Source organism: Notamacropus eugenii, chromosome 1 (genome assembly GCF_028372415.1).
Source record: "Notamacropus eugenii isolate mMacEug1 chromosome 1, mMacEug1.pri_v2, whole genome shotgun sequence".
NCBI classification, from domain to species: domain Eukaryota; kingdom Metazoa; phylum Chordata; class Mammalia; order Diprotodontia; family Macropodidae; genus Notamacropus; species Notamacropus eugenii.
In genome coordinates, this window is record NC_092872.1 from 674,511,333 (window position 1) to 674,799,690 (window position 288,358).

Here is a 288,358-nt window from a genome sequence, read left to right on the forward strand (position 1 = left end):
AAATTCTGTGACATTTCTTTCCACTTATCTTATAAAAACATAATATTCATCTATACATCTTCAAAAGCAAACTTGTTTTTATAAAACCTATGTAAATCTAATTACTCTAAAATAGTCACTATTTAAAGACTGTAAGCACATTTTACTTTACCTGAAAATTGTATTTCTCTAAATGTAGAGGGTTAATCAAGGGAATTCTCAGACCATCTGAATGAGTTTACAAGTAAGTGGGCCTTAATTTTGGGACTTTAGAGAACATCTTCCTTTGGAAGGTAGGAATGTGTCCATTGGTACCTGATTGACAGGACCAAGGACATCTCCTGCTTCATTTTCACTAACCCACCCAGTCTACCTTTAAAAGGAACTATTTGGTTTGAAGTCTCATATGATGGACTCTGATAGAAGGAAGAATTCCTTTGTGCTGACCCATAAAAGAGAGCCACCAGACCTCTTGGACTCTTTTTGTTCATTAATCTTGTTTGTATAATCCTGAAACTGGAGCAGAGCAAAAACCAAAAATGCATCTTGGGAGCTGGTGCTGTCTTGAGGAAGAAGAAGGACCTAGAAGTTCCATGTGTTCTCACCTGCATAGCATGAGAGTTCCTAGACCCAAGATTCCACAACCCAGCCTTTGAGAAGCAACGATATAACTTCTCTGTCAAGAGGCATCTGTGAAGAGCTAAAACATGTTGCCTAAGTGGGTAAAAGTGCCTGAATTCATACAAAGGAATGGAGAGCTCTATACAATGTGCAGCTCCTGAATCCCAGCCTCCAGATGTAGGAAGTGAGAACTCCTGGACAGCATCATCCCAGAACATAGACTTCCACAGAAGAAGGAAATTCCCTGTACAGTTCTTGCTTCAGGGCTTGCCTTTCTAAGCAATCCCAAGTTCAAGAATTCTTGAATACACCTTTCTATCAGACAAGTATTGGCCCTAAGAAATGCTAGTCTCTGGCGGGGAAGGATATACACAACCCCTGAAACATGGAGTGGCAAAAGACTGGATGAAAGAGGAAAAAGCATGGATTTTCCCTCTGACATTACTATGAGTTATTCAAATGACTTTGGTCCTATGGAAAAGGGATCACCTTTCTAGAATCTCCAAGTATGTTACCTCATGGTAATACCATAATGCTAAGTGTCTTCTATCCATATCTTCTATGAAAGGCAATTCACTGAATGTTGGGGTTTTACCTCTCAACCAACCCAACTTTTGTTTCCCTTCCAAGGGGAGTCCAATACAACACAGGGTGATGTTAAGTCTAGGGGACTTCATGTATTACTGTCACTTGCTAGAATATTATGAGGCTATCCCATTAGCAATCCCAAATTTGTTTCCCTTCAAAAGAAAGACCAAGCTACTATGATACTATGAATATGGTGATACTATGAATATGGAGAATTTTAGGATGCTGGGAAAAGGTTAAACTCACCAGAGAGGAAGGAGAATTGTATTCATTGTGTTGAGACTACAGGGATATAACTTATAACTTATGTGTTTGCATGATAAGATATATAATATGTGATAACTTGAATTTTAATGCATTTTATGTGGTTTGGGGGGAAAAAAGTCAATCTTACAACCAACATATGTATTATTATACCTTGAGAGATTATAATGACCTGGGAACTCTTTTATTCACATCTGTGGAGATTTACACATAAGCTATATTTTAATTATATTTAGAGATTTCCTAAGTAGGAGCAAGAAAAGCCAAAATGATATGTTGATAATCACTCTCCCAACTGGTCCATGTAAATATAAGGTTTGGGCAATATTGGGTCATCACTTTACATGAACAAATTAACTTTTATAATTTCCCTCTGAATCAGTTCCTTGACAGTTTAGAGGTGTATTCCTGAAAGTCCTACCTTTCAGTAAAAACAGCACCTGAAGTACAAAAAGCTCTTCAGGACATGGGCTGTCTGTCCAATGACTTTCACTTTCCTGATCTGATGTCTATTGACAGCATAGGGACAAAGGACATTCGGTGTAAGGAGAGTGAGAAAAAGAAGACTTCAGAAGAGAAACAGGTAGCTCGAAATCTCTGTCTCTCTTCTGACTGAGAGGCATCTTGGTTCAGAGGGAATATGACTGAAAGAGGAACTAAAATACCTTAGTTCAAATCTTCTCTCTGCCACTTATAACCTGGGAAGCCTGGGCATGTCATTACCTCTCTCTGTTTTTTCATATGATCCAATGATGTTCCTACCCAGCAGCATTAATGAAATTAGCATTTATTAGGGGACCACTCTCAATGGCAAGAACATAGCTCAGGGTAATGGTGGGGCTCCAGGATTCTCTGACAGTAGTTTTGAAGCTGCCCACATGGCAAGATTTCAGGGACTACAAAATGAATCAATTGCATAATTTAACATTTTAATCAGTTTGTATTTCTAAGTAAGTTTCTGGTAGACAGATGCATCTGTCTATATGTGTTACAGCTGAGCACAGAAAATTTGTACTTCTATGAATTCCCTTTTAAAAACTTTTGCTTTTATATATTGCAGTTTGGCAGGATGGGAACTGAGCCTAGATGGCAGAGTAGAGGGACGGACCTGCCCTATCTCTCCCCACATAGCCCATAAAATACCTGTAAAAAATGACCCTAAACAAATTCTAGAGCAGCAGAAGCCACAAAACAACAGAGTGAAAGACATTTCCAGCCCAAGAGAGCCTAGAAGGCCAACAGGAAAGGGCTATCACACTGGGCTAGAAGTGGAAAGCAGCCCAGCCTGGACCACACAGCACAAACACGACTGGGGCAGGCTCCAGGGTGCAGAATTGTGGGTATCAGCTGTGGTTCCCAGATTTCTCAACCCACAAACTCCAAAAAGGCAGCTTGAAAAACAAGTAAGAAATCTCTTTCACCTGGGTGAGAGGGGAGCTCTGTCAAGCCCCAGCCTCAACCCCAGGGCAGCAGCCACTGCTGTAGCATCTTCCACTTTTGGAGCTCTGGCCTAAAGACCCTGGGAGAATCGAGCAACTAATCTGGGTCTCAGTCCTGAGTAGTGGCCCTGGGGTGAAGAGGAGTGCTGTCATGGTGAAGCTAGTGGTAGCTGTGGAGAGGAAATCCTACCTGCACTTTCAGGGCAGAAAAGAGTGCTTGTAGTTGCTCACAGACCAGAGCACAGGCCAGGAGAGTATTAAACTCCTCTCCCTTGACTGTGCCACTTTGGAGGAACTAAGAACTTACAGGTCCCTAGAGTGTAACCCCCACTTGACAAAGGACTCAAAAGTCAAGTAACTGGCTGGGAAAATGCCCCCAAAAAGGGGAAAAATAAAGACTATAGAAGGTTACTTTCTTGGTGAAGAAAGGTGAGGAAGAACAAAGCATACCATCAGAGGAAGACTTAAAATTCAAGGCTTCTACATCCAAAACCCACCCCCAAAATATGCAGTGGTCTCAGGCCATGGAAAAGCTCAAAGGGGATTTTGAAAATCAAGTAAGAGAGGTGGAGGAAAAATTGGGAAGAGAAATGAGAGTGATGCAAGAAAATCAATAAAAGTGAGTCAATAGCTTGCTTAAGGAGATCCCAAAAAACGCTGAATAACACCTTTAAAAATAAAAGACTAAACTAAATGGCAAAAGAGGTCCAAAAAGCCAATGAGGAGAAAAATGTTTTAAAAAGCAGAATAATCAAAAGGAAAAGGAGGTTCAAAAGCTCACTGAAGAAAATAGTTCTTTAAAAATTAGAATGGAGCAGATGGAAGCTAATGACTTTATGAGAAACTAAGAAATTATATAATAAAACCAAAAGAATGAAAAAATAGAACACAATGTGAAATATCTCATTGGAAAAACAACTGACCTGGAAAATAGATCCAGGAGAGATAATTTAAAAATTATTGTTCTACCTGAAAACCATAATCAAAAAAGAGCCTAGACATCATCTTCCAAGAAATTATCAAGGAAAATTGCCCTGATATTCTAGACCCAGAGGATAAAATAGAAATGGAAAGAATTCATCAATCACCTCCTGAAAGAGGTCCCAAAAGGAAAACTCCTAGGAATATTGCAGTCAAATTTCAGAGCTCCCAAGTTAAGGAGAAAATATTGTGTGTTTGTCCTTCGTTCACAAAGAAGATCATGCCATCAGAGAAATGATGACACAACTTGCACTTGACTTTGTTTTGAGTGAGAAAGGGCTGTGCAGGTCACCAGCCTCACTTCTCCTCCAGAGTCATCTGAATCCAGTGACCAGATATTCATCAAGATGACTGGAGATGACCCAGGATGAGGCAATTGGGGTTAAGTGACTTGCCCAAGGTCACACAGCTAGTGAGTGTCAAGTGTCTGAGGTGAGATTTGAACTCAGGTCCTCTTGACTCCTGCACTGGTGCTCTATCCACTGCACCACCTAGCTGCCCCTGGAGAAAATATTACAAGCAGCCAGGAAGAAACAATTCAAGTATTGTGGAAATAAATCAGGATAACATAGGATTTAGCAGCTTCTGTACTAAGGATCGAAGGGCTTGGAATATGATATTCCAGAGGTCAAAAGAGATAGGATTAAAATCAAGAATCACCTACCCAGCAAAACTGAGTATAATACTTCAGGGAAAAATATAGAATTTCAATGAAATAAAGGACTTCTAAGCATTCTTGTTGAAAAAAACAGAGCTGAATAGAAAATTTGACTTTCAAATACAAGAATCTAGGTAAACAGTAAAGAGAAGTCTTAAGAAACTCATTAAAGTTGAACTGTTCACATTCCTGCATAGAAAGATGTTATTTGAAACTCATGAGACCATTTTCCAGTATTAGGGTAGTTAGAGGGAATATATATATGTAGGTGTGTATGGGTATGTATGTATGTATATATTATACATGTGTAGGTGTGTATACGTTCATTGGTGTATGTGTGTGTATGTACATATGTGTGTGTGTATATGTATATGTGTGTGTTTATATACATAGAAAGAGGGCACAGTGTGAGTTGAATATGAAGGGAGAATACCTAAAAAAATAAAATTTACTGTTGAATGGAAGGTACTAGGAGTAAGAGAAAGGGAGAGGTAGAATGTAGCAAATCATCTCATATAAAAGAGGAAAGAAAGAGCTTTTACAATGGAGGGAAAGGGGGGGAAGATGAAAGGAAATAATTGAGCCTTACTCTCACGGGATTTGGCTTAAACAGGGAATAACCCACACTCAGTTGGATATGGAAATCTATTTCACTCTGCAGGAAAGCAAGGGGGAAAGGGATAGGAGAGGGAAGATAACAGAAGGTATAGCAAATTGGGGAAATGGATAATCAGAAGCAAATTGTGGGAGGACAGGTCAAGGGAGAGAATGGAATAGAGGGCAGGATAGGACAGAGGGAAATGTGGTTAGTCTTTTACAAAATAACTATTATGGAAGTGCTTTGCATTGTTACACATGTGTGACCTATACAAAATTGCTTGTTTTCTCAATGAGGGTGGGTGGGGAGGGAGGGAAAGAATATGGAACTCAAAGCTTTAAGAATGCATGTTAAAAATTGTTTTAGCATGCAACTGGCAATTAAGATATACAGGCAATGGCGTACAGGAATCTATTTTGCCCTACAGGAAAATAGAGGGGAAGGGGGATGGAAGAAGACTGGATAATAAAAGAGAGAACAGAGTGGAGGAAGGGGTGCATGGGGTGCATGCTGTCCTGGGGTAGGGGGTAGAGAGATGGGGAGAAAATTTTGAATTTAAATTCTTGTGGAAGTGAACATTGAGAATTGAAAAATAAAGTATATATTAAAAAATTATTCCAGTTTGGATATATTTTACAGTGACTATAAAAACTTTACTTGAGAGGCAGCATGCAGTAGGGGCAAGGACTCACTAGGCCTGTGTGACTTTGGGCAAGTCATTTCCCTTCCTAGGACTTCAGTTTCCTTATCTGGAAAGTAATGGATTAGATAATCTTTTCCAACTCTAAATACTATGATCAACCAGAAAAAAAATAATAATTCAAAACTACCTAATATTGCAGAATATAATTCCTCAGTTTAAAAAAATTCACAGCACGGGATTTAATTCTGATTTTAATTTGCACACACACACATGCACACACACACATACTAAAAACAAAATCCCACAATGATTTCTGAAAGAGAATTTGAGTTCTCTCAACTGCATCTCTACTTTGTCTTAAATGAAATAAATTTTAAGGTATGAAAAATCACAAAACTAACTCTACAAATTGCACATAACACCATCATTAAGTATTGTTTTGGAGACCTTGGAACTGAATATGTGCACCTAATTTGTTCCAGTTGTTGGGTATCTGGGGAGGTTTAAGGCTATTCTCTCGAATGGTTTATGCCTTTGCCTCTAAGAGGAAATTAAAGAATAAGGCTGTTTTAGAACCAGAAAGAATGTAGATTTTAAGAACTACACGTTCAAGACCATCATAGAATAAGTCTCTATAGGAATTGCACATGCAGAACTATCTTGGGGTAAGAATTTAAAACTGGACACAAATGTCTGACACTATGTTCAAAGTAATTAATCCTCCTTCCCCGTAATGTGCATATTACAAATGAAGATACTCGGACACAAAGACTTGTAGGATTTTGTTGAGATTGCTGATACTTGGCTTATCCAGATTTTCTTCATTGTCATCCATAGTGTGCCAGACATCAGGAAAAGGGAAGGGTATCAGATGTAAAATTGGAACACCTAAAAGAAAAAGAATTTGTCTGTAAACAAGTGAGCATTTCATGCAATAAGAAAACCAAAGAACTGTCCCACTACAAGTAGACTTTTAAATGGGGGTACCAAAGTACATAAGGGCAGCAATTAAAATAGCTTGTACCTCCTTGTTCCTTCTTCTTGTACTCCATATTCATTCATTAATTCATTCGTTCACTCATTATTCACTCACTCACATGCCCAAGACCATGTCTTACTCATTCTTGTATCCCTTGTGATATCTACCGTGATGCCAGTTCCTCACCTGATTGTGTGTGCGTTGACCTCTAGTAGGTATATCTGCCTTGACTTGTACTTATCTGTGTTATTGCTGCCCTGTAACTTGCTCTAACCAAAGAAACAGAGACCATCAAAGCTGAAAGGGACCTTAAAGATTAACTAGTTCGCACTCCTGTTGAGGTTAACCCCATCATGCCAGTCACTCATCTTGAAACCTAGGTGTTATCCTCAACTTCTCACCCATTCTCAGCCTTTCCCCACCCCATATCCAGTAAGCTATCAAGTCCTCTCATTTCTACTTTTCAAACCTCTCTTGTAAATGCCCCTTTCTTTCCTCTGACACTACCATCCCTCAGGTGCATGCCCTCATCACCTCACACCTGAACTACAAAAGAGCTGCTGATGGGTCTCTGTTTCAAATCTCTTCACACTCTAGTCCAGGGGTGGGGAACCTGCCACCTCGAGGTCACGTGTGGCCTTCTAGATCCTCAAGTGTGGCCTTTTGACGGATTCCAAGTTTTACAGAACAAATCCTTTTATTAAGGAAATTTGTTCTGTGAAGTTTGGATTCAGTCAAGGGGCCACACTTGAGGACATTAGAGGGGCACATGTGACCTCAAGGCTGCAGGTTCCCCACCCCTGGTCTAGTCCATCTATTCCTGAGCTGCCAAATTGTTCTACCTAAAGTACAAGTCTAATTATAACACTCCTCTAGGTAATCAATTCCAGTGGTTCCCTATCACCTACAGTAGACACAGGGCCAGGCTGCATGAAGCCCACAACACTCAGGAGCTAGATTAAAATTTAATAAATAAATCAAAATACAAAAAAAGTATAGATAGCATCATAGTTTAAAACTAAGTCAATATGTGGTCCCCAGGGATTTATATTATATTACATTACATTACCTTATATTATATTACATAACATATTATTACATCATATATTATTATATTATATATGCATTACATGTTACTGTTGAATTGTTTTTCAGTTGACTCTTGACCCCATTTGGGGTTTTCTTGGCAAAGATACTAGAGTGGTTTGCCATTTCCTTCTCCAGCTTATTTTACAGATGAGGAAACAGACAAAAATGGGTTAAGTGACTTGTCCAAGGTCACACACTTAGTAAGTGTCTCAGGCCAGATTTGAACTCAGAAAGATGAGTCTTCCTGACTCCAGGTCCAGGGCTCTATTCGCTGTAACACTTAATTGCCCCATTCCAGAACTATGCCTGGCACTTAAAAAACCTTAGAGATAGCCCCTGACTGACCAAGCAGGTCATGAGAAGGACCAAGCAACTTCAGTTCCTTCCTTTCATGACACTGAATCCCTAGCATCCTCTCTCTGTAGAAAGTGTTCCTATGTCTTGCCATTTCTAACAGAGCTATGGGCTGACTTTTGTCATCTAAACATGTGGCATCTCTCTCAACACTCTCCAGAAGCTTTCCATTAACCCATAAGTTTTATTGGAAAACAACATATTGTAAATTCTCTCTTTGAAGACACCGTGTATGGGTAGAAATTGTGGTGTTTGAAAGTTATTGCTGGGACAGCTGGAAATCTTCATGAGAATCCCAGGCAGCTGAGAGGCTTTTGAGAAGTCTGTGTGAATCGCAGGGAAAAATAACTGTCCACCTTTTAGGGAAGTCCCCATTGACTAGAACTGGGCAAGTTCCAGGACTTGATGATCGTGGATTTGTATTTATACGTTGGCCCGTCTTTCCACTCACTCTTACAGAGCAGATAAGGATTGGGCTGAGGTGAAGCCCTCACTATTTAAATGACGCCCTCATTTAGAGCTCACTTTGTCTTGCCTGACCCCCGCTGTGCCTTTTCAACAGCTAACCTCCTAGTACATAGACAAACTATGAACCACCACATGGCAACTGAAGAGGAATCAAAAATATCTATTAACATCTGTGTTCTCTACTGTTGTTTTGCCACGTAGTCTTTCAAATCCTGTTAGCTTGCTTTGTACAGTTAAAATGCTTACATATTATTATTCATCAACTTCTGATATTGATTTGAATTTTGAATATATTATAATCAGTAAGAAATATTCATTCGGCTACTCCAGAATGGACTGTATTCTTTCCTTTAAACTTAATAAACTTTCTAATACCATCTAAAAACTATTAGATCTGGTTACACCAACTTTATTTTGGTTGTATTTGATAAGGAAAGCTTATGTACAAATCACAAATCATAATTCTTTATTCTGAATCCTAGAATAAAATGAAAATTTGTAATGTTCTAAAAAAAATCTGTTACCTCTTCTTAAAAATGGAATATGGTCATCCTGGATTTGTTCTCGATACATATGGCCCTGGAAATACTGTGTCTCCGAATAATGATTCTGAAGTAAACCCAATTCATGTAGCTTTTTTTCTGCAATTCACAAATGAAACACCAAGTAAGCAGCTGCAGGAATATCTAATCAGAGCTTAAAGTGAATTCATAGGTACAGAGGTTTGAATCTCTTCGACAATTCTGGCATCGTTCTGAAAGCCAACTAGATAGCACAATCCGACTCACCACAATAGCCACATGAGGGCCTTTATTTAGGCCAGAGATTCTTAACATTTTTTTGTGTCTTGGACCTCCATTGGAGATCTAGTGAAGCCTATGGGTACCTTCTTAGAGTAATGCTTTCAAATGCATAAAATAAATACATAGAATTACAAAGGAACCCAATTATATTGGGAGAAAAAATATGTAATTGTGTTTCCTACCCATGTCCATGGATGTTCTTAAATCTATCCACACATCCCTCATGAATGTCAGGTTAAGGCCTCTGAGTTAAAAGAATGGCTGTGGGAACAGAGAGAACTCAAAAGATATTGGCTTAATTAAGAAAATACATGGGAAAAACCAAATGAAGAAAAAATAATATATACAGCATAACTATAACTAGTATGTAGTACTATGCATAGCGTAACTATATATACATATACACACATACATATATACATGTACATATGTGTGTGTACACATGTATATATGTATGTGTGTGTGTATACATGTATATATGTATGTGTGTGTATATACATGTATATATATGTGTGTATATACATGTATATATATGTGTGTGTGTATATACATGTATATATGTGTGTGTATATACATGTATATATATATGTGTGTGTGTGTATATACATGTATATATGTATGTGTGTGTATATACATGTATATATATATGTGTGTGTATATACATGTATATATATATGTGTGTGTATATACATGTATATATATATGTGTGTGTATATACATGTATATATATGTGTGTGTGTATATACATGTATATATGTGTGTGTATATACATGTATATATATGTGTGTGTGTATATACATGTATATATATGTGTGTGTGTGTATATACATGTATATATATGTGTGTGTGTATATACATGTATATATATGTGTGTGTGTATATACATGTATATATATGTGTGTGTGTATATACATGTATATATATGTGTGTGTGTATATACATGTATATATATGTGTGTGTGTATATACATGTATATATGTATGTGTGTGTGTATATACATGTATATATATGTGTGTGTATATACATGTATATATATGTGTGTGTATATACATGTATATATATGTGTGTGTATATACATGTATATATATATGTGTGTGTGTATATACATGTATATATATGCATATATAGCTACAACAGGCTATTAAGTTATCAGAGGCAGTACAGATATGTGAAGAACAACAGAAAAGGCAGCCACCTCAGAAGAGAAAGTGATGAAAAGAATGACTGGTTTTCATTTGGGGAATTTCATAGTAGTCTTTTTTTTTCTCCAAGACTGGGTCTCCCTATCAGTTCAGGCTGGTAATGTAGCTGCCATTCTTAGCTCTAATTCCATTAATGATCAGTACAAAAGATTTGACCATTTGACCATTTCCAATCTGGACCATTTCATTCTTTTTTGGCAGACTAATATCTGCCTATTAGAGCTGAGCTCTCTGCAGTAGAATCTGAATGCTTGACAGTTCAACTCGAGAGAGGACCTCAGCGTCTGGTACCTTATGTTGCCAGGTGATCTTCCTAAGGCAATTCAAATGGAAGCTCTTCCATTCTCTGGCATGGCACGGGTAGACTCTCCAGGTTTCACAGGCATACAATGATGAAGATGGATTTTAGTTGTAGCTTAAAGGAAGTCAGTAGATGAAGATAAGGAGAGAGATCATTGCAACCATGGGGCACAGCCAGAGAAAATGTTCAGAGCCAAGAAATGGAGTGTTTCATTTGTGGAACAGATAGGAGGCTAGTATCATTAGATTACAGAGAATACAGCAGGGAGTAAGGTGTAAAAAGATGACCAAAAAAAGGAGAGAAAAGTCAAAAAAGTCATAAAAGAAGAATGGATAGCCTGTGTGCTCCATTGATATCCTTCGGATGTCAGAAAAACTCTAGGAAGGTCCTTCTCATATTGGGCAGGACTCCTGTGGCAAACTTAAGGGAGCAAAGGACAAATGTCCTACAAAAAGGACAGACATCGATACTTTGTGATCTGTATCATTAAAAAGAACACCAATGACAGTAAAATCACATATTCATTTGAATAACAATTTGTTTAGTAGGAATCTGTCCCTTTTTAATATATAATACTACTAGTATCTTACCAATCGCTTGAAGTCTTCCAAACCATCGAAGAGAATTTTGAAGATAACTAGGAAAGGTTGGATTTGGAGCACCTATTAAATCCAGTAATACAAGCAAATCCTATGAGATAAAAAAAAAATGTACCATTGTTTTACCATTGTTGTAGACTATTCTCACATATGAATACAATATTTTAATCATTGGTGATCTTACGGGGGAAGAGGTATAAATGAATAAATGTATTACATATATTTTATCATCAGCTTGCATAGGTGATATATCTCACTTCAATATTTGACTATTTGGAGAATTAGGATGCCATTGATCCCCACATAAACGCAAACTGCAACCTGTCTATACTTCAATAGGGCACCTTCATGAGTACTGGTAGCCTAAAGAATTGGCCAACCTTCTGATGACAAGCTTTTACATACTCAGACCCTCAGATGACAGACATAGGTAGCTCCCTCATGCTCTAGGTTACTCCAGAAAGAACAGCTATTCAAGTTTGTGCTCTGCTGACATAGCCAGCCTTTGAGAATTCAGGGTCCCCCCCCCAGAATTTAGCTGAGAAGAAATGCCTCTTATTTTAATTTGATCTGGAATAGCAAAATAAAATCTCATTTTGAGGTTAACACAGAAATAATTGCCTACTACAGCCAGGCCAGACACCTTCCCCTCCAGCTCCTCCTGCCTGATTCCAGATGTCCTGGACTCCATATAGTGTCACTGCTAGACTATCTTGTCCATAAGAGAAATAATAAAAAACTAGAGTGACAAGGCATGTGTCAGGTTACAGCACATTCCACAAATGCTACATATACATGCTTCCCATTGCCTTCCACATAGATCTAGACTGACAGTAAAGAGAATTCACTTACCCCAGTCTTAAAGAAGGTCTTAGGAGAAATGAGAACATGTTCTTTCTACATTCATATGTAAGGTAAGAGTAGAGTGGAACAAGACTACATTTTCCCTTTGTAGGCCAGGGCTTACACTAGATAACCTTTGCATATCTGCCATGTGCATACACACATTTTCACATATGCATGTACATGTGTGTTCATATACACCTGTGTGTATACCCACATCATATTACGCATGCCTGTGTGTATATTCATCTCCCCACTCACAATGCCATGTAGTTGGTTTGTATTTGTTGCTCCAGGAGGATGTGGAGTAAATTCCATTTTCGCCGCTAAGTGTCGAGAGCCGTAGAGGGAATCCTGAGGAGACCAGTGAAGAAAAGCCTCTTCACCATCAAAGAAAATAAGCTGGAGAGATAGATCTGGCCTGGAGGCTGAAGAGTTCTGATTTAAAAAATAAATAAATAAATAAAATGAAGGCTATTTACAAAAATAACTTTACTACCTAAAGCTTTCTTTTTAATTTGAAAATAAAACTATAAAAAAAGGAAAATATAATCTTATACACACATTTATATTTTATGATTCAGCAAGTATAGATCCTTCCTCCACCATTCCAGATCCCAACTTCTCTTCACCCTCTCATCCTATGCAATTACTGTCCTTGTTTTGCCATAAATTCTCCATACAGGATCTGTCCAACAGGCTAGAGGTATTCCTCTGGTTCCTCAGAGTGCCATTAATATACTTGGGCTCCACCTCTGTTAGCACTCATTCTAATGATGTTAGCAGCTGACCTCCTTTCCCAGGCACATGTGTTGGATATTGTTATATACACAAAGTCTTGCAGATGTTATCCTTGCTGCAAAAGTCAGCTTTGACTTTCGGTTTCTTGTCATTTTGATTCCTCTGGGAAGCTAGTATTCCATGATTCTCAGCCATATAGTATCACTGAAATGATATTAGTGCTAAAACAAGGGGCTTTTGCAATTGCAAGTAGTTTGGACATTATTGTCCTTTGGAATATTTTTCCTTAGATTGCTGTCCCTTAGGAACATGGGATCTTTTCATTCTGCAAGGTTCTGTCTATCTGCTATTCCTTTTGTCCTATGGCTAATAAATCACATCCTCTAAGCCAGGAATTTTAACCTTTTTTATATCATGGACACATTGGGCAGTCTGGTAAAGACTGTGGACACTTTCTCAGAATATTTTTTTAATTTTGAAATGATAAATTTCAATTAGTTTAGTGAAAGTAAAGATGCAATTTTTTTCCCCTTCTGAGTTCACAGACCATGGATTTGTAATTCACAGACCATGGATTCTAGGTTCTAAAATTCAATCAGGACCAATTCCTGCCTAGGTAAAAATCCCTCTCCCTTGCAACACATTTCTCAGTGACTTCAGCACCTGAATAGTTGTCCTCTACAACTCAACCCTTCCCAACAGCTTTGATGACATTAGTATTAATATTGATGATGACCCAAACACCTGAGCCTTTCAGTTCACCAACTTCCAAGAGTTTCATCTCCACCCATAAAGGTAGACAAATTTCCTTAAACTGTCACTTGAAACTGCTCCCCCTCCAAGACGCAGAAGTCTGAAACTTCCCTCTTTTATCACAAACTCTTGTCTTTCCACCTCTCTCACTACTTCATTCATCCTTCATTCTCAATATTCTGTCCAATCCTTTAATCACCCCTCTTCTCCATGTCCATTATTCCTATACTATGGCAGTTAGGAGGTGCAGTGGACAGAATACCAGTGCAGGAGTCAGGAAGATCTGAGTTCAAATCTCACCTCAGACACTTGACACTCACTAGCTGTGTGACCTTGGGCAAGCCACAACCCCAATTGCCTCATCCTGGATCATCTCCAGTCATCCTGATGACTTTCTGATAACTGGATTCAGATATCTCTGGAGGAGAAGTGAGGCTGGTGACCTGCACAGCCCTCCCTCACTCAAAACAAAGTCAAGTGCAAGTCATGTCATTTCTCTGATGGCATGGTCTTCTTCGGCAACGAAGGACAAACACACACATTCCTATACTAGCTTCATTTCTCTGTCTTCATAGTTTTGACTCTATAACAAGTCATTTAGAAAAGGCACTGAATACTCTTTCTTTTATTTTTATTAAGTTTTTATTGATGTCTTACATTAGAATACATTTGGGGAGGCAGCAAAGTACATTGGAAAGTCTCAGGTCTAGAATCAGAAAACCTAAATTAGAATTTCAGCTCTGCCAGGTACTGTCTGACCTTTGGCAAGTCACCTAGTTTGAAAGTCAATTACAGTTGGATTAGATGACCTCTTCTCGGTCTTGATATAGTCAGTACACTATCCTATACTAGCAAGAGCATTTGGAAGACTTCATCATCCATAGGGAATCTCTCATTTGGACTCTCATCAGGACTTCCTACATGACAACAACACATACATTTGGCAAGCATATGACTCTCTTTTTCATGCCTCTCTTGATGTTAATAATCAGAGGGTTATCAAACCAGACTATCTCTCCTGGTGTATTTACAAACTGGCCTTGGATGATCCCAATACATCCATCAAAGACCTTTCATTGAAAGAGAACCTTTAAGACTATATTTTGCTCTACTTGCTTTATTTTCTTTTAAATTAACAAGCAATAATCACAGAGAGATTTTATATTTCCTGTACCTTTTATTCAATTTTGTGACTTTAAATATGTAGTCTGTTGTAGAAAATCATTCAAGAAAGGCTGCTGCTTCACTTTCATGCTTTCATAAAAAGAAACCTATAAAGGTTATATAAAGTCAAGTCAAGTCAAGTGATCAACCAACCATTAAGTGTCTATCATGTGTGTCAGGCACTGTGCTGTATCATGTAATGATAAGAAAGGAGGCATGTAGGTCAGTAATTGTTGATATCTTCTCTATCACCTTTTAAAAAATAAGAATATAGACTGTGATCCTTTTCTTCACTGGTATCTATCCCTCCCTAAGCTGTCTTGTAAAAACATTCCCTTAACATCTTCAAAATTATGCTGCTTCCAGCACATAGTCTTTAATATGTTCTTAGTCTGATCCAGCAAGTCTTATGAACTTGTTATATGCTATCTCCATTTCTTCATATAGCACATCAAAGATATAGATATTAGAGTCCAAATTGATTTCACAATTGGTTGTCATAGAAATGCTAGCAAACTAGCTTCATTTTATATTCACGTTCTGTTCCCATCAGTCCATCTATAAGTGTTCTTAGATGGGTTTCATGCCAATTTTGCCATAAAGCTGTTTGTTGTTCTACTGCTTTTTGATGTTTTATGAGACAATACTACTTGGAGTCTTCATTTATCTTCTTACACAATGAAGATGAATACACATGAGTTTGTATTCTAAATTGGTGTTCCCCATGGCTGTTTCTTTCCTTCCCCTCCCCTCCCCTCTCTTCTTTATTCTTTCTTTCCATTCTCTCTCTCTCTCTCTCTGTCTCTCTCTGTCTCTCTGTCTCTCTCTCTCTCTCTGTCTCTGTCTCTCTCTGTCTCTCTCTCTGTCTCTGTCTGTCTGTCTGTCTCTCTCTCTCTCTTTTTCTCTCTCTCCCTTCCTTTCTCTCTCTCCATCCCTCCCTCCCTGTTTCTGTTTCTGTTTCTGTTTCTGTCTCTACCCTTGTCTCTCCTCTTGACAAGGAGATCAATTATTGGCTAGGCAGAGTGGCTTCTATTATGCTCTGTTGACCTCCTCATTATGATAGTTTCTTTATGTGGTTTAAGTTTTGATAGGAAAGAGTGATAATCTGAGTCAATATCTTTTTTTTTCATTTCCCTTCTTTTGTCACTGATGGCTTGTTTGACTAGGTATGGTTGAAACTATTGCAATTGCACATCGTGTCTTCTTATCGTTAACCTTTCTTTTCATTTGATATTCTTTTGACCTTTATCTAACTAGTCAATGGTTTGACTGTCTGCCAACATCTGATTCTAACATGCCTCTCACATTAGTAACTACTCATTTCCTATCTGTTGAGGCATAGCCAATTCATTATTTTATGATGTTGCTTAGTGCTCATCATGTCCATGACCTTCCATTCTTCTTTTTGAGTGCAGTATTCCAGACATGGAGGCATGAATCTTCTGAAGCTTTTAGTCTATTACATCTCCTAACCTTGAGTCATATTTTCCAACATGATTTCATCATCCTCCCCTGTACCCACCTCCGCAATAAAATCACTGGTAAAAGCATATATTGATTTAGTTTGAATAATCTTTCCAAGTTCTTCAAAGAATTTCTCTATATCTTCATCTTCTACAGAAAATGTTGGTATAAACACTACAATTATCTTCGTGGTGGCCTTTTTGCTTTGGCTCATCATAAGTGTGACAAGATAAGAGGTTTTATTGTCCCAACTATCTTTGGACACAGAATGAAATCAAATCTACCAACACCCTGGAATGCTTCCCCAAGAAGAACCTACAAACTATCTTTTATTTTCATTCGACAACTTTTTGTTGTCTGGTTTCCATTATTATAAGATTTGTCAATATTAATGTAATAATATTAAGTAATAAAACAATGAGCATTTATTGATCGCTTACTAAGTGTAAAGCACTAAGATAGAACTAAAAACAATCCTAGCCCTTATGAAGTATATAATCTAGTTAGGAAAGACATGTAGATCTATAGTTTTGTACATAATTGATCCCCTAAATAGATAAAATGGAATGGGAAGGGGCACTAACAAGCAGCAGGAGGTAAGGGTAGGTAGAATCAAGAAAAGTCTCATATAGAAGATAGCACTTGAGTTAAGCCTAGAAGGAAGTTAGGGATTGCAAGAAGGAGACGACAGTTAAGGGCATTCTAGGCATGGGGAATATCCAATGCAAAGGCATGGAAATAGGAGGTAGAATTCCATTATAAGGGGCAGCAAGGACAGTTTATCTGAATCACAGCGTATATGGAGGGAAGTCATGTATAATATCCATAAAGGCCAGATGGGGACAAATGGTGAAAGTCTTTCATAGATTCTTTACCATATAAAGACTAGTTTATATTGACCCTAGAGGTAATAAGGAATCACTGGTGTTTATTAAGCAAGGGAGTGACATGATCAATTTTGCATTTTTGTAAAATCAATCTGGCACTTGTGTGATGGATGAATTGGAGAGGGGAGAGATTTGAGAGAGGCAGACAAATTAGAAAACTATTTCAATAGTCTAAGCAAGAAATGAGGATCTGATCTTGGGTAGTAGCTGTGTGAGTGGAGAAAGAGGAAGGAAATGAGAGATTTGTGGCAGTAGCAACAAGACATGGTCACTGATTTTCTGGAGTTTTGTAGAGTGTCAAATAAAGAAGCATATATTAAATCTTTATCATGTACCAGCTACTTTGCTAAGCCTATGAAAGTAAGGAGTTGATGATGACCCCAAGATAAACCTCATCGCCAGAAACTCATCATTTCACAAGAGGAAATTAACTCAGAAACTCATACCTCCTCAGTCCTCCCTGACGCTGAGCTTTCTCCATCCCTCTGATTGGAGGGAGGTAGACATCTGGGAGCTTTTCCCTGATTCTCCTTCACTTAAGGATGGCACCCAAGGAGTTCTCCTCATCATTTCCTACCCGGCTACTTTGAAGGACTTCATAACTCCAAAAACTCATTTTTCTGCAAGATGAAAACAATTCTGAAACTATACCTCCTCAGATCATTTCCCACTCCAACTTCATGACTTCATCATGTCCCACTCCTTGCTTTTCTGCTTTTTTATGTGCTATCTCCCTGATTAGATTGTGAATTCCTTGAGGTCAGAGACTGTTTTAAGCCTTTTTTTTATATCCCTCAGTAATTAGCACAGTGCCTGACAGATAGTAAGTAGTTAATTAATGTTTATTGACTCTGACTCTGGCAGAGAGAATTATGGTGCCTTTGATAGGAATAGAGAAGTTCAAAAGAGAGGTAAGTTTTGGGGAAAAGACATCAAGTTCAATTTTGGACTTGTTGAGTTTGAGGTGTCCTTGAGATATTCAATAGTATGCTGACTGGACAAAGATCAATAGATTGATCTTTGGACAAAGACCTCAGATTTGGTGTATCTTTAAGAGTTAAGTTAGCAGTAACAGTCTAAATACTGGATGACTCTTAACATTCATTATTCCTCTGTTTTCCATCACCTCTGCCTAAAAAGGATGGGGTTACAATAGACTGATCATTTAAATGTTTTAATTTAGTTCCACAGATTGACATGGCCAAAGAATCTATCACCTAGTGGCCATCCTTCTAGTAATGAGCTACTCCACAACCAATTCATTTGTTCCTCAGAAAGAAGATTCAATCTATTTCTAGGACTATATCCCGAGTCTTTCCAGTAGGGTCAAATATGCCACGGTTGACACTCTGGCTTGCATAGCTTCCAGTAACTGCATAGTAGATCTAGAACCAGAAGACACTTCAGGAGATCTCTACTGCAAAACTCTTACTTTACAAATGAGGAACTGAGACCCTGAGACGTTAAATGATTTATTTAAAGCCTCATGCTCAAAGAGTAGTATAGACAGAATTGAAATCTCCTTTTTCTGACTCAGTATCTAGCATTCTTTCTATTGGCTCACACAGGCTTTACCTTGGTGATATTATGACTCTGTGGATGAGATTCGAAAAGTTTTTGAACCTTTTGAATCCTCCCATGTTTGGTCATCAGAAAATAGATTTGTTCCAATTCCATGATGAATCAGATTATAGTACCAGGCAAAACCCTGCCCCTTTCAAGACATACGCATAATTCAATGTGAATGAGTTTTCAAGTTCCTCTTTCAGGTCCCTATTGTCAAAATGTAATGATAAAGATGAAAATACACTACACAGCCCCAAAGCTACTCACTTAGGTCTTACTAAAGTGAAAAAATAATCATGCTATTAATTTGGGCAAACAAGAGAATGAGACTACAACTTGACTAAAGGAAAAGTGAAAAACAACTCAAAAAGAAATGAATAAAAGTTCACAATCTACAAACGTTTTGTATTTTCTTCAAGTATAGTGTATCCAATAAAAGAGAGCTAAATTTGTCTTTAATACTTCTATTACATGATAAGTTTTTAACCTCCTTTCTCCATTAAACTAAAAGCAGCATTCTCCCTTGAGTTTCAAGAAAACAGACCATTTATTACCTGTGAACAAAGTTGGACTTTTTTTACTTTGTTTTGTTTACTTTGGTTATAAGTGATATTGGAACAAAATACCTTCATTCACTCCAGCACATGTTATTTTTTCAATATGCTCTTAAGAACACAGAGACAGAAATCACATCTGAGAGTCCCCCTGGTACTTTGAGCTGAGAGCATAACAAAAGCTCTACTATACTACCCAAAATTGAGCTGAGATTTCACAGATAATAACAATGCCATACTTTTGCTTCATGCTTTCCATCTAGATTAAGTCTGAGAAAGTGTTTTACCAATAATGTATTAGGAGCTGCACTCGAAAGCTTCCACTTCTCAGATCAAAAGTTTGTGATAAATAAAATGGCTTTGTAAACAGCATGAAATGAACATATTTTCTGAGTTATACCCATTTCAACCCACCTCATTTATTGTGTTCCCTTCAAAAAAATGTTTACATCTAATCCATCTAGCAAATAAAACTGAACAATGTAAAAGTGATTAACGCCTACCTGTTCTGATAATTAGGTGAATCTATTCACAGTGGAAAGTGCCTCAAAGGACACAATTTTCAAATTAATATTTTTCCGACAATACTTCATGTTATGGAATCATGTTTTAAAAGCACAAAATGTACCTGGAGACCAAGTTTCTGAATGCCCTTTTTAGTCTCCCAGGACCCTAGAATTCACTCTCAGCAGCTGGTAAGATAACTGTTCACTTAAACCAACAAGAAGAAAATAGATACCTTCAGGGAAAGGAGTTGATTGTCTAAGACTCGGGCTACCTCCAGCAACATTGCACAGGGTACCGCTGAATCAGTGGCTCCCACAAATATTCCGCTGTCCCACTGTGGAAAGTACTTGGAGTCATAGTGGCAAGCGAGTACCAAGTGGCGTTTGGCAGTGGGGTCAAGGGTGCTTATGATATTTGAAAAAGTCCGGTATCCATAGGGTGTGTAACTCAAGAATGTATCCACTTCTAAGTTCCAGTTGGCTTGGAGTTTGTGAATTCTCTGCATGATGTGCTAGAAAAAAAGAGGGAGAGAGAGAGAAATTAATGCCTCTGGTCTAGATAGGCGTAGTTTTCAGGTGCTAAGAGTTTTAATGTTCACATTTAACATCTTAGGAAGCCAAGAAGAAACTTGAGAAGTTATGGATACCCTGACTTTCTAATGCCTCTCTATAACGTGTGCTTTCTGTATGGAGACAAATTGTGACAGCAGGGACTCTCTCTAATACCTCTTGTATCTCCAATACTGAGCACAGTGCCCTGCATACAACAATTATTAAATGAATGTTTGTTGACAATGATTCTCATTAACGTGGGAACTGTTTCTCTTACTTTTTCAAGTCATTCTCTTACTTTATAGCAAATGAGAGGAATGGGAAATTTTTCAGGGAAGAAAAAATGACAGGGGTTGGGGGGGAAGGGAAGGCAAGGCACTATGTGTTAAATGAAGTGAGCACTGAACCAGAGTCAAGGGACTGTGGTCTGGTGTCAGTCTGGCCAGTCACCTGCAGTATAACGAGGCAAATCACTGAATTTCTTTGGGCCTTGATTTCCTCATCTGTAAATGAAGGGGCTGATTTAATTTTCAAATAAATTATCAAATTAGATACTTTCTAAGGCTCTTCACACGTTAACACTCTATGGGTCTGTGTTTCTAGGTCCATGACTTATACATTTGAGATCTGTGTAGCTCACTAATGTGTTAGGTCATGTGACAGGTATGGTCCATCTAGACACTTGTGTATGCAGGAATCAGATCCAAGACTATGGGAAAGGTGAAGTCAGCTGCTGTCTAAGGCAAAACATGTAGAGGAGCACAATCAAAAGGAAACCCTTCATAAAATTATTTTTATAAAAAGTAGTAGATAGGGATAGGGAATGGACCTGTCATTTCTTAGTACGAGGAACTCAGGGGGTAAAGAAACAACTCCCTTTACCAGTTCAGGTCAGCACCTACTCTCCATTTTAGAATCTTAGACAGTTGCCTTGAGTTCTAAGAGGTTGTGACTCTGCCTGTGATCACATAGAAAGTTAGCCACCCACAAAGCACTTATTAAGCACCTACTCTGTGCTGGAACTATGCTGAGCCTTAGGCATACCAAGAAAGGTAAAAACACAGTGCTCAAGAAGCTCATATTTTAAGGGTGAGACAATATGCAAATAAATATGTATATAACGGATGTAGCCACTATGTGTGCAGGCAAGACTCAAACTCAGGTCTTCCTGACTTTGAGGGTAGCTGTCCATTTGCTATATCATGATGCTTCTCCTAAAAAAAAAAAAGGCATGCCTTAATGTCAGAAAAATTTCATTCTCGATTGTATGTATTAAAGTTTTTAACAAGTCATCACCTGTATCGCCAGGAAAGTTTCCCATGGACAATAAGACATAGGAGGAACAATTTTGAGCCTTAACCATAGGACACAAATGCCTTGACCCACTTCAGGCTTTAGCCTAACCCCTATAAACCTTTGCCTAGTCCCGTATTTTAAAAATGTTGACAAGGTTCCTGAGAGCAGAGATCCTGACTTATGCTTTCTTGTATCCCTCTCAGTTCTCCATGTAAATGGTTGTCTTTACTTAAAAGAAAATTTATATCATGAAGAACATCTGGCAGACAGATGGTGTATGCTCTAGAAATTGTCTTCATTAACAATGGAGGTCTAAAGTCTTTCACAAAGCACACTAGAATGGAAAACAAGATTTCTGACAGCATGGCTCAATGGTAGTCATAATGTTGCAAATTCACTCCTTAGCTGGGAAACAAGTTTTCAGTAAAGACTTTTAAAAGCTACAAAGATACTAAAGTCTCAGGGCTAATCAGGATTCATACTGAATTGATCTTTTTTTGTCACTTTTTAAAACTATCTAAATAACTAATTTCTGTAGAAAGAATCAAAGTGTCCACCAAATCTATTAGTTGAAGGGTTTGTTTGTTTTGTTTTTTCCTGATCTGATGTTTTTCTCATAAAGATTCACCTTGTGAGTTTCAGGTGCCGTTCTATGAAGTAGGATAGAGAAGTTGATCACCTGTCACTACAATCCCTTGAATAGGGAAACAGCTGCCACTATACCCTTACCATGTAGATAGATAAGGTAAAACCCAAAGCATTTTTACTGTTCTAGATTCCTAGTAGTATAAAGGATTGCTCTTTGGGCAGCAGAAACTACAGAGTCTTTTAGAATCACTCTAAATCTATAGAAAAGAAAACAATGAAGGGTTGCTGTATGGTGTTATAACTTGTCTTTTCAAAATTTGGACTCAGATATTTAAGTTTATTAATATGATTCCATATTATTTATACAATCGATAAGGTCATAGTACTTGTTAAGCATCAGTGATATGCCAGGCACTGTGCTAAGCAGTGGAGATACAAAAACAATCCATTATTCTCTAGGATATCATAGTATAATAGGGGAGGAAACATGCAAACAATAATGTATATTCAAGATGCATGGAGGATGAGTTGGAAATAATCTCAGAGGGAAGACATTATTAGCATTAAGAGGACTTGAGAAAATCATCCTGTCACAGATGGGATTTTAGCTGAGATTTGAAGAAAGCTAAGGTAGCCAAGGGGCAGCAAGTGACAAAGTAGGTACAATACTAATCCTAGTGTCAGAAAGATTCATCTTTCTGAGTTCAAATTCAGTCTTGGATACTTAACTAGCTATGGAACCTTGGAAAAGTCACTTAATCCTGTTTGCCTCAGTTTCCTAACCTGTAAAAATGAGCTGGAGAAGAAAATGGCAAACTGCTCGAGTATCTTTGCCAAAGAAACCTCATATGGGGTCACAGAGTTGGAAACAAATCAAAAAGTGAACAACAACAAAAAAGAGAGTAAAGAGGGAGAGAAAAGGGGAAGAATATTCTAGGAATGGAGGACAAGTCAATGAAAATGTATGGAGTAAGGAGATGGATCGCCTTCTGTGAGGAACAGCAGGGAGGTCAGTGTCACTGGATCAAAAAGTATGTAGGTATAAGTAAGGTATAAGAAAACTAGAAAGGTAGGAAGAGGCCAGGCCATGAAGATGTCTATGGAACATCCAAGTTGATATGTGGTTAGGGATGGATGAAGAGATCTGAAAATCACCTGCTTAGAAATGATCATTTAATCCATGTGAGTTTATGAGATCACAAAGTAAAATAGCACAGGGGGAAAAGAAGGGGAATCTGGACAGAGCCTTAGGGGATATCCATGGTCTGTGGGCATGACCTAGACCAGGGATCACCATGGTAATGTAGAGCCATTGGGTCAATCTAGCCCATCACCTATTTTTTGTATGGTCTATGAATTTAAAATGTTTTTTTTTTAATATTTTTAAATGGAGGTTTTTTGGGGGTTATTTTAAAACATAAATATTATCCTAAGCTCGCAGGTCATACAAAAAATAGGCATCAGGAGTTGACCCTCGGGCTATAGTTTGCCTACCCCTGACGTAGATGAAGATCCTTCAGAGAAACTAAGGAATAATCAGATAGACAGAAGGAATGAAAAGTGTCACAAAAAGCTATAAGAGAAGAGAGCACTATGGAGAAGGTGGTGATCAACAATGTCAAAGTTTGCCGAGTGAAAAAGAAGGAAGAGTATTGAGAAAAGGCCATTCAATTTAGCAAATAAAAAAAAAATCACTGGTAACTTTGTAGAAAACAACTTTAGTTAAATGACTTCCAGATTTTGCAAAATCACTGAAATTTAAGTAAAAAGTAAGAAAAGAGTGTAGAAAAGTAATTGAATTTCAAAATCCTTACCATTTTAGAATTTAATCTTTATATATATATATGCTATAATACATTAATATGTTTGTGATGCCATCAGTGTGAGAACTTTGTCTAGAAGTATAGATTATATACAATCCGCAAGGAGAAATCGTGATCCTATATGATTCTTAGTTAAGTCCTCTTATAAATCTTCTACAGGAAATTCAATTAAAATAGGGCCTTCCCATAGCAGTCTTGGCATTTTTATTAATGTAAGTGAATAGTCCATGTATCAGACAAAGGCTAAAATTAAGATTAGCTGGCTAATTCAGTTGCTAATGTTGAACATGATTTCACTAATTTAGCAATTCCAAATTTATCATTATGGCTTTTGTTGACAAATAAAGCTGTAGTGCTAAATGATCTCCTTGCACAAAACAAATTTTCAGAATAGATCACTGCATGTTTTGGCACTGAACTGAATCATTCTGGTGTTTGTTGAGGAAATCTAGATAATACAAACATTAGACAATTTGGACATTAGCCCAAATATCCCTTACTCTCAGAACAAGATCCCAAATTGGCTTTAATAATCTGTATCATTTATTCAGTATAAAATATTCCCAGAAACTCTTACCCGACGAGCAGCATAACTTCCTGGTGATCCTGGATATCTCTCTATAAGTAGTGGTTTTAAGTCATTCTGCCACATTTCAGAAATATTTGTACTTTTTGCAATTTTCTGGATATCAGTTGTATTCAAAATAGCTGGTTGGTGTTGGTTCTGAATATTAAGGGGAAAAAATGGTTAACTGTCATACCAAAATGTGCTTATGAATTCCACTTAAACATAAAATTGCAAAATTATTCCCTTCTATACTAAAAACAAAAAAGGTCATTTACAAGTAAATTTTACCACTAAGCAATAACATCTAAAATTCTAAAACCAGAACCTGGAATTGATTATTTTAGCAGTTTGTTTTAATTTTAAAATATATGATCTAATAATCTCACGATTATTAGTTAACATTTATAGTCAGCCATTATCTTAAGTTAGCATACTAAAAATTCTACTCCTTTGTAGGAAGAAGAGTATGTATATGTATGAACTTACATATCTCCAAATGCATGATTTTTTTTAAATTAAAGGATGATTAATTACATAATGGGAAGTTAGGTGGTGCAATGGAGAGAGTGTCAACCTGGAGTCAAGAAGACTCATCTTTCTGAGTTCAAATCTGGCCTTAGACACTAGCTGTGTGGCCCTGGGCAAGTCATTTAACCCTGTTTTCCTCAGTTCCTAATCTGTAAAACTGAGTTGGAGAAGGAAATGGCAAACCACTCCTGTATCTCTGCCAAGAAAACCCCAAATGGGGTCATGAAGAATCAAACACAACTGAAAAAAAATGACTGAATAACAACATAACCACATAACATAAATGATCCTTCACTTTACAGACATTTATAATAGCATCCCTTTGATTGGTGATCTATCCAGTAGTATATAAAATATGATTCAATTATAAAAGTTCAATTAACATTCAGTCTTTTTGGGGACACATGAACTGAGGCACACCTTTATTTAAAATACTATGTATACACAACATTCAAAGATGTGATTTTTAACATTACATTGCATCCATGAATCACATTTTATAATGAAACTAGAGATAATAATGAAATAATTGTCAATACCTTTTAATGACATGTATACATTGCCCATTTATGTATACATGTCATGTGAAAATCTAGAAACTATATAAAGAAATACAGAAAAGATATAGATTCCTTTTTTTTTCTAAATGTTTAGTAGAAAATCTACCTTTTTCCCAGAATATTTTTGGTGCTACATGTTAACACATTAGACTTAACTCCAGTATATAAAATAATTTCTCCATTTAAATCCTATTCAATGCAGCATGAAGGTCACATTAGTTTCTCAAAGGCTGTGCCCACAAAACAAGTGCTAGAAAACTGCTCCAACAGAGTCATAAAGAATTTGAGTATGAGTTCCCCAGAGAGGCTCTAAACCAGAACTTTGGCCACTGGTAATGAATGCATTTGCTCGCAGTCAGTGTGTGATTATTGTCCACTAAGGTGAGGAGGGGTTATGATTTGTATTGGAGAAAGGAATATACCAGTGATATCAAAGACCTTTCATAACTGAAATCGTATAACTTTCTAGTTTTACTTTATTCTCTGTTTATGACAATTTAGCCTTTCTTGAAAACTTTACCTATTCATTTCTTTAATGTTGTTAGTCCACATCACGGCTTCCTATTTTAGATTGTGAGTTGAATTTTCCTGTTTGCATGTGGGAGGATATAATGAGAAGATCTTCTCATCACTCAGGTTTATCCCTGACTAGAGTAAAGAATACCCTAGAGATGAATGATAATCAGTCACAGACTAGTCATGAAGCATTCCCTATTGAAACAGTGTTGTTATAAATGGTGATTAGGGTCTCAGGTCAATCCACAGAAGCCACAAAACTCACTACTAATAATACTTTACTGAATTCTGTTCACTGGAACCAAAAGTCATGGGGATCTAAGGAAAAGAGAAAGAAGTTTGCAAAGAGAAAGATAAAATGGAAGAAAATTGTTCCCTCCCTTTCTCAGGAACAAATGCCAGATTGGATGCCTCATTCTTGAAGAGATATAAAAGAAGTAGAAGTTGTGATGAGACTTCTAAAAATTAATCATCAAGAGATAAAAGAAGAAATATGAAGTTAAACTTGGAGGGATGGGAGACATGCAAATTCAAATCTGAAAGTGAGAAAAGAAAAAAAAATCCAATTAATAAAAAAGAGATACTTGTAGAAGAAAGTGAATGCATAGGAGACTATTCGAAAAACCTGAATTTTTTTTAAAAGACTTATACCTTTAGGCAGTGGCAACAAGAACTGATAACTTTGGCTGAATATCCAAGTGTGGCAGGGTCCAATAAGAAAAATGTATGGAGTGTTAAAAGCTCAAAATGAGCTAAGGCTGAATGAATAATGAAGACCACAAAAGAGGCATTGTTATTTTTCAAAGTTACATTGGGGAATGTCCATAAGACTGCATTCTTTGTTCCCAGGATGATGACCACAGATAGCAAAGGAAGAGGATAAAGCAACTGTACTTATTTTCTCTGAGAAAGAGAAAAATCTCTGGACTGCTGATGGCAGAATTAATGTGGATAAAAGTGAATACTTTATTTACCCCAAGAGAAACTGTTGTTTTTCCTTCATTCTTGAAGAGGAATATGACATCAGGTTGGTGATGCCATGACATGCAGGTGAATTGGATTTAAGTGAGGAAGGGCTGTGCATAGTCACCAGCCTTACTTTCTCCTCTGGAGTCGTCTGAGCCTAGTGGCAATATATAGATCAGAACGACTGGAGACGGCCCTGACTGCAGTGGAGAGACCTTGGGCCTTTTTAAACTAAGGTCTTTAACAGGTATCAGTTTGACTGAGGCAATGCCCATGCAATGATTAAGGCTGGGTAAGAAGTGAGGCAGAGAATGGTCTCTTTTACCTAGTCAAAAAATATCTTTCTGGGAGGGGAAGACCCTTGGGTTTCTGGCCAAAACAGAAATGATTGCTATTTACATTCACTCTGAGCCAATCAGGGCCCAAACAATGCCCAAGGAGGGCTTGGCCTGGGACCTATTGCTGGTCAATCAATGAGAGCCAGAGTGATTTGGAGAAGGAAGGAAGGAAGGAAGGAAGGAAGGAAGGAAGGAAGGAAGGAAGGAAGGAAGGAAGGAAGGAAGGAAGGAAGGAAGGAAAGAGAAAATGAATTGTCAATACCTTTTAATGACATTTCTGCCCATTTGTGTGTGTGTGTGTGTGTGTGTGTGTGTGTGTGTGTGTGTGTCAATATGAGAGCTGGAAACTGTATAAATAAATGCAGAAAAGATATAGATCCCTTCTTCCTAAATGCTTAGTAGAGAACCTACTTTCTTCCCAGAACATTTTTGGTGCTACATTTCAGCACATTAGATTGAACTCTAGTATATACAATAATTTCTCCTTTTGACTCCTACTCAATGCACTATGAAGGCCACATTAGCTTCTCAAAGTCTGTGCCCACAGAAGCAAGCTCTGAAAAATAGCTCTTATGGGGTTGTAAAGGATGTAAGTATGAGTCCCCTAGAGAAGCTCATGACTAGAACTTTGGCCACTGGTATTATTTGTATAAGGTTCCTATCTCCCCTACTAGATTTAAGTTCCTCAAGAGCAGGATCTGTCTTCTCTTTTCTAATTTTTGTACCATCAAGTGCCTTGCACATAAAAAAAATATTTAATAAATGTTAGTGGAATGGAAGGAATTAAATTAAATGGAATCAAGTTGAACAGAGACTAGGCTAAATATCAAAATTAGTGAAGTGTATCTTGAGCTCAAGAGCTCCCAATGTTCCTCTACCACAGTACCCTGCTGCTAGCCTAAGCCCCTTGACATGCTTCATGTCCCCAAATTAGTTACTCAGATACCCTTGGGAAAGGAGAAGAAGAGGGAGAGGGAAAGAGAGGGAAAGGAAGGTAAATTTTGATGGTCAGAAGCTGCCCAGTTGACTTGGGGTTTACTGGCTAGAGCTTCCTTGCTTCCTTCCTTCTTTCCTTCTTTTCTTCCTTCCTTCCTTCCTTCCTTCCTTCCTTCCTTCCTTCCTTCCTTCCTTCCTTCCTTCCTTCCTTCCTTCCTTCCTTCCTTTTTCTTTCTTTCTTCCTTCCTTCTTCCACAAAACCTTAAACCCAGTTCACTCTGAAGTTCATAGATTGGACCATAATGGGTCCCAAGCTTCACTTAATGGCTGTATTTTGGACCCTCCTGGTTTAGAGTGAATATGAGTGGTAACTGTTTCTCTTTTGGCCAGGAACCCTGAGAGTCTTCCCCTCTCAGCTTCTTTTTTTTCTAATTAAAGGGGCCATCCCTTGACTCACCTCTTAAAGAGACCTATTCACTGAATGAGCATTACCTCACTTTAAGTGAGTACCTGAAAATGTCTTAGCCTAAAAGGTCTCCCATTGCATCCTGGGCCATCTCTAGTTGTCCTGATGAATATCTGGTCACTGGACCCAGATGACTCTGGAGGAGAAAGTGAGGCTGGTGACCTTGTACAGCCCTCCCTCACTCAAATCAAAGTCAACTGCTACTCATGGCATCATTTCCCTGACGGAATGGTCCTCTTCGAAAACAAAGGACAAACACAGCAACCCAGACATAACCACTTCTCTCCAAATCCATATTCCCCATCTTTCAATGCATCTCAGCAAGACAGAAAAAAAAATATGATTAAATTATTGTGTGCTTAGGGATGAATGGGCAGAAACTGTATAGATCAGCTAGAGCAGGGGTGAGTAGCCTTGAGGCCCCAAGGCTGAACTAGAGGCATCTACCTTTAAAAATAAGGATACTTATTAAGAGAAATAAAGTTTTCCTTAAGAAAATATCATGCAAATCAAGGGAAATGAAACATTTTATGCAATGTGAGGAAATATATTGAGAGTAAAATGGGGCTGACTTATAGTATGAAGGTATGTGGATACAATGTAAGCATGCCTGAAGAGGTATCCTTAGGTAGATAGCTCTCCTCTCAGGCTTTGGTCCCAGATATAAACAACTATGCTAACATTGTCTCCTATCCCAGTATCAATGTGAAAAGGCTTATGTTCCAAGTTTTCTCAACCTTCCTATTATTCATAAAGTCTTATCCACATATTGCAGTAAAAAGAGCACCAAATTTGGAATGAGAACACTTCAATTTAACTTTTCGGCTATGCTGATATTGGGCAAGCTATTACCTATTTCTGCCCCTTTCCTCATCTTTTAATTCCCAACTAAAAATCCTACCATCCCTCTGCTCCAGACATTTCCACAGAATGTGTCCCACCCCTCCACCCCATCCCCACCCCAGGGAATACTCCTCACCTCCACCTCCTGGCTTCCTTGACTTCAAGTCTCATCGAAAATCCCACCTTCCACAAGAAGCCTTTCCCAGTCCTACTTAATACTAGTTCCTTTCCTCTGTTAATTATTTACAGTGTATCCTATATATATATTATATATAACTTTGTATATATTTCTTTGCCTTCCCCATTAGACTGTAATTTCCTTGAGGACATGGACTGTCTTTTGTCTCTTTTTATATTTCCAGGGCTTAGTTAGCATAGTGCCTGGCACTCTGTGCCACATACTGATAAAGGTTTATTGGCTGATTGATATTTAAAATGAGGAAGTAGGACCAGCATTTTGAAAGTTGAGTTAAAGATAAAAAAATTTTAAAGATTGATGTGAGAAGAAAAATGAGGAAAATCTTGGGGATTGTTGGTGCATTTAAATATTGCTATCCCCACCACATTCATTCCTGTAAAGACTTTCTTTATATAACTAAATAACAGGACACTATTATTTTTAATGTTTAACTTCTTGGCCATCATAATAACCAAATTAAATAGTTTCACAGTTGATATGTGTACACTCAGTTATTAGAATTAGTCAATCTTCTGTCTGTTTAATAGAGGTGAGTAGAGTGTCTAAATCTATTCAGAGCAATTTACCTCAAAATTCTATCACCATTAACTAGCTGTGTGTAGCTGTAGACAACTTATAGGATCATTTATTGAAAAATGAAAGGGACCTTGGCTGGTTATCTAGTTCAATGGCCTGATTTTATGGATGATGAAATATTTTCAGTACAAGAATAATAAACTTGCCTGCCAAAATGTTGACAGATTAGGATGAAGATAAATTAAAGATAGAGAAACAACTGCCAAAATGTCTGGAGTGTTGAGGATGAGGAGATGGTCAGTCAGTCAGTCAGTCAGTCAGCTCAGCAGGCAAGTCCTAATGGGTAAATGTAGTTGATTCATTGTATTCTCCAATGCTTTGCTATTCCCTGGGATGGGACTTGTTGGGTAGGGGTGGAGATTCACTAATCCTAGTAATTGATGACTATTTTCATAAAGCTTTCCAAAGCCACTAGCACTAAAACATGGAGGCAGAGGCTAATTCAGTTCAATTCAATTCAATTCAACAAGCATTTATTAATCACCTACTATACACCAGTGCTGGGGATAGAAAGACAAAAAAGATTTCCTTGCCCTCAAGAAGCTTATATTCTTGAAGGGAAATGTTATGTAATCATAAAATGTACATGTAAAACCTGTTGGATGTCGCTGTGGATGGTATGGTTGATTGGTCGGCACTCAATCTTTTCTGTTCCCTATTCCATTCTAGAAAGGCACAAAGCTGAATTCGTCCCAGACGTTACGTGTTGAGAGGAAGAGGTTTAGGGTGATCTTTCCTCCAATTCCTCTCTTTCTCTAGCAATTTTATCAAGGGTACCCTATTAACAACAATTATATCAGTTTTAACCTAGGGCCAACAACCCTGAGTTTCATGTGATTTCTTTTTGAATTATTTCATAGAGTTTATCTCAGATGAACATTGTAGTACAATCACAACAGCTAAAAGCTCCCATTTGAGAATATTCTAACTATATTTGAGGTAAAATCAGAATGGAGAAAACATGTGGGGACAGGAATAAGGAAAGAGGATAAGCATTTATATGGCTCCTACTATGTGTCTGGCACTGTGAAGCACTTTTTATAATTATTTTCTCATTTGTGCCTCACTACCTGAGAGGTAGGTATTATTATTATCCCTATTTTATAGATGAGGGAACTGAGGCAGAAAGAGGTTAAGCGTCTTGCCCAGGACCACACAACTGGTAAGTGTCTGAAGCCAGGTTTAAATTCAGATCTTCCTGACTCCAGGCCAGTGGCTCTGTCAAGCATCCTAGTAAGCAGAGTATACTATAATAACTGTAACTGAACAGGCCTAGGGAAGGGAAGTTGGGGAAAGAGCAGAACTTTCTTTAGATCTTGCATTAGTCCTTGAAGAGTTAGGTACAACCAGGAGCTTCAAGTCCTAGTCTTCTACTTTGAGATGCCCATAGAGGCCTAATAACCCTCCTCAATCTCTCTCTTCTCCCCCCAAAGCTCAGTCTTTATTTCATTTTCTTTTTTCATTTCTCCTTTCAGTTTCTCCTTTAGATTTCTCATCTCAATTTCTTCTTTCTCCTATGTTTTCAGTTCTCTCCCAGTTTGGTTTCTTCAGTTCTGGGTTGGCGTAGGCTAGGCTGGGGATACCATCTCCCTGCTTCTTCCTCTCAGTCTCTTTGGCAGACTATGTGTGTCTCTTTAAGAACTCTCAGGCATGACTCAAGTCAGCCCTCTGACTCAAAGATGAAAATAGTCCTCAACCAGATCTCAGGGCTTAGACAGAATCATTGTCCCTCTGAGCTACAAAATTATAGACTTCCACTCAGTTTTCCAACCCCTATTACATTCATAAAAAATATACACAGGAGTTTCTCTGCTAGGGGTAGGGCTGTGGAACTTGAGGAAATTAGGATAAGATTCTTCTAAGAGACAGCACTTTTGCTTAGCCTTGAATGAAGAAAAAAGTTCCTAAAGGAAAGAAGAGATAAGGAGAAAGGGCATTTTAGTCTTGGGCAACAGCAGAAGAGAGGTGGAATGCTGTGTACAGTGATCCTGGCTGGATCGTACAAGGCATGAGAGTCATGTCTAATCCAGCTAGAAAGATAGTGTGAGGCCTGTTTAAATGCCAAATGGAGGGGTTTGTATTATTATCCTAGAAGCTTTAGGGAACCGCTGAAGATTCATGAGCAACATGAACAGACCTGTGCTTTAGAATATCAATTTACTAGCTGTGAGTAGAATGAATTGGAGAGGGGAGAGGTCAATTAGGAGGTTACTGCAATCTCCAGAGAGTTCAGTTAAAACGTAACTGCAATTATCCAGGAGAGAAGTGATGAGGACCTAAACTTTGATAAAAGTTATGTGAATGAAGATACATGAAATATTCCTGAGATCGAATAAGAAACATCTGGGATCTGACTGCAGTGAGGGTTGAGGTGGAGATGAGAGAGACTGACTAGTAGAAGATGGACCCTTGTTTCTAAACCCGAGTGAATGAAAGAGTAGTGGTGCCCTTGACAACAGAGAACTTCATGAAAAGTAACCCAGACTCTTGAGGACAGGGATTGTGTTATACATGTCACTGTCCCTAACACATAGCAAAGTCATCTACACATCATAGATGCTTGAAAGGTGGCTCAGAGGACTTGAGCCCAAATGCTGTGTGACCCTGGACAAGTCACTTCACTTCAATCTGCCTAAGTTGCCTCCTTTGTAAAGTGGGGATAATAATAGCAGCTACCTTCTAAAGTTGTGAAGATCAAATGAGATAAAATTTGTAAAGTACTTTCCATTACAAAGCACCATGTAAATGCTAGCTATTAATAAGTATCTGTCAGATTGAATTGAAAAGAGAATAAATACACTCATTTAACTAGTTCAAACTCATTCCTAACACTATAAAGAATATTTTGACTTGTCTAATTATTTTGAATTTTTAAATTTGCCTTTTCCCAGAAGAATTCAAAAAATAAGAAAATTTCAAACCATCATTATTCTTTTTAAGAAAATAAAAGTCTTCCTGGAAGGAAGGGGAATAGGCAGGAATAAGAATAAAGGGAAGGAGTAAGAAGAGAAAACCAAAAAGGGGGAGCTGATATGTAAAGGAAGTTATTGAGAGAACTAAAGAATTGTAGCAGATGGCAACCGAAATCTGCAAGTAATCTTTGCTCCTCATCCAGGAGACACATTTTTCAGACAGTCTTATGTAAAGGTTCAAGTAATCAATCAAGTAATCAACAAATATTTTATCAAACACCTACTGTGTGCGAGGCACTATGCTAAGATTTGGAATGAAGCTTCGCTGGAGTGTCTCTCTTGAAGGGGACAAAGTATGTGGAGTTTGACTGGGGCAAAAACTAATCTTGTAGTAGGTCAAACATGTAGTACATTAATTACATAATTTGTGGAGTCAGCCCAGTTTGTGAAAGGATTTGTGGTTCCAGATCATGAACTCATAGGGAAATTATTACAGTAATGCAGCCAATTAGGTCTCAGCGATCCTCCAGTCTGAGAAACTCCTAAACAGCTCACACATTGATCTCCTATTTAACTCCAGACTGGAGTTACTACCACAGGCTCTACAGAGGTCAAACAATTCACCCTGCAATGAGTACCAAAAATGTTGCTGCAGAAGAGCAAGGAATGAAGAAATTAAAATCCTTCCTTTTTCTTCTCTTTTCCTGTCTCTTGATGTACAAACAAACCACACCAACAGCCCCACCCTGCTCTTTCTCACCAATGCTGTTGACATAAGTACCATTCAGGGGGGATGAACAACCTTAAGCTTTTTAAAACAATCTGAAGGATCAGAAATGGAGATGGGAATGATGCTGTGGAAAGCAAGAAGCCTGAGGTTCTGACTCTGGGGAACTTATTCATAGAACTGTAGAATCTCTGAGTTGAAAAGTACCTTAGGAGTTAAATAGTTTAACCCCTATCCCCAACCCTGCTACTTAAAGAATGAATTCCCTTAACAACATCTACCATAAGGGGTTATCCAGCTTTTGCTTGGACATGCCCAATGATGTGGCAGTCCATTTTATTTTCAGACAGCAATATTGCGAAACAGTTCTTTTATTGCTAGCTTCCCTCAAAGTTCAGATCAACATTTAACTCTTACATGAGGTTTTTCCTGATTCATATATATATATGTATGTATATATATATGTAATACGTGTGTATATGTGTAGTGTTTATATGTGTATGCATACACACACATACACACACACACACACACACACACACACACGTGCGCGCGCGTGCGCGTGCATACATACCATATACACCCTCTATGCTACTTAATCAACCAACATTTAAAGCGGCTAGTATGTGCTAAGCATCTCCAATTAGGCACTCAAAATAGAAGGCCCTTTCCCCAAAGTAGGAGTTGACTATTCCTTTCAGAGTTCCAGGGCAAATCATAAGGGGCTACAGTTTCTAGTATTATATTGTTCATAAACCCCAACCAATGACCTCCCAAGCAATTATCAGTCAGAATGTATTTGCTTTTATAAAGGGGAAACAGATAGAGCAAACTCAGACTTTCCAAAATAATCCCCTTCAAGGAGAGTATACTCTTCCCTTGTACACAAGGTCCTTGGAAAGAATGAGCTTAAAATTAAAAGTAGGTTTCTAGAGCTCCAAGTCCCTAGTTACTGGGAGTCCTTTTCTCCCTTTGTGGAGTCCTCATGAGGTTCCCCTTAGGTGTAGCTTTTTGTTGGGTTTGAAGGGCCAGTCCCTTTAAAGAATCCTGAGGTAGAGAGTACTTTCTCTCAGTGAATCTACACGTTGTCTTCAGCGTATCTCATACTTCTCAGTGCAGATCCTGACATAACCCACCAATGCTCTAGGGACTCTGCTACAGGCTCTGATGGAACTCCAGGTCTTTCAACCTTTCCAGTTCTGAAAGATTCCTATCCAGTCACTGGTTGAGGGAGGTCAAGTTTGTGCTCAGGATCCCTTCATCAGTAGATTTAACCACTACCTGACTGAACTACTGGGGAAATGACCCACTTTGAATTGGCCTTGAATTGAATTGTTATATATAAACCTAGAGGTGTGTTTCAGTCAATTCTAATTCACTTCTTGTTTGGAATTTTTCTGTCTTTCTCCAATGATCAGAGTACTTCACTCCTCCCAAGATGAGTTATAGACATTCACATTTAATTTACACCTTTGAGTGACTGATTCAATTGAGAATTCTAAGCAAATTAGATTAATCAGACTGTTTTTCCTCAGTGACATGCAGAGGACAGCTACGTGACATGATAAAGAGAGTACCTGGTCTGGGGTCAAGAGGACTCATCTTCTTGAGTTCAAATCTGGCCTCAGATACTTACTACCTGTGTAGTAAGTCACTTAACCCTGTCTGCCTCAGTTTTCTCATCTGTAAAATGAGTTGGAGAAGGAAATGGCAAACCACTCCAGTATCTCTGCCAAGAAAACCCCAAATGGGGTCATAAAGAGTTGGACATGACTGAAATGACTCCAACAACAATACTAAAGGAATGAGAGTTTTGATGGAGTGGCAAACATGTTTGGAATCTAGATCTCCTCAAAGCAGAAATGCCACAGGGGGTGGCTGAAAGCACCATGAGATCATTAGGGAGAGGGACAATGGGATGTGTGAGAGAAGTCCAGAAAGGGAGATGAGAGTATGCCAAAGATAAATTTCACCTATTTCAAAATATGATCCTTGAACTCAGGATGAAGAAGAAAATTGTCTTCTTTCCTGTATCACATGATCACTATTTTCAGGATTCAGAATTATTCTCCTAGTACCATATTATTATTGTGTTCATCCTTCATTTTCAAAGAAGACCATGACATCAGAGAAATGATGACATGATTTGCACTTGACTTTGTTTTAAGCGAGGAAAGTCTATGGAGGTCACATGTCTCACTTTCTCCTCCTGAGTCATCTGGATCCAGTGACTAGATATTCATCAGGATGATGGTTCAGCTGTAGAAACTAAAAGACTTTTATGACTGACTTTGAACTTATTCATCATCTATAATGTTCTATCTATGCGGGAATGCCTTTTTGTTGTAATTATTCAATTGTTTTCAGTCATGTCCTACTCTTCATGACCCCATTTGGGGTTTTCTTGGCAGAGAGGCTAGGATGGTTTGCCATTTCCTTCTCCAGCTCATTTTACAGATGAGGAAATTGAGACAAAGGGGTTAAGTGACTTGCTCAGGGTCATACAACTAGTAGGTATTTGAGGCTGGATTGGAACTCAGAAAGAAGAGTCTCCCTGACTCTGGGCTGGTGCTCTATCCACAGTTGCCCCTACCAGGTTCTGAATAACTAACTCATTAGCAAACTTTTGAAACAAAATTTCATTCACAAGAAGGAGACTTCCAATATTTTCATATTAGAGGCCATCCTAAATAAGACACACCTTAATTTCAAAGACACTGAAGCACATTTTCAAAATCTGCTTTCTTTATCACACCTTACCAAAAAATGCACACATCAATGCACCAGACATTACATATGTTATTAAAATAATATGCTTGGCACAACTCGTTTGACCACTCACCAGACAGAGATAAACAAGAGACATTTTAAAAGCCAATAAGAGAAAATGAAGTAAAACGGAAATTTCAGAAGTTTGTTTTGGCCTTTGGGTTATACTGTTTGAAAATGATTTTCAGCTTACATTGATCTGAAGTACATATTTAGGTGGTCACATTGACATACTATTTTAAAATTCCCTACATGTGTTAATCTCATCTAATCTTTAAGAAACTGAGGCTCAGTTAATTAACTTGCAGCTCAGGTAAGTAACTTGTCTGTGGTCACACAACTAACAAAAGTTAGCCTTGGGATGAGAACTCAGGCCCCTGGTCAGCGCTCTGTCCACAACATTTTTAAAAGTTATTTCAACTATAATTATAGGTAACAATGTCTTGAATTTTGATTGTGCTTTAATACTTAGAAAGCATTTTCCTTATAAAACCACCATGAAGTAGATTATACGAATAGCATTATTTCTATTTTGTACATAAGGGATCTAAGAAAGTATGGTATAATAGAAAGAATGTCAGAATTGGGATCAGGAGACCTGCCTTGGAATCTTGACCCTTAGAATGTATGGATCCATTAATAATTAACTTATCTATCACATACTCTCCTTATCTGAAAAGGGGGAATAATGATGCCCTTTAATTTATACTCCTTATTTTACACTCTTTCTTTTATACTCTTTAATTTATGGGATTATTTTAGGGAAATTGATTTGCAAACCTTAAACAGTATAGGCATGTGAGTTATTAGAGAGCATAGTAATGGTGATGGTATCACAGCTTGGATTTACATGCAAATCATAGTTTAGTTAATATATTACAAATCACAGCACCTTCTCTCAGAATACAAGATTGTTTTGTGTACACACACCTGCAAATGACGCTTACAGGGAAAAATAAACTTGGTGAAAACTATTTATAAGTACTCTTTACTGGTCAACATTAAAGACACTTTGTGTGTAGTTGGTGTGTCTCCAAGTTCTGGCTTTCATAATTCCCTTTTGTCAATTTTTTCCCAGAAGGGTGAAGACAATAGTAAGCATAGTGAAGAGATATTGGAGGGTGTCTTAGAGATATATTCATGCATTTATGAGCTAAGATGATAATATATAAGGATACTACCGAAACAGTGGTAATGGCTTTTGATTGTTTCTACCCACGCGCTTGCCAGAGTCCTTTTAGTCAATAAGCTAAAATTACAATAAGGTAAAATTGCCAGTAAGGTAAGATTGTAAACTATGACTATCAAACAAAGCAAAACTAAATTCAAACTCAGGAACTAGATGTCCTTAACAATTTTCACAGAGCACATGTGAATCATAGTGCTAGAGTCCAGCATTCACTAGTGTAGGCGAACATGAGGTTCTGCGAGTTACAGTAAATTTTTCCCTATCCCTTGTACTTTTAAAAAGTTAAAAGACACATTGGGCTTAATGCATAGATTTTTTTTAATGGCTTGGCTTCTATCCAAAACATTTTTTTTTAAATTTCCCATAAATATAAAGGTCTCTCAAAGAGACCTTTTACTTTTCAATTTACCTTAGTATCTTTGGATGTCTTGCCACAGCAGCGGGATGTTTACCACAATGAAATACCACCTCAAGTTTCACAAGCGTTTATAAATGTAATGCAATTTCAAAATCCAATTACATAAATAATGAAATGAGCATGAAACTGCTTGCTTCACAAGCAAAGCCTTCTAATGGCTTTCATCCTAGCTTTCTTAAGTTTTCCATCTTTCAGTAATAGAGATCTCTCTGAGATCTGCACTTTTTAGCTCTACTTCTGTTAAAAAAAGAAAAGTATTTCCTCCCCATGTCCCAAATGCTTGTAAGCACCATAAATTACTTTTAAAATACTATCTCTCTAGTTGATATATTTGGTCTTTCTCCAACAAAACAAAAAGAAGAAAAGGAAGGGAGGAAGAAGGGAAGGAGAGGAAGGGAAGGGGAGGGAAGGAGAGAAGGAAAGAAGGAAAGAAGGAAAGAAGAAAGGAAGGAAGGAAGGAAGGAAGGAAGGAAGGAAGGAAGGAAGGAAGGAAGGAAGGAAGGAAGGAAGGAAGGAAGGAATCTTATTATCTAAAGATTAATCTAAGGGAAAGTTCAGCAATCAAAGGGCAGGTTTTCATTCATCAATGAAAGAGCACAAGAGAGTGCCTCCAGGAGTACCTAGCTTTTGCTTAGAGCTGTATGCGTAATGAACCCTGTCATCCATCACCCAGAGTGGGTGGCAGAGCCCAAAGACGAGCTCTTATCTCCCTATCTTTCACTGCCCGTCAAGGCAGACTTCCTGTGCCTGCCTTCAACACCCCCAATCGAACCACAATAGGGACCAGACCCATGACATCATCTAACCACTCTTTCTGGGTCGGAGACAGCCAAATCACCCGCCTGAGAAATCGGGCCCAGTACCCCCCAGTTGCTGATGTCGGATAAATGGTGTGGGGGCGTCTTTCCCATGACTGGGAGGGGGGCACCCATGAAAGCCTAATATCGCTTAGGCTCCCATCCCTACTCACAGACAGAGCCCGTCATCCTCACCACTTCCCCGACCCCCTGCCCCTAAATCTTCATACAGCTGGGCACGCGGGCGTGCCCTGCGCGCGCACACACTCATTCTCACTCACTAGCCCCCTCACCTTCTCCTGCGTCCAGGTGGTGGAACCCCTTTTGAACCCAGACGCATCGGGGAGAAAGGAGGCTGTTGCCACCAGCAGGTAGACGATCCTTGCTGGACGCCAAGGCTTTGCTGCCCCATTCCTGCGCTCACAGCCTAGCATCTCGGACGCTGCCTGCCCAAGGCTGGGCTATTCCTCAAGCAGCTGCTGACGGTCACGAGCCAGAGAACCCAGAGAACGCGCCTCCTTCCCCTCCCCTCGGCCCTCTTCTCAGCACCCCGCCCTTAGGTCCGCGGGCTGCTCCCGCCTCTCTATCTCTTCCTTCCCACTCCCTCTTTGGCTCCCGCCCCGCACGAATGCTTTCTGCGGACAGCCTTAGTTGCTGACTTGCCCCGTCTTCTCCCAATTTTAGGAAATCCAGAGGACTGGGCTGCTGGGGGAGCCGGCAGCTTCAAGGGAGACAAAAGCGATCCCGGTCCATGTTGAGAAGTTTGGAGAAAAGCTAGGGTGGGGGTAGATGCGTAAGAGAGTACTTAGATGCCACGTCTCCTTAGCCGATCCCAGAGGGGATGTTCAGAAAGAACTCGCCCAGGCTGCAGGGGTCATGCAGTCTTCTGACAGCTAAGAGCTAAAGGAGCACAATTTTTTCATTCTCCTTCACATGTTTTCATCAGGACCTTTAAGTCCTTTTGATCAATGCTAACTTACACGCAGCAAACCCAACTCGCAACTTCAGAATAGGTATAGACAGCTTGAGGCCATCTAGTCCAACCCAGGACTAAGCAGGAATCCCTTAACTTTTCCCCAACAAGTGACTACCAGGGAATTTTAGACCTTTAGCAAGTCAAGTCAACAAGTATTTATTGAGTCCTGACTCTGCCAGTAGCTGTGCTAAGTGCTGGGGATACAAATAAAAACAGAAAATAATCCCTACTCTCCATGTGTTCGCAGTTGAATGGGGGAAAAAAACTAGGCAAATAAAAAAAGTACAAAAAAGATAAAGGCAGGATAAATTGAAGATGATCCCTGAAGAAAGGGACTAGTATTAGGAGAATAATTCCCCTACCTCCCAAGATACACCATTCTACTTTTGGATGACTCCAAAATTTAAGAAGTTTTTATTCATATGCATCCTAAATCTTCTCCTTTTGCTCCTAGCTCTACCCTCTGGGACCAAACCAAAAAGTATAGCCCCTCTGTTATATGGCAGCCCTTCAAATGCTTCAAGAGAGCAGTCATGTGGTTCCTTGATATCTTCTACAGGCTAAATACTGCCATGTCTTTCAACCATGCCATGGTCTCTAGTACTTTTACCATTCTGGTCCCCCTACCCCTAAAACTCCAATTTATCAATATCATTCCTAAAAGTGATGCCTAAAAATGGAACACAGTATTCCAGAAAATTGTCTGATTACAGGGACTATCACTGCTTGTGTTATGGACTCATCAATACATTTCTATTTATGAGAATCAATGAAAAGAAGGAGTCTCTGGATTTTCCTGCCATGCCTGCCACCACTGAAACCCACCACTGACCAACTGCCTGGTTGGATTAGCAAGGCGTGCTCAGAGAGTGACAGTGGGTGGCATATGTGGGATGGGTTAATGCACTGCCACCTGACAGTGGATGAACAATCAATCATTTCTGCTAATTCTTTCAGTACAGCAGGGTGTTGTTCATCTTGGTCTAGTGACTTGCACCTAGATTCATCTCCTTACTTATCTTAGGAAACACCTCTTTATTAGCCATTTTGGCTCTGTTCTTTTCAATCCAAATATTTTTCTCCTTGCAAGAAAAGAAAGAGAAGCAAAATTAAAATGAAGTAACTCTGCCTTTTCTCTGTTGTCTGGCATTGCCATATCCATGATGAGAAATCCTATCAACCAACCAATTAATTGATCATTTATTAAGCACCTACTATATCCTATATACAATTCATTTGTACTATATTTCTTTGCATGCTGTCACCTCTATTAGATTGCAAGCTCCTCAAGGGCAGGAACTATCTTTTGCCTCTTTTTGTATCCCCAACACTTAGCATAGTATCTGGTGCATAGTAAGTGCTTAATAAATGTTTATTAATTGATTGACAAATGAAACCCAATGTAACTTGGACTTCATTAAGGGAGGCATTACAAGAAATATTGTATTCTAGACATTAATATCATAGACCTTAAAATCTCAGTTCTTATTGTTCTATAGAAAGAAGAGATAATGGCACTAAAGAAGGACAACCAGGTGCCAAGCATTGTGATTGGCACTGTGGATATGAACACACACACACACAAAACAAGCAGTTCCTTGTTCTCAAGAAGGTTACATTCTGTCAGAGAGACAACATAATCATATGTAGGTATATTCAAAACAGGTAATAGGTAAAAGGTGATGAGTGGGGAGGATAATAGCAGAAGGGAAAAGCTGGGAAGGCTTTATGTCATTTGAGCTGAGACCTGAAATAAATCAGGGATTCTAAGATGTAAAGGAGGAAGAACTGCATTCCAGGTATAAGGGATGGCTGGTACAAAGACATGGAGATGAGAAACAGAATCTCATAGGAGGAAAAGTCATATTGACTAAACTGTGGAAACCACCAGGGGAGTAATATATAATTAGGTTGGAAAGGTAGGTTGGAGCCTTTTTGTGAAAAGCTTCAAATGCCCAACAGAAGACCTTTTATTTGTTCCTAGAGATAATAAGGAACTTTTGGAGTTTATTAGGAAGGGGAGTGACATGGTCACACCTTTGTTGGCTGTGTGGAGGAGGGTGGACTGGATTGGGGTTGGACCTGAGTCAGGGAGATCAATTAGAAGACCATTTCAATAGTGCATGAGAGAGGTAATAATGGTATTAACTAGAGTGGTAGTTGTATGAGCAGAGAATAGAGGATGGATGAGAGAAAAGTTGTAGAAATAACAAATTTTGGCATGACTGGAAATTCAAAATAAGGAAGAGTGGGGAGTCAAGGGTGACACTTCAGTTGTGAACTTAGATGACTACAAAGATAGTGATGTCTTCAAAACCAGTAGGGAAGTTCAGAAGAAGGAGGAGTTTAGGGAAGTATTCTGAGCTTGGGGTACCTACAAGACATCTGATACAAAATGTTTGATGGGCAGTTGGTGATGTGGAGGTACTGACGAGAGAGAGAGAGAGAGAGAGAGAGAGAGTAGGACTAGATATGTAGATAAAATACTCAACTACAAAGACTAATTAAACCCAAGAAAACTGATGAGATTATTAAGTGAGAAAGGGTTAGAGATAAAAGAGAAGAAGGTTTAGAACAGAACCTTATGAGGCAAACATAGTTAATGGGAATGACATTAATGAAGATGCAGAAAAGGAGACTAAGAAGGATTAGTCAGATGGGTAGGAGGAAAACCAAGAAATTGCAGTCATTAAAACCCAGAAAGAAGTTAGTATCCAGGAGGAAAATGTGACCAACAGTGTCAAATACTGTAGAGAAGTCAAGAAGAATGAGGACTGAGAAAAAGTCATAGAAAATAGCCTGAGAAGAAGGCTTCTTTATTTCTTTTCTTTCTTTCTTTCATTCATTCATTCTTTCTTTCTGTCTTCCTTCTTTCCTTCCTTCCTTCTTTATTTCTTTCTTCCTTCCTTCTTTTCTTTCTTTTTCTTCCTTCCTTCCTTCCTTCTTTCTTTCTTCCTTTCTTTCTTCCTTTCCTTCTTTCTTTCTTATTTGTATTTTGTATTTCTAGACACCCCCCCCCCCAACCTAGAAAGTGTTTGGTACATATTTGTTGCTGCTTCTGCTGTTTGTCCTTTGTTCTCAAAGAGGACCATGACACCAGGGAGGTGATACCATGACATGCAAGTGGATTGCATTTAAGTGAGAGAGGGTTGTGCAAAGTCACCAGCCTCACTTTCTCCTCCAGAACCATCTGGGTCCAGTGGCCAGATATTGATCAGGACAACTGGAGATGACCCAGGATGCAGCACACAGTAGGTGCTGAATAAATGCTTGAATGATCTTGTTAGAATAAATCTCTCAAAATACTCAAGTTCATGCTCCCTCCAGCATCAATTTCCTCTGTAATTATTCAGTTTGATCCCAGTTTTCATCCCATTTTGGTCTTCTTTAGTGCCATTTCCTCTTCTTCCTATAAAACATGGAGAACTGAGATTTTAAGGTCTATGATATTAATGTCTAGGACACAAAGTCTCTCTTAATACCTCTCTTAATGAAGTCTAAGTCACATTAGGTCTCATTTGGCTACCACATTGCATTGACACCTGTTGAGTTTGCACTCCCTCAAAACCCCCAGATTTCCTTCCCATATTCATTTAGTGATGTCCATTTTCTTCAAAATGTATTGTGAATTGAGTAAAGAAACAATTTCAGAAAAGGTTAAGAATCATTTTCCAATATATTGATTTCACAGTTTTCCATCATAATCCTTGCCAACTCCAGGACTTTAATATATTTCAAAAGATCCATAATTTCATGTGTATGGGGGTTCCACCAATGCAGATCACAGCCCCTTCTCATCTTGCTAAAACATTCTTCCTGAGTTGCTGTGGTCCCCATTAAATTCTTTATTTAGTGGCCAATTTCTTGATGATGACCGTCTCCAAGCATTGGCCCATCCTGGGAGATCAGACACATAATCCATCTCTGGGTCTGCCTTCTAAAGTTTTCTAGGTTGCTATGCTGTACTGCCATAGGCTTTGAGAACTGAAGGGTCACTTCTATGACAAGACAAGGCATCAGAAGGAACTTTGGTGGAGGAATCTGTAAAAACAAAACAAAACAAAACAAAACAAAAAAAATCAACCTTCCTTTGTTCTGAAACATCAGGGCAATTATCTCTGCTCCTTGCCTTTTTGGTCAGTGTTTTGTTAAGTACACAAAAACTAGAATATGGTTGTGTTAGCAGATTTTCCTCCCAGATTCACACTTGAAGTGTGCAGTCAGTAGAGTCATTCCTGCCCTAGCTTACCCTTATCTGTGCCTTTCTCTGCTTGCTTCAATTAAGCAATCAATAAATATTTGCTAATACCAACTATGTGCCAGGCAATGTGCAGGATCTGGAAAGACAAAGATAAAAATGAAACAGTCCCTGCCTTCATGGAGCTGCTATTCTACCTGAGAAGGCAACCCAAATACACACACACACACACACACACACACACACACAGAGTAAACTTTTGGGGGCTGGAACTAGCAGCTTGGAGTTGCAGGAAAGGTTTTATGTAGAAGGTGGCACTTGAACAGAACTTTGAAGCAAAAATAAAGGATTCTATTATAAAAAGCAAAGATAAGGAAAGAATATACTCCCACAAAACTAGGTTTGGTTATTGGTGGGAGTTAGAAATGGGAAGTAGTGGATAGATTGTAGGAACATAGAATTAGAAGGGACCTCAAAGGTCTTACAGGTTAACCTATTTTACAAATGAGGAAATGAAGTTCAAGAATGAACATTAGAGGCAGAATTAAAACCCACCTCCTCTGACTCCAGACCCCAGAACCAGGGATTATTCCATTCTTCCACATGTTGCCCCGTTTCCTACTAGAGTTAAATGGAAGATATGTTCTTGCTCAGAAACTATAATCGTGGTGCTGTGTTTCTGAAAACTCTGAGATGCAGTTTAACCATGATTGTGAGTTCTTTGGGATGGTGAATAGGATTAACTAGTTTCTTTATGTTGTTCAAGGGCAGCTCCTCAAAATCTGTTATTTACTAAGAGTTCACTTACATTTTAAATCTTAAAACACTCTTCTGTTGGAACAACATATAGTACAAAGCCAGTATTTCAAGCCCTGTCCTATTTCCTCCCTGGCTGCTCACTGCCAGCTGTGAAGGAGCGGATTTCCTGAGTAGCTGAGTAATAGACTATTTATGCTCCTTACTCTCTTGCCACCTTTTTATCTTTCCACAGATTGGCCCTTGTTTTGAGGGTGGTGGGTGAGTGGGTGGCAGAGAAGATGGTGAATCTTTATAAAATTAAACATCAGAAGTGATTCTAATTCCATGCTAAGTAGAAGCTGTTGAAAAGCCAAAAAAGTCAGGAAATGTTTGAGTAAAAGCTTTAACACATAAAACTTCACATTTTTAATCTCATTCAGGTTTCTTTGCTTTCTGCTTATCATTTTTAAGTGAATCAGATATACACTTATGAAGATATTACATTTAGTGAAAATAATTCAAATTCATTTTCAATTAAGGACCCTATTACGTGCAAGGTACTGTGCCAAACATTCAGAATACAACAAAAACCAAACAGAAATAAACTTTGGGAAGACCTGTATGAGTTGATGCAGAGTGAAGTGAGCAGAACCCAGAGAACAAGAGAACCATTTGCACAATAACTTTGCAAAGAAAAAACCGCTCTGAAAGACTTTAAAATTCTTAGCAAAGGGATGATGGACTACTATTTCAGAGCAGACTGCTCAACTTTGATTTGAGATTTGGACCTAGGACATAAAATAATATTGAATTTTGGATGCAGCCAATGCGGGAATTTGTTTTGCTTGGCTATTCATATTTGATATGAGGTTTTGTTTTCTTTTTTTCCAGGAAGTGGGAGGGAGAAGTAGGGGTGAGGGATAAGGCAGACAAAAATAAAAAGGAAGAAAAGAGGTTCATTGATGAGGTTTTCAGTGCACAGAAAAAACCAAAATGGAGGTCAGACAAAATAACAATCAAGCAGGACAGCTTTGACTGTTGAACATTGATTATGTTAGAAAACATGTATTATATATAGGATATGTTAGAAAAAATAAAAGAAAAACAAGTTGTACATAATAGAGACGCACACTTCTATGTATAACCCCCTTTATTCTAGCAAGTGCATGAAAATATCCATTTGACTTGGTGTTTAACTTCAGAATACAAAAATTAAAACTGCAAAAATTGCTTCTCCAGTTGAATTCTAAGACCAAATGCCTCTTCAGGTTCCTTGCATGTTATTATTTTTAGCTCTCCTTCCACTTACTCCCAATCAGAACAGGGTCATAAAGCATTTATTTGATTTTTATAACTTAGTGTGAATGTTTTCTCTCCTGGGAGTATTTGTCTTTTAAAACTAACCTCTAATTGTGGAAAATAAAGCTTCTATTCCCTATTAAAAGGCTTTTAAGGTTCAACCAAAAAAGTAGGATAGCTAATTGGGGGAAAAGGATATTGATGTCACCGATTACACCACATTGGGGTTACTACACATTGGTGTAAAGTTAGTACTGCCAGTAAAGTCCCTGAAGAGAAGTCCTAGGCAAAAATCTGCTTCAGGTGAAATTTTCTTTGGCACCTTACCTTCCCTCCTTAACTCTTTAACCACTTTTTCGCCCTTAAGCACTCTTAAATATCTACCCTGAGTACCATTTCTTAAAGACAATCAATGTCAGTAAAACTTTTTAGTAAAAACTAATAAGATTTAAAGTATCTCGGAGCAGTTATTTGCATTTTCATAGAATCATGGAATCAGAGTCAGACAATCTTAAGGTTAAAATAAACTTTAGAGATAGACTTTTTAATTCAACTTTTTCATTTTACAGATGAGGAAGTGAAGGAAAGAGTGACAGAAACTTTCTAAGGTTACAGAGTTAATTAGTGACTAGAACCCAGGTCTGGATTTTTAATGTGATGCTCTTTCCAAAACTCCTTGGTAATCTCAGACTTGGAAAGGAACTTCAAAAGATCATGTGGCAATACATTATCATATTCATTTTATTTTTATTTTTAGATAATATTCTTCTACTAAAAGACCTATTCCAAGGTCTCATGGTGTTGCAAATAGTCTTTTGGCCATAGCTACTGATGACCCATAAAAGAAAGTTTCTTACCACTGAAGTCCTTGTCGTTGTCAAATGGTCCAGTGGATATAGTTTTTATCACCCAGTCAATTTCAATAAATATTAAGTACCTACTATATACCAGGCACTGAAGGGAAAAAAAGGCAAAAGACAGTCCTTGTTCTCAAGGAGCTCAGAGTCTAATGGGGAAAGACAACAATAAAAAGAAGCTGGAAAGAGGGTGGTGGCTGGAGTTTAGGGGGATAAGTGGGGACAATGAAGTCCTGAGGCTGGGTAGAAAATGATGACATGGCTGCCCTGGATCCCCTCCTTAAACAGTAGGAACTCTCCAAGGTCATCCCATACCAAGGGTGGGGAATCTGGCGCCTCAAGGCCACATGTGACCCTCTAGGTCCTCAAGTACAGTTCTTTGACTGAATCCAAACTTCTCAAGTTCCCCACCCGATGTCCTACACTATCCATCTCCAGTCACAGGAAAAGAGGGGTTTCAGGGGCAAGGAGCACTGAGGAGCTGTGAGTTTCAGAGTTGAAGTTACCTTTCAGGGTGATCCTGTAGTAGTGTGTGAAATGGAAATGACATTAAAGAAGGTTCATTAAATCAGTGCCATACATATCAAACTACCAAAGACATTTTATAGAGTTAGTGAAAACAATAACAAAATTCATCTGGAAGAAGAAAAATTCAAGAAATATCAAGGGACTCAAGGGGAATAAATGTGAAGGAAGGAGGCTTAGCAGTATTAGATTTCAAATTATATTACAAAGTGCTAATCATCAAAAAAATTTCCATTAGTTAAGAAATAAAGAAGTGGATCAGTAGAATAGATTAGGTGCACAATATAAGGAAGCAAATGACCACAGTAATCTAATGTTTGATGAACCCAAAGATCCAAGATATTGGGGCAAGAACTCATTATTCAACAAAAATTGCTGGGAAAACTAGAAAGTAGTCTGTCAAAATCTAGGCATAGGTCAACATTTCACATCATATACCAAAATAAGGTCAAAATGAGTACATTATTTAGGCATAAAGGGTAATATCATAAGCAAATCAGGGGAGCACAGAATAATTTGCCTGTCAGATCTTTGGGTAAGGGAAGAATTTATGACCAAACAAGAGATAGAAAGGATCATGGGAGGTAAAATGAATAATTTTAGTTATATTAAATTCAAAAGCTTTAGCACAAACAAAATGAGTGCAGTCAAAATTAGAAGTAAAGCAGGAAACTGGAAAGGAAATTGTATAAGTTTCTCTGACAGAAGCCTCATTTCTTAAATATGTAGCAAACTGATACAAATTTGTAAAAATAAGAGTCATTCCTCAATTGATAAATGGTCAAAGGAAATGAATAGGCAGTTTTCAGAAGAAGAAATCAAAATTAGCAATAGCAATAGGAAAAAATGCTCTAAATCACTAATAAAGAAATGAAAATAAAAACAATTATGAAGTACTACCTCATATATCAGATTGGCTAACATGACAGAAAAGGAAAATCAGAAATGGTGGAGATGTGGAAAAATAAGTACTCTAATATACTGTTGGTGTGGTTGTAGAATGGTTCATTCTGAAGAACAATTTGAAATTATGTTCAAAGGATATATACCCGCAATACCATTACTAGATCTGTATCCTAAAGAGATTTTTTCAAAAGAGGACCCACTAAAATATTTATAGCTAATCTTTTTGTTGTGGCAAAGAATTAGAAACTGAGGGGACGTCCATAAATTGGACAAGTTGTGGTACATAATTGTGATGGAATACTCATGTGATATAAGAAATGATGAAGGGGATGTTTCAGAAAAAAAATTTGGGAAAACTTGTATGAACTTATGCAAAGTGAATTGAGCAGGATCAGGAGAACATTGAACACAGTAATATGGTAACAATAATCAGCTACCACTACTAAACAACAGTGACTCTGGTCAATACAATGATCCATGATAATTCCAAAGGATTTATGATGAAAAATTACTTCCAGAAAGAGAACTGATGAACTTTGCAAATTGAAGCATATTTGTTTTCACTTCCTTTATTTTTCTTGCTTTTTTTGCAACACAGTTAATATAGAAATATGTTTTAGATGACTTTACATGTATGATGGGTATTGTAATGTTTGCCTTCTCCCTCCCTTCTCAATGTATGGGGAGGGTTTGGAGGAAGGGAGAGAAATTGGAACTCAAAATTTTAAAAAATGAATGTTAATAAAAAGGGGGAAAAAGGAAAATTTAATAACATCTATTTTTGTCACTTTACCCTAATGACCATGGAACCTTTCTGTTTAATTTGTTGCTGAAACTTCCTATGTGTGAGTTATTAGAATGTGAGCTCCTGAAGAGTAGATATTTGTTTTCAATGTGTGTCTCCAGGGCTTTCCTTATAATAAGTGCTTAATAAATTAAAATTCACAAATTTGTTCATTCATTCATTCATTTACTCTTTCATTCTCTAAGGCTAGTCTAGGAGAGAACAAGCTCTGCTAAGTCCTACAAAGGTTTTAAGTATAGGTCCAATGATGACTTGTCTGCCTTTCACCCAAGGGCCAACTTTACTTTAAAGACAGCCATTCCCAGAGATCTGACTACTTAATGACGCTTGGCCAGCTCTTTGTTTCTCTGGGTTACCAAACTGTAAGAAGAGGCAGATGGGAAATGTGAAAGGCAGATTTTGCCATTTAAAGTTTTGCATCAACATGGGCAATATAATGCCAAGTGATTGGTTATAAGGTGAAAACTTGAATAAACAAACTTAAATGTTTATTCTCCATGATACAAAAACACTGGGTAACAAATACCCAGAATTGAACAAGAGACAGTCCCAAAGGCAGCATTGCCTTTGGAAAAGTTGGTACTGCTTTTGGCCATCTCTGAGAATGGGAAACCCAAGAGACAGAGTTTCTGGGTAATTAATTATCAATTTATTAAAAAGGCTAGCTAATAATCTATAAATTGATGGCCAGTGACTTCTTTTGGTAACCAAAGACCCCTAATACAGACACTGAAGGTCTTAAATATTTTTTTTGAAGGGGAATGCTCTTGATAGGAGAAATCAACCCTGATTGGTGGATATTTAAATGAGGAGGAGGGCTAAAAGTCTTCAGCTCCTCTTGCTGAGAACCATGGCTAGATAATGAGACTCAGCCACATCTAGCAATCTGGAGAAAGGGATCCTTCTCCACCCAGACCACCCTGATTGGTTTTCTCCTTCATGAGTTGTTTTACCAGTGGAGGGGTGCAAGGACTAGGGCTTACTCCCTAAGGGCAAGAATTCACCTAGATTAGATTCTGTTGACAGGAAAAGAAGTAAATTTTCCTAGATGGGCAGGGTCCTACCCAAGATCAGAGGATTAGGACAATCTCATTTATGAGTTATGTCCTTCAGAGTTCTACAAGGACTAGGGCATCAAGGAGGAAATAAAAGCCTGGATCCTAATGAATAATTGATTATTAATAAAATAGACAATAATAATTTCTTTCAGATCCCAAGCTTCTTTCTGCAACAAAATTCCATCCTTTTTGCACCAGAATTCTAGGTTTGCTACATGATGTCACATTCTTTGAAAGATTACAGCAGGTCATCCATAAAGGATTAGAGAAATGCAAATAAGTGGCATCTTTTAGTTTCAATCCAGCCTCAAACACCTCCTAGCTGTGTGATGCTGGGCAAGTCACTTCCCCTCAGCCTTAGTTTTCTCAACTGTAAAATGAAGATATTAATAGCACTTAACTCCTGGTAGTGTGAGGAGGATCCAATGAATTCAAGTTTGTAAACTGCTTAGCACAGGGCCTGGTAAGCACTACACAAAAATGTTGTTATTATTATTACTGATAAACATAACTGTACCTCAGAAGTGGTATAAAATATTTCATCAAAGAAATAGATGACTGAAAAAGGTGACTCCATTCTTGGAAGGGATAAGTCAAGTCACAAAGTATTTATCGACTGCTTCCTATGTTATGCTGGGGATACCAAGAATAACAAAAACACAGTCCTTGACCTCAAGGAGTACCCGGGAGAAGAGAGTGGATAGCCTCAGAGGCTGTAGAGAGGTCAAGAAAGATGAGGATTGAGAAGAGGCCTTTTTATTAGATTTGGCAAATTAGGAGGTAATTACTAATTCTGGAGAGAGAATTTCCTCTTGAATGATGAAGTTGGAAGCGATACTGTAAAGGGTTAAGACTTGAGTGAGAAGGCATTGATCATAGGTGGCCTTTTCAAGGAATTTAGGCATGGGGGTGGGGGAACTAAGAGCTGGGATGGTGTTTCAAGGGAAGGTTTTTGGTTGTTGGGGTTTTTTTTTGGAAATTTTTTATTCATTTTAAACTTATACAAAATGAGAAAAGAAAAAAAAAACATTTCCATGTAGATAGCAGAACATGAGAGGATTCAATATAAAACAATAAATATCCATTTCAAGAAACATATAAAAAATACTACCTTTTGTTTTCAAAGCTACCTAGCTTTTCTTGACTTCCTTGTAGGTTTTCTTTTGTTCTCTGCTGTGTACTTTTTAACTTTATTTTTTCCTTCCCCCCACTCCCCTGAAGAAGGCTACATTTAAATGCAGATTACATATATATATGCACATACATATATATACATAGGTATCTATAAGCATACACATATATACACGTATGTAACACCGTACTATGCAAGTTTCCATTTGTCATTTCTTTCTCTGGAAGTGGTTAGCATCTTCCTTCATAGGTCCAAGTCTTTCCATATTTTTCTAAATCAACCAGCTCATCATTTCCTACATCACAGCAGTATTCCAACACATTCATATACTATCTGAGAGATCATGAAAGGTTTCACCAAATTTTCTACATTCCTTGTATTCTTGGTTACACTGGCTTTACTTATACAAGTAATTTTGAATATAAAATAACTGAAATTATCCATTTTACACTTCAACAATGTTCTTGTCCTATAATTTAAGGTCTGATAGTAGTGAATCCCCTGACCTTTTGTTTTTCCATTGTTTTATTATTTTTTCTTACTCAATAATTTTTTTAGTAATTTAATTGGGATGGCATTGGATAAATTAGATTAGCTAGGTAAAACTGTCATTTAAAAATTATATTGGCTTTACTTATCCATGAACAATAAATATTACTCCAATTATTTAAATTTGACTTAATTTGTATAAAAAGTGTTTTATGCTTATGTTCATATAGTTCCTGTGTCTGTTTTGGCAAGAATACTCTCAGATATTTTATACTGTCTACTTATTTTAAATACGGTAAAACAACATTGATTACAAGAGGGTTTTTAAAAGATGAGGCCAAGAGGTATGTTTGAAAGTATTAACGAAAAGTCAGTGGCTAGGGGAGTGCCCGAACGTTAGCGAAAGAGTGGTGATAATAGAAAGACAAAATGGTTAGCACTTATGTTCCCTTGGCATCCAGAAAATGTCATCTAAGGGAAGGCCCCTAGCACACCAAGTGGACCCTCAGTGTGGGATTTTATATTTTTCTGAATATGTGCTATTATACCCTCATTGTTATTTCTTTATATTACAAGCTCTGGCCTCCCTATAGTTTCAACTGCTTTGGAAAGATCTGTCTACTAGGTGTTCTATGACTGATAATATGAGATTTCTGCAATAAATTTTCCCTCAAAAGACTTCTTATTTTTTCAAAAATTATTACAAAAGCATGGAGGATTCCAGATAAAATGGCTTATTGAACCAAAGATAGGTTATAAAAATAAGGAAGATAGCAGATATACAGATGCTATGAGGAAAATGATCAAACATGGAGGCAATTGTAAGAGCTAATAAAACAAATGAGCTTCTCCTGGGGTTTAATTCATTTAGAATTTAAAAAAAAATTATTGGACACTCAATATGCACAAAATGTTACATGACAGTTATTGTTAGGACTATAAAGAAATACAACACACAATCCTTGATCTGAAGGAATTTATAATCTAGTTTAGGACGCAAGAGATAGCAAAATAAAATGGTGATAAATGCCAAATGAGCAGTCCATTTGGAGGAAGAAGATATCACCATAAACTGGGTGATCAAGAAAGATTTCATAAAGTAGGGCTTGATTTGTACTTTTGAGGAGAGTAAAGATTTGATTAAAAAGTGTACAGATATTTCAGAATGAGGTGTGGATTTCTATTCAAAATGATGCCAAATTAGGAAACACTAGATATATGCAATTATTAGATGGATCTGTGCAGCAGGCAGTTTCAGGATAGATTACGGAGGTCTGTACCTTAATAGATTACCCTGGGGAAGTTCTTTAGGTATGCAGAAGTTAGGGATCTTGCCCAGGGCCACAAGACAGGTAAGTATCTGTGGCAGGCTATAAAATGAGAACTAAAGGACTTCAAACCTAGAACTCCATATTCAATATGCCACCATTACAATTAAGGGGGTAAAATATGTGAAAATAATCAAACAGAACATGCTAACAATATAGAAGTTCTTAGACGGTGAGTCATGGGGCCTCAAGAAAATTAAAAGTAACCAGAACATGAGGCAAAAATACCCACATCATAATAACTAGTATTTAGTAACTACCCATATAATAATAGCTAGCATTTAGCATTTAATAACTAGGGAAGGAATAACAGGGAATACAGGACGACTAAGGGAGGATGGTTGTTTCAAGGGAGGTTTTGTGTTTTGTTTTTTTTTTTTAATATGGGGTCTTTAAGTTCTATAAAATGTTATTTCACTTGATCCTCACAACAACTCTGGGAGGTGGGTGCTATTTTAATAATAATAACTAACATTTTTATTGCACTTATTATGTGCCAGGCACTGTGGTAAGTGCCTTTGAGGTAGGTGTTATTATTATCCCCATTTTACAGATGAGGAAACTAAGGCAGAATTTAAGTGACTTGCCCAGGGTCCCACAACTAGTAAGTGTCTGAGGTGGATCTGAACTCAAGTCCTCCTGACTCTAGGCACAACACTTTATCTACTGTACCATCTAGTTGTAAGTAAACCTCCTTTCGTTAACTGTTCAATAATTTACAAGCGTCTCATTTTATCCCCAGCTCACACCTGAACTAACAGAGTACTGGTGTCAGGTCTGTCCCTAAAACTGGGGAAACCACTCACTACCTGACAAAAACTGTTTGGAAATCTATAGACAGTAGTCTGGCAGAAATTAAATTTAGACCAATCCCTTATACCATGCAAGATAAGCTCCAAATAGATACAAGACCTAGATAGAAACAAATTACCTTTCAAGTATATAGATAGGGAAAGAGTTCGTTATATCTTAATTGATAGAGAGGATCACAGAAGATGAAACATATAATTTTGGTTACATAAAATTATATACAGTTTAAAAGATTTTACAGAAACTAATCTAATGTAGTTAAAATTAGAAGGGCAACAGGTAAGTGGGAAAATCTTTACCATACATTTCTCTGATAAATACATATAAATATACACATATGTATGTGTATATATAATATGCAAATAAAAGATACATAAGGAGATGATTAAAATTTATAACTAAGAGTCTTATTCCCTAAGTAGGTAAATTGCCAAAGGATATGGACAAGCAGTTTTCAAAGGAGATAATCAAAATTATCAACAACAATATGAAAAAATGCTCTAAATCATTAATAACTGGAGAAATACAACTTTGAAGTTCCGCTCATGCCTATCAGACTGGCAAGCATGACAAAAGAAGAAAATGATAAACGTTGGAGGTGATAACAGGCACAATTGTGCATTGTCATAGAGCTGGGAGAGCTGGGAATTGGCATAGCCATTCTGAAAAGCAATTTGGAACAATGCCCAAAAGGTTACTAAACAGGTTACACCATTTGATCCAGCTATACCACTATTTGGCTTATATCCCAAAGAGATCAAAGAAAAAGAAAAGGACTTAGGTTCATAATTTTGTGTGTGTGTGTGTGTGCGTGCATGTATGTGTAGCATGTATGTGTATATATACATACAATATATGTATTTATAGCACTGCTTTCTGTAGCAGCCAAACATTATAAACTAAAGTGGTGTCCTCCAACTGGGGAATGGTTAGTAATGTGTTATTGTTGTGCCTTAAGAAATAATGAAATGGACAGTTTCAGAAGAAATTGGGAAGACTTCTATGAATGGATGCAGAAGGAAGTGAGCAGAATTAGGAGAAATTTATAAGATGACGTTATAGAGAAAAACAATTTTGAAAGACATTAGAACTGAAATCAATGCAGTGATGAACCCAAGTCCAGGAGAACGAAGGTGAAATTGACACTTGCAGCCTGTCAGAGACAATTCACTTAAAATGGAAAGAGACACTTATTTTTGGACATGACCAATGAGGGAATTTGTTTTGCTGGACTATGCATGTTTATAATGAAGTTTTTATTATTAGTAGTATTTTTTGTTGTTCAAAGGGGTGGAGCAGTGGAAAGGCCAGATTATAAGGGCATGTAAAACTAAATTTATTTAAAATAAAAAGAGTATATTCATTTGAAAGCTATAGCTAATAATATAACCTAAACTTTGCATTACACATGCACACACACAGAGGCTTATGTGTAGGCTGAATTTATGTCTTTTTATTTATAAATCTGAAAACATCAATGTGGTATTTTGGGTGTTTTGGTGATGCTAGGAAAGAACAGAATATATTCATACAAATTCTTTCACCACTGCTGTTAGCTATTGATGCTCAGACTTTGTCAACTGTTACAAATTAAATGAACTAATCCATCTGCAATTTCAATTTATGAAAAAGCCATTGTGATTGCACCAATCCTACAAGACAATATGCAGCTGAACTTCCTTACAAAGAAGCTTAATTGTCCAGCAGATGATTGTGAAAATACTAATACCCGTCTGTTGCTGTTCAAACCTGGTAATATTAAAATTAATGTTTAGCATGTCACATGCCTATTACAATAAAAGACAAGTTTGAGTTTAGATATTTGGAGGAAGTTAAAATAGATGAATCAGATACCTAGCACATAGTACCTTATACATATGTGTAGCCCTCCAAAAAGAAATCTCTTCTACTATAACAATTAAAATAAAAAAAAATAGACATTTGTAATTAACATTTGATTCAGATGAAAATGTAAATTTATTTATTTTGATGGGCAAAATTACTGTAAAGTGTTTCAGTAATTAGAACAGTGGGACCTTGGATACTTTGTGTCTTCATTATATAGATACTGAGGTAGGAAAAAGGAAAGAGGGGATTGGATCAGGAGGGACTAAGACCAGAAATGGATGCCTAGAAGCAAAGTTGAAGAGTGGAATTTGTAGCCATACTCTTAATTATAGCTGTTGGAAGAAACACAGCAATTATAGGGAGGGAAATTCAGTGAGTGATGAGTCCTATCAGAAAAGGCCAGAATGCATAAGCTTCTAGAGAAAAGAATAGCTAAAGATAACCTGTAATGAGCACAGATAAAAATTGGTAAAAATTTCTAGGATTGGGGGAGAGAGGCTAATGGGCACCCAGCATTTGATAAATATTTTTTGTTGTATTGATGGATAGAAAAATATTGCCAAGAGATAGGGTAAGCTATCAATAGGGATGACTGCAGATATTTTATTAGGACTTGAGGAAGAATGTCAGATTAGACTAATTTAAAGATACCACAAAAGACCCTTCACCTAAGACCAGGACCATTATTTACGGAAATTCAAGAAAAAATTTTAAAAAGCCCAAGGACATGAAGTCATCATTCTTGCCAGAGAAATGGCAAATCGCAGGAATTTAGAGTAAAAATGACCAGGAATCAAAACTTAGTTTAAAATTGCAGAGCCACAAACTGGCTATAAGAACAAATAACTGGTTCACTCTTTCCAGTCTAGGGCAACACATCAATCAAGATGCTAACGTAGATGATGTTGCAGTGACACCTTCTGGTCACCCGAGGGCCCTCTCGAGAAAGTCTGTAATCACTTCCTCTTGAAGACTTAAAGGCCTTGGGCCTAGGACCTCTTGGACTAAGCCCTTTGTCACTCTTCCTGACACTGGCTTTTGAAGGAGCAACCGGCAATTTTGCCCCTCTGCTTCCACAGGCCAGCAGTGAAGATGAAGACATCCTGAATGTGAGCAGGTAGACCTTCAACCCAGTATCTTCCTTAAACATGGTTCACTGGTCAGGTATGCTGTATTTCTAGTGACTTATTAAAATTCAGCTATGATTAATAATTTTATTAAATTTTAAATTTAGTCTTCTATTCAGTTCTGTGGTTCCCTTTTTGTTTTTTCTAGTTGAATGTCTTCATATTAAATCCTAATTTGGGTCTAGAATATTTAACAAGATGACTTTAGATTAAAAACTATTTAAAGTAACCATAAAAAAGGACAGGATTAAAAAAAAGATTCCACAATAACCCATACAAACTTAATTTAATTTTGGATTATCTCCTTTACCTTCCCAAAGGACCTTCTGAGGTCTGCAGCTAAAATAGCAAGTAAGAATGATTTATTTCCTTTTCTTTAAAAAAAAAAGTTATTCTCTGTGCCCTTAAACTACACTATTCAGATATAAGCTGAGGCCCAGGGAGGTTAAGTTCTGATTTGTCACAGTAAGAGTTGAAATTTGCACTCAGGTTTTTTTAATTCCACATCCAATAATCTTTCTATTATACTGGGCTTTAAAAAACAAAACATTATGTAAGTATTTATATGTGATGTGCTTACAACACTAGGCTAAGCCATTGTGAGGAAAACCAAAGAAATTAAACAATATATATATGGTCTTAGCTCTCAAACTATCTTGTTGGGCAAAAGAGATGAATACACAGGAAACAAGGACAATAATTCAGGTCCCAAACTGTTTTCAATTACTTACTAAATTGTGCTACAGGATATTACCAACATTGGTTTATACACAAAAAGTAGCATAAACAAGATCTGTTGATATATATGGATATTTAAGAGAAGTATAAGTTAAAATATAACCTACTGAACTGAGAGAAAGGAGAATTGTAGAGACTGGGATAGTTGGGGAAGACTTCTTGAAGAGGGTGGAACTTGAGGTGGTCCTTGAAGAAAATCTATTTTTTGAATGGGAAGACATGGGAGAAGGGGATTTGAAGGAGAAGGAACAAAGGATGGAACTAGGTTACAAATGGTCCTTGAGTTTGGATTTAGTATGCTAGGCAACAGAGGGCAGTTATGTATTCATTAATTGGGAAATGATTTGATAAAATAGTTATTTGAAGAAGATTAGTCTGGCAGATGTTTGCTGGATGAATTGGAAAAGATGAGTCTAGGAAATCAGCTAGAAAGCTGTTGTAGTAGATGTGAGGTAAGGAGAGTCTGGACTGGGTTATGGCAACGAGAAAAGGGATTTCAGAAATATAATGAGGATAAAGATGCTGGCAATTTGTTGACCAGTACTGCCTCATCTGGCAAGGGGTACCCTCCTTTCCCAATAATCCTTTCTATAACCATCAGTTGTGTCTCCCACACCCACTGTGTGAGCACCCAGATGATTTCTGAATAGTCTTACTCTATCTCAGGTAATGGATGAGAGCACATGGCAATGCCAGTTTTTCAGAAATGTGCAGATCCTATTTGAAGTTTTCTGGACATGTTTCTAAATCTTAGTAGGTTAAGTCATTAGACAGTCTACATTAACAATTTTATAGCTCTTGCTCTCTCACCAGCAATAAATTAGCCAATGTTCTTCTGCATGTATATGGGCCTATTATGTAACACATGAATATGGTTATTAGGTGTTGTGTCATTCAGTAACCCACTGCGTGTGTCATTTGGGAACCCTAGTAGGCGAGCAGTGGTGAGTAGGTGGTGTTAAGAATGTGTGAGTAGGCACAGAAGTGATAGGACTGCAACAACAGAAGAGGAAGCTGGTAAGCTGGATTTGCATTAGTACAATGAGGAAAGATAACATTAAAAAAATTCGCCGTTCACTAGAAGATATTGAGAAAATCACCTGTTTCCCTCTAATATCAATGACTCTTATGCCGATAGGTGTTTTTACGATGAATTTTCTCTTCCTTGAGTGAATGTCATCTAGTATTAAAATGGATAGTCCTGAAGAAACTGAATTTCATAGGGCATAAAAAAACCTTTGCTTAAAAATTAATTATTAAAGTGTTCATTTTCAATTGAACAGAGAAGACTGGATGAAGAAAAGGAGTTAGGGAGGGAATCTATAAACATTAACTTAACTGTTGGTACTTAAACTTGAGATCCTTGCCCAAAAGAGGTGTCTGAAAAGAGGGAAAGCCTCCTCACACATGGAGGTCTATGCAGTGCATCATCTTGGCCAGTCCATCTTCCAGAGAAGTAATTTCATGGAAAAGTTACTTCTGTCCCTTTAAAGATCACAAGAGAAACTGGAAGTCAGTTGGTCTTTTCTGACTGGCTGCAGACTGTTCCAATGAGGTCCTGGGAATCTTGTTGAGAGATGCCATTTGGGGCTGGGCTCAGAGCTGTGTTAGGCAACTGCAAGACAGAAACACAAACTTGGGTAAGAGAAACTTTTATATGTCTCTTCAGTGAAGGGATTAAGATTCAGTCAGAATTATTTGTTTTTACTCACTTGTTTTTACTTCTCTTGAATAATGAGCTAAACAGTTTAAAATGCCTCATTCTCCAAGATGAGAGTCATCTAGGATGCCTGGGTAAAAAAGGGTGTGTGTATGGACAAGTTAACTTGTTTCTTCTCCTTTCTCTATGTCCCCTCCTTTCCCCCCCGCAGCTACCTCCTTTCGTTTTGTACCAGAGGACATTCTAGGAGGGTTTTTCCAGCATCTCAAGAGCATCTTCTGGGAGGGATGGATTATAGACTGAAGACAATCGGATCGTTTTCTTATAGCTTATGTGCATACCAAATAAGTATCTGATATTTTTAAACTGTAAGTGGAAAATATACCACTTCCAGAGACAGAGCCGGCCGTCTCCCAGGACACCAGTTGCATGCAGGACAGTGGTGATGTTTTAAAAGTAGGTACTATTTAGAAGAGCCTTACCCACACCTTTCTTTGGAGGTGCCCTACCTGCCAAGTAAGCTAATAGATGAGAGGGCTCACCGGGCGCCCGGTCCAAGCTGCTCAGCTTGCTGTGCCACCGCCTCTTGGCACGCTGGGCTGCCATACAAAGTGTGCTCGTGCCATGGAGGAGGGATGGCATGGCCCACCCTGGGGAGGTGCTCTCGGAGAGTTTTCTGGGTTCGGGCTCATCCCGCAGCCCCCAATTCCAAGGCCGTCACCTTGTCCCACCCACCACCACCCCTGACCGCAGCTAGGGAAGCGGAGCGTGGCACTGAAACCCGTAACCAAGCAGGCGGGCGCTCGGGGATACCAGTCGGTTCCACCTACAGAAAGGGCCCCGCGACTCCCCCCTCCCTCCGCCTCCCCTTCTCCCCTCCCCCCACTTCCCTCTTCCATCGGAGCAGCCTTAGGAGCCTCCCCTCTGCCCACCCAGGGCTCCGAGCGAACCGATAAGCGGCTCTCCCAGTGGGGGGGCGGCCCCCTCCCCGCCCCTCCGAAGGGGGGCTCGGAGGGAAGAACTACAATTCCCAGCAGACCCCGCGCCCGGGTTCCCCCCGCCCCCGCGCATCCCCTCGCGCCCCCCCCCGCCCCCGCCCTCGGGCGGTAGGACCGGACGGGGAGGGAGCCGGGGAGGAGGGGAGGAGAGGAAGGGGCGCTCGCGGCGGGCGGGATGAGGCGATGAGCGTGAGGCGGCACGGGCTGCTCGGGGCCAGCACTGTGGCGGCGGTGGCGGCGGAGCTCCGCGCGCTCGGACCCAGCCCGCCTCGGCCAAGTGAGTAGCCGCCGTCGGCGCCGGGAGCGCGGCCCCGGGCACGGAAAAAAGTTGGGGCGGCCGCTAGCGCGGGGCCGCCGCTTTGTTCTCCCGGCCCGGGGACGGGCGGGCGGCGCGCGGGACCCCAGCCTGGGAGCGCGGGCCGGGGGCCGGGGCGGGCCGCGGAACTTTTCTGTCTCGCCTTGTTTGTGGCTGGTGCGGTCCCGGCGCGTGGCTCCCGCGCGGGCCCGGCAGCCTCGCACTTGGACTCGGTCTGCGCCGCCCCGGCCGGCGGGGCTCCGGGGCTGAGCAGGGCTCCGCCGGGGTCGCTCCTCGGGGTGCCCGCGGAGCGGGGGAGGGGGGGTCTGCTGCGTGCTGTACGCAGTGCCGGCCCGCGCTGCCCGCGGTGCCGACGCTGGGAAAGTTACCGGACTGGAGCCCGGCTCGGAGGCGCCTTCGAGTGCAGCTTTTCTCAACTAACAGTTGTTAGGGAACAAATGTATCTTTTCTCTCCCTCCTGTTGGCTAGGGAGAGACTCGCCGAGAGAGGGAGAGAGACAGAGACCGAGAGAATATATGGGGGGGGGAAGAAGGGGAGAGAGGGGGGAGAAAGGGAGGGGGAGAGAGAGAGGGAGGGAGAGAGAGACAGAATATATGGGGGGGGAAGAAGGGGAGAGAGGTGGGGAGAAAGGGAGGGGGAGAGAGAGAAGGAGGGAGAGAGAGACAGAATATATGGGGGGGGAAGAAGGGGAGAGAGGTGGGGAGAAAGGGAGGGGGAGAGAGAGAGGGAGGGAGAGAGAGACGGAAGGAGAGAGAGAGAAATAGAGGAGAGAGAGAGAAGGGAGGGAGAGAGAGGGAGAGACAGACAGAATATATGGGGGGGGAAGAAGGGGAGAGAGGTGGGGAGAAAGGGAGGGGAAGAGAGAGGGAGGGAGAGAGAGACTGAGAGAATATATGGGGGGGGGAAGAAGGGGAGAGAGGGGGGAGAAAGGGAGAGAGGTGGGGAGAAAGGGAGGGAGAGAGAGACGGAGGAGAGAGAGAGACAATATATGGGGGGGAGAGAGGGAGGGGGAGAGAGAGTAGGGAGGGAGAGAGAGGGAGAGACAGAGAGAAGGAGGAGAGAGAGAGACAGAGACTGAGAGAATATATGGGGGGGGGAAGAAGGGGAGAGAGGGGGGAGAAAGGGAGGGAGAGAGAGACGGAGGAGAGAGAGAGACAGAGACTGAGAGAATATATGGGGGGGGAAGAAGGGGAGAGGTGGGGAGAAAGGGAGAGAAGGGGGAGAAAGGGAGGGGGAGAGAGAGAAGGGAGGGAGAGAGAAGGAGGAGAGAGAGAGACAATATATGGGGCGGAGAAAGAGAAGGGAGGGAGAGAGAGGGAGAGACAGAGAGGAGGAGGAGAGAGAGACAGAAGGAGAGAGACAGACAAATAGAGGAGAGAGAGAGAAGGGAGGGAGAGAAAGGAAAAGAAGAGGAGATAACCTTTGTACCGTATGTGCAGTCCGGCAATACAGATTCCCACATTGGCCATGTCCAAAATGTGTGTGTCTCCTCCTGCATCTGGCTCCGTGACTTTTCTGTCAGACAGTGTGTGTTTTGAAAATCATAGGTGTCTGTTACTCTTGCCCCCACCCCCTACCCCATTTCCTGATTGTTTAGATGTTTGTTTTTTGTTTTTTTTGCAGATTGCTGCCTTGATCCATGTTGTTTTGAGCTGCTGTGTGTAGGGCAGCTCTCAAAGATTAGAGTGCCTCACTGTGCCCCTGTTTATTTCATATTACACATAAGTAACTGCATAATAACTGTTTGAGTGTCTCTGGGCCTCCTTACTGAAATACCCAGACTTAGGCCTTGCATTCAGCAGCTCCTGATATAAATCAAATTTACTGACTTAATGTGACCTGCAGACCTTTCTGGTGATAGATGGTATGACATGTATTTAACTCTGTAGTCAGCCACACCCATACACACAGGAAATGAGACTTATCAGTGTCATCTTTGATTCTGTAGGATAAATTACACATTGAACCACTGACTCTATGGGTTTAGGTTAGGTAGTAGAGGAGGAGAAGTTATGCAGATACCAAAAACTTAGTTTTTAAAAGTTTGATAGAATTTTGTAGAAAAAACCATAACTGATATTATAAAGGGGTATTGGATGGAATACCGTACTTGGGGTCAGTAAGACCTCACTTCATAGCCTTGCTTGTGATGGTTAGTAGCAGAGTAATGTTGGAGAAGTCAAATCACACAACTTCTGAACTTAGCGGCAACTCTCTGAGCCATTACATGATGGAAGGGCTGTTAAAACTGCTTTTATTCTCTGCTTAATATAGCAGTTATTCCTTGATGTATTGACTGTCATTATTATTATTGTTAAAACTGCATTTTCTTTTCATGTAATTTAGCACATGATCGTTGCTGATACCTAAACATTCAGAGCTAACAGTTTTGCTTATATTGTGTTTATTTTAAAAAAATCCTGTGGCAGAAGATGGGGAGAGTCAAAGCTTTGTCTTTTAGAGGCTTCATTAAAGTGGACGTTTTATAGGGGTTTACTCCAATTTTACTTTTTAAAGGTTTCTTGATAGCATTATTTTGGTGGAGTTTTCAATAAAGTCTGGGCTGAAATCAGTCATTGGGAATTCATGTAAAAGATTCTTGATAAATTAATTTTGGTTAAAGTAATATCTGGGTAGCTAGGTGACAGAGTGGATAGAGCCCCCAGCCTGGAGTCAGGAAGACCTGAATTCAGATGGGGCCTCAGACACTAATTAGCTGTGTGACCCAGGGCAAATCACTTAATCCTTGTTTGCCTCAGTTTCCTCTTCTGTTAAAAGAGCTGGAGAAGGAAATGGTAAACCACTTCAGTATCTTTGCCAAGAAAACCCCAAATAGTGTTATAAAGAGTCAGAAATTACTGAACAAAAACAAAAGTAATATTTATAATGTAAATATTAATCACAATTTTCAGTCAAATAAAAAATAGTGTATAAATAGTGGCATGGTTGATGAGAAGACCTTGTACTCACTCTCTGTAACAAATTAATTTCCCTGATATTCTTTGTAATTTTAAGTATTTTTTACATTTCACATCAGCATGGCTTAGATTCAAGTATGTTCTCCACTTACTTTTTAAAACTTTATTTAAAAAAATGCCAGTGAACCTTTTGAATGTATAAAAACCATAAACTTTCAGTTTCATCAGGTGATCTTTTTAAAATAGAAGTTAGTTCCTGTTCAGTGGATTAGATTTAATGGAACCATTGACCTAAGTAAAACATTTGGTTATCATAGAAAGAATTTTCCATGTAAAATTAATAGCAGTTACTTATATGAAGAATTGAAGGTATATTTAAGTCAATTTCTCTGTGTTGGTTAGGAAAGAAACATTTAGCCTTTATTTTAAAAGACAGAAATCCACAATTATTTGGAACATTTTCAGTTGTCCATTTTTAAAGAAAACTAACTGATGGAGAACTTGCCGTGTTGGGAAACTATTTGAGAATTTGGTCATTTTTATTGTTAAATTATGTCAGAATTGTATTGTAGAACAGGAGTCCATGTCTTTCAGTTCTGGTAGTTTTTGTGCCCTATTAAAAGTTATATATAGCTCAGATAGGAGAGCTATTTGTATTATATTAAGATTCTCCCCAATTACTTAATTCAAGTTGATCTTCTTAATGTACACATCTATTTAGAATTGTATCATAAAGCTTATGTGGTATTTTATTTAGGACATAGTAGCATTTAATTTCACTGTCATTTGCAAGAACTACTTTGGGGAAAAAACTGTTTCCTCCTTTTGAAGTATTGCTATTAAAGCAATATTTGAGAAATTGCTTCTTTGAATATTGATGAGTCATATTTTTCAATAAGTATTGGTGCAGAATGGTGATAGATGTATCAAGCATGGATCATTCCTGTCTTGAGAGCTTCTAGACTTGAACTTGTCCTATTTATGGTCCATTAGCTAAATTAGCTTCTAGATAGAGAGGCAGGATACATGCCTTCTAACTTTCTTTATTCTACCTGAGAGTTAACAGATACTCATTCCACTGGAAAACATAGGACTTTGGCCACATACAGCAGGATGGGGACATCAAGTATATAGGTAATAGGCAGAAATTCATTGTCACTAGTAGTGACTTGGTGACTGGTGCCTTTTAAAAATCCTGAACATTGATTTTTGTCTTGTTAAGAAAAAAAAAAAATTCAGGCAAAAATGGTTTTTCCTGGGTCACTTTTAAATCACTACAATGATTATGAACTGATATTAGATATTTGCCATGAAAGTTTACAATCTGAGGAAAATGGAAATAACCACATGGTCAATATCCATTGAAATAGGACATGTTTTATTCTAATCAGTACACATCTGTCAACAAAAAACAAAAGAACCTTTGGTTCATCCACATCTCAAACATAAATGAGACTGAATTTAAATGAACAAGTTAGTTTCTAGTGAGGATAATCGTAAGGATTGTAAGGATTACTCTATTCTTTATGTTTTAAATATAAAAAAAGTTTTTTCTCATTTTCTTCAGTACAAATAATTTTATGCTAAAATATCAAGCTTCCTTTTAACATATTTTACAACTGTGTAACAGATTCAGAGGAAGAAAAGGAAGAGTTGAAATAAATAAATTGGAAGTATGCTTTCCCTCTATAAGGGTTTTTGAACAAGTACAGGCCATTCATTTTTCCTTTGCATCCTGTGAAAGATTATTTGAAAGGATTGTGATACCTTTGAAACAACGCCAGAGAAGTTCTTAATAAATAAAATAGAAGTACTTGCCAACTTGATGATAATATCAGTGGTTTGGGCTTTCCATTCTAGGTGTTAAAAATATGTGGATTTTATCTAGTTGATTGATCTAATTGGTTTGATAGAGAACAGGTTGTATTTTTTTCATTTTGTAATTGAAGGATAAAGGCATACGTAGATGTTCCATGATATGTCTGTATAGCTTGAGAACATGATTGCATTCTGAACAGTTAACATAGACCTCAGGTTTTCTGAATTCTAGTCTAATATTTTGACCTCTACATATTAACTGCCTTTGGAACAGCAAATCAGAGTTCCAATTAAGTTTATCACATAAACAAAGCAAGGAGAGGGAAAACAGATGGATTGAGTGGGTAGAAGCTAATGTGACAGTTCACTTAGTTTCTTCTATGTGTGTGCCTGTTGAAATGTATTACAGTAGCTAATTAAAATGTTTTCTATAAAAATTGCCTTGATTGTTTGGATGCAGCTTAATATAGAAATAATGTATATTTTAGTACTGAATTTAGTCATCTTATTAAATGTTCGTGAAATTTTACTGTTATTTAGCTGTCAAGCACTAATGGGAAAATAGAAATGAAATTTGATGAAAAGAGCCCAATAAATAAGAAATACACCATTACTTAATTTGAGAATTTGCGTATTTTTTACTTGTATGTGAAATCATATAACTATCAAATAACCTTTATGAGTAGCATTATTCTTTTAACATTTACAGTATAGTATCCACAGTATGATAGATACTATTTGTGATGTTATTATACCCCACTATTATATTTTGTTTTGCCTTGCTATATAATATATATAATCTTAATATTTAAGAATATTTTAATTCTGTGCTTTGTCAAAGTAAAAAAAAAGCTGTTTTGTTATTTATTGCTAAGGAAAGTGAAGTAGCATCACATAATGTACATTTTCTAGCTGCCAGTTACATATACATACACACACACATATACGCATATATGTATACATATTTACATGAATTTCAAAGAACCTCTTCATAGTCATGGCAGAAACATTTTGTCTCTTAGAAAAGTATCTAGAGTTTATTAAAGTGTACAAATAGGGATGATGACAGTTCCAGTTGTGATAAATAGGTAAATTTATCTGTTGCTCTGCCTTCCTTTTTTTGATCCCTTTTTTCCACTTACATCCATCAGTATTGTTATTCCTGTCTAGGGAAAGTATTTTATGTTGGTCATTTCTACTTCAGTTTGAATGTGTTTTCTCATCTAGGAATATTTACATTTTAAATTTAGTGATAGATCTTAGAATTAATAGAGAAGTTGGTATATCCAACCTTTGCTTGAACACCTGTGGTAGAGACTTGTTTTCTGAAAAGGCAGCTTATTCCAGTTTTCAAATAAATAATTATTACTGTGGTCTTTATACTGAGATAAAATCTGCTTTCCCATGACTTTCACTCATTGATCCTGCTTATATGTATCACCTACAGAAATACAAATAAACCTATACCCTCATTCATATGACAGCTTCTTAAATATTTAAAGATAGCTTTTGTGCCTCCCTGTCTTAGTCCCCCCATGCAACTCATTGCCAGCTTCTTCACCTGTTCCATATACGACATGGTTTCTAGAGTCTTCATCATTATGATGGCCCTTCTCTGGACCTCCTACTTTGAAAATGATCTCTTATGTAGCATTCTGAAGTACAATATTCTAGATAGTGTCCAATCAACACAAAATTTAACGAAACTTGTCTCTTTTTTGGATATGAAAACTATGTTTTTGTTATTGTGGTTTAGATTGTTTTAACTCTATCCCACCCCATTTGGCACCCACAAAATAGCTTATGTTAAAAGGCTTAAAACTGCACTAAGAGTTTTGGGACATTAACCTTAATGACTCAACCGTTAACCTTTAACAACTAAAATCTACAAGTCTTTCTTACATGAACTATATTGGTTCCTTGCCATCTTAAATTTGTGGAGTTAATTAAGAAAAATCTAACTGCAGGAGTACTTCATGTTTCAATTAAATTTCATCTTGTTTTTTGACTTGATATTTTAGACTGTCAAGACCATATCCAATCTTGATTACATCTTTATCATGTTATTTATTCCTCCCAGCTTTGTATCATTTCCATATTTCATAAATATGATTTTATTGTCTGTATTTAATTGCAAATCTAACTGGTAAAATCTAACAATTTTCCATTTTATCCACAAAAAATGTAATGACTTTGCCAAATATTTTGTGAAAATCAAGATCTGCCAATCTAGCAATTTTATTTGAAATATAGGAATTAAGTTATTTTGTTCTAAATAGTCCTTCATGAATCTGTGTTGTCTCCTAGTGATTATTGTATTTTGTCCTAAATACTCTCTGTTATTGTTTGATAATCCTACATTCTAGAATTTTACTGCATATTGTTGTCAAGTTTCTTAGTTTATTGTTTTTGTACTCTCATTTTCAATGACTACACAAAAAATTACCAACGTCACTCAGCAAAATCCTTCCAGGGGTGGAGAACCTGTGGCCTGAGGTTCTCCAGCCCCGCTTTAGCCTATGACTGTGAAATTTTCTGAATCTGGAGACCAATTTAGATCAAATTGCTGTTTTGTTAGTTCTCTGGCCATCATGGAGTTTTGTTATTGGATAACTTTGGCCTACCTTTCCATTTTGTATTTCATTTTCTTTAATGGAGGAGATGGAAGCAAAAGAAAAAAATGAGCGGTTTTGATTTCTGCCTATCATTAAGTAGCATTAGATGAGGATGATGAGGATGATTGATGATTGATGCTGGTGACAGAGGAGTAAAACACAGAAATCAACTTGCCTTTTTCTTAGGGCACATGGCGCCATCTTTCTTAAGCATTGGGCCTGTCTTCCTTGTTGAAAGGCAGCATACAATGAGAAGAGAAAGCACCAGCCTAGGAATTGGATGATCTGTATTCTAGTTTTAGCTTTTACTTTTGGGACCTTAGAGAATTCCCTTAACTTTGCTGAGCCTCCACACCCTTATTTATAAAGGGGTTGGACAGAGAGATCTCAATGATAATTACCCGCTTATTGTATGGAATGTTTCTGAGAGTTAAGTGAAATATGTAAAATGTTACAAGTGAAAATGTTTTGTAAACTGCGCAAACCTCTTTTACTGTCTTTGTGTTTTTGCCAATCTCGTTATTGGTTTCCATGAAACTATTGTCTTACAAGTTGTATTCATCCATGTTTATGAGTTGTACTTGTATCTTTTGTATATGGCCTTTAAAAATTTTCCCTCAACAAAGAGTTCCCTCTGTAGCTACTAATTTCTTTAGATTATTCACTTATCTGTTTGACCTTCGGCAAGTCATTTGATTTCTGGGTGCCTCGGTTTCTTCACATGTCAAATGAGGAGGTTGGTTTAGATGATTCTGAAGTCCTTTTCCTAGCTTTGGATCTATGATTCTGTAATTCCTTGTTTTTCTTATTGGGAGCATTTATAATTATATAGTCACAAAATTTTTAAAAATCTCAAATCACTCATGAGACGTTTCCTTTTAAGATTTCTGCTTCATATTCTTCCCAGTTTATTAATGAATTTTTTACGATCTGCTTTCCCGAAGTGGAGGACACATGATAAACTATGCTCAGTACTCTGTTGCAGCATTATTGCAAACTCTAAGATGATGCCATTTTCTCTCAAGATTCCTGTCACTTCCATATAAGCAACTAGTTCCTCCCTGTTGATTAGCATTAATTCCATGATACCAGTTGCCTTGTTCCTTATCTGATTTTCTAAGATGAAATAATATTCAAGACAGGTTAAGAATTTAACAGAATGGAATTTCTAGCAAATTTCAGACCCCTATCATCATTATATTTTTGTCTGTGTGTAAACTTTCAGAACTTAAGGAACCATTATCCATATCCTTCATATGAGTGGAAAGTATGCTCCCACAATAATATTGGTTTTGTTTCTCTTTAACTCAAGTATTTTTTAATAGAATGAAAAGCTTTTTTTTTTCTTGGATTTTAGGGCACATTGCTAGATGATCCTTTGTGATTTTCTTGAAATGCCCTCTATCTGGCTGGCCCTTTCTTTGAGGACAGTTTTATAATAATTATAATGATAATTAGGTAGTTATGGGGAAAGCTATTAGTCATCAGGTGCACTCAGCCAATAAAAAATTAGATTAATCATAAACATATTTATAAGCAAAAAAGTCATTGTGCTCAAGCTATTAAATGTTTTTAACCTACATTTTTACTTTATGTCAATTTGAGTCTAAAATGGTAAAATTTCTTTTCTTTTTTCCTCCTACCAGGCAGACTACATTTCAAAATGCTTCAGTTTTTCTGGATGAACCCTGTGATCAACTATAATATGCATGTACCCTTTTAAAAAGCTCTACATATCATCAGAGAGTATTTGCAGAAATGAAAATGAGGATATTTTTGAAGATCATTTAAAAGTTCCCAATCATGTCTGTGAACTAAAGGATAGTTTTTTAATAGATTAATCTTAAACATTGATTTTTTAAAAAAAACATTAGTAATAATAGTGTTAAGAGGCTGTTACCTTTCTTTAAAAAAAGCACCTAAGGACATTTATGGAAGGAAACATTCAATATGCATTTTCTGAAACTAAGAACAAGAGACAAGAACAGATTTAAAAGAAAGCAAATGAAGATGTATGGTAAATAAGGAAATTAGATTTTGCTGTGATAAGGACAAGTTATGTTAAATACTTATCCATCACTTGGTTGTTTTTCCAAAGATACTTTTTTTTTTTGATAAAGGGGCTGATATTTAGGGGGAAAGGACTAGTTACTAATAAAGCTCCTAGCTGAAAAACTTGTAATCATTGGCATGTGTGGCTTGAAAGAGAAAATAAGCAAAAAGCTTTTAAATAAGTCAAAGAGTGAAAGAATTTTTTTTAACTGCTATAATTTTTAAGAGCTTCAATATAATATTTGAAATAAATTGATAGTCATTTCAAAAGATTTAAAGAAAGGCAGATGTCCGCAAACAACTCCCCTCCATCGTCACAGAAGTCTCCCTCCCCTGCATCTCTCTCTGCTGTGCTTGCAACACCTTCTCCATGTTCAAGTCCTAAGACAGGACTCTCTGCCCGACTATCCAATGGAAGCTTCAGCACACCATCGCTTACCAATTCTAGGGGCTCAGTACATGCAGTATCATTTCTGTTGCAAATTGGTCTTACGAGGGAGAATGTTACCATTGAGGCCCAGGAACTGTCCTTGTCTGCTGTAAAGGATCTAGTCTGCTCAATAGTTTATCAAAAGGTATGTCACAAGATCTTAAATATTATCAGTTGTTTTGATTAATGTTGTTTTCTTTAACTTGCGAGTAATACACCTAACAAGAAATTAGTACATCGATAGGTCTCAGTATAGAAAGAAATGAATATGATTTGTAAATATTTCAGAAAGAACTAATATTTTTTCTGTAAATTAATTAATTTAATTTTAGTTTTCAGCATTCACTTCCACAAGTTTTTGAGTTTAAATTTTCTCCATCTCCCTTCTTTCCCCCTTCCCCAAGATGGTGTGCAATCTGATAAATACTCTACATATACATTCTTATTAAACATATTTTCACATTAGTCATGTTGTAAAGAAGAATTAGAATGAAAAGGAGAAACCATGAGAAAGGAAAAACAAACAAAAAGAGCAAATAGTATGCTTTGATCTTCATTCAGACTCCATAGTTTTTCTCCGGATGTGGATAGCATTTTCCAACATGAGTCTTTTGGAGTTGTCTTAGATCCTTGCATTGCTGAGAAGAGCTAAGTCTATCAAAGTTAGTCATCGTACAATGTGGTTGTTTTCTGTGTACAGTGTTCTCTTGTTTCTGCTCACTTCACTCAGCATCAGTTCATATAAGTCTTTCCAGATTTTTCTGAAGTCTGCCCAGTCTTCATTTCTTATAAGCGTGATAGAATTCCATTACATTCGTACACTACAACTTATTCAGCCATTTCCCAATGAAGGCCATCCCCTCAATTTCCTATTTTTTGCCACCACGGAAAGAGCTGCTATAAATATTTTTGTACATGCGGGTCCTTTTCCCATTTGTGTGATCTCTTTGGGATATAGACCTAGAAGTGCTATTGCTGGGTCAAAGGGTATGCATATTTTTATAGCCCTTTGGGCATAGTTCCAAATTGCTCTCCAGAATGGTTGAATGAGTTCACAGCTCCATCAACAATGCATTAGTAAGAACTCTAATATTTTTCATCTTGGGATATCAACCTGAATTTAAATGGTAATTGAAATAATATATGTTGGGGCTTTTCATTTATGTGATATTATAGTTTTCATATTTTTGAAAGCTGAATATTTTTGCTGTGCAGTATTAATCTTTTACTTCTCTTGTCATTATTCTGGTGATCTATACCCTATTTGCTTTGAATCATCAACGATTTTTCACTTTGGATAATCTGCAGATTAGAACACTTCTATGTCTTCTCCTATCTAGATAATGCTATCAACAAATTTCTAAGCTTTTTACTGCTTGTTTAAGAAATAGATGCCATGATATGGTAACAGGCTAAAATGATGCACCAGTCTTTTCCGTTCCTTGAATTTTGTTGTGCAATTTCTTGTACTTCTAATGGTTTGTCATTTTACTATGGAATTACTTCCATATTAATGTCACCCTCATAGACCAAATGTAAAGGAGTGAAGTCAGATCCAACCTTATCACTTTGCATGACTGATGTTGTAAGTAAAAGAGAGAAAACTATGCGTAAGGTTGGATTAAAAGCTGCTTCTCATATAAAAAATAATAACAAAAACACAAACTACCCTTGTCGCTGAATAAGATTAAAACAGTCAAACAATAAAAATCATAATTTTCTGACTAAATGATTTCTTTATAACTGGGCGTAAATGAAAAGGCTTCTGAACATCTGCCCTTTGTATATTAGGCTTCATTCTGAGCTGGGATCAGGAATAGAAATTTGCATAGGATAAGCTGAATGTTTCCAAACACAGGCTACCATTTCTCTTAAAGGATAGGGAAGATGGAAACTTGGAGATTTCCACTCAGGGAGGAGTCATGGTCTGAGTGAATTGTGGACAGGTACTGAGCCATGAGGCCAGAGGCAAAAAGTATTGTTTGATTTAGAAGCAGGAGCTTTCTGTCTGGATCATCAAGATCCAGAAAAAGATGAAAAGCCCAAATGAAGAGATATTTAGGATAAGACTGTTGCATTCCATCTTAGAATCATGAGGATATCAGTTCCACAGAGTTCCCTACATTCTGTTTTCTGTGGGTGGGTACGTTTGTGTACCCTGCTCTTAAGCTTCCTCTAATTTCACTGTAGCTGGACAGCTCCAACCAGGGCCTGCATTACTTGCCATGGAAACTGCAGCTAAGTGGAAGTGGACAGGCACATTGGCACTATGGAATATGTCTAGAACTAGATGACTAGCATGGTGAGGGTGATGAAAACCATGCCATGTGAGAAACTGTTAAAAATTAGTGGTATTTTACCTGGGGAAGAAAAGACTTATGGGGAATATGCTGTCTTCATGTGCTATCACATGGAAGAAGGAATCAGATTTTATACTGTGTGATTCCAAAGGGCAGGACCATTGCCAATAGTAGAATTAACAGGGAAGCAGATTTCAGTACAGCATAAGGAAGAACTTCTAAATGATTGCAGCTGTCTGAAAATGAAATTGCCTTCTAGAAAAGGAACAATGAATCAGTGTCAATTTTTAAATAAATTAGGGATGTTGTGGGAGTTGAAGTAGAAAACATCTAGCTAGGATTCCCTTCAGTTCTGATGCCAGTCACCACATCATTGCATATTTTAGAATTTTTTAAAGTTTCTCATTTCTATCTATTCTCTATAATCTTTCAGATAGTGGTATAGAAATGTGCTTATATGATGTTCAAGTGTTCTTTGACTTTTTCTTAAGCAATTTTGAAATTTGAGTTTTCAGATTTCATTTTCTTATTCAAAAAGATTACTATATTAGTAAATTTAATTTTATCACCATTAACTTTTATGTTCTTTAGTCATTAATGGATTGTTCTTCAGTCTCTTTCCCTTTCTGTGCATTGTCTATTTCTCTTAACATTGTTTATGTTGCTCTTATACCTTTCCCATAAACATGTTATTTGGTTCTGTCTTCCTCATCTTTACTTCAAGTCCACAGTTTTCCTTCAACAAAGGTTATTGAGTAGTTGTTTGAAGAATTTGATGTGGAATAGGAGGAGAAAGCCTTTATTCTGATTACCTCTGAGTTGTGTTTTGGTCACTTTTTGATCTGATGAATCACAACCTGATATTAAAACAATATTGGAGGAATTTGAATCCATATCTTTGGCAAGTTTTTCATGATTTAGTGGTTTGTTTGTTTGTTTGTTTTGGTGTATCTATAATTTGTTTATAATCAAGTAAGAACCAAGCTTCCAGACTTTGAAAAATGTTGACCTCATGGATTAAACTCTGGATTGTAGGAGAGAAAGACCTATTAATTGTATTATCCATTTTGTGGCTTGTCACTGCATTGTCCTTAAAGTATTTTGAGAGGGTCTTATTTTAAACATCACAGAAGATGAACCTTTCATCCCTTCTCATGTAATACAGTTTTATTCAGCAGACATTTATTAAATGCCTACTTTGTGCAAGGCATTTTTCTGAGGCCTGATAGAAATACAGTAAAGGAATAGTCAGGCCCAGACCTTAAGGAGATTTCAGATATTGAGCCTAATTAGCTCCCTGTTAGTGGGATTTTCCTGATGATGAATCTTTAAGAAAAAAATGTTTAGCATATAAATGAATAGTTGCAAGGAAAAACAATTAACATAATAATGCTTAAGTTTGTGGTGATTGTACTCTGTCATATTTTTGAAGTGCAGCTTGGTGGCAGAGTAATTAGAGTACCAGGCCTGGAGTCAGCAGACTGTTCTTCAAATTCAGCCTCAGACACTTACTAGCTGTGTGACTTTGGACAAGTCACTTCACCCAGTTTGCCTCAGTTTTCTCATCTGTAAAATGATCTGGAGAAGGAAATGGCAAACCATTCCAGTGTCTTTGCCAAGAAAACCTCACATGGGATCACAAAGAGTTGGATACAGCTAAACACTACCACTTTCAAAAAACCAGCTTAGTTTAAAAAATACTTAACTTTTTGCTATTGCCCTAAATTCTTAAATATTCTCACACTCTGCTAAAATTACCACTCAGTCATACAGAATTAAAATCTGTCTTGGTCTAAGAGCCAAATAATCTGAAATGTTTCAGTATAATACATAAACATGTAAACCTGTTTTGATGTATGAACTTGTATGTTTTGGAATGGTACTGTACTGCTTTTTAAATGGGTGTCATCCTGAGCAATGAAGGGAAGCTTGATTCTGCTCATCATTACAGGTGTTTAGATAAAAACTAGTTGCTAGTGTCAGCAACTTGCTAGTGTCCTTTCTTTTCCTTTAAAGTCTCTAGTCAGGTAGTCAGTCGACATACAGTTATTAAACATTTACTTTGTGCCAGACATTGCGCTACACCTGGGGAATATAAAAAGAAAGGCCAGAAATGACTGCTGACCCTGAATACTTCACCCTGCAGTTGGGTAACATAATGTACAGGCAGCTATTTACATGAAAGTTCGAGACCTTGTAAATGGGAGGTAGCCTCCAGAGAGAGAGCTTAGGATGTTAGAGCCCAGCAGTCCATTTCCCGATGTTCCCTCCACTTCGGGAGGATGTGTCAGGGTAGAACTGAAGTAGGAAGATCTGGGAACTCCTCCCCCAGGAGAGAAGGAAATGGCAGTATCTGCAAAGAAAATCCTGAAAAGGGGCCACAGAGAGTCAACATGACTGAAATGACTGAATAACAACAAGGTACACGGTATACTTCCAGTGGAGCTGTGGGTTGGTCTAACTTGAAAACATTTCATTTATGTCCTAAATGCTTCATATGCTTTGAACCAATCCTGGTTATATTCCCTCAAGAGATCAGTGATAGAAAGGTCCTATATCTATCTGTCTGTCTGTCTATCTCTGTCTTTTCTGTCTGTCTGTTTGTCTATCTGTCTGTCTAGCTGTCTAGCTGCTTGTCTGTCTACCTATCTGTCTGTCGGTATTCATAAAAATACTAGTAGCAAAAAAAAAACAACTGGAAACACAGTGGATGCTTATTGTTTGAGAAATGGCCACAGAAATGATAGTATGTGAATGTAATGGAGTATGTGTTATTATGCTGTAAGAAAGAGTAAATGGTAGGAATTCAGAGAAACATTAGAAGATATGTACAAAGTGATGCAAAGCCAGTATACAAAGTGACCATAGCAGTATAAATGTGAGCAAGATAGAAATACTATCAAATTAATTACATTTGACTTACCTTGGTCCAGGAGGTGAAACATATTTTCTTCCACTCAGAAGTGGGGGATTATGGATGCAGACTCTTGGTATGGACCTTTGTTTTCTGATATGGTCACTTCATTGTTTGGGTTTTTCTCTAAAAAATGTTGGTTTTCGATTTGGTAACAAGGGAGGACTCAATGGGAGAGTGTTATATTAAGAAATAGTGTTATGTAAAAGACAAAAGATATAAATTAAACTTTTATAAAAATGAAAACAAAGAAAAAGCTGTGATTCTTAGTACCTTCTGTTTTCTTTTCCACTGCTTTGCCTCTGCAAAAGCTATAGGGGCTTCACAAGATTGAGGACTATTTTGTAATTTTCTTTGTTTTGTGATTTGCCATGGCCAAAAAACTCGTTTATCAGGTGGTCAGGCAACTGATATTGAACCTTTTTATATACACTATATTGGTCTGCAAAAAACTTAATAGTTTGTTTTTAGGACTATACTTGAAGCTCTTGGTAGCTTGGTAGAACCTTGGTAGAACCTATCAGAGTTTACACTCTACTGGCATCTCCTTTAAGACCCCTTATGAGTAGGAATTAGTGAATGTATGTATGTGTGTGTATGTATTTGTCCAGACCTGTGATCTTATCAGTATCCTGATATTAACAGCTCTCTCCTAATGTAGATCAGTAACTCATCTGTTACTTAAAATCTTGGAATATTTCCTGGGGTAGTGAGATGTTAAGTTTATTGCCTATGAACATCAGTTACTGTATCTTAGAGGTATTAAACATGTTGCCTATTCCAATTTTAGTGTGCACAAAGAATTTTAAGGATTTTATCAGAGCGTATGAACATTTTAGGTAGTCACCTCAGTTAGCAAATATTTTAGGAACAAAGCTCCACTTAAAAGGATTGGAGCATGACTAAACAAATTATGTTATGTGATGTAATTGTGTGAGATGATGAATAAGAAAAATTCAGAGAAGCACAGGAAAAGTTTTATGAATTGATACAGAGTTAAATAATTAGGACTAGGAAAACTAGTTAGAAGGACTCCAACCATATAAAGGGAAAGAACAAAAAAATGAAACACTTTTCAAACTGGATTAAAATGTAATTGGGAAATATTTAACAAAATAGATAAAAATGTAGTACAATATAGATAATATTAATATGTGGTTTTATAAGTCAATAGGTCACCTTCAGGGATTAGTGGCTTTGTTTCTATTTTAGTTTTACCCTGTTGTAAAGGATAGTTTGCTGAGTAGAGAAGAAGAATGTATTTAAAAATTAATATAAAACAAAAGATATCAATAAAATTTAAAAATTCAAACACTTAGATACTGAGGTAATTATCAGAAATTTGGTTTCCTTGGTTGGCTCATGAGGAAGAGACAGTGTTCTCTCAGCCCAGGTTTTTCCTAGGGTAAGGAGAATCCAGGCCTAGGTAAGAGGATATCTAAATTCCCTTGGTTCAAATGACCCAATCTCATGAAATTGGTCAGATATCATTCTGGCCTTCAAGTTCCTGGGTGGGGGATTATCCTGAGAGATTTAGGGGGCTCCTTTGTGCTTGGGGTGAGAACAGTGGGGTTCATAGTCCTCTTCTCTTTCAGGGAACTAAAGTATGGCAGGTCGGAAACAAGTAATCAGTAAATTCCTAGTAGGCAATTCCTAGTGAGAAGTATTAATGGGAAGGAATAAGCGTCCTCTGTCTTCTACATTATTTTTGATGATAGCAGTTCACATTTATGTAGCTCTTCTAAGTTTTATAAAACTTTCTTCACAACAATATACGTTGAAGTAGGTAATATATTATCTTCATTTTTAAGAGACTATGAAATATTATTCTTGTTTGTAGGTTACAGGGAAAAACATTAATTCATTAGAATAAACTATATCCTAAAATCTCTTTTCCAGCAACCTGACTCTCATTCAAACTTCAGTCATTTAGGATTCCTTGAAAGATATAACAAAAGAAATAACTATGTGCCATGACCCTGAGATTATAAATATTAAGCAAAACATAAAACAGAAAGATGTTTGTGTGCCAAAGGTATTTTCCACTGTGATGGAGGATATCTGGCTCAGAGTCCAAATTGAGGGAAGGATTCTTGTTAGAAAATGAGGGCCTCTAGATATCTAGATATATCTTTTTGTGGGTGACATTGTGCCAATTGTGTCAAGCCCTGGAACATTGTAGAACCTCCTAAAGAAATCCATAATCACTAGAAAGAGTGAATTCTTGACCGTCCACATAGGAAAAGATCAAGTGAATGAAGAACATCTATTGCTCATATCATATGACATTTTGATGGACTTATTGGGCTCACCTGTCAGTAGGTATATCTGGAACAGTTAGTATGGATGGACAACTTGGGCACAAGTTTGAGTAGGAGAACAAGCTGAATCACCTCCAGGATACTGTAAAGCTCCTTTCTTGGCCCCAAATTTTCACTGGAAATAAAGGCTCATCTTTTTAGTATCAAAAAATCCACCAGTTTTGCCTTAGGGAAGAGAAATATAGAATATGGTTATTGTCCTTCATTCTCAAAGAGGACCAAAATGACATCACTGTGTTAGAGTCAAGTTTCAGTGTGTCTGACTGTGGCTGATCAGACCAATATGAGCTTGGAATGTTCATCCACAGGTTGGACACAAATAGACTATGTGAATGTTTGGGGTGGATTTTTTAAATTTGTGCATCTTATGCTTCTGAGCTATTTCAGTTCTGCTTTGCTCATAGAGCACAACACCTTCTCTGATGTGGACACACCATGCTGAATAGTCCTCAGCATCACCTGTGTCACACAATCAATTCCAAAGTTCTTAAGAGTATCCTTGTATCACTTCTTGTGACCACCATGTGAATACTTGCACTATGTGAGTTCTCCATAAAATGGTGTTTTTGGCAAGTGTACGTTTTGCATTGAACAATGTGGCCACCCCATTGGAGTTGCATGCTTGGCAGTTTAGTTCGAGAAAGGACCTCAGTGACTGGTACCTTATTCTGGCAGGTGATCTTCAGAATCATCCAAGACAGTTCAAATGGAAGCGATTCGGTTTCCTGGCATGGCACTGGTGTGCTGTCCAGGTTTCATAGGCATAGAACAATGAGGTTAGCACAACAACTCTTCAGTTCTTCCTTCAGTTTGGTCATTAGGCCTCTTCTTTGTCGTACTCTTTTGGAGCCTCCCAAATTCTGAGCCTCAAATGTGATAATATATGTAAATTTCTTTGTAAAACTTAAGATGTTACATAAATGGTTATTTTTATAGGAATTCAAAATGAATTCCTTTTGGAGGACCATGGTGATATTCATGGTGGGTAAGTGTGGGTTACATTGTATAACCAGTGAGGAATTTTGAAGAAGATCAAGAGTAGAATATGTGACCAAGTAAATATATGCTATGAGGAAGAGAAGACATGCTGGTCTCATGCTGAGAATAAGGAATAATTAACAATAATAGCATTTATTTAGTGCTTTAAGGTTTGCAGAGTGCTTTACAGATATTTTATTTTACCCTCACTCTAACTCTGGGAGATATGCTATTATCGTCTCCACTTTACTGAGGAAGATGGAGTCTAAACAACTTGCCCAGGGGCACACATCTAACGTTGGATTTGAAGTCAGGTCTTCCTGACTCCAGGTCCAGCGCTCTGTCCACTGAGCAACCTGTCTCTTGATGGTTACCCAGAGTGCTCCTCTCATGTCAGGAGAAAGCAGGGAAGGCCTACCACATATCAGATGGCGCCCCTTCAGTGAATTCATAGGAGAACATGGATAGCCAGTAATGGACAGTTTGAGATCCGCATCGTTGGAGGAAACTCTCAAATGCTGAGATCACAAATCTCATTTGATACTTATTTCACAGGTTAGAAAATGGAAGCCTAGAGGTAAGGAGTTTGCCTTTGATCACATAGCTAATGGTGCTAGAACCAGCTTCCGTAACTGAAGACTCTCCATGGCACCATGCTGCTTATTTCTGCCTTTGGTAATGAAATTTCTCACAGTGATTATTCCATTATGCTGTGCCCCTTAGTTAATTTGAAAATTAGAAATTAAAAGAAATTTAAGTTTTTTGTCCATTTTATGTTTTATTTCATTTTGTAATGATAGTATTATACCTTTTATTATGCCTACTCTGTCATAAGTAACGATTTTAAATAATGAAGATTTTTTTTGTTGATAAGCATATTATTTTTGGATCGTTAACCCTACTCCAAAAGATATATTTGTTAACTTTAATGTAGAAATATGCACACTCGCCTTTTTGTGTGATCCGTTTTTTGACCTTTTTGTGTAACTATTAATACTAGCTGATGTTTAATATGGAGTTTTGATTACCTTATTTAAAATATGTCTATATGTGAGATGCGTTTGTCTTTATCTAAGATATAAATCAGTGCACAATGTGGATTTGTTGCTGAGATTGTTGTTCATACATAGTTGTCATTGTTTTTATTTTTAAAAATCAGCTATATTAGATTGATATCATTTCATATGCCTTCCCATATTTCTAGATTCTATCATTTTATCATTTCTTATATGCAGTAATGTTCTTTTCTATTTATATACCACATTTTGTCCAGCCTAGTTGTGCACGTAGTTTATTTCTAGTTAAGACAAACAAAAATAAAACTCAACCTTCCAGATCAAAAACCCCAACTTGGATTTTTTTTCTCCTGTTCCTGTTTTTTCAACCTTAATCTTGTTAATTACTTTTATTAGTATGTTTCTCCTTGTCTTTGAGGCTTGTATTTGTGTTACTTGTTTATATGCTTAAAACAGAAATAAGTTGTGTACTAGTCTTCCTTTAGAACTTAGTCAAACTCCCACTTACTATGGGAGGCCTTCTCTGGTCCTTATTCTTCTACCTCCAATTCCTCTCCCTCTAAGCAAATGCTTTTCCCTCTCAAACTTGATTCTGTCTATATGTGTGTATCTACATGTCTATAACTACATGTCTTGTATCGACATAGTTATTTACACATCTCTATTGGAATGTCAGTTCTTTGAGGGCAGGGACTATGTTTTTGCCTTTCTTGTGTGTCTTCTGCTTAGCACCGTGCCTCACACATAGTAAGTAACATAGGTAAACTTCATAAATCCTTGTGGACTAATGGAATGACTTATTTTCAGATATTTTAATTAGCAAAATTTAAGAGAAGTGTGACATGCTGTGAGGGCAAACATAAATAACAGGGAACTGGCTAAAAGACTGAAAACTTGATGAAATAATAAAGAGCAGGGATGACAGTAGCACGTATATCCTGAGAGGAATGTTTCAAGCAGTTATCTCTGGCAGACACATCATTCATAGTTGGCTTGGCCTAAAACTTGGACCTCAGCCAAAACTGGCCTTTTTTGAATTACATCCAATTTCGTGACACACCATGAGGGTGGGGTAGTGTTGAGTTTGTTTTTGTTGTTATTGTTAAATAGAACCAGTCTTGAGAACTCTCATAACATTTAATTTATAATTGAAAAGACATATTACTGCTGTTTTTTGAAATGTCATAAAATATTGGATCATAGCTCAGACCTTGAGTGAATGAAATATACATTTCATATGATTAATTTTCATAGGTCAATAATGCCTAAAATAACATTAAATTGAAATTTCTTGAAATACCACCTAGTAATCCTGTATTTTAAGACTTTTTAGCAATGTATGGTAAACATCTTACAACTTGGTGTTAGATTTATTTTCATTAATGGGAAGTGGATTGAGTTGGAAAGAGGACAGGATACCCTCATCCTTTGAACTGAGCAGGTTAACATACATCAGTATTCCCTTTCCTCCCATTTTACATCTACTTACTCCTGCCTCTGGCTAAACTGTCATACATTGAGGACTTATTAATTTAAATTGTTTAATCACTCAGTCCCTAAAATTGTACAAAGAGCTCAGCACCTCTAGCAAGCACTGAGATTTTTGTTTTCCCTTCTATAGTAAGGATACCTATAGTGTTTTCCTTTTTTTTCATGACGGTAGATTTGTTGTTATTCAGCTGTTTTTTATGTGTCCAGCACTTTGTGACTCCTCTTGGGGGTGGGGAGGTCTGAAGTTTAGAGAAAGCAAATAAATATTTGTGTTAGCTTTGGTATGGCGTTGGCAAATTAATGTCCATAGAAATCTCTTAAGTTTATATAATGTTGAAGTTTTCTAGATGCAGAATCAAGCTTGGAAGCTTTTTAGTAAGATTCTTATTCTCCCCTGAAGTAGTTATAAAGTTATAAACATTATGTGTTTAAATGGCTGCAATATGATGAACACAAATTATCCTCATCTAGTATTTATTAAACATTTCCATAGTCAGGTTACCATACAGAGTACTTTACAAAGCAAATTAAACAGAGAACAAGTGTTTTGTTTTTTTTTAAAGGAGATTGCTATCTGGAGTGAATGCTTTCTTAGAGTATATCCGCCCTATCAATGTACATTTAAAAAATTTAGTGCAAAAAAATCCAACTAAAAAGAGCTACGTCCTTAAATCTGGGAAGAACATTTTTCTTTTCAGATGATTGGCCCAGGAATAGTGTTGGAAATTTTTACTAAGTTCTCAAGTATGAATACAAGCCTGCCAACATACAACATTGCCTTAGTCTTTCCTGTGTGATTTCAGCATCTTTGCATATTGCTTGTAAAATACTAAAGATGGTTTCAAAGCTCCCTAGTAGCTCTTAGAGTCTGTGACTTTTTAGTGCTGGGGGCAGGGTTGTCCTAGGCAGATTTGTAAAGGAGATTAATTTCTATTATTAAGTTGTGGTTGCTTGTCTTCCTAGTGTAAAAGGGTTCAGCTGAAATTCTTATGTAGTAGCTGCTAAAATGGTTATAATTCAAATGAGGTAAAAAGGAAACTGCCAGAACTACATTTAAAACTGTAATGGCTTATGTCTTAGTAGAATTAGGAATAAAAGACTTGATCCACCCTTTATTCTGAAGGTGAAAGCTGGCTCTTTTACATCATTTAAAATGTTCGTGTCTAGGTTTGACCATTTATTTACATGACATTAGACCTTAAGATTCTCTGCCTATGTTGCTCAATTGCGTGATGACTTTTGGTACTGTTCCATGGCCACGTAGATTGTGTCTCAGTCTTGGGATGAGTGTAATTTTCAGTTTCTGCCAAAGTAGGGAGAAAACCCCAGCTGTGCCTTTTGTATTCTGGAGACCAGTTGTCATTCTGCTTTGCTTTCCTTGACTTTCCTTGCCTCTACTACAGCTGTGTTGCAGTGGCTTGGCAACACATTAGTACTTGCCCCACCCCCATGGCTTCTCTCCCTTGCTGAAGCATTGTCAGACAGCCATTACCAGTCTGGAGTCTGGAGCTGGAAGGGAGAGTTCTTTCTTTTAAACGTAAAGACCTTGACTAAAGCAACAGTTTTTAGAAAGAGTTCAAGTTAGAGATAAATAACCTTAGAGCTGTTTTCTAGAAGCTTACTAATAACAAACCCAGAACAAAGGAGAAAAATTAAAAGAGGTGTCATACTTTGGAAGAGAAATGATGTGCTCATTCATTGATTATTTTACGTATTACGTATTCAGTGTGGTATTTGTGGCATACTGATGATAAAAGTCAGAAGGGGAAACTTCATCTTAGGCCAAGCTTCCTTCCTTCCTCTGTTGGTTCTCAAATCTTTTCATTGTATCATAGTTCCATCAGCATCCCTGTTTATGTACTTAGACTTGCTTAAATGTTAATTTGAGTGATCTTCTTCAGTCAAGTACAGTGTTCAAAATATAAAGCAAAATTATCACTTAACTTTCCAGAAAATTTAGTGATATTTGATTAGTAATTCTTTGGTTTAGAAAGTAAACATTGTCTGTGGTCTTAAACTGCAACAACAAAAAAGGTTGCAGTTTTATACTGTAAACTCAGTTTGTTCTTAAAGTTAGCCACCTAGGGTGACTGATTTGTTTACTCTTATATCCCAAAAATGTTGTGTAAAAATGCAAAAGTTGTTTCATGGAATAGAAAGGATGATAAGAGTTTATAGTTAAAATCACGCAAAGATAAAAAGCCTTATAGTCAGTCTGACACGTTTCTGGAAATATATTCATGACAAAAAGCATTGATTCAAAATTCATTTTTAATTTGAACTGCTTAAAGAATTCCAGGAATATAATATTGTTTGATGGCATTTTTTGTAAAGGTATCACAAAATTGAAGTGGATCCCTCAATTTTATAGTGAAGGCAAATTGATATAAAGTTAAAGTATATGCACTCATAGACATGTAATTGCATGGTAATGTGGTGAGGCTTTGTTTGAGCTTTTAATGCCTTCTGGCACTAAATGCAAGAGAAATAAAGGGGTGGGGGAAGAAAAATGGCACAGAAGGACCATGTAGTGAGATACCAAGAAGTGGTGTTTTTAAATTAGGAAAAAAACCATTGTGGGTATGCTGAAAAACTCATGACTCCAGCTCTAGGAATTGGGCCAAGAAAGCTTGGGTAACTTTAGAAAAGGAGGTAATGACATTTTTGCTTCTTTATATCCAGTAGATTAAAGGTATTCTACACTACAGTTCTTTTACTGTTACTGTCTTGCCTTTTTTTCTCCTTTAAGTGGTATCTGCTAGGAAAGGGAGAAGGGAGGGAGTGTCCAGTTTTTGGCAGACTCTCAACATTCTTCTACCTGCCCCCTTTGTTACCTTCACTCCCATGTTTCTGGGAAAAATAGTGAGTTGAATATCCATTGCAAGAGTGAGAATGCTGACCGTTTATTGTGGTTTATATATAGAGGGATGGGGAGGATGTAATTGTGTTATTATCAGCTTTCTGATCATCTTCCCATAATAAGAGGTAATTTCTTATCCTGGAAAGAAGAGCTGTAGAAAATGTGTATACCATATTGATGGGTGTCCCTTTAGTCCTGGGGATGAAAAAGTGACAGCATTAATCATAGAATCATAAAATTTTATCCAAATGGGATTTTAGAAGTTGGCCGTCTTTTAGCCAAGAAGAGTCAATTTTGGTTTTGTTCTTAGAATGTAACCTTTTGAAATGTATCTTGTCCACTGCCTTTTAGAGTAAGCGTTCACATGGAGAGCAATAAGGGCAATAACAACTGAAAGAAATTCAGGGGAAGCTCTCTAGCTACAAAATTCCTTAATGAAATGGTAGGATCATAGAGAGTTGGCAGGAACCTTAGAAGTCATCTGATTGAGGCTACAGGGGCCCAGAGAATCAGTTTATAAGTGTCATCAAGCAACCACCAAGTGCTAGGCCTGGGAGTACAGAGAGAGAAGTGAAACAACTGCCCTTATATAGCTTAGGATCTATCTGGGGAACATGAACATATGTAGATAGATGCCAAATGGATATAAAACTGAGTGGGGGGGCTCCCTGCTTTTGACTGTAAGAATCAGGAAAGGCTTCAGGGAGAAAGTAGTCCTTCAGTGTGAAGGAAACTAGGGATCAAGAGGTGCAGGTGAGGAGAGAGTATATCCTAGGCCTAGAGAATAGTCAGTGCAAAGATTGTTTTGTCATGTGTAAGGTTGAGGATGACACTGAGATGGTGAACCTGGGCAACTGGAAGATTGGTAATGCCCTGGATGAAAACAAAGAAACTGTAGAATTCTGTTTTGGACCTGTGGTTGTGATCCCACTTTGATATAGAACAGCCACTTTGATATATCTTCCAGGTAATTGGTGATGAAGATTTAGAGTTTGGGAGAGAGATTAGAGCTGGGTGTTTAGATCTGAGAGTCATCTGCATGGGGGTGCTGATGAAATCAAATAAGAAGTCTAGAGGAATAGAAGGAGGCCCAGAACTATAGACCTCTGACAATACATTGAGAGTTAGGAGACAGGATGTAAAATGATGATTTAGCAGATGAAATTATATCACACAGTGAATGTCAGAGCCAAAATTCAAACACTTTTTTTCTATAGAACATGAAATAATTATTTGTATCCAGAAGGCAAGGCCCTAGCATATTAGATCCTATATTGAGAACTAGGAGGTCCTTATAGTTTATCCAAGAAGTCCCCTCATTTTACATTTTAGGAACTGAAACTGTCCAACTTTGTCACCCCCTACATATCCTTCTGGCTGTTATCTACTCATCCCCAAGTCACTGAATGAGTTTAGTGCCTGATTAACAGCTTTTCTCTGCTTCGTAACTCCATGCCTGCCTATTAGAGAACTTCAACATACATACCGATCTTCCCTCAGCTTCCCTGTTCTTGAATTCTCCTTAGACTTTTCCATTTTGTCTTAGCTACAAATAGATATGGTTATGCTCTTGACTTTGCCATCACCTACAAGGGTTCCACTTCTGTATTTGTGAACTTGGAAATTCCTTTATCTGATAATAATGTTTTATCATTTCATCTTTTCCTAACTTTGTTTTTCATCCTCACCTTGACCTCTAGTCTACCATTCCTTAATTCTTTCCTAGGCAAATAGATGCTTGTTGACTGATTTGCCCTAGGAAAAACTTCCCTAATTGATTTGCCTGTCCTTATCAGTCATACTTTACCCCCCAAATTGAGTCCATTTGCTGAGAATTTATTGTCTTCTTTTCTCATATCACTCAAATATCTTCCTTCCTTGTCCATCCTTCTCCCCCCTCGTATGAAAAGATGACCCTTCTCTTTGTTAGGACAAACCATGTACCCTGATCCCCTCCCTTCTCATCTTCTCCATGACCTCCAATAACACCTCCACTCTCTAAGTTTCAATTTAGCTCCTTCCATGCTATCTGTGAACTGACCCATGTCTTTCCCCAGCCTTAAAAATCCTTACTTGATCTAAAATCTCTGCTAGCTGTTATCCATATCTGTCTGTCTGTCTTCCCACTGGTTTCTTAACCCTCTGCATTTGATCTTCCAACCTCATCATTCATCTTATGAACTCTCTGAAGTTGCCAGTGATCTCTTAATTGCCAAATCTAATGGCAGTTTTCTTAATTCTCGTCCTTATTGAACTCTCTGCATTCTTTGACATTGGTGATCACCTCCTGGATACCCTCACTGTTGTATGTTTTGGGGACGTTGTTCTCCTTTGGCTCTCCTCCTACTTGTCTGACTTCTTCCTCAGTCTTTGATCTTTATCTAGGTCGTGTCCACTGGCCGTGAGTGTCTCCCCAGGGCCTTGTATTGCATCCTCTTCTTTTTTCTTTTTCTTTTTTTTTTTTACTGTCTCTCCGAATTATCTCAGATCCCATGGGTTCAGTTATCATCTGTAAGCAGGTGATTCTTAGATCACTTTATTCAGCCATAATTTCTCTTTTAAGTTCTAGTTCCACATCACCAGATGACTCTTAGATATCACAGAGTAGAGTTCCATAGGCCTCTCAGACCCAACATATCCAAAATAACTCACTGTATTTGTAGCCTCAAACTGTTTCCTCTTTCTGACCCTACTGTCACTACTGAGGGTACAACCATCCTCCCAATCATTCACACTTGCATCCTTGACATCATCCTTGATTCCTTACTTGCACTTGCCCTACATATTCAATGTTATCAAATTTTCTAACTTCTACCTTCACACCATCTCTCATACATGTTGCCTTGTTTCCATTCACAAAATCACTGTCCTAGTTCAGAACCTCATCATCTCTCCCCTGTACCATTGTAATAACCTTTTTCAACTTGTCCCTCTTTTTCCAAGCTCTCCCTCTGCCAATCCATTGTCCTCTCAGTTGCCAAGGTGATTTTCCTAAAGGGCAGGTTTGCCCTGGTCTCCTCCCAACCCTATAAAATCCTGTGGTTCCCTATTACCTCCAGGTTGAATACCACCTATGTGACATAGGCAAATCGTTTAGTTTTTTTGAGCCTGTTTCTTCATCTATAAAATAGATTAATAATAGTATCTCTTTAACACCTATTTCAAGGTTGTTGTGAGGCTCAGAAGAGATGACATAGGTAAATAACTTTACAAATGTTAAACCTTTCAATTATAAGTATTATTATTTACTTAGTGATATGAGTCAACACATAAGCACAGTTTGCTTGGTTTGGTTAAAAGAACTGTAAGAATATACTTAGGGATGTGTATTATGAGCCATCCTTTGCAGACTCCTACTGATGAGGCAGCTGAGGCTCAGAGAGGTTTGCTAATTGGCAAATTAGTGACAGGACAAGGAATGGAGATGTAGGTCTTCTGATTTTATATCCAGTGTTTTTTCCATTTTACCAGTCTTCCACATTTGTGTGCTTTGTTCTCCTTGATACTATATACTTATCTAATGATGGAAGAACAGTCTCCATAGTTATAATCAAAGGGAAGCTTTTCTTTTTTACAAATTTCTATTTAGCATTTTATTTCCCCCAATTACGTGGAAAAGCAGTTTTTAACATTTATTTTTGAGTTCCAAATTCCTTCCCTCCATTCCTTATCCCCTCATTGAGAAGGCAAGCAATTTAATATAGGCAAAACAGTAGTAGTAGTCATGCAGAACATATTTCCATATTAGTTATGTTGTAAAAGAAAATATTAGACAAAAAACCCAAGAAAAATAAAAAAGTAAATAAAGTATGCATTGATCTGGCAGACTCCATCACTTCTCTCTCTGTGGATGGATGGCATTTTTCCTCATAAGGCCTTCAGAGTTGGCTTGGATCATTTTAGTAAAAGGAAACTTTTAAAGTCAGTCTTATTTAATTTCTTCTGCTGTTTCATTTTAATTTAATAGAGAATAACACTTAAATTCCTAGGTAGAAAATAGAACTGTTAATTTCCTTTCTCAAATAGGTTTGCAATCACAGAAAAGAATGTAAACTCCTTAAGGTTAGGGCCTATTTAATTTTTCTCTTTGTGTCCTTAGCGCACCGAGCCTGGTACATTGTAGGTGTTTAATCAACATTTTGTTGATTTATTGATAGAAAGAAGTGCTTTTCTCTTTTTTTTCTCCTAGATTTTTGAATGTTGGCATAGAAAAATCATACTTAGCTTGTGAAACCTCTAATATTCTCTGTGCTTGCTGGTTTCAGAAATTTGAAAAATTATTTGAGAAATTCTGTTTAAAATATCATGTTATTATAATCTACTCTCTTCTCCCTCCTTCTCTCTAGTCTTAGGAAAAGAGGCATCCATACTCTTTGCTAATATTAGTCTCTGTCATTAACTTCATTTCCTCTTATATCCTCCAGCATTTTGTCTCAACAACTGTTCCTTTTTTTACGCATCTTCAGCGTCATGCTTTGTTGGCTCCCATTTACCTGCAAACAATGTTCAAGTCTCCGTAATCATAAAATCCCTCCTCACTCTCCTATCCCAGCCAACAAACCTTGCTTCCATTTTTTTTTTTGTTGCAAACTTCTTTTAAAAAGTTGTACTTAGTCCTAATGCCTCCACTTCTTTACCTATCACCTGTTTTCTTCTTAGCTTCTTGGGTTATGGTTTGAACCCTATTACTATTTTCAAAGATAATGCAAATCCTGCAACTTTTTTTTTCCAGCCCTCATCCTTGGTAGTATTTGACCCTGCTGACCATTCCCTCCTTCTGCATGGTCTCTGTTCTCGTGGCTTTACATATGGCATACTCTCATGCTTTTCTTTTTTTCTTTCTCATTCACTGGCTCCTCAGATCCTTCTGAACATGAGTCCTATCTGATTGGTTAATGTAGATGTTCTCCCGTAGTCCGCTTTGACCCTTTTCTTCTCCCTCACCTCTTCCTTGACAATCTCATTCATTCTCACATGTTTCTAGCTGTAATCCTCCCTTTCAGCTTCCAGTCTGGTGAGACAACACCTTTCTAGCCCTGATTCATGTTACTCATCACCCCATTCTGTGCTTCAGATGGATTAGACCCACTCTACCCCTCTGGGAACATACCCTCCTGATTTCAGTTCTTTACATACACTGTTTCCACTTCTTCCTAGAATGGCTTACCTTCCCATTTTTATGTGTGGAATTGCTGCCTTTTCTTTCTTTAAAAGTCTGATTCAAATGTTACTTTTTCCAGAAGGCTTTCTTCCCTCAAACCTTTTCTTGTGCCCCCTTACCCTTAATAATGATCTTTCCTTTTGGACCTCACATGGCCCTTTATTTTGTTCTGTGATGCACAAAGATTCTAGATTTGAGCTAGGATCAACTCTAGAGGTTATCTAGTCCAATACCTTCTTTTTATTGATGAGGAATGAAAGGTTAATGAGTTAATTAACTGTCCAAGGCACTCCCAGGTGATGGATCAGTCATTGACAGAGGGAAAATCTGAATGCAGATCCTTGGATTCCAAAACTGTTGTTCTCTACTGCATTTACCAAACAAATAAAATATGCCAGTAGTGTCAGTGCTTCACCCACTCTTCTGTTCACTTTATGCCCTGTGTTGTCAGGTCAGTGAGGTGGGAGACATGAATTTGCCATTGCTTTCAGGCATTTCTTCCTGTTTGTGTTTAGAGTGAGCTTCTTACTGCCCTGAGTGTGGTTCTGGAAGCATTTTCTCATGATACCCGGAGACAGTGCTAAGCCGTCTTCTGCTTAGGCTAACATTGCTGGCAGAGGCGCATAGCCACAGTTGAGCTTTCTAGCATTGCTGGTTAGCTAGGAGGACCTGGCTATTTCCCCGTTAGCTTTCTCGGGTTCTTGATTTTGTCTTGTGATGAACAGGAATTAATTACCTGCAAATCCAAGAGTTCCTTTAGGTCCCTTGGGGGACTGCAGGGAGTCTGTGAACTTGGAGGGAAAAATGATCACTTTATTTTCTCCAACTTCTAATCAAAGTCCAACATTTTCTTCAAATATTTAAAAACATGATTCTGAGAAGAGGTTTCACTAGATGGCTAAAGGGATCTGTGAAGAACCTAGTGATAATCCCTTATATGTTGACACCTTTCTAAGAACATTTTTCCTCCTTAATGTCAATGTTTTCCCTTATGTTAAGTATTTACCATTTTCCTCCCCTTCCTATTTGAGTAAAAGTCCTGCTTCCTTTTGGTCTCTTAATCAATAGTTTATCTGAGTAAAGTAAAAAAATAAAATTTAGATTCATTTGTTTCTGTAACCATTTCAGCTGCATCTGCTTTCTGATATAGACTGCATTCTTTTAACTTTTCTAGTGGACTTTAGTCCAGTGTAAGCAGTTATTAAAAGTTTATTAATTTAATTCAAGCACACTATACAGTATAGCTCTTCTTAAACTATGGGTTGCAACCCCATATAGAGGTTTAAAAAGTGCTGAAGGGGTCCCGAGTGGAAAAAGTTTAAGAAGCCCTATATATAACCACAGTGAAGGCTAATGTGTTCTCAGTCATGAGCCCCTTCTAGGAGCAGTAGTAATTAGAGGTAAGCAGTAGGGCAGTTGAAGGCAGAATTAAGCTTTATTGATATATTCAGTGATTAAACATTATTCTGGATGAGAATATTCCAAACATTTTTTGGAGATATCTGTCCATATTCAGCAGGTTATGTTGAAGAAGGGTTTGTAGACTGATAGTGCTATATAGGTATGAATGGTGTGGGGAGAGAAGGAGGGAAGGGAAGAAGCATTTAGATAGTACCTACTGTGGGCCAGGTATGTTGCTAAGACTTCCACTACTATGATCTCATTGGATCCTCACAGTAGTCCTGGGAGTTAGGTGCTGTTATTGTCCTCCTTTTATAGTTGAGAAAATGGAGGCAAACAGAGGTTTAGTGACCCACAAACAGGGTTTCACAGCTTATATGTCTAAGGAATTCATCTTCCTAACTACGGGCTCAGATCTCTTTACTGTGCACCTAGCTGCTTCAATTATTATATTATTATTATTTCCACCCAAGTTATCAAACACCTGCACTCTAGTAAGCCTATTCATATTAATGATGGCTTCTTTGATTGTTGTTAGAGACTTGCCTTTCAGGCTATTTCTTCTAGTAAAATATTTCTTTTCAGTCTATATTTCAGAAAACATTTCTGTTCAATTTCTTATAATAAAATTCTTTGAATTATGTTCTTTAGTAATAGTATATCCCTGAATAAACCCTTTATTATTAACACTGTACCCATTTTTATTTTTATCTGGATTTTCCAAAGTGTATCCTTATTGTAGTTCCATGCTTCTGTGTAGATAGATAGGGAGGACACCTTTCAACCTTGAAATCCATCACTTATCTTTAATACTCCCAGGCTTCAAGGCTTCCTAAAGTTTCACTTGTTTTTAAATCCTGGCTACAGTGTTTCCCTCATATTTCTGCCAACATTTGATCTCTTTCTGTCAGCTCACATTCTCTTATTCTAGTTTCTAGTTATTTTTCACTATTATGTCTTTACCCATTTTGTCAAGTTCAGCTATCTTTTAAAAAATTAAATAAATTAGTGACATCTTTTGTTTATAAATCACCTTCATTTCCAAATTTGGCCATCCTAGCTCACCAGCCTAGAAAGAGGAAAAAAAGCTCAACAAAAATAAAGCATTAACTGAATCTGACACAGTATGCTACCTTCCATAGCCATATCCTCTACCTCAGCAGAGGAGGGAGAAACGTGCATTTTTTCCACTCTTCTCAGGGACAAGGCTTGTTTTTCTTTTGTTTGTTTTTGTCCAGTTTGTTTAGTACAGTACCTGGCAAATAGTAGGAGTTTAATAAATGCTTCTTGACCTGACTTGTTATTTTCACTTATCATCATCACTGTAAATATTGTTTTTCTCACTGCTTAATTTCTTTATCAATTCATATTAGTATTTCTGTATTTTATATTAATTTCTTATGGAGTAGTAATAACCTTATATTTGTGTACCCAAAAATTTGCAGCCATCTCAATCGATGGGTATCTACCTTGTTTCCATTTTTTTTGCAACCATATAAAGTTTAAGAATATGAAAAACCGTTTTACATTGTCTATTTTGTAATTTAAATTATGCTTGTAGATAAGCAGGGTGTAAAAATTTTGCAAATTCAGAGAATGTATTTACCCTTCACCATCACCTCACCACAGTCTTCGCAGTATTTCAGATTGAATTTTTGAATTAATAGCCTTTATATTCTTCCCAAATTTTTACCTTTCCTAGAGTAAGGATGTAAGTATAGGCAAGACTAAAGATAAGTTATATGTAAGGCTAAACTGGTCATCAAGTTGGGTTTTATATTCTTTAAGCTATAAAAAAGCTGAATTGGAAATTTTATTATGCCTTGATGTTTTGTTAGTGAATTCAATTTTTTTTTTAAATTCCTAAACTATGTGTATATATTTTTGGTCAGATGGCTTCAAGGGTTTGTTAGATTTTTTAAAATTTCTTGGGTTTATTTGTTTTTGTGGGGATAATATTTTTAGTAATATTTCTCTTGATTCCATCAATGTGGTTACTTATCCTACCAGTACAAATCCTAAACCATACATATCAGTTCACCTTGTGTTACTTTAGTTGGGATAGCTATGATCTTCCTTTAGCTATCTTGGTATTAATATGGGTACCAATGAAGCACATGGCCTGTCCAGTGTTATCTCTTCTTCTTGTACCATGATTATTCTCTATGTTTTTCTCCATCATAAATCTCTTTGGTGATATCTTTTATGTTACTTTTGGTGATCACTCGATGCTACAGCCTCTTTACCCACTATGCAGCTTTAGTCCTTTGCAAACTTGTGGCCTTGCAGGATCATAGCCATGTAGTATCACCAGAGAAATACTGGTGTTAAGAAATGTGGGCTTTGGTTTCAAGGAGAAGCTGTAGGATGAGAAGTGGAGAAACACACACACACACACACACACACACACACACACACACACACACACACACACACACACACACACACACACACACACACACACTCTCACTCTCACTCTCACTCTCACTCTCTCTCTCTCTCCAAAACAGGGAGTTTTCCAAAATGGATTCCAGGATTAATTATTAAACCCTTAATCCCATTCTTTTCTAGACCCAGTTCCTTATTAATCTGCAGTGTCTAAGATATATACACATATGAACCTTAGCCCCAATTCTAAGCTCTTTTTACCCCTAGACCCAAGTCAGTTTGAACTTCAGCCCATTATGTCTAGTCTCCAAGTCATTTCTCTAGGCCCATCACTTCCTTAACTTGTCAGCCTCACCCTATTATTAGGAACTTTAATCCATATTTCATTGGAACCCCCTTTCTTTTCACCCCTTACCTTAGACTTCTAATAGTTACATCTTATATGGTTCTGGCATATGTCTGAGAGATATCTCATGAGAGAGGTGCAGTTTGGGTACTCAGATGCTTTTTTTTTAATATTCAACAAAGAATAAAGAGTGGGATTTTTCATTCTTTGAACATTTCAGTCAATTGCATGACTGTAAAAGATAGGATCTGCTCTAGAATATCATTTATGATATTTTTTATCCATTCATTCATCTATTTATTTGTTCATTTATCTGTTTGTTTGTTTAGCCTTTTTATCTCACCAGGCATAAAAGATAAAACATACATATATACCAAAATATGCATTATAGCACTTTTTTGTATTAGTAAAGAACTAGGAGCAAAATTCAGTGTTTGTTGATTGAGGAATGGCTAAACAAATTGTGGTACCTATATTTCAGTGTGTATTTGAATAGACACTCTTTAGAACTTGTTGATTAGATACATTTCAGATAGACCATCCATAACTGACATTGAATAAGGGACCCAGAGTTGAGAAGTACAAGAGTGGACTGGAATGCTTTTGGGAATGTGCTGAATTGGCTCCAGACTTCCCATAATAGCAATTGGTCATCTTTTCAATAAAGTTATTTTTACAGGTTTTGCTATTTAGAACACCACTACTTCCAAAGAACTAATGATGAACATCATATAGGTGGCAGTGGAAAGGCATATATGTTGGATGTGGGCAGGCTGCAACATATAATTTAACCAACAAACTGCCTACCTTTGTCTAGCATTAGAATATATTGGAATAGATATGTACATGCACATGATACATATATGTACATTCACACATGTGTATATATATCATAAGTGGTAATTATCTTTGTGGTGACCTTTTTACAAATGTACTGCAGAACAAGATGCTTAAGAGGTTCGTGAAATTATTTTTTTGGTTGCTTTTGGAGACATTGTGAAATTAACTACAATAACTCCTTTATTTGCTTATCCTAGGAAGAATTCTGAGCCATCTTTCCATTTAATTGAAACTTATTTTTGTTTCTGTTTTCATTTATAGCTATTACAAGAATGTAAAGAATGATGTGATCAAGTTCTTTTACTCTTTCAGTAGATAAGGATGTCATATTAGAGAACCAATAGTTGATACTGTTCATAGGTGCAGTGTAAAGTGCCTAATTCTTAGCACCTTTTGCCCCCTTATCTGGCTGTCTCTCACCATCAGTGAAGAAGAAGAGGATTACACAGGGCTGAGTCTGTTTTATCTTTTTTTAAAATTGCTATGGCCAAAGAATTCCTCACCTAGTGGCCAACATACTGTCCAGGACCTTATTAACTTGTTACCTTCTTCTTAGCGTGTTCATCCTGCCAGTTAGGCTTCTGCTAGAGTAGCTTTTGAGAACCTGTCTTCCCCACCATAGTGAGACAGTGATGTAGGACTTTTGACTTTCTGATGCCTAATAACATCTTCCAGATATTTTCTTTAAATAAGGTCATAGCTTTGGATTCTTAGCTTTTAATCCTTAAAGTTATAGCTTCAGTTATCATGAGGAAAGTTGTGTCCTTTTCACTGAAAAATGATTTTTTAAATTTATTTTTTTCTGCTGCAGATGAATAAATGAATTAAAAAGCAGTAACCAAGTGCTTACTATGAACTAGGCATTGTACTAGTTACACAAAAGCTATGCAAAAAGTGGAATAGCCCCTGCCTCTAGGAACTTTCATTCCCAACAGGAAGAGACAATGCATACATGTAGGGAAGTAGTGGCTATAAGGAAGGGAGAAGTTTTGTTTGGAGAATCTCAGGGATGGTGAATTAATGGGTCATCCAGTCCATTGACATGCCCTTTCCAAAGCAAGGATACAAGTAATTTGATAATTGTGCCCAGAGCAAGAAAGAGCAAAGGAGAGGAAGGGGTAGGTGGCAGGGCAAGATGGACAGGTGGATGAAATGTGAAGCATAGTCTTATGTCAGCCTTTTTGTAGTGGTGTAGTGGATAGAGCACTGAACCTGGAATCAGGAAGACCTGAGTTCAAACAACAATAACCAAATAATATCCCATGAAGTTCCAAAAATACTGCAGAAACTTGATAAATAGGAATTGAAATTTGTACTGTTGTTTCAAAATGTCTAAATTTTTATTCCTCTATATTTTTTTCTGCTTTTTAAAAAAAACTTAGAATGAAAACATGTAGCAACTTTTTGTTGCATTATTAAAAATTTTGTTTTGTACTTTTAAATGTAAGTACAGTGGAATTCACAGTTGACATTTTAGGATTTGATATTGATGATGGCAAATAGAATGTTATAAAACTTAAAACGTTCTTTTTTTTTAAACTAAGAAAGCTGAAGATATAGTGATACAAAATTATTTTTCTTACAGTTCCCAGAATGTGGTTTCTTTGGCATGTATGACAAAATTCTTCTCTTTCGCCATGACCTGAATTCAGAAAATATTTTGCAGCTGATTACCTCAGCAGAAGAGATACATGAAGGAGATCTTGTAGAAGTTGTTCTGTCAGGTAAATAAAAAGGCTTGTTATTGTGTTTCCATTTAATTTTCAAATAAAACTTAGTTAAGGATCCATACGTTTTATGCTAGGTATTAGACAAACATGAGTAACACTTGGTTTTGGTCCTCCAGGGGGTTGCATGATTCCCATGTGATTTGTACTTCCAGGCAGGTATGTCTTTAATGGTTCCCTGCCATGTGGAGATGAAAGAACCCTAGGGTGGATCTGATCGAAGATAAAGAAGTCATCATAAACCTTGAGTACAAGCTAAAAGGTTTGGCGTTTGGTCTGAAATGGGATCTCCTTTTGTCTCCTGAGCCAGAGGCCAACCTAGCTGCATGGATGCTCCACCTCCTCTGTCCCATAGAATAAAATTGTTTGTTTTTGAGGGAAAAGAGGGGAAGAACAATACAAAAAGATAAAAGGTAGAAAATTATTAGCAGTTTCTAAGCCTTTGTAGTGTTCTAGTTTAAAAAGTAAACAAAACCCAGGAAGAATTTATCTTTTATGGTCAGGTGAAATGTTCAAAAATAATTGACTCATTACTGTCTTTCATATATGTTCTATTATGTAAATAAAATTTGATTGTCTCATGTTAATTAATAGGACTTATTGTAATACCTTTCTTTTAAAAGCTTTGGCTACAGTAGAAGATTTCCAGATCCGTCCGCATGCACTCTATGTGCATTCTTACAAAGCACCTACCTTTTGTGACTATTGTGGTGAAATGCTTTGGGGATTGGTGCGCCAAGGATTAAAGTGTGAAGGTATGGATTCTAGAATCTTCTTATTTGACAGCTTTTAGCATTTTAAAATGGTATATTTATAAAGTGCATGTGTGTGTGAGAGTGGTGGGGTTATGTTCAGGGGAGTCTATGATAAATTTAAAGTGTTCCTGTAGTCCGTCTGATGAGCATTCAGGGCATGAACTTGGTTTGGAGATATACAAGGGGCATCTTTCCCCGAAATGTCAGAATGTCCATTGGTTCAGTAGTGCAGTACTGATTTGATTTTAGAGACTGAGGTTAACTCCCCATGATTAGCTGACTGAGACTCAACTGTACTTCCTTATACTTTCTGTATAAGCAAAGTGTTTAGTTTTAGTCTTTCTTGCTCTCTTTAGGTCTTCCTTTGCTTTCCCCTTCCTTTTTTTCTGGTGCCCAAGGATAGGGAGAGAAGACATTTCTTTTCCTCACTCCCAGGAGCAGTTGATGGTAACTTGGGTCAGAAATGTATGGTTTTGGTAAACATGAGCTTATACAGCCTGAGAGGAGAGATCCTGAGATTGGAGATTGAGTACTCTTCCCATCTTAATTGATGGCAGCACTCAGGGCATTGAGAAAAACATTTCAGAAGCTCATAACAGAAAGAGACACATGAGAGCCCACTGAGCCCAAAGGAGACCCCCTCAGCTTTGGGAATCGTCCTTTGGGTGATTTCTATTTCAAGTTTGGCTGCCATTCCATATGTAGAGAGAGAGAAGATTCCTCTGGAGAGAGTATGGAACATCTCACATACTCCCTGTACAGCGTTCTCCTTGGACAGCAACGTCAGTGAATCATTGAGATAGTGCAGGTCTGATGGAAAAGGACTTTGTTTAGCAGCCCTCAGAGGATATTTACCTTTGCGGGGCACTGTGAATATAAAAGGGGTTCTGTGTGACCTTGTAGGAGAAAGGAATCTCATTGAAATTGTAGCTTGTTAATAACCCTTTTAGCACTTCTTACTGGGGGTGAGCTGATAGACTGCTTGAATCCTTTATCTGCTGAATGTTCCAATCTCAATGAAATTTTAAGTTATTAAAGGTTAAAACTACACTAAGACATGTGAGACACTCTGTACTTCTGTATCTCTTTATGGGCTTCTGTGAATTCTTTATGAGTAGATAACCTTTTATATTTTCTATAGGATAAAATAAAGACTGCCCTACACTTGATTCTCATATTGTATCTTGAGTACTTGTATAGGTCCTCGAGCCCTTTTTTAATCTATGTTTGGAGAAACCCATACCTAAGCTCTGTTTTAAGTTTATTAGGAGATTATCTTGGAGTATCTTCAAGTGGGAGACAATGAGCCAGTTAGAGAAACAGCCATTTTTGGGGTCAGCCTCAAGATTGTACCTGGCCTCACATAATCCTAGAGTCTTGGGAAACCCTGCTCATAGCTTACATATTCTAAAGTCTGCTCTTGCAAAAACAAGTCCTTTGCTTTTCTAGTGCTTAGTAGGAAACTTAGATACATGTTACTTAGTCTTTAAAAAAACAATCTAGATGGAGATATGTTTAACATTCAGCAGACCTGGATACAACACAAAAGTTAGAATCTTGCTTTTACGTATACACATATTTATGTCTAATAGTAAACATCTCTAGGACAAGGATGGGAGGAGAGGAGGGAAAAAAGAAGGTTACATGATAACTTTATTATATATTTAAAGGGGAAAGCAGGTTTTACATAATCGATTTGCAGTTTCATGTGCAATCCTCTTTTTTCCTGTTCTACTTTGTTATGCTTGTTTTATTTCTTAAGTTCAAGGGAAAAAGTTAGAATCTGGAAACTATATAATACCACTGTATATTTTGGAAGAAATGTATCTGTTAGTCTTATTTCCATTATACTTTTTGCTTTATGGACAAAATTGGAAAAAAAAAACATTGATGTGGTGATGTTATTTTATATTTATAATAAATTTGCTCCTTATTGGTTGTCATTAAGTTTTCAGTTTATGCACTGCAAAATAAAAAGGATGGATAGAACTTTAGATCTGAAATCTGTAAACATTTGGTTCCTTATTGAGGTTTGGGTAATTTTGTGACTTCAGTTAACTGTTCTTCCCATGTTTGTGTGGCAGCAGAAAGAGACCTGTTAGGCTTATGGAAATTTAAGCTGCATTGTGTAAGTTGGAATGATATTGGAAACTGTCTTCCTTGAGGCTATGGAAGTTCAAAGAAATTTATATTTAAGGGTACAAATGAGTGAACTGACTCTGGGGAAACCGAAGAAACTTAATGGTTTTGAGAGCTTCAAGGAATAAAAAGTGTCTAGGAGGTGTATAGCAGCACAATTTGGCATAAGAATGTAGCAATGTCCTAGACTCACATTTCTAACAGAACAGGGCTGGTGAAAGCATCTCCCCTCATCCCCACCTTTGGAATTCTTGGGGTAACCCTGAGGAGTGGTGATGATTTCTTTCTTAACCCTATGACCTTGAGGTCCTCCTTTTCCCCTTTGCCAACACTTGAGGGACACACTCTTCCCTCTATTCTACCTGAGGCCTTGGGGAGAGTGGACTCAGATTTAAATCAGTTCTTACAAAGCATTAGCTCCACCAAGTTAATTTCCAAATGCAGCATGGCTGATAGTTGATTCTTTCTCTCTGCTGCTTACTGAGAGAATGTAAGTTCGTGTAAGTTACTTAAGTTTCTATTCCTCTCTCTGTCTTGTGGCTGATCCAAAATAGATTCCACCTTCTAAGCTTTTGGAGTGGTGACTCCCTCTCTTGACTACTTGAAACTTACAAGGTCACAGGCATCTCCTCCCTAAAGGAGTAAAGAACAGAGGTGGCCTGTAATCTAATCTGAGACCTTTTCCTGTGTACCATTGTAGCTAAGGCAGCTAAGTGGTAAAGCACTGCACTGCAGTTAGGAAGCACTTGGGACTCTGGGCAAGTCACTTTGCTTCTGGGTGCCTCAGTTTTCTCATCTGTAAAATGAGGATAATAATAGCATCTGCCTCTTAGGAATGTTGTGACAGTAAAAGCAGCTTGGAAACCTTATGATGATGATGATGATGACAGTAATAAATAATCTTCTCTCATCTAAACTGTATCTAGACAACAAAGAGAGAGCAAAACTCAGATCTTGGCTGCCTGACTGCCTTTGGAATGGAGTCTTGTTTCTGGGTCTGCAGCCAGTTAAGAGTCTGTATCCTTATCACATGGTTAGCAGACTGGAAGCAGCTTCAGAGTGCCTGCACATGCTGCAGAGTGAGAAGCAGGGTGCTTAACATGACTTGTGCGTTTCTAGAAGCAGCCTCTTCCATGTGGGGAATTAGTGCTTCAGCACATCTAGCTGACTTTCATAAAAGTAAGGCAGGGCGGGGGATTGCAGTAATTTAAGCAGGGGGTGAGCAAGACTTACAGTAGCAGTAGAAGAGAGAAGGGGCTGTATGTGTACAAGAAATATTCTGAAGACAGATTTATATCGTGTATGTGGATGTATATATATATATTATACACTATATATCATTATATGCATATGTGTGTATATATTTATATATATAATTATATAATATAAATTATGCATAATTTATATATATAATTGCATATACTATATAATTGTATTATATAATTTTGTATTATATATAATATGTAATATATAATTGTATATAATTTGTGTCATATATATAATTTTACATTATATATAATATAGAAATATATAACATAAATATATACTTATATAACATATTATGTATTATATAATAATATACATATTAATTATACTAATACTGATTAATTATACATATATAATTAGTGTTATATAATATAATTTGTATTGCATATAAATTATATATAATTATATATTATGTATATATAATAAAATATATAAATATATATGATGTACACACACACATATAAAACTGAAAGTAATCATGGAGGTAACTAGCAACAAGGGTCACTGGGAAAGACAACTTGAAGAAGGTAGTATTTGAGGAGCTAATTCTGGGATGCTGATAGAACAAGTAGCTTGATTTAATAGAGAAGATGCTGTCTCTAAAGTAAGAGAAACTTGAATTCAAATCCCTTCAATACTTTCTGTGTATGTGACCCTGGACACTTAATCGTTATGGACCTCAATTTTCTCATCTGTGAACTGGGGAGTTTGGACTAAGTAACCTCTGAGGTTCCTTTCAGTTTTAAACCTGTGTTTTTAATCACCTAGAAAGTAACCAGAGGAGAGCCACTAGGATTGTGAATAACACTGAATCCATGGTATAGAAAGGTCTGAAGGCTATTTCAAGGTATTCGGATATTTAGTCTGGAGAAGAGACTAAGACAGACAGTGACAGCTTCCTCAATGTATCAGCCTGAAGGCCCATCATGTAGAGGTCACCTGCACTAATCTTTCACCCACCCTATGTAAGGAATTCTTTTTACAGGATCCCTAAGAGGTTTTGTCTCCATTGTACTTGAGTGTGCCCAGTCATAGGGAGTTCCCTTTTTCATATGGCTCAGATCTACTTGTTCAAAAGTTCTTTTTTATGTTGGACTGAAACTACCTGACTTCATTTCTGTCCACTTTTGCTTGAAGGCCTAGAGGCCAAAAGAGGATGTTGTGGCAATGATGGAGAAAGATGGAAGGAAAATAATGAAGATGAGCAAGCAAGAGTCGGTAGATGAGATGAGTGTGGCATTCAGGGTTACTTAATTACAAATATAAATGGCATTTCTAGAATGCATTTCTAGCACCTATATTTACTGTGTGAACGTTTTGTAAAATTAACTTTTTGGAATGGATGAATGTTAAAAAGTGATATATAGAATTTTAATATATGCATTCAATTTTTGATCATAGGATTTTTAAATTACATTTTTTGTTGCTCCTTTCCTAAAACTGTTCTTGTGATAGTTTATTGACCAACAGAATGATGAGCAAAATGTAGGAAGATGAGTGAAAAATCCAGTTAATTGAGGACTTCTACCAAAATGTCAGTGTGAAAGATTTTGTAAAACCCTACCATTTCCACCACCTCAAAACAACAGGAACCAAATAAGATGATAAAATTACAAGCAGAAAGGAAAGGAAATATTCCTACCAGGTAAAAAGACAACAGAAAACTATATGATGGAACCTGCTCTTCCAAACTAAACTCAACATGCTCCCTTCCTAGCATAGCCATTTTGCTAGGCCTGCATGCCAGGTTTTGAGTGTGGTGGCTTCTGTCCTTTCTCTTTGAAGTTGCTTTTTGAAAGTGACATGGTTTGGCCATTCCCACACCTATAACTGAGTGAAGGTAAGGATGGAATTTCAAATGTATCCAGATCCGCAAGTAGAGAAATTCAACATTTATGAGGATAGTAGATAGGGAGATATTCAATATAAAGCTGGTTAGCAGAGCAAAGAGTTCTGTACCAAATGAAAGGAGAGGCACAGGGCACAAACCCAGATGAGATTATCTTCCCTCAGTGTTCCCATGGGATCCTTATTCCCCTTCTGATGTTGGGAAATCACTGAATTCACCTTGTCTTACTTCTCTGTATAAGATAAAATAGGTAGTAGTGGATGAGGGAGCAGGGGTGCTAATGGGATAGAAGAAAGGGCAAAGATGGCAATCAGGAGAAAGAAATTAGTGCATAAATCCAGCTTATACTGAGGATAACCAGAATTGAAATGCATGAAGAAAGACAAATGAGCAGTCTAGAAAATGAATAAATACTATGCAATGAAAAATAGATACTTTTAAATCTTTGATGAAAGAGAAAGTAATAAATTCTATGTGACCTTCAGAAATAATGAAACAAAAGCAAGAAATTGCAGGTGGTTTAGAAGGGGATCCGCAGTATCTCCGCTTCCTTTCCTTTCACTTTCTTTTTAACTCTCTAAAATCTGATTTCCAACTCCATCATTCAAATGAAATAACTTTCTCACAAGTTGTCAGTGATTTTAATTGGCAAATCTAATGGCCTTTTATTTTTTCACTTCTCATCCTGCTTGACCTTACTGCAGTCTTGGATAATTAAAAAAATCTTTTTTCCATTTATTTTTCATTGATGTTATGATCGCTCTCTTTGTCTTGATATTTTTCTCTCTAGATTTTCCTGACGCTGCTCTCTGTCCTATTTCTCCTGACTCACTGACTGCATCTTCTGTCTTCCTTGCTGGGTTTTCATTCAAGTCTTGCTCAATAACTGTGGGTTTCTCTTGGGCCTTCTCTTCTCCTTTTATAGTATTTCACTTGAAGCTTTCATTGGCTTCCAGTTATCTCTGTGTAAATGATTCTCAGATTTATTTGTCCAGGCCTGATCTCTTTCTGGAACGACAGTCTCATCTCCAGCTCCTTGTTAGTCATCTCAAACTGAACTTTCCGTAGACATTTTAAACTTAACATATCCAGAATGGAACTTGTTATCTTTCCCTCCAAAACCCTTTATTTCCCTTTTGTGTTAAGGGTATCACCATCTTTCCAGTCACATATCACATCCCTCAATTCTTCCCCCCAGACTCCTCATCCAATCAGCTGCCAACCCCTGTCATTTCTGCCTTCAAAAATATTTCTGTATATACCTTCTTCTGACACTGCTAGCACACTGGCGCAGGTGTTTGTCACCTCACAACTTGAACTATTAAAGTAGCCTTGCTGCTTGGTCTCCCTGTACAGGTCTTTTCCAAGTCAGTTCATTCTCTACTCAGCTGATAAATTGATCTTCCTAAAGTGCAGGTCAGACTATGTCACAATTCCTTCCCCCTTCCTCCCCTTCATCTCCTTATTCATTAAGTGTCAGTGGATATCTTATTACCTTTAGGATGAAATATAAACCCCTCTGTTTGGTTTTTAAAGCTCTTTATAACCTTGCATCCTTACTATCTTTCTAGTCATCTTATACTTTAATCCCTCTCATGTACTCTGCTATCTAGTTATCCAGTGATACTGGTCTACTTACAGTTACTTGAACATGACACTCCTCCCGACTCTGACCGTTTCTGTTGGCTGTCCCTCATTCCTGGGAGACTTTCTTCATCTCACCTTCTGGCTTTCTTCAAGTCTCAGCTAAAATCTCACCTACAAAAACATCTTTCCAAGGTCTCCTTTATTTTAATTCATTCTTTCTGAGATGAACTCCAGTTTATCCTGTGTGTATATGTGTGTGTGTGTCTATCTTATTTGTACGTAGTTATTTGCATACTGTTTTCCTCATTAGGCTGAGCTCCTTGAGATGTAAGTTCTATTTTTTTGAGTTAGCACAGTGCCTGGCACATAGTACCTTCATAAATGCTTGCTGACTTAACTTTAAAAACTAGAAAAATAAAAGGATAAATAAGGTAGAAATCAGAGGTCTCAAAGAAACAAACAGAAGATCCAAATGAGAGTGGGTAATTTAGAATATGATATAATTACCTTCTAAACAGTAGAGTCTCAGGAAAATAGAATAGCAAATTTGAAACTTTAAAATATAGAATAAAATAAAATTTGACAAAAAAGGAATCAAAAAACAGCAGAAGAACATGAGTTTGGTAAGAGCCAAAGAGACTGATCCTCAAGATGGGGTATAGTGATAATTTAAGAATTATAGACTTCTCCCTCCAAGAAAACCACAGTGAATCAAAAAGTCTGGATCTCACACTTTAGTAAATATTAAAAGAAAATTGTCCAAAGGTATTAGAAACACAGGGCAAAGTGCAGATTGTTGAGAGAGCGAGAAAATCCAAGTGCATCTTGTCAAGAATTATAGCATTCAAACTACTGAATTTCCTTATCGAACAGCAGATATTTCAAGGCCCCACAGAGAAAAAATTCAGCTATGAAGGAAAAAAAGAATGAATTCCTCAAGATTATTTCTTGTCTATTGGAGAGGAAAGAAGTGACTGGAATATGGTGTTATAGAAAACAAAAGGGGATTGACTTATAGATAACAATAACATAGCTTGCAAAGCCAAGCCTAACCACTAAAATAAAAAGATGAATTTTTTTCGAAGGGGGAGGAATTTTAGTTATTACTTCAGAAAGAAACCTGAACTGAGCAGGGTAACTAATATACAAACATTTCCAAGTAAAGAAACACGAAAAGTAAATAAATATTTTATCAAGAAAATAGTAAGCAACGAAACCAATGATCTTAAGCTTACATAGCAGGACAAAGTTATCGTTTTAAGTCCTCACATGTGTTGAGGGCCTGTAAGAAAATAGAGAAAATTTGAGCCACTCGTGAACAATAAATGACTCTCTTAATTATTTGCCTTTCCTTACGTAGAGTGCTTTTTAATTATGTTTAAAGAAGTCCCTCACATGTGTTGGTAAACTAATTCCCAAATGCTTTCTGCATTTTATTGTTCTTGTGAATGAATTTTTTTTGTTAACTGTTTTCTAATTGCTGATGATTTTTTGAGAGTATTTTGTATTATGCTACTTCACTGAAGCTACTGATCATTTCAGTAAATATATTTGCTACTTCAAGTATCCTAAGTAAATTATCATTTTATAGGCAAATAGGATAGTTTCATCTCATTTTTTTTTACCAATTTTATACTTTGTTTTTTAGTTGTATTACTATAGCTAGAATTTCTAGTACTGTGTCAAATCATAACACAAAGAGAGGATATCTTTGCTTTCCTCCTACACTTACTGTGAAATTTTCAATGTTTCTCCATTTAAAATTAATGCTAGCTCTTTCCTGATCCAGTTTTTATGGAAATGATGCAGGGAAAGACAGATTTTTGTCCTTTCTCCACCTGAGGACATGAAGTGTAGAGTGTTCAGAAGACATGGAAAGTCTTTTATGCTGATACTCTGTTGCAGTTATAGGATAGGTCCCTTATAGCTTGCCTAAATTATAAATGACAAGATGGACATTGCTTATCATTTTAAATGAGCAGAAGGAATAGGAAATCTCACATCAGTCAAACTTGTCTCCTGAGGAAAAAGCAAAATACTACGAGCATGGTAGGTAAGGTTTCCTACTTCATTGTGAGGTTCTGGCATTCATGCTGAGTCATTTGTCAACTCTAGGGACAGTCTCCCTTTTTGTACCTCCTCCAGTTCTTTAGGGGGATTCAGGAAGAAAACAAGCCCACCCTTTTTTCTTTTTATCTTTTATTTTGTGTCTTCTGATTTTTCTGAGTACTTAAAAATGTGCTATCCACAGAGTGTTATTTGAGATTATGGTTCCCAGGTGCAGAAATTGGAGTCTTTCTGATTGTCAAAAGATCCTGCTATAGTTACCTAGAAGTGGGTAGTTTTTAAAGGGATCTGGTGGCAAAAAAAATAGTTCAGCTGCTGGTCACTCCTATGAAAGAGAAGTCTGTAGGTTGCTTGTTGAGTAATAACAACAATTGGCTGTTTACATAGTGCTTTCAGTTTGTAAAGTTCTTCAAGTATTATCTCATTTACCAGGGGAAATACCAATTTAAACTGTTACTAGTTCTCCTTTACAGCCAGTTACTAATTCCCATTAGTCTGTTATAGCTCATGATGTTCTTGTTTTTTAATTCTTGAATCTCCAGTTTTCATGTAACTGATCATCTGGGTTCTTTGGGAAGTTAGAATTGCTAGAAACAAGCAGTCATTCAGACTCCACTCTGTACCCGGCATTGTTAAGCATTGGGGATATGAGTACAAATAATGAAACAACCGCTATTCACAAAGAGTGTATGTTCCAAAATGGAAGAGACAACAAAATACATCAATATGTTTAGTACAGATATAAAGTGAGTAAATGCAAATATATCCAGAGTAGTTAAATAGCAGGGAGTTGTGGAGGGAGGCCACAGTTGGAAGTGAGGGTACTGGGAAAAGCTTCGTGCCTCAGAATGGGATTGAGCTGCATCTTAAAAGAGGAGAGAGAGAAGCAGCACAGAACTGAGAGAAGGGAGTGACCTATGTAAGGAACAGAAAGTTGCTGTGGCTAGATCCAGAGGGTAGGGAAAGAGTCATGTCTAGTGAGGCTGCAAGGGTAGGTTGGGGCCAGAGTGATTGAGAAGGGGAATTACAGGATCAGATTTGCTAGCAGTGCGTAGGATGGATTGAAATGGTGAGAAACCTGAAGCAGGAAGATGAGTTAAGAAGCTGTTAAAATGACCAGATGATGAGGGCCTGAACTAAGGAGGTAGCTGTGTGAGTGGACAGAAGTATTATTTTTATATACTCTAATAATTTATAACTGAGTTATTTTTCTTTATATAATATTTAGGCTGTGGATTAAACTACCATAAACGATGTGCCTTCAAGATCCCAAATAATTGTAGTGGAGTAAGAAAGAGACGCTTGTCCAATGTGTCTCTGCCAGGACCTGGCCTCTCTGTTCCAAGACCCATTCCAACAGAATGTGCAGTGTCTCCCAATGAAGAGGTAGGTGTCATATCTTGAGTTTCAGTATGGTATGTCTGTCTCTTTCTTTTATACACACACACAACACACACACATCTATATATGTAATGACATTAAGGGTAGGTTTAGAAGGAGTGAGCTTTAAGAGAGATGGAAGGTTAGCAGTTTGAGGTAGACCAAGAAATTTCAGAGGTTTGAATCCCAAAGTCATAGATTTAGAGACAGAAGGTCATCTGGTTCAGTGCCCTCCTTTTGCAGTTGTAGGATCACACAGAACTTAAGAGTTATATGGGACCACAGTGGCCAACTAATCCAGCCCATCAAGCAAAGGAGTCATTTGTACTCATTGTAATGCACCTAACAGGTAGCCATCCAACCTCTGCTTAAATACTTCCAAGGAGAGGAAACCCACTACTTCTATTTTTAAACAGCACTCATTGTTAGGAAGTTTTTCCTGACCCCCAAGCCTGGCCCCTTTGCAACTCCCTGTTGCTTTAGATTGTGCCATTTGGGACACGTGGGACAAATCGAATCCCTCTTCCCCATGAAAGCCCTTCACATACTTCAAGACCATTATCATGTACCCCTCTTTCCCTCCTTCACCTGAGTCTTCTCTTTTCTAAGCTTAATTCTTAGTTCCTTCCATTGATCCTCACTTCATCATCCTAGTGGCCCTCCTCTGAACATTCTCCTCACATTGTGCTCAGAACTGAACAGATGTTCCAGTTAAGTACTGACAAGGATGGAGTACAGTGAGACTAGCACCTTTCTATTCTTGGAGTCTCTTTCAGTCTTTATGTAGCCCAAGATCATACTAGCTTTTTTTGGGCTACTACTTCACACCATTGACTCATAATGAGCTTGCAGTTCATCCAACCACATACACCTTCTCCATAGTTTTTTATGTTTTTTTTTTTTTGGACAATTGCTGTTAACTGTATCTTCTCTGTCCTATTCCTATGAGGGTAAGAATTTTTAATTTCAAGGGCAAGACTTTTCATTTATTTCTGTTGAATATAACTAGATTCAGCCCAGTGCTCTGTACTGTCAATATCCTTTTTAATGCATAAAATAAAATACATAGGATTACAAAAGAAACAATTATATTGAAATAGTTAACAAAATATTTTTAAAATAAAGAAGTTGATAGGCCTTAGGTTAAAAACCTCTGATCTAATCAGCAGGCTTCTGTTGCCACAATAATAGCATGAGAGATGTCCCAAGTAGCTTTCCACAAAAAGATTTCAGTAAACTCTATCCACAGCATTATCCTAATTTACTAGTTTAGTCATCTTATCCAAAAAGAAAATGGGATTTGTCTGGTACAAGTTGTTTTTGATGAATCTATGTTGGCTCTTAGTAATCACTGCTTCCCACTTGGGAAACTGAGGCCCATAGAGGTTAAATGCCTTTCCCAGTAAGGAGGATTGACAAGATCTGGAACAGGTAGTCTGACTTTAATTCTAACACTATTTCTGCAGGCCCTTTTTGGAAGTAGAGCTCCTGGGAGTGGAGGGCAGATCCTGGTGTGTCTAGTGTGGGTGAAGTGTATTCTCTTTTCCTTTGCTCCACTGTTTGATGAAGAGGTGACTATTCTGCTTTCTAAATCTTCCTCTCTACATATGCCCTTGGTCCTACCCCCACTCCATCTCCTCAAAGAACTTGTCCCTTGTCATTCTCTGATCTACATCTTCCTGTCTTTCTGCCATCTTCCACCTTCCTTATCTTGTGGATTTTCCTCTTCTGTCTAAATACATGTCCGAATCTCTCCATACTTTAAAAACAAACAAATAAAAAAAGAGTTAAACCTCCCTTTTGTCCTACTATACCTCCAGTTTATTGTCCTGTATTTCTCTTCCTTTTCACAGGCAAATTCCTGGAAAAAGCCAGTTAAGTTTGTTGCCTCCACTTCCCCACTCTTCCCTTTTTAATCTCTTGCAATCTGGCTTCTGACCTCACCACTTCATTGACACTGCCGTCCCCAAGTCAGAGACAGAGCTCAGGGCTCTTTCCCAGACCCACACCTCTTCTGAACCTCTTTTTGCCTTTTGAGGGTAGATGACATACAAGGACAGAGGGGCATTGCTAATCCGATTTCACATCCAAAGCACTGTCTCCTACCTGAACCCCTCTCCTCCATACTTCCTTTTGCTCATTCAGGTTCAATGACTTCATTATCAAATACAACTCTTCACTCTCCTTCATTTTCCCCATATCTGTCAGTTGCAAAGTCTTATTAATTCTGTCTCAGCAGCATGTTTTGTATTTGTCTTTTGTCTCTACTTACATAACCAATACCCTAGTTTAGTTCTTGCCTAGACCGTTATAACAGCCTTCTAATTGGACTCTCATCTTTCATTCTCCTTTCCTCTGCTCTAACCTCCACCAGCTACAGGACTAAGCAGAAGCCTGACTAGGCCACCATCCCACTCACAATCTTGTCACGACTTCCTGTGGCTTCTGGGATGAAATGGAAGCTTGGGAGGCATTGAAAGCCAGAGGTCAGCTGACACTTCCATGCTGATTACACATCCTGTCTTTCTACAAATCTCTTTACCAGTCAAACTGGCCTCCTTATTCTTCAATCTCAGTAGGATATTTCTTGCCTCTGTACTTTTGTCTGGGCAGTCTCCCATATCTGGAATCCACTCCTTCCTCCTCTCTGCTTCAAGGCACACATCATGGCCCACACCCTCTGAGCAGCCTTTCCTGACCGCCTGAGATGCTCATCCTTGTCAAATCATCAGATGTATCCTTACCTGTTAAAATGTTGCATCATCCAATAGAATGTAAATTCCTTGAATTCAAGAACTATTTTTTAATTTGTCTGTGTATCCCTAGCACCTGTTGTGGTATCTTGTATGTAGCACATGTTTAATAAATACTTGTTGACTTAGATTGGAAAAACTTGTTAACAGTTAGAACTCTCACAAACCTGCCGTATGTGGTAGTTTATTCTCCCTATTAAGGGTCTTCATTGGAGACTCTGTGACCTCTTTTGTTCATTTTGTGAAACAGATTTTGTGGTAGTGATAATAATGATGGTTATTATTATTTTTGTAAGTTTATACTTATAAAGTATTTTAAAATGATCAGTCCTCATTTCAGCCTTAACAATCCTGAAAGGATTACAGTAGATACTTACACTATAGATTATTCCCACTTTACAGATGAGGGAAATGAGACTCAGAGAAATGAAATGATTTTCTCGTGGTCACGTTAGTAGAAAATGTTAAAAGCATAGTTTTAAACACAGTACTTCCTGACCCCAAATTCTTCATTCTTTGTTGCCTGTGTGTAAGTGCTACTAGGGATCTTTAATGTCTTTTTTAACTCTGAAATTATGAGGGTCTGTGAATAAGTGTTCATTGAATATGAATATGAATTGGAGGAATGGAATTAGTAGAAAAGCAAGTGGAACTTGATTTTGGAAGTAAGGGAGACATAGACCAGATGTTCTCTAAGATCTCTTCCTATTCCAAACAGTTTATTATTCTGTCTGTGTCAAGAGTTTGGGGAGCAATCTATGACTTTGGATAGAGAAAAAATATTACATCTTTGTTTTCACCAACCTCTAATTGAAATGTAGCATTTCCTTCAATTATTTAAAAGTGTTATTCTGCCAAAGGGGTCCACAGAATTCACCAGACTACCAAAGGGATCCATGACACCAGAAAGGTTAAAAACCATTAATTTAGGTTTACTTTTTTGAATGCACTTAGGAAAAAACTCAAGGAGCCAAATCAGGAGAGGACCAGGTTGGATTGTTTTGGGTGTTACAGTTGTATATGCTGCCCTAACTGAATGTATTTTACCTGCATTCTAAAATCAGATTGATATTTCTCAGTTAGAGATTGTCTATAGTTTTGTATTTAAAATGCTTCTCTTTCTTGTAGGTAATTGAAAATTGATTATGTATTTATAAATTTTTGATAAATAGCTAACCTATAATGTAGACTTAAACTGAGTCAGAATATGATTTAGAATATATGAGTATTTGGTTTTAGGAAAGGAGTTCTAATAATTTCAATTAAAAAGTCTGATACATAAAAATAATATACAACTTTCCTAAGATGATTTGATTTGAAAAACCACCTAAAATAGCCATTGAAATAAATTATAAGTTTCATGAGTAAACGTGGTATTTTATTCTTTAAAGAGTATCTTTTATTTTAAATAATTTAGAGTTGGAGTAAATTTAGGTATCTATTTTCAGCCTTGTTTCCTGCTTTGTGGTCACTTGATATAAACTTAAAAAAAAAGGTAATACTAAGAAATGTGGGGTTATACGGAATAAAAGCTAGTGAGACAGACACTGGGTTGATCAGGCTCCAAGACCTATGTGAGCAAAACCCTTTGGTAATACATTTGCCTTGCAGAGCTGCTGGCTCTTCAGCCCTTGTCCCTGACTCAGCATGTTGAGGTGCTTGGGGCCCATGCTGGGAAGGGAAGCATGAACCCCAAACTGGAGGACCAGTAACTTGAGTAGAGGAAGGTGAAAGTTTTCTGTTCAATCCAGCTGTTCTACTGAGGCTTTTTCTAGTCACACTTCATTACATAGAGTTTGCATTCTGTTCTAACATGAGCTGTAGCTCCATTCGTTAATCAGCATTTTAAGTGCCAATGTCTTGTAAGTCTTCTTTTTTTAATCTTCTTTGTGCCCTGACAATTATCTATTCCGTACTCTTTATTTCCTTTTCCATCTCCTACTTCTTACTCTCCACTCTCCCACTTGGTCATCTTTCTCATATTCCTTTCCTTGTCATCTTTTTTTCTTCTCATGAAGTCATGTTTTTTTCTTCATCTTTTACTCATACTATGGGAACATGGTGATATCAAAATGGTTGAGACTCTCTCAGCTGCCAGAGCATTTCTTTGCATGCATTATGGAAAGAGAGGTGAAATTGCAAGAGTTCTGACAATGATGAATATTTAGAACACAATTTAGTGGTTAGAAGTGTATAGGGAGATACATTGAACGAGGCTTAGTCTTGATCCAGTTTGATTATTCCCTGATATAACCAGCTAGGAAAAAACCTGTTACTTCAAGGCAAAAAGGAAGTTTTAACTAAAGTTATCTGTATTTTCCCTTTAAATTTAAACTCATTCAAACTCAAATGTCTGATCAGAACAGGACATGGGTGGGTCATATGATAAGAGTTAGGGATGATACATAGACAGCTCACATATACTGACCTGAATCCAGAAACTAAAAAAAGACCCAGAGGAAGGTCTTCAGCCCATTGGCTGGTTCTTCTGTGGAGGATCTGTGGGAGAACATAAACAAAAATCACTGGGGATTAGAAGGAGTAGATGGTTTGCAATTCTTATTGATAGAAGGAACTCCCATATTGATGAAATCACAAATCCTTTGAAGTATTGACATTCAAACTGATAGGTACACCCCTTCTCAAATAAAACCAGAAAAAAAAAAAGAAAAGAAGCTCAGCCCTCAGTCAAGATATTGACTGTAAGCAAATTGCTTTGAGAATAGGCTTTACATCTACACATTTGTAATTTAGTGCCCAGTTTTCAGCACTGTTCTTGCCACAAAGTAGAGGCTTAAAGATCTTTTTTGATTGATCATAGTGTCTGCCTTAATATTAATAAACTGCATGTATTTTGTTCTTTAACATGAATTTAAGACTTATAAAAACTTTTATATGATTCAGTATTAATATTTAATTTTGGGAATTTCTTAGTTTCAGACTGTAGTGTCCCTGTTGAAATGGAAGTTATGTCAGAGACTATTTTTTTTTACATTGATCTGAAAATCCCAGATCCTGTACTTCTCTCTGTATTTAAAGGTTTTGCAAAACCAAAGGAAGATGCTGAGACCTATGTTGTCTCTTATAGTACTGCACAGATGTCTCTCTTAAAGCCAGTACTTGGTTTTTAAATAATTGATGTTATACTTGTAGAAATATCTTGAATTTTAGGCACATATTCACCAAGAACCAAGTAAGAGAATTCCCTCCTGGAGTGGACGCCCAATCTGGATGGAGAAGATGGTCATGTGCAGGGTGAGAGTTCCACACACATTTGCTGTGCATTCTTACACTCGCCCCACAATATGCCAGTACTGCAAGCGGCTACTCAAAGGCCTTTTCCGCCAGGGAATGCAGTGTAAAGGTAAGTATTCCTTTTTTTTCTCCTTAAAAAATTCTCTACTATTGCTTGCCAAATGTGAGTTTGATATTTTAATAGTGAAGAAGAGTCACCTAAAATGACATTGTTGATAGAATTTCAGTTGTCTTTCTTTTTGTGTGTCTTGTTAAATGCCAAAATCAGTATATTTAAAACAGAAAAGATTTTTTTCTGATATCAGCATACATTTGTATACCTTAGAGCTCTTACTCTTGAAAGTTATTTTCCCTTGTAACTATAGATCACATTTTGAAACATAATATAATTGCCGTATCACAGTTAGTTGGATAGTTAGTTGGCTTTTAGTATTAAAACGCACAGTAATAGTTCTTTTTGCCTGTTATTAGCAGCAATTCATTTCAAATAAAATTTTCAGTAAGGGTGACCTGTCTGCTGTCCTGGGATACCTGCCCCCAGGGCCTTGAAAAGAGTGGAAGTTGTACCTGTGTTAAGGAATGATGACCCAAACAAAGGTCACTAAATGTCCCTGAAAAGCTAGCCATCATACTGGGATACTTGAATAATAAAATCATCCTTTATATTTGCATATCATTTTAAGCTTCTTACATTTAAGTCTTCTTGGATTGGTGTGATTACCTCAGGCTGCTAAATGAGAAACACTGATCATGTAACTTGTCTAAGATTGAGTAGGTAGTTAATATGAGAAACAGAATTCTAACCAGGGCTTTTAATTACTATCTTTTTTCTCTTTTCTTGGAATTATCTAAATGAAACCTATGACCTGAAATTTAACATGTATCAGTAAACTTTGATTGTACATCAGAACAGACTAAAGTATAATTTATGTTTTTTCAAGTAGATAATGAATGAAAGCTTCCTTGACAGTATTGATAGCTGAGACAATGTATTATTAGTGGCTGTGAATCATTCAACAAGGTATGATAAAGTTGAAATTGAACTTTTAACAGCCAGACTTTGAATGTGAGTTTGTAAGTTGATCAGTGTTAAAATATGTGCAGTGATAATTATTAATTGTGGCCTAGGGCAAGTACCACAAAATGTGCTTTGGGGAATAGCAAAATAGAAAATGCTCTCAAACATTTTTTAAGGCAGGAGTAAATTCTCAAACAGTTTTAAGTTTAAGGAAAGAAACATTGATGGGGGGAGCTGAGACTTTGAGACAAGACAGATGCTAGTGTCACACCTTACAGTTTGAGAGATTGTGGATTGAAGGGGAGTGGTAATGGAGGAGCAGATACATCCCATATGACTAGGAAGTGTCTGTTGACATCAAAGTAATCTTGAAGAAAATTACTTTTGTCTTCATTAATTCGAAGACACAGAAGAGATGTTGTTCAAAGTTCTTTATTAGAAATTTTTTAAAGAATTAAAACATTACCGAATGACTTGCTGCCTTTTGAGAAGGATGTACAGCAGAGCCAGCAGTAATGTTCTTGAATCACAAAAGTTCAGCCTGAAATGGCAATCAAAGTCAAGATTCATGGTCAGTTTGCTGGATTGCTATTAGAAAATGCATTTGTGTTTTGAGGGTTTGGCCTACGGAGTTGTGACATCAATAGGGTTGAAGACATCAATGAACAGCACTCCCATCAGTACCTTCGTCCTTACACCTGTACCTGGGAGGGACCCAACCAGAGCCCAGACCTGTTCTGGGTCAGGAGCAAAACTCCCTAGTACTACAGGGACCTAGCTAAAGTGTAACTGAGAAATATGTAACAAAAAAATAAAATAAAAACACAATCAACTTGAATGATGTTAACTTGTAGTTTTCTAAGTCACTGTGCTGGGGGAGGGATCCATCCCTTTCCATATGAATTTGATATCACTGCTCTGCAGTGTGTACTGCAACTTCCATTTTGGTACTTTTGTCCCTGTGAAGCTAAAATACAGAGTTTTAAAGGCCCTCTTTTGATAGGATATCAAAGGGTAACTAAAATTTAGAAAGGAATAAGAGAAATTTATGAAAATCTGAGACATATTGAATGAGAATTTGTTAGTAATTGGAGAGTTCATGGGGAAGATGGGAAGGGAGGGAGGGAATGGGTATGAAGTGAGAAGGTAACAGAAGAAAAACGAAAGGAGATTCATTGTTGCTGATTGTTTGGAATGCAGTCATTAAGACTTTAGGAAGTTTTCTTTAAAGAACTTATGAGCACCATATAAAAATGAGAAATTTTTTAAATATTCCTGACATAGCTATTTATGTGATTGTGTAGGTGTTTTCATATAAATTACTAAACTGAATATTTTCATTTCAGATTGCAGATTTAATTGTCATAAGCGCTGTGCATCAAAAGTACCTAGAGATTGTCTTGGGGAGGTTACTTTCAATGGAGGTAAAAACATTTTTCTTAACAGTATCTTTTGGAATGAGAAAAAGACATCTTACTGCGTTCTTTTCAACTATCTTTAAGATAAATTGGTTATTTACCTTTCCTCTTTTTGTCCTTTGCCTCCGTAGGCTGCAGTTTTATTGTCAGAGAGTTGATTAAGGATTGATATCAGTTTAAAACTTTATTGATATGCTCTAGGCCCTAGAGTCTGGGGCTTTCCCCTTGGCCCTGCTCTCTTTGATATTTTCATCAGAATGATGGGCAAATCTAAGAAAATTAAATGTAATAGGTATGAATATAAAACCTAAATTTAGGTTAAAAAAATATCAGCAGTGTAAGCATAGGAATGGGGAGAAAACAGTTCACATGAAGAACTTGCTGAAATTTGATTGAAGGTGCTGAGGAAATTTAGCTGAGAGAAGAGTTAACCTAAGAGTTTACCTAAGATTAGATGATAGCCATGTACTCTAAGAAGAGTTCTTTATGGAAGAAATGATTAAATTTCTGCCTGATTCCAGAATATAGACTGAGAATAAATAGATAGAAGGCATAGGGAGATAGCCCCAAATGAATAACATGCTATTATGGTAAATGGTTTTCTGTCACTATCAAAGCGCAGATTATATGGCAGAATTTGTGTTTGTTATAGAGGGCGTTTCATGCTTTCTAAAGAACAGAGGTGAAATAGATTACCTAAAGGTCCCTTTTACCATTCAGAGAGGTGGGGAAGAAGAGGACATAAGAATTTATTAAAAGCAACTACTGTGTACCAGGTGTTGTGCTAAGCACTTTATAATTATTTCTCATTTGATCCATCTGACTATCCTGGGGTGGGGTAGGTTCTTTTATTGTCATCATTTTACAGATAGGAAACTGAGGCAGGCAGAGGTTAAATGACTTGCCTAAAGTTACTAGAGCCACACATTTAATAAGTATCTGAGGCAGGATTTAAACTCCGGTCTTCTTGACTGCAGGTGTGATGATTAAAAAGGTTTGAGAGACATAGTTTCTGAGTAATTTAATCATTTTATTAATAAGCCCAGCATGTTATTAATAAAAAGGATGGTCATTTGGTCATCTCTCTTAGACTAAAGGCAATCATGGCAGTGGGCTTTCAGTTTATGTACCCTTCAAAGGGTAGGTGTTCTGAAGGGTGGCAATCAACTCTGATTGGATAACACATAGGGAGGTGGACTGTATTAAAATGAGGTGCTGAGAGTGATGTCATGTCATTTTTGGACAGACTGTCTCTATATCCAGACCACTCTCAGCCTTGAGAAATCTATTGAAAGAATATATGCCTTACTCAAGCCTGAGCAGAACCCAATGGCTACTGTACCTGGATGGGTCTTGAACAAGAAAGTTAGTCGAGTCTTATTATCAGCAATGTACTTCAAGAGACTGAACTTTTAAAAATCAAGACTTTGGAAGAAGTTGAGAACTCTGAATCTACCCAAATTATTGGCTATTAATAATCATTTCTCTCAAGGTCTGTCAGTCACTTACACTGAGCCATATGGCTGCCTCTAGATTGTATGGATTAAGTTTTCTTTATTATCATCAATTAAGAGAAAATATGCATATATGATATTATATGCTACCATCAGCAAGTATGTAGACCCCTTTTGGGTTTTCTGTAGGACACCTAATTTCAGGAAAATAATGGAAACTATAATAGTGTGCTTACAAATTTATTGTTGTTGTTCAGTCATTTCAGTCATGCCTGACTCTTCATGGCCTTATTTGGGGTTTTCTTGGCAAAGATACTGTGGAGTGGTTTGCCATTTCTCTCTCCAGCTCCTTTTACAGATGAGGAAACTGAGGCAAACAGGATTAAATGACTTGCCCAGGGTCCACAGCCAGTAAGTGTCTGAGGCTAGATTTGAACTCATTAAGTTGAGTCTTCCTGATTCCAAGCACTGCATTGCCTAGCTTATCTGTTATTATAATAGATATTCCTAAACTTAGAGGCTGAAGTAACTTTCCCTAAAATAGTGGTGCAACCTGATATGAATTTGACTGTTAGTAGCACTTTATATCAGGGTGATTGGAACCAGGAAGCATAAGGAATAGAAGCCAAGTACTATAGAATTAATTAACATTTTTCCTCAGGATACACGTCTGTGTTTTTCATTGCATATTATCAGAGTATCTTTATCAGACAATGATTGGTGAATTTTTAAAAAATATATACAGGAATAAACTGATTATTTGTGCTGTTAAATTTGCTTACATATATAATTCAAATGGAAAATGAGTTAATTCTTACAATTTTGAGTTCTTATGATTATCATTATTAATAATTGTCTTTTGATGATTAGCGTGGATGAGACTTTAGGATAGATTAGAATGAGTAGAGGAAAAGTTGAGGAAAAATAAAAAATGACTTTCAGCATAGCAGCTATTGTGGCAGGAAGTTCAGTAATAAATGTGAAAGGAAAATGCAACTATGATAAAACTTCTTGGAATTAGATTCCATCAGTTTGAAATTTTTGGTACTCTGACTCAAAGTGGGCTGAAATTTACCTTTTTATGAAGAAAGTGTTTGCAAGGCTTATTCATGTTATGAGTAACATTGCTTTTAAATTTTAAAAAGTAAAGATAGTAACATTATTGGTTACAGTCGAATAAGTACTTCTCATTATGACAAGTTTTATCCTTGAAAAGAGGGCCTGATAAGGTGTTAATTCCCTGTTTTTATAGAAGCTGCTATCCTGGTATCCAATTCTCTCCCACATCTATGCCTTCTCTCTGATAGTACCTTTCATCAGCTCTCTCTCTATATATATCTTACATATTCATAGTTTTTTACATGTTGTCTTCTCCATGAGCTTGTGAGCTTCTTTGAAGCCAGGGAGGGGCAGTTGTTTTGCTCCTTTTTTGTATCCCTATCATTTAGCACAGGGCTTGGCACATAATAAGCGGTTAATAAATGCTTGTTGATAGACGAATGACACTGTTGATAGGCAGGTGTTTTTTTAATAGTTACACAAGAAAATCAGTTTTAGAGGAACTCATTTTAAAATCTGTTTTGCTTTTAACTTTGAAATAGTTTTAAAATTTGTTGCTCGTTCAAAAATTTGAAATTCCTTTAAAACTTTGCCAGAGCCTTCCAGTTTGGGAACAGATATGGATATGCCAATGGACATTGACAGTAGTGACATGAACAGTGATGGTGGTCGGGGTTTGGATGATCCAGAAGAACCATCTCCACCAGAAGACAAAATGTTCTTCTTAGATCCCTCTGATCTTGATGTAGAGAGAGATGAAGAAGCTGTGAGAACCATCAGGTAGTAAATAAATATGCCTGGAAAATGATAGATAGATCTAATCCATCATGCAGGGCAAAACAGGTAGGGAACTCCATTTCAAAGAACCGAAAGGTGCTTCCCTTCAGCCCTATAGAACTTTTGGGTGTTGGAGCTACAGGGATTAACATGGAGATTTCAACATGAAGATTAACAGTGAGCAAATTGAGGATGCTCCAGCAGGCATTTCTGTATAGCTGTGGTAGAATTTTTGATGACTGACATAGTTTAGCCTTTCTATGCAGATAGAAGAAGTAGGTGAATTTTTTGTATGTTTTTAAAAAAGAAAACTGCTTTTTAAACTTAAAATCAAGACAGTATAAGTTTATGTTGGAGCCCTACCACAAGCTAGCAATACTGGCTTATCTTTTATACCAAATGATAATCCCATGCAGGAAGATTTTTTTTGATGGCAGAAGCCACCATAGAGAATATATTTGGGAGCTTTCATCAAAAAGTAATCATGATAAATTTAGGAGCAACCTTCATAAGGCTGAAATTCTTGACATTTTGTGAGAATGCTGCTCATAAAAATCTATGTAGCATCATTTATTTAGCAGAATACCATCCTTTATAAGCTTTTGAGAAAATGCAAAATTGATGTAAAGCATAATCCCTGCTCTCAAGAATCTTCCAATCCGTCGAAGAATAAAATATCAACACAGAGGTCTAATAAACAGTGTTCCAAAAGGAGTGTATTGTTAGTTATTTAAAAAAAAAAGTGGTGTGGGGTCTGAAGTCATTACTAACCAAGAGGAATCAAGTCAGGCTTCCTTAAGAAGCAGGATATTGGTTTATAGGATGGACAGAACTTGAAAAGATGAAGGGAGATAGGAAAAGTATTCTAGTCATAGGAGACAGCCTGAGCAAGGATGTGAAGGCATGAGAATGTAATGCATGTTTTGAGTGTGAGAAAGTTGTTTATTTTCTTATTTTTAAGTCTACTTGGCTTTTTGAATTATTTGAAAAACATCACTCTAACAGAATTCTGATCAGTTATGGTGTAGATGATTTCTTAAACTAGATTTTAAATATTTCTAATTAATTTTAAACATTTTTCTTAGTCCATCAACAAGCAATAATATTCCACTAATGAGAGTTGTACAGTCCATCAAGCACACAAAGAGGAAAAGCAGTACAATGGTGAAAGAAGGTTGGATGGTGCACTATACCAGCAGAGATAATTTGGTTGGTAATTTTATAATTTAAATGCATTCATGTTCATTAGAAAATGTCATTACTTGTGTACTCTTTCAAAGAATGCATTAGGGTGTTGATCATTTTTATGTATTGAGAGGAATTTTACAAGGTAAAACAAATAATGGTTTATATCCATAACTAGGGAGGGAGGTAGAGAATTCCTAAGGAGTCAGGAGGAATGCCATGAAAATGATTGATTGAAAGAAATTAGGGTCTTTAAATAAAGGTGGAAGGAACTATAATTCTAGCAATGCACTACATATGTGCTAAGGTGAAAAGATTAGAAGGCATTTAAAAATGTGTTTTATTTAACAGGCTTTTGTAGAGAGAATGGGTATAGGCCTTTTGTTTTTAAACAGAGAAGGATAATGCTTCAGTTGCAAGTGGATAATTTTAGATTAGCTCTAAAAATTTTATAGGCAGGAGTTTTGAGATACTTAAATCGGTTTTAAAAGGCTCTATGAAGAAGCTCTTCAAGAAAAAGATGAGACTTCCATATTCTTGGATGGTTTGGCTAAATTTTTTTTTCATTTAAAAAAATTTAGTATTTTGTTTTGTCTCAGTTACATATAAAAACAATTTTAACATTCATTTTTAAAATTTTGAGTTCAAAATTCTCTCCTTCCTCTTTTCCCCCATTCCCCCATTGAGAAGGCAACCAATTTGATATAGGTTATACATGTGTAGTCTTGCAAAACACTTCCATAATAGTCATGTTGTGAAAGACTATTTCCCTCTGTTCTATTGGATAAAGTTTTTTATGTCGATAATAAAGATTCGCCCTTGCCCTCCCTAAACAAGCTTGTTATCTAAGAGAAAGCTTGACTGCTTATGAGAATGAACATGCTAACAGTCTGGTATGTTAGAGTGGTTCTATATTATGAGTGTGGAAATGCAGTTATGTAAGTAGTTAAAAGTAAGTATTCAAAACTCAGAGCACCCTACCCTTTTTTTTGTTTTGTTTTGTTTTGTAGAGAAAGAGACATTACTGGAGACTTGACAGCAAATTCCTTACATTATTTCAAAATGAATCTGGATCAAAGTATTATAAGGTAAGGACTTAATGGTTTTTCAGAATGTTTAGTCTTTCAAAAGTATATGAAAATATATAGAAACTATGAATTCATTAATTACAGTAAATGATATTTATTGCTTTTTATACACATGACCTTATTTTTGTTATGCTTATTCTTTCTTAAGACACTAGTTTTAAGATAGGTGAAAATTTTTTTAGCATAACCATTTTGCATGTGATGAAATAGCTGAGAGGCATTGTTGATAGAGCGTTGAACTTGGACTCAAGAGTGAAAAGGAAAGGGCATAATCGTTTAAGCACTTCCTGTGTGCCAGGCACTGTGCTAAGCACTTTACAGATATTATCTCAAGTCAAGAAGAATGGAGCTGGAGTTGTGCCTTGGACACTAACTCTCAGATTCAGTGTCCTCATTTATAAAATGGGGCTAAAAATGGCACCTGCACCTTAAGTTGCTGTGACATGAAAAGCACTTTGCAAACTTTAAGGTGCGGTATAAATCTTAGTTATTACTACCACTACTACTAGTACTACTACTACTACAATGAATCAGTATTAGATCTTTTAACAGTAATGTCTCCAGGAATACAATTTGGAACCTCTGATCAGTGTAGTATGTATGTTTTATTCATAATTTTTACTTAGCTCTATTATCTCTCTGTCTGCTTCTGTACTCTTGCCCAACTGGTATAGATTGTGAAACCTCTTCTTGTCCCATGCCCTTCCATGAATCCTATATAGATAATAAATCCAATAGACTGCTTCATTTTTTTTTTTAATTTCTTGGACTGTCCATTCTTGTTATGTTATTGATCATCTCCTTTTTTGGGCATGAATATAGCAGATGATGCTTTTTATACCAATTTTTGCCCATGGAACATTGTTGTAATGTTACAGCCTGCCTCCACTTATCATATGTTATCCCATTGTCTTGTAGTTTTGATTGTGTCTAGTTACAGCTTCAGTATTTCATTGTGGCATGGAATTCATTGGGTTATCAAAAGGTTTTGCCAGCAGATTGCAGGCTCTGGCTGGTTCTGTCATACTAGAAAAAACCACAGATATAGTCCTAGCAACACAACTTGCCTCCTCACTCACTTCTCAGAAGCGTATCACTGCTACTTTGGCCACTTTTTGATGAATTGTTTGGCCTGGCATCCCATGAGACAAAACGTGATAGGTAGTGGCCCCAAGTCCTGTTGGCCTACTTCTTTGCTTCAGGGATAGGGGACAAGGGGCAAGTGTTCCTAAGAATCAGAGGACTCTGATGGCTGGTGTGCTAAATGAGAGGCCCTTGTGTTGTAGAAGATTCTTCTTCAAGAGGACATAGAGGACCTGAATCCTCTCAGTCTTAACATTCTTACTGTAAATGAAATGAGAAGGATGATGAAGTCTCAACTAAGAATTATGGCAGGGTTGCATCAGAGAGTCTGTCAGAGGGCAATGAGAACACTTCATAGGACATAGATAGGGCCATATGTTGTTGTACTTAGGATAATGCACAAAGGACCACCATGAAGATGATTTCCACTTAAGTACCAGCATCTGTTAGAGAGGAGGAGGGGAGAGAGAAACTCTTTAAAAAGATTTGGTTACATGCTTGTATGTATGCTTCCATATGGACTATGTGTTAGACTTCATCCAAGATGGATACAATCAGCTTCCTTCCTAGTGTTTTTCCTATTCTAATACTAACAATCAGAAAATCACTGATTATATATATTTAATACTCTGTGGTCTTCATAGAAATGTGGCCAAAGGGAAAAACAGTAAAAAAACATGCTTCAACAGTAAGAAACACTCACAGATATATACATACACACATACATACATTCATACACATATATGTATATAAAATCAGACACTGACACAGACTCTAACCATGTCCTCAGGAAATCTAGCTGATATAAATTTGTCATCGCGACTAAAAGATGAAAACCAACAGAGCCTACTAGCCACCTTAGCCAGCAGACACTTGATCTCCTTGCCAAGTGAAGAGCTATGGAATTTGAGGACTAGGACATAAGTTTCTAAAACCTTCCAGAGAAGAATTGTAAAAATTATAGAAAGGATTACATTATAAAACATGTATAAGGAAAGGAGAGAAAATGGAATTTACAGATGAGAATTCAGTGAAATTAAATTTCAAGGGCACTTAGGGATGAATCTGGAAAGAGCGCGAATAGATGAAAAATGAAAAAATCTATAATCAATTTCCATGACAGACTCCTCTCTGTAGGGGCTTGTGGAGTCCCGTGGGAGGAAATGCTGGTTCACATTTACTTGGAGCTGTAAGATTGAAAAGCATTTTACAGGCATTATCTCAGCCTCACAGCAACGGTGGGAGACAGGTGTTAACATTATTATCCCATTTTATAGATGAGGAAACTGACACTCTTGTGCCTTGTCCAGTGTCTGCTTCCCAGGGTAACTCTCTTCCTGTGTGACTCTGCTCCAGTGTGACACTTGGTCTCTCATAGAAATAGCAATAGAAGATAAAAGAGAGGTAGAGCAGCAGCCTGACCAGACCAGTCGTGTACACAGAGAAGGACTGTGCTGGAGGCAACCTGATTCTGAAGGTATTGAGGTCTCACCTCTGGATTACTAAGCACTTGGGAAAAAAAATCATACTGTTACCTCTCCTCCCAAAAAATGTGACCAAGAAAATGTCAGAAGTGTCAGAAAATGTGCTTGGAAAACTTTGGATCCATTCATCATTATAGAATTTTTATGGGCATAATCTGCATACACAATGTGTATGAGATGGGAATAGGTAGGATTTCACAAATGATATTCTATAGCAAAAACTTTTTTCATATTAACTTAAATTATACAGAATATAAGATGTTCATTGTATTTAATATTGTTTATTGACTATACAAAAAAGCATTTGATTTGATAGAGCAAAATGATGCTTTAAGACTTTTGTGCAATGAGGCACCTCTTGTATGTATGTCAGAATCATTGATGGTTCTTGCAGTGATGAAAAAACAGAAATAATTTTGTTCAGTGATTTTCTGATTGTTAGTATTAGAATAGGAAAAACACTAGGAAGGAAGCTGATTGTATCCATCTTGGATGAAGTCTAACACATAGTCCATATGGAAGAAGGATTCCCTGTAGATAGTGAAGTTCTCCAAATACTTTTGCTTGCTGACAATATTAAGCTACTTGCATTGCGCCCCAAAGCATTGCAGACCCTCCTAAATGAGATCCAGTCACTTTTTTTTTAAAGTTTAGCCTAGCTGTTCACACCAGAGAAATCAAATGGATAAAAGAATGCCTGTTATCCAGAATATTATTTTCAGTTGAGTGGAAGCACATTAAATTGTCCAGTGGAAAGAGATTGGAACATGTTAGGTAAAGTCAATTAACATGTATTTATTCAAAGCTCGTTTTGAGCCAGACTCTATGTTTTTTTAACTTTGCTTGGATTGAACCTGTAGATGGAAAGTGAGCTTGGCTCAGAACTGACTAAACTGGAGGAGAGCAGGGTGCTTTATCTTTGGGAAATTGTGGAGTACATGTCCTAAGCCCACATTCCTTCTGAAACAAAGGCCTTTCTTTTTGTCATCATTGATTTAGGACTGGAAGAGATATAGATAAAGAAGGAAACTGAGGCTTTGAGAAATTGAGTTGCCAAGAGTCATAGAGTAAATTCAGAGGCGGCATTGAACCCCTGTCATCATGACATTACTGTTGCTACCTGGTCCAAGGGCTGGCTTGAGCAACTTGCATCCTGACTGTTACCATCTACTTTGATGACAAATCCAGCTTGTCTTCCTCCATGCCTAGACCCACAGTGCCCATGTTTCAGCCAGACAGTTGTTAAGCAATATTGATGAATGTCATAACCAGAAAGATGAGAAGAGCCAAAAAATGGGGTGTTATTAAGCTATTGTCTTTGGCTCTTATTTACATCTCAGGAGGTAGACTGGATATCTGCTCTAAAGAGTTATTATTACTAACAGAAAGATGAATGGCTCATACAAGGATGACTTCCCCACACTCATCTTCTACTTTAGCCACATGACTCCTCTTTGATATTTTATAGGACATCATATATGCTAGGACCTCAGTAAAATATTCCTTAATCTGATTTGGTGGAGAGGCAGCTTGCCATTTGATCTTGGGTGCATCACAGCCTTCCAGTGCTCCAGGCCATTCTCTGGGGCAGGAAGTTACAGAGAAGGCACTTGTAATTTCTGTATCAGTGATATTACAGGTCCAGTTCATAGCCCCATGATTTGGTGACAGTTGGTAAGAGCAAATGCTGGTAGCAACAACAAAGCCCCCCTTCTACATTATCTCCTTGTCTCCAAATGAGGCGTGGCAGCCTCTTGGATAAGGAAGTGTTCTCTTTGCCAGACTCAATCCTAACCTGAGGCCTGGACCCTGTACCTCCTCCTCTCTGTCATGCCTCTGTTGATGCTGCCAGCTTGCTCAGCCTTCGAAAAGCAAGTCAGTAAACCCAAGACTTGTTCTTGGCCATGTACTCCTGGCTGCATGCATTGTACCCCTTCTTGCTTTTCTTGTCTGCTAGGAATTGAGATCTTAAGTTACTTCATTTGTCTGAACAAAGGTTTATTCACATTTTTCAATACTTTCTTTTTTATTTCAGGAAATCCCACTTTCAGAAATTCTCCGCGTGTCTCCGCCACAAGATCTTTCTCATATTTCTCACGGCAGTAACCCACACTGTTTTGAGATCATCACTGATACGATGGTGTACTTTGTGGGTGAGAACAATGGAGGTAGCTGTCACAGTCCAGCTTTGGCGGCCACTGGAGTGGGCCTTGATGTGGCCCAGAGCTGGGAAAAGGCCATTCGTCAGGCTCTCATGCCAGTCACCCCTCAAGCTAGTGTTTGTACTTCTCCAGGACAAGGCAAAGATCACAGTAAGCAGCTAAACTGTTCAGGACAATTTTGGTCTGAATGCATCTAGTAATATAGCACATCACCTCGCGATTTCTTCATTAAGATATTATTTCCCATTATTATCCCTTGCATCAGGTAACTCTTAGACTGTTTTTTTTGCTCTTCTTACATAAATGTTTTTTATTTTTGTCTGAATTGTGTGCTGGTCTAAACCAGTTATAGGGAATTAAATTGATAGAGGTAAAGTTTAAGTTCTACCAGTTAAACATAAAAAAATTCAAATGATTAACCCTTTATTTCCTAAAGAAATGAAAAAATTAGGTTTTGGTGTCTTGCTTTCTACAGGGGCCCTTTTCTTATACTCCTTTGATGCCATTTACACTGTGTATGTCTTGCAGATTGAGTTATTTACATACTGTCTCACTCGTTAGGATAACAGCTCCTTAAGGGCAGGGACAGTGTTTTTGCCTTTCTTTGGATACCTAGGACTTAACACGTTGCCTAGCACATAGTGATGGTTGATGAAAAGGAAATTTGTCATATTAATACCGTTAATTTTGTAAAATCTTAAATTAACCTTAAAAATTGAATAGTCATAATGAGACTTATGGCACACCTCTCCTTTTCTTAGTATCTTGTAATTTTATAAACTTTGAGGGTGAATACCTTAGTTTGTTTACTGAACTTAAGGCATAATAGTTAAAAAGTATAGAAGAGCTTCTGTTATAATTATTTCATTTGAGCAAGTATTTGGTGTTTCCTCTGTCGGCACTGTGCCAATAGCCTTAGAAGAACCCCTCCCTGCCCTCAGAAAGCCTGTAGTCTAGTTGTGGAAGACATAACATACACATGTAAATGAGTTAAATAGCATGAGGCAGTATAAGGTTAGTTACTAAATCCAATGGTGCAGATAAGTACTGACTGAGTTCAAAGGAGGGGAAGAGCAATGTGGGTTTGAATAGTCAGAAAATGGTTGATAGAGGAAGTGGGGCTTGAGCCTGAGCTTGACAGGAGTAGAACCAGAGAGGCCTTTGGTTAGATGAAGACAATGAGTAGCCCTGTTCTAGGAGAGAAGGGCATAAATAGGGGCAGTGATGAAGAGATGATGATAGATGGGAGCATAAAGGTCAACCTGACCACCTCAGATGTTATCTGAGGAGCTGTAGGAAATGCAGTTGGCCAGGGAGGGAGGGGCAGAGAGATAAAGGGCCTTAAAAGGTCATCTGAGGACCTCTAAGTTTCCTCCTGAAGACATTTGGAAACCGCTGCCCTTCTGAGCAGGTAATGCCAGAAATAGTGCTTGGAGCAGCACTGTGCCCTTTCTTGTTTTAATAAAGGTTTGAGTAGTTAGCCTAGACTTGAAGGTTCCTTGCATAATCTTAATATTAATTTCATGACCATTAAAAATTTCATGAATATTATATTTGCTATTTAGAAGTTACTTTCAGAGAATTATTGTGACAATCTCTGTTTTTTGTCTTCTTTTTGCCTATTATCTTACATCTAACCTTTGTTAAGAAAGAAGCATGGCAGAGAGGCCAGGGGAGGGGTCAGATCTGATGCTCATGTGACCTTGAGGATGTCATTGCACTGCTATGGGCCTCAGTTTTTTCATCTGTAAAATAATTTGGATTAAATAATTTCTTATAGCTCTAAATCTGTGAACCTGTAAATCTCTTTTTGATGAAGTTTTATAAGTTTCTCGGGCTATAAAAATAACCTAATTCTTTTATCTGCTTTTGGGCCATGTGTTCTCCCCTTTTCCTCCATGTTTTCTTTTTCTTGTCCATTTATTGCACATTAAGTCTGGAAAACAGTTCATTTCATAATCTTGGGTCTATCTTTTTCCTTTGGTTGCAATATTAAAAATCATACTGGATCATTGTTCAGTTAAGTGGAATATCAACATTTTCTTGTGCTTTCCATTAATTTATTATTTTCACATTTTACAGATGAGTTGTCTATTAGCATCTCTGTATCAAACTGCCAGGTCCAAGAGAATGTGGTAAGTAATAGTCCTAACAAAATGCACAATTTAGCTTTAACACCTTTATCCAGTGTACAGGTCACTGTTCTAGGCTCTGTGGGGGATAAAAAGGTGAATAAAACATGTTCCCTCCCTTCCGCCAGCTTATGATGGTACATACATGTGGGTACATAACTACAATGAAAGGCAATATGCAATAGAAGTCAGTCCTAACAACTGGTCAATGATAAATGATGTAGAATATGATACAATATGCCTTTGTGAAGTGCCTATTATGTATGGGAATACTGGTATGAAGCTCTATGGGTACAAGTAAGAAGAAGGAAACTGAAGGGTGGGGAGGTGATAGGATGATGATAATAATGGTGATGGTGATGGTGATGGTGGTGGTGGTAGCAGTGGTGGTAGAGGTGGAGGAAATCTGGTGACAGAGAGATGGTGAGGATTCTGAGTCCTCTGTAAAGGGAAGCTTTGGGAGAAGATCCTTGGTCAATCCTTCCGTCCTCCAGTCCGGGGCAGCTGAAATTTTACTGCTGAGGGGCAAGTAACAAAGCTGAAGCGATCTCTGTGAGGAGGAGTTTCCTGGTGATGAATTTATGGTGTGAAGTGGGTGATGATGGTGTAGTCAAAACTAAGCAAAGCAGCAGGTAACAGATGGCAAATGGAGAGATATCTGGGAAGAGCGGTACAGACAGTTTATAAGAGGTGGGAGAAGGAAACAGTTGCTTCTTATTTAGGGCATTGGGGGAGAAGTTTACATTAAGGTTGACTCTAGAAGAATGTCTAGAATTTTGACAGACATTGGTGGAGGAAGAGTTCTGTTCTGTTTGAAGGTAATGTTATGAGCAAAGGCCAGAGGCAGGAGGCCCAGGAAACATCCAGGCACCAGGACAGGTTCATGTTTTTCGAAGCTTAGGTTGTGCATCACACCCTCACACTGTCAGCTTAAACTTGTTAAATATGAACTTTGGGAGATTTCCTTTGAGTTATAGGAGGAGGGTGTGTGTGGGGGGGAGGGGAGGAAGTTTCTTTAGAATGAGGTATGAAACCTTTTAATAATGATATAGGGCAAAATGTTTTTATTCTTAATCATTTACTTTTAATCCTACACCCAAATTTTGTGATACATGTTTAAAGAAACAAGTCAGTTTTAGGCAAGTTCTCATAAAACAGTGTAATACCCTTTTGCAGTGTGGTCTCAAATTAAGATTTAAAGCATAATAATAGGGCATTAATTCTCAGACACATAGTAAAGAAAACCTACATTTTGGAAGTTACAGTTTACTTTTTCTGTAGTATTTTAAAAAAACCCTGAAAGCTAGCATATTTATCATAGTGGAAAGTCATTGGAGATATGTGTTTATTAAATATTAAGTTATTAATTTAAATTATATTTAAATATAAATGTTAAATTATTTATTTATTGTTTTTCCTAAAATAGGATATCAGTTCTGTATATCAGATCTTTGCTGATGAGGTGCTGGGTTCAGGACAGTTTGGCATTGTATATGGAGGTAAGCCATTACAAATGGACTTAGTTTTTTTAAATCTATTTTTATTGATGTCTTTTGTTTTTATATCACTAGCATTTCCCACTGCATCCTCTTCACCCCACTCTACCCAGAGAGCTCTTTCTTGTAATAACGAATAAAAAAGAAAGGGGGAAAAAGTTAAATAGAACTAGCCAACATATTGAGAAAGTCTGTTGTTACTTAGAGTATTCAGAGGAAAATGTCTTCTCATCTCTCTTCTCTGGGACCAGATATGATCACTGAAGGTTTTCAGTGTTCAGTTTTTGTTGTTTTGTTATTCCTTCAGTTTACCCTGTGGCAGTTATTGTGTGTATTGTTTCCCTGATTGTACTTACTTCACTTTTGCCTCTGTTCATATATAAGAAGGTGTTCCATGCTTCTCTTTATTCATCATAATTTTTATTTCTTAATGCATAGTAATAGTTCACTATATTCATGTACCACAATTTGCTATATATTCCCCAACTGAGAAGCATGTATTTTGTATCCATTTCTTTGCTGCTACAAAAAAAAGTGTATTCAGCCCTTCCTTTTGTCATTGAAGTCTTGGTATATGCTTAGTGCTGTCATCTAGAAGGTGGAACTTATGCAGAATTTTGAAGGCAAGAGATTCTAAGAGGAGAAGGGAAGAAGGAAATTTCTTCCTGGCATAAAGGACAGCCACTACAAAGTCTTGAAGGTAGAAGATGGAATTTCATGTTTGGGAGCAGTAAGAAGGCCAGCTTGTCTGGATCACAGAGTATGGAAAAGGAAATAATGTATAATTCTGGAGAAACTAGCCTGTGATGGGCTTTAAGAGATTAACAAGAACTTATCTTTGAATATGGAGCCATTGGAGTTGTAGAATAACATAATCAGACCTGCATTTTAGGAAATTCATTTTGACAGCTATTTGTAGGATGGATTGGCATAGGCTTGAGTTAAGGAGACCAATTAAGCTTTTACAGTAGTTCGTTTGTGAGGCGAGGGGGGCTTGAGGTGATGGTGGCTTTGTGAGTAAGGAGAAGGAGATGGATGTGAAAGCTGTTTGAGGGCTATAAATGACAAGATTTAGCAGTTGACAGGATATGTAAGGGGAGGGAGAGTGAGGGGTCAAGGATAATGCTTTGGTTATGAACCTGGGTGACTAGGAGAATTGTCTTGTCCTTGAGAAAAATAGGGAAATTTGGAAGAGGGCTAGATTTTGTAAAAAAGATGATATAATGTTTCAATATGTTGATTTTGATGTACCTGTGGAAATCTCATCTGAAACATCTAATGCTTGTGATCTGAAATTAAGTTCAGGTGAGAGAGTAGGGCTCGTTATATAGATTGAAGAGTTATTTATATTAATCTTATGTTTGCTTCATAAATAATTGTATGCTATCTATTACAACTTTCTATTTGAAAATTGTGTTGAAGCATTCTAAAGCTTTGATGAATTGATGATCTTATTGATGTGGATACTCACAAATGAGAAATTGGTGCCATTAAGTATGTGAAAAAACTGTTCCAATCTTGTCCAAAGTTCATTTTTGTGATTTTGTGTGTTTTCACTTAAGAGAGTTAGAGAAAGATCATTTATCACAAAAGTGTATAATTTTAGGGAACGAGGAATGCTGTGAATATTAGATGATTACCTTATTTGCATAATTTCTTCCCACTTAAAATTTTTATTTTATCAAGTCTCTATTAAAGTCTATTGTGCCTTCTTGTGGTATGGCAGCAGCTAAGAGTACAGTGGACATTACAGTTCTGGACTTGGAAAACAGAAAGAATTTGAATCCTGTCTGAGACAGGATTACTAGTTATTTGAACCCCAGGCAAGTCATTTAACTTCCCTCAGCTTCAGTTACCTCATCTGTAAAGTGTAGATAATTGCTCCCACCTCCCAGAGTTGTTTTGAGTATTAAATGAGGTAACATGTCAAGTCCTTTCTCATTCTATCCCTAACTCAGCTCTTCATTTTCTTGGTTTGTTGAAGGCTGTGCCAGTGAAGTGCCATCTTTGCCAATCTCAAAAGACTTAGAGATTCATTGTCTGCCATTGAAGGGCAGCTTTGGATCAGAGGCTCATTGCCATGCCACTGGGAGAGGCATTTTTTGGTCATAATTTCTAATGATATTTTCTTGAAGTGGATGGGGTTATAGTGTAAGTATTTTACCAAGAATATAAGGACCTGTAAAGAATAATGTTCTTAGTTACTCTACCAAGAAGGGTGAACCTGGAATAAAATGAAGTCAGGAGCCTAATTTTCTTCCCTAGCTAAACACAGAAGGCTCGATCAGAGCACATTAGCTGCTGTTACTACCTTTCTAAGCACTCTTTCTCTTACTTTCAGCAGTCATTTTTGCCTCCTTAAGTTGAGTCTCTTAAATAACCTTTTAGTAGGTAAATAAATACAGAAGGGAAAATACTACGTTCTTCCTTCTCACAATTAGTATGGAATTAATTAGAGAGGTGAATTAACAGAAATATTAGGAAGAAAATGCACAAATTAAGAATGTTTAAGTAAGCTTGCTGACGTCAGCTGGTGGACAGCTTTCCATTATAGTGTTTTATATTTGTGAGAGCTCCTATTTTAGCTCTATTACTAATTTCATTTCTTTTTCTCTAGGAAAACACAGAAAGACTGGACGGGATGTAGCTATTAAAGTGATTGATAAGATGAGATTTCCTACAAAACAGGAAAGTCAGCTTCGTAATGAAGTGGCCATTCTGCAGGTAAAATAGCAATATCTTTTGGATTTTTTTTTAAGTTTATATTTGTTGGCAGTTATTATATTTGTGGGCAAATATATATTATAAATTTGTTGGCAAAACTAATATCTACTTTCTCTGAACTCTCATGTGGTCAGTAGGTAGATGGCAAAATTAGTTTCTGGAACTATAATTTAGTCTTACTTCTCAAAATTACATTAAAAATGTAAAAAGATTTAATTTAAACCTAGAATTGCAGGGTAATAAGTAAGGAAAGCTATCTGCTATGTTGCATTCAGATAACAAATTCTAGTAAAATGTCTTCTTATGAAGTCACAACTCTGGATGCTCAAAGTATTTGATTCTATATTGTCTGTACTGTTGGGTATTTCATGAATGTTATTTCGCATTAATTCCAAAATGTCCAAGGTAGGAAGGATGTCATTGATCATATAGCCCATCAAATACTTGAAAAAAAAAAAGTTCCTTCTTCTGTATACCAAATAAGTGGCCATCAAACTTTTACTGGAATATCTCCAGTGAAGGGGAAACCTCTATTTATCACTGTGGGTCATTCTATTTTGGGGTTGGTTTAGTTGTTAGGAAGATTTTTCCTTAATTCAAATCTCAGTTTGCCATTTTGCAGTTTCTATCCCCTGTTCCTAGTTCTGCCCTCTGTCATCAAATAGAATAAACTTAATTCTTTTGTCCAAGTAACAACCCTTCTTGTATTTGAAGACAGTAATCATGCCTCTTCTATGCCCTCTCTTCCTTAGGTTCAGTAGCCATTTCTTCAGCCTCTTCCTGTGGCACAAAGTCTAGGCCTTTAAGTGTACTGGTTGTGCTCTCCAGCTTATCAGTGTCCTTCCCAACTTATGACACCCAAAGCTGAGCAGAGCTCTCCACAGGAGCTTTGGTCAGGACAGAACTATAATTTCCTTTTTCCTAGAACTCTTTTTGAATAGCCTAAGGGGAAATCAGATTTCTTTGCTTCTATATTACATTGTTGACCATTCCTGAGTTTGCGGTTCACTAAAAACCTCCATCTTGTTTCCCTTCTACACCTGCTTCTTCTAAATAAAGTATTTTCTTCAAGATCCACGTTCCCCTTTCATCCCACCAAGTCTCAGGGATGTTTCTTGTTTTTCCTTGTGTTATGACCTGTAGTTTTTCTTACTTATTTCATAATTTTAACATTTTTCAGAGGCAGTTATAGTGTTATTATAGCATAGTGTAAAGCAAATAATATAGACCACTAAAAAAATCAAAAGTATTGTTTGTCATTTTTATGAATTCAGAATCATTCTATTTAATTTAATTTTAGATTTATGAGGCTATTTTTGAAAGAATTATGTGTACCTACAAATCTTAGTAAAAATAGCAAATTATCAGTTTATTTTTATGTTTTAACATTTCTCATATGAGTCTTATTTTGTGTGAAGAGAAAAGTAAAATTCAGCTTGATCCTAGATCCTCATGGTGTTTCTAGTAGTTTTGACTACCAAAATTATATACACTAGAATGTTCTCTACTATGATGTGATTACATTCTAATTATGGTTTTCTTTGATGCCTATTCCAGAATTCAGCTGTTAAAGGAATTTTTAAATATTACTGAAAGATCACAGTTACTTATATTCAACTTTACTAGTCTGCAGACTGGAACAGAAATGAGAAATCTGGTTTGGTAGGGTTATATGTTTTAAGGCCTTGAATTTTGAGGCACTCTCAAAGTATATAGCTAGTCCTGGAGTCATTTAAGTCAGGAAGTAAGTACACAAGGGAGTATTAAAGTTTTGGATGGGAATATTTATAAGAAGTAGAGTGCTGTGATTTTGTTGAGAAAAATGATGCTGATTATGTCATGGGATGAAAAATGTTTTTCATTCTGGTAGCTATGACAATGTGTTTTCTGTTTTAAGCTCTACTCTAAATGCCTCAATTAAGTGAAACTAGAGAATGGCATCTCATAGATTAAAATTTTTAAAAAGACTTATCCCGTATGCCTGAAACCCTGGAGGCATTTTTTAAACATTTAAATAATAGTCTCAACCACAACTTCAGAGTCTCTCATCATGAAATAATTGATTCAGCAAGTATTAGCTCTGTGGGATTTTCAGCTGTTCTAAATTTAGAATAATTCCTCCAAGGATCTCATAATCTAGAAACAATTAGAGAAAAGAATCATAGAATCTCAGAATTGAAAGAGACCTCATAAGCCATCTACTGCAATCCCTAAATAGAAATCTCTGTACAAAGTACCTGACAAGTCATCATCTAGCTTTCGCTTGAAGACCTCCAGGGATGGGAAGCTTATTACCTCGGCCCAGTCAGCTTTTGGATTGCTCTCATTTTTAGGAAGATTTTCTTTACATCAAGTCTAAATTTGTCACTGCATCTTCTCCCTGTGGCTCCTGGCTCTGCTCTGTGGGGACAAGTAAGAAGAAGATCTTATCCCTCTCCCACATGACCGTTCTTCAGATTCCTGAAGAGGCCTGTTATGTCCATTCATCGTCTTCTGTTCTTTTGACTAAGTAGCTCCAGTTGTTTTAGTCCATGTTCACACATCAGGAACTTCAGCCTCTTCACCATCCTTGTGGGTCTTCTCTAGACACTCTAGCATTTCAGTGCCCTTCCTCAAACACGGTGACAGAGCTGAACAGACAACTTAAGATGTCAGACCCCCAGTCCTGGAGGAGAGATCTCTCAGTGCATTCTGAAAGCAGGCTAGTCTTTCTGGCTGCCATTTCACAACAATTGGCTTCTATTGAACTGTCAGGCCACTAAAATCCACCAGGCCTTTTTCAGCTGAATAGCTGCCTGCTCTCTCCTTCAGCTTGTCGAGTTGGCAGGTGTTTATTTAATACTGATGTGCTAAGTAATCACTGAGGATCTGAACCCCAGCAGAGGGAAAGACAAAGAGACATACAGAAGGGTCTGAAAAGCAGGAGGAGGGGGCGGAGGTCGGAAAAGAGAGTCAGGACTAGAAGTAGAGAAGAAGGAAGATGTGGAAGGTGGCCTGGCGTGGCTGCTGTCCTTAGAACAGAATCTGGGTGGAGCTGGCCAGCCCTCCCAAGCAGTGAAAGTTGTCATGTATACTGATGCTGCCATCTGAGTGGATGAACCATCATCAGCTACCTTCTCAGCAAGGCCATTCCGTTAAAATTCATTCCATACAATTGGGCAATGTTGTCTAATTCCTGTTACTTCATCTCTTCCACACAAACTGTGTGGAAGACTTGTAATGCTTTGTTGATGCTAGGTATACTGCTTGAGAGCTTTTCTCTGATGTCACAGTTTAGTAATCTCATCATAGAAGGACATGGAGCTATTACTATTAGTCTGGCATGACTTGTTCCTGATGAAGCCAGGCCATTTCTTTCTGATTACTCCTTTTTCTATATAGACTTACCATTAAAGGAATGATTACTGAATGTGCATTTTGCTTGAAATCAATCTCACTGCCCTAGACTGTTCAGAGGCCGTTCTTTAACCATTTTTGAAAATTAAAGTGTCTGTGCCTTGCCTGTGGCACTTCTCCCATACTCTTCAACTTTCCAGAGATTGTGACCATGCTTCGATAATTGTGTATGCTGGTTCCTTCACGACTATCTGGGACTGGTAAATGATACTCACCAGGGGCATTTGAGTGCTCTCTTACCATCTCTCTATTTGTCTTAGTTCCCCGTTAGTCGTTTTTGCTCTCTTTCTAGTCCAGAGGCCATTTTCTTTGTGCAGTGACTACTTGTTGTCTGTTATCATCCCACCTGCTGTGAATAGTTGTCCTGTAACTTCTTTGATCCTCCTCTTCAAGCAGTTATTAAACACTATAAGATGTTGCTGGGCCCTGAGAATACCAAGACAAAAGCAAAGTAGGTCCTGCCATCAAGGGGCTTACATTCTGGTGCTGGGGCAACACACACAGAAGTATATACAGAGCAGAATCACAGTCTGTGAGAGCTGGAAAGAGAGCCCAGTGGCCATCTTGTACAACTTAGACAAGAAAGGAATTCCTGCTGTAAAAGTCTGATAAGTGGTCAAGCAGCCCATTCTGCTTTTGGTTGCTCTAGTAATGAGGAAGCTTTTCTTGATACCAAGCTGAAATTAGCCCCTTTGCCACTTCTACCCACTGCTCCTGGCTCTTTCCCTGCGACCAACTGGAAGTCCCAATTCCTCTTCCATATGATAACCCTAACTGCACATGAAAATGGTCATCACTGAGAATAAACATCCCCACATGCTTCCATCAAGCTTTATATAGCACAATTTCAAGGGTCTTCACTATCCTAGCTGCCTTTCTCGGGACTCCTTCCAACTTATCAGCATCCTTCTTATATTGTGGTGCCTCATACTTATTAATACAAGGCACTTGCAGGGTAATCATGATGGCAGTAGGATATGGGCATGGGAAATGCACTAGCAACTGGGAGTACAAAGGAAAGGCCTCTTGCAGAAGTTGATTCTTGAGCAGTTTTGAAGAAATCCAGGAATTCCAGGCGGGAGTGGTAAGAAGAGCGTTTCAGGAATTTTGGACAATCAGTGCCATGGTACAGACATGAGTGGTGGAGGTTGTGTGTGAAGTGCAGAAAGTCAACCAGCTCACTTAAACTGTAGATTATGTGGAAGAAACTAAGAAGACCAGAAAGGTAGGAAGTAGCCATGTGATGACAAGTTTTAAATGCCAGAGAGATTCTAGACATAATAGGAAGCCACTGGAGTTACATGGGCAGACCTGTGCTTTAACAAAATATCTGGCAGCTTTATGGATGGTAGACTAGAAAGATGGGAAGTAGGGAGACCTATTAGGAGGCTTTTGCTGTAGCCTGGGTAAGAAGTGATGAGGACCTTAACTAGAGTGGTGGCCCTATGGGAGAAGAGAAAGGGAAAGATGTGGGAGATGATTTGGAGACAGTGACAAGATTTAAAAATTGATTGTGTGTGATGAATAAGGATGAGGAGTGGACAATACCAAGGTGATAGAATCATAGATTTAGAGATTAGGAAGGACTCCAGAGTCCATGGAGGCTTGCCCTCCATTTTACAGTTGAGGAAATTAAAACTAGTACAAGTTAAGTGATTGCCCAGTCAGTAGCTATTCGGTATCTAAGATGGGGCTTGAATCCAGGTCTTCTGATTCTGAGCACAAGGCTCCGTCTACCATACCACACTGAGAATAGTCACTAAAAGTAGGTTCTAAATTGTTTGGGCCTGTTATGATGAGAGAAGGAAATGTTGCCTAAAAACAGAGGTTCTTAACTGTTTTTATGTCATGGTGAAAAGATTAAAATTGATCAGGTATCCTTTTCTTTTTGATCCTATTTGCAAGTAATTGATTTAGTTCAATAATTAGTTTTGTCCTGTAACTGTTTAAGGCATAATTCTTTGTCTCTGAACTTGGTTCAGTGATTAAATTAAAATTAAATTTAAAAATTCAACTCTTTCTTGCCTTAAGGAATTTAACTCACCTTGGGGAGTATGTGTTCATGTAAGGGAATTGAGCCTGATGTATTTATTTCACCACTCTATCCTTAAAGGATATGTGGTTTGGTGTCCTAAAATCTGGAATGCTATCTCTCACCTGGACTCAAACAAAGCTCTTCTTAGTCTGACAAGAGAAGAATTCCAGGATATCACCTGTCCTATCCCATTCTCTGTTCTGTACTCCCCCAAAACCTATAAGAGGGAGCTGTCTGCTTAGGGCAGACAGCACGTCCCTGTTACTAAGTTATGTTGCTCAGAGATTTACCTCGGGGGACTCGCTTGGCAGTCTGATAAAAACTTTAGGCTCCATCTTAAGTAATGTTTTTAATTACATAAAACAAAACAAAATTGCAAAGGAAGCTAAAGGTTAATGAAAATAAAGATATAACTTTTTTCCTCATACAAGTTCATAGACCCATTGAAGTATGTCATAGACCCCAGAGAAGTCTAAAAAGAAAAGGAAGGCGGGGGTGGGGGGATTTCAGGCAGGAGAAACAATTTGAGCATCAGAAACAATGACTAGTAGCAGACAAAAGTAATAGAGAAGGCAGCGGGGGAAGAGATGTTGGCTAGAATCTTTCAGTATCTGAGCAAGTGATAATCCATAGCCAGTAGGGATAGAGTAGAGCAGTGGTGTCAAACTTCAATAGAAATGTACAGAAAATTATCTGAAATAAACCATATAGGCCACATGTTGACTTAGAATACCACGTGCCAGCATTATCTGTGTTTTATTGTATTTTTATTTATTTTGTTAAGCGTTTCTCAGTTACATTGTCATTTGGTTCAGGACCAGAGGCAAGAGACTTGTTTATATGGAACCAGAGGTCAGAAAACCTATCAGAGGTCAGCCGGTTCCTGTAGGAAGCGAGGTTTATCCTAACTAGGGTCTTAAATGAACATCTTTACATCACTTACGGAGGACAACCACAGGAAAATGCGGATGGCTGTATTAGCAAGAACCCTAGCACACCCAGGATGGCTTGCTAGCACAGGTTCTTTGATCTGCTTTTGTAAAGGAAAGGCAGCTTCAAAGGGGTTAACAATCTTACTTTAATTATAGGAAAGTGGAAAATAGAAGCAGAGAAATTAGCAGAGATTTAACAGACAAGGCTCCTACTGTCTGAACAAAGTAATACAACCACAAACCTTTGAGGAATCAAGGGGCTCTTAACAAATGGCTACTCGAAGTCCGGTCCAGGGAATCCAAAGGTCCTCATAAGCAAACCCCCAAAGCAAAATACCACCTCAGAATATATATACACTTTCAGCTAATAGTCTCAGAGCCAGAAGGCATCACAACCCTCGTGACTCAGTGCCTAATTAGCTTAGTACCAAAAGATGTGAAAGCCTTCCTACAAGCAAGCCTCTCTCTAAGCAAACTCCTCCTCCAGTGGGCTCTGTGTGACTCAGGATGTATCACAGCTGTGATTGAAATATACCTGTGTACCTTTAGACCTGGGAACATGGCTCCTGTTCCAAGGGGAAATGGGTAGGCCTGTTAATGGACGGGGAAGATCTTCCTATTCCATTAACATTACAGTGGCTTAGTAAGAGTCAGATCAATTTACCCCATGGGATTTTAGACCATGTTTTGTATGAGTGGGAAACAGGAAAATACCCAAAGGATCTTTTTGGCCCACTGCTAATTGAAAGTACAAAATAGGAAATGTCCATTTGACATAGTAGGATATAAACTATATAAAAAGTTAAAAGTCTCAGCACTTAAAGGGTTAACCATGAGGTACCCAAAAGACCTGGTTATCCAGAGTGATTCACTCCTCTAATGTCACGGAATCTGTATAGCCATAGTTTTACTATTTCTTCCCCGTAGAAGCCACTACTCTCACTTTTACTCTCAAATGTGCTTTTTAAAAATTCTATCAGTAATAATAATAGCTAACATTTACATAGTGTCTACTATGTGTCAGGCACTGTGCTTTACAATATTAGCTCATTACTCCACACAGTCTGAGGAATTTAATCTTTTTGCATTTTCAGATACAGTGTTGGGGGCTTTATAAGTTCACTGATTATGCCCTTCTGAGAATAAAAAACAAGTGAAAAACTATCACTTTCTAGCTCTTCAGTACCTCAGTTTCCTCATCTGTAAAGTTGAGAGTATTATACTGGATGTAACCAGCAACCCATCCTGTATACTACGTTTGTTACCATCTGAGCAGAGAATCCCTGTTGCAGTTCTTTTGCAACCACTGACCTGACTTTTACAAAACTGGGTTGACACCAGATAATATCATTCCATGAGAATGTCCACGTAGCTTTGTTCATCTCCCACCAGACAAATACATCATTCCAATGGTTTATAAGCAATTGGCTCTTCAGACTGTGCTTTGGAGAAATGCATCATCATGGCATCATTCGTGCATTTGCTTCATTTGGGTTGCTTTAATTCTTAATTTTGTTCTTTTTCTGTGTAATTTTTACCTAAATATCAATTTTACTTGTGTGACACAACGTGAAACACATTGTAAAATTATATGTGGGTATAATTGTATGTATCTCTGTTTTTCTACTTACATCTTCTCTGTCAACATTCTGTAACTTTTCAGAATTTGCACCATCCTGGGATTGTAAATCTGGAATGTATGTTTGAGACCCCAGAACGAGTCTTTGTAGTCATGGAAAAGCTACATGGAGATATGCTAGAAATGATTCTTTCTAGTGAAAAAAGTCGGCTTCCTGAGCGAATTACTAAATTCATGGTCACACAGGTATTTTTTCTCTTTCTTGAAGTAGAGAATAACTTTAACTTAAAAGAGAAATGTAACTTCTACGTAGGAGAATTGGGAGTATGAGAAATATATACACAGTCCCTAGGGTTTTTTTTAATTCAAAGGATGTTATAAAATTGATAACAGTTAAAAAATAATAAATCTCAAAAAAATAATCTTCACGTTATCTTTGTAACAACCCTGTGCAGTAAGTAGTGTGGGAATTGTTATCCCCATTTATTTGTATCAAGGGATTGATCAGGAGAGTTTCCAATCAGTGAATCCCCTTCAGTTCACTTGATGAGATGAGTTCATGATTTTTTGTTGGACTGGAGCATTTCTCATGGAGTTGGACACCTGACCCTTTGCTGAGGGCACTTTCAGAAAAACATTCCCCTCTGTTGGCCCACCCATGTATAAATGAGTGCCGTGACACTGAGAAGTTAAGTGACTTCACCAGGGTCACATGAGAGCAGCTTCAAACTCCAGTTTCCTGGCTAGTTTTCTTTGCATGATGACATACTGTTTCTCAGTAATAAATTTGACAAGGAATAGTATAGCTTTACTATTCCAGTGAATCATAATAATTTTAATGGAAACTGACAAGACTTCTAGGTCCATTTTTTCCATCTAACTCAACAATGAGCAAAGTGAATGTTAGTTGGGACCAAGCCCGCAGAAACCTGAGTTCCCAATTAGAACTCAGAATATTATACTGTCCCATTGACTGTTAAATTTTTCTCACTGTCTAGACAGATAAATATCCTAAGAATTAAAATATTACTTTATTTCATTCACAGATACTTGTTGCCTTAAGGAACTTACATTTTAAGAATATTGTGCACTGTGATTTAAAACCAGAGAATGTGCTGCTAGCCTCAGCAGAGCCATTCCCTCAGGTGAGTGATGTGCTGCTACCTGATAGTTCAAAAAAGAGAGTTGATCAGAAGTGGGGTGCCTTGGTATACAGGGCACTGCATGAGAAGCTAGAGATTAAAAATAAATGCCATCTCATTAGACATTTTATTTGCTTTTAAATGTGTAAGCCTTTCTTATGCTTTCCACTATTGTAGCACTAAGGTCTTTTGATTGTAATGTGTATTTGCAGTTTTTCTTAATATTCAATTAAGCATTTATTAAGCAGCTATTAACCTGGGAGTCACTGTGCATGGCTTCCAGGATACAAAGACAAAACGCTCCAGTTATCTTACATTCTACCTTTTAGTGTGGCATCTTACACTGAAATAATTTAGAGTCTTAAGACTGAAACTCTGCCAGGTGGAATTTCCCTCCTGGCGCAGTAATATGGCAGGGGAGAAGAGGTCAGTTAAAAAATTGAGGCTTCTCATCAGAGTTTTTTTTAATTTGTTAATTTATTTGTTTATTGATTGATTGATATTTCTCTAATGTTGTGATTAACAAGGTTAACACAGAAATGTGGAGCATACATGGTTTTTCATATTTTATTTAAATGATTTCAAATTTAAAATTCTCATAGTTCATAAGGAATATTGAAATAGTTATAATGTTATGCTATTTGGGAAAAGTTTATATGTATATATATAGAATATATATATGGATAAATGCATATATGTGTAGTTTTTTATGTATAGTTATATATGATGTAGATATGTATGTGAGTGTATATATATATGTGTGTGTATATATAGATATATATAGTTGTATATTGAGCTGCATCTACGTAACTCAGTGGTATTCTTCATTTCCAGGTGAAGCTGTGTGACTTTGGTTTTGCCCGTATCATAGGTGAAAAGTCCTTCAGGAGATCTGTGGTGGGAACCCCAGCATACTTAGCACCTGAAGTTCTCAGGAGCAAAGGTTATAATCGTTCTCTGGATATGTGGTCAGTGGGAGTTATTGTTTATGTGAGCCTTAGTGGCACATTTCCATTTAATGAAGATGAAGATATAAATGACCAAATTCAAAATGCTGCATTTATGTACCCACCAAATCCATGGAAAGAAATTTCTGGTGAAGGTAAGGAATTAAATGAGTTTGGTTTTATAATATTGAATTTGAACTTATCTCCTTTCCTCCAAAGCAAGTTTCTCCTTCTGACTCCCCTTTCTCCCTGTGTCTCCCCTGCCCCTGTTTGTGTCCTTAGGGTCATTTCTGATTCTTTTTACTTGGCACTCACATTCAGTCACTCACTAAGTCTTGTAAGTTGTTCTTTCATGTTGTTATTTAGAATTGTCCCTGTCCTTTCCCATTTCTTCAGGCCATCTATCCCTCATCACATTCTACCTGGATTACAGCAGTGCTCTTCTGATGGACTTTCTACCTTGAAGCTTACCCCATGACGTTCATTCCGCAGCATCATAGCATTGATCTCTTTAAAACATTTTTTGTGGATACACCTTGCCATGGGACAGGACAGCCTGTCATTTCCCAACTTTAGCTTTCTTTTTAACTATGTTTCCTACTACTCACCTAGAAGAAGAGGCTTACACTTCAGTAATAGTCCTACTCACTCTCCTAAGCATAGTCTGTATTTCCTTTCTCTAAACAACCCTTGCCTCCTGCTTACTTCCTCCTTCTGTGACCGGCTCACTTGGAAAGGTTCCCATGGAATCCTAGATAATAGAGCCAGAAAGGCCCCCTGAGGCTGTCTGTTTCACCTCCCTCAGTTTACTGATGAGGAAACCAGACATAGGAAGCTGTGACAAGATTTGAACCCACGTGCTCTGACTACAGAGTCACCTATTCTCCCTTGTCTGAATTTCTTCAGTACTTGTCTGTTCCACTTGTGACACTCTTCACTGTCTTGTAGAATGCTTCATGTGTGAATGTTTTGTATTCCAGCACTGAACAGTAGGGAATGTGTACTTCTGTCTACCCTCCCCAGCACCTGGAATCTTCCCTAGGTGAACCTAGTCCTGTTCTGAGATGAGCATAATGATACTTGTCACAGTGTGACCCTCCAGGCTTGTGAACCTCGTATGTGAGCATGTTTGTAACAAGGAGTTTCCAAGTCCCGTATAAATGTCAGTAGTTCTTATGAAAGAAATCAGTGGGTCTGGCAGTTCAGATAGAAGTATGGCTCCAGAAGGAATAGTTAGTCAGCATTCAGCTTGTGGTTGTTCTTGGCAGGATACAGTTTGTCACCTGCAGGTGTTTCTGGAATCATCACAAAGGGGCCCTGAATATGTGGTGGAATAAAATTCAGGCACTGAGGAATTTGCTCATTGAGTGACTTTTATAAAGTGGTCTCTAATCAGTGGAAGGTGGAAGGCTAGGTCTAGTGTGTACCTAAGTCAACCAGGCGACTCCTTGATTGGGGTCCTGGGAATATGTCAGTACTGCACAGATAGATTTCAAAGAGTGGAAACCACCATTTGCTCAGGATTAATTGCTTTGTTCAGGTTGTGGGAAATAGTAAACACTGGGTGCAAAGCACTGTGCTGAGTGCTGGGGATGGATACAAATAGAAAAGAAGGCTCCTGCTCTCAGGGAGCTTATGTTCTAATGGGAGAGATAGCGCATGGAGGAGACTTCAGATGCAAGCCAGAAGAACAGGTCCCACAGTCTTTAGGGGAAAACAGCAGAGGAGATGGTTATGCTTCTTCTGTCACATCTTTTTCACTGATAAAATGATTTCAGTTTCTGGTGTTAAAGCATTTGACAATGCCAAAGACTTGATTGGCAAGAACTCTTCTTTTCTGGGTCTTGAGTCACTGGTTGAGATACATGCAGATGCCCTTGTTTTTTGAGACAGTGCCTATGGGTGCTAGACTGAAGTAGGTCTGGGGAAGAATGCCACCACTCCTGGGGCTCTTGGGCTAAACTGCTTGCTGGCAGTGCTTGGTCAGCAGTTGGTATTGGAGGTGTTGAGGAGGATGGACATCTTCCCCAGAGTGACTGTTCTGTATAATTACTGCAGGGTCTGTGCTGGAAGTAGCACTAGTGATTGGACACTGCTGTTTCCAGGGTTTTGTGATTCAGGGTCCTGAGCATTTTGGCTCTTGAGGAAAGGTGGTGGTAGTTTTCCTTCCCTGGCATGTGTTGTCTCTTGTCTCTCTCCCTTGGTGTCTTGCTGTTTCACTTCGGCTAGCTTGCCTGTCTCATAGATGGGGGTTGATTGGCAGTTTGTGCCAAATTCCAAGAGAGTTGTGTCCCAGAATGATAGCTGTGGGGGTTGGACTTGTGAGCTTATATGACTTGGAAAGACAGAATCAAAACTGTCTTTGCCTTCAGGCCGCATAAAAACCATTGATGTTATTCATTTGAAATGAAAATGAAAAATTAAATTTATCCCTTAAGGAACACCTGTATATTAAAGATATTTTTTAGTTGTATCATTCCTGTTTGACTTTGGAAGCCTCCCATCTTTTCTAAGCCAGGCTATCTCTTTAGAGACTCTGACCATGGGACCATATCTTTAATTTCTCAGACCTTAGATGTTTTCTTTCCTGAGATCAAAGGTGAATGGTATTAATAAAAAGAGACTTTAAACAGCCATCCAGAGATCCAATATCTCCTGGGACTACCACTAGATTTTGCCTCTTGACATTTGTGGTTTTTATTAAGAAAGCATCATTACTATCTGCTTTCTGACTGAACTATCTGAAATATGTTCCTTCAATATTGCTTCTGTTTCTTTACTCCTTTATTCTTATCCTCATACTACTTTTTATGGATTTCTGTATTTTTGTATAGTCCACCTTCCTCTTTTATCACATCTTTCTTTCAAATAATGGGTAAATCAACCAGTACATTTATTAAAATGTGTGTGGTAGGCAAGGGAGATAGAGACAAATTAGAAATCATCCCTCCTCTTACGTAGTGTACGTTCTATTGGGGAAGGCCACATGTGCCAATAGATGTATATGTAAATATGAATGCACATACAAGGTAATTTGGATGGGGAAGACACCAGCAGAAGGGAATTAGAAAAGGGGTTCTGTAGAAGGGGATGAGTGCAGGGGAAGGAAGCAAAGGCTTCTGAGAGGCAGAGTTGAGAAGAAACTATCTGGTAGGCCTGGGGGGACAACCTTTGCAAGAGCTGGGGAGCCAGGGAGAGCAGCAAGGAGGCTGCTTAGCTGGAGTGTAGTGTGTGGGGTCATGTGGCATGGGGCTGTTGTATGTTAGTGCCAGCTTAGGGAGGGTCTTTAGTGACACAGGGGGTTATGTTTGACCCTAGAGGTCATGGCTTGCTACTGTAGTTTATCTGACTTGTACTTTAATGAAATCTCCAGCTCTATGGAAAATGGAAGGCTTTTGAAATAATTCCCAGAAGTGATGATGAGGGCCTGAGCTAGGGATGTAGGCTAAGAGTGAATCTAAGAGTTAGAAAGCATGGGTAGTACCTGGATGAAAACAGGGTGATTTCGATAGGAAGGGTGGTATTTTGGATATGTTGAGTTGGAGGCACCTATAGTACCCTTGTAGTTCAAAATGTCTGCGAGGTAGCTGGTGGTACAGGATTGGCAGTCACACGAGACTAGTTCTACATCTGTAGATCTTGGAGTCATCTCCCTAGAGATAATATTTAAGCCTGTGGGAGCTGGTGAGGTCACCAAAGGGGAGGGTATAGCCAGAGGAAGTGGGTCCAGGAAAGAGCCTTGCAGATGTCCCCACATTTAAGGAATGGGATACAGATGATGAGCTAGCAAAAGAGACTGAGGAGCAACAGACAGCTGGGAAGAGAATCAAGAGAGGGCAGCATAACAATCCCAGAGGAGAGAGTATCCCAGAACACAGGTGGTAAGTATTGTCCAGTACTAGAGAGACCAAGAACCAAGACTGAAAGCAGGCCATTAGATGTGACATTGAAGAGATAGTTGGTAACTCTGGAGAGTTTGGATATCATTCCTTACTTCTGTTGGGAGCCACAGTGCAACAGGTTGAGAAGTCAGTGAGAGGAGACACAGTTGTAAGTAGCAGGTGTAGACCGCTTTTTCTAGGAAGTATGGATAAGAGAGGAGAGAGACTGGATGGTGATTTAAGGGAATGGAAGGATCAAGTTAGGATTTGTTTTTTAAGGATGAAGGAGACCAGGGTATATGGAACTAATGGATAGGAAGAGGTTGGGTGGGGGGCAGAGGTAGGAGAAAATAGATTAGACAGGTTGGCCTTGTCAAGGGAAAAAAGCCCAACTTCATCAGCTCAGACTGGAGTAAAGGAAGAGAGAGTGGAGGCTGACATCGGGGTGCTTGAGGGAGGCCACGTGGTTTCAGACAAAAAAATCCTTTTACTCTTAATCATGAGGTACTACTAGCCTACCAAACCATAGTGCTACTTGTGAGATCATATTTTATCCACTTTGGGTTAAAAATGTCGTTTTTTTTTTTTCTGTTTTTTTTTTTTTTTTAGTAACATTAACTTTCCTTTTTCCTTAGCAATTGATTTAATAAACAATTTACTTCAGGTGAAGATGAGGAAACGTTATAGTGTTGACAAATCTCTCAGTCACCCCTGGCTACAGGTAAAATTATATTCAGTTAACAATATTTCCAGTAGTCTCTCATTGACTGATAATGAATTAGCCATATTGGCAAACAAAATCATTAGTGAAGCTCAAGAACATATTTCTCAAACTGATTTATATGGTTAAATTGAATTGCAAGTCATTGCTTCTGCTGAGATTTCTAAGTCTTTTGTTAATCTTAAATTTTTTTCACTGTTGGGTTTTTTTTTTTTTTTTACAATACATTCTTCAAATGAAGTTTTTGGAGGCTTGAAAAGTAAGAAATCCTACTTAAAATGTTTTACTGAAAAATAAATGTTTTGGACTAGTAATAAGTTTGTTCTTGAGATTTCTTATATTGTAAATAGATTTTTATATAGAAAACTTCAAGAACCCAAAACATAATACAAATGTATAATGATTATAGAAAAATAAAGTTCTGTAATGATGCTCTCATTTTTAGAAATCATGAAATATTGACTAATGATAACATGTAGGTTCTAGAGAGCTTAATTTCTGTTTGCAAAAACCAGAGGGGAAAACTACCGAACTCACAGCTACCAGAAAGAAGTGTTTAATTGCACTCCAGAATATGAAGCACATACTTTTTTGAGGGTGTCTGAAAACTGGTTACCTCATTTATTAGAAACACATACTGAAAAACAAGCTAACATTTGTTACCATAAAGTAACTGTTAACTGATTCTTGAACTCTGAAAATGTGCATAGCTTGTGGGATTAGGAATAAATAATAATCCAGAGAAAAAAAGAACAAATGCTTGATATATTTGGAATTTATGTTATGATTTTGGGTAAAGCACCGTGTTTTTTCTCAGGATTATCAAACGTGGCTTGACCTTAGAGAATTTGAAACACGAATTGGAGAGCGTTACATCACCCATGAAAGCGATGATGCACGCTGGGAAGTGCATGCCAATGAGCACAACCTTGTGTACCCAAAGCACTTCATTATGGCTCCCAATCCTGATGACATGGAAGAAGATCCTTAAGTATGGAAGATTTCCATTTATGAAATGATCTGCATAAAAGCTACTCTAGGTTTGACTGTTATCTGTAAGGAATGGAAGGAAACATGATGTGGTATCTGACACCATTGCTATGGTTTGCAAGACATAGGTACAGGAGAAGAGAATTACAACAGAATGAAAGCAGAAGGAAGAATTCTTATGAGCCTTCTGGAAGTGTGTCAGAATGCAGTCAGAATTAGTTTTTGTGTTTCCTATACCTTCAGTTACTGTTTTCTGGCATTTAAATACACTCTCCCGTTTTCAGTTTTTACATTATGGAAAACCAAGCAAGTAGCAGATTGTTTGCCTGATCAAGCTACACACAAGTTGCAAAATTTGGATCTCATTTAAAAGGCTGGTTATTGGACATGCTTGCATTTAAAAGATCATTGGGAAACAGTGAGCAGCATATGATTTGTTATTGACTAAACATTTGACTGATCCTTGTAGGAGTTGAAGATTTTCCCCTGTATGTGTAACAAAGGGGGTATCTTGATTGACTTTTCTTTTGAAAGTGGATCAATCTTTTAAATCAGTGATTCCCAACCTTTCTGGAGTTGTGACACTGTATATACTACATGGCAAATAATTTTTAAATTAGTGGATTAATATTGTGTTGAAAATTTTGCAACACCTTTTGAGATAATGGAATCTACCTGGGTGTTACAAAACCAAGATTACAAAGTATCGATCTAAGTGCCAGGTTGGCAGTATACTCTTATAGTCTGGCTCTGGCTGGTAAATAGTCCCATTATTAACATTTTAGTATCCTAGTTGGGGGTCTAACTTTCATTTATCTATTGATCAGGTTACTGCCACACAAGTTTGACTAAATTAAGAGGAGGAACAAATGTGTTAAATATTCACTGAGGTTATTGATAGGTGAAAGTTTTAAGTAGCACTGTAGACTTTACCAGGTGTAGACAACCAAACCAATCTTCCTTTGCATTCCCTATAATATGGAGGGTCTTGCAGCTCTTTAGACTTTTTAAATGAAGTATACTCTAAGTGATAGAAACAGCAAACATCTTCTACTAATTGTAGTTACCCTTTTTTGTCTCTTTAACACTTAATTATCCTAGGCAGCTCACCAGACCCTGGGGTGTAGCCAGTGCTGTGCTAGAGCCAGTTCTGACCCAATTGTTACATTTTCAGTGTGAGAATTTACACCTAGAAAATTGGCAAATGCTGCAAATTAGGGCTTGAGCTTAACTTACTGTTTTGTTAATTGTGACGTAAGAAAGTCATGGGAGAAAATGTTAATGATGCAATTAAATTTAAAAGTGTGCCATGGACAGTCTGTCCCTTATTTCCCACCCCTATCCTCCCAGCCAATTGTTAAACATTGACCAGCACACCCTTGGGTATAGTTCACTTGGGATGTTTTTTTGCCAAATTGTTTTAACGTAATTAACCAGTACATATGAAATAGCATCTTAGGATGTCTTCAACATACCTGCTGGGTCCACTACTATTGTACAGCTGTCACCAGATGTCCTAGCAGTCTTGGACCAATTAATTGTAATTGAAGCTAATTAATAAATTCATGCAGATTATACTCATGAATTTCTGGTCATAGTTTCATAGATTTAGAGTTTGAAGACACCTCAGAAGGGCTCCAGTGCAACCTTCTCATTGCATAGATGAGGAAGCTGGAGCCAGAGGGGTAAGTGATCTGCTTCAGGGAGCATAGTGAGTGGTGAGCTAGCACTTGCCCCATCCTCTGACTTCAGAGCCTGCACATATTTCCTCTGTCCCACCAGGCCTCGCTGTGGTCCCCACTGATAACTATTAACAACCCTAACTTAACTGGCCAGACTGTAAGCTGCAAAGGCAGGAGAAGGTGCTCCTCACTCTCATTTCAGGTATAGCCCTCTATTCCAGCAGTCTGATGAGAACAAGAACAGCTGGTTTTCTGCCCAAATAGGCACTTGCTCTGTACTCATGTGGCTTCAAGCCTTTTGAAAGCGTTGCTATCTGTAGCAGGCTCAAGTAATTAAAAAAAAACAACACCACACCAATCTACAAGAAATCTAATCACTCTGTCTACTTTATGGTATCTAATGTTCCACAGTAGCTACAGTGAAGATTTCTTCTGAATTCTGAAATGACAAGTCCAGCTCCATTTAAGGGGACAGAGTAGTTTTCTGTTACATTCACAGAATTATAATAACTGAAAGGAAGCCTCAGAAATATTGCTGTATCTTCCTCTCACTCCAGGCTGGACTGCCCTGAATATGGGCTTGAGAGATTTCTGACCTATTATAAAACATCTCTGGGTGACCTCCCTCAGTAAAACTTACAAATTATCCACATTAATTTAGAAAAAAAAAAAGGTGTTTAAAAAAAAAAAAACTTTTGCTCCAGCTAAATATATAATGTTACATTTCCTTAAGTTCCTTCAAAGTTAGCCTGTTTTTAAAATAAAAACGATAAATGAGCCAGATTATAATAGCAAACATGTGGAATGAAGCAGTTCCGGGCCACTAGGCCTATTTCACACAAATGCAATGAAGATTGGGGTCAGTGGTAATGGACCACATAATGTAAAAAATAACTGGAATATTATTAATTTGCTAAAATTCTGTACTCAAACATTGCAAGCCATGAAATTAATTGCACTCTTTTTTTTGTACGTTTTAAGAAATCAGTTTGTCATTAAATCACTGTCAGATAATGTGGAGTTGGCTAAATGACTCCAAATGCTGTATAACCTGCATAAATAACCTTTTTATCTTGAATTCAAGTTGTATTTGTATGAGAAGTATTACGTTTGCTAGAAATATTTGCTATTGTAAAATGTCAAGCCTATGACACCGTCCAGTTCTTTTTTTATATTTTTGTTACACCGTATTGTTTGTAAATATCCTCTTAATACCTTGGAAATAAACTGTATTTCCCTATTGAATTGATCATTTCTAGTGAGAAAACTTGGAGGAACTGTCCTGTCTCTTCAAGACCTTTGTAAATACAAAATTTTCTTTCTTGTTTTGTACTTACTTTCCTGGATCTCAGTAATGATGGCACTGTGCTGGGGGGAAATTACAATCTACAAATGAAACTCCTGCTTCAGAATTAGGTGTCACTTATTAAAGAAACTGATTTTAAAATTGTGCTGAAAGTAATTCCGTCTGTAGTACACAACAACAGACTTTGAGGACAGTATTCTTCATCATTTCATGAAATCTGAGTTAAGGATCATTTTTTGCTATAGTTCCTAAACTAAAACTTACCCTCAGCTGCAGCAGTTACCACAGGACTTAGCACAGCCTGAAGACTTTAATAAGGAAATGAACTTTTTATATTGGGGCAACCAATTATGAAGTGACAAGGGAGATAGATTATGGACTGTGAATGTATTGGAACGAGGAACTCCTGGATGAGGAAGCTCTGTAATCAATGTAAGTGAATACTTTTCATCCACACAGTCTTGGTGAGTTGTCTACAACATGGTGTCAAAATCAAGATACCATAACATTAGGATCCCTGCCGACCACATCCTGACAGTTTTGAAATGTGATCATCTGTGTTTCATGTTATTTCAGTTTTTCTCAGTTTCCTTTTAATCTGGCTCAGGAGGCACTCAGGAGTGTTGTGGGCTGTGTGTGGTGGGCTCTGGCCTGGATCACTGAGGTTAGTTGAGTGACTAATCGGGGTCACACAGCCAGCATCATTCAGAAGAAAAATTGGCCTATTGGTTTTGAGGGCAATTGACTTTCCTGACTTTTAAGTCATTATCAAACAATTACAGAACTGAACAATACTCAGATTTCTTTTCTCTCTTATGTTCTGAGGGGCTAACTTTACAAAATTCTCTGACCAAGTCTGTTTTTTCTTTTAATAAGTGTGGAATACACATACATACTCCATCCCACTTCTAACACGGGAATGTCCTTAGTCAAGAAGGCATCACACAAAGATGGGCTTTTAATCTTTCTTTAGAACAAGGTATGGGTAATTTGCTCCTACTTTCAACTCATAAAACAAGTTTTTTTTCCTACTGAGCTAAGTGCTAATGTGACATGACTTATTTATAGCAGTCCTGTTTTGGTTTTTGCTGTATTTTATTTTCAAGTCTGCATAAGTGTGATGAATATTTTTTGTGCTCACTTGTCCTGTAAGCTGAAGTTCATGTAAGATGTTAAACATAAAAATTTGGAAGCTAGAAAATAGGGGAGTGTGATTCAACTTGGAAAATTATTTCTACTAAGTACTGGAATTATTTCCACTAATTAGTACTATTTACCTTATTTGCTACTTAGAAGCCTCAATTCTAAGAGTAACAACTGAAGAAAAAAAATTAGTTATCAACTAATTTTATTAATGAAAGGAAATTCCCATTCTCATAGTAAATTCACTTACACCTAAAACAAAAGATATAAGTACAAACACATTCGTATCCAAAATCCATACAAAATTTCAGTATTTCATAATGACATTTTCAGAAGCAAACCCTTCGTAAGTTAATTTTTATTAATAGATGATAAATTAATGTATTTTGAGATAATTTACTGTAGTACAAATTTGAAAACTAAGTTTCTTTAGTTTTCCTTTCCGTGTGTGAGGAACTCAAAATGGGGAAGGAGGTACATGGGAGGTTGTGGGAAGGAGGTGAGCATGCAGCGAAGAGTTAGAGTCCAGGCTGAGGTTTCACTTCCAAACAAGGTCTCCAAAGCCAGCTACAGGTGAGGGTAATGATTTTGATTGGCACGTGTTTCCACCTGAAAGTCTGTGATGTGGTAGTAAGGCAAAAAAATTAAACCGTTCTCCCATCTTCTTAGGATTCATTAGCATGTCATAACCATGAATTAGCTGCTGCCGTGTAGCAGTGTCACTTGAATTATCCAAAAGAACCTGAAAACAAGATGTTTTTCTTAGCAATAAAAACCTATTGACATTCCCCCAAAATTGGTTTACTAGTTGTCTGGTACGAACTGCATTATTTTCCAATCAAAGAGAGGAAAGCATGCACTTATTTGCCATGTTTTGGTATTTAAGAGTTCTGTTTTTTGTTCTCTTCTCTTCTCTAGGAACTCAAAATAAGGACCTAAGGAAATAATTCAGGAGTGAATGTAATAGTCCTACATTTTAGGTATTCTCTAAGTGTTAAACGTTCTCATTTGGAATAAAATAACATTTTTCAAATAGAACACTACTGACAAAATGGTACTGAGTTTTGTATGATGATATGAATTCCATTAAATTCCATGTTTTAACATAAACATGCATAATTATAGCTCATATCAACATAAAGAATTCTACAAAATACTATATACTCACCTGCAATTACTGTTACATTAAGACATCTTCAAAACTATTAGCGCTACAAACTACTTAGATAATTGACTGTTAACAACTTTAGTCTCTCATTTTACAGATGAGAAAACTGAGCACAAGAAAGATGAAGTGATATGCCCAAGCCCAAACTACTGGTTTATAGCAGAACTAGATGGAGCTAGAAGCCAAGTCTTCTTTACATTCAAGAGATTTGTTTAAAGTATTATGTGGTAAAAAGATTTACAAAACACGCGGTGGGCAACAAGAAACAAGAAACCATTACCTTCAATCGAACATCAATGCCCATATTTTTTAAAAAATTCTGTTGCTGTATGGGTCCCAAGGAGGCCACTTTCCCTTGAGTCATTCTACGCAAGTAGCTGAAGTCTACATCAGCAGTTAGGTCTGCTGTTCCTGGGGCAATTAAGACATCATGAAGTTTGTGACCACAAAAACCCTTAAATATAATTAAGGAAATTATTAGTTTTACTCTTTGTGATTACCAAACTGTAAGAACAAAAATGCTATCATTTTTAAGTACATTGTACTTAAACCAGTGCACATTTTAAAATACACTTAAAAACAAGGATTACAAAGAAGCCAATTATATTAAAATACAGTCACCAAAACCTTTTTTTTAAGGTTTACAAAACTTCAAGTTAAGAAACCCTTCCTTAATGGCATTCAGCAGCTTAGGAGTAAAAGCAGAAAAGTAGATGGTTGAGATGATACAGGACTAGACTGCTAGTCCAAGCAAGCAGGAAGTCCCAGGAGGAGGCCAGTGGGGAGCTGAACTCCTTAACCATCTCGTGAAAACTTGAGAAGAGGGAGGCCAGGCAGGCACCAAAGTAGGCATTATGGTAGGTAGTGGGATACACAGACCTAAGAGATAGAGAGCTGCCCTTCAGGAATTGACATTCTCTTAGGGACAGGGCACACATTGCAGAGCTCATCAGAGAAAGGGCCTCAGAAGCCACAGATTGTGCGTAAAGCCACAGGGCATAAACTGTCACATCCTCCCAAAAAACAATGCTAATGTTGATTCAATTATTGTTTCCTGATCAAAAGCTCAAAAGTTAGAGCAGCAGGGCAGATGGTGACTAGGTCTTGCTTGTCTTTGTAAATGGCTGGATCAATTAACCAACCAGACAGTAAATAGGTATTAAATGTGCTCTGCCCTATGTTAGGTGCTGGAGATACAAAAATGAAAGTCATTGAAGAAACACCATGTGCACATATAAGCACTTACAAAATAAGAGTTGGGGATGGAAAGGGACAACAGGGTTTGGGGTAGGACAGAAGGACTATCATTGTTGAGAGCTTTCAATTTGTATGAGTGAAAAAGACCCACATGAACAAAACTGCATAACTCTGAAGTACTTAAGATAAAAAATAAATTTGCTTTTACGATAAATATGAACCCTGGTTGTTAGTAGACAGTATTACTATGTCAAACATACTCTGAAAGTGTCCATCTTTGTCCCATCATGGCCATAATCAGCAATCAGAGCAGCACCCCCATTTTCTTCTATACGTTCGGAAAGGACCTGAATGATAACACTTGCATCAGGACACACTTCCACATGATCCCTCGTTTCCTTTGGCTAGCACAGATAAGAATGCAAAAACAACTGGTCAAAAGAGGTCATACAGAAAACTATCAGCATGGATATCTTTTCAGTAGTTTAAAAAATAATCTTTTAAGATGTCTTTTTTTAGTGCTCCTTTTAAGTTATTCCATATTTATTTATTTGTTATCTGGTATTTACATATTAGTAAAAAAACTATGGCTTCTTCTATGTAAGATTCTACTAAGTATCTGCATTACAGTTGCTAAAAGAATATTATTTTATTCAAATATACATGATTTAAACACATTCAGGACTATTTTAATTGTTACATAAATCCTCAAGTGATACAACCTACACCTTAAAATTATTACCTTTTAATTAACATAAGTGTCTGAGGGCCTCCAATTCCTCAAGATAGTTAATTCATAATTAAATGATAAGTAAACTCCAAGTATATTTTGAATTTCCAAAATTTCCGGCACAGTGGTGGGTACATAGTATCTCTTGATTTGAAATAGGAATTTATGATACTTATTAAACTTCAGTTAATATACCCTAGTTGCTGAGAATGATTAGTGTTGTTGTGAAAAAACAAGTTCATATACACAGACATACTAGTATATCTAAAAATATATACGTCCTACTCTTTACTGTAAACTTCTCCTGGCAATGGTCCTGATGGTTCTAGGCTGGCTTCACGTAACGTCCATTTCTTCCAACTCCAAGGACGTTTAGGTCAATACACAATCTCAAATTTTTATTAAGTCCAGTACTATGTGTATGCCTAGGAAAAGCAGCAAGTAGATGGGACATGTCACTTCTGCCAATTTTTTGTGTATCATGGAGAGTAACATTATTAAATGGGGTGTCCAAACAAGCACAAAGTTAGCCACATTATGGCCACAACAGAAATGATGCAGCCCTGCCTATCTACTCCCCTCCTCACAAGGGATACTTGAATGGTAACAGTCTCTGCTACAACCTACCTAGTGAGTGGGCATGTGCTCTTTGCTTGAAGACCTCTAGTAATAGGGCACTCACTAGGGCACAAGGCACCTGATTACAGAACATGAATTTATGTAAAACTTTATCCACCTTCCTGCAAGTTCAATCTGTGGTTCTTAGCAGTGCCTTCTGAGAATTAAAAAGAATGAGTAACCCTCTTCTACAACAGAACCCTTCAAGCAGTATGAGGTGGACAGAGCTCTGGTCTTGGAGGACGAGACACAAGTTCACATTCTGTTGTGGACATTTATACTATGTATACAGGTATGATCAAACAAGTATTTATCAAATCATTACTATGGAGTAGGCCAGGAGTGGGGAAACCTGTGGCTTCAAGGTCACATGTGACCTTCTGGGTCCTCAAGTGCAGTCCTGTGACTGAATCCAAACTTCACAGAAGGTTCCCCACCCCTGGGCCAAGGCACTATGCTTGGCACTTGGAGATACAAGAATGAAACAATCCATTTCTCAAGGAGAAGACAAGCATTATGTATATAAATCATAAATTCATCATAAATAGAAATGGAATATCTCTAGCAGGCTGGAGAGTCAGGAAAAGCTTCATACAGAAGATGTTTGATCACAAAGGAAGGGGGGAGACATGAGGGAAGGCATTTCTGGAATGTACATAAGTTAGTGCCAAGGCATAGAGCTGGGAGATGGGAATATCATGTGTAAGGAAGAGTTTGTCTGGATCACAAGAGTGTGGGAGCAGTAAAGTCCAATGAGCCTGGAACTCGAAGTTGGGGTCAGGATGTGTAGATCTTTAAAGCAAATCAGAGTTTACATTTTATCCTACAGGAAACCACTGGAATTGAATGCACAGGAGAATCACATATTCAATTCTGTACCTGAGGGAAATGACGTTAGCAGTTGTGTTAGGATGGACTGGAGAGGTGAGAGACTTGTGACAGGGAAACCAATTAGGAAGCTGCTACACTAACCGTGGTGAGCAGTGATGAGGGCCTGGGTAAATGGAGAGAAGCAGGAAGAAGAGAGAACTGCACCTGCCTCACTGGTCTGTTGGAAGGAAGCAATGAGATATCCCCCATACAGCACTGTGTAAACATCAAAGCCCCACTGAAGTAGTTGGTCATTACAATGACTGTTATTCATTCCTTTACATTGTACTTGTAACCTTCTGGGAAGTCCTTGTGATGTCACACCCGGAGTGCCCCCACTCACTCAAGAGTAACCACAAAATCCTCCATCACCATTTTACTTGCTTTGGGGAAGGCCCCAAGCTAGGAGGAAACATTCTCATAGATGCACAGAATGTTCATCGTGGAATAGACCATAGAAATCATCCAATAAATTCATTTTAATTAGGGAAGTTAACCAGGGAAATGAAGTGACTAATAAGAATGATAAATTATTTTCTGCCTGCTAATCTTATGCATCAGTTGATCAGAACAGACAAATTTTAGGGATTATGGGTTAAGTGTAATGGGAAACTGCTCATTATTTTTATAATTGCTTTTAGTAATAAACTAACACTACCGTATTTTATGAATATGAATAAGAATCTAAGGCTTTACATTAAAATACTTTATTTTTTTAGGAAGTAATCTTTGTTCTCTCAAATTCTTAATTATGGCTCCTTGTATGGAAATTCTTTGAGATAAAAAAGAAAAGAAAAAGATAGTTTACCAGAAAGGTAGATATGCTTGGGCAACTGAATCCTCTGTTAACAAACAACTTCAAGTCCTAGCATAAATTCTTCTGACTGGGCCACAAGATTAAGTGAACAGAAAAGAGTAATTACACTAGTAAGGTGGTTGACTTTTTGAAACATAATCTTAATATTGACTTAAATTAGAAGGAAGGGAAAAACATCTTCCCGGCAATACACATGGCTTAAGGAGGGCAGCTTGACCACGTTCCATCTTAAAAGAGAGAGAATTCTGATACTCAACAGTGAGTCTAAGGATCCAAAAGAATGGAGATGATACCTTTTAGACGGTAGCTCCTGGTTGTTTTCAAGAATCTTTACTGTAACAATGGAATGTGAACAGTGAGATGTCCATCTCTAGCTTCTTGACTACTAATAAGGCAAGGTCAGTATCATGTGGTATCTGTCTTTCTGTTCCCAGTTCCTAATACTGAAGTACTATGCACTTTATAAATACTGAGCTGAATTATTTTTAGGAAATATTGGAAAAATGTGAAAGTATGTACAATTGAAGGTATAGGATCGTCATAGATGTGGATGTGGACGGGGCCTTGGAGGTCATTTTGTCCAACCTTTCATTTTACAGATAAGGAAACTGACGCCCAGAGAGGCGACATATGTTGCCCAAAGTTATACAGGTAAGTAAACAGAAGAGCCAGAATTCAAACCCAGGGTTCCTTACTCCAAATCTAGCACCCTTTCTATTGATTACTGCTCTAAATATATCAGAAAAAAACAATAGAAAGTATTTTATTTAACGCACCAAAACAGTACTGGAGGTTTTGGTCAACTTACTAGAGTTCCCTTTAAAATGCCAGTTTGACCAGGGCGTGATTGCCATCTAGTGGCCAAGCTGAGTAAAGGGGCTTGAAAGAGGAGGTGATCTTGAACGTTGATTCTGATGGAAAAAAATGGTAATTTTCTGATGAAAACTAGAAACTGAGCAAATGCACTACATAATTTTAACACCCTTTAAAAATACTACGGGAAGAAAAAGCTGTTATTGCTACACATGTGCGTGTGTGTATATGTACCTACACATATACATGCATACACACATATATCTATTTATCTCTCTGTTTATATGGAAACAAAATATGTGTTCAGTCACTGGATCTTGGCTGATAAATTATATCACATTGCTGTACCACAACGAATGACGAATATGAAGAATTTCCAGGGACCTGTGTGAACACAGAATGAAAAAAAGCAGAAAAGAACAACATACACAAGGAATATGACAATAGACGTTGGCATCCTGCTGCCAAGGTTAATACCCTAGAGAGAAAAGAGCCTTGGAATCAGAAAACCTGGGCTTCAATCCCAGCTCTTTCAGGGGTGAGTGGGGGAGAAGGGAGAATATGCTTTTAAAGGGAAGCATCTGTTGTGTCAAAAATGTATCAATAATTTAAAAAATTAAAATTATGTGATTAAAAAAATACCATCTATACTATGCTTTCTCCTTTTCCCTACCCTGTGAGGATGTTGAAAGGAAAAGTCTGCCATCTCTAGTACGATTATTTCCCTTTTCCTCTTCTGAACTTCCCTATTCTTATCAAAGGCACCATCATGCTTCCCGCAGCCTAGGTTCATAATCCTGGCGTCATCCACATCTGCCCCCTTATTTCCACCACATGGCTGCTGCCTTAGTTCAGATCTTCATTGCCTCCTGCCTGGTCTATGGCGGCAGCCTCCTAAGTGGTCTCCTTGCCTTCAGGCTTCCCTCCTCCCCAATCTATTCTCCACCTGACTGCCAAAGGGATGTGCCAAAAGTGCAGATCAAATTCCAGTGACTCCCTACTAACACTTCTGGGATCCAATACAAACTCTTCTGATTGGCATTTAAAGCCCTGCACAACTTGGCTCCAAACTACCTTGACAGCCTTACTCCACATTTCTCCCCTCCATTCCTTCTGCTGTCCAGTCTATCTGGTCATACCCCACATTCCACCTCCAGCTTTTGCATGAGCTCTTCTCATGAACAGAATGCACTGCCTCCTCCCCTCTACCCTTTAGGTCCCCACCTTCAAAACTCAGTTCCAGGGCTACCACCTCCATGAGGTTTTTCTTCATCCCACTACCCCTAGATGCTACTGTCTTTCTTCCCACATTACCTTGGATTTATCTCAATAGATGCTGTGTATACTTATTGTGTATTTCCAGATGTGTATTTGTTGTCTACCTCTATAGAATTAGTTCCTCAAGGGCAGGAAGTATTTCATTTATGCCTTTGTTTCCCTAGTCTAGCACAGTGCTTGGCACATAGTAGGTGCTTTAAACTGCTTGCTGATTGACTAATTGATTGTCTGTGTTAGCTACATGTAAGTAGCCATAATGGAAGCTTACAAACTTCAAAGTTAAAAACAAACTTTTTTTTTCTGAAAGAAACTTTATAGCAAAGTTAATATGACTTTGAAGTCTCTCTTTAATTTAAATGAAGGAAAAAAAAAACCACCTTTCCCTTACCTGAATAAAAGTTTCTGCTGGGGTGGAAGAAGGCGCCAAAACAAATCTTAGTTTATCAGAATCTTGTGGATCAATATCAATGAACACTTCACGCCATCCTTGTGGGGTTTTCTAGATAATTAAACATACACTGGAGTTTGAGTTTTGTTTTCTAAGTGGCTTCCACCCTACAAATACTTTTTGTATGTATTCTGCTAGTGAGGTAAGACTATTGCCACAGCAGCCGTTATAGGTGAGAAGCAGGGGCAGCCACAGAGCAGAGAAGTGGTTATACATATTATGTAAGTGCTATATATGAATAACAAACATAACTGTAATTGCAAACAAAATAACTGTAATTGCTCTTAACATTAAAAGTACCAGTGCTCATATAATGCTACCAGATCTAAATTATCCCTATCAAAGAATGAGGAAAAATCAAAAAAAGATTCTAATCTCTGGAAATAATTTTTAATATTCTAAAAGAAAGTGCAGAAGCTATCCATATGCTATACTGGAACACAAAATACTCTTCCCCCTATGAATAATCAAATCCTCATAGAAATATGTGACTTTATCTTCCACTAAAATTTTTATAGCACCTTAATATTTTGTTACTCTTCATTTCTTGATTATTTATTCCCAAGACTTCAAAATTCGGTCACACAAACAGGAACTTCTGAAGAATGAGACTATTCAAGCATTGAACAGCTAATGTGATAACATAAGGTTATACTTTAATTCCATGTTAGATTCCCCCCTTGTTTAACAAATGTAGATGCAAAGTCTTTTCATCAGTACCTGAAACTTATGTACTGGGAGAGCATCAAAAAATTCATGCGCTAGATAAAAGCTGTAACCTGTTTAAAAAGAGAAAAGGAAAAGTACTAAATGTTTCAATATATTTTTAAAAAGTCCTCAAATCGTGCTTGTGGGAGACAGCTGCCCCACTTCTTGTGCTGCTGTGTGTCTCCATTATTATACTGCCCGGACTGACAGCAACCCTGTCTTCAAAAAGATCAAGTATGTCACCAGCTTAAAATAATGTCTATGACACAAGACAGGAAGGGACAGGTATTATTACCTTCGTTTGTGAAAGAATTGGGGCAACGAGAGGATAATGGGCAACAGGAATTCGTGTCTCTTAGAAGCTAAGATAACAACCAGGGCCTCTCAACTGCTGGTCTTCTAGTGGTGCCTGGCTTTCTCAACAAGCTGAGTCTTCTATTTACTACTAAAAATTACCACTGAGACTGAACTTCGGGGCTAACAAAAATTCTGTTCTAGGTTAAAACAGATGTTTTTAAAAGGAGAAAAAATAAAACTTACATATTAGGACTTTGCTTCCTTTGGTTATTATTGCCTTTGGCTACATCATCACCAGTAAGTATCAATGAAATCAATCAATAAATATTAAACACCTACTACATGCCAGGCACTGTATTAAGCACTAGGTATACAAATAGAGGCAAAAGACAGTCCCTGCCCTCAAGGAGCTTACAATCAAATGAGGAACCTTATACTCTATGACCAGTAGGATGCAAACTAGAGGAAATTGTAATTTTTAAAACCTTTTTTACATATTAAATTTGTAAAACAGCATGGCCTTAAGTGTAAAAAGTCAATTTTCTTTATAAGATGCTCTTTCCTAGAAAAGAATACCCCTCAGGTAAGGCCTTGGTATGTTATATAGTATAGTATATACATAGTATATACATACATTTTTTAAGATAAAAAAGTCACTGTCATTTTTGGTTATTGTGAGGTGCCCTCCTCAAACTGCTTCTGCCAGTCAATCCAAACTCATTACCTCGTGGCACATCTTGCAGACTCCGGTACCAGGAAATGGGAATTCCAGACTTAGTGATACCTTTCATGTACACTGGTGATTCAGCATCACGCTCTAGGGCAACTGTCTCATCAGTCAGTGTCAGGGCTTGGATTTCACTTAATTTCTGGCTTACTTCCACCAAATGTACAGAAATGTCACAGTTTTTCAGCACAGATCCAAGCTGATTGAAGACCTAAATGTATAGGAAGAAATATATTAGCAAAATTCAATATACTTTGCCAGTCAGTGGATTTTCAAGTTTCAATTCTACTTATCTCAATAAGTTAAGTTTGGTTTTACAGAAAGGATGCATCAAGAAGCTTGTAAGATACCACTAGAAACATTATTTACATTTCCAAAAAGGGTGTGAGTCATATCTTGCTTTGCAACAGCAACGTTCTTGCATTTATTTTGTTTGTTTTAAATCCCTTATCACAGACAAAACAATTATCATACTGGAAAAATCTAACATCATAATTTATATTCAGTGAGCCTTTTTTTCTAACTGAATAGTGAGGACTAACAGAAACAAATAAACTCATGGGTTCCAAAACAGCATGAACACAAAAAAGTTTACCAGACTTTTTTTTAAAATCACAAAATATCATACAGACTTAAAAATAAAGGTTTTCTGAACATTATGAGCAAATGATCATGTCGCTTGAGGAAATGCTCGAGAGGTGGGGCACTGCTTGTGGACACTTTCTGGTAGCAGGCAGGTGCCCAGCCCTCCCTACTGGAAGATGAAGGAAGGAGTCAGGCACCGCTCCTCTCAGCCCTTCTCTACTTGATCCCTGTCTGGATCCTGAGGCCCCAGCTGCCTCCTTCTATCTTTTTTCATCGATATTAACTCCCCTTGTAAAGAGAAGGGGTGAGCCCCAGGACCCTAGTCCCCAACATCTGGGACCTTAGATATCTTTATCAGCCAAATGATCCAAAAGGCCAGAGAGGGAGAAGCCAAGGGACCTGAGTCCCCAGGACTACAGACCCAAGGGTCTTCAAAAAGGCCTCACAAAAGTTTCACTTTTCTTGATCTTCTTTCTCCCACCTCTATCTCGTCCAACAGATGGAAAAAGGGGCCTGGGGCCAAACATTCCTCTTTTCCTGTTGTGTTCCAGGTGTAGCCCTAAGGAATATACTGAGTGGTGGAATTTAGGAAAAGCTCTTCTCCATCAGATACCTTGTTCCAGTGAATGAGCACTGCATTTGGAGCAGAGGTCATGGGTTTAAATTCCACCTATACTAACTTTGTGATCCTCAGCAAGTCTAAACAATTTTGGGCCTTCATTTCCTCCTATGTAAGATGACAAGGTTCAAACTCAAATCTCTGATCCTATGATCTCCACAGATATTTGAAAGTGTCAGCCATTTGAAATTCATTTGGGTTGGTAAGGCAGCCCTCACAAGATGAACAAGGGAGCAGCTGAAAGTTGCAAAATTTTCACTTCTGCATCTTTTAAACAATCTGTGTTATTACTGGGTGGGCACTTCCTCCACCAACCCAAGCAGGCTGAGGTACCACCTGTGACCAACTCTATGGTGAAAGAACCTCCAAAATGACCTCAAGAGGTCTGTGGATCACAGACAGACTGAAGTTTGTCCCAGGGACCATATGTGAAGTCTTTCCAGTTTGAGAGGACTGGCCATAGCTTGCATTTCAGAAACCCAAGGTCACTTCCAAACAGTGAGGTATCACAGGAAGATTTTAGGAAGCCATTCACATCTTAATCAGATCACTTTCTTAAGACTTGACTGAAGTGAAGTGAAGGAACGTTTCAGATTGGGAGAGAAGATAAAAGCAAAGTACAGGATCCTTTGAAACAGGCCTGAGTGGGGCACTACAATGGGAATTTTGGACAAAACAGAACACTGGGCTTTTGAGGAACAAAGGCAAGGGAAAGGAGATTCCTACTTCCCAATCTTGCCAAAGATAGCTATGCCTCCTCCCATCTTCCCGAAGATCAAGAAGGTTTGTCTTTTAACTTGTCAGATTTCTAATTCCACTCTACCGTCACTTTACCTAGAGTTTGGCAGGAAAAGTGGGATGGATGATGATGTTCACAAAACTTAGATGACACCATGAAAGGGTATAGGCACAGCACTAGTTTTGTAGACAACTATGAAAGTGCAAATAAGAGTATATCATGCTATGCACAGCTCTGCATGCATGCAGCTTAGTGAGAAATCAGTGCATAAATATTTTTATACATTTCTATACACATACAAGTAAAGCATAACACTGATAAATGTAGAACTCATTTCAGTCTCTTGCAACTATTATAGATAGTAAGTTTTCAGACATTAAGTAACAGCTGGGAAGAATGAGACAACACAATGAGGGATAAGAGCAATGGAAATTACATTTTCAAATTCAAATTGGGAGTTAGCGAGATTAAACTACATAAGACTTTAAGACATCCTAAGGTTACCTACCCTCAAAATATCACCAGTAAGAGTGCCCCTACCTGGGCCGAGTTCCACCAACTGGAAAGTGGAGCTTTTTCCAGTGGCCAGCCATTCACTAATACACCATATCCCTAGTAACTGTGGGGAGAAAAAAAAAACATTTAAATAAGCATAAGAACCTATATATTATGCCTTACATTTATAGAACAGCTCACAAATATAATTTGAAACAAAATGTCACAAAACCACCATTTCTCCTCAAGTAAACAAATGTTTTTTTAGGGAGCAATAACTGATTTTATTGTATAAGATATAGCAGCTGTGTAGTAAAACTTAATTAGTTTGAAGGGATTTTTTTTTTAAAGTTTAATCCATGGTATCAATTTAGTTTCACATATAAAATTTTTCATAAAATTATACTTTATATTTTCATTTGAATATCTCACTTAAATTTCCTGATGCAAGAAAAGGAAATCACAAGTGGGTATAAACATGAGCAAAACATAAAACAGAATATCTACTTTACTATGACCTCCTAAAACAGGTCAGTTTTCTCAGCTGTATTGATTTTAAAAATGAATGCCATCTATACATTACAGTTAAACGTAAATTATCTCCACCATATTTGCATAAATTAAGTCCTGGTGAATATATATTTTATAACAGCTTACAGCCATCAAGAACTATTAGTCAAGTAATATGCTAAACTATAAGGAACTAGGAGGAAACAAAAAATTTCATATTTGTAAGTTTCTGTGAATGATCACAATTATTAGAAAGAAGTCCACATCGATTACCCTATCTAAAAGTGTATGTCTAAGTTAAGCTGTCAAAAGGAAAAGGACACTCTTTATAATGTGATTTAAAAAATATGGAAGTCAATCTTATATACCTCAATTGTAAAAATTTCATTTTAAGAAAGACAATGACCATTTCATAATTTATTTAAAACCTGTTCTGATTTGAAGAGTTCTAAAAGTTTATACATCCTTATTGCTGGAAAATTTGAAGACAATTATAAATAGCGATGGTAATGAATAGTTTGCCTTTCATCTACAGTAATACATTGGGGTTTTTTAGTAGTTGACCATTCCACCAAAATTAGCAATATCTATATAGTATATACAGTAATACCTCATTTAACTTGCATCATCAGAAAACACACTACCCTTTACAAGTGAAACACATTTTCCAATAAAAAGTTTTGTTTTTTTTTAAATGTATGAGATACTTCTCCCACCGGCTTAAACAAAATGATACAGGTTAACAAAATAGTCTTACTACTTTATAATCATATCTCCAATACCAAAGGAGAACTGACCTGTTTTTGGTAATTTATCACAAAAATCAATTTACTACTGGTGCTGATACACTGATGCTACCAAGATACACATGGCTTTTTATCCTGAAGTCTAATTTCTGCTATAGATTGTTGTTTAGTCAATTCTTATTATTTCTATTCTGCTTTGTTCTCTTATATGCAAATAGCTATATAATGACCCCTCCTATACAATCAGACTCCCAATGACTGAGGAGGCTAGAAGACTGACCAATTGAGAGAAGTTTTACTATACTTTTTTAGATGTCTATGGAAAACTAATCTAGACTTGCATCATTGTGCCCAAGTGCTATGTTTGTATAATTCTACCATAATTAGCATTGCTTTTTGGGGAGGACAATAAACAATTTTTTAAGAAATTCATGAAAAGAAATATTCTGTATATACACACACAGAATATATATTAATACAAACACACACACACATGCATGCAACTGTTAACACTTGTTTTGGAAATCTGAAATTCTTCCAATGTGACTGACACATTAGGGAACAATCTGAACAAAGCATGAATTTCACATTTGCTTCTACTTAATTTCTTCCAAGAGAAAGAGCAAGAATGCAGAAAAGTGCACCACTTTCATAATAATTCACAAGCTATAAACTTTCCAATGCTCTCTTCTATGAACTTCAGGCCCTTTTCAAGGTTATGGACCACATTTATTACATATCTTCTGGTGCTGTAGGATCTGTGGGCAGAGAAAGACTCGTCCACAGTGACACACCTTCCTCTATGGCTTTGGGCATAGAATTGTGGTCTGGCCAATTTTCTGCTATTTTTGTCAGCTTGGTCCCTATGTGAACCTGGCAGGTCAAGTAACTTCTCAAGATTAGGGACAGACCAAGGTTGCTGCCACTGTCATTATGTATTGTAGTATTCGTGTATTTCTCAACTATTTAACATGTTAAAATTGTATTACCATTTTTGTTAGGATCCTGCCTTTTTCTTAATGAGTCACTGATGAAGTTTCTGAGTGTTGTGTAACTTTCCTATTTGCCCCACAGACTCTGGTTTTTATTGTTAATTTTGCACAGCACAGTGCGTTTTGGAAACCCATATATTACATTATAGCAGAACTGACTGTAAGTGTACATATAACTAAACAAAAATTTCATTATAACAACATTTACTTCAGATTGAAATGTGATATAAAATAGATTCATCTTTGCAGAGGATAGTATAAAAAAGTTATAATGTGTGTGTTTATATTCACAAGTAGAAACATGTATACATATAAACATACATTCACATTACTAGGTACATCACAGCCTTAAAGTGTATGCCATTTTTTTCTGGCCATGGGGAGTCAGTTTCATTTTTTTACATTCACATTTCACATGACAAACTTTGATACTGGATTCACTTTTACAGTTGGTATAAAATGTTTACCTCTCCAAAGATCTGACTTATTTCAGGTGAAGTGATAAAGTCTCCTCTTTCTCCTATCACATCTTGGTATACATAGTAGCCCTGAAGAAGAAAAGATATGTTAGAAAAATGTAAAATTTATACTGAAATAATGCTTTTCTTTGATTTGGAAAAATTCTTCTCAACTATTCTGCTAAAATACATACATATACATATGTGTGCATATGTGTAAGAGAGAAGAAGAGAAACAACTAATCACAAAGAAATCCCTCCAATAAAATAATCAATTTTTAAAAAGAACTTAAAGGTCTCTCTGTTTAAAAATCATAGCGATCCTTTCTATAAGTGATGGGAAGCCATCCTTAGTAAAATAACCACTTCCTTTGCCAGCAGGCACAGCCTGCCATTTTCCCCTGTTTTGTTCATTATATGATGGACGGTCAGAACACTTGTTTCTTTTATTCCCTGCTCTGCTGCTGGCTTAAAGTCAAGAACTTACTGAATCTTGCTGGGTTTCAGTTCCCTAGTCTACAAAAATAAAGATGAAAATGTCTTTCTCTGTTTCACATAAAAATGAAAAATATAAATACACATCTTTATCAATTAACTGTAAAATTTTAAAAGAAAATTTTTATAAACACTGTAATGCCACCCAACATTCCACAGTAACTCAAGTCCTATTCTAATCAGGTACCAAGCCCTTTTGCTTCTTCATTGATGTCTCATTCATTCCACAAACACTGACTGAGTACCTCCTACCTGCAAGGCAGATCTGGCTTTTTTTTTTCATTCTGGCATCACTATTCTACCACTCCATCCTTTGGACCACCTTCCTTACTGGCCTTTCTGCCTATTTTCTCCCCACTCTACCCATCTTGTACCACCATGTTCAAATTCAACTTCCTAAAACATTGTTTTTATTTTACTGCCCTGCTTAAAACTTAACTCTCATTTTCTATTCCTAACTCCTTAATTTTGTATTCAAAGCTCTCCCTTTTCAAGTCCCAATCTACCCTTCTAATTTTTATTTTTTTGATATTCTTCAACATGGGACCTCCACTGTATCCAGGTTAATCTGCTCAATGTCTCCTAAATACACTTTGGTCATCCCAGCCTCCTATACTTGTGTTCTAATTGTTTCACCCTGTTCTGAATACCCTGCTTTCTCCTCATTAATATCTAATATTTGTCATGCACAGACCCTGATCACAGCACTCCTCTGCTCAAAAATCTTCATTGGCTCCTATTCAGAGACTGTCACTTCTTGAATAAAATTCAAAATGCTTCCTGACCTTTGAAGCTCTCTGCAATTCAGAGGCACCTTACCTTGCCTGTCTTGTCTCATCTTACTCCCTTCAACTTATCCCACATTCCACAAAACCACACCACCTTATTACCTCAACAAACTGATGGGGTGCTTGGGTGCCTGTGCTTGGACCTCAATTCTAAAATCACATTTCTCTCGAAAAAATCACATTTCTCCCTAGCCTCAAAACACCATCCCAGGTAGTTTCTCTCTAGTCCAAGAACAGCCTGCCCCAGCAAAAACTGTTATCTCCCTTCCTACTACAGCAGCCAGCTGCATCTATAGAAATGACTAGTTTGAACCAGGAGTGTACTGGCTGACCAGGCTGTGCACTGGGTCATAACGACATTTACTACTCACTGACCAATCATTTGTATCCTAGACTTAGATTTATGTAAACTCCCTTAAATTTATCTTTTCTAACAAGAGATTGATGAGAGCAGCTTGGTGTTACTTAGTCAGTCCTGACCATTAGTTGACTGAGTAACATTTCGGGCCTAAACCCACAACTCCATGTAGCACCCCCTGTAGTTCTTAGATGTGCTTTTCTAAAAGGAAAGCAACTTCTGAGGGGTCAACACTCACTTTAACCAAGTACATATATCATTCACTTAGTTCAGGGGAAAAAGTCAGCACCCTGAACTTCAGAGAAAATACAGAGAAACAAAGATCAACAGACAGGGCTTCCAACTCTCTGACTGTATGCAATACATACATCACAGATCAATAGACAAACCTGACTGTCTGACCACATACACACAGTTACCAGAGAGAGAAGCACTAACATCTAGGTTTTCAAAGCCAGGGGGCTCCTTAGTGGCTGCCCAGTCTCATCTGGTCAAACAAACACTTCCAATGAGTAAGCCCCAAAACAAAACCTCACCTCAGAGTATATATATACTTTTCAGAGCCAGAGTGCATCACAACCCTTGAGAACCAGTGCCTCATTAGAAATTAACAAAAGGTGTGGGCCTTCCTACAAAACAAATCTCCCTTAACCAAACTTCTCTTAATGGGTAGGGAAGATCTTTAGCTCTCATAATTACCATTATGTACACTTGCTTGGGCTATTTCCCAACGAACTCTGGGTAAAATATGTACACAATAAAAACTAAAAGTACATGTTCCTTTAAGACCTAATCACTCCTTAACCACTCCCTAATCCCATCCTGAATCACCAATCATTACACTTGGCATATGTTATGCTACAGAATATCATATATAAACTTTAACTGTACCCCTCTAACACTGCAGTTTCCCTAAGAACTCTTGTCCGCTGAAAAGCATAATAAATCTTTACTGACCTCAAGAATGCTTAAGTCTGTGAATTCTTTTCCAGACGGCCTACTAAGGGAACTCCAGTCTTGGGGTTCCTCCACCACACTGTTCTATGCCTAGAATCTCTCCAACTCCCTCTCTTGCCTGTTAAATTCCTATCCATCATTTAATATCCAATGAAAATGCCTCTTCAAAAAGAATTCCTTGGTCCACCCCAGTCAATAATATACCCCAGTCAATAATATTCTTCTCTTTTGGATCTCAAAGAATATTTTACTTTACAACTTGCTAATGTGCTTATTATGTCACAGTTTTTATTATACTGTGAATAATTCTCTACTACACTGTAAGCTACATGAGCACAGGGACCATGTCTAATTAAAATTTTCTATTTTCCCCAGTTCCTAGCACAGTACTCCACATACAACAAATATTTGAATGGATAAGTCAGTGAATGAATAAATGACAATAATCCTTATCTACCTTTCAAAGGAAGGCCTATCTTAGAATTTGCTGCCTCTGTGAAGGGCTCGTTAGTGAGGATGCAGTGATGCCAACCTTCTCTAAACTCTCCATTTGAACTGTCTATATGACTCCCCTGGTACTTATATGCTACCTTGTTATATTATTTATTTGTTATTCTGTGTATTTTATCTCCACAATGGAACCATAAGCACATAAAGGCAAGTGTCCTATCTTCCACTACGTTTCTCTTGGCAGTGAGCACAGTGCTTTGCACAAGGCAGGTGCTCAGAAACAGAATGACACCCCAGTGAATAGGTATTTTAAACTGTTCTTAATTCAAGTTGTTGAATTAATTACAACAGTATTAACAAATGATGACCTCTTGTTTTAGACTCTTCCCATTCCAAGTAGTTATTTAGTTGGCTGTTCCTTTACTCAAGGATATGAATGCCTTAATCAAAAAGAACTTTACTATACCACTGGGCAAGGAAGGAAAAAACCGGTAATAAGGAATACCTCCACTTTGTGATTTGAGGGGCAGTGAAAGCCCCCACTCTGAGGGGGGGGGGGGGCTTTCCCTCACTTGCCTACTGAAACAATCTCTTATCTTCAGACTTAAAATGCCCACCATTAAATTCATACTCCTGAGTTACCTCAAAGGTTGAGGCTAATGTCTCCAGAAGGCTTTACTATATGTCAAAATAGGGAACAAGGAAGCTCTTATCTATCTTGCCTGGTTTCAACTAATCTATGAGATTAATTAGCTGAGATCTTGAAAGACAGATAATATGCCAGAGATTTAGGACCACAATATAGAAGGCTATATCTACAGTAATTTTGCCTAAGGCTAGACTAGTATAGAAGGACAATGAGACCTGGGTTACCTTTGCTGGGTTAGTCAAGACTTCCTTCATGTATTCAGCCACTGTAATAGGACCAGTTGCCTTTATTTTGTATATGAGGTGCCGCAGCATTGGGGTAACAGGATTGCTTTCTGCTGACTCCTTTCCTGAGCTGAAGTACTTCACTTTCCAAAGGAAAGGAATAACTGTAAACATTTTTAAGACAAACAAACAAACAAACAGAACTAATTAATACCATTCCTACCTACTGAGGTTTTTTCAGGTTTTTTAATTGCTTTGTGAAGGGACAACCAAGAAATAAACAAATAAAACACATGTCATCTAGGCTACATTAATACAAACATAGTGTCTAGAATCCTCCTTTAAAGTCCTACTAGGATGCTTAATCATGGAGTGGAGGTGACCTTGAATTCCTTAAGGCTGTCAGTTCTGGCAGGTTCAACAAAGTGCAAAAGTCTTTGATTAGTTGACATTTATAAAGCATTGTGCATCCATTATATCACTTGATCTTTACAAAATCCTTTTTGGGAGGTTTTAAGAATTGACTTGGAATGAACTATTGTCAGCTTTGATGTATTTAGTTCACCATCACCACTAAGGGCTGCCCATCAGATAGTGATCTTTGGGGGGGCTCTAGCTCATATTGTCTACTAAGCAGTGGAGAAGCAGCAATCTACATCCGTGGAGGAAACCAGACACAGTGATGACTTCTAAAGTACTTAAGAAAGGACCACTGTACTGTTACCATTAGATTCAAGGGCTGTGTTCAGGAAATACTTAAATGTGGATATGTCCAGAGGATGGAATCACAATAGTGAGAAGAGACCAAGTCATAGCAGCAACTGTTGAAGGAAGTGAATGTTTAACCTACAGAATAGAAGATTTGAGGGAGGTAGGAGAGAAGTGGGCTATAATCTTTCTTCATGTCACTGAGGTGCCATAATGTGAGTGTGGCCCCAGAGGGTAGAAGTAGGAGCAACGTGTGTAAGCTACAAGAACGCAGATTTTAGCTTAACCTAACTAGTTACAGTTTAGTCTATCCAAAGTAGTTGGGTGGTGCAGTGGCTAGAGTGGCAGGTCTGGAGTCCAAGGACTAAGCTTTCTGACCTCAAATCTGGCTTCAGACATTTTCTAACTGTGTGACCCTGGGTAAATAACTTAACCCTATTTACCTCAGTTTCCTCATCTATCAAATGAGATGGAGAAGCAAATGGCAAACCACTCCAGCATTTCTGCAAAGAAAACCCCAAATAAGGTTAAGCAGAGTCAGACATGACTGTAAAATGACTTAACAATAAGAAAACAGTTACCTAAGAATTGAAATTATCTAAAAATGGAATGATCTGCTTCAGACATGAAGTTAAGCATGATGCTTCCTTTCTTCTTCCTCCCCTTCCCTCCCCTGACCCAGTTCTGCCAGTCCAGCCTGGCCTGGCTCCGAGGGGCGACCAGAAGCCTCCCAGCAGATGCCCAGGTGGTGTATATCTGCCTCTTAAAGTTGGGAAAAGGAAAACAACTTTCTGAGTCATAAAGATGCCTCCTAAATTCAAGTGCCACCTAAATGATGATGATGTCACTGGTTCTGTCAAAAGTGAAAGGAGCAATCTTTTGGAAGAAGATTCAGATGAATAAGAGGATTTTTTCCAAAGAAGCCCATCTGGACCAAAATTTGGACCTCGGAATGACAAAATTAGGCATGCACAGAACCAGGTGGATGAAGTAATTGATGTCATGTAAGAGAATATTACAAAAGTGACTGAGAGGAGAGAGATTGGATGAGCTGCAAGACAGATCAGAAAGCTTATCAGACAATGCAACAGCTTTTAGCAGTGGATCTAAACAGCCTCAAAGACAAGTGTGGTGGTGTGGGTGCAAAGTGAAGCCCATCATGACTCTGGTTGCTGTCATCCTTTAGCTGGTGATTATCATTCCTATTGTCCTGAAATATCAGACTTGATTCAGTGACCAGAGATCTTCAATAAAACAGTTCTGGGACAATTTAAAAAGAAAGAAGATCGCTGCATAATTTCATGAAATATGTATATGACTTTCAAAAGTGTTTTTTCTCAAGAAGTAAAAAGGCAAGTGTCCAGTTCAAACTGGAGCACTGACAAGTTCCTGATTAGCTTCCTCCCCTTCACCAAAATATGCTCTCAATTTATTTTAAAACAGAAACATCTACTTTGCCATGTTACAGGAACCTAATGTGAAATGAGATACTTGCCAATACATTATTTATAAAAAAAGTAAAAACTGATGATGTTTATAATTCAACACAATTTTCTACTGTAAACTAGAGAGGTAGAGATTTATTGTATCAAATTCAGGGATAAGGTAAGTGGTAAGAAATGAAACATTATGTAGAAGGGTATGGAAACCATTTAGTTAATGATTACAAAATGTATAATTTTTCTCATGTAAAAAATTAGGTTTTGGAAATGGTTTCCATATATTTATGGAGAAACGAATGCTTTCAATACTGCTACTTTCAACTGTAACTAAAGACATTCCAGTTAACCTATTTTGCCGGTAAAAAAAAAAGTTAAGGATGACATATAGGAGACATATGGTTACCTGTAGCAGGGGTGGGGAACCTGTGGCCTTGAGGCCAAATGTGGCCATCTTGATCCTCAAGTGCAGCTTTTTGACTGAATCCAAACTTCACAGAACAATAAATAAATTCTTAATAAAAGGATTTGTTCTGCAAAACTAGGACTCTGTCAAAAGGCTTTACTCAAGGACCTAGAAGACCACATATGGCCTTCTACCCTGACGGGGTTGGGAAAAGGCAGAAAAATGCTGAATGTAGAGTTAGAGGTCTGTTTTTTGAATCCTGACCTGAGGAAGACATTTTCCCTTTCTAGGCCTCTAAAATGAGATTAGGCTCATTTAAGACTGTGATGTCCTTTTCAGCTGTAAATCTTTCCATGATCTCTGACCTCTGAGATCTCTTCCAGCACCATTATTCAATGATAACATCTGTAGTGCGATCTTTTCCCATTGCATCCACATTTCATAATCTGTTCAGTCATTAGTTAACGACTGAGGCCCACTTTATTTCCACTTCTTGTCTATAACCGAAAAATCCCGCTATAAATGTTTGTACTTATCAGTTCTTTCCCTCTGCCTATGACCTCTCTGGGGGATATGGTCAGCAGAAGTACTGGGCAGTGAGACCTTTAGTGACCTCTGCATGCAGTTCTAAGCAGTTCCCGAGATGGGCTGGCCCAATTCATCCTTCCACAGATAGTATATTAATCTGCTTGTTCAGGACTGAAAAATGACCGAATAACCACACAGTCCACGACATAGTGCGCGACACTAAGGTTGGCAAAGTGCCTTTACAAGCGTATAAACTGACACCCCACCCGATACTATTACTAGTCACATACATGCGCACAGATTACTATGGCTCATAAAGCGCCTCACAAACGCACGCTATCTGATATCTCTGCTACGATACGATAGGCCACACAACGCTCCGGTTTGCTAAGTAACTTACCATACACCACTACACGATGTCCCGTACCACACTAGTAACCTGGCCGTGCTCTGTCAATGAGATGACGTCATGTACTCTGACAGACCGCACACATCGCGCTCATCCTTAGATAATTAGACAGCACTTCGTCCACAGTCAGGCTACATACACGTTAGCTATCACTGCCATTTAATGTGAGGCTGCTCCGCACCAGGCGCTGCGCTGAGCCCTGGGCACGGCCTTCGGGAGCCCACCACACAACAGGCGGCGGAAAGGGGGCATGAGGAAAATGGGGGCGGAGCTGAAGCCCAGGGCGCGGCGGGCGACCCACGAGAAGGCTGGCATTCTGACCCTGCTACAAAGGGAGGCCGGGGAGGAAACACCTCACTTAAACTCAGGAGGACCCAAGCGGGTCGGCACTCCTGTCATCCCCCAGCTGAGGCGGCCAGCCGCTGGGGGCCGCTCCCCGGGTCGCCCAGCCCGTGAGCCTCCCTCCCCGAGGGTCACGAGGCACACGAGGGTCACATGCCACGTGTTTACCCCCAGATCCCGCTCCGGGGCCTGGCCGGCCCAATCGCGGAGGGGCACAGACCGGCGGGCTGAGCGCTTTGCGCCCCCTCCTCCCCTCCCAGTGACCCGCGCATCCGCTGGAGGGGCGGGCCCGAATCTCACCCGCGCGCCGGGCCGGAGGAAGCAGCCTCGCGCGGGCCCTCAAGAGGACGCTCATGCCGAATGCCAGGTCGCAGCACGCGCCAAAAACCCTCGGCCGCCTCAGCAGCAGGAGCGGGAGCCGCCGGCGTAGCCAGGCAACGTTTCCTCCCCTTCCGCTCTCCAGACGTTCGGCTCCGCCCCCTTAGTCCCGCTCGCCGGAAGTGGCGTCGTGCGTCCTCGCCGCTAGGCGGAAGTGATGCGAAGAGGACGCGTCCGGTCCGACGAGCGCGATGGCTCCCCAGAAACCCCGCGTGGAGTTTCACCCGAAGCGGCCTTGGGGTCCTGGGAAGGCGGAGAAAGCGGCAGCGGCGGTGGGGGAAGATGAGGAAGATGACGGGGAAGACGGAGATGACGACGGCTTCACTCTGGACGAGGTGCTGCGGCTCGGAGGCACCAAGGTAAGAAGGCCCAGCCCCACGCGGGCGGGCGGCGGGGCCGGGGGCCAGGGGTCACTACCTACGGCACGCGGCAGAAGGGGTTGGGGGCGGCGGCGGCCACTACGGGAGTCGAGATTTGGTGCTTCGCGCAACTGTAGAGCCAGAAGTCAGGCCAACAAACGTTAGTTAAGCGCCTGCTGTGTGCCAGGCTCTGTGCCAGGGACTGGGGGTAGGAAAACAGACCACGCCGCCCTGGCTCACACCCGAACTGGGGACACACCAGGCGAGCGAGATGCGAACAGGATCCATCCGAGGGAAGGAAGGCGCCACGGTCCATGAGGGTGGCAGTAGGGGGTCGGGAAAGGAGGAGGCATCTAGCCGGTCAAGGAAGCCAGGAGGCGGAGACAGGAGCGAGAGCATCCCAGGCATGGGGATGAAGGTGCCTGGAGCCTGCCCTGCCTCGGCGCAGGACCCAAGAGTGAGGGAGTGTGAGGGGGGCGAAGGGTATTGAAGAATGAAACAGGAGGTGACGTGGGCAGACTTGGACAGCTAAGCGGAGGATGGATTGGAGCGAGGGCACGCTCCAGTACGCTTCTGCAGTAATCCAGGTGTGAGGGGATGAGGACCTGGACCAGGCCGGTGGTAGTGTCCGAGGAGTGAAGGGGGTGTATGCAAGAGATGCTGTAAAGGTAGAAGAGGAGCTGGATGGTCACGTTTACTTACCCTACTAAATTTTTGTTGACTTCCTGTTTCTCGTCTCCTACTACCTTTCTTATGTCTCAAACTGGGTGATCTGTAGACATCTTAAACAAGGTGTCCAAAAGGAGCTCGTTATCCCCACCCGCTCGCCCCCTCCAAAACAAAACCAAAAACCTTCCCCATTCCAGATTTCCCTGTTACTGCCCAGGTTACCACCATCCTCCCAGTCCCCCCAGGCTTACAATCTAAGCATCATCTTTGTCTTACTCTCCCTCTCCTCCATACCCAAACTGTTGCCAAACCTGTTTATTTCACCCTGGCAGCATCTCTAGAATGTGCCCCCTTCTCTGACACCTGCCCTCATACTGGTATGGGTCCTCATCACTTCCTGCCTGAACCACTGCAGTAGCCTGTTGGAGGCTCTCTCAAGTTTCTCCACACTCCAGTCTAGCTTCCATTTAGCCAACAAAGTGATTTTCCTAGAAGTGTAGATCTGACCATGTTACCCTTCTTTATTGGGCTCTTTATTGCCCCCAGGGTGAAATTAAAAATTTTTTGTTTGGCATTTAAAGCCCCTCTGAAGGGGCTTACCCTCCCCACTATATTACAACCCTCCTGTATACTCTTCAGTCCCATAACACTGGCCTTCTTGCTGTTACCAGAATAAATCATTCTTTTGCTCCAGGCATTTTCATTGGCTGGCCTCTTTGCCTTCAACATTTTCCTTCCTTATCTATACCTCCTGACTTCTCAGACATCCATGAGACCCCAACTAAAATCCCTCCTTCTGCAGAAAGACTTTTCCAATACTTATTAATGCTGGTACCATATTCTGTTGATTATTTTCCTATTTATTCTGTACATCGCTTGTTTGTACATATTTGTTTTATGTTATCTCCCCCATTAGATTATAAACTCCTTGAGGGCACAGACTCCCTTTTTTCCTTCCTTTGTAACCCCAGGATTTAACACATAGTAAGCACTTCATAAACACTTGGTGACAGTTTGAATATGGGGAGTGGGGGTGGGTTGAGACAGTGAGCATTGAGGATGATACCTAGGTTGTGAACCTGGATATCTTGAAGGATAGTGGTAGCCTGGACAATAATAGCTAAGTTAGAAAGATAGGCTTGGGGAAAGGTAATGAGTTTAGTTTGGGACGTGTTCAGTTTAAGATAAGATGTCTATAGAACATCCAGTTTGAGATGGAAGACTGGAGGTCAGGAGAAAAGTTAGACCATCATAAATAGATCTGAGAATCATCATCATAGAGATAATAACTGGATCCATAGAAGCTAAGGAGATCACCAAGTGAGATAGTAGAAGGGGGAAGAGGACAGAACTGTGCATGACACCCATGGATAGTAAATATGACCTGGATGAAATTCCAACAAAGGAAATGAAGAAGGAACAAGGAGACAGGTGGGAGGAATACCAGTCAGTGGTTAGTTAGAAGACTTTGAGTCAGAAAGAAGAATAGACTTTCTGCCTCAGACGCATATGAATTGCACACATCTCTTTAACCTTTTGTCTGACTTAGTTTCCACATATGTAAAATGGGGCCAATTATAGCATGGTATCTCAGGATTGTTGGGAAGATAAATTTACATTATATATGTAAAATACTTTGCCACCCTTAAGGGGCTACATAAATGTTACTGTGACTTATTGTTATATTAATATTCTGTTATGTATAATTACCTTAAATTATATCTAACCTCGTCATTTTTATACGGAAGGAACTTAAGTCCAAAATGGTAAAATACTTGTCCAAGTTAAAACAGTGGAGCATGATAATAATGATTGACATTTTTGTAAGGCTTTAAGGTTTGTGATTTGCTTTTATAGAGGCTGCTAGGTAGATCTCTCCCCTTGGAGTCAGGAAGACTTGAATTCAGTCCCAGCCTCAGCCTTAGACACTTATTAGTTGTATGACTCTTAGCAAGTCATATCTCTACTTGCCACAGTTTCTCCACCTATAAAATAGGGATAGTAATAGTACCTACTTCCCAGGCACAGTGACGTCATTCCCCATTCCCCTTCAGCCCCTTTTCCCCTTCATTTTTTAATAACCGAACTAAGGTTCAAATCCAGGTCCTTTGACTAGACTGCTTTTCTAAAGCCTCACTGGGGAAATTCAAACACTTTTTCAGTCATTTGGGGATGGGTATATGGGTACAGAAATCAGGCAAATTGGTTTGACAGTATTCAGTTCACATAGGCCATACTATGGAATTACTGGGTTTTTTAAATACTTGGGTAAGGAACCATTTTATATGATTGGCTAGTGTCAGATATCTTCAACTCTAGAATAAACTTAGACTGTGGTTATATCCAATCATTTTTAAAGTTAGCTTGACATGCTAATTTAATAATTACTAAAGATAAATAGTAGATGTTTACTTAAGCTCTGTAAAGTATTTGATATGTTTGACTTATTACAGTTTTGTTATTTTTGTGCAGCAAGATTATCTTATGCTGGCAAGTTTGGATGAGAATGAGGAACTTGTGGATGGAGGCAAAAAAGAGATAATTGATGACCTTCAGCAGGGTGAACTGGAAGCATTTATCAAAAATCTGGGTGTATCTGACTATTCAAAGAATTTCCTGTTGGAAGAAGATAAGGAACTAGCGGGAAACAAAGCCAATGATAAAGCAACTAAATTATCTAAAATAGAAAAGAAAAAAGAGACTCCAGCAGAAAACAAAAAGGCACCAGCTAATAAGGACAAAAAGAGTCTGAAGAAGCAAGTACAGGCCATCGATGAAGACAGCAACACTAAACCAGCTGTGAGGAAAGATAAACAGCAAGAAATCTTTGAATTCAGTGCTAGACCAGCATTGCTAATCAAACCTGGGGGGAAATGGTATGATCTGGAGTACACCAATGAATATTCCTTAGAACCCCAGTCCCAGGTGGTTGTGTCCCAGTACAAAGCTTTGGCTCAGAAACTGTATCAACATGAAATCGACTTATTCAGGAGCAAGACAAGTAATCAGAAGGGTGGCTCCTCTTCTACATGGATGAAAGCTATAGTGTCATCTGGGACCCTGGGTGACAGACTGGCTGCCATGATCCTCCTTATTCAGGATGATGCTATCCATACACTTCAGTTTGTGGAGACCTTGGTGAATCTTATCCAAAAAAAGGGTAGCAAAGGGCAAAGTCTAATGGCTTTAGATACTTTTAAAGAACTTCTTATTACAGACCTTTTGCCAGATAATCGTAAACTGCGAAATTTTAACCAGCATCCTTTTAACAAACTAGAGAAATTGTCAAGCGGCAATAGGGACACCAGAGATAGGCGATTGATATTGTGGTATTTTGAACATCAGCTCAAACACTTAGTGGCTCAGTTTGTGCAGGTTTTAGAAACTTTAGGTCACGATTCGCTAGTTGCCACTAAAACTCAAGCTCTTAGAGTGGCTCATGAGATTCTCTCTAATAAGCCTGAGGAAGAAAAAGCCCTTCTCGTACAGCTGGTAAATAAACTTGGAGATCCCCAGAACAGAATAGCCACCAAAGCCTCCCATCTGCTAGAGACTTTACTTCATAAACATCCGAACATGAAAGGAGTAGTATGTAGTGAAATTGAGAGACTAATCTATCGATCAAATATTAGCTCCAAAGCCCAGTACTATGCCATTTGTTTCTTAAATCAAATAGTACTTTCACATGATGAAAGTGTATTGGCTAACAAACTAATAACTCTTTATTTTTGCTTTTTTCGGACTTGTATCAAGAAAAATGATATTGCATCTAAAATGCTCAGTGCCCTTTTAACTGGAGTAAATAGAGCTTATCCATATGCTGAAATCAGTGATGAAAAGGTAAAAGAGCAGCTGGATACACTATTCAGGGTGTTACATCTTGTTAACTTTAATACCAGCGTTCAAGCTTTGATGTTGCTTTTCCAAGTAATGGATGCTCATCAGACAATATCAAACCGATATTATGCAGCCTTATACAAGTAAGTGATCTTCAGTTGACCATTTATTAGTGCAGTGCAGTGCTTCAGCAAATATTTATTTAATTCCCTGAACCATAGGCAAGAAAGTTTTATAATTCTTTGCAGGGATTTTCCTTGGAAAAAGGAACAGGACTCATGGATTTTATGAGTTTTTATCCTCTAGCATTGCCAGAATTTCTTATTTATACCTTAGTATTTAGTAGGTTATTTTTTTTTTTGACTCAGTGATCGAAAAACAGTCCATTGTCTGTAAAAAGCAAAGTTAGTAGCCTGCTTTTCTTAAGTTCCTTGTATTGCAACTTTCCAAGATGTCATAGGATTTAGAGCTGGGATGTAGCTTTTAGATAATCTAATCCAGCCCCCTCATTTTACTGATGAAGTTAAGTGGTGTTTATTGGATTTGGAGTCAGAGAGCCTGAGCTTTTTAATCTTGCCTCTTCAGTATGTTAGGCAAGTCATTTAACCTCTTTTAGCCTTAGTCTCCTCATCTGTAAAATAAGAGGTTCAGATAGAGCTGATCTAAAGGTACTCTTTGGGCCCTCTCATCTCTCAATAGAGTGCCCAGAGAATTTTAAGCCTGTTTTTATAGCTCTGGATTTGATAATATAGAGTGAACATATATGTATCAGTTTTGTTTTTGAGAGATTTTAGTTGTGTCCAACTCTTCGTGACCCCATTTGGGGTTTTCTTGGCAAAGATGCTGGAGTGGTTTGCCATTTATTTCCGCAGCTCATTTGACAGATGAGGAAACTAAGGCAAGCATGGTTAAGTGATTTGCCCAGGGTCACACAGCTAGTAAGTATCTGAGGCCAGATTTCAGTCTTTCTGGTTCCAAGCCCAATGCTCCATTCACTGTGCTACCTGGCTCTCCACATGTGTCAAAGCACAAAATAATTTTATTTTGTCAAACTGATCTGTGGCTTAGGACTGACCCACCTGCTACCTATATTAACAGCCAAATATTTTTTTATGCCCTGACATTGTGTTTATTTTCAATATAAAATCTTTTACAAAAAGTCCTTAAAAATAGGATGTTCTTCTAGCTGTGACACTACTAACTATGGCATGGTGAGAATCCAAGAAGCTTGAAATCTAACTTATCTGCAATCCATTGTCACATGTATTATAATGATCAAGTATAAGTGAAATAAGAGGCTAAGTTAGTGGGCAGAGCATTTCATTTCATTAAAATGTGATTATTCATGGCTTTTTAGGAATATTTCCCTTGTTTTGAAGTAAGACACACTTGTCACAAGAAAAATGTCACTTTGTGTTATCAGCTTTTTCCCCATGTTTTCTTGCTCTTGTCTATGGACAAGGAATGGTGTTAATGGCTGAAAGTGAAATGCAAGAAGAAATAGAGGTGTTGGACTTCCATGTGAGGCAGAGATTACAATAGCAGTGGCTCAGAGGATATCAGAATGGGGAGCAAAAGACTTGAGAACATAGGACATGAAGGATTTAGAATGGTGTACAGATCTCAGGGTAGATTTTTGCACCTAGTTTTGGTTCTGCTGTACCAATGTTTAGTGTTTCCATGGAGTAGTACACTGCCAAGGCTGGAGAACCCATTAACCAGTTCATGTTTCTGTGGTTTTCTGATGCCTTCCTTCAGCTTGCTATTTCTGTCATTGATTTTCTTCCACACCTGTTATAAGAGTCATGATCCCTTAGTCTAGGACATCAGTAAGGCCAAGAAATCAGTTCCTGTAACCATTAACTTCATACTTAACCATGTAGGACTACCTAGAGTAAACTTTTGCTACATCAGGTATCTTGTGACTAAACATAATTGATATTTCATTCTACAGGAAGCTGTTAGATCCAGGTTTGGGGTTATGTTCCAAGCAGTCTATGTTTCTTAATCTTGTCTACAAGTCTCTAAAAAGTGATATAGTTTTACGTCGGGTGAAGGCATTTGTGAAGAGACTGCTCCAAGTCACTTGTGGACAGATGCCACCATTCATATGTGGAGCGCTGTACCTTATATCTGAGATCCTTAAAGCAAAACCAGCATTACGAACTCAACTGCACGAGCATCTGGTATGTTTAAAAGCTTTTAAAAATATTGAGGCCTGAAATGTTTTTAGGCTTGCCTCTTTAAATATATGGTGGTTTGACGATGGTATTTTAAAATGTCTTTTGCCATTTGCTAAACAAAGAACTTTTGTTTAGAAATCTGTTTGATATAAATGGTTTTTTTCTAGTGAAAACGTTGTTTTCCAAGAGTTCTGGAGTCTCATGGGTTCCAGATTCAAAACGTAGATATAAGATTGTAGTTTTATTTGTTCACCTAAAACCTTTTTTTAAAAGGGTCCCCTTTGCAAGGTAGTAACAGTTAATATTTCTTTTTAGTTCCAGTCTCTGATTTCATTGGTATTAGAAACTCCCTTCACCAATTCAGAATAACAGTTGTTCTGCAACTTAATCATCCTGGAGAATTGCCTGGAAGTTCTAGGAGTTTATGCAACTTGTCACTTAGCTAGTATATATGTCATGGGGGCACTTAAACCCAGGCCTTTCTGCCTATGGGATTAACTTGTTATCTGTTATACTATGCTTCATCTCTTTTTAGTAATTAACACTTGAAAAATGTTATTTAAAATCTTTTATTGTTTTAAAGATTTTAGACCTTATTTATGGTCATTACAAAATTAATTTTAAATATTAAATACCTGCAAAGTTCTGAACTTTTTGAAACTTTCTGAAAATCCATTCTTATATTAGGAATCTGATGAAGAAGAAAATTTTCTGGACTTAGATGAAGATGATGGTACAGAAAAATTTACAGATGCTGATAAAGAAATGGAAACAAATGCAGATGAAGAAATAGACAAGGATAAGGGCACAATTGGAAGTCTTGCAGAGTCAGAAAAATCAGGTTCTGCCTCATGGGTTCATCTTAAGAATTTGGAGGGTAAGTTTTTATAATGAAGGAATTGAATTAAATGCAGCAGATATTTATTAAGTTGTACCTGCTCTGTGTTAGACGTTGGATAAGAGAAAATAGCCTCTGCTTTTGTTCTACTTGGTGGAGACAGTGCTGACTATGAGTGTACAATATAATTACTGAGGGAGGGGTCAGTGAAGTACTGGGGGGGATGAGGTGAGGGCAAGGTGCCCTTTAGGTATCATGTGAGCTGAGCTTTGAAGGGGGCTAGTAATTCCAGATAGCAAATCCAGGAGAGAGAGTGTTCCAGGCACAGGAGGCAGCCTATGCAAAGGTCCAGAGGGAAAAGATAGAATGTTGTACACGAGGAATAGCAACACAGAGTAAACAAATGCTAATAACACAAGGTAAATTGTTTTAGAGTCTGATTGTGAAGGATTTTAAATGAGCCACTCATGGTCCTCAAGCAGGAAAGTGGATGTGGGCAGACTTGTGCTTTGAGAATCCATTGTGGGCAGTGGTGTGGAGGCTGGTTTAGACACAAGAGATGCCTGAGGCGATTGCAGTAGAGAGACTTTCTAGGTTGAAGGCCATAGTACCAGACAGAAGGGGGCAGGTACTAGAGGTGTCATGGAGCTAAAATCAGCAAGAGTTATGGGGGGTCAGAGAGCGGGAGGAGCAGAGAACAAGGGCAGGGTTGCAAACCTGGTAACCACCATCACTCAGCTGTGATACTATATGTGGAACCTTTTTCAATCTTTAAATAAATTACATAAATGTCAGTTATTGTTGTTATTGAAAGATAAGTAGGCCCTTGACAGAAATAGGGAAATTGGAAACAAAATAGGTGCCTTTCAGGCAGAAGATACTGAGGTCTGTTGAACACGTTCAAAGTTTGAGGTGCCCGTGTGACGTTAAGATGGAGATATACAGTAGACATTCAGTGATACAGAACTGGAGCTTAGAGGGATGAGGGCTGGATAGAGTAACAAAGTTTCTGGTCTCATATTGATTTTTTTAATAGATAGCTTTTATTTCCGTATCAGTTATATTTACCATTACATCTCTCCCAATTTCCCCCCCTTCCATAAAGGCAATTCTTACAACAAATAATAAAAAAAAGAGAAAAAACAGTTAGCAAAACTAACCAATACCGCAGCTAAATCCAGCATTATGTGCAGTGTTTCACACACATAGTCCTCCGCCTCTGCGTGAAAGGAAGGGAGGTTGGTTCTCCTACCGCTCCTCAGGGACCAGTTGTAGTCCTTAGGATTTCATAGCATTCCGCTTTGATTTTGTTGTTTAATTCTTTCACTTTATGTCATTGTAGTCATTAAGTATCTCATTTCCCTGGATCTGTTTATTCCATTTTGTGTCCATTCATTATCTTTATTCATCATTTTTTAGGTTGTAGCAGTATTCCATTACAGTTGTAGCCCATGGTTTGTTTAGCCTTTTTTGAATCAATGAGCTTCTGCTTCATTATTATTCCTCTGATACTGCATACTGCAAAGAAGTTCTGCTGTAAACACTTTATGTAGGGGTCATTTTGTGATGTTGAATAGAAAATGCTGAGTTCTCTTTGGCATTCTGATGCTATAACCTTGAGTAATCAATACTAATAGCACAAATTTATCCAGTATTTTATGGTCACAGAGTACTTTGTTTCACATCAGATTTGATTCTCGCAACACTCCTGTCAGGTAGCTAGTGTGGATATTGTTCCCATCTTACAGATGAAACTAGATACAGTCTTTGGTTATACTCTTTGGTTACATTCTTTGATGTCAGAGCCAGGCCTGGAACTCAAGCTTATCTTTGCTGTGAGAGTCAGCATACTGTAATACATTGGTTCCTGAATTAAGAGTCAGAAGACCCAGGACTTCAAGTTCTGTCATTTAACACTAGAGATGTGACTAAACAGGTTGTGTAATCTCACTGAAACTTCAGTTATTGAATCTCTAGCACACAGACATTTACTATACTACCTATCTCATGGGTTTACTGGGAATAAAGAACTCAAGGAGAAGGTACCAGCCTGGTCTAAAGTTAGGCTCTAGAATCATGTGGGCATGTGTAGGAGAAGCTGGCATTGTTGGATAGCAAAATGGCCTTGATTAGCAAAATTAGGTGGTAAGTTGGGTACTCTCATTGTGAGTGATGGGTTTTTTCTTTCCAGACCTGATAATTTATTGGTGTGTGAAAACTCATTTTCAATTTTTTTTTTCAAAAAATCATTTCAAATCACCAATTCATCTATAACTTACAGTATTTGAGAACTGTCTGAGGGTACCAAGAAGCTAAGTGCTTTGCCCGTGGCCATACCACTGGTGTATATCACAGACCCTGTGGGAGAGGTGGTTGATGGGCTGACCTTGGAGCTGGGAAATTTGATTTGGAAATCATTACTTTGTATTCTTTAGGTGGAAAAAACTTAAATACCTATGATCCATTGAATCGAAATCCTTTGTTCTGTGGAGCTGATAATACAAGTCTTTGGGAACTCAGAAAGGTAAAGTATTCTTAGATTTTCATTTAATACCATTGTGCTTTAATTGAAGTAAGGTTAATATATTAGGATTCTTCTTTTTCCCGAAAGGAGAAGGCCACAATTTTTATTCATTGCTTTAGAAACTGAAAAATTCTATGCAACTGCAAAGGATTTTTATAGTAATTTATTTTATAGCGTATTCTCAGTAAATATTTGGTTTTAAAATTCTAAATAACATGATGTGACTATTGAATATTTGATTTTGAGACAAAGATATCCTCATCAAAGATGTGCTCAATGTTGGGAAATTATTCTTAAATTTCACGTAGGTGGGAAGGAGGGTATATCAGTAGTTCCTGATGTTTTTTCATCTTGGCAAAGTCCAAGATTTTTTCCCCATATGTCTACTGTCTTCTCCCCCTTCAGTTCCCTTGTTACTTGATCCCTCAGTACTCTCATGGTTGGGTCACCTCCCATTTTGGTCTGGATCTCCACATGGGCTAACCAAGGCCCCTCTCTTAACTCCCTATATTGTACTGATGTTGTTTGGCTGAAGGACATGGAACATTTTAATCTCCAAGAAATTATGAAATAGAGTATCATTCAGAGGGCAGCAGAGATGCATGTGGCATGTGAGTGGTTATGAAACCTACCAAACAGGAATTAGAGTAAAAGACAGGCTTGTTCTGTATTGAGGGCAAATGATGATCTGCCTATGTCCTGTGTGCTACCCCAGTGCTTTTGTGCTATCAAGAGGGAAGATCTCCCCCTTTCTCCTACCCCCTACCCCAATGAGAACTGGAGAGAGGACATAGACAAGAGCTACATAGATGTGTATGTGAATGTGACTGGATTGCAATCTGCATTCCTGGAGAGTGCCTTCACAGGAAGGAAAGCATAGTGCCGTTTGATTTTTTCTTTTTAGAATAAATGATGAATTTAGTTAAATTTCTTGTTAAATGAACTAGACGATTAAAAAGTCAAATAAATCAAGAATATTTTGCAGTCACCAGTGAATAGTTTTTGTGAAGTTAATTTTTGTATGAAACGTTTTTAGAAGAGTATATTAAATTTAACAGAGGTAATAAAATTTGTGTTTTTTGTATCCCTGTCTAAATGTCATCTCCTCTTTTCCTGTCCTTTGTTAAGCAAATAAGTATTGGTTCCTTTAAGTGGCCAAATTCCCCTAATGTAATTAAAAATTAGAATGTAAAATTGACAATGGAATTGTTCATAGATCACGTAATATATAATTACTTGAGGGTGTCTGGCCACTTAAAGGAGTTGTTTTGTTTTTTAAAATCAGTGAAAGAGTAATTTCACAATCACCCTTTGTTTTATCTATTTCGCAAGTTCAAATTGTCTTTTCCCTGACAATCTTAAATTAAAAATCTGCAATTTACAAAACTTTTTTCTTTTTTTTAGCTTTCTGAACATTTTCATCCATCTGTTGCCCTTTTTGCAAAAACTATTTTGCAGGTAAGTCTGAAACAAATAAAGGAAAGGAAAAAGGTTTATAAGAAGTGTATGTCTAACTTTCTGCTAGGTAATCACAAATAGACCCACAGAAAATCTTTCTGTACCGATTGAAGTGAGCATAGTGCCCTGTTAAATACAAAAGAGCTAATAATTCCATGTTCCAGCAGCTTGAACACTTGCCTTGCTACTTACTAACCCCTGTGAGCATCTGTTTTATCTCTGTGACATAAGGGGCTTGATGGTTCTAGATCCTTTGAGTAGGTACCTTTTTTCCTTGACCCTTTTTCAGCTTTCTTTTGTGTTTCTCTTCCTGCACTAGAATGGAAGCTCCTGAAGGGCAGGGGCTGTCTGTCTTTTCCTTATATTTGTATTCTTACTGCTGAGCATCTCTCTGTCTATCCATCCATCATCCCTTTGTAGGTTTTATGAATCTAAGAATAGTTGCAAGCATATGTTTATAGGTAATTTTTAATGCATAGTATAGTAGATAAAGCTCTTTATCTAGAACCAGAGTCTCTAGCTCTGCATTTCAGCTATTCTCTCTTATGGTTGGGTAGATCCATACTCTTACCATAGTACAGACTCACACCTTATCTCATCTTATTAGAGTGGAAAGTTTGTTAACAATTAAGACTGTTCAGGAATGGGATGCAAGTCAGTCGAGAAACTTAGGTTCTTCTTCCATGAAGTATTCCAAGCGGAAACTGTTCGAAGAATTGTAGAGAGGGATACTCAGGAGGTGAACTACAGAGGCAACCCCTGAGGTTCCTTTCAACTCTTCAGATTTTATGATACTCTAATTCAATCAAGTTGTTTCATCTCCCTGTTGCTCAAGTCCCTCATCTTGGGATGAGGTTTTGTGCTAAGTCTCCAATGTCTTGGTTCTTTGGACCATTCAGGTAACAATAGCTTGTAATAGAGAGCTTGCTATTTACCATAGACTCTACATGCATCATCTCAGTTGTTTCACATAGTAACTGAGGAAGAAAGGTAACAGGAATTAATACCATTTTCCTTGTAAAGAAACTGAAGTTCATTGAGGGTTCCCCAGAGTCACATAGCTAATAAATGGTAGAGGAGGAACTCAGATTCATCTTCATTTCTGAGAGGTTTGTTATTTTACTTAAATCACTTCCACTCAATCAGAAATAGCCTGGGGGAGGGAGAAGAATGGGGTTGGTGGTCTATTATCTTGTAGAAGGAGAAGCATAGGTGTTGTGGTCTGCAGCCTTATCTTTAATTCAACCCAGTATCACTTTTTGTTTTATAAAATTTTGTGTGGTCATAAATCTACAATTTGAATTCAGTTTTTACATGATTTTTGGCTTTTTGCATGTTTATTCATTATAGGGGGATTATATTCAATATTCAGGAGATCCGTTAGAGGATTTTACGCTAATGAGATTTTTGGATCGATTTGTATATAGGAATCCAAAGCAACATAAAGGGAAAGGTGAGTGTTTCCTTTGTGGTAAAGGATTTAGTTATCAGACTTTGTGGCTAACGTTCTGTGATTACTTATATTTTACTGACTTGTACTTCCATTTTAGAGAACACAGACAGTGTTGTGATGCAGCCAAAGAGGAAGCATTTTATGAATGATTTGCGGAATCTTGCTGGTAAGTATGAAACTTGTACACTTGACACCATAGAGAGCTCTGGAAGGATTATATAGGCATCTGTTGGTGTTATTTTTCATAGTAAAGTGAGTGTTATTCCTGTAATTGGAAAAAAAAATGGCTCATCCAAAAACTTCTTATTCTCTAGAAAAAGAGATAGTGATAGTATATATCCCAGGTCTTCCACCCAGGCTTTCTGTTGTTTCTGTTTTGTGTTTCTGCCAAAGACAAGTCTTGTAATATACATAAATAGGGCTGTCATAAAGAAAGGCAGAGTTGGCATTTTTATATTAATATAAATTTAAATTTTTTTTTTTTAATCAGTTCTTAGGTAGTTTTGTTCAGATTTTTGTAACTAATCAGATTTAATTCCCCAATTACTTAGCATTTAAGGGAGCTAGCTCATAGTTCTAATTTTTATTTCAGCATGGCATTTTAAATATTGGTACCATTCATTACAGAAATATTTTCTTTCCAGAGCCTGAGAGAAAGGAAAAACAAAGCTATTTCTTAGTTTAGATAATGTGTTTATTTGGGGACTGTCTCTGAAAAGAAGACTTATATTTTCATTTTTTAAGATGTAAACATAATAACTTAGGTAGTTCTTGCAGATTTTCTTAGTTGAGAATACAGTTGTGGTTAGTAATAAGTGCATTTTAACACTGGTGCATATTGTGCCATTGATTATACCATACATTAAGATAATGTATACTGGTAGTGTTTTTGTAGCTTATCTCAGATGGATGAATTGTACAGAAAATTAAGAGTTAAAGATTTGAGAAGAAAATTCCTTCAAATTTTAGTTTTTCTTTTGAAAACAAAGCAATTGTGTCTTAACTTAGTCTATGGTGACAGAACCTTTGTCATGTTTATTGCCAACCAATATAGCTTTGAGTCTCATACATTAAAAAAAGTATTTCAGGAGTCAAGACCCTTTCTGATGCTTTCCTGGCTCTTTAAAGAGATGGAGGTTGGGTTAAGGTTGACCCTTTCTTTATCCCCTAGTCGTTCACTTCTAGCTCTTCTTGGGGTTTCCATTTATTATCTTTTTTCGAGAGCTATGAAATATTCCATTTACTAAGTGTTTAGTGTTTATTCTGAGGAATTTTAATAATGTACTTTTTTGAAAGTGTTGAAATAAGATGTTTTTTCTTCAGTGAAATCAGTTATAAGGCTTCTTGTATTTCACAGTGAACAGTAAGGAATTCCTTGCAAAAGAAGAAAGCCAAATACCAGTGGATGAAATTTTTTTCTATAGGTAACGTGTTTTTCTTTGTCATTTCATTCTTTAATTGTGATAGTTCAGAAATTTGAAGGACATAGTATGATGCTTTTTAAAGCAAAGTATCTTGATTAATTTTAGCTTGGGTTGCAAGTTGTATAGAATCAATTATGAGGCATGAGAAACAAATTAATAAAGTGTTAATATGAATAGGAGAAGGTTCAGTAAACCCTAAAAGTTATTTTCTACAAATGGCATTTTGAAGTAGTAGGTTATGTAATTAGTTTGAAGGACTTTATAGTCCTTCAAATAATTTAAAAACTTCAGTCTGAAGATTTACTTCAGATTTAAGTGATTTAAATAACTGAAATGAATTTGTTCCTGGAAACATGGACCTTGGAGTGGGGATGTCTAGAAAGCAAAGTTAACTTAAAGCTTATTCCTATAAGATTCACCTCCTTTTTTCTAGTAGTGGTAATGGTGCTAGCAGTGTTTGTTTCTTGATGACTTAGTAATTATACTGACTGGTCATGCTTATCTCCATACATTGCATGGAAAACAGATTAGAATCTACCTGAAAACTTCTTGGTTCCCAAATGCATTAGACCTGCCTGTACTCCATTTCTAATGTTTTGTGAACAACATTAGAGAAAAAAGCACTAGTCCTGGGCTCACGAAGACCTGAGTTTGAATACCAATTCTGACACATACTCTGTGGACAACTTAAAACTTGAGCTACAGTTTCCTCATCTGTAAAATGGGGATAATAATAATTTTATACTTCTCGACTCAGGATAATCACAAGGAACCATTTATGTACCTTAATGTGATATGTAAATGTGAATGGTTATAGCTATATTGAGGCTAATGTTTGACTTGGTGGTAGGCTGGAGCTAAAGCACAATCTGCCTGGAAGACCACTAGGAACTAATATTCTAGAGAATGGAGAGGATTTTTGAAATTTGTTCCTTAAGTCAAGGACTTTTAGCCATATTGCTAATTTTAGTATTTCGGTGTACTCTTGATAGAGGCAGCTTTTGTATCCCTGACAGTCAAAATCATATCAATACTGAAGTGTCTGGGTGTCTTTAGTTAAAATGTACTGTGGGTCAGTGAGACCCACAGAAGTAACTTGATCTGATAATCCACCCCGGGGAAAGTAAATAGATAAAGAATCTGTATTGCTTAGTTTGACTTGTACACACTGGGGATACCCACATCATTAAGATCGTAGGTTGATCAGAAAAGTATGAAGTAGCTCTTGTGAGTAATGTAGAACATCAGTAACTGCTGATGTTTCTTATTTCAGGTACTACAAGAAAGTTGACAAAGAAAAACGTAAACGTCAAATATCTTCAGATGATGAAAGTGTAGAAGATGTAGATGATGAAGAATTTGAGAAGATACTTGGTTTGTAGTATTTATTTTTGTGAGAAAGTGTTTCTGTTTGTTTTGTAAATTTAATCCTATTTGACCTTCCCATCATGGCCCAAAATGAAGTAAGTCTGGAGAGGTTCTTCAGACTGTTGCCTGCCCTGCATATGGATGGACAAGCTTATGTGGAGATTTCTGGGCGAAACATTTAAATGGGCCCGAAATAGAAAAGAGTGGGCTGGGATATAGGTTATTGGTTTTTTTAATGACCCCCACCCTTTTCCTGAGACAAAGGCTCATCTCTTTCATACCAGTAGTCTTCCAGTGATGATGAGTGGCTACAAATCATGGAGCCAATTCAAAGAATCAAGCCTGAGGATTCTGCAGAGGGAAGCATGAAATACCTGGTGGACATCAGTCAGCTTCATGCAGCATGTTACTGGGGAGAAGTTAGAAGTGAGGTAGAGATACCTCATTAGAGAAGTATATAATTGGACCAGGCAGGCTAGTCACGAGGTTGGGGTGAGGGATGATGGATGGCCAACCAGTATTCCCATTTTCATCCACAGAAGATAGAAGAGAACTTGAGAAAACACCCTGGGTTATTTGCTTACTTCTTCTGTGCTGCTGGCCCTTATTGTCTCTCACGTCTCTTCCCTGGTTCTGTGCTCTCTGCATCCCATAATTGTTGTTTATAACCATCTGAACCTGTAGGATATATCATAAGCTCATGGGTTGCATTGCCAGGATAAATTTAAGGAGAATATAGACACAGGCAACCATCAAGACTTTTCAGTGCACCTCCTCCTTTGTCCAGCCTTCTGTTTTGTGATCTTGCTATCAGGGTGGTTTTATGCTTAGGGTTTCTTTGTCCTACAAGCTCCACCCATGTGGAACAGTAACTCACACTGTCGTCCTTTGCCTTAAACTTAAATCCTAATATTCCAATGTCTGTGCCTTAATATAATTCAGAATGCTGAATTGTGAATAGGCTAGATGAAATAATATAATTTAGGTTGAGGTTCTTAGTGGAAGATGATTTCTTATGTTTCCTTATTCCTTTCTTGTCCTTTATATGTTAGGGACCTCTAAAAGATTCTGTCCTTGGCACTCTGCTCTGTACTCTCTCTCTTGGCATTATCTACGCCCATAGATGCAACGATTACCTCTGCAAGTGACCTACAGTTCTGTGTTCTGTCCTCAGCCCTTTTATTTTCAACTGGTTTTATTTCTCTCTCTAGTTCCCCACCACTGTTTCATCTGCAACACATATTTAAAACTCAGTTCAAACACTGATTCCTCCAAAAGAATTTCTTTATCCCTGTCTTCTTTATGGCACCACGGTCCTCCTTGAAAGCATTTCTGATTCTTTCTTCTTTCTCACCCCAGCCTCCACAGCCAGTCACTTGGCAGATGCAGTCAGCTCTGCCTCCACAGCTGTCCCCAGCTTTCCAGTTCCCCCCAAGTTGTTCATTTCATGCCCTTCCCATTCTTGCCTAGACAATATTGTGGTAACCTTGAGACTTGTTTTCCTTAGGGCACATATTTTCTGTTCCATCACTTTGAACAAAGAAATTTGTTCTTCTCCATTGCCGTTTAAATTATACATTAACTAAAACAAAATGGTTAGTTTGAGTTTTAGAAAAGAGTAAGAAACATTAAAACTATATAAATTAATTTAACGCTTGAATGACATTAAATTCTGAATGCACCCGTTATTGGAATTAGTACTTTGGGAAGTACCAATACCATTCAAACCATGTGTTCTAGAAAAAATATCCAATGTGTTTGACATATGAAGGGTTTTCGATTTATCTTTGTATCATGGGAAAGATAAAAAACTGGTTGGGGGGAAACACATTCACTGCTTTTGGTGTTCTTAAATTAATGTTACCAAACTAGGTGATTGAGCTTAGAAAAAAATCCCAGTTCTTGATTAAAAACCATGTGAAATAAGAGATCCATTTTAGCCTATTTAAAGTAAAGGTACAAACAGAGGCAATTTTCCTTCTTAATCTTTGCCATATAAAAGTTAAAAAAAAATTTTAAATAGAAATGGAAAATGAAGAAAATAGTGGTACTTAAGATTTTGGTGCTCCAGGCATTTGAGTTAATTTTAGCTAGACTCTTTTTGAATAGTTTATATTTTTACTATAATAAAAGTCCAACATAACATAGCGTCACAAAAGACTGATTTTTCTGGCACCCTGTAGTACTGTTTACATTAGCTGTCATTGTTACTAGATGACAGTGAAATTTAAGTGATCTGGCAATATAATTGTATATAAGTTGTGCAACAAACTTAATTTTTTCACACTGCCATAAGTTGCAGGATTCTTTAGGACAGGTCATCACTATCAACTTCAACAAATATTTATTGAGTCTTATTTATAAGTGAGGTTATAAAATGTGTTGAGATTTTTTTTTTTTGCTTTTTTTATTTGCTTTGTCTTTTATTTGATCTTTGTTTCTTGTCTTGTAGACACAGTTGAAAATGATAATTACTTTAATGCTGCTGGAAAGGATGACCTCAATTTTGCTGGGTAAAGTACTTTTTTTCTCTTAACTAGTTGCCTGTTTTATTGTTCTTACTCTTGCCACATTTAACAAAAAGCTTGGTCTTTCCGTTTGTTTTTAGTAATGTAAAAAAGAAAACTAAAGGGACTAAAAATACCCAAGGGGATGAGGAATCCGACTTGGAAGGTAGTGATGATGATGACTTCAATGATTTGGATGATGACGAGATCTCCTTGGGCAGTATGGATGAAGAATTTGAGGAAATTGGTGAAGATGGAGGTGCATTCATGGATGTGCTGGATGAAGAAAGTGAAAGCATTCCAGGTCAGAAGGCATCTTTGGATGACAAGAACTTTTACTGGAGGTTTTTGGGGAACCTATCTGCTTTATTTTCCCTAAAGGTTTATAGGGCTTTTGCTGAAGTAACTTCCCTAGATACTCTTTTCTTAGTATTTTAGAAACTTGGATCACTTCAGTTCCTTTCTTCAATCCCCAGATCAGTTTTTCTCTTGTTTTTTTTTCACATGGCACCATGGTGGAATTAATGCTGGCAGACATTTTCACATAATGATAGTAATCCTGTTGATGTAGATGAGTGAGGTGCTAGATTCATTTTTTCCAGCGTAGAAATTGAGACCTTTGTAAAGTAAAAAGTATCTGGAGTAGGGTTCCACAAGATGACTTTTCTTCTCCCCTTCTTCTTCTCCCTTTCTTCCATACCCTTCCCATTAGTTGATATTCCTATACTGACATTGGGTATAGGGAGGAAGAGCAGAGAGTGAGAATAGCTCATGTGTCTTATGACACTTTTGATAAAATATTAGCTCCTTGGGGATAGAGACTTGTGCTTTTGTATTTAATTTCACCAATACTTGGACCCTAGCAGTTGTTTAATGTTTGTTGATTAATACACTGATTTTATAGCTTACAAATCTCTTCCTTATAACAAATTTTCTCTAAGAGAACTGGATATAACTAAAACATTCTATATCCTTATTTTACACATGAGAAAATGTATCACATGTTGAGCCATTCATAAGTTGGCAGAATGAGGGCTGAAATTTAGAGCTTGTGAGTTGTCCTGGCACATTCCAGGAAGGACTTGGGGCATCAGGGTTTCTTTTCCACACTGCCCCATTCTTAGAACAGTAGAATGCTGAAATGCACAAAAAGTACAGACCATGCCATAAATGAATGAACTTCATAATTAATGTTTTATAGACAGTGTGTTTCAGTTCAGTTTCTCCATTCATTCCCTCTGAGGCACTTACTGTGCATGTGTTATGGGTGACATGGTTCCATTTGTAATGAAAAGACTTGGATTCCAATCCTTATTCTGTCAGCTTCCCTCTTGGGTCTATTTCCGTATCAGAAAACTGAGAGAGGATTAGAGTAAAGTTCTGACCAGCTGTGAATTATGTGAAGTGGAGCTTAGTACATATGAAAGGAACATGGTTCTCTGCCTTGCCACCTGTGGCTCGCAGCACTGGAGGCCTTTCCTAGTCTCCTATACTGATAGTATCTTCCCTCTGATATTGCCTTCTAATTACACATGTAGATCTTCTATTTATCATTTGATGGTGTTTGGGGAGTTCCTGGAGAGAAAGCACCGTACTTGTACCTTTCTTTGTATCCCCTGCACTTAGAACAGTGTCTGGCATGTAGCGGGAGCTTAATAAAGGCTGGTCGTCTGACTAACTTAGATTGCTCTATGGGTGTTATTTTAATAACAGAACTAGAAGATGAAGTCAGCACCAAGATCAGCATTAAAAAAGGCAAACGAAGAAAAGCAGATGATGTTGACTTTGCTGCATCATTTCAAGGTAAGAAGAGATTTATGTCTTTCATACCTTTGTTCTCTCAGACTTAAAACTGGAAGGAACTAATGCATTTTTCCTCTGAAAATATTTCCATATCGAATATCTTCATATTTTCCCCTATACTATAACCAGTCCTTCTAATGAAGCGTCTTATAATACGCAATCTAAAGTACATGGCCTTTGTTTTTTCCATTTTTTCCTTGCCTTGATTTCTGCTTCATGTTTCAAAACCTTCCAGATCTCTCATTCTCATTCATGGTGACACTACTGCCTTCCTTGATACCTGAGTTCCTCTTCCACAGCATCTTACTTGCCAAGTCTTCTTATGGCACTGAAAATGCTTTCATTCCTTTCCAGCTGAAGCCTGTTCTAAAGGCCTGTTTTTTCATTTTCCTAGAGGTTTAGAACTTCTCTGATATCTGCCTTGCTTATCCTTGAGCATTTTTTAAAAAATTACTGTATTACTACTGTTAATGAATAACAGGCTTACTCAATTGTAGTACTTTGGAACTCTAATGTAAATAATTTTTAAAATCTTGACTATAAACTTTTGTCAGCTTTTTCTGTATTTAACAATGTCACAGTGATGTATCTTAAAGGCCTTGTCATCTGCCTTAAATAATGTAGGCTAATTTTTGTAAGTAATTTTTTTTTTTATTTTTACTGAAACTTTAGGCCCTGATTTGCACAGCTCTATCATATCACAGTTTTGATCCTCCTACTTGGCATTGTAGCATAGCGGAGGAATAGCTGACCTAAGGAAGACCTTGGTTTAAGTTTCCTCTTCTTTCTTCAGATCTGGCTTCAGACACGACACTGTCTAGCTGTGGACCCTGGGCAAGTCAGTAAGACTCTGGCTGCCTCAGTTTTCTCAACTGTAAAGTGGGGATAAAAATAGCACTTATCTCCCAGCATTGTTGTGAGGATGAAATGTGATTGTATTTGTAAAGTGCTTAATAGATAGTCTGGAACATAGTAGGCACTTAAATGCTTGCTTCCCTTTCTACTCGAATAATTAAGATAGTAACAATAAATAGTACTACCTATTGATACATCTACATGGAAGTTGCTTCTTTAGTTTCTTTCCTTAGTTGCTTTCTTTAGTTTCTTTACCAACCTGCCCCTTGCTTTTCTTCACACTCCTCTCCCCATATATACATTTGTTTTTCCTTGCCACGTAGAGGAAGTAGAGAATTCCTTAGCTGCAAACCACTGGTTGTAGCTTTTGTGGTTTCAGAGGGCAAGTAAGAATGGCAGGTGCAGACAGTGAGAAATGGAGGGACCAGGACTTCTCTATCCTGCCTCATCTACCTTCTCTTTTCACCTGTAGGTTTTACCACTATTACCTGTCTCAAGATGTTTTTTCCATTTTCTGCACTTAATCTTGGATTTAATACTTAACACTTTTTACAGGCCCAAGGCAGAAGAAGAAGCGATCTTTCAATGACTCCAGTTTATTTGTATCTGCTGAAGAGGTAAGTCTAAAACAGAAAGAGAAATTAATTACCATTATTTTAAGATAAAATTTTCATAAGCTTCTCTTTTTTTGTTTTAAGTTTGGCCAGCTACTGGATGAAAACGTTGGCTCCAAGTTTGATAACATTGGTATGAATGCCATGGCCAACAGAGATAATGCAAGTAAGTGGTTTGTAAGATTTAAGATCAGGGGTCCTGAAATGTTATTTGAGGAATAATAGATGACCTTGATTTAATATAACTGGAAAGCTTTGTCCAAAATTTCACAGAGGTGTCCTCCAGAAGAACAGAGCATGAACTATATTTTCACCATAGCAAAAGGGACTGTAGACACCATCTGGCCCAACCCATGCACTACAGTCACCTCCACTGCTTACCAAAACATAGCCATCCAGTTTTTGCCTCAACACCCCTCGTGAGAGGAACTGATCACCAGCCAACTATTGCACTTCTGGGCAACTAATTCTCAGGAAGTCCCTCTAACTTAAAACACCTTTGTTTTGAGTTGTGCTCACTGAGGCTAAACAGAGCAAGTCTTTCCCCTCTTTTGTGACAGACCTTCAGTTAGTTAAAGATCATTATCATGTCCATCTGTCCACCCCCTCTCCCCCCCTCCCCCGAGTCTTCTCCAGGCCGTATATTCCCATTCCTTCCATGGATATGACTCTAGTAGGATGTCAAGGTGATTCAAGCAGTGCTTTTGAACTTCTTATGGTCTTTATCAGTTTCTTTTCTGAAATGGGGCTCCCAGAATTGATTCTAAGTTATTAATCACATTACTTACCATAAGCCCCATAATAATGAACTAAATGTCATAGTTTCTGACATTTAAAAGTTATTCAGTACTTTCTTCATCTTAATAAGGTGCTTTATTAAAAGATATCTCCCCATTGAAAGTTTTCCTTTCTTTTGGCTATATCCATCTGTCTTCAGAATAATGCGGTGGGAGGGACCTCTCACCCCACTAAAATTTGGCTTTACGTGTTTGAAAATACTTTTTATAGTAAAAATACTTTATTTAATCAATTACTTCACCAAGTTGACTTTTTTCTTCAAAGGTATCAAGCAACTTCAGTGGGAGGCTGAACGAGATGATTGGCTTCATGACAGAGATGTGAAAAGTCTTATCAGGAAGAAGAAAAAATTCAAACACAGTGGTCCAAAAAACATACACAAAAAGAAAAGGCCAAGAAAATAAATGTTTTTTAAAGTCAGTTATTTGTAACTTTGAAATTCAACTTGTTCACTCTTACTCTGGAGCTTTCAGGCTGTTAATTGAATTTGTAATAAACTATACATAAGAGCATCTGGATCATTTGTAAATTCATGTAAAAGTGAGGTTTTAATTGAAGCTTTAGGCTTTATTACAGGGAGACCATGCCTTATGGAGGGGCATTTTGTGAAAATGATGATGCCAGGTCCCATTTGTGCACAGTTCAGTGAGCCCTGGGAGGAGTGAGGGGATAGGCTTTGGAAGGGGATTCAGGAAAGTCTGCAATTGAAGAAAAACCTTTTGGAGTCCTGTTTAATATGGCAAAACCTCGAGTTTTGAAAATAGGGGGTAACATCGTCTGGTCAGTCTCAGGGAAGTGCTTTTGAAACTGGTGCATGGGGAGACCAGAAGGACTTGGGAAGGGAACTGGTATTTGTGAAGTCACATATGGCAGGATACAGATTGTGCAGAGAAGCACTGGTATAGAAGGTTAGCCCAGTATGTGTATACCAGAGGATAATCTCTCCCTTCTCAGCCCATCTACAACATGCTTTTTGGTAAAGAGTACGTTCTGAATTCCAAAGCTTCTCAATGTATGGTTATGGAGCACTTCAAAGTTTGTAAAACACTCTACATCCAGTCATCTTTTTGATAAAACATGGAAAAATTTCTTGAACAGCCTCCATTTTTATTTCCTTTTAGGGAAAGAATTTAACCTTTCAGAAGGCAAGGAACGAGTCAGTTCTTTTCAATTCAACAGAAGTATTAAGTCCAGGTATTTTCAGAAAGAGATCTAAGGGAGGTAATAGATAATCTTTCAATCAAATAAGGAGTCTGCATCATAATTTATAATATTTTAAAAATAATGTTTGGTACTTAAGAGAATCTATGAAACTGCTCTTTCAAGTCTGACAAAGGAAAGGTCATTTTTGATTGTGGGATGCCACAAAACCCTCAATAAGTTGGCATTCACCTGTCTTGAAGGCTCAATAGTATTTTTTAAAATAAGTTTTTTACAATTCTGAACATCCCCTTCCATGAGCTTTTCTATACATAGGGATTGTATATGAAACCATGAATTTTTATTTTATTTCATATTCCACTTTAAAAAATAAATATAATGCTTTTCACATTACTTTTAATATTGCACTTGTTTGTGCTTCTTCTAGAGAATAAAACTTACTTTAATGTGAATTTTTAAAGATTTTCCCAACCACCTGCTTTTGGGGCATAATGATTGCTACCCTGTACCTCCCTCTACCCCCAATTAAAAATTGACAGAATCCTTTTTTAACAAATTAGTGTAGTCAAGTAGTATGAATTTCCACAATGGAGAAGTCCAAAAATGTATATATTTCCACACCTTGAGTATGTCACCCTGTCAGGAGATGGCTAACATACTTCATTATAGATCCTTTGGAGAGTGGGGTTGATCATTGCTTTCAAAGTTCTGAAATCATTCAGAGTTGGATTTGATTTTGCTTTGTTTTTTACTGTGTTAACTATATAAATCCTCCTGATTCTGCTCTGTTGATGCTACCCATGATTTTTTGAATTTTTTTTTAAATTTTAAATTTATGAAATAGGCATTTCCATAATAGTTAAATTTTAAAAAGGATGATTGCATATGTAACTTCAGGTCTGTTATGTACAATTTGCTATTCCTTTTAAATATTCAATAAAGTTATTTAACTTTTTACTTTTTTTAATTCCTTTCCCCTGCCCTAGAGATGGCTTCTATTGGATACAAGCGTGTGTGCGTGTGTGTGTGTAAAATCATTCTCTACATACTTAAACATTTATCTCTGGATGCAGATAGTGTCTTCATAGGTTCTTTGTAGTTTAGTGGGTATTTGTAATAGTCAAAATGACTTAGTTACTCAAAGATCTTAAAACAATGTTGCTGTTACCGTATACAACATTCTCATTTCACCCTTCAGTATTTTGTGCAAGTCTTGCCATGTTTTCCTAAAATCAATGAACCCATCACTTCTTTAAGCATAGTAGTATTCCGTCACTATCATACACCACTCCCCAGTGGATGTTCTTTGCCATCACAAGAGAGCTGCTATAAACATTTTAGAGCATGTAGATTCTTTTCCTTTTGCTCTAATCATTTTTGGAAATAAGACCTAGTAGTGCTATTGTTGGGTCAAAGGATATAGGCAATTTAATAACTAAGCACAATTCCAGATTGCTTTCAAATATGGATCAGTTCCCAGTTCCACTAACAGTCAATTGGTATCCCAATTTTCCCACTTCCCCTCCAACATTTGTTGCTTTCCCCTTCAATTATTTTAGCCACTGTGATAGGTGTAAAATGATATCTCGCGCTTGTTTTAATTTGAATTTCTCCAATAATGATTTAGAGCATTTTTTCCTGTGACTAATAAATGATTTTCATTTCTTTTTGGGAAAACTTCCTGTTCATGTCCTCTGACCATTTATCAGTTGAGGAATGATTCATATTTTTGTAGATTAGACAAAGTTCTTTATATATTTGAGATAGGAAACCTTTATTTGAGAAACTGTAAAATTTTTCCCCCAATTTTTAGCTCTCCTTCTGATCTTGACTGCATTTGTTTTGTTTGTCCAAACTTTTAAATTTAATATAATTGAAATTTTCCATTTTATACTTCACACTGCTCTCTATCTCCATAAGTCTGTTGGGTACTATGTTCTTCTAATTTACTAATGATTTCTCCCTTTATATCTAGGTCATGTATCCATTTTGACCTTTTCTTGGTAAATGGTGTAAGATATTGGTCTATGCCCATTTTCTTCCAGACTGCTTTCCAGTTTTCCCAGCCATTTTTTTTTTTTACCAAATAATGAATTCTTATCCCCTAAATTTAAATTTTTACACTTATCATGTACAAAGTTACTATATTTGCTTCTGTAAATTGTATGTCTACTCTCTTCCACTGTTCTACCTTTCTATTTATTAGACCATTACCAGATAGTTTTTATATTTACTGTCTTATAGTTTAAGATCTGATATTGCTAAACCTCCTTCCTTTGCACTTTTTTCATTAATTAATATTCTTGCTTTTTGTTCTTCCAAATGAATTTTGCCATTTTTTCTAATTCAGCAAAATAATTTTTAATGATTGGAACCATCTCATCATTTCTTACTACAACACTGTTTCATTACATTCATAAACCACAATGTGTTTAGCTCATTCTCCATTTGATGGGTACCCCCTTAGAATCCAGTTCTTTGCTTCCCTCCCCACCCCCACCCCCCCTTTTAAATTTCCTTTCCAGGTTCGGAAAGTTTGCTTACAAGTACTCCTTTATAACCACTAGTCCTTCCCTAGTATTTATCCTCCCTCTTAATTACCTCCCCCCATCCCTACTTGTCTCATTCTTAAGTCTGATGTATTAATGTAACAATGGTGGGTGTTTCGCCCATTGTTGTTTCAAACAAGTGAGATTCTTCTGACATCTGTTCTCCCCCATACAAACACTTTTTCCATGTTTGTTTAATCTCATGCACCTTGGTTATTTTTTTTTTATTCTTTTCTTTTTTCCTCAATTTCATGTAAAAACAATTTTTAACATTTTCTTTTTAAAATTTTGCGTTTCAAATTCCCTCCCTCCTTTCCCTCACCTCTCTTTGAGAAAACAAGCAATTTGGTAGAGATTATTCACGAGGCACCCCAATTATGAATAGCAAGTACTTCCCTCCCCCCTGCCTCTATCTGTAGTCCTCTCTAGACTTCGTCTCATCAGCATCCTTCCTAAGATAGAATGAATGCTTAGACCTGAATGCTGCATGGTCTGAGCTGGACGGACCCAGTACACATATCATCCATCTCTGCTAAAAACCATCCAGTGGTTCCATATTGCCTAAACATAAGGAGGTCCTTAACTTTCGGTAATATGGTGAAGCCAATGAACACCTCAGAATGTATGTAAATGTATAGTATTACAAAGGAAACCAATTAGATGGAAATAATTACCAATTTTTAAAAAAATTCCTAAACCCCAGTTAATAACGTCAAGCATTCATATAGCACTTTAAAGTTTGCACAGTGCTTTTAAAACATTTTATCCTTAAAATAAACTTGAGAGGCAGATGCTACTACTCTACTATGAACCCCATTTTACATCTGAGGAAACTAAAGCAGATAAGTGACTAGATGAGGATCACATAATATGTGTCTGAGGCTGCACTTAAATGTTAGTCTTTTCCTGACCCCATGTGCTTTATTCTAACTATTGTGCCAGCCAGCTGCCTGAAGTCAAGGACCTGTGACCTAGAAAATAACATGAATTCACTCTCTGTCCTCATGTTCACCTCCGTCCTTCAGTTTAAAAACTAAAAATGAATGTCTCCTAGGAATTATAAGTATTTGGAGATGGTCAGTAAACCTTTGTTAAGAGCTTGTTAATGTGCCAGGCACCCATGCTATGTGCTGAGTATATAAAGAAAACCAAACAAAGTATCTGCAGGATAAATTGGGAATAACAGAAAAAAGGCACTGGAATCAAGAGGGATTGGAAAAGGTTACTTGTAGCAGGTTGCATTTTAGCTGAGACTTCAAGTCAAGGAAGCCAGGACGTAGAGATGAGGAACATTCCAGGCTTGGGGAGGGGGCAGTCAGTGGAAATGCAGAGAGAGAGGGAGGGAGAGAGAGAGAAACAGAGAAAGAGACAGAGACAGAGAGAGAGAGAGAGCGCATCTTGTTTGGGGAGCCACAAGGAAGCGTTTTAGTCTCTAGCTCCTGGTCCATAGTAGAAAAGTCAGTATTGAGTATAACAGCGTATCTCCCCCAAATCCATGTTTGCCATTTCCTATGAGAGCCTGCATTGTGTTCTCTCCAAATGTAACCCAGAAGGCGTTAACTTTTGTTCGCCATATATTACGTTTGGCTCATATTAAAAGTCTCAGATTTCTTCCCATGGTTAGTTGTCTAGCTGCTCCTTCCTCTTATTGAGCTCATAAAGTTGACTTCATGTAACCCAGTGTAGGATTTTACATGTATTCCTATTGAATTCCATTACCTCTGACCTGTTACTCTTTCCCATGGAAAGTGTGGGGTCATAGATTTAGACCTATTTTCTGGGAGTCAGTGCTGTCACCCAACATGTTAAACAGTTCATAATCCTTTCCAGCAAAAGATTAGGATGCAGCTAAATGGTACAGTGGATAGACCATCGACTAGACCTAGAGTCAGGAAGTCTTGAGTTCAAATTTAGCCCCAGACACTTAATAGCTGTGTGACCTGGCCAAGTTATTTAACCTCTATCTACCTCAATTTTCTCAACTGTAAAATGAGAATAATAACAACATCCACATTAAATAGTTGTTGTGAGGATCAAATGAGATGGTATTTGCAGAGCACTTCGCACAGTGTGTTGCACTTTGGAGGGCTGGACATAAATGCTTATTTTCTTCTTTCCATCTTCTGAAAGACTTTCCACATTGATCATTTTCTCCTTTTTGTCATTTTACAGATTTAATGGATGTTAGGTGAGAGTTGATATTTTTAATTATGTTTATCTTGTTATTAAGGATTTAAAGCATTTTTTCCTATGATTCTCAGTTTTTCTTCCTTTGAAAACTTCATATCTTTTGGCTCCTTTTATATTGGGAAATAACTCTTGGTCTTATACATTTGAGTCAATTCCTTATGTATTTTAATATATTCATATTTATCAACTGCTTGATGCAAAGATTTCTCCAAACTCTCCCAGAATGACAACTTTTCTTTTTAGCTTAGCTGCATTGATTTTGTCCATGCAAGGGTTCCTTGAGGGCAGAGATGTTACATTTTGTTTCAGAATCTTTAATACCTAGAGCACTGCCTGGGTAGGAGCTTACTAAGTGCTTGTCTTTGGAAATTGTTGTCTTTTGTAATCACTCATTTCATTAAGTATTCTTCCCCAACCAGTGGTGAAAACTAACCTTCTAACCTTTCTCTTCTATATTTTTATAAATGAAGTGGTCTTTTATAATAAAATTACCTATTCATTTGAATTTTATTGTGGTATATGGTATGAGGTAATGATCTAAATCCATTTTTCCTTAAACTGTTTTCCAGTTTTTCCACCATGTCTTTTCTCATAGGAAGTTCTTCAAAAATTAATCTGTTTTAGGCATTATTAACCACTGGATTACTGTGACCTTTTGTTTCCCAGTCTTGTCTATATAATTTCTTCCTTTGATCTACTTTTATATTTTTGGACCAATATTAAATAACATCTGTGATTATTGCTTCATATATTTTGAAATCTGGCTTTACTAGTCTGTCTTTATTTCTACTCTTTTTTCATTACTTCCCATGCAATTCTTGATGTCATCCTTCAAATAAAGTTTATTATTTTGCCTATTTCTATAAATTAACCTCATTGGAATTGGATGAGTGCTACACTACGTCTATAGATCAATTTCAGCAGTATTGTCATTTTTTATCATGTTGACAAAGTCCATTCATAAGCAATGGCTAATTTCTCATTATCTTCCTTTATTTCTATAAAGTGTTTTAGAGTTTCATTTGTGTGTGTACATACACACACATGCATGTGTATGTATGTATATATACATATGCATACATACATATCTATCTATATATATATTTAGCATGTTTTGATAAGTTAACTCACAGCTTATAGTTTCTCTAGTTATTTTGAATAGATTTTTCTATTTTTCATACACTTCTAGATTTTGTTAGTATTATACAGAGATGTTGATGATGGTTATGGATTCATCTTTTTATCTCATTTCTTTACCAAAAGTATAATAATAATACCAGCAAAAACTAGCACTTCCATAGCACTTGCAATGTGCTAAGCATTTTAGAAATATCTCATTTGATCCTTGCAACAAGACTGGGAGATAAATGCTATTTTCATTCCCATTTTACAGCTGTGGAAACAGAGGTTAATTGACTTTGCCTAGGGTCATAGAACTAGTGTCTGAGGCTAGATTTGAACTCAGGTCTTCCTGACTCCAAGCCTGGTGCTCTATCCATTATGCCACCTTGCTGCCTCCGATAGCCTTGAATTCGGTTTCTTCACTGATTCTTTGTAATATTCTAAGTAAACCATATTGTCTACAAATAAGGATAATTTTGTCTTCTCTTTCCCCATTTTCTATTCCTCTATTATCTTTGTTGTATGCCATTGCTTTAGCTTGCTTTCCTAGTACCATGCTAAGTAATTGAGCCCAAGGGCATGTTTGCTTCATCCCTGACCTTCCTGGGCAACATTTCAGTGTTCCTCCATTGCAAATAATACTAACTCATAGCCAGAGATTAATATTTCTGAGCATATTAAAGAAATACCCTTCCATGCCTGTGTCTTTTTGTGTTTGTAACAGAAATGAGGATGCTCTTTTGTTGAATGCATTTTCTGTCCTTTGTTGTAATCATGTGGACTTAGTTATTTTTGTTATTTCTATGATAGTTTCTATGATAGTCTTTTGGTTGTATCGCATTCTTTGTGCCGCTATAGTTGTTTATCTGTGGGGTTTTCTTGTCAAAGATACTGGATTGGTTTGCCATTTCCTTCTCCAGTGGATCACCTTTTTGTTAGTGATCTCTGAGGTAAAGAGAGGTTAAGTGACTTGCCCAGGGTCACACAGCTAGTAAATGTCTGAGGCTGGATTTGAATTCAGATCTTCTAGATTTCAAGTCTGGTGCTTTATTCACTATTCTACTAGATGCTCCTGTTTATATGATAAATGATACTTATTAAAAAAATCTAAAGTTGGATCATCCCTGATAAGAATCCAACTTAATCATGTTGAATAATTTTTTGGTTACATTGCTATAGCTGAATAGTCTGATGAATCTCTGGTGTCCTCACTTTGGATACTCCCTCCAATGTACAGATCAATGCATCCATGCATCCATCCTTGGGCACCTCTTTCTCCTAAATTTGCATCAATCCATGTATAGAGGGACCTTCTGCTTCCCACTTCCTGCAGATGTCACAAGGATGCTGTTGGGGATTATTAAGGCTAACTGTCTCTTATCCTTCATCCTAAACACAAGACCTACCCATCTTATTTTTCAATCATCTATCTGCCTGATGGCATCCTTTACTCCAAACTTTCTAAATTCCCCATTTGAGATCCATTGCAGCTTGGCTACACCCATCGTTTACCTCTCTGTTGTCCTCTAAGTGATACTCATTCTCAGATCTATAGAAACTCTTTTGTCCTATATCTTATAACTACAAAATCGCACCAAAGACAGCTAGCTGGCACAGTAGAAGGAGTGCTGGACGTGGAGTGAGAAAGTCCCAAGAGAGTGTATGTGTGTATATCATTATATATAACATTACACATGTAATACATAATACATATTATATAATATACTATTATATATAATTGATATTATACACAAATTATACACGTTTCATATGTTAGCTATATTTATGTTGGATAAATATATGTATGTATGTATGCAAATACATAATGCACACATATTTGTATATATATGTATGTGTGTATATTTATGTGTGTATATATGTATGTATGTGTGTATATGAATGTATGTATAAATGTATGTTTGTATCCCTGAGTAGTTGGTCCATTGGCCCCATGATGGAGGTGAAGGAGGGTGGCAGCTTACTTTATGCCACCTGCTTCATCCAACTTACCTGTTCCTTCCTGCAAGTGTCTAGAACAACTGATTTTCTAGAAGTTTTGGCCTCATAAAGCCATATTTTGAGACAGGAAGAGCACTTAGGTTTGGGAATGTATTGGGAGATGAGGTTGAGAGCCATACTGCAAAAGATTATAAAGTGATCATGAAGAAAACAAGTGGAGGTAACTAGTGTTGATGGCTTTTTTAAAAAATAGGAATTCGCTTATGAAAAGGATAAAAGATAAAGGATGATACTGGGGGAATAATAAAGTCTAGAGACAGATTTTTCAGTAGTGGGGAGATTTTGGAATGTTTGTAATCAGCAGCATATAAACCCATTGATAGGGAGTGATACAAAATTAGAGGAAAGGACTTGTAATGAGGACAATTTTCTGGAGAAAATGGAAGGGATCTTGTGAAAGATGTTTGAAGAGACATTGAGTTTAGTGGGGAGAGTCACCTTATCATTAAAAACTAGAGTAAAGGAAATGAGAGCATATTTTGAGACAGAATGAGAAAGGATGGAGCTTATATTGATGAATATTTCTGTAGAAATATTGTCACAATCATCAATTGTCCTTTTTGTTAAGATTTCACAGATAAGATTATATCTTGAACTGGTGTTACATTTTCCTGCCATCTCTTTCTGATTGGCAAAAATAAAAAACTGAAAAATGTTTGCTAAGTTATTTTGGGCCCTATTGGTCCCATTATGAAAATATCGATTATATCAGTTTATATCTGTTAAACTGCTGCATGAAATTATAAAAATCTGTGCCTATTTTTCCATTATTTATTTTTCATTATGAATAACTTGTTTTGAGTACATAAGTTTTGAATTAATTGTCTTGAGAATTTTTAATTCTTTAATAATAAATTAATTAAATACCCAACCTAGAATTTCCTCTATGGAATTGGGCTTATGTTCTAACATCTGCTTCCCTAAACATACTTCTTTGAAAGAAACGTAAGAAACAACTAAAACAAAAACAGAGAAAAAAACCCTCCCAATTTTGCTTCTTCTGTAGTGAGAAAAGACTTAGACCTGTGGCTCTTTCTTCCCTATTGGCTTCATCCATCCTCATTCCATAGCAATTCCAATGCAGAATCTGCTAGCTCTGCAGCCTGTGGATGAAGTAAAAGCCACTGTGTGAGATGAGCAAACACTACACAGATATCTGCAGGCTGGATCAGCTCCATCATGACAATCCTGCCAACCTGCTGCCCATGGAGCTGCACTGTATCTTAGTAGCGGCCAGCTGATAGTACTCTACGGGACCCTGGCCAAGAGTAGTCTAGCCAGGATTTTGACAGAGATAGAGAATGGTAGGAGGCCAAGATGTTTGCTGCATTCATCCTTCTTTTTGAACTATCCTTGTTTATTAAATGATTGCCTTTCTTGTGCAGGCACCAAGGACAATCACTCAGCTTTCCCTTCTCTGTTCAATATCTTTGATTCATTCCCCTCCCCTGGATCCTGCTCCTCTGGCTATACACGTATGCAGTTCTTATGACCTACAAAAATCTTCTCTGGAGCCAGCTATTCTTCTAGAGATAGCCATAATTTTCTTCTTCTTTTCAATAACTTTATCACTGCCTCATCTCTCAACCCTCTTCAAATTCTTATTTCTAACTCTCTTACTCAATGTTATTGTACATATGTGCTAACTATATAGTACTGGCTATTGTGTGCCATATAATTGTGAGCATGAGGGCATATTTGTTTCATGTCTGACCTTATTAGGAAAGATTTCAATGTTTATTGCAAGTAATTTTAACTCATGACCATAAATAAATACTTTTAATAATATTAAAGATATATTGCTACTTAAGAGCTGGTTATTTTTTTAACCAGAATTATAGAGAAAGCTCCCAGTAAGTAATTTATTCTTCCAATGCATATGGGCACCTTCTCTGCAAAAGTCTTAGAGAGCTGTCTGGAAGACTGAGAGCTTAAGTCATTTGCTTAGGGTCACATAGGCAAATAGACATTAAAAGCGGAATTCCAACACAGTCCTTTTTTGACACCAAGTATCCACTATGTCATGTACAAGTAGCCTTGCACTTTCATACAAGATCAGGTAGAGATGATTTTTCAGATATTAGACATTAAAAATCAGACATTTGTGATAGTAGACATTTCCTTGATGGAAGTGAGGAGCCCTTTGGAACTTTAAGAATAATGTATTCATTTTTCCACCACAACCAGGCAATCATTCTGGTATTTGTGCTGGAGCCAAAGGAGTTATTAACAAAGCCCACATGAATGAATGAATATTGAATGAATAAATGAAAAGATATTTTTAAGAGCTTATTCCATGCCAGGCATTATTCTAAGTGCTGAACAATATAAAATAGTTTTTATTTTAATAAAAAATATAATGTATGCATATAAATATTACAATATGTACACATAAATATAAAAGTGAAACAGTCCTTGTCCTCAAGAAGTTTATGTTCTAATAAGGAAAGAAAATATACATAGGGGAATGGGGACTGGGCTATAGGGATGGTGGGTAGAGCCATAGGACAGTTGATTTATATATCTATGTAATGTATATATGCACACATGCATACACCCATAGGTATATATATATATATGCATGTATGTATAGGAACTGGACCTGTGACCCATTGGGATACTCAATAAACATTCATAAAGCACCTACTATATGCAAAGAATTGCACTAAATGCTAAGGATATAAAGGGAAAAGATAGACCAAGCTCTCAGGGAGCTCACAGTCTAATGGGGGAGACAAACATCTAAAAAGCTATGTAAAAACAAGCTTTATCCAGGATAAATTGGACATAATCAGTAGAGGGAAAGCACTAGAATTAGGGTGAATTGGGAAATGCTTCCTGTAGAAGGTGGGATTTTGAGTGTATTTGTCCTTCGTTGCCGAAGAAGACCATGCCATCAGAGAAATGATGACATGACTTGCACTTGACTTTATTTTGAGTGAGGAAAGGCTGTGCATGTGACCAGCCTCCCTTCTCCTCCAGAGCCATCTGAATCCAGTGGCCAGATATTCATCAGGATGACTGGAGATGACCCAGGATGAGGCAATTGGGGTTAAGTGACTTGCCCATGATCACACAGCTAGTGAGTGTCAAGTGTCTGAGGTGAGATTTGAACTCAAGTCCTCCTGACTCCTGCACTGGTGCTCTATCCACTGTACCACCTGGCTGCCCCAAAAGGTGGGATTTTACCTAGGAGGCCAGGGCAACTAGGAGATGGAGATAAGAAAGGAGAACATTTTAAGCATGGGATCAGCTGGTAAAAATACCTGGGGTTGAATTGAAGAAATATTAATTGCTTATGGTTAGACTGAGCCAACATAATAAAAATGACAATTCTACCTAACTTAATTTCCTTATTCAGTGCTGTACCCATCAAATGACCAAAAAATTATTTTATAGAGCAAGAAAAAATAGTAAGAAGATTCATCTGGAAGAGTAAAAAGTCAAGAATATCAGGGTAGTCAATAAAAAGAATGTGAAGGATGGGGGCCTGGCAACAGCAGATCTCAAACTGTACTATAAAGTGGCAATCTTCAAACAATCTTGTCCTGGCTAAGAAATTGGAGTGGTCGTTTGGTGGAATAAATTAGGTATACAATACACAGTAGTAAATGACCATGGTAATCTAGTGTTTGATAAAAGCAAAGATCCAAGCTTTGGGCACAAAAGCTGTTATTTGACCAAAAATACTGGGAAAACTGGAAGGCAATTTGAGAGAAACTAGGTATAGACCAACATCTCACGTGGTATACTAAGATAAATTTAAAATAAATACATGTTTTAGACACGAAGAGTGATATCACAAGTAAATTAGGGGAGCATGGAATAGTCTGTCATATCTCTAGATTAAAAGGTTTTGCAAAAACAAAACCAATGTAGCCAAGATTAGAAGAAAAGCAGAAACCTGGGGAGAAAGTTTTCCAGCAACGTTATCTCAGAGACCTCATTTCTCAAATATATAGAGAACCGGACCACATTTATAAAAATAAAAACCATTCCTTAAGTGACAAATGGTCAAAGGATATGAACACGCAGTTTGCAGATGAACAAATCAAAGCTATCTATAGTCAGAAGAAGAAATACTCTAAATCACTATTGATTAGATAAATGCAAATTAAAACAACTTTGAGGTCCCACCTCATACCTAACAGATTGGCTAACGTGACAGAAAAGGAAAATGGAGGAGATGTGGAAAAATTGAGACACTAATGCACTGTTGGTAGAGTTCTGCACTGATCCAAGCATTCTGGAGAGTAATTTGGAACTATGCCCAAAGGGCTATAAAATTCTGCATGCCCTTTGACCCAACAATACTAAAGAGATTTTTTAAAAATGTACAAAAATATTTGTAGCAACTCTTTGTGGTGGCAAAGAACTGGAAACTGAGGGTGTATCTATCAATTGAGGAATAACTGAACAACTTGTGGTATATGATTGTGAGGGAATACTATTATTCTGTAAGAAATGGCAAGCAGAGTGCTCTCAGAAAAACCTGGGAAGACTCACATGAACTGATGCAAAGTGAAACAAGCAGAACAAGGAGAACATTGTACACAGGAATAGCAATATTTTATGATGATCAACTGTGAATAATTTAGATATTCCCAGCAATACAATGATCCAAGAAAATACCAAAGGTTTTATGATGAGAAATGATACTCACCTCCAGAGAAAGAACTGATGGGGTCTGAATACAGATAAAAGCATACCCTTTTTTAAACTTTATTTTCCTTTTGGTTTGTGTTTTCTTCCACAACATGGTTAACATGAAAAAATGTTTTACATGATGGTACATGTATCACTTGCCTTCTCAAGAAGAGGCAAGCAGAGAGTGAGAGGCTAAGAATTTGGAACTCAGATTTTAAAAAAAAAGAATGTTAAAATTGTTTTTACATATAATTGGAAAATATATAAAAAATTTAAAAAGATGCTTGTAGTTGGGAGATGGATCCTGTCTGAAAAAAAAGCAAGGAGGTCAGTTTCAAGGCATCAAAGAATAAATCAGGGTAGTAGGATTGATCTATGAGGTTTAAGAAGACCTGAAAGGGCAGATTATAAAAGGCTTTGAACACTGGAGAGTTTATTTTTTGATCCTGAATATGATAGAGAGTAGTTTATTGAGTAGGGTAATGTTGTGGTCAGATCTTTAGGAAGATCATTTTGACCGTTAAGTAGAGGATGGGCTGTAGGAGAGAAAGACTTGTGGGAAGGAGTTCATTCGGCAGATTACTGCAATAGTTTGTGTCAGAGAAGAGAAGGGGATTCATATAAGCGATATTATGAAAATAAATTGACAGACAGTAGTGAGAGATTGGATATGGGGGAGGGGACAAAAGAGATTGAGAAGTCAAGAATGATACCTTGATTGTTAGTCTGAGGAACTTGTAACATAATAAAAATGGCAACTCTACCTAAATTAATGTCCTTATTCAGTGCTGTATCAATCAAACAATCATGGTACTGAGGATGCATGGTACCATCATTCCAGAGAGAGCGACTGGGTGGAAGTTAGTCTACTTCTAGTCCCAAGGTCACACAGTTAGTTCCAAGTTGCAGCTAGAATTCTGGTTCCTTGGTTCTCAAGTAAAATGATCATGGTGGTGTTTGAAAATTACTCTTGCAGCATTTGCAGGGCAGATGGAAGGTTAGACAGAAGAGTATGTGTAGACATGTCAGAGAGCATCCATAGGAGGATGGCCATACTATGTTTTAACTGAATCATTTAGTCTCTCAAGGTTTGTTTCCTCCTCTATAAAATGAGTTCCATTGCATGTCAATTGCTTGAGGAATGGCTAAACAAATTATAGTATACGAACGTCATGGGATATTATTGTACCATATAAAAATAGATGACACCAGAGAATACTGGCTAATATTAACTGATGAAGAGTGAAGTGAGCTAAACCAGCAGAACAATTTATACAATCACAGCATTTTAAAGGAAAACAGCTTTGAAACACTTAAGGACCCTGATCAATGCAATGTCTTCAAAGGACTTTTGATGAAAAATGTCATGCCATCTCTGGACAGAGAGATGATGGACATGAAGTACAGAAAAAAGACGTGCATTTTTGGACCTGTCCCCTCTGTTAACTTATTTTACTTGATTATTATTATATGATACAAGGGTATTTTTTTAAATTGAGGCATGAGGAAGAAGGGTTAAAGAATTAGTCAATATGTATTTATTAAGTGCTTACTATATACCAGGCTCTGTGCTAAATGCTGGGGATACCCAGCAAAGCGAAAACATTTCCTGTCGTTAAGAAGTTTACATTCTAGTAGTTAGAAATACTAATATTAATAGTTAGACACACTAATGCTAAAAAGGAAGAGGATCATTGAAACATTTTTTTAAAATGTTCTACTTAAGAAAACAAAAAGATGTTCAGAAGGGAGCATAGACAAGCAAAAGGTTTTGAAAGTAATGTGTGGAATTTCTTACATGCTTAAAAAACAAACCACATGAATTGGAGATTTATGTTTCATATACAAACTTTTAAACTTGTTGTTTTCATAGAAATGATCTCTTTTGAAGTGTTTAAGTTAGACTTTTTTTTTTTATTGAGTTCCATTCTATGAGTGCTTGTCAACCAGGGTTAAAACCCTGGAACCGTTTTGACTCCTTCTTGTCTTTTGTTCCCATATCAAAAGTCTGCTAATTCTTCCTTTATCTTTTTTTTTTACATCTCCTTTCCACTCAATCTGACACCACCCTTCTCAGATCTTCAACTTGGATTTTTGCAATAACATCTTATGTGGTCAGTCATGCGACTTCTTTGAGAGATAATAGATAGGTAGTCCAAGTGTTACAGCAGTGTCTACTAAATTACAAAAAAATCATACTTAAAGTGTAAACCTCAAACATATTTTCTTTTGGAAGATTAATGATAGATAATGCAGAAGAATCAAATAGGATGAGATGGTGGGTAGGTGAACCAATGAGAGAATGTTCAAACAAATAGATTTTAAATCCTTTGAAATAAAACATTCATGACAACTTCTCAGTCAGTTCCTCCAAACCTCCACCAGCTTCCTTTTCTTCTTTGTTCTTCTTGTCCACTTTTCCTTTTATGCAGATGTAATTTGCGTATACTGTTTTTCTTGTTCTGCTCTAAAAACAAAACAAATTTTGTATTCTTTTATGAGAATTTCTCCAGATTTCTTTATATTCCTCCTACTTCCATTAAATGTGTTACAATTTATTAATTCTCCTATTGTTGAATATTTAAGGTTGCTTTCAGTTTTTTTCAAACACAAATTGAACAAATAATTTTTTTCCTCTTTGATAGCTCTGTCTTCCCAAAAACGGAATTATTGGGTGAAAGAATATAATTATTTTTTAGCTTTTAAAGATTACTATAAAAAAGCATTTGACTCAGTAAAACAAAAGATTCTCCAAAAAGGTATGTCCTATGCATATGAATGATTTTTCTTACGAGATCCTGGGTAAGACTCAAGAACATAAATAAGTTTGTTCTGTGATGCTCTAGTTACTAATATCAAGCCAGGCATAAAAGAGGAAAATATTAACTCACCAAAGATGGTTGCCACTGTCATGGTGGATGTCTGATTCAGGGTCCAAATGGAAAAGGAATTTCAAAAGATGGTGAAGTACTCCAAGTGCTCATGTTTGTGGATGCTATTGTTCAACCCCAGCATATTACAGATCCTCTTAGATGAGACCTATCCATCCAAGAGTAAACAAGTAGATAAAGAATGCTTAGTTTAGTCTGATTTATGGATGAATGGAGCCTTTATAGTAGCATGTTTCATCACAAGTGCTTTCTTTCTTTTCTTTTAAATCCTTCCTAGAGTAAACTGGGTCGAGAATTAAATAGGAGGAGGAAAGTGAGCTGAATCACATTTGGAAAATTATAGTGTTTTTTTAATGACTCCCTCCTCTGCCCCCAATTTTCCCTGAAACAAAAACCCATCTTAAAATTTTTGCTTAAATGAATAGAAATCTATTCATCTCCTCTCAACTCCACTGGAAAAAGAAAAACAAAAGCAAAAATCATTGTAACAATTATTATAATAAATATTCGTAGTGAGGCAAAGCAAATTCCCTTATTGGCCATATCAAAAAATATATGTCTCATTCTGCTCCCTGAGGCTATCACCTCTCTGTCAGGATGCAAGAATCATGGATACTAATTGCATTGATCATAGTTCTAACAGCTTTCAAAATTCTTTGTTGCTACAGCATTGTTCATTGTGTAAATCATTCTCCTGGTTTTTGATTCAATTCATTCCTCATCAGTTGATACAAGTCTTCAGAATTGTTCATTTTTATTTTCTTGATGTTATAGTATAAAGTCCCAACCTCCATTTAAGGAGAGAACTCAGATCAGAACATCTCATTTCTCAACTGATTGCCCTACTTCAGGATTTCTCTGACTGACTTATTTACTATACCCCATGTGGATTACCTTCCCCCTCCCCACACCCTTTTCAGTTTCCTTTTACATGTAGTCTTTTGTCATTAGATTGTAAGCTCCTGGAGAACAGGGCTCTCTTTCTTTTATATTTCTGTCTCCGGTGCTTAGCACAGTACCTGGCACACAGTAGTAGCTTAATAAATGTTTACTGACTATTGACTATACATGGTTCTGGTTCTGTTCACTCATTGCACCTAAATTCATAGAAATCTTTCCATGTCTCTTTGAAATAATCTTTTCCCTCATTTCTTATACAATGATTATATTCCGTCCCATTCTTATACTAGTTTATTCAACGATTCCCCAGATGATTATCATGCCTTTAGTTTCCAGTTCCTTGGTATCACATGAAAAAAAGCTACTATAAATATTTTTGTATGCAGAAAGATCTTTTCCTTTCTTTACTCTCTTTGTGGGATAGGTCTGGCAGTGGTATATTTGGGTCAAAGGCAATTTTTAAAAAAATTAATGTTTTTCAATGAACAAAATGTTGATTTCTATGATTTATAGATAAATGGAAACTTTAGAGAACTGACCCATCAGTTGAGACAGGAAAAAAATGTGTGTACATGTTACAAACATATGTAATCACACACAAAAAATTTCCACAAGAAGAAAAATCTTAGTTTTCATTTTAAGGACTCTATGTCTCTATCTGGAGGTGAGTAGCCTGTTTCATCACAAGTCCTTTCTTTTCTTTTACACCCCTCCTAAAGAGCCATACTCCTTGAGTAGAATTTGTTTTGCTTAGGACCAGTTCCTCTCAACCCATCTTCTCTCTTATGCCTTCCCTCCCCTCCCCTCTCTTTCCTTTCCTTCTTCCTTTCCCTCTTTGATGTCCCCCTTTCTCTCCTGTTTTCCTGTTAAGTGTACATCTGTACCCAACTCTATATGTGTATATGTGTTTTTTCCTCCTTTGACCAAGCCAGGTTAGAGTGAGGTTCTAGTGTCTTCTGTTCTCTCTACTTCTTCTATTTTCTATATCTTTCCTCTCTTTTTCCTCTTTAGTGCATTCCTCTTGCCTTCATTTCCCCTTCTTTTAAAGTAATGAGATTGGCTAAAATGATAAACAGAGAAAGTGACAAATATTGGAGGGGATGTGGAAAAGTTAGGACACTAATTCATTGTGGGTGGAATTGTGAACCAATCCAACCATTTTGGAGAGATATCTGGAATTATGGCCAAAGAGTTATTATATTACCTATACCATTTGACTCAGCAATACTACTATTTGAGCTATTTCTGAAGATAATTAGGGGAAAAAGAAAAGAACCTGTATATTCTGAAATGTTTATAGTAACTCACTTTGTGGTGGCAAAGTACTGGAAATTTCATGGATGCCCATCCATTGGGGAATGACTGAACAAGTTGTGCTATATAATTATGATGGAATGCTACTGTGCTATAAGAAATGATGAGTCAATGACTTTAGAAAAACATGAAAAGACTTGCATGAAATAATGAAAGGGAAATGGACAGAACCAAGACATAGCAATATTTTTTTTAAGAATGATTTTGAATGAATGTTATTTTGACTATTATAAATGCCCAAATTAACAATAAAGGAAATATAAAGAAAGATGCTCTCTGCATCCAGAGAAGGAGCTGATAAATAGGAGTATGTAGAGAATAACATATGCCTACTTGTGTCTAATGATAGCCATCTCTAAGGCAGGGGGAAGAGAAGAAAAAAACATTTTACATGACGTTGTTGTATATTTGAAAAGAGTGGCAAGTTGTGCATAGTAGAATTTGCAGTTTAATGTGCAGTGATCTTTTTTATTGTACTGTTATGGAAATGCTTGTTTTATTCCATAAGTTAAATAGCAGAACTACTCCCAGGCCCTCTAATTCCCTCCATGACAACTAATGATGATAGAAAGCACATAAAAATATAAACCGTTTGTTCAGCTTACTCCCTTATAACAAACAGCTCACTCGTGTTTTACTTTTTTTATGTTTCTCTTGATTCCTGTATATTCCAAGGATACTATGCAGCTCTTATGTTTTTATCAGAAATACTTGGATTTCTTCTGTTTCATGAGAGATTTTTCTCCCTATTAGATTTTTCTGGGTAAGTTATTAAACCCATATCTTTTGCTTTCTTGAAGATTGTTTTCCAAACTCTCTGTTTCTCCATAGTGGTGGTTGCAAAACTGTGTGGGAACTTGACATTAGCTCCTTGGTGCTTGAATCCATTATTTTTGAATTAATAATTAAATTAATATATTATTAATTATTATTAATTATTGTGTTTATTAAATTTTATTTATTTAATAATTTATTATTACTGATTAATAATTAAATTAATAATAAATAATTAAAAATACTGCTTGCAGTATTTTTCTTTGATCTGAAAGCTCTGGATTTTGGCAGTAATATTCCTGGGAGATGTCATTTTCGGATTTCTTTGAGGACATGACTGGTGGATTCTTTCTATTTCTATTTTGCCATTTGATTCTAAGAGATCTAGGCAATTTTATGATTTCTTGAAATATGATGTCTTGTTTTTTTCTCTGGTTTTGGTCATGTCTTTTAGGTAGTCATGTGAATCTTAAATGATCTCTCAGTCTATTTTCTTGGTTACTTTTTTGGTACTATGAGATACTTTACATTTTCTTCTATGTTTCAACATTTTGATTTTGGATTAAAATTTCTTGTGGTTTCAGAGTCATTCACTTCTACTTGAGGAAGCTAGGTGATATGGTGCATATGAGTGCTGGACTTAGATTTGGGAAGACCGGAGTTCAAATTTAGCCTCTTAGCTGTGTGACCCTGGACAAGTCACTTAACTTCTGAGCCTCAGATTCCTCATCTATAAAATAGGGATGATAATATCTCACAGGGTTGCTGTAAGCATCAAATGCAATGAAATGAGATAACATATGCACAGTGCTTTGAAAATCTTTAAGCTTATGTTCAAAGGGTTATAAAACTCTGTATTCCCCTTGAACCAGCAATACTGTCTGTATGCCAAAGAGATCAAAGAGCAGGGAAAAAGACCCATATGTACAAAAGCATTTGTAGCAGCTCTTGTTGTAGTGGCAAAGATTGAAAATTGTAGGGATGCCCATTAATAGGCCCATATGACCTTCCTGGGTCACATGGAAGTCCGAGTCAAATGGAGCCTGTGGTGGGAGGAATTTGCTGAACATGTGGAGCAGGAAGTGAGTGAGAACAGTCAGAGCTGGGAAAGAGCAGGCAGCAACCAGTGTAAGTGGGAGAGCTTGTCTGTGATCTTGTTTAGGGGAGCTAGTTAATGGGAAGCCTAACAGAGGGAAGGCTGAGGGATGGTAGTACCTGCGTTGTTATTGCTTATTTGTTGCTATGATGGATTAGGCCTTTATTGCTATAAAAGAGTGTTTGAAAAATGTCGGTAGTACACTAGATATGCCTTCTTTCCATCTAGATAAATTGTGAGAATAAGCAACATGCATTGAATATCTCCTTGATGAGACTGTTTAAAAGGAACATGGGTTTCTACAAGCTGTATCCCACCATTGCCATTATGCAATTGACTTAATTGTATAAAGGATATAAGATCCTGCAGTAGTTCTCATGTACAACAAAATATTCATAATAAGCATTTTTATGGTAGCAAAAAATTGAAAACGAGTATATTCACATTGATTGGGGAATATCTAAACAAATTGTGGTATATGATTATAATGGAGCATTAAACAATGAATGTAAAGACAGAAAAACATAGGAAGATTGTTGTTAATTGATGCAGAGTGAAGTAAATAAAATCAGGAAAATAATGTATACAATGACTGACGATATAAATGGAAAGGACAATTCCTTAACCTGGCATTCAAGCCCCTACATCATCTGGCTCAATTCTACCCTTTCAACTTTATTTTTTTCTTTTCTTTTCATGTACTTTACATTCCAGCCCAAATAAACTATTTTCCATCTTCCATTATCATCACTCCTTGTCATTTCTCATATTATCTCACATTCCTGGAATTTATTCCCCTTCATCTCCATTTGGTGAAGTGTTTCTCCTCCTTCAGGGTACAACTTAGTTGCCATCTGTTTCTGTAAACCTTTTCTGATCTCTTCAAGTCAAAAATGACCTCCAGTGTCTTAAATATCACTTACTATTTAGTCTGGACCTCTGCTTTGCTTATCACATTCTGCTTATCATGAAGTTGTTGATGTGAATATCATCTCTCATTTTAATTTCATAATTTCTTAATATTTGGGACTATGTCATCTTGGTCACCTAGTGATTAACAGAAGGTACCTAATGACCCCTTACTAATGTTTAAAATTTTAAATGTAAATAATCACAAAACACGAAATTGAATATGTAATTATAATGGCCAAGTTTGATGCCAAAGAAGAGATAAGAAAATTCACTTCTCTCTTTACTTTGCAGAGATAAGGAGCTATGGGTATGGAACACTGAATGCTGTCAGAGTTGGCTGATATATTGTTTGGTTGCTTTTTTCTCCTTTTTTTTTCTTTATTTTTTTCTATATAGGATGGTTCCCTGGGTAAAGGAGTGGAGAACGGCGTATTTGGAAATAGAAATGAAGCAAAAACAAGACATAAATTTTAATGTTTGTTGAAATAGGTGCCATTTCCCTCTCATTCCCACCTCCCCAAATTCTTGTCCCACACACTTTCACATCATTCTAATGACATCATATTTACCATCTGGTATAAAAGTCAAGTTTGGATTATTTATGGCAATAAATGCCTCTGAGGCACCATGGGCATTGTCCTCAACTCTATTGTGTTATTTCCTCCTGGAAATTTCTGGGCTCCTTTACTGCTATATTATATCTAATGTGGGGACAGGTGGGTGGTGCAGTGGATAGAGCACCACTGCAGGAGTCAGGAGGACCTGAGTTCATATCTCAGACACTTGACACTCACTAGCTGTGTGACCTTGGGCAGGTCACTTAACCCCAATTGCCTCATCCTGGGTCATTTCCAATCATCCTGATGAATATCTGGTCACTGGATTCAGATGGCTCTGGAGGAGAAGTGAGGCTGGTGACTTGAACAGCCCTCCTTCACTCAAAACAAAGTCAAGTGCAAGTCATGTCCTTATTTCTCTGATGACACGGTCTTCTTCGGCAATGAAGGACGAACACACATCTAATGTAAGTAGGCATCTTGACATAGTAGATATCAAGCTTATCAGAGAGACTTGGTTTCGAGTCTAGTTTCTGACATATACAGGCTATGTGAGCTTAACCACGCCACTTAACTTAGTGTTCCCAGTGACTCTAAGGTTGTATATTGCAGAGAAAGTGCCAACTTGTATTGGTGGAGGGAGTTTATTAGTAGAAGCTCCCAATATCAGTGAAATTTCAGGTCCCATTAAAAGAAATCATACCTATTGCCTTTCCTAGGTGCTCCTTTTACAGTTTTATCTATTTTTCTCCAGCTCCTTCAAATTTTAATTTAAATTTTTTGATTAAGTTGATATTCTCTCCAGTTTGTTCCTCATACTTAAGACATAAATGCCTATTATTAGTCAAGTCTGTCATTATGTTGTCTTATATCAGGGTCCATAAAATCAAATCCCATTTTTATTTTATGCCATCTATGTAGCCAAGTTTCTATTTCCTATATCTTCCAAAGTCATTTTCAGCTGGAAGAAAAGATGAAACTATCTCCTGTACCCCCAATTCCTTCAGTGATTTAAAAGGTAGTGCCCCCTTACCTTTACAATCTTCTTATACCTTATACATACATACCACCACCCAACACACACACACACACACACACACACACACACACACTCTTCAATCTGATGGCACTGGTTTCCTTGTTGTTTCTTTAAAAAGACAGTCTATCTTCTAACTCCAGGTATTTTCAATGACTGTCCCCCATAGATAAATTGCTGTCTCTCCTCTTCTCTGAATACTAGCTTCCTTGGTTTCCTTCAAATAAACTCCAGCTAAAATTCCACCTTCTATAGGAAGCCTTTTCTAGTCCATATTAATTCTAGAGCCTTTTCTGTGTTGATGATATCCAATTTATCCTGAATATACCTAATTTGTACATAGTTGTTTGCATAATATCTCCCCTATCAAACTGCAGCACTTATAACAAGTCTTAGAACATAGTAGGTACTTACTAAATGTTTATTGATTGACTAATTAAAAGTCACTCATCACATACTAGGTTTCTCCTAACAGTACCATTTATCCTCTTGTGAATCAACAGATGGGTTGGTAGATTATGATTTCAACAACTCTTTAGCTTCTCTCCTCCACTGTGTGTTGAAGTTAGACAGCATCCTGTCTCAGACTTATGCCCAATGGCTAGATGATCTATCAAAGATAGTTGAGAACTGACTGTTGTAAAAATGAGGCTCAATAGGGTTTTGGCTTAAAAGCTGGAATTAACTTTAAAGTTTATTTGGGAGAGGGAGAATTTAAATGAGGTGATCTTTATCAGAATAATAAATTACTCTTCAGTATTAAGTTGGCATTTTGCCTTTTTCCATATGCTGGAATGTATAACCATGTTTGACACTATTTCCTTTTTCCAGCTGGTTTTGAAGTAGATCTAGAAATATGTGTTGATTAAAAAAATCTCTGAAATTATAGCAATTTATAATAATAAAGGACTTTCTTGTATTTGGAAATATCCAACAGCTCAATTGGATGGTATGTAAATAATTAGGAAAACAAAGATATTCAGGGAACTAATTTGTCTAACTAGAAAATATCTTAGCAGAATTATTTCCTGCCAGGCATGATATTTTGCATTATATTTCAAACAGATGAATTCACGACAGGAAATAATTTGTTGTAGGATATGAGATGTTATGAAATATGCTGTAAAGTGATATGAGAAATCTATTTAAATGCATTTTTATTGAGTTTTTTTGTTTTTATGATGTCTACATTTCCTCCTGTGAACCCTCTCCTCCCCACTCCCAGAGAGACATCTCTTAGAACAAAGACTATTTTAAAAAGAAAAGTTTCAGAAAATTCAATCAATACATTGAAAAGAAATCTGCCTATACGGAAAACTCCATGTTTCTCAGTAAAGGAATGGGGGTGGAGGAGGTAGATATCTTCTCATACCTCCTCTTTGGGGCCATGCTTGTTCTTTATAATTTTATAGTATTCATTCTTTAAAAAACACGTTTTTTTATTGATGTCTTCTGTTTTTTTATAGCATTATAGATGTCTGAAGTATCTTTCCCCCTCCTACTCCCAGAAAACCATCCCATATAACAAATGGTATTTTTAAAGAGGAAAGAAAAGTAGCACAACTGATCAATATATTGGAAAAATCTGAAAACATGTGCGATGTGTAATGCCTCAATGAAAGAGTGGATTGGAGGTGTCCTTTCGTATGTATTCACTTGAGTGAGGCTTGATAGTTATAATTTTGTTACATTCCTCTTTTTTGGCATGTAGTTATTCTTTCTATTAACACTTTTGTAGTTAAAATTTTTCTTGGCTTTGCCTACTTCACTCTGAATCAGTTCATGTAAATATTTGTACCACAATTTGTGTATCCATTCCCCAGTCAATGGGCTTACTTTATTTCCAATTATTTGCTATCACAAAAAGTGCTCCTATAAATATTTTGGTATGTATGGGCACTTTCTTCTTATCAATGGCTTCTTTGGAGTATAAGCTCAATGCATGTCTGTTCAAAGAGTACAGGCATTTTAATCAATTATTTGCATAATTCCAAATTGCTTTCCAAAATGGTTGCACCATTTCATAGCTCTTCTTACAATGTGTTAGTGTGTCTATCATTCTGCAACCCCTCCTACGTGGACTATTGCCTTTTTTTTTGTCATCTTTGCTAATATGCAGGGTGTGAGATTAAACCTCAGGATTGTTTTGATGTTCATTTTTCTTATTTTTAGTCACCTGTAGCATTTTTTTCATATATTTATCTCTGTAGTTCTTCTTTTAAGAAGTTTGTTCATATGTATTGACCTATATATTGATCTATTGGGGAAAGGCTATTATAAGATATAGTTAGTAATTATTTATATATTTTGGATATCAAACCCTTATCAAAGAAATTAGATGCAAAGATTTTTTTCCCATTCAACCACTTCTTTTCTTATTCTAGGTATATTAATTTTGTCTGTGTAGAAGCTGTTCAATTTTACATAATCAAAATAATCTGTTTTGTTTTGTAGTTGTTTCTACCTTTTGTGTGATTAAGAATACATCTCCTACCCATAACTGCTTCTCTTCTAAATTTTTTTAGAGTATAATTTTTAATATTAAAGTCACACATCAACTTTGAATGTATTGTGAAATATGGTATAAGGTGTTGGTCTAAGACTAATTTCTGCCAGAATGCTTTCCCATTTTTCTAGCAGCTTTTTTCAAATGAAGATTTTTTTTCCATTTAATTTAGGTTTTCTACTTTGTATAAAAACATTGGATATTTGAGTTTCTTCTGATTCTGTTTTGTGTACTATGTTCTACTCATCTGTGTCTCTATTTTATCAAGTACTGCTTTATAGTATATTTTGTGGTCCAGGAGTAAGGTCTGCTCCTCCTTCTTTTAGTCATTTCTTTTGATATTCTACATCTTTTATTTTTCCAAATGGGCTTTGTTTTTATTTTACCAAGTCCTATGAAGTAACACCTTGATAATTTAATTGGATAGCATTAAAAGTGTAAATTAACCTTGGAAGTATTGTCATTTTTTATTGTATTGGCACAGCCAAGAGCTTTGAACATTCCTCTAGCTATTTAAATTCTTCTTTGTTTCTTGATGAAACACTTTATAATTTATACAAGTCTTCTGTGCACTTTGGTAGGTGATATCAAGATATTTTATTCATTTTGTAGTTTTTGAAATGAATTTTCTCTTTCTCTTTTTGCTTCATATGTATTATTATTACATAGAAATGCTGTTGATTTTTTTGAGGGCTTACTTTGTAGTCTGCAACTTTGTTGAAGGTATTAATTTTTTCAGTTATCTTTGCAGAGTCCCTAGAATTTTCCAAGCAAATCATCATGTCATCAGCAAATGGGGATAGTTTTACCTTCTCTTTATTTATCTTTATGCCTTTAATTTTATTGTCTTGTCTTGTTGTTGTTGCTAGCATTTCCAGAGGTATATAAAATAATAGTGGGGAAAGTGGGCAACCTTCCTTCACGCCTGTATAAGTTTCATAGAATTTTCTTGTGAATCTATCAAAACTTTGGTAGCTCTTTTACAGCTATTTTTTTCCTGAGATTGGTTTATTCCAGATCTCTATCTGGTCTTCTGATAGTTTAAATATTTTATATTTTTTGAAGGTATGCCTCTATATCTTTTATGTCCTCAGTTTTGTTAGCATATAACTGTGCATTTATGTTCTGATTATTCTTTTAATTTCTTTTTATTTTGTTGTGTTTTCACATAGTTAATTTATCATTTTATGCATTTTTTCTCTTCATTTTAATCATTAGTTAAAGGTTTATCGATTTTATTAGTCTTTTCAAAGATCAAGCTCAAATTTTATTTATTGTTTTACCTAATTTACCTACTTTTTGTCTAATTTTAACATCCCCTCTTTTATTTTATTTTTGTTTTGTTTATTGTTTGATTTTCTAAGTTAAGATGCATATTCATTTCATTAATCCTTTATTTTTCTGTTGTTAATACGTGTTTGTAGAGGTAGGATTTTCCTCTGATTACTGCTTTAGCCACATTTCAGAAGTTTTGGCATGCTATTTAATCAATATCATATTCAATGGAATTATTAATTATTTCTATGATTTCTTCTTTCACCCACTCATTATTTAAGATTTCATTGTTAAATGTGCACTTCGGTATTTGTCTTTTCTTTGTGACCTTGCAATTATTTTTATTGCTTTATAGTTTGTGAAGGATGTATCAGCTATTTCTTTGTACTTTTTTTCTGCAGTGTCTCTATACATTCATGATACATGATCACTTTTTCTGATAAAAGTTCTATGTGGCACAGAGAAATATTTATATTATTTTGCAGTCCCCTTTAGAAGATGCCATAAGTCTTTTAGCTCTAGTTTCTCCAACAATTTGTTCAGTTCCATATTTTCCTTATGTTTACTTTTATGTTAGGCTTATCTAAAACAAGGAGAAGGATATTGAAATCACCTGTTCCTATTGTATCACTCTCTATGTTTTCTCATGACTCAGCTAATGTTTCCTTTATTAATTTGGAACTAAGGCATTTAGAGCCCATTGTTGTCTATGGTTCCTTTTAGCATAATGTAGTTTCTCTGTTTATTCTTTTGTATTTTTTGAATGTTTCCTTTTGCTTTGTCATATAGTACAATTGCAAGTCTTCCTTTTTAAAATTTATCTGATATATTGTAAGTTTTTCCCATCCCCTTGGTTTTATTTTCTGCATATCTTTGTTTTTAAAATGTATTTCTTGTAAACAATAGATTGTAAGGTTTTGTTTTCTTATCCAATCAGTCACTTTTTTTTCATTTTATTGGATTGTTTGATCCATTAACATTTGAAGTCATGAGAATTAGGCTTATATTTTCCTCCATTTGTCTATAATATGGGTGTTTTCCAAGTTATGAATTTTCCCTCTTCTGTTTTAACACAGTACTATGTTTCTTCAGCTACTTTAGTTTAATCTTTTTTTTTAAGGTGACTTTTTTCCCATTGTCTCTCCTCCCTTTACCCCTAATTCCGTCCCTCCCATTTATAACACCTTTAACTGTGGGGTTTTGCTTATTAGTTCCTTTGTGTTTCCTATTTTTCCTGGTTATTTCTCCCTCCCTCCTCTTTTCCCCTATCAGTTGGTTAAGTACCTTCCTCTTTTTTCTTTTTCCTTTCAACTAAACTTGTTCACTAGTGTTTTTTTATTTAGTTATTTTTTTTTTTGTCCAGAGAGGATTTCTCTCACTTTGTTCATTATCCATTCTTTCTTTCTATCTGTTCTAGACTCCCATTCTCTGGCTCATGACTGTTATCATTATCTGGTCTTTATTCTGTATTCCTCATGGAGTCAAAACTTTGGAGGTATCCATTTTCAGCACTCCCTTTTAGGGGTTTCTGCCACTGCCTGATAGAGAATGCCTCTGTGTCTCACTCCTAAAGTAATACCAATTCCTGCAGATGACAGAGAAGATGCTGTACGATGGTAGGACCTCCTCTCCCTTAAGGATGTCCTTTATTATGCAACCCATCGCACTGTTGACCTTATTTTCCCCATTTACCTCAAAATGTCTTCCCTGATTCCATATCCTCTCATTGCTCCAGGTGCCAGAAGTTCCAATTGTGCTCCTCCCTGCCCCTGAAATGTAGGATGAGTCATTTTCTCAAGCACCAAATCCCCCAGATTACACGCACCCAAGATCTCCATCTCCCTTCATACAGCATATCTCTTCATCCCTAGGAACATTTATCAATACAACCCACTTCCACTATCAAAACAAGGCCTTTCTCCTTTCCTTCCACCTTTTTAATCCTCATCTCCTTCTCTTCTCCCACTTCCCTGCTGACTCTTCTCATCCTAAGAAGTCCTTCCCTCACTGCTAGCCCTTGATTTGAACTGGGCATATCACATAGTCCCTTTATCCCCACACTCCTTTTCATACACCCCTCCCCCACTTCATGTACCCTCCCATTTTGTAAAGCAGTCTTATAAAAAAACATGTATTATCAGGATCTTTTCATAATGCTTCAGATCTACCTCTTACCTCTCTCTGTCCAGCCTCAGAAAGATGTCTCTTACAGGTGTTGCTGTCCTATTCATTCACTCCTCCTTTACTTTGTCTGTGATGTTCAAGAAGCAAATAATTTCTTCTGCTCTAGTTTTCTTCCTAAGAATGTTTCAAATGCTTATTTGTTATTATTGAACATTTTTAAAATTTATGATTAAGCTCAGATTTGCAGGCTATGTAACCCTGGGCTGCATCCTGAGTTTCATTGCTCTTCAAAACAAATTATTCCATTCCTTCCTATGTTTTCTCATGGGTGCAGAATAGTTATATGTTATTAAATTTTCATTTCCTTTGTATTTGAAAGTCTTTTTTTCTATGATGTTTGCAGGGCTTGTTGTCTCTGAATTTAATCATTAAATTTAACCACTATGTCTTGGAGTTTGCAGGCTTTGTTTTTTTTTTCTTCTTGAGGTGACCTATGAATTCTTTTCATTGGAATTTCATTTTTTTTTGTGCTCAGAAGTTCTCAACAATTCTCTGGTGTTATGTCTTGCATTATGGTGTCCAGGTTTTTTTGTCTTGTCATGTTCTCCTGAGAAGCCTATGATCCTTAGATTGTCTCTATATATCAGACATCAGAATATTTTACCTTGATAGTAAACATATTTTTAGTGTTATTATTTTTTGCTTCTCTTCTATGTATTTCTATGTATTCTCTTCATTTCTATATATTTGCATTGCCAATCAGTTGTTCTTTTCTTCATTTCTTTGGTGGCATCATTGTACATTCAATATTTTCCATTCTGCCCATTATTTTTTGCTGTGCAAGCCATAAATTTTGCTTTCATAGTTACCATTTTTCTTTGAAACCACTCAGGAACAGCAAGTTGTAGTTCCATGTTCTCCTTAAATTCCATATGATCCTCTGTCTCATCAAATGTTATATAATTTTCTTTTATTTTCCATTATTTACTTGTAGGTGCCTGAACTCATTCACTAGATTTAGAGGCCATATTTTTTTCTGCTGTTAAGGATTTCCTATTGTTTTTTCACTTATATTTGAGGTCTTTGAGTTTTCTTCTTCTTGGGATCTTTGGTAATTTCAGTCTTTTCTCCCACCTTTATTTTTCAGTACTGTTTACTTTCTAAATCCCTCCCTTTTGATGGTGGTTTCCTTGGGAGTTGGATCTCAAAGCATCTTAGTATACTCCTACACTGAGGATCATGGTTCAACAGCTTAGGTCTCTTCCTCAAGTGATTTTTGGGGTGATAGAACTGCTTTTGGATTGGACTCTGGGCTCTTTCCATCAGGCTTAGTAGAAAGTCACACAATCCCACTTACAAACACACACACACACACACACACACACACAGAGTCTTGTCATAATGTCTTGTCCCACTCTCTATGTTCCTCAATTCTCCAGTCTGGCACAAGCAGTTCAGAGATACCACATATAGACTTTATTTCTGTTTATTAGGTCTTTGATAGGTCTCTGGTAGAAGAGGTATGTGAGATGATTGGCACATATGTACTATATAAATGTGCACTTCCTTGTGTATATTTTAGATCCATTCCATTCCATTTGGATTCAGTAGCAACTGAACAATTATAGTTACTCTGGACCATTTCCCCTCACCTGAACACTTAGTTGGTGACCTGGAGACTTTCTCCCCTCCCCTTTAGTTTACTAAAACCTTAGTATGAGTTAGGTTTTACTGGGTGTGGTTCTATCTTTCTGGAGAGAGCCCAGAAGATGATTAGCTGAGTTATAGAAATTGTGTGCAGAGCTGTTTATGAAGGAGGAAGTCCTAGTGGTGTGCTGGTAGATGTTTAACAAGTAGCTCTCTGGAGGGAAAGTATATAGGATATACTGTTCAGTGTAATGGGCATTATTAATATTTTCTCTCTATCATTTTATTAAGTCCAGACAATCTACAAAATGAAGCAAACTCTTAATTATATGTAGAGTTTGCTGATTCCCAAAGTATGAATACTCAAGCTGAAAATTTAACAATTGGCTCACTTGAATCAATGTGAGCTGCCTGTAGCACACTCCTGAAAGAATATGTGGTCAGACTTCATAAACCTCTAAGGGCAGTAGTTGCCTATGTGTATGCCACCATTCACGTGTCTTTCCCAATGCAATAAAACATAAATTCCATGTTCTTTGTTGCATGGCAGTAGGGAAGGAGTTTTTGTGAAGAATGAAAGTGCCATTCCACCTGAGAACAGTAATTAATAAGGTTTTATCACTGTTCTCAGAGAAATGAGAAGAGATGTCAGGGAGTAATATGGATATGTGGTGACCATTGTCCACAATCACGTAGGCAGCATGCAAGTGGTGACTGGAAATACTTTGGGATGCACATTCTGATCAAATGCTCACACTGCCACTGGAACTCAGGCTTATACAGGGCCTTTAGACAAAGATCTGACATGGCACCAGTAGAATGACCTAGATCAATAAAATGAGGCTATTTTATGGATTGCCTATTAAGGAATGAAGAGCAGGGAACCAGGAAGCTTAATTCTACCTGCCTCAAGACTTTAGAATGAGGAAGTAAGGGAAAAATTTGTGGCATAGTAGAGAAGCAGATGGGGGATGGGGGTAGGCAAAGGCTGGACTTTGGATCAGTTTAGCCTTAGCATACATACAGTATAAACTGTACTGGGGACAGGAGCCAAACTCATTAGACTGGTTCTTACCAGGTCAAAATCACTTTGGTGTGAAGTGGAGTGAGAAATTCATTCAATAGGGAGGGGTGGCACTAAATGACCTTCAAGGTCCCTTTCTTCTTCAGGATTCTGTTATTCCAATACCTTTATAGTCCTTCCTATCCTTAACATTTTTATCCCGGCTCTGTGTCTTTTCTTACATTCTTTCCTCCATCTGACATGCCATACCTTTCCCACATCTACTTGTACCTGTGACCCAATACCTAAAGCTTTGGCCTTTCATGGCCTGGAGTTGATCTTGAGGGCATGTATCCAAATCATGGATTAGTTTATTTTTCTGTCCACACAGATTTTCCTGTAGGAGCCTCAAAATTAGTTTTGTCTAGGTCCTCAATGATATAGGTGAAAAGTTTCACAATAATTGTGAAAGAATCCAAGGTAACAATCCATGTGGGATATAGAACAGTATTTATTTCACTCCATAGAAAAAAAAATTGAAAGGATCCACAATAGCCACAGATATACATTTGCATGGCATGAATCAAAAGAGGCACCTGTAAAATATGCTACACAAGTACCTCTATGAGGGTAATTTATTTGTGAGTTCTATTTTCCCATTTTTTTGCAGTTAGTGTTTCTTTTTTAAATTATTTATTCATTTTTAGCATTCTGTTTTTTATTTTGAATTCCAACTTCTTTCCCTCTTTTCCATGTCTTCCTCATCCACAGGGAAAGAAAACAATATATTAATTATGCATGTGAAATCATGCAAAACATATTCTCTTATTAGCCATATTGCAAAAAAGCAAGAAAAATAAAGTGAGAAAATTATACTTCAGTTTGCACTCAGAATTCATCAGTTCTCTCTCTGGAGCAGATAGCATTTTTCATCATGAATCCTTTAGAATTGTTTTAGATCAGGCCAGAGCCAAGATTGTGGAGTGAGAGCAACTACTCACCTAAGCTCTTAGACAAACTCCTTCAGATACCTCTAAAAAGAGAATTTGACCAAATTTTGGAGGTGCAGAATCCAATAGGAGACAGAGTGTGGCAGATTCTCAGCCCAAGACAGACTAGAAGGTCAACAGGAAGGATCTGTTACACTGGGGTGAGCCCACAGCACACAGCACAGCAGCAGCATGGTTCAAGCAGGAAAACCCTGGTGGCCTGAGGCAGTAGCAGCACGGTGGAACAGCAAGTGGCAACCCAGGGCAGGAGCCAAGTGGGAGCCAAGTGAATGACAGCTGCTGAGCCCCAGGTATCAGTCATAGTTGCTCCTGAGACTTTCAGCTCACAGATTCAACATCCGTAAGTCATCTACTTGAACTTCTGGGAGCCAAAATGGCAGAGTGATGGGTAAATGCTCTCTTCCCTTCCCCTTATTGACTTTGAAAGAACCATAAAGTATTTCTCCTGAAATATCCTGGATCAGTGAGAGCAGAAGAAGGGACAAACAGTCTCATAACACCTGAGGCTAGGAAATAGCAAAGGAATATTCCTCTTACTGTGGCAGAGGCAAACCAGAAGGAGAGGAGCCTGGGAAGGGGAGGGGGTAGAAACTTGCACTAGGACCCAGGTGTGCCTCAGTGCTCCAGGGCAAATGGTAAGACAGCCAGGATCACCAAACACTGAGCTTGACTTTGCTCTAGCTCACATGAGGAGATCTCCCAAGACCAGATCACCTCTCTCCCACACTTAATAAGCTAGCCCCAGGGCTGATCCCGGGAAACACACAAACACAAACAAAAAAGGGCACCTGCCCTTAACTTTTTCACACCAGTCAGCTCAATACCAGGTTCTCCAGCTTCTAACTGCAAGAACCAGAGGCCACAACACACAAAGCCTCACCATCATGAGCAAGAAGAAGCAAAGCAAGCAGGAAAAGACCATAGAATCTTTGTATGGGGACAAGGACCAAAACATGAATACCAAAGAGGTCAGTATTGAGACTGTACTCCCATCTGAAACATAAGTCCCATATGTACTGCTTGCATGAACAAATGCCTCTCCTGGAACAGCTGAAGAAGGAAATAGAAGAAAAATTGGCCAATGATTTTAAAAGTAGGAAAAAAACAATTCACTGAAGAGAATGGCTGTTTAAAAAGGAAAATTGAACAAATAAAAAAGGAAGCACAAAATCTAATTAGGAAAATCGACAGATGGAAAAGGAAGCACAAAACCCAACTGGGAAAATTGGACAAAATGGAAAAGGGAGTACAAAAACTAACTGGAGAAAATAATTCCTTTAAAGGAATAATTGGACAGATGGGAAAGGAGATGCAAAAGTTAACTGAAGAAAACAATTTCATAAAAATTAGAATTGGGCAAGTAGAAACTAATGACTCTATGAGATATCAAGAATCAGTCAAACAAAATCTAAAGAATGAAAAGATAGAAAAAAATGTAAAATATCTAATTGGAAAAACAACTGACCTGGAAAACACATTCAGGAGAGAAAATTTAAGAGTTATACCAGTTATGCCAGAAAGCCATGATGAAAAAAAGAGTCTGGACAATATCTTTCAAGAAATCTTCAAGGAAAACTGCCCAGAAGTGCTAGATTCAGAGGGCAAAATAGTCATCAAAAGATCCAACGTTCACCTCCCAAAAGGGATCCCAAACTAAAAACACCAAGAAATATTGTTGCCAAATTCCAGAACTATCAAGTGAAGGAGAAAATACAAAAGGCAGCCAAAAGGAAACCATTGAAACATTGAGGAGCTATAGTCAGGATCACTCAGGACCTTGCAGCTTCTACATTAAAAGACTGAAGGAATTTGAATATGATATTCCGTAAAGCAAAGGAACTGGGACTATAACCAAGGATTAATTACCCAGCAGGGTTCAGCATAACATTTCAGGCAAGGATATGGACATTCAATGAAATAAGGGATTTTCAGACCTTCCTGACAAAAAGGCCAAAACTCAATAGAAAATTCGATCTTCAAAGGTAGGTCTCAAGAGAGGCATAATAATGTAAACAGGGGAAAAGAAAAACTTGTTACTCAGTTTGGGCAAACTGTTTACCTCACTATAAGGGAAGATGATACTTGTTAATCTTGAGAATTGTACATCTATTATGAAATATAAAAGGGATATACATAGATAGAGGGAATGGGTATAAAGTAAATGATGTGATGATAAAAATAGCATGCTAAGGGATTATAACAGGAGGTATGAAAAGGAGGAAGCAGAAAATGGTAAATTACATCACAGGAAGAAGTACAAAATTATGTTATGGTAGAGGGAAAGAGGGGAGGGAGATGAGCATTGTTTGAGAGGTACTGTCATCTGATCTTATTCGAGGAGGGAACAATATACTTAAATATATAAATGTAACTACCTCTATAGGCAGTAGGAGGGGAAGGGGGAAGAAAGGGGAGGGGAAACTAAAAGGGAGGGAAGAAGTAGTAAGGATAAAGGGGAGTAAAAGGGAGGGGAGCTGAAAAAAGGAAGGGAAGACTGTGGGAGGTGGTGGTCAAAAGTGAAAACTCTATTGAGGAGGAGAAGAGGGACAGGAGAACTAAAAGCACAAAAGATGGGAAAGAGGTTGGAGGGAAAGACAGAAATTGTAATCATAACTGTGAATGTGAATTGAATGAACTCTCCCATAAAACAGAGATGGGTAGCAGAATGAATTAAAAGTCATAATCCAACAATATGTTGTTTACAAGAAAGAAATTTCAAACAGGGGAATACACAGAGTAAAGGTAAAAGGTGGGAGCAGAAAATATTGTAAGAAAAGCAGGGACAGAAATCCTAATCTCAGACAAAACAAAAGTAGAAATGGGTCTAATCAAAGAGATGAGGAAGGAAACTATATCCTGCTAAAAGGCACCATAGACAATGAAGCAATATCATTACTAAACATGCATGCTCCAAGTGGTATAGCATCCAAATTCTTAGAGGAGAGGTTGGGGAGTTGCAGGAAGAAATAGACAGCAAAACTACACTAGTGGAGGACCTCAATTTCCCCCTCTGAGCTTGATAAATCTAACCTCAAAATAAACAAGAAAGAAGTTAAGGAGGTAAATAAAAATGAAACTCTGGGTAAGGTAGATATGATAGATCTCTGGAGAAAATTGAATGGGGATAGAAAGGAATATACCTTCTTCTCAGCGGTACTTGGTACGTATACAAAAACTGACCATGTTCTAGGGCATAAAAACCTCACTATCCAGTGAAGAAAGGCAGAGCTGGTCAATGCATCCTTCTCAGATCATAATGCAATAAAAATTATATGTAATAAAAGGTCATGGAAAGATAAACCAAAAAATAATTGGAAACTAAAAATCTAATCCTAAAGAAGGAGTGGGTTAAACAAAAAAATCATAGAAACAATCAACAACTTCATTCAAGAGAATGACAATAATGAGGCAATCTACCAAATCTTATGGTATATTGCTAAAGCAGTTCTTAGAGGAAGTTTTATATCTTTGAATCTTTATATCTTTTTTTTTATGTCTTTGAAGTTTTATATCTTTTACGCAGATGAAATAGAAAAAGAGGAGATCAATCACTTGGGCATGCAGTTGAAAAAGCTAGAAAAAGAACAAATTGAAAATCCCCAAGTAAACACCAAATTAGAAATACTGAAAACCAAAGGAGAGTGTAATAAAATTGAAATTAAGAAAACTATCGTACTAATAAATAAAACTAATAGTTGGTTTTATGAAAAAGCTAATAAAATTGAAAAACCTTTGGTCAATTTGATTTAAAAAAAGCATGAAATAAGCCAAATTACCAATGTAAAAAATGAAAGGGGTAAACTTACCTCCAATGAGGAGGAAATTAAAACAATAATTAGAAATTACTTTGCCCAACTTTATGCCCATATATTTGACAATCAAAATGAGATGGATGAGTATTTTTAAAAAAATATAAATTGCCCAGATTAACAGAAGAGGAAGTTGAATACTTAAACAATCCCATCTCAGAAGAAGAAATTGAACAAGCCATCAATGAACTCCCTAGGAAAAAACTCCTGGATCAGATGGATTTACAAGCAAATTCTATCAAACATTTGAAGAACAGTTAATTCTAATACTATATCGGTTGTTGGCCTTCGTCTTCAAAAAGGACCAAAATGACATCACCATTGTAAAGTGAAATTTCAGTGTGGCTGACTGTGGCTGATCAGATCAATACGAACTCAGAATGCTCTACCACAGGTTGGGCACAGACAGTCCATGTGAATATTTGGGGTGAATATCCCAAATTTGCGCATCCTGCATTTACTTTGTGCTGTCTCAATTCTGCTTTGCTCAAAGAGCATCTTTTCTTATGTGGGCATGCCATGCTGAGCAATCCTGTGCCAGTGTCTCCCATGTCAAATCCAAAGTTCTTGAGAGAGACCTTGGGAGTGTCCTTGTATCATTTTTTCTGTCCACCATGTGATCACTTACCCCATGCAAGTTCTTCATAAAGTAGTCTTTTTGGCAAGCATACATTTTGCATTCGAACAACTTGGCCAGCCCATTGCAGTTGCACTCTCTGAAGCATAGTTTGAATATTTGGCAGTTCAGCTCAAGCAAGGACTTCAGTGTTTGGTACCTTATCTGCCAGGTGATCCTCAGAATCTTCCTTAGACAGTTCAAATGGAAGTGATCAGTTTCCTGGCATGGCGCTGGTAGACTGTCCATGTTTCACAGGCATACAACAATGAAGTCAGCACAACTACTCTGTAGACCTTCAATTTGGTAGTCAGTCTAATACCTCTTCTCTCCCAAACTTTCCTTCAGAGCCTCTCAAACACTGAGCTAGCTCTGGCAATGCATGCATCAACCCTATTGTCAATGTGTACATCCCTAGAAAGTATACTACTAAGGTAAGTGAACTTATCCACGGCATTCAAAACTTCTCCATTTGTTGTAATTGATGGTTCCATGTATGGATGGTGTGGTGGTGTCTGATGGAGCAGCTGTATTTTTTGGTGTTAATTATTTTTATTTTATTTTTATTTTATTTTTATTTTTTTAATGTTTAACAATCACTGCCATACAATTGCGATTTTATCCCTCCCCACCCACCCCCCACTACCTCCCTCCCTCCCCACAACTGCATACAATTCTGTAGAGATTCTACATATACTTTCCTATTGAGTATATTTTCACTATAGTCATGCTATGTAGTCAGACTAAGATAAATGAAAGAATCCCTATAACAAATCAGAACATGATACACAAACAGATACACATACACAAACATGATCTGCTACATTATGTGAGTGACTTCCATATTTCTCTCTCTGAGTGTGGAAGGCATTTTGCCTTGAGGTCTAGCTTTGGGATTTTTTTTTTTTTTCAGAAGTTCTTGTGTTATTACAAAAATCTAAGTCTACCAGAAAAAACTCTCACACACTGTGGTTGTTGCAGTTCTGCTCCTTTCACTCAGCATCAGGTCATATAAGTCCTTCCAGGCCTCTCTGAAGTCTTCTTGTTCATCATTTCTTATGGCACAATAGTACTCCATTACATTCATATACCATAATTTATTCAGCCATTCCCCAATTGATGGACATCCCCTTGACTTCCAGTTTTTGGCAACTACATAGAGTGCTGCTATAAATATTTTTGTACATGTGGGACCCTTTCCCATTTTTATGATCTCTTGGGGATATAGTCCTAGTAGCGATATTGCTGGGTCAAAGGGTATGCACATTTTTGTAGCCCTTTGGGCATAGTTCCAAATTGCTCTCCAGAATGGTTGGATGCGCTCACAGCTCCACCAACAATGAATTAGTGTTCCAACTCTCCCACATCCTCTCCAGCATTTATCATTTTCTTGTTCTGTCATGTTTGCCAATCTTATAGGTGTGATGTGGTACCTCAGAGTTGTTTTGATTTGCATCTCTCTAACCAATAGTGATTTAGAGCATTTTTTCATATGATTATAGATAGCTTTAATTTCTTCCTCTGAAAATTGCCTGTTCATATCCTTTGACCATTTATCAATTGGGGAATGACTTGTATGATTATACATTTGAGTCAGTTCTCTATATATTCTAGAAATGAGGCCTTTATCCCCGAGCTTAGCTGTAAAAATTTTTTCCCAATTTACTACATCCCTCCAGATTTTGGTTGCATTGGGTTTGGTTGTGCAAAAACTTCTCCGTTTAATGTACTCAAAGTTATCCATTTTGCATTTCATAAGGCATTCTATCTCTCCTTTAGTAAAGAATTCTTCCCTTCTCCATAGATCTGATAAATACACTATTCCTTGCTTCTCCAGTTTATTCATGGTATCAATCTTTATACCTAAATCATGTACCCATTTGGACTTTATTCTTGTGTACGGTGTCAGGTATGGGTCTATGCCTAATTTCCGCCACACTGTTATCCAGTTTTCCCAGCAATTTTTGTCAAACAATGAGTTCTTATCCCAGAAGCTGGGGTCCTTGGGTTTATCAAACAGAAGGTTGCTATATTCCTTGCCTACTGCATCTTGAGTGCCAAGTCTATTCCACTTGTCTACCTCTCTGTTTCTTAGCCAATACCAAGTGGTTTTGATAATTGCTGCTTTATAGTACAGTTTGAGGTCTGGTAGCGCTAGGCCACCTTCCCAAGCATTTCTTTTCATTAGTCCCTTTGATATTCTGGACCTTTTGTTTTTCCAAATGAATTTTGATATTATTTTATCCAGCTCTAGAAAGTAATTGTCTGATAGTTTAATTGGTATGGCACTAAATAAGTATATTAATTTGGGTAGAATTGTCATTTTTATTATATTAGCACGGCCTACCCATGAGCAACTAATGTTTTTCCACTTACTTAAATCTGACTTTATTTGTGCAAAAAGTGTCTTGTAATTGTGTTCATATAGTCCCTGGGTTTGTTTTGGCAGGTAGACTCCTAAGTATTTTATACTGTCTACCCTAACTTTAAATGGGATTTCTCTTTCTATCTCTTGCTGTTGGACTTTGTTGCTAATATATAGGAATGCAGAAGATTTGTGTGGGTTTATTTTGTACCCTGCAACTTTGCCAAAGTTGTTTATTAATTCAAGTAATTTTTTACTTGAATCTCTGGGATTCTCTAGGTAAATCATCATATCATCTGCAAAGAGTGATAACTTAGTTTCTTCTTTGGCTATTCTAATTCCTTGAATATCTTTATCTTGTCTAATTGCTACAGCTAACATTTCTAGTACCATATTGAATAATAGTGGTGATAATGGACAACCTTGTTTCACCCCTGATCTTATTGGGAATGCATCTAGCTTATCCCCATTGCATATAATGCTTGCTGAAGGTTTTAGATAGATACTGCTTATTATTTTATGGAAAGTTCCCTTTATTCCTACGTTCTCCAATGTTTTTAGTAGGAATGGATGTTGTATTTTGTCAAAAGCTTTTTCTGCATCTATTGAGATAATCATGTGGTTTTTGTTAGCTTTGTTGTTGATGTGATCGATAATGCTAATAGTTTTCCTAATATTGAACCAGCCCTGTAGTCCTGGTATGAATCCTACCTGATCATAATGTATTAATCTCGTGATAAGATGCTGTATTCGTTTTGCTAAAATCTTATTTAAAATTTTTGCATCTATATTCATTAGGGAAATTGGTCTATAATTTTCTTTCTCTGTTTTGTCTCTTCCTGGTTTGGGTATCAAAACCATATTTGTATCATAGAAAGAATTTGGGAGGACTCCTTCTTCCCCAATTTTCAAGAATAGTGTATGTAGTATTGGAATTAACTGTTCTTTAAATGTTTGATAGAATTCACTTGTGAATCCATCTGGCCCTGGAGATTTTTTCCTAGGGAGTTCATTGATGGCTTGTTCAATTTCTTTTTCTGAGATGGGGTTGTTTAAGTATTCAACTTCCTCTTCTGTTAATCTGGGCAATTTGTATTTTTTAAAATATTCATCCCTCTCGTTTAGATTGTCAAATTTGTGGGCATAAAGTTGGGCAAAGTAGTTTCTAATTATTGTTTTAATTTCCTCCTCATTGGAGGTGAGTTCACCCCTTTCATTTTTAATGTTAGTAATTTGGTTTTCTTCTTTCTTTTTTTTTGATCAGATTAACCAAAGGTTTATCAATTTTATTAGTTTTTTCATAAAACCAACTATTGGTTTTATTTATTAATTCAATAGTTTTCTTTATTTCAATTTTATTAATCCCTCCTTTGGTTTTCAGTATTTCTAATTTGGTATTTACTTGGGGATTTTCAATTTGTTCTTTTTCTAGCTTTTTCAACTGCAAGCCTAAGTCATTGATCTCCTCTTTCTCTATTTTATTTATGTAAGCATTCAGAGATATAAAACTTCCCCTAATAACTGCTTTTGCAGTGTCCCATAAGTTTTGGTATGTTGTCTCACTATTGTCATTCTCTTGAATGAAGTTGTTGATTGTTTCTATGATTTCTTCTTTAACCCAATCCTTCTTTAGAATTAGATTATTTAGTTTCCAATTGATTTTTGGTTTCTCTCTCCATGGCCTTTTATTACATGTAATTTTTAATGCATTATGATCTGAAAAGGATGCATTGATTATCTCTACCTTTCTGCACTGGATTGTGAGATCTTTATGTCCTAGTACATGGTCAATTTTTGTAAATGTTCCATGTACCGCTGAGAAAAAGGTATATTCCTTTCTATTCCCATTTAATTTTCTCCAAAGATCTATCATATTTACCTTATCCAGAGTTTTATTTACCTCCTTAACCTCTTTCTTGTTTATTTTGAGGTTGGATTTATCTAGTTCAGAGAGGGGGAGGTTGAGGTCCCCCACTAGTATAGTTTTGCTATCAATTTCTTCCTTCAACTCCCCCAACCTCTCCTCTAAGAATCTGGATGCTATACCACTTGGAGCATACATGTTTAGTAATGATATTGCTTCATTGTCTATGGTGCCTTTTAGTAGGATATAGTTTCCATCCTTATCCCTTTTGATTAGATCTATTTCTGCTTTTGCTTTGTCTGAGATTAGGATTGCTACTCCTGCCTTTCTTACATGAGCTGAGGCACAATATATTCTGCTCCATCCTTTGACCTTTATCCTATGTGTATCCCCCCGTTTCAAATGTGTTTCTTGTAAGCAGCATATTGTTGGATTATGGCTTTTAATCCATTCTGCTATCCGTCTCCGTTTTATGGGAGAGTTCATCCCATTCACATTCACAGTTATGATTACAATCTGTGTATTTCCCTCCACCCTCTTTCCCACCATTTGTGCTTTTAACTCTCCCGTCTCCCTTCCCCTCCTCAATAGTATTCACTTTTCTCCCCCTCCTCCTGCAGCCTTCCCCTCCTTCTTTTAGCCCCCCTCCCTTTTAGTCCCCTTTAGTCTTATTGCTTCTTTCCTCCCTTTTAGCCACCCTCCCCTTTCTTCCCCCTTCCCCTCCTACTACCTATAGAGCTAGTTAGGATTATCTACTTAAGATTATTGTTCCCTCCTTTGAACAAATCAGATGAGAGTACCTCTCAAACAATGCTCATCTCCCTCCCCTCCTTCCCTCTACTATAGTTTTGTACTTCTTCCTGTGATATAATTTGCCATTTTCTGCTTCCCCCTTTCCACACCTCCTATTACATTCCCTTCTCATACTTAAATCATATTTTTGACCTGACATCATTTACCTTATGCCCGTTCCCTCTACATATATCCCTTTTATCATAATAGCTGCACAGTTCTCAAGATTAACAGGTATCATCTTCCCTTATAGGGAGGTAAACAGGTTGCCCTAATTGAGTTGCAAGTTTTTGTTTTTGTTTTTTCCCCTCTGTTTACCTTTTTATGATTCTCTGGAGACCTGCATTTGAAGATCAAATTGTCTATTGAGTTCTGGTGTTTTGGTCAGGAAGCTCTGGAAATCCCTTATTTCGTTGAATGACTTTCTCCTTGCCTGAAATGTTATGCTGAACTTTGCTGGGTAGTTGATCCTTGGTTGAAGTCCCAACTCCTTTGCCTTACGGAATATTGGGTTCCAATTCTTTCGATCTTTTAATGTAGAAGCTGCAAGGTCCTGTGTGATCCTGACTGTGTGACCTTGATATTTGAATTGTTTCTTTCTGGCTGCTTGTAGTATTTTCTCCTTCACTTGATAGCTCTGGAATTTGGCAACTATATTTCTTGGGGTTTTGAGTTTGGGATCCCTTTCGGGTGGGGAACGGTGGATTCTTTCGATGACTATTTTGCCCTCTGAGTCTAGTACTTCTGGGCAGTTTTCCTTGATGATTTCCTGGAAGATATTGTCCAGACTCTTTTCTTCATCATGGGTTTCTGGCAGGCCAATAATTCTTAGATTTTTTCTCCTGGATCTATTTTCCAGGTCAGTTGTTTTTCCAATTAAATATTTTACATTTTCTTCTATCTTTTCATTCTTTAGATTTTGTTTGACTGATTCTTGTTGCCTCATTGAGTCATTAGTTTCTACTTGCCCAATTCTAATCTTGATCGTATTGTTTTCTTCAGTTAGCTTTCGCATCTCCTTTTCCATCTGACCAATTTTTCCCTTTAAGGAGCTATTTTCTCCATTTAATTTTTGTACTTCTTTTTCCATTCGACCAATTTTCCCAGTTAGGTTTTGGGTTTCCTTTTCCATCTGATCAATTTTCCCTATTAGGTTTTGAGTTTCTTTTTCCGTTTGATTAACTCTTCCTTTTAGGGAATTATTCTCTCCAGTTAATTTTTGAACTTCCTTTTCCATTTCTTCAATTTTCTTTTTCAGAGTGATGTTCTCATCAGTGAATTCTTTTTTTATAGTTTTAAAATCATTGGCCAGTTTTTCTTTTATATCCTTCTTCAGACGTTCCAGGCTTGCGAGAAATTCATAGTCCCATCTGAGGTTTCAGATGGAAGTACAGTCTCAGCTCTGATCTCTTTGGTGTTTGTGTTTTGGTCCTTATCCCCATAGAAAGATTCTATGGTTTTTTCACTTTTCGTCTGCTTTTTCCGATTCATGATGTTGGCTGAGTGTTGTAGCTTTTGGTTCTTTCAGTCAGAAGATACAGATCTTTTAAGTTGAGTTGATGTTTGTCTAGGCTAAAAGCAGGCTTTTTTTTTTTGTTGTTGTTGTTGTTGTTGTTGTTGTTGTTTCCCAGAATAACCCTGGGGTTAGCTTGATAGGTGTGTGGAAGGGGTGGTCTGGTCTCAGGATATCTCCTCAGCTGACCTGAGGCAAAGGCAAGGTCAGGGGATGGTGATCCCAGCTTCCCTATTGTCTTCCCTTTTCCCCTGGAGGGCTGGGGCACGCCTAGAGGCTAATGCGTGTTCCCGCCCCTCCTGGGGCTCGTCTCCCGGGCTGAGGCTTGCCTGGGTCTCAGTGCGAATTTTCTCTGCCCTGGGTCGTCTGTCCCTCCAGATAGCCTCCGCCACAGTAGGAAGAATCCCCCTTTGCCACTTTTCCAGCCTCTGGTGTTATGAGACCACCCGCCCCCTTCTGCTGTTCCCACTGATCCAGGATTAATCTGGGGAAGAATTTTATGGTTCCCTCACGGTCATCGGGGGGGAGGGGAGAGCACTTACTGATCACTCCGGCATCCCAGCTCCAGGATGTTCAAGTAGTGACCCACTGAAGTCCCGTCTTTAGGCTGAAGATTTCAAGGGCTGTTGCGCTGATATTGTTGGCTCGGCCTGGCTTATCTCCTGCTCCTCTGGTCTCGCCCGCCACTCTCGGGCTCCTCGGGTCCCCTCCGCCCTGCCGCGCCGACCGCCGCCGGGGTCTTACCCCCGTGGAACAGATCCCTCCCGTGGACCCTCCAGTCCAGCCTGGGCTCCGAATCCGTCAAAGTCCGTCTCCCACTGGATTCTACACCTCCAAAGTCTGGTCAGACTCTCCCCCCAGAGATATCCAGAGGAGTTTTTCCAGGAGCTTAGGTGAGTCGTTGCTTTCACTCTGCCATCTTGGCTCGTTTGGTGTTAATTATTAAGCCAAAATTAGCACAGGCATCATAGAATTAATCCATACTTTGTTGTATCTCAGCTTCAGAAGCTGCATTGAGTGCACAATCCTTTGCAAACAGAAAATTATGCACCAACACTCCCTTTACTATGGTCTTGACTTATAGCTTTTTCAAATTGAAGAACTTACCATCAGCCTTGATGCCATGTTGATCTTCATTGAAAGCATTTGTCAACAAGGCTGAAAACATGCTAGAAAGCATGGGAGCAAGCACACAGTCCTGTTTCACTCCATTGGTGACTAGGAAGGCACAAGGGCTTTGTCCATTATCCAGAACCCGGGCAAATATGCCATCATGAAATTGACGTACAATATTGAAGAATTTCTCTGAGCAACCAAATTTTGACATAATTTTCCATAAGCCCTCATGACTAACAGTGTCAGAGGCCTTGGTCAGATCTACAAATGTTGTGTACAGACTTCTGTTTTGCTCCTGGCATTTCTCCTGAAGCTGTTTAAAATTTTCCAGGTTATATGGCAAGAGGAGATTATCCCCCAGGGTTTCAAGGATGCCTCCATTGTCCATCTCTATTAGGGTAAAAGGAATAGGTTGTCCTGCGACAATCATAAAGGGATCTCTCTCTCTCTCTCAGTCACTGGGGCAAAATTTTTGCTAGAGTCCTTCTTAATAGGCTGATCCTTCACCTGGAAGATGGTCATCTACCTGAGAGCCAGTGTGGCTTCAGAAAAAGCCGGGAAACAGTCGATGTGGTGTTTGCTGCCTGACAACCCCAGGAGAAATGCCGACAACTCCAGGAGAATATTATATAGACTACATAGGAAAATCGGGGAAGAAGGAGTCCTCCCAAATTCTTTTTATGATACAAATATGATTTTGATACCTAAACCAGGAAGAGACAAAACAGAGAAAGAAAATTATAGACCAATTTCTCTAATGAATATAGATGCAGAAATTTTAAATAAGATTTTAGCAAAACGAATACAGCAATTTATCATGAGAATAATACATTATGATCAGGTAGGATTCATACGAGGAATGCAGGGCTGGTTCAATATTGGGAAAACTATTAGCATTATCAATGATATCAACAGCAAAACTAACAGAAACTACATGATTATCTCAATAGATGCAGAAAAAACTTTTGACAAAATACAACACCAATTACTATTAAAAACACTGGAGAACATAGGAATAAAGGGAACTAACATAAAATAATAAGCAGTATCTACCTAAAACTTTCAGCAAGCATTTTATGCAATGTAAATAAGTTAGATGCATTTCCAATATGATCAGGGGTGAAACAAGGATGTCCATTATCACCATTATTATTCAACATGGTACTAGAAATGTTAGTGGTAGCAATTAGACAAGATAAAGACATTGAAGGAATTAGAATAGGCAAAGAAGAAATTAAGTTATCATTCTTTGTAGATGATATGATGATATACTTAGAGAATCCTAGAGATTCAAGTAAAAAACTACTTGAAATAATAAACAACTTTGGCAAAGTTGCAGGTTATGAAATAAACCCACACAAATCTTCTGCATTTCTATATATTAGTAACAAAGCCCAACAGCAAGAGACAGAAAGAGAAATCCCATTTAAAGCTACGGTAGATGCTATACCCAGGGACTATGTGAACACAATTACAAGACACTTTTTGCACAAATAAAGTCAGATCTAGGTAAGTGGAAAAATATCAGTTGTTTGTGGGTAGGCCAAGCTAATATAATAAAAATGACAATTCTACCTAAATTAATTTACTTATTCAGTGCTGTACCAATTAAACTATCAGATAATTGTTTTCTACAGCTGGAAAAAATAATATCAAAATTTATCTGGAAGAACAAAAGGTCTATAATATCAAGGGGACTAATGAAAAGAAATGCTAGGGAAGGTGGCTTAGTGCTACCAGATCCCAAATTGTATTATAAAGCAGCAATTATGAAAACCACTTGGTACTAGCTAAGAAACAGAAGGGTACACAAGTGGAATAGTCAAAGTACTCAAGACACAGTAAGCAATGAATATAGCAATCTGTTCGATAAACCCAGGGACCCCAGCTTCTGGGATAAGGACTCACTGTTTGACAAAAATTTCTGGGAAAACTGGATAACAGTGTGGCAGAAACTAGGCATAGACTAATGCCTGACATGTACCCAAGAATTAAGTCCAAATGGGTACACGATCTAGGTATAAAGATTGATACTATGGACAAATGGGTGGAGCAAGGAATAGTGTATTTATCAGATTTATGGATAAAGGAAGAATTTTTGACTAAAGAAGGGATAGAGAGCATTATGAAGTGCAAGATGAATAATTTTGATTACATTAAACTGTAAAGTTTTTGCGAAACCAGACCCAATGCAACCAAGATTCATAGGGATGCAGAAAACTGGGAAAGAATTTTTGCATCCAGTGTCTGTGATAAAGGCCTCATTTCTAGAATATATAGAGAACTGAGTCAAATGTCCAAAAATACAAGTCATTCCCCAATTGATAAATGTCAAAGCATATGAACAGGCAGTTTTCAGAGGAAGAAATTAAAGCTATCTACAGTCATATGAAAAAATGCTCTAAATCACTATTGATTAGAGAGATGCAAATCAAAACAACTCTATGGTACCACTTCACACCTATCAGATTGGCAAACATGAGAGAACAGGAAGATGATAAATCTTGGAGAGGGTGTGGGAGAGTTGGAACACTAATACATTGTTGGTGGAGCTATGAGCTGATACAACCATTCTGAAAAGCAATTTGGAACTATGTCCAAAGGGCTACAAAAATATGCACAGCCTTTGACCCAGCAATATTATTTCTAGGACTGTATCCCTAAGAGATCATAAAAATGGGAAAAGGTCCCACATGTACAAAAAATTTATAGCAGCACTCTTTGTGGTGGCCAAAATCTGGAAATCAAGGGGATGCCCATCAATTGGGGAATGGCTGAATAAATTATGGCATATGAATATAATGGAATACTATTGTGCTATAATAAATGATGAACAGGAAAACTTCAGAGAGGCCTAGAAAACTTATATGAACTGATGCTGAGTGAAAGGAGCAGAACCAGGAGAACTTTGTGCACAGCAATGACTACAGTGTGTGAGAGTTTTTTCTGGTAGAGTTGGAACAGCATTGCAATGAAAGGTCTTAAAAAAAATTCCAATGGTCTTTTAAGGCAAAATGCCTTCCACATCCAGAGAAAGAGCTACGGAATTTAATCACAAAATGTAGCAGATTATTTTTTGTGTGTGTGTGTGTGTGTATAATGTTTTGGTTTGTTATATGATTTCTCCCATTCATTATAATTCTTCTGTGCAACATGACTATGGTGAAAATGTGTTTAATAGGAATGTATGTGTAGAACTTATATAAAATTGTATGCCATCTCTGGGAGGGAGTGGGGATGGAGGGGAAAAAAATCTAAGTTATATGGTAATGATTGTAGAATACTGAAAATAAATAAAATTAATTAAAAAATAAAGCAAAGAATGAGAACTAAAAAAAAAAAAAAGAGCTGTTTTGGATCACTGTATCAGAGTAGCTAAGTCTTTCACAGTTGATTATCATCACAATATTGCTATGTTTGTGTATCTCCTGGTTCTGCTCACTTCACTTTGCATCAGTTCATATAGGTCTTGCCATATTTCTCCAGAACTAACCCCTCATTATTTCTTGTAGCACAATAGGCTTCCACTGCAATCATATATCACCATTTGTTCAGCCATTTCTCAATTGAGATGCATCCCCTCAATTTCCAATTCTTTGCTACCACAAAAAGAGCTGCTTTCAATATTTTGTAGATATAGGTCCTCTTCCTTTTGCTTTGATCTCTTTAGGGTATAGACCTAGTGTTGTGGTTTCATGGTATATTGTGGAGTCATTTTGGAAGAATTCAATGACCATCTCCAGCCCAAGCAAAGGCATTTATTGAGAGAAATGCCTCCCAGAAGTGGACTGAGTTCCAAGGAGGAACCAGCAGCCTCAGTAAGATAAAACAGGTAATTGTATAGTGTAATTATGCTGATTATACAACAGAAATTATGAATATTAAGAAGTCAGGAGGGGTTTGTTAAGGGATTAGGTAATAGGGGAGGGCTCCCAGCCTTGGAGGAACATGTATGTGATTACTCACAATACATACAGAAAAACCCTTTGAGGGGGGCATGTATGTATGATAATGGCATTATAATAAGCCTTTCTCCATCATAAGTTCACCTAAAGGACAGCTTTTGCTGTTACTGTGTAGGTGCCTACTTAGGAAAAGTCCCTTCTCTTATTTTGGGGTCCACATCCTGCTTGAGCATCCTGGTGGTGGTGCTTTCTGATTAACTGAATATTGTGGTCCTGAGATTAGATGGATGTGGTTGTGGTTGAGTGCATGGACACACCTGCTATTTTTGTGAGAAATATGAGGAATGGGTCTGGGAGCAGTGGCTAGATAGAGGCAGTGGCTGGGGTCCCATCACGTGGACATGCCTGCTGTTCTAGTGAGGCAGTGAGAAGGCGGGGCAGTGGCTATATTGAGTCTGGGGGCAGTGACAAGCTAAGAGCAGTAGACCTACTGTTCAGTAAGGACTATGATTAAGTCTGGGGGCAATGGTGTGGTTAAAGCCAGAATGTATGGTTAAATCAGGACATGGCTGCTGTTGTGAGGCCCATAAGGAAGTTATAATATTGGAGCTGAGGGCAGCTTTATTAGGATTCCATCTTTAGAGGTGGTATCCTGGGGCAAAAGGGTATGCACAGTTTTATAATCCTTTGGGCATGGTTCCAAATTGCTCTCCAGAATGGGTAGACCAGTTCACAACTCCAGTAGTTCATTAGAATATCTGTTTTCCCTCATCCTCTCCACCATTTGTCCTTTCTGATAGGTGTGAGTGATACTCAGAGATGTTTTAGTTTGCATTTCTCTAATCATTGGGGATTTAGAGTATGTTTTCATATTTCTATAGATAACTTTGTTCTTTTTTATTTTTAATTTATAGAATAAAACAAGCATTTTCGTAACATAGTATAACAAAAAGATGATTGCACATGAGACTACAAATCTATTATGTATAAATTGGTATCTCTTTTAAATATATAATGCCATTATCATATACATTTCTTTAGGACATCCCCCTGTTCTAAAGATGGCTACCATTAAGCACAAACGGGTATATATATATATATATATATATATATATATATATATATATATATATATATATATATATATATATATATATATATGTGTGTGTGTGTGTGTATGTGTATATATATATAATGTATGTATATAACATATTATATATAAAAAATTATTCTATACATCTATTTATAAGTTCTCTCTCTGGATACAAATAACATCTTTCTTCATACATCCTTTATAATTAATTTGGGTATTTGTAATAGTCAAAATGACTTATTCACTCAAAGGTGTTCTTAAAACAATATTGCTGTCATGTATACAATTTTCTCTTGGTTCTGCTTATTTCACTCTTCATTATTTTGTCCAAGTCTTTTCATGTTTTTCTAAGATCACTGGGCTCATCATTTCTTTTAGTATAGAATGGATAATTTCAATTACATTAGGTTGAAAAGGTCTTGTACAAACAAAACAAATGTAAGATCAGAAGGAAAACAGAAAATTGGGAAAAAATTTTAAAGACAGTCTCATGAATAAATGTCATATCTTTAATATATAAAGAATTTTGTCAAATCTATAAGAATATGAGTCATTCCCCACCAGATAAATGGTCAAAGAATTTGAATAGATGGTTTTCCAGTGAAGAAATCAAAACAGTTTATATTCATGTAAAAATGCTCTAAATCATGATTGATTAGAGAAATGCAAATTAAAATAACCTTGAGATATCATTTTATATCTACCATATTGCTAAAATGATTGAAAGGAGAAGTCACAAATGTTGGAAGGGACTTGAAAAAATTGGGACACTAATTCATAGGTGGTGGAATTGTGAACTGTTCCAACCATTTTGGAGAATAGTCTGGAATTATTCCTGAAGAGTTATTAAACTGCCTATACTCTTTGACCCAGCAATACCACTACTAATCCAAAGATGACTAGGATAAAGGAAGAGAACCTATATGCTCTAAAATACTTATAGCAGCTCTCTTTGTGCTGGCAAAGAACTGGAAATTTCAGGGATGCCCATCCATTGGGGAATGGCAGAACAAGTTGCAATAGATGATTGTGATAGAATGCTACTATGAGATAAGCAGTGTTTGTTTTGTTTCACAGTTAAAGATTGTGTGTTCACTAGGAGCTAGTCACCACAGTGGAAAGGGTAGCTTGTTGCCAGAGTCCACCCCATGTTTATTAACCACTAGTGATTTGGACAAAGCCTAACCTGCTTATCTTCCTCAATCCAGAGTACCAAGAAAGCTGCTGGAGAAGGGTGGGAGGGGGAGACTGGACTCCCTGCTCCAGCCAAAAGCCCTCTGAAGAAATGCTGGCAGTGATTTTGGAGTGACTCCTGTCCTGCCTACCTGTTGGTGAGAACGTTCCCTGAGAATCAGGCATAGCTAGCTAGGAACCTTCAGGTTGAAGTCTCTTTCTGGGCAGTTCAGAATTATCTCTTATGGTTCCATGCCTTCTTCAATTTCTTTTTATAGTTTTTTTCTACTTTCCCTTGCGATATTTTCTGACTCTCCATCTCCTGCAGAATTAACTTTGGATCTCCTTTTTTGGATGCATTCCTAAGCAGCTGGCCTGAGAGAAACCCTAGTCCCAGCTGCAGGGACCACTGTCTGGCTCACAGCTGATCAGAAGCAATTGGACCTTCCCATAAATAGTTCCTGAGACTTTGCCTCCATCAGAAGGACTTGCGTACTGGGGAGTGAGTGGGTCTTTCATATGATACATTTGCCACATTCCCTGAGCCCCAGCCTGAATAGCCTATTTGACTAGGGTTTTTCTTTGTCATTAGCAGTTACTAAAAGAATCCTTTTCTTTTTTCTACACTAATGTAACAACAACAATAGTTACTTGCACTTACATAGCACTTCAAAATTTGCAAAGCACTTTGCAAATATCCTATTCAATCCTCACAGCAACCCTGGGAGGGAAATGCTATTATGATCCCCATTTACAGATGAGGAAACTGAGGCAGACAGAAGATAATTGGCTTGGCCAGGGTCACACAGCTAGTAAGTATCTGAGGCTAAGACTTAGACCTTCCTGACTCCAGGTCCATATTTCTATCCATTGTACCACCCTAACTACCACTTCTGATCTGAAGTCGTATCTGGGAGGGCAAACAGAATAGATGAAGAGTTGGGGGACACCTGAAGATGCCTCCCCTTCAGTTAGAGGACTGGAAAAGAAAGAGAGATGGCCATATGAACCACCCCACTGACCAGGGTAGATGAGAACCAGCAAGGAATGACCCTGCCACCTTCAGGTCAATGCCTTTGAGAGGGAGAGATAGGCAATAGAGACTAGCCTTGAGAGAGCCTTCCCCAGGAGCCCAGAAGGTGACTGTGAAAAAGGAAGACATGTCAACAGAAAGTTGGGGCCAGGAGCCTCAAGTTAGAAGACCTGGCTGAGCTAATATTGCTACAGGTAACTCCATGGGAGCTTAAATAACCTCTAACCATCCAGGGGTCAACCTGACATGGAGGCCTGTGGTAGAGGATGAATGTCCATGCTCCAGTAGCAGTAAATAGCATTTAAGTATATTTCCAAAAGTACCATGCTTCACCCTTATAGCATGATGTTCCCAGATTCAGTGCTCTGGGACAAGGTCTTTTCAGTTGTGTGGGAAGCCTTCTCCTCTCATAGGAAGGGATTCTATCCCTTCCTCAGAAATACCCAATTAGTCAACGATTCTGTGGTGGGTCTCCTCCATTGCTGGATGGATTGGGTCCATTTGGTTGGCCTGGCTTCTTCCTATATCCCTCTGACTATATTTCGTTGGTAATGTTTCTCTGCTCTTCACAATTCAACTTTGAATCAAAGCTGAGAATTCACTGAACTCACTCAAATTGATTTAAGCTTTGTGTAAAAAGACAACCTTTAGGATCCTTTCTAACTCTATTGAGATGACCATTCAGCTGTGCCCATAGTGGGTGAAGGACTAATCTCTTTTTTGTCTTGTACCTAGTTGTTTGTGGACCAGGTTCAGCACTGTGGAGGCTGACCTCTGATGAAAAAAGACTCCCTTTTCTCACACTCAACTCCTTAGCAAATTCTCAACCTGGGGATAATGATAATTATAGCGAATTAAATTATGGCTTACAATTCTAATGGGTTCCATTACTTAATGTATGTGTGAATTGAGTATGGGGCAGGTAATTTATTCCTACACACATAAAAGAATGTGAAACACAAAGAATTTCAGTCTGTGTTTGTTAACATAATGCAGTAACTTAATTTTTAAGCATGGTTACAAGTGGTTGGGAGGCTAATGATTAAGCCTATTCAGAATATAAAACAGTTTTGCAATACTGCTAATTAGGTAATTTATATTTCATCTTCGCTGGGCACTTTCTCATCAAACAGAGAAATTGGGTCAATATTTTTTATGGAGGCCACCTCTTTCAATGCAGAAACCTTCCCTGATGCTAGTCTCCCAGACATGTAGAACTCACAAGGTCACCTACTTAAGAAAGAAAAAAAAGAGACAGGGGCTTCCAGGGACCCAGGCATAAGCTCAAGGAATTTTGGCCTCTAACTGCCACATAGGCAGGACTGCCGTGTAAGAGAAGGACCCTGTTCTCCTCATCTTTTATTGGAGTCACATTAGAGTGTAACAGCTTGAAGATGTTTCATCTCTTAACTTCTCTTAACACTTTCCCACCCTGTTCTTGTCACAGGGTTAGAAGAGGACCAAGGAATCACTCAGGGTTTTTCAAATCATGATACTATGCCAAATCATTTCAGCAATGGACCACCACATAGCCAGAAGCAACCACAAATCTCTTTCTGCCCCCCACTTTAATATCTTCCTATATTCTGTAAAACTAGCAGTATATTATGATCCCCATTAATCCTATTCTTACAGGTTAACTTTTGTTTGGGACTTGGGGGTGTCAGCATCATCATCATTTTGTCATTCAGCCATTTCACTTGTGTTCTACTCTTGTCACCCCATTTGGGATGTTTTAGGCAACCATACCGGAGTGGTTTCTCATTTCTTTCTTCAAGTCATTTTACAGATGAGGAACAAATGGAGTTAAATGACTTGCCCAGGCTCACACAGCTGAAAAGCATCTGAGGTTGGATTTGAACTCACGAAGATGAGTCTTCCGGATTTCAAGACCAGTGTTCTTTCCACTGTGCTACCCAGCTGCTTAATAATGATGATGATGATGATGATAATTTGATAACACCAATGCCAACAGTAATAATAATAGCTTGCCTTTATATAGAACCTACTATGTGCCAGACATTGTATTAAGATATGCTCATTAACATCTTGTTGGAAGAGCTAAGGATATGCCCTGGGTACAAGGCAATTCTGCTATAGAGATGACTGATTAAGTGTCAGGGGATGACTTTATTGAATCAGGCCATTGTGGGTCAGAACCGCACTTTGGTACTGGGCCTTTAAAAGAGAGCTTTTGTCAGACAATATGAGCAGAAGTTTAATAGTTGAAAACAGAGCCACAGCAGAACAAAAAGTGGGCCTTGGCCCTGGAGAGGAAAAAACCTGAATATCCACAAAGCTACCCTCCTGAGAGAGAGCTACTTGTATGGAAGTCAGAAGAGGAAAGGGCAGAGACAAGGTAGAGACATGCTTCAGATATACTCAGTCATGGCGGTCAGAGCAGTAGGGCTTAATCAAGTGACTCCAAGGGAATCCTCTTGGAAAAGGATCAAGATTTATGAGACAATTCAGAGTTCTTAGAGCAGCGGTTCTTATCCTGTAGTCCACAAAATTTATTTTAAATAAATATATTTGTATATATTAATTTATATATAATTAAATATATAATTATATATTTATAAAATTAATTATAACTTATATAATTAAATACATATTTATATAAAATAAAATATTACCATTTTAAAATAATTTACTTCCTTTCTAATCCTATATACTTTTATTCATTTATTATTCTGAAGAGTCCATAGACTTTACCAGATTGTCAAAAGGGCCTATGACAGCAAAGAAATTAAGAATCCCTGTCTTAGAGAGTGCTCTAGCCATCTAGCTCCTTCCTAAATGATGCCAAATTCATGCAGAGTTAAGAGACTCAGCCTTCTGCAGAGGAGACAGAAAGACTAGTTGGTGCATAAGCTGTAATTATGTTCATGGTGGTATTCTTGAAAATTCTTAATCATTTGTATTGCAATACATCATGACTAAATTCCCCATGAATAATGTTCTCATTGAAATGAAAGAGGATGGAGGCTTGTTATAATCTATTCAGAAACCTTATACCTGTACATCATGCATTCTTTCTTTGAGACTCCAAAGGTACTGGTCATGATAAGTGCTGAATAATATCACATCCCACAATCCACAATGACTATCTAAAAGGAGAGGAAATGACTAATCATTGAATCAAATACCTGTGTGCTGTCACATCATTAGCTAGTTAGAACAAGGCTGAAATCATCACTAAATTAGAAGAAGGATGAAGAAGAGAGGAAAACAGGGCATGCAATTGCAATGGTAGCCTGGTCCATTCAAACAAGCCATGAATGCTAGAAAGGGGAAAGGATAAAGAAAGATGTAGTGGGGACAAGCCCACAGAAAACTTCATTTTCTTCCATCCCTAAGGAAAGAAGATCTTACTTTCCAAGGGAAAATCTTGGAACTAGAATTCTCAGAAGCTGTAATGGGCCCAGGATGTAGATTACATTCCATTCCTATGGGAAATTTAAATGAGAAGGGGAAAATTTCACCATAAAAAAGGCACTCACAACATTGACAAAGATGACAACACAGACAGTAATAACTAGCATTTGTAGTGCTTTAAGGTTTGCAAATGCTTTACAAACATGAGCTTATTTATTTTCAACATTACTACATTACAATATTATCCTATTATTTACAACAACCCTAAGAGGTGGGTGCTATTTTTGTCTCCATTTTACAGATGAGGAAACTAAGGCAGACAGAGGTTAAGTTGCTTGTCCACAGTCACACAGCTAGTAAGTGTCTGAGACTAGATTGGAGTCCACTTCTCCCTGACTCCAGGTCCAGCACTCTATCCACAAGGACACTTATTTGCCTAATTGTGTGATACTGCTCTCAGTCCAGGCTGCCTTCATACAAAAGGAGATATAAAGAAGTAACAACTAAATGGAAGGGATGACCAGGCTACTGGAGACTAGGGAATTAGCCAGGAGTCAGAAACAGCCCTGACTCCTAGGTAGCACAGTAGGTAGAGTGCTGGACCCAGAGTCAGGAAGACTCATCTTTTTGAGTTCAAATTCGGCTCAGATACTTAATAGCTGTGTGACCCTGGGCAAATCACTTTAACCCTGTTTGCTTCATTTTCTTCCTCTATAAAATGAACTGAAGAAGGAAATGGCAAACCACTCCAGCATCTTTGCCAAGTAAATCCCAAATGGTGGTCACAAAGAATCGGACATAAATGAAATAGCTTGAGAAGTCAATAAGCATTTATTAAACTCTTACTATATGCCAGGCTCTGTGCTAGATATGGAAAGAAAGGCAAAAATGTGGTCCCTGCCCATAACAAGCCCACAACCTAATGGGGGCAGTAACATGCAAACAACTAAGTATAATATGGAGGCAGGATTTGGACAAGCTCCTCTTCAGAAGGTGGGTTTGAGCTGAATCTTGACAGATAAGTCAGAAGGTGCAGGTGAGGAGGAAGAGCATTCCAGGCACAGGAGATGGCCAGAGTATGTAGGGTGGGCAATGGAGTGTCCTCTTTGTAGGAGGAGCAGTAAGTAAGAGCAGTGAAGCTAGATTGTAAAAAAAGTAGAGAACCAGGAAGGCTAGGAAGCAGCCAGGTTGAAAATGTCTTTAAATGGCAAAGAGAAAGGGTTTTATATCTGACCCTGGAGATAGCCAGGAACCACGGCCATTTACTGAGGGAGAAGGACATGCACTTAGGAAGTATAATTGACAGAAGTATAGTCATGGGGTGATGTGGATATGTCAGGAGGTGATACGCATAAGTCCCAGGGAACTATTCATGAGTGACTTCCTGGCTCAGGTGGTAAAGGAAGGATCTCAGCAAAGCTAGCCCAATGCTGATGTGTAACTCATACCACAAATCTGACTTACGAGGTCTTTCTTCTATTAGGTTTTATTGTTGAGTCAATTAGTTGTGTCTGTCTCTTTGTGACCCCATTTGGGGTTAGTCACATAAATTGGAAAGCAGTTGAGAGACATTTGGAGGGTGGCAGCCATTTGATACGACTGCCAATAGTGTTGCTACTTATCTCAATGATTTTGATTTGCCTAGCTACCTTTTCTGATTAAATGACTTTCCCCCTGATTCCATATGACTCATAGTGACTCCAATTTTTTTCCCTTTTAAAATACATTTTATTTATTTTGTTAAATATTTCCCAATTACATTTTTTAACATTCATTAAAAGATTTTTGAGTTTTAAATTCTCTTCCTCCCTTCTGTCCCTCCTCAACCCATTGTAAAAGCAAACAATTTAATATCAATTATATATATATGTATATATATAGTCACATAATTTCCATATTAGCCGTGTTGCGCACACACACACACACACACACACACATAACTCCCAAGAAAAATAAAGTAAAAAATATGTTTCAATATGTACTCCGAGTTCATCAGTTTTGTCTCTGGAGGTAGATAGCATTTTTCATGATGTGTCCTTTGAAATTGTCTTGGATCGTTGATTTGATCAAATCACTCTGATTTTGATCTATTAATTATGATTATCATTTTATGAAAGTTCAACCAATATAAAGCAGTCGTTACAATGAAGGGACCAGGCATGATTTCCAGTAATAAACAATTTTATCTCTTTGCATGTGAGGAGAAGTGTCAGTCAAGGGCAACACCAATTTAAAGTACAATCTCATTTGTTCAATATTTTGGAAGCTGATGGTGGAACATTATGAGTAATGTGACCTGTGAGGGTCAAGGAAAATCAGTGAAGGAGGAAGCCAAGTCTGAAGAAGGCTTAGTCTGGCACCCAATTAAGCCAGATCATCCAAAGAATATTTAGACAAAACTGGAAGGAAGAAAACAAATAGATGAAAAATGAAACAGACTTCTTGGCATCTCTATAGTAATCTATTCTCCTACTGATGACAGTGGAGCCATTACATTTGACCTTATTATGAACTGCGCTATATATATGATGAAGTAGAAATGGCACATAGTAAGATGAAATTGGGAAGAGACTGGATCAGTCTGTGAACCTAAAAGTAAGCCATGTTAGCATGATATCACCAAAAAATGCAATGTAGAGGATATCAGTGAAACTGATCTGTAAGACTGTTTTATTGTTCTTCCAAAATCCTTACAAGAATGATTCCTCTGTCCTTGCACAGAGTTCAAATGGGAGCAGTATTTCCTATAGGTGGTCTCCTTGGTGTTAACAGCTTGTGGATAACATGCTGATTGCATCAATCTAGAGCTTTAAAGTGTTCTTAGAGAGATCCATGGCCACTCCAAAAAAAATCTATTTAACAACTGCTCAAGAAAAACTGAATAGATGAAGTCTTTTTAGTTACACTCTTAATAGATAGTTGGACAGATAGACATCATTAAATATTTCTTGGGTGGGAACTGAAGATGGACAATGAACCAATCGCAGAATTGAGTATTATGGAGAGAGTGGAACATTTTACAGTTGAGAAAGTTTGCATTATTTTTAAAATTTCTTTTTTTAAATTAAATTTTATTTTCTTTAATCATCAAGCATTTTTTTCTTCTTCCCACCTCCCCCTCACCACATCTGAAAACAAAAAAAGATAAAAGTAAAACAATGGTAAAAAATACACATAAACAAAACAAATTTCTATATTGACCATGCCCAAAGATATATGTCTCATCTGTATATTAGTCCATCATCTTTCTGTTGTGAAATGGGCAGTGTTCTTCATCACTGTTCCTCTGCAATCATGGCCGATCACTGATCAAAGTTCTTGAGTCTTTCAAAATGGTGCATCTTTATAGTGTTGTTGTTTAGTATAAGTTGTTCTCCGAGTTCTGCTCATTTCATTCTACAGTTCTACATTAGTTCATAAAAATCTTCCTATATTGCACTGAAACAATTTGTCTTGTTATTTTTTGCAGCACAATAGTAGTTAATTCCATGTATCTACGTAATTTGTTCAGTCCCTCCTCAGTTGATAGGTACCTCCTTGGGCTGCAGTTTTTTACCCCTACAAAACGGCTGATGTAAACATTTTGCACAGACATGGCCTTTTCCCCTTTCTTTGCTCTCTTTGGGATATAGGCCTAGCAATGTTATTTCTAGGTCAAAGTGTATACACAATTTAATAGCTTTTGGGGCATAGTTCCAAATTGTTTTCCAGAATGTGTAGACCAACAGTGCATCAAGATCCTTATTTTCCTTCAGTTACTCCAATATTTTTCATTTTTTGTCAACTTTGCCAATCTCATGAGTATAAGATGAGACCTCAGTATTGCATTTCACTAATTATTAATGATTTGGACCATTGGTTCATATGGCTATAGATAGCTTTGATTTCTTCTTTTAAGATCCAAAGACCAGTTCTTAAAGTGGTCAATCCACGGCCTTTTGTTTTGGTTACTGTCTTCATACCATTGCATTTTTGTCAGTCCAAACAACTCTCCCTGTTACATGGCTAGGAAAAAAACCAAACTATTAACTTAAAAGGGAAGGATAGGGAGCAATTTCTTTGGTTGTATGTGGATATTGTTTTAAACATGGGTTCATTATTCTAGAGCTGAATATCCTATCCAGATTGCAAGAAAGTCACTTGGGATATGTGTATGAACAGGAAGTCTGTCTCTCAGGCCTGGAGGTGACTGTGACTTTATCATCAATTCAACATGTATGTTTTATCTTGCAGCTCAATGTTCTTATATGTCTTGTCTCCTCGTATTAAAATGTGAACTTACAGGCAGGTACTATCTATCTCCTTCTCTAATTGTACCATCTAGCACTTAGCATGGTGCTTTGCACTTAATACTAGGTACTACATTCATTAATTCTTCCTGTTATAAGTCCTTGATGACAGATAGTTAATTGTTTTTTTTATTTTCATTTTCCTGGAATGAGGTATTCTTGCTTAAGATCCTTCCCAATTTGTCACCTTGGGTTAACATACTTTTCTTGCTTTATATTAAGCTGTACCTGGTAAGGTGTCATGATATGGTGACTCTATTTTTAAACCCAAATATGAGGTTTTATAATTATTAGTCTTAAAGTCCATTTTGTTACATTTGGGCCATCATTCTAGATGATCAAGAAAATTTTTAATTGATTTTGACATCCAACGTTAGCTACCATTCTCTCAATTTAGGTCTTCTATAAATTTGATAAGCATTTCATCCAGGTCTTCATCCAAGTCATTGATAAAAATGATAAATAAAAATGTGACTATACAAAGAAGGAATATATATTTTCATTTAGTCCTCACTAACTTTCAAAAATTCCCCACAAAGAGGGATTATGCACTATAGGAGGAGCAAGGTCTCTGCAGGCTAAGACACCAAAAAAGTTTGACAAGGTAACCATCTTATTAATTAAGAGCAGATATCCCTAATCCCTATTTTGCCACTCAGCATACTCACTCTTTCCTGCTCTCATTCCATCATTATGTTGCAACATGCAGCACATCTCAAACTTTTCTATCCCTTAGGGGTCAGGGGAAGGTATGGGAAAAAGGAATCAAGCTCTGCTTGGAGTGGCAGCACACTCTGCCCAAGATGGAATGTCAGAACTTATCCAGGGTATTAGGGCAGAGCTCAAGAGTGCACATGTGAAGCTGCACTAGACCTGAAGGGAGTGGCACTGACATCCAACTGAGGCCTTCTGTCTCTTCCCCCAGAGGTCATTTGGGGCAAGGAAAGGAGAAGAAGAAGATAAAAACCACCAACAAATTCAGGAAGAATACGATTCACTTAAAAAACTAGAGCACATATGAATAAATCAACAGATAAGATATTAAAACAGAAGGGAAAGGGACTACCAAGATATATAAATAATGACAAGCATTTTAAATAAATACAGTAAGACATAGGAAATTGAACCTGATGAAACACAAGACCCTGTGTATTCTTGAAAGAGCATGGGACCAAAGCAGGACGTACCTAAATGATTTAACAGAGAAATGACCCTTGAAGAAAGAAGTTAAAATGAAACAAATGCATAATTTCTAGGCCTGTTCAGCTGAAATAACTAGCAGAGTAGAAAAAACTTAATTCCATGCTGGTATCTCCAAAGAAGTGAAAGACAGAACTGAGTAGTAATTTGAATATGCTTAAGTGAAGAAAAATCTGGAGAGGTAAAAAAACAACGTTAAAAGAATACATGGTGTTTACAAAAGGAAAACACATTGGTTTTGAAGACAGAATGTATAGGAAATGTGAATAACACAAGACTGTTCTATACCAACTATTCCCCCAAAGGGAATGAAATTATATATTTTCAAGAGCAAAGGAGCTCCAAATGCAATCTAAAATGACATACCCTCAAGTGAAAAAATATGGAAATGAAATTTTAAAAAAGTTATTTGAAACATTTGTACAAATAGAAAAGATACGAGCAAATCATTTGACTTTCAGGCACTTCAAACAACAGTAACACTACAATGGTAAATAAATACAACTACTCGAGAAAGCATAAATAACTAAAGAAATTATCCCATCTCTAGAGACTACTAGAAATAAAAAAAAAAAGGATTAGAAAGAGAAAGATAACTATGGGATTGAAAAAAAAGAAAGAACAACACAGACATTTCTATGATGGGATAATACTTATATCTTTACCATTTCTCACAGTAATTGATACTCGTAAGAGTGAAACATATTAGGAAAAATGGGAAAGGTGTCAAGAGCTACAATCACAAAGCAATTGTTTAGAAAAGGGAATTTAAAACTGGTATATTAGAAGCTTTGATTTCAGTAGATACACTAAAACACTAAAGAAAGAATAAATACAAAGTACAAATCAAGGAAGAAAAATTTAAAATAGGCAGAAAGAGAAGAGAAGGAAGAGTCCACTCAAGTCAAGAAGCATTTATTAAGCACTTACTGTGTTCCAGACACTCTTCCAGGGTCATTAGTATAAGCAGAAAGACAATTCCTGTCCTCAAGGAATTTACTTTAGAGTGAAAGAAGACAAAGGCTGCTAATGTGGAGCAAGGAATGTACCTGTACTGGGGCATGATGGTTAAATTGGTTAAATCTACAGAGTCAGAAATGTAGCTGGGAGAGGAATAAAGGATGTCTGGCCTCCCCAAAATGGAGGTTCTTGGAAGAACTCAACAACGAGATCAAGGGTTTTTCATTGAAAGCTTTAGCACTGTCCTTATATTCAAAAGGTCCAAAACTTGGCCCCTTCCCACCTTTCTAGTCTTCTTAAACCTTACACCCCACTCACATATCCTATGTAGTCCTCTTTGCTATTCCTTGAACTAGACATTCTGTCTCCCTCCTCTAGACATTTTCATTGGCTGTCCTCCATGACTAGAATGCTCTTCCTCCTCACCTTTACCTTTTAACTTCTCAACTTAAATTCCACCTTTTGCAAACAGCCTTTTCTCTATTCCCCTTCATGTTAGTACCTTCCCTCTGTTTATTTCCCCAATTTATCTTGCATATAGCTTACTTGTACCTTGCTGCTTGTTTGCTAACTCCTTCATTAGTCTGTGAGGTCTTACGCCCTTTGTATGTACAGTGCATGGGGCCTGGCACATAGTAGGCTATCTGATTCCATCATGGAGTCAAGTTAAACCAAAAAGCATTTATTAAGGCCCAGGTACCATGTTAAGCATTGTGAATAAAGTAAAGAAATCCTTTTTAGAAAAAGACTTAGAAAATGAAAACAAAATAAAGCAAAAAAAACCCAAAAACCTAACAAGCAGAAGAAGTTGAAGAGAAAGAAAGAATTCTTATGAATGGTTTTGCTGACTTTCCCCCTTTTTTTCTTCTTGTCTTCTGAAAATATATTGTATGGAATGGCTCTTTAGAAAGAACAAGGGGATGGATACAGGGGAAATTTATTTGATATAAATAAAAAATATATCAATAATACTTTTAATAATCATAAACAACACATTACTTAACCTCTTCCAAACAGATTTCAAAAATGTGCCAGCCCAAATCTTGATGGGTAAATTCAAGAAAAAGTCACAGTGAGACAGTTTTCTAGGCAACATCACATAGGGAGAAAGACAGAGAGATCTGTGGAGAGTGGGGAGGGAGTCCGACCAGGGGTGAGCCATGGAACACTCCAGAGCAAAGGAGAAGTCGTGAAGCATGACACAAGGAAGTTCCAGATTTATAATAGGACAATAACAGGAAATAGGTGTCATCTGGTAGATTTGTCTCCCACCTCCCATTTCCAGATCAAGACCCCAGCTGTTATGATGAGGATATCTGAGTTTAGGAGTAACATTTCAGGAAAGGGAATGGTCAAGATCCCTAGACAGCATACCAGAGAGAAGTAATTTCAGAAGCAGGCTGTAATCCCAGGAACAGAGTTCTAATTTCTAGCTGAGTCTGAAGGCTACAGAAGAATAAACCAGGACTGAAATCCCAGGCCAAAGGGGAGTGTAGAGATCTGTCCCTCTGAATCAGCAGAGCTTCCCTGCTGAGTGAGGGTGTCTGCGTCCAATAGCAACCTACTGTTACTCAGACCCAAACCCAACTCAGGAATGTACAGAACTCAGATTGGGGGATTGGACTATCCCTGATCATATTACTTTGTGAGTGCTGATAGCTTGCAGGTCTTTGGTCTGTTCCCAAGATTCTGGAATCATATAACACTCAATACCAACAAGACTAGCCCAGACTTTCCCTCCAGCAGTGTGTTTCAGATCCCAAATCCCAAGTCAGGAAGTAATCTAGAAGAATTAACAATAAGTAAAAAAAGAATCGCATAGTAAAAAGTTATCATGTTAACAAGAAAGATCAAGACTCAAGACCAGGGAAAGAGGATGACTCAAAAACATGCATAAGCAAAAGTTGAAAGAAAAACATAAATTGGACAAAAATTCAACTAGAATTCCTGGAAGAGATGAAGCAAGAGTTAAAAAAAAGAACTCAAAATATATTTGTAAATAAAATGAGTATTAGAAAAAAAATGAAAGAGAAATGAGAGCTTTGGAAGAAAAACTGGAAAGGTAATTAACTGGTAGAAGAGGTATAAAACCTTGTCTGAATAACAAATTCCCTGAAAATTAAAATGGAAAAAATAGAAACCAACAACTCTATGAGACAAGAAGTATTAAAACAAAATCAAAAGACTGAAAAAAACAACAGAAAAAAGTGTTAGGTTTCTCATAGCAGAAGCAAATGATCTTAAAACAGATTGAGCAGGAAAACATTTCAAGATTCATTGGACTATCTGAACACCATGACAAATAAATGAACACATCATAATATAAAGAAGTCATAAAACTGCGTAGATGTCTTAGAAATAGAGGACAAAGTGGAAATAGAATTCAACAGTCATCTTGTGAAAGTAATTCTCCAATAAAGATTCCCAAGAACAACATAGCCCAAATCCAGAGCTTCCAAGTCAAAGGGGGAAAAAAAACCAACTAAACACCTCTAGAAACAAACAAACAAAAAAATTCAGAATCTGAGGAGACCCAGTCAGGTTCACAAATAATTTTGCGAGTACCACTATGAAGGAGTGAAGAGTCAGTTTTAAGAAAATCTAGAAGGCAAAAGTCATAGACTTACTTCCAAGAATATCCAGCAAAACTGAATATAATCCTACAGGGGGAAAAATATTTTTTTAATGAAATAGAGGACTTCTAAGTATGCCTGATGAAAACACCAGAATTGCATAGAAACTCTGAAATTCAAAAACAGGAATCAAGAGAACCATAAAAAGGTAAATGTGAGCAAACAATTATAAGGAACTAAACAAGAATAAGCTGTTGACATTTTAATATGAGGAGATGGATGATGCATGAGTCCCCTATACAATTCAATAAACATTTATTAAGCACTTCTGTTGTTTGAGGCACTGTGCTAATCTCTGGGGATACAATTAATAAAAACATACAGTCCCTGACCTCAATGAGCTTACAGTTTAAATGGGGAGACAGCACACACAAAGAAGTAGGAAAGTATAGGTGCTGGGGGAGGGGTAAGGGAGCACGAGAGTGTACCTGGTGTAGGGGCATCTTGTTCTGTGAAATTGAAAGGCAGAGTAACAGATAAAAAGTGGAGTCCATTTTCTGCCCTCTTTAAAGGAAGATATGGGAAAGGTTGGTACTCTGCTCTCCAATGCTCCAGCTGGAAGGGAGAGGAAGTTGAGAGAGGTGGTTTAATCAAGGCTTGAATTAGTAGCATGATGGTGAATTCTATCATGAAGATTTAGAGCAAGATCCTAAGGAGAATAAAGGAGTGTTGGTGTTATGTCTCTAACTTAAGACCAAAATGGAAAGGTTGGGGAAGGAGGAAAATGAAGCTCTCAGACAATTATTTCACAAAATTAGGGGGCATAAGTAAGAAAAGACACAAATGGGGAGGAGGAATGCAGGGAGTAGCTAACATCTGAAACTCACTCTTCTCTGAACTGATTAAAGGAGGGAAGTGTATACACACAGTTGGGAACACAAAAATATTTCACTCAATGAGGAAATACAAGGGAAACAAGAATTGAGAAGGGGGAAATTAGAAAGAGGGTAGATTAAGGAAAGTATTAGTCCTAAACAAAACAAACTAAATAAGGATGTACAAAAATATTTACAGCTTTTGTTTTGAGGCAGTAGAAAATGGGAATCTGAAGAGGTGCTCATAAATTGGTGAATAGTTGAACACATTGTAGTATATGAATGTGATGGGATTCATCCTAAAAAATGGGGATACATCCTAAGAAATTATGTAGAAGATGGTTTTTAGAAAAAACTTGGAAGACTCATATAAACTGATACAGAGTAAAGTGAACAGAATCAGAACAATTTACATATTGACAACAATATGATAAAGACAAACAACTTCGAAAGAATTAGGAACTCTGATCGAAGTAATGACCAATTACTATTGCAGAAGATGAATGATGAAATATGCTACCTGCCTCCTGATAGAGAGGTGAAGGATTTAAGAGTGTAGGATAAGATACTTTTTTTTTCTGACATGGCCAATGAGGAAATTTGTTTTGCTTGATTATACATGTTTGTAAAAAGGTTTTTGTTCTTTTGTTCTCAGCTGGGGGTAGCAAGGGGAAGGGATTGGAAGTAGGAAGGAAAGAAGGTAGATGTTTGCTAATAAAAAATATTTTAATAAGATTATTTTAGAATGACTTGTTATTTATTGAGCCACAGTAGTTCTTCATGATCATCTCTTCTTTTTTCAAAATGTTCACTAGCCATACCTTTAACTTAGCTTTTTTAAAAGTTAATTTAATATAAACTCTATTGAGTTTTACCTTTGCCAGGATTTGAAGCCAAGTTTATAGGTCTATAGTTTGCAGATTTCCATTCTCTTTTCTTTTTAAATTATTAGAACAAAATTTGTCCTTCATCAGACCTATGCCATGTTTTCCCGTTTTCTATGAACTGTCAAAGATGACTGATAGTGGCCCTGTAATAACTTCTGCTATATCTTTCAATACCTCTGGGCCTTCTGACTTGAGTTCATGGAGGGAAAGTAGATGCTTTCTGTTACAAGAACAGAGTTTGATGGTGGTGGTAATATAATTCAAAAGTCTGCCCTTCTATTCTTGGTAAGTAAAGTCTTAGGATAATTTTCAAATATCTGTTGCCAAACCAGAAGCAAGATAATTCAGAAGCCAAGCTTAACATAGACTTTTTACTGATTGACTGGATATAGCTACTATTCTGACTTACAAAAGTGATGAAATAGATTGAATGCTATGAACTAGATATTTCCTACGTGGAGAAAAGACCACATAGTATGTGTAATTCAGTGGAAAAACAGAAGAGGTAGTTTAGTAGAGAAAACTGACCCAGTATATGGCATCAGCAATTCTCAGTTCAGTTAAAAAATTGGTCTGAAAGATATAGTAGCCCAGCAGACGACATCATCAGATCTAGAGACAGTGTCAGTAATAGCACTTACAGAAGTATAAAAGGACTCTGTTTAGGGCATAATCCTAGCAGCATGACGTATCATACTGGCTATATGTACTTATTCTCTTGGTTGTATGTGAATCCGTGGGGAACTTCCTTATTATCTACCTTACATTCTATTTAATTAAATGTTTTTTGCTCTGAATTCATATCTTTTTGTTGGTCTGGTAAAAGAGAAATCTAAGTATGGCTTTATGAACTGTGGTTTTAAATAAGCATGCATGCTTTGTACATGAGCTAAGCTTTTAGCAGCTCGTGGTTAAAAGAGATTTGAGCTCTATTGTAATCTCATTTCTTATTTTGAATCACAGCCCTTTATCTGTCATTTTTGTTCTGTGCTTTTCAGTTCCAAGATCATAATCATTGCCAGAGAAAACATGGAAAATCAAAGTTGAAAAATTCTACCTTCTACCAATTCCCTTCTATTATCAAATTTCCATCCAAACTTTAGTAACTGTCGTATGCCTTCTTTGATCATCTTACATCTATAGCCATAATGTAAAGGATATAAAATTATTTGGGGAATTCTCCCTATTGTTCCACCCCTTTCACATAGTCATGAATTTTCTAAATGCTCTCTGCTTTCTTTTAGCTGTTCAAAGTTTTCTTCCTTATTGGAAATGTTTCTGTGTGAGTCATCAGAACTTAACACTTAAAAAATTCCCAAACCTCTTGGGTTTACTTCCTCTATAGAATTTTAGACCATATGATCCTACTTATTTTTTTCTCTTAACCCTTTGAAGAAACTCTCACTTAATCTAGGATGCACGTTTGACTGTACACAGCTTTTCTCATTCTTAGTACTACAGATAATAAGATAAATTTCCATCATGTTTGCTTCAGCCATTAGCATCTCACTACTGATCAGAATCAAATCTAGAATGGCATTCCCTTTGGAAGAACAAAATTATCATCAAGACTGAACAAGATATGATTAGTTTCTCTTTTTTTTCCATCAAAGAGAGAACTTCATCAAAAGCCCACGTAATCGAAGGCCATTGTTACCTCCATATTATGCTTGCAATGGCAGTTTTTGTCTCTGACCTCTTCGCCTATTTCCTTCTCCTATTCAGGTGTTCTGCAGTATTTACCCTTACAATATAATTTCTGTTTTTTTTTTTTCATGGATAATATTCACCCAAATGTTGTCTACCAATCTTCTTAGTTCTGGTTCTTAGTTTCCCCCATCCCCCCACAAGTATATCTTCTTAATAGATCATTTTACTCTACTTCTCTTATGTTTTTGTTTCTTTTTGAATAAGATTCATATTCTAATCATGAGTATCATCAACAATCCATAACAGGCATTCATTACGTTCCTACCATGTGCCAGAAGATGGGTTGGATATTGAAGATACCAGTGAAGTGAATGAAACAATTTGTGTTTAGAAGTAGCTTGCATTCGATCAGGGCAATAACCTTCTATCCCTATCTTTCTCTGTCTCTTTCTCTCTATATGTACAGAATATAAATATATGTAAAGAGAAATATAGCAACAACCTTATATATACCGAATAACTATAAAGAAAAATATAAAATGATTTGGGAGTTAGGGCATTATTACTTAGGGGGATTATGAAGGGCTCCATGTAGACAGTCATACATGAGCTGCATGTTGAAGAAAGACATAAAAATTCATTTTATGACAAGAAGTCAGTAGAGAATTTATTCTAAGAATGGGGTATTGAGTATGAAAAACAGAGAGAAAGCTAGTTGGGCTGGACTGAAGAGAGTGGTGAGGGGAAATAATGTACACAAGACAGGAAGTAGTTTGGGAGCAAAGTTGTGAATAACATTTAAGTTAAACAAAGGATTTGTCCTAGAAACAATAGGCAGCCACTGGAGCTGGTTGATGATATAACTGACATGGTCAATTTTGAACTTAAAGAAAATCCTTTTGGTAGCTCTGTGAGGGAATGGGATGAAGTGGGAGGAGACTTGAGGCAGGGAACCCAGTTAGGAAGCCTAGTAGTAGTCTAGGTGAGGGGTAAGGAGGGAATGAATCCCAAGTTTCTCGAGGATATCTATGAAGTCGAATTTGCCTTTTTGGAACAGGGTCTCTGGTTCACCTTAATTCTCATTCGTGTGTTACCTTTGTGTATCAATATCTGGGGGCCATGATTTTTTTTTACTGTCTCCTTTCCTTTCTTGAGAATGACTTTCAAACTCTTACTTTCTATGGTATCTAGCTTCGTGTGCGTGCTTGTGTGTGTATACATAATCTACACAAGTAGATATACACACATCTATACATATACACATACATATTATGTATACACATCCATATTATACTTATCATTTCCATCTATTTATGCAATTTTGTCCTTTATATCTCTTTCAGTTTGAAGCCTGGAGTCTTACAAATGTTATCAAGAGGGTTTAATACTGAAAAGAGTTGTAGATATTCCTCTGTGGGCAAAAAGTCCATATAGCATCTGTAATTCAGTGGAGAATGAGTAGATGGTGAAAATTTAGCAGATGAACCCATGACAGCATTTAAACAGCAGATGGCAGTGCAAGAGAGATGACCTGTTCAGCCACTGTGACTATCAACTTTTAGCCCTTCTGGGAAGGCAGCCCAGAAGAGGACATCATCTCATCACCAGATGGGGACATGATATCAGGAGCAGTTATGGAGAGGGATTCCAGCTGGGATGAAGACCAAAAAGAATATATAGGCGTGGATAAATGCACACACACATAAATCTATCTATCTGCCTATCTATGCATATATATATATGTGTGTGTGTGTATGTATATGTGTATATATGTACATATATGTGTATGTATGTGTGTGTATAGGCAAGGAGAGAGAGAGAGAGAGAGAGAGAGAGAGAGAGAGAGAGAGAGAGAGAGAGAGAGAGAGAGAGAGTGTCTGTGTGCCAGTAAGGCACTTAATAAATTTTAGTTGACTTGATTTGCCACACATATATGTGAATTGCTGCTTTTTTCAGATTTGGACAATTTTATTTTTGGAAAAATACATGAAAATGGGCAGTTCTAAGAGAACCATTGAGAAAGCAGCCTCTCAGAGGAAAGTATTTTCGGAGTACAAAATTGGGCAAAGTGTCTTGTTCCTTAGTAGCCAATTTATGTATACGCTATTAGGGAAGTTTGATATTGATAGCTGGGAAACTCAAGTAGGACCTTTTGGTGACTAGGGGTTAGTTGCGTATTGTCCATTTATGGCATGTGTGACAGAAATGTGAGTGGTGGTTTTTCAGTCGGAGATAGAGGTGAATCACTTCTCTTCACACAAGAAGAGTCTATGCTGAGCCAGGAGGGGCAGTGACCAAAGAAATAGAGCAGAGAATAGAAGCAGAGAAGCCAGAAGAAGTGAAGCAGAGAAAAGGAGGAAATGATTCTGTCCCCTGATGCTTGAAGAGAGCTGAGCTCAGCCAAATCCATCTGTGCAAAGAGCTCAGAAGTGGTGTTTGGAACTACTGTTTGAAAGGAGACAAGCTCAACCCAATCTAGCTGAGTGATTATTTAACAGAAAAACAGAGAGAAGCTGAATATGTAAATTAACTTAGGTTATACTGTAATTTTATTACCAGTTTTTCCTATGCACAATTAATATTTCTTAGATTATTTAGGTCTATATGTAAACAGTGGTTTACAGTTATATCTATAGAGTATGTGTAAGTCCTTCTATCTATATACCTATCTATATCTATCCATCCATCTATCCATGTATCCTATGGATGCATGTATGTATGTATGTATCTATCTGTCCGTCAGTCTGTCTGTCTCTCTGTTCTTCTGTCTGTCTATCTGTCCATCTATCTAGCTGAGTAGAAGCTTGAATATTTTAGATAGTCTATAGTTATTTTAAATATAATTTTTCTTCTTATTTCCTCCTACTTACTGTTATTGGTATATAAAAATTTTGATTATTTGTATGGATTTATTTTATATGCTGCAGCTTTGTTGAAGTTATTAATTATTTCAGATAATTTTTAGTTGACTCTCTAGGATTCTTTAAGTTCATTATCATATTTTCTGAAGAAAGTGTTTGTTTGGTTTTTTCTTTCCTTATGCTTATTCCTTCAATTTCTTTTTCTTATCTTATTGCTATAACTTCAATTTCTAGTACTAAGTCAAAATAAGTTGTGACAGTAGAAATCTCCACTTCCCCCCGATTTTATTGGGAAGGATTCTAGTTTATTCTTGTACAGAGAATTTTATACACACACGTATTTGCACATAATGCAAACTTTTGGTCATATATATACATATATACATATATGTACATATAAAATACAAATATACGAACAGATAAACTAGAATCCTAGTTTTTATGCATAGACTATATATATATATGTATATATATATGATACTATTTATAATTTTAAGGAATGGCCCAATTATTCCTAGGTTTCTAGTGCTGTTTTTTTGTTTGTTTGTTTTAACAGAAATAGATATTGTATTTTGTCAAAAGCCTTTCCTTCATCTGTTGTAATCACATGATTTTTACTTTTGGTGCTAATATAGTTAAGTTTATAACTTTCTTAACATTAAATTAACTCAGAAAATTAAATCATTCTTGGCATAAATCCAGACTAGTCATCATGTATAATTTTTGTGATTTGTTTTTGAGGTTTTTTGCTAATATTTTATTTAAAAATTTTGTATCAATGTTCATCAGGGTTATTGATCTATAGTTTTCTTTCTCTCTTTTGATTTTCCCTAGTTTATGTACCAAGATCATGTATGCGTTGTAGGAGGAATTTGATAGGATCTCTTCTTTTTGGAAACTAAAGAGATGACCATCAATTGAGAAATGGCTGAACAAATTGTGGTATACAAATGCAATGGAATGTTATTTTACTGTAAGAAATGAGTAAAAAGAGAACCATTGACAAAGGGTGGGGGAAGAAATGGAGAGACTTTGTTTCAGTGGTAGGAAAGGGGTACCACTGGTAAGAACTACAATGGGAGGAGACAGAGAGAGAGTCTATAAAGGGAGATTATAAATGGATATAACTTGTAAGGATTTAGAGGCAGAACTGAAAAAAGGAGGCCAGGATACAGGCTCTATAAGACAATAACAGAGAATGTCTATAATAGAGAACCCCCAAATAGGTAAATCAAAAGCTTTTATTCTATGAGAACTATTGAGAATAAAACAAAGGACTAAGTATAAAGGCCATGAATCAAAGAAAGAAGTCTGGGATAGACAGAAAGGGAAGATAATAATGAAGAAAAGGGAAAAAAAAGCAACTTTCAGAAAAAGACAGAAAATGAAAATTTAAAAACCAACAAAACAAAATATAGAAGGGGAAAGGAAGAAGGTTATTTCTGGATTGTTTAACTGAGAGTCAAAAAAGGGAAGAACTAAATAACCAGATACAAATAAGAAAAGAAATAATAATAAACAAAAATCTGAAACCAGAGGAAGGAGTAGCAAATAGGAGCTGGAAGTAAAGGACTTATGGGTGAGAGGAAGAGAGCTAGTGGGCAGAGGACCCTCTTAAACAAGTTGATAAGCTAAAGTAGCAGAAGAGGCATAATATTGTGTTGACAGCCGAAGAGGGAAAAATCACAACTTGGGACTATATTTGTCATGTGGAAAGAGCTTGGTAGAAGAGTTTTTTCTTTCTCAATTTTTGAAAATGATTTGTGTAATATAGATATTAAATGCTCTTTAAAAGTTGTTGGATTGGTTGAGATTTTACTTTTATATTTTCTTGATTTAATTTCTTGCCCTTTTCATTTTAAACACTTTCCCTAAGGTTTTATAATTTTTTGTCCATTTAAAAAAGCTTTTTGTTTGTTTGTTGCTTCCAGTTTATCTACTTCTTTTCTAATTTCAAGATTTCCTTTTTTGTGTATTTATTTTGGCTTTGTTTATGGGCTAGATCTTTACATTTTAAAAAGGATATTCAGTTCATTAATCCTCTCTTTTCTTCATTTGCTAATGTAAATTTTAGGGATATTATATCACCCCTGAAGACTCTTTTAGCTGCAGCTCATAAATTTTTATATGTTTCTCCATCATTATCATTGCTTTTTACATAATAATTTCTTCTACTATTTGTTTTTGACCCATTTATTATTTATTATCCGTTTAGGCCTGTCTTTTGTTTGTGCTTTCTGATTTGCTAACAGTTTTTGTTGCATTATGGTCTCTAAAGGAAGGTCTCTTTGTCTTTTTACGTTTATCCATAATTTCTTTGGAAATGGTCAATTTTTGTAAAAATTTCACAAGGGGTTGAGAAATATTCATTTGGTAGATAGCAAAAACTATATAATTCTTTATTCCTTTCCCCTCTCCCACATACAGGAACACCATAGATCTTTTATCGCTAAATTTTTGTTCAATTCTATATTTTCTCTTTTGCTTATCTTTCTGTTAGGCTTGTTATAATGATAATTTAAGTGGGAAGATCTTTCCCATTGATTAATAGACCCATGTGACCTGCTTAAATCAATTGGAAGCCTAAATCACATATGGTGGGAGGAGGTTGCTGAACAGGTGGAACAGAAAGGCTGAAGCAGAGCTGAGAGGAAGTTGGTCAGGCTAGTCAGAGCTGAGAAGGGCACAGGAAAGCTAGGATCATGAGGGTTTGTTTGGGGGAAGGCTGGAGGGGTGGGGTTGGAGGAGAACAGGGGTAGAAGGCTTGGAAATGCCTTTATCCCCTGCAGTGCTAATGCATATTGACTTCTTGGTTTACCATGATGGATTTGGCTTTCTAGTGTTGGAATTCGAATTTCTGGTGTCTGAATAAATGTTTTTCTTCTGCCTTCTATATGGAAAGTCTGTTATACTTTGCAATTCAGAAGTACACTAGCATATTCGTAGTCACCCTTGGTGCTGTGTATATTGCCTGGGTCCAGCTCTGTGAAAGGAACATTAAAATTGCATACTATTCTGTATGTCTTCTTTTTTTTGCAATTTAGTTAATATTGCCTTTATGAATTTGTTTATTGTGCCATTTGGAACATATGAGTTTCATATTAATATTGATGAATTGTCTATGGTTCATTTATGCATAGAGTTATAACAGGCAAAACGTAAGCTATTTAAATAAGCAATTTTTAATGAAAAATGAGTAATGGACAGCAGAAATGACATCAACACCAATTATAATATTTTGTAGAGAAATTTAACCAGTATAAATCAATTGTCACAAGGAAGAGATCACAAAAGCCTGAAATAGCCCTAGTCAGCAGACACTTAACTACTTGCCAAGTGAGTGGAGATGACATCCAAACAAAATGCCACTTTAGACTATAAATTCGTTTGTAAATCTTATGAAGAAAGACAATTAGCAGTATTGCTTCATAGAGCAGAGCAGAGTAGTGGATAAAACCAGTTTAAAGAAAGCTTGCTAAAACATCCAATTAGGCAAAGTCATTCTGAGGACATTTAATAATGAAAGTGAAAGTAGTACAGCAAGCAGAATTAAAATGAAAAATACATGCATAATATTTTTTAAAAATATTGAATTATTTTTTTAGTCAAGGATAGTGAAGTTATCATGTTTGAACTCTAACATCAAAGCCCCAGATGTGCTTATAGAAAAAGGGAGAAATAACATTAATAGGAACAATAATGAAAAAAGCATCCAGCTTGAATCAAGTATACATAGAGGAATTTGTACCAGAGGTGATGCAATTGTAGGGACATTGAAGAATCAATTCATAAGCTATCTGGAGGAGAGAAAGATGGCAAAAACTTGGAAAAACCACAGAGCTATTTTAATTCTAAAAAAAAGGCAACTCAGAGAACATGAACATCTGCCGATCTACATTCTTTCTTTTTCATCTGCAAAAAATTTCACGAGATTTATAAGGCATCAAAGATATTCCTAACTATATTCCTAACTCCTGCCCTGCCACCTGTGCAAATTATGCTAGTTTTCCCTTAAAAGCTATTAAGGCCATGCTAAAGACATGGTGTGCTCAGGGGACTAAAGGGTCAGGCTGCTGACATCACTTCTGGGTCTCCTATGTACAAGTAGCCACAAAGAGCTCCAGAAAATCTTGGCTGATGGAAGATGATGGGTGCCTCAGGCGAGGGATTTACTAGGCTAAATCAACTTGAAGTATTCTCAACTCCTACCCTTGTTGAATATCCTTCTCATGTGCTGACTAACCAAATCTCATTCTGTCAGCCTTTGAAATAAGCTCCTTCCCCAGAGCAGCAATCAGAGTGCTAACAGGACGAAAGGAAATAATTCTCTTCCTACCCCTGCTGTACTCTAGATGCAAGGTGCTAGGAAAAGAAGACGAAAGTGGATAGCTTTTAGGCCAGCCCAGAGGAGTGACTCCATCTTGTCAAGAGTCCTAGCAAGCCAAAAACAAACTAGAAACAGTTGGGTGGTGTAGGGGGTATAGTGTTGGAACTGTAATCATGAAGACCTGAGTGCAAATTCATCCTCAGACACTTACTTGGCAGGTGACCAGTCATTTTAACCTCTGTTTCAATTTTCTCATCTGTAAAATGGGGATATTAACAGCACCTGCCTTTTAGAATTGTTGTGAGGATAAGATGAGACATTTGTAAAGGAATTTGCAAGCCTTAAAGTACCATGTAAATGCCAGGTGTTGAGGGGCAGCCCCAGTGACTCAGTCCAATCATCTAGGAAGGGGGCCAACGAAGGGCATCTTCAAACCATCTAATTTATCTTGGGGTAGCCTCAGTCTCTGAAACCCAATCAAGAGTTGTTTCATCATCTTGAAAAGAGGTCTATGAATATTTTCTCTAGGGAGATGTACTTTCAAGAGTCATAGACAAATGCTAACTACTCTGTAAAGCTCATCTAATTGGTTGGGGAATTCTCTCATTTCTCCACTGGCCACCACTCCAGACACACATAGGATTAAAGAGTTAGAGCTGGAAGGACCTTAAAGTCTGATTTTACAAACAAGAAAACTGAGGTCCAAATGATGAAGTGATTTGCCCAAAGTCACACAAATAACAAGCAGCAGAGCTTGGATTTAAACTTGCAGATGAGGAAACTGGAGCAGACGGAAGTAAAATGACATGACAGTGTTCACACAATTATTGTTTTTTGGTGGGTTTTCTTAAAGATTCTTTGGCATTATCCTCTTCTTCTGGGTTTGTGTCTTGAGCTTCCCTGACACCATAACACCTCTTTGTGATGGCCTTCTTCTTCTTCTTCTCCTTTTTCTTCTCCTCCTCCTCCTTTTTCTTCTCCTTCTCCTTCTCCTTCTTCTTCTTCTTCTTCTTCTTCTTCTTCTTCTCCTTCTCCTTCTTCTTCTTCTTCTTCTTCTTCTTCTTCTTCTTCTTCTCCTTCTTCTTCTTCTTCATCTTTGTTTGTTCTTCCAGCCTACTTCTTGACTTTGGATTTTATTTGGGCTGGTTGCTCCTCAGGAATTATTCCTTTCTATGCTTAGCCACTTGTCTTCCCATGGTTTTTCTGACCTTTGGAAGTCCATGAAGTTTAACTTAGTTGTTCCATATCCAATAATACTTCATTTAAGATGAGAAAATAATAAACACAAGAGAGACAGCAGAAACAGTAGGCCCAGTATTTATAGGGTATACACTGCCTAGTTTGGTAGATAAAGGCCAGAAACCTCTCTGGCCATCTTGAAGTTAATACAAAGAAAGAAAGTGAAATTTGGCTTTGTTGTAACTTTTGAATAGATCTTCAGTCTGTCTCAGAAACCAATTAAAAGGTCATTTTCTACCACACAGTAAGTGGACAGCAAATAGTCACAGAATAGCTGTGCGTGCTCTGAATAATTATGCATTATCTCACATTTCCAGGAGCCAGCTTACCAAGATCCCCATGTGCACTGGCAGCAAACAGAGTACCTTGTGTATATTCTGAGTATCACACCCTGTTAACCAGTTTCCTGTTATACTCAAAAAACTCTCAAAAGAAATAGATAAAATATCAAAACTGATTACGAAATAAGCATTTTATCTAACGAAAGAAAATTGAAATATCTATAAAGAAACTACCAGAAGAAAAAACGCCTCCTGTTTCTGATGAATTTAAAAGAAGAATTCTGTCAAAAAATTTGTATGCTATGCATTAAGAAAATACTATATAAAACTCCTTTTGTGAGATAAATATAGTTTGAATCCTAAACTAAAGAAGGATAATCCTAAGGAAAAAGAACTATAGAACAATATTGTAGATGAATGTCAATTCAAAAATTTTAAATAGAATCTTTGCTAAGAGATTAAAGCAAATTATTCCTCTTTACTCAAAATTGATTATATTCAATTTTAGTTTATATCATGTGTACAAGGATAGCTCAACATTGGGAAAACAATCAATATAATCACCCATGTTAAAAACAAAAACTCAATATTTCAATAGATGCAGAAAAAGCTTTCTGATAAAGTATAATACTTATTTAAGGTAACTAAGAATCTTACAAATTTAGGCATAGAAATATATCTTTAATATAATGACAAATATGTATCTAAAACCAAAAAACAGGCATTATATGTAATAGGAATACATTAGAACCTTTCCCAATAAGTACAAGAGTAAAACAAAGATACGTTGTCTTCCTGATATTGTTTGATATTATTCTAGAAATGCTACCATTATCTAGAGAGGCTGGCGGGTGACTTGAGTTTGGGAGTTCTGAGCCTCAGTAGGGATACAATTGGGGGCAGCCAGGTGGTCATGTGGATAGAGCACCAGTGCAGGAGTCAGGAGGACCTGAGTTTAAATCTCACCTCAGACACTTGACACTCACTGGCTGTGTGACTTTTGGCAAGCCACCTAACCTAATTGCCTCATCCTGGGTCATCTCTAGCCATCCTGATGAATATCTGGTCACTGGATTCAGATGGCTCTGGAGGAGAAGTGAGGCTGGTGACCGCACAGCCCTCCTTCACTCAAAACAAAGTCAAGTGCAAGTCATGTCATTATTTCTCTGATGGCATGGTCTTCTTCAGCAACAAAGGACAAACACAAGGCTACAATTAAGCAATTGTCCACAACAGGTATGGCACAAAATACAGTGAACCTGCAAGGATGTTGGGGGGAGAGGGGAAGGGTCACTGGACTGCCTAAGGAGCAGTGAACTGGCCCAGGATAGAAATGATGCTAGTTGGAACTTGTATACCAGTCAGCACTTGGGCCAGGCTGTTGAGCAGATGCTAAACCTCCAGCATGGATAAGATAGGAATTACCCCGGTGGGGAGGGGAGAGTTGAGTAATAAAGTCAGGAGCCAGATTGCAAATGGCTAAGGAATCATTAAGGGTAGAGAAACTACAGGAAATGAGTGTAGACAGCTTTTTCTGAGAGAGAGAGAGAGAGAGAGAGAGAGAGAGAGAGAGAGAGAGAGAGAGAGAGAGAGAGAGAAGGTAGGAAGATGGAAGAAAAAAGAAAGGGAGGAATGAAGGAAAGAAAGAAGGAAAAAGAAAAGAAAGAAGGAAAGGAGGGAAGAAAGGAAGGAAGATGGACAAATAGAAGAAAGGAGGGAAGGAAGGAAACAAAGAAGGGAGGGAAGGAAGGAAGAAAGGAGGAAGATGGAAGGAAAGAAAAGAGGAAGGAAAAGAAGAAAAGAAGGAAGGAACGAGGTGGGGAAGGAGAAAAAGAAAGGAGGAAGGAGGGAAGGAAGGCAGGGAGGAGAGAAAGAAAGGAAGAAAGAGAAACAAGATGCAGAAGTATTAGCAATAGTAAAGAGAAGAAAGAGATATTAAAGACATAAACCTAAGCAAAGATGATAACAAAACTATCACAGTTTGTTGAGCATATAATGTTTTATTTAGAGAATAGAGAATCAATTTCTTTGATTGTGTAATTTTATTGTTTTTTCTGCTTGCTATGAGCAATGCCTTCCACGTCTCATTTTTCACCATGCTGTTTTGTGATGCTCCCTTAGGCACACCTTCACATTTAAGTTATCAAGGACCAGAGATAATCTTGGCTTGATTTAGAGGATCCTGTCCAACTATTTAGAGATTTCCTCTACTTCTTCACTTTCTGAAGCACATGCTGGTGTTTCTGCTGCATTATCTTCATCTGCTCATACATTCACTGTGAGAACCACCAGGTGAGCTGACCTAATATCACAGGAAAGTATGTTTCTGTTGCCTTGGGTCTATAATGAAATTGATTCAACCTATTCCCTTCTATATTTCTCTGAGGAGACTGAAGCCATCCTTCCATTTAAGCTACATCTTTCTTATGTCTTCTGATTTCACTTAGAGTATAAATGTTGATGTGGATCACCTCCTCTAGTATTTGCCAGCTCAGTGTCACTCAGGAAATACCTCACCTTTATAATGACAAAAATTAAATTGATCTTTTTCTAGATGAACAAAATATTCTGATTCTGAATACCCTTTGACCCCTTTGTACTATTTTGCTACTGTCATTGAAAAAGTGAACAGGAGTCACACTGGATGGAGAGTTGTTTTCTTTTTTATTTTTTTTGCCTGTTTCAGGGCTACTGTAGTGAAACAATCCATCACCTCATGGCCATCCTTCAGATGCACTCTGTCCTTGTCTACCCTGAAACCCTTTCCCAGTTAGGAGAAACTACTAGAGCTTGTGCTCTTTGAACCACCTCCATCTCATGATGAGGGGTCCCTTCAGGGCTTTACTCAAGGCTTCATTCGACAGAGAGAACTCAAAATGCAGATATGAGGTAGGCATCTCAGAACAGGATGAGTGTTTCCTTTTCTACAGTTGTCTCCCCAAGCTGAGCATGGGGTTGTATATGCAACAGGCATTTGAAATATGCTAAATGAATGACTACATGAATTTAGGACCATTTTAAACTATAAAGATGAAGTAAAGTAGTTCTTCCTTCCATTTAGACCCATGGTACAGAGTGATAGCTATTAACATTTGATCCTTTAAGAGGACTCTGAAGATTAGCCCCATGTAACACTGACTTCCCATCCCCTTCCCACATTTAATAGATGAGAAAACTGAAGCTCAGAAAGGATGTCCAAAGCCATGTAGAAATTTTCTTAGCTAAGAAATTGAATCCAGGACTTTGGATTCCAAGTCAGTGTTCCTACTCTGGTAATAATAATGATGATAGGTAGTGTTTCTATAATTCCTTAAAATTTGTAAAATACTTTGCTAATTTGTCTCATTTTAACCTCACAATCTGGGTACTCTTGATATTCTGATTTTTACAGATGATCAACTGATGCAAACAGAAGTTCAAGGTCATACAATGTTGGAGGCAGGATTTGAACCTGGGTTTCCCTGACTTCAAGACCAGCATTTAATCCTCTGAGTCACCTCCTGCTATAGAAGCACATAGTCTGATAGGGGCATGCAGTAGGAGAGGCAGGAAGAATCATGTCTGGAACAGGAAAGGAGTGTGGGGCCAACACTCATCTGCATATTTACTGATTTCCTGTGTTGTCAGCTCACACAGCCAGACTTCGTGCTGATGACTCAGAACTACTTACTGCCCTGACCTCCGCTGTTTCTATCTGCTACTTTTTCCTTTGGATCTGGTCTCCCCATGATCTCTGGCTTCATCCAGCATGAATGTTCCTTACTCTCTCATCCTGGTGAGGGAGACATCCTGTTTTCCCCCTTCCCTTGGGCCTACTGATTGCCCTTACTCACCTGGACCAGCTAGCAGAGGTATAATGAACAGATTTGGCACCTGGGGCAAGTGGCATAAATTGTACCTGAGGGAGTTTTCATGGAAGGCATCCTAAATTGGGATTGGCAGGTAGATATCAACATCCATGAATGGAAAGAGGGACCCTGCGGCACTATCTCTTGTGGATAGAGACCCAGGAATATTTATTATTTATACATTCGGTGGCCAAGAAACTCAATTGTTGATCTGTGGGAGTACAACTGTAACTCCTGTAATATATAGGTTTTGCAAAGAGGACTGCAAGCAGAATTAAGACTACCCTTTCCTCCCCCACCCTCGGTCTCAAAGTGTTATGTTAGACCTATAACGGGCCTCAAGCATCATTTAGTCCAGTGCCTCACCTTACAGAATATTGGTCCCTGGTCTTATGACTCAGAACAAGCAACTGAGAACAGATCATTGTTATTCAGTTGTGTCTGACTCTTTGTGACCCTATATGGGACTTTCTTGGCAAAGACACTAGAGTGGTTTGCCATTTCCTTCTCCAGTGGATTAAGGCAAACAGAACTTAAGTAACTTTCCAAGGGTCACACAGCTAGTGAATGTCTGAGGCTGGACTTGAACTCAGGTAGTCCTGACTTCAGTTTATGCACTGAGTCACCCCACTGCCTCAAGTAGGGATTGGTCTTCCTAGATATCATTCCAGCTTCTCACTCCTGCCCCTGAGCTCTGATAATCCAGAAAGTTTCAGAGGGTAGCATTTCTGTCTTTTCTGAGGTCCTCTCAAATTATCTTAGGAGGACAATTGTTTTACCCGTTTATTTTTGCTCCTCTCCATTTCATGCTGATTTTTGGTTTCTGAAAGAAATCTGGAGGGTGTGGAAATTTCTGACCTATTCTACCATCTCCCCAGAATCATCAAGGAAAAGCAAAGGACATGGGAATAGTAGAGGTATTCTCCAGGTAAGTGGTTTTCCATCAGGGAAAGACTCATTTCTCCTTCCTCTGGTCTTGTCCTACCTGAAGTACCCACATCCTTCACTTAGAGTGGACTTCAATTGAAAGTAGCTGAGACCATCATCCCCCATTTTGGGTCATCCCTACCCTCTCTCCTGATATTTTCCTGTCTCAGCTAACTGAGGGTCCACCTATTTTGTGCTAGGCCTGCCTTAGACCAGTAGTTCTGCTCAAAATGAAACATTTTTTAGGTCATTCAACAGAAAATGGAGATTAATTTAGGTATAGCAGAAGAACAAAGGAAGAAACATTTACTAAGCACATCCTTTTCATCAGCTATTGTGCTAAGCACTTTACAAATATGTCATTTGATCTTTTGATTTGTTTTGAAGGATATTTAATGAGGATATGTTCTGAGGACACTGCAAGTTAATTCAGCCAAATCAGTAAACATTCAATCAATAAAATTTCATTAAGTTCCCACTATGTGCTGGGCACTAAGTAGGTGCTGAATGAAGCTTCTGTGTTTCTGAATTGTTCATTGTGGTGTGCCAGCCTTCAAGTTCACTAGCCAAGCACCAGATAGACCCTGGACTTCCTTGTGGCTGTTTTATACTCAGGAGACCAGGATATAAGGTCAATAACCCCAGCCAGTCATTTTCCTGGTATAATCAAACCTTTAGGAGGATTTCAGCACCTTTTACGGGAAAGATTAGCTTTGCTTGAGTGGAAAAAAGGGGTCAGGATATTATTCCCACCAGGTCATCACAACTCAACCCCACCCCTTTCAGACAAGGGAAAGTGAAAGAAATCAGAGACAGCAAAATTTCAAGGGATAGAATAGGTCTCCTAAAATGGGGAAGCAAGAGTGTCCCTGGGAAGATATGGCCCACCATTAGGGATGATCTCTTCCTCAGTTTTTGCTCATCTAAGGATATCCCCTCTCTGTAGTCCAATCTTGGGCGAAGAGAGCTTCCTAGAGTGTGGCGTAGAGGTTCACCTCTTAACTTGGCAGGTCCTTGGTTAGTTTTGCAGATATACTGACTCCTTTCCTTAGGACAAACATGATATGAGGTGGTCCCCAAGGGGCATTGCTGTTGGCACTAAAAGAACCAGCTTACTTGGCCAAGGCCAGGGTCTCCCTCCCCTCCTCTAGATTGGATCAGAGCTCATCATCTGCCAAGTCTATCCCCTTTCTCCCCATTAGGTTTCTGGGATTGAGGAGGCTAACCGGTTTCCAGGAAGGCATAGCTCCCTATCAAGAATTGAGTTGCCATCTCCCTTCTCTGTTCCTGAGGTACTTTTTGAGATAGAGATGTAGTGTAGCTAAGGGGTGGGGAACTGTGGCCTCAATGCCACCTGTGGTTTTCTAGGTTTTTGGGTGCAGTCTTTTGACTGGGTCCAAGTTTTACAGAATAAGGGGATTTTTTCTGTGAAGTTTAGATTCCGTCAAAGGGGACCACCATCCAACCTCTGCCACTAGGTCCTGATCCCACTCATTTAACAGTACTTGGACTTCTATCACCTTATCAATGATTCTGTCCCTTCTCCTTTAGAGAGAAAAAAGTGCTCTCATTGTCCTCCAAAGTTCCTGCCTTGGAAGAAAACCACAACCACCCCATCGTTTAGGCAGTTCTGGAGAGCCTATCCCTCTCCATGATCAAGGGGTGGGACAATTTCTGCCTTTCACTAGAATCAGAGAAAGATACTCCAGTGTTGGATGTCTAACGATTTCTTTTAAAATACTTCACCTTTGTGTATAGCCCAGTTAACATTTTTAAAAACACTTTCACAAATTCCATTTTTGTTGGCCCTCATAACAATCCACGAGAGATTAAGATCATGATTATTGTACCCATTTTACATATGAGAAGGCTGAGGTTTAGTGAGGGCAAGGGGCTTATTCAGAGATGTGTTGCTGTCACGTAGTCGAACCAGAAGTTAGAAGCCAGGTCTCTTCTGACTCCATCAGGTGTTCTTTCCTCCAAAGCCTCTGCCTGCCTTGGTTTGGATTTTTATTTGTTTGTCTATCTGTCTATTCTGCTCATTATGAGTTAAATGTAACTTTCTATTTATGTCACTAATTGCTCTCTTTGTTGACCGTGTTGCTACTTCAGTTGGCTTTTATGGTGCTAAACAGTTTTCCAAATTTGGGCCAGATGGATCTGGCCAGTTTCATCTAGGCATGGCTGTCATCTGCAATTGCACATATTTACACACATGCCCCAGAGCATCCATCTGTGTGTGAAACTCAAAATAGGTTTTAGGCGTATTTACAAAATTTTTAAAGCTTTGAACAGCTCTAGTGAAGAGGTTACATATTTGCAGAAGCATCCTGCCAGCCAAACGAGGACTCCTTGTCAAGGGGTGGCTGGCCCAATGGACTGCATCTGAATGCTGACGATCTCTTTTGTTAATTCATCTCAAAGACATCTGCCAAATGCTACAAATGCTTGGTTCACCAACTGTGGAGCAGTTGGCTCTGTTCTCTTTTTTTTCTGCACAGAGCATGAACATAAGCTATGCCTCAGTGGTTGGACTGAGTTTTATCACAGATAAAGTCTGGATCAGGAGGCTGAAGACTTAGGTTTACATCCCAGTTTGACCCCATCCCAACAGTTTGACTTTGGGCAAGTCACTTCACATTGGTAAACTCTGGTTTCCATAGCTGCCCTTCTATACTCTTGAGTGTGAACATTCTCTTCATTGGTGTACATCATGACCCGACCGTGGCTTATATACTCTGAGACTGCTCTCCGTGACTTCTTGTGATATAGTGCATTGGATAGGCTACTGACTCTGGAGTCAAGAAGACCTGAGTTCAAATGTGACCTTAGATACTTTCTAGCTGTGGGATCCTGGGTGGTCATTTAATTACTGTCTGCCTCAGTTCTCTCAACTGCAAAATGGGGATAAAAATAGTACTTATCTCCCAGGGCTATTGGCTTTATTTATTTATGTTCACTTATTTAATTAATTTTATTTTCTTGTGGAACAAAACAAGCATTTCCATAACACAGTACAATAAAAAAAGATTTTTGCAAACAAAACTTCAAATTTACCACGTGTAACTTGCTGTTCATTCCAAATATATAACAATGATCATTTACATTTCTTTATTTTCCTTTTTTCTTCTTTCTCCCCCAAATTCCCTCCCCCCATTAGAGATGTGTGAAGATCAAATGAGATAACATTTGTAGAACACTAAGGATAGTGCATGGCATATAGTAGGTACTAGTCAGTGCTTATTTCCTTTCCTCTTCCCCCCAGTATACTGGGGGCCTTCTAAATCTCTTGATATAGAAAGATAACATTTATGCATCTTTGATTTTCATCAATTTTCCCCATTGTTCATTTGGTCATGCATCTCTCTAATGAATTCTTTCTTCCTCTTTCCCTCTTGAATTCTTTATTGGTAATTTGTGGAAGCCTGCCCATGCCCACCATATGCATATTTCTCCATTGTCCTTCAGAAGACCTACAATTTTAGGTAATTCTTTAGAGACTGGGATTCTGACTCTCAATCATACAGTACCACCAAAAGAATACTAATATTAAAAATGTCTTTTTTAAGAGAGAAGTATGAAAGTCATTAAAATTACTACACAATTTCCTCAAGACAGTACGACCCAATTTTCTCCTATTTAACTCATTGCCCATTTGCTATTTCAATGTAAGATGTCTATATAATAATATATATATAATAAATAATAATGTAATAAATATATAAAATTTATATGTCAAAGAATAACTCATAGAAACAGTTAATTATAGGAAAGAAAATTATCATATATAAGAAATACATTATAAATTATATGATATGGTATACATAGAATTATATAAATTATTTATGTATATCCTTATGTATACTAGCTCTATAGGTTGTCCATCCAACTGTAAAATATAGTCTGAACAACAGACATTCTTGATTCATTTAATTTTTATTATGGATGTAAGGAAGCTGAACTCTTGAGTGATGATGGCTCTTATTTAGGATGTTCTATCATGGTCCAGGAATTGATCCCATCCACACAATGTCATTCACAAACAAGAATACCTGGTGTCCTTATTATCTATGGGGAATCTTCTCTTTCATTTGGACTTTGTGATGGTTCTTTCTGACAACAGAAAATACATACCTCTCGTGGGCTCAAGTGTACACTGCTAACACAGTACCTGACACAAACCAAGAACTTTATAGGTAAATGTTTGTAGTCTGCCTTGTTGTCTCCATATTGTTATCACTGTTCAGTTATGTCTGATTCTCCATGACCCCATTTGGGGTTTTCTTGGCAAAGATACCAGAGCACTCTGCCATTTCCTTCTCCAGCTCATTTCACAGATAAGGAAACTGAGACAAGCAGGGTTAAGTCACTCGCCTAATGCCATACAACTAGTAAGTGTCTGTAGCCAGATTTGAACTCACGGAGATGAGTCTTCCTGACTCCAGGGCCCCCCTAGCACTCTATCCACCGTGCCATCTTGCTACTCTTTGCCTAAATATAGCTCCTCATTTTATGCTTCACTTAATGCTGATAATCAGAGGGTTGTGAGCAATGTTTTCTCTGTTACTACAGCTTCCTGTTAGTTTACATATGTTATAGTCTTGAAGGTTGTACTCTATTTCTTTTGTGTTCTCAAGTTTTGTGGGTGTATAAATGTGCATAGCAGGTTCTGATATTTAAAAAATTTCTTCTAGGTTATTTTTTTGTGATTTCACCTTGTTAATTTGCTATTTTCTTGATTTGATTTTCAGTCCTCTTTTTAAAATTCAGATTGACAAAATGTTCATCAATTTTGAGAGCTTAAAAAAAACCAGTTTTAATTTTCTTCTATAGATTTCTGTAGATTGTTTCCAGTTTATTTCTCCTTTAATTTTTAATGTCTCCTCTTTTTTGCTTATTTTAAGTTTTTATTGACTTTCTAATTTTTAAAAATATATATTCAGTTTATTAATCTCCATTTCTACTTTGCTAACATGTTTTTAAGGATATAATTCACCCCTCTGGATTACTTTAGCTGTACTCCAGGACTTTTTCTTTCTTGTTTCATCATTATAATTTTCTTTCGTCAAATTATTATTTGCTTCTTTGAGTTGTTCTTTGACATACTCATTATTTAGGATTTTATTTGTATGTGATTACTAAACTGATTACTATTTTTATTGTGTTAATGATCTATAAAAGATGCATTTACTATTTCTGCCTCTTTACATTTATTTGTGATATTTCTATGACTTTACACTTTGTAAATTTTTGTAAATAGTTCCACACGGTGCTGAGAATACATGTAATCTTTAGCAATTACCGTTAAAAGACATCATAATTCTTTTAGCTCTAGTTTCTGCAGCATTTTGTTAAATTTAATATTTTGTCTGTCTTTCTGCTTGATTTGTTTGAAACCGAGAAAGTGACATGTTATTATACCTTTCAAAGATTCTTATATGATTTTAAATTGTGCAAGTGAAACATGTTATTGGAGGAGAATCTTTATGGTTGTGGTTCTACCAAATACAAGTCTTTTTTTATATTAGTTAATAAATAATAAACACAGTGGGATCTCAGTCTCTGTCTAATTAATTGATAGTATATTAACTATATATACTATACATGTATTTTTATATAATGTAAATATAAAACACTTATTGATATTATTTAACAAAATATAAAATACATATAATAAGTACATGCAAAACTATAAAATGTAGTTTTTTTACAATAACATTTGAAAAAGGCTGTGTGGACTTTAAAACTGTCCAGCCTACAACAAAAGAAACCAAGGCAGAGCTCTGAGCCACTGGCCCTTTATTAAAGGGTCCATGGTCACTTTGATGAAGTGGTTCCCAGATCTTCCTCATGATCACCACCTTGTTTTTGTAGGGTTTGATATGCAAATATGCAAAAGAGGCATGGATAAATACAGAAGCCCATTGATTAATAGAGCTTGCTATTAGGGGCCAAAAGGGATGTATCAGCAGGTCATAAGATGGTCACCTGCTTATACTGGACAAGAAACAGGGGTCCAGAGGTACAAAAATAATTTGGGCAACTTTCCAAAGAATCAAGGCATCACACCCATGCTGTGTTTGGACATGGAATTTGAGTAAAACAGGATGGAGATAGCTTTGTCTGCATTCTTGTGGTTATAAAAGAGAAGTTCATAACTGGTAAACAAGTAGTAAACATTACAAAGTTTGAGGCCCAAATAAAGGCCTATGGTAAGAACCTGTCTTATCTAATTATTCCTGCTGTTGTTTGTCAGTCATTCTCAAAGAGGACCATGATATCTGGAAGGTGATGTCATGACATGCAGGTGAAGTGGGTTTAAGTGAGGGAGTGCAGTTATCCCAATATGATTTATGTAAAATATCAAATTTATTAATACTGATTGGAATAGAATAAGGGTCCAAATGAATCATTTCTCATGGATGAGAATTACCTTCTTATACCTTCACCTAGGAGATCCTCAATACATATAAAGATTATTCTTATAATGATTTCTGATTTCACAGAAATCCTTAATGGAAAAGTGAACACATAGGTTAGTATTCATTGATATATTCTAGCTGCTGTTTTGGTATATTAATAAGAGCTAAAGTTTTCCTCAAATTACTTGTTATACTCCTCTTTTAGACATCTGGATTTTAAGGTTGGGAAAGTAACGATTAGACAAGTTCCTTTACCAATCTGATAAACTTCTTGGAAGGTTAGATTTTGTTTAGAAACTAATTTTGATTGCACCTCTTTGATTGTACACATCTCTGTATCAGTAAGCACCCTGACATACATGGGGGTGCTGCTACCACAGGTTCTTTTATCTGCTTTTCTGAAAGGAAAGGCAACTTTTGAGGGGTCAACAATCACTTTAATCGAGCATATGTATCATTCACTTAGTCCAGTGGAAAAACTCAGCACCCTGAACTTCAGAGAAAATTCAGAGAAATCAAAATCAACGGACAGGTTTCCAACTGTCTGATATACATCGCAGATCAACAGACAACAGTCTGACTATATATACATAGTTACCAGAGAGGGAAGCACCAACATCTGGGTTTTCTTTTGTTTCTATATGGAAGTATTTTGTTTAATTAATGCTTATTATCTAGTCTTCATTTCTAACAAAAAGGCAATTATTAATAAAACTTAAATCATGGCCCAGAAATCCAAACCCTATTCTCTGACACAGTATTCTTAATTGTTCACTTCACAGATTAACCTTTCTCTTATTTTTTAAATATTTTTCCTTTTTTTAATTTTCAGTGTTCTACAATTGCTATCATATAACTTAGATTTTTTTCACTCCTTCCCCCCCTCCCTCCCTGAGACAACATAAAATTTTATATAAGTTCTACACATACATTCCTATTAAACACATTTTCACCATAGTCATATTGCACAGAAGAATTATAATGAAGGGGAGAAATCATATAACAAACCAAAATGTAATACAAAAGAAGATGATCTGCCACATTCTGTGATTAAATTCCATAGCTCTTTCTCTGGATGTGGAAGGCATTTTGCCTCAAAAGACCTTTGGGAATTTTTTAGGTCCTTGCATTGCAATGAAGTTCTAAATCTACCAGAAGAAATCCTCATACACTGTGGTTGTTGCTGTGTACAAAGTTCTCCTGGTTCTGCTCCTTTCACTCAGAATCAGATCATATAAGTCTTCCCAGGCCTCTCTGAAGTCTTCCTGTTCATCATTTCTTATAGCACAATAGTATTCCATTACATTCATGTACCATAATTTATTCAGCCATTCCCCAGTTGATGAGCATCGCCTTGATTTCCAGGTTTTGGCCACCACAAAGAGTGCTGCTATAAATATTTTTGTACATGTGGGACCTTTGCCCATTTTTATATTCTCTTGGTGATACAGTCCTAGAAGCAGTATTGCTGGGTCAAGGGGTATGCACATTTTTGTAGCCCTTTGGGCATAGTTCCAAATTGCTCTCCAGAATGATTGGATCAGCTCATAACTCCACTGACAATGAATTAGTGTTCCAACTCTCCCACATCTTCTCCAACATTTATCATCTTCCTGTTCTGTCATGTTAACCAATCTGATAGGTGTAATGTGGTATCTCAGAGTTGTTTTGATTTGCAGCTCTCTAATCAATAGTGATTTAGAACATTTTTTCATATGACTATAGATAGCTTAATTTTTTCCTCTGAAAACTGCCTGTTCATATCCTTTGACCATTTATCAATTGGGGAATGACTTGTATTCTTGTACATTTGACTCAGTTCTCTCTATATTTTAGAAATGAGGCCTTTATCACAGACACTTGTTGCAAAAATTCTTTCCCAGTTTTCTGCTTCCCTACTAATCTTGGTTGCATTGGGTTTGGTTGTGCAAAAACTTTTCAGTTTAATGTAATCAAAATTATCCATTTTGTACTACATAATGCTTTCTGTCTCATTTAGTCAAAAATTCTTCCCTTCTCCATAAATCTGATAAATACACTATTCCTTGCTCCACTAATTTGTTTATAGTGTCAATCTTTGTTCCTAGATCATGTACCCATTTGGACTTTATTC

The 288,358-nt window shown here is 37.5% G+C and overlaps 4 protein-coding genes, 1 long non-coding RNA gene and 1 pseudogene across 11 annotated transcripts; 4 read left to right on the forward strand and 2 right to left on the reverse strand.

Moving 5' to 3' along the window:
* Nucleotides 1-6,009: 6,009 nt before the first annotated feature.
* On the reverse strand, nucleotides 6,010-40,153 carry QPCT (glutaminyl-peptide cyclotransferase). 2 transcript variants are annotated; one of them, XM_072635856.1, is made up of 7 exons: nucleotides 39,905-40,153; nucleotides 24,881-25,027; nucleotides 20,278-20,556; nucleotides 12,671-12,847; nucleotides 11,558-11,657; nucleotides 9,186-9,302; nucleotides 6,010-6,659 (listed from the first exon to the last, which is right to left on the reverse strand). In XM_072635856.1, exons 1-7 carry the CDS (start codon nucleotides 40,043-40,045, stop codon nucleotides 6,514-6,516), a joined length of 1,107 nt encoding a protein of 368 aa, XP_072491957.1. In that variant the 5' UTR covers nucleotides 40,046-40,153; the 3' UTR covers nucleotides 6,010-6,513. The 2 variants fall into 2 exon arrangements, with proteins under 2 accessions (XP_072491957.1, XP_072491958.1); XM_072635857.1 differs by lacking the exon at nucleotides 24,881-25,027 and having other exon boundaries at nucleotides 39,905-40,133.
* A 19,858-nt stretch (nucleotides 40,154-60,011) lies between these two features.
* PRKD3 (protein kinase D3) lies at nucleotides 60,012-151,676 on the forward strand. 2 transcript variants are annotated; one of them, XM_072635862.1, is made up of 19 exons: nucleotides 60,012-60,085; nucleotides 70,417-71,397; nucleotides 96,854-96,992; nucleotides 97,619-97,750; nucleotides 107,887-108,044; nucleotides 113,963-114,155; nucleotides 116,411-116,488; nucleotides 119,592-119,775; nucleotides 120,858-120,981; nucleotides 121,968-122,045; nucleotides 126,648-126,924; nucleotides 128,857-128,909; nucleotides 130,333-130,405; nucleotides 133,020-133,126; nucleotides 141,153-141,314; nucleotides 142,115-142,213; nucleotides 143,045-143,312; nucleotides 147,674-147,759; nucleotides 148,577-151,676. In XM_072635862.1, exons 2-19 carry the CDS (start codon nucleotides 71,110-71,112, stop codon nucleotides 148,748-148,750), a joined length of 2,673 nt encoding a protein of 890 aa, XP_072491963.1. In that variant the 5' UTR covers nucleotides 60,012-60,085; nucleotides 70,417-71,109; the 3' UTR covers nucleotides 148,751-151,676. The 2 variants fall into 2 exon arrangements, with proteins under 2 accessions (XP_072491963.1, XP_072491962.1); XM_072635861.1 differs by lacking the exon at nucleotides 60,012-60,085 and adding an exon at nucleotides 61,173-61,380.
* A 953-nt stretch (nucleotides 151,677-152,629) lies between these two features.
* On the forward strand, nucleotides 152,630-153,918 carry LOC140521131 (uncharacterized). Its single transcript, XR_011972808.1, has 2 exons — nucleotides 152,630-152,716; nucleotides 153,799-153,918. It is a non-coding gene; the product is annotated as an uncharacterized lncRNA (long non-coding RNA).
* NDUFAF7 (NADH:ubiquinone oxidoreductase complex assembly factor 7) lies at nucleotides 153,069-175,831 on the reverse strand. 4 transcript variants are annotated; one of them, XM_072635863.1, is made up of 10 exons: nucleotides 175,749-175,831; nucleotides 171,617-171,780; nucleotides 167,705-167,785; nucleotides 165,003-165,113; nucleotides 162,549-162,762; nucleotides 161,540-161,598; nucleotides 160,760-160,870; nucleotides 155,506-155,649; nucleotides 154,329-154,502; nucleotides 153,069-153,622 (listed from the first exon to the last, which is right to left on the reverse strand). In XM_072635863.1, exons 1-10 carry the CDS (start codon nucleotides 175,801-175,803, stop codon nucleotides 153,419-153,421), a joined length of 1,317 nt encoding a protein of 438 aa, XP_072491964.1. In that variant the 5' UTR covers nucleotides 175,804-175,831; the 3' UTR covers nucleotides 153,069-153,418. The 4 variants fall into 4 exon arrangements, with proteins under 4 accessions (XP_072491964.1, XP_072491965.1, XP_072491966.1 ...); XM_072635864.1 differs by lacking the exon at nucleotides 175,749-175,831 and adding an exon at nucleotides 175,098-175,158; XM_072635865.1 differs by lacking the exon at nucleotides 175,749-175,831 and adding an exon at nucleotides 172,768-172,822.
* LOC140521130 (vesicle-associated membrane protein 4 pseudogene) lies at nucleotides 173,052-173,610 on the forward strand (annotated as a pseudogene).
* Nucleotides 175,832-175,884: 53 nt separating the features above from the next.
* Nucleotides 175,885-200,632, forward strand: CEBPZ (CCAAT enhancer binding protein zeta). 2 transcript variants are annotated; one of them, XM_072635858.1, is made up of 16 exons: nucleotides 175,885-176,185; nucleotides 179,327-180,834; nucleotides 182,646-182,877; nucleotides 183,562-183,751; nucleotides 186,148-186,236; nucleotides 187,641-187,694; nucleotides 189,045-189,147; nucleotides 189,245-189,313; nucleotides 190,505-190,571; nucleotides 191,845-191,945; nucleotides 194,392-194,452; nucleotides 194,548-194,750; nucleotides 196,160-196,249; nucleotides 197,660-197,721; nucleotides 197,803-197,884; nucleotides 198,781-200,632. In XM_072635858.1, exons 1-16 carry the CDS (start codon nucleotides 176,018-176,020, stop codon nucleotides 198,918-198,920), a joined length of 3,219 nt encoding a protein of 1,072 aa, XP_072491959.1. In that variant the 5' UTR covers nucleotides 175,885-176,017; the 3' UTR covers nucleotides 198,921-200,632. The 2 variants fall into 2 exon arrangements, with proteins under 2 accessions (XP_072491959.1, XP_072491960.1); XM_072635859.1 differs by having other exon boundaries at nucleotides 176,177-176,345.
* Nucleotides 200,633-288,358: the final 87,726 nt, after the last annotated feature.

Excerpts from the sequence above, each read along its gene's own strand:
- PRKD3 (XM_072635862.1), top strand. The coding sequence starts at position 71,110 with ATGTCCGCAAACAACTCCCCTCCATCGTCACAGAAGTCTCCCTCCCCT. Across the intron at positions 122,046-126,647 it reads CTGGATCAAAGTATTATAAG|GAAATCCCACTTTCAGAAAT; the intron begins GTAAGGACTTAA and ends TTTTTATTTCAG. Across the intron at positions 141,315-142,114 it reads CTAAATTCATGGTCACACAG|ATACTTGTTGCCTTAAGGAA; the intron begins GTATTTTTTCTC and ends TTTCATTCACAG.
- CEBPZ (XM_072635858.1), top strand. The coding sequence starts at position 176,018 with ATGGCTCCCCAGAAACCCCGCGTGGAGTTTCACCCGAAGCGGCCTTGG. Across the intron at positions 187,695-189,044 it reads TTGCAAAAACTATTTTGCAG|GGGGATTATATTCAATATTC; the intron begins GTAAGTCTGAAA and ends TATTCATTATAG. Across the intron at positions 189,148-189,244 it reads AAAGCAACATAAAGGGAAAG|AGAACACAGACAGTGTTGTG; the intron begins GTGAGTGTTTCC and ends CTTCCATTTTAG.
- NDUFAF7 (XM_072635863.1), bottom strand. The coding sequence starts at position 175,803 with ATGAGCGTCCTCTTGAGGGCCCGCGCGAGGCTGCTTCCTCCGGCCCGG. Across the intron at positions 167,786-171,616 it reads TCTTGACTAACCCAGCAAAG|GGCTACTATGTATACCAAGA; the intron begins GTAACCCAGGTC and ends TTTCTTCTTCAG. Across the intron at positions 153,623-154,328 it reads GCATTGATGTTCGATTGAAG|GTTCTTTTGGATAATTCAAG; the intron begins GTAATGGTTTCT and ends TCTTGTTTTCAG.
- QPCT (XM_072635856.1), bottom strand. The coding sequence starts at position 40,045 with ATGCTAGGCTGTGAGCGCAGGAATGGGGCAGCAAAGCCTTGGCGTCCA. Across the intron at positions 20,557-24,880 it reads GAAGTTATGCTGCTCGTCGG|CACATCATGCAGAGAATTCA; the intron begins GTAAGAGTTTCT and ends CTTTTTTTCTAG. Across the intron at positions 11,658-12,670 it reads CAAACCAACTACATGGCATT|GATTTGCTTGTATTACTGGA; the intron begins GTGAGTGGGGAG and ends TTTATCTCATAG.